At 40.2% G+C, this 246,211-nt stretch overlaps 2 protein-coding genes across 4 annotated transcripts; both read left to right on the top strand.

Annotated features, from left to right (window-relative positions):
- Nucleotides 1–10,855: 10,855 nt before the first annotated feature.
- On the top strand, nt 10,856–25,362 carry LOC306701422 (AN1-type zinc finger protein 3 homolog). 3 transcript variants are annotated; one of them, XM_079166724.1, is made up of 6 exons: nt 10,856–11,204; nt 16,641–16,681; nt 17,143–17,193; nt 18,674–18,739; nt 20,402–20,620; nt 23,215–25,362. In XM_079166724.1, the coding sequence occupies exons 1-6, from the start codon at nt 11,122–11,124 to the stop codon at nt 23,367–23,369; spliced, it is 615 nt and encodes a 204-aa protein (XP_079022850.1). In that variant the 5' UTR covers nt 10,856–11,121; the 3' UTR covers nt 23,370–25,362. The 3 variants fall into 3 exon arrangements, with proteins under 3 accessions (XP_079022850.1, XP_079022849.1, XP_079022848.1); XM_079166723.1 differs by having other exon boundaries at nt 17,005–17,193; nt 18,677–18,739; XM_079166722.1 differs by having other exon boundaries at nt 17,005–17,193.
- Nucleotides 25,363–61,026: 35,664 nt separating this feature from the next.
- Nucleotides 61,027–218,927, top strand: mdga1 (MAM domain containing glycosylphosphatidylinositol anchor 1; the record flags this gene model as incomplete). Its single annotated transcript, XM_079186174.1, has 17 exons — nt 61,027–61,093; nt 101,633–101,772; nt 121,155–121,329; nt 156,293–156,489; nt 157,648–157,780; nt 170,063–170,332; nt 172,597–172,926; nt 173,600–173,899; nt 178,824–179,090; nt 179,265–179,413; nt 188,996–189,176; nt 189,308–189,331; nt 191,234–191,386; nt 191,554–191,715; nt 199,150–199,280; nt 212,500–212,608; nt 218,842–218,927. The coding sequence occupies 17 exons, from the start codon at nt 61,027–61,029 to the stop codon at nt 218,925–218,927; spliced, it is 2,874 nt and encodes a 957-aa protein (XP_079042300.1).
- Between the last annotated feature and the right edge of the window lie 27,284 nt (nt 218,928–246,211).

Raw genomic sequence — 246,211 nt, 5'->3', positions numbered from 1 at the left:
GGACATTGGAAAAAATATCCCTGCTGTGTTTTCCTGACCTGACTGCTAATTTAGCTCAATACCCTTTGCGAAACTGACATTGTTTCTATTGTAGGGTGTGAGCTCACTAGCAATACAGTCACGCGTGGCTAGTGCTGTGTGATTATGAAGTATTATGAGATATATATGTTTTTGACCAGACACCACAAACAGTCTCTCCAAAGATATGTTGGACTCTACTTCTAATAATCTAAACATTATAAACAAGTGAAAATGCAAATAACTCTTGTGGTCTACTCGTATGAAGTTACGGATTTGTGGGCTATGTGTGATGCTTGATGCGGGGAACTTTCAGATCTTTACTCATGATTAGGAGCTATAAAATGATTGATTTGACTGTACCAAGGTCCCAATTGTCCACCAGATGTCAGTACAGCATTGTTAAACAGAACTGTAAAATGATGATGTTGATAATGTGCTTTCAGTAGTAATAGTACTGTATTTTGCAGTAATATATGGATATTTAATATTTCAAATAATATGTAAAAATTACTTCATAGTTATTATGATTAGTGGGAGTGGAAGCTGTAATAGTATTCAAAGGGTGAAGATGGGGAGCAGAAGTTTTCCTGGTTGTTGTCATAATACATACATCCTACCTTGGATGGCAGAATGAGGAGATCTAAGTAAAGGTAATATGTCTTTGGCTAGTACACATTATAGGTCAACACTGTGTAGTTTCATAAAGAATACAGGCCTTTGCAGAAACTGCATTTGGTCTTTATTGCCCTCTAGTGGCACACAGTCTCTCCATACAGAGAGTAAACCAGGATTTCTTATTTGCCTGATCCCGGGGTTTAAAAGTGAAGCATTTCTACAGCAGGTGACAGTAAATCTGCATTGGCTGTGCTGAATGAATTTGGTTGGAAGTGTTTAGAGAAGCAGCATGCTGGTTATGTAGCCTGTTGCGTTTGGCTCCATTTAAAAGTTCATGGTGCTTTTGTCAAAGAATGCAGTTGTCCTGCAGAATGAAATCAACAGGTTCCACTTGAAGACTGAGTATGTGTTAAGAGGATTGCTGGACTCTCTTGGCAATGGCCAGCTCAAAGATGGAGTTGTGATTCAGTGCACATACAGTGGCTGTAACATAAATACCCTGGCTTAATCATGTCTCCGCCTCCTATATTTTGGGGCTTTTTGAAATGCTGCTCTGAACAGAGACGAGCAGTTACACGGTGTTTCATCACTCTTTAATGGGCATTGGGTCCCAAGATGAAAGAAAAACAATTTTTCATTTGGGTCCTGGGAAGAAAAAAACGTAAAATCACTCTGAATTTACAAAAAAACAACTTAATTCTTGTGTGTCTTTGTGGTGTTGGTGCTTTTGAGACGATGCAAGACAATTCTCCATTCAGTGTCAATGAAGCTCAGGGATTTGATGACATTAAAGAAGGATACCTATTTGTGGTTGTGAAATATAATTATTCATGTTCAGAGATACTCACTAAACTCACTTAGATCACTGGGAAGTGGAATTGTGGCTCTGTTGGATACGTGTGAATTGTCATGAATGACTCAGCGAGCTTGACAATATGAGGAATCATTCATCCCAGTGCTGGTGGTGTGGGGGCCGGGCAGATGAAGCAGATTACTGCTCAGCTCAGTGTCATGAATACAGGCCTGCTACATTGATCAGATGCATACAAATTGTGTTTTGCTGGTTTGACATTGTCACCCATCAGAAAAAAGCCCACAAATCTTTCAAAACAGTGTCGCCTTTTCCCAAATGTTGCCACAGATGCCCATTTCTTAACACTGCAAATGCAGGTGCTTTCACCATTGGGCCTTAAAGGCTCAATCCCCATTGTGTCACCTCATTCGGCGATAGATAGTGACTTCAAAGACATTTTAACATTCTATTATCCATTAAAATACAGCTCTTGAGTAAGCCTATTTAGTTACTTTCCACCGCTGCTATGACTTCACGTTCAGAAATTTAGTTTTAATGTTTAGATTGCAACAATATCCTAAAAACAATGTACCGACTGATGCAAAAATATTACCTCTCAATCATCAATGATGACGCCCCTAGAAATGTGTGTCAGTGTTTGTATCTACAGGGACCCTGCCCTCTGACTGTATTTTCTCATTTCTTCTTATTTTGCTGTTTGGGACTCTTCTGGACGTCAGCAAAAAGCATTTGGACCCCACGTGCAGGTGTAACCCTGACCCAAAAAGCTGGCTGTGCAGCCTGTTCTCACTCCCAGGTCAAACACTGCTGCTTTGTCACACCCCTCGCTGTCCCGACACTCACAGACCTCATAGGCCTGCATGACACAGACAGACAGAGACAGCAGACAGGACACAGCAGGACGAGGCGTGCCTTGGGATACATTTATTAAAAATCCACCACCTCCTCGCAGGTTTGTGAGGAGGTGTGGATGTGTTTGAGCCGGAGAGGAGGGGCGAATTTTGAATGCTGACAGCAACTGACTATGTGACTACATATTATACCTTTAATACGTACCAGCCAGTGGCGGATGGTCAATAGAGGGCCATGGGGCCTGGCCCCACCTTGAGCCCCGAAAAAAAAAAAGAAAAAAATAATCCTGCGCTTTTATTTTGATGGGGATTTTGTATGCAGCCTGTCTGCTCGTCATCTCCGCTTGTTTGCACGTCTGAGAACATGCAGCTAGTGGGGCTGGCCCCACCGAGGCGGGTCTATGAAGCAGTTTAGCCAATCGCTGATTAAAGATATAAATGAGTGACATACAATTTAGCCAATCAGCATCCTCAAATAGATTCAGAGTGGGGCCAAAACGATTTGGCCCCACTAGCTGCGCGTTCTCGTCAGGAGAAGTCTCTACAGGCGAGCACTACTCCTCCAAGATCCGTCTGAGAGGAGAAGTTTGGCGGAGATTCTTCAGGCCAAAGAGCTGATCCCAGATCAGCCTGACCTCACAATCAGACAGCAGACTAGCGGGAAAGGGAAGCAGTACATGAAGCTTCTCTACTAGCTGTACCAGACAGGTTTGGCTAGCTGGATGCAGTCATGCTAATAACTTATTTAGCTTTTTAAAAACACCGGGGACAGATCCAGCACGGACAGTTAGGGAGTGAGGGATGAGGAGGTAAGGAAACATGAGAACACCAGGGCACACATGAGAACTCTGTCAAGCTACATGTTAGGCAAAGTGAACATCTTTTCTTCTACATAAGTTTCATGACAACTTGGTCATGGAGACATCAACATTTAATTGAGATGGTAAATTAACAGTGAAAACTCATCATAGCTTATATCTATAAGCGTGTGTTTTATAGTATACTGAATATTATTATATGATCTATATTATACTGTATGTATATATATATATATATATATATATTATACTGAATTCCCTGTGAGGGTGACTAAAATAAGATGTCCTGACGTGTTTATCAAAGTGTTAATTACTTTTTTTTTTGTGTTGGAATAAATGTTGAATATTTAACTGCAAAGTAGTAATGCGTGTTTGATACCTTAATTTTTTTGCATTAAATCATACTGGGATGTTTGCTGAAATTGATTGGATGACCCTACCTAGAACATTTTCCACCAGCCGCCACTGGTACCAGCATTTATTTTTTTCTGTAAAAGGAGATGATCAAAAACGCTATATACAGTGTCTAAAGCTGACCTGCATTACAACCCATTCTGAACATGCAAAACTCTTCAAAGTTTTCCAGACTGTATAACTTTCCTAAAAAGAGATGAACTCATCGTGTAAGCTGGTTGTGATATAATCAAGTTCAGTTGCTTCCTTTCTGTTTATTTCCAACTATGGCTTGTCTTAATTAAACTTTGCATTAGTGCAGTGGTAGATTGATTGAACATTAATATGCTAAATATTCTGATGAAAGTGAATGTGCACTTGAACACACACACTTTCTGTACATACGCATGCGGCCTTATGCCTAAATGGACTCATACATACACACACACGCGCGCGTACAGTACATTCAAATATCTCATTAATGGATAGACAGCTCTGATGAGGACTCATCTGCATATTATTATCATCACATTACTGCGCTTTTCCAATCAGTTACTGAATTAGCATTTGGAACCCCGCAATCATTCAGCGACCTTTCCAAAAAACTGCATTATAATGTGTCAGTAATGAACATATGCTACAAATGAAGTATGCGCTTGTTCTGATTGTTTCTGGATCATCAGAAATAATACTTCAAGAAAAAGAATTACATTTGCAAAAGTTTGGGTTTGTAATTTCCTGGGCTACAGTAGCTCAGGGTTGATCTGACATCCTTCCGATTCTGGTATTTGACTTATTCACCGTTTGCTCTATTGAGTATTTTGTTGAATTAATTTAGACTTAATGGTTAGAAGTGCCTGCAAATTCAGAGTTTAACTGTAAATATAATCAGCTCACTGACTTTGTCACCTGAGGGCAGACCGAATTAAGTCTCACAGTGAGAAATAACATTTCCGCAGAGCCCTAACACAGGTGGTATCGCTTAAACATCCAGCAGAGGAGTCTATTTTGTCAACATGACCTGTTTTCCTCCATTGGAGGGCACACTTGAATAAGCAGTGGGAGTGAAGTGAGGCAGAGCCGTTTCATGTACACTGTGATCCTTTTACAGTAGAGGATCCACATCCACTTCTCCCAGACACATTCCCCAGATTTGTGGCTCACCCCCACCTGGCACTGCTCCCAGAAATGTCCTGGCATTGCCTTTAGTGTTAAGAACATTATGAAAAAATGCTCTTCATTTGAATTATTATGTTTCAAATGACTGTTCTCTCACAAATGTTTCATTAATAACTTTGACAGCCTTTCTCTTGCCACTGTGAATGCCTGTTTGTCTGTCTTGTTTCTCCAGCCAGATGGAAAAAACTGCAGATTTACTTAATTAAAAGGCGATTGTGTAAAGTTTGCTGAATTTATTGTCATTTATGGGATAATGGTTATTGGTAAGTATAACAGTAGCACAAGTTGAAAAGAGTCTTAAAATCAACTCAGTAATATCAGTTACACATCGGTATTCATCTAAAGTTTGCTAACGCTAACATTAGCAACCATAAGCTATTGGTCAGACCAGACCAAATCAGGCTGTAGTGTTACATCGAGTGAACGTGTGTTTTATTGCTCATGAATTCAACGTTTCATTTGTGAGATGAATGTGTTCTTTTGTGTTGCAAACTCATATAGTCTTGCTTTAATTATCAAGCATTGTGTGGGAGAAGCCACATATTGATTTAATTTATTAATTATTCTATTAATCTATAATGTTGGCACCTTGAGTTGCCTTTTCTCTCCCTCTCTCTCTCTCTCCCTCTCTCTCTCTCTCTCTCTCTCCCTCTCTAGCACACAAAACACAGTTGCTCACCAATCTTAAAATGTGGATTTGTTTGTTTGCCTCATGTTTCAACCATTTCCAGGTGTGGAAGAGTCACGCCCCAGGCGTTGGATACTGCTGCTGATAAATTGCTAATGACATGATTTGACCTCGGTTTTCTCAGTCTGTCAGCTTACGGGGTTTTACAATAAAAATGACTTCTGCAATGACTCCTACATCAGAGACAATTAATTACAACAGAAACCCGAAATATCAGGGTGACTTTTTTGTCTATGCTGCCATCCCATCTCTCTCTTTCTTTTAGTACACATTCGGCCTCTCTTACTATCCATCTCTTTCACTGTCTTCATCTCTCCCTGCCTTTCTCTCACTCACAACCTCTCTCACACATTCCTCTTCCTCTCTCTCTCTCTTTCTCCTGCCAGGATTTTCTCTGTATTCCCTTTGATCTTCCTCCTCCTACCCTCTCCTCGCCCTGTTAGGGCTCTTCACTAACTTTAATTGAGCAACTTAGAGATCAGTGGATGCCATCCTGAACAGTCACTCTCAGGTGAAACCTCAGTTCATCTTTGTCTGTGTGTGTGTGTGTGTTTGTGTGTATGTGTGTGTGTGTCTGTGTATAAAGATTGTGTATAACAAGTAGAGGCATTTGTGTTTATACTTCCCAAATTTGTATGCACATATATGCACGCCCGTGTTTGTGTGTGATGTCAGGGATCGAGAGAGGAATTTAAATAAATATATTTTAAAAAGTGGTGCTTGCTAATTGTGTTGCTGTGCATGCTCCAGTCTTGCACCCGCTGTACTTTCTGGCTGTTTAGCGGCTCTTTGATCAGCAGATAGTGAGATGGTAGGGAGGCTGGTTATGCTGGCTCCCCCGCCTGATGCATGGGTGGCTTCACTACACATTCTGCACGCAGTGGGAGGCTGGACGGTTTATGTGTGTGTGTGTGTGTGTGTGTGTGTGTGTGTGTGCTTATGTGTGTGTAAAAGAGTGAAAGCGAGACAGAAAAAGAGAGGAAAAGGTTAATAGACACGAATAGGCAAAGAAAGAAATTGTGTTGTAAGAGTAGGTGTACTTCTAAACATTACCTACAGCCACTGCTGCCTCACAGCCAAGTTATGATCTCCTTGTCAAAGATGTTTTTCCTCATCTGTCAATGAGAATTTGTTCAGCTAAAAATGTCACATTGATTAAAAAAGCATTTGCACTTAGCATCATTCGATTGAGTTCAATCAAAACACAGCTTTACATTACGTTGCATTACACTGCATTGCCAAGTGTGTTGCAAAAATGTATCGAGAGGAATTACAAGAGAGACTGAACTTGAATACTGATTTAAGATGGACTGCATCAGCCGTCTTTCACACCAGATTGTTGTTAATTTACTGCTAGCAGGATTGTTATGTCATTTTGTTATTATTAATCATCCCTACAACTTGACCATCAGTAAATATCACTGTTAGATATATAATTTTAGAAACAATATACAAAGTCCACATATTCAGCCCACTTTCAAATCAATAATAGTGTGTTCACAGTTATCTGACTAAACTAGGTAATCCTGTTTTCTGATATACCCCATCAAAACAAATCTACAAGCTCTGACATATTGCTTGTCCACCAGTCAATAACACACAGCATGCCTATCCCGGCATGGCATTAAAAGATAAGAAAGACTTTCATTTATGGACAAATGTGTTCACATAGATTTCCCATTCAATCCATCTATAGGCTGTTGTAGAGAGCTCGCCTCTCATATTAGCAGCCATGAATCAACTCTCTTTATCGACACATGGAGTAATGCAAGTGTAGCTGGGTAATCAGGATGCACAGTGCAGGCTGCGATCTGTACCTCTACCCATAAATAAAGATAATATATTGGTTATACTGGGGCTAGATGGAGCTGAAGTAACACCTTGGATAGAGATTAGACCATACTGGGTTACCACAAACTTAAACTTAAAATGTTCTGGAAAACAACTCCACCTCTGACCTTTAGCATAAACAGGATGATGTAACGTTTCACAGATTTTCAGAACTTGGGAGTTGCCATTGTGACTGAAACTCTCTTTAAAGAATAGACCTTCAAGGAGCAGTGCAGAGCTGTGCAGCTGTCCTTCAGTGTAGGGTGCAAAGCCTGCAAAATATCCATAACTGTATTCCTCAGTGAATAAGAGAGGGGTAAAGAGACTGCCAGTGTAAACTGTCATGCTGGATCTGAAATGAAATACAGGCTTCCACGTACATTTCAAAGATTCCCCGCACAGCAAGGGATACGCAACATGTGATTACACTACTCCTGGTATCTTCAGTGAGCTGAATTTACTAACCCGTGTTTGATCCAGTGTCTAATTAATTCCTTAAGTTCTTGTGTTTATAGCAGGAGAGGGGAGAGAGGGTATACGGTATGAGGGGCGAGGGGATCTGTCTTTGAAGTGGTGTTCTGCAAATCTCTGGAGCATAACCAGCCCGAGGCTGGACTGTGGGGAGAAAAGCAACAACCGCTTTTCCACTACGGGCCAAAACTGGGGCCAGCCATGGCCATCTTTTCTACACTGAATTACCATTACCTGTTTATGTTAAACAATATTCCATCCGAAATACAAAGTATTAAGGCGGCAATAGGTCAACAGAGAAAAATTTGCTTTGATTGAGACTGAGAGGAAGATAACAACAACGCCTTTGCTAGCATTGTTTGGCCCTGCACTGGAATATGGGCTCTTAGCAACACTGAAAGACGAGATTCTGCAATCCTCTGCAGTATACCCCTCCCTGTGCCTAACTAGCTAATGAACTATCAGCTATTTATCTTCATTCCACCCAGGGCCCACTTGTCCTTCCCTACAGACAGAAGCTACTCCTTCGCAGGTTTTGCTGAGGGGAATCCAAACCTCCTGGCTCTAAAGTAAAGTGTTGCATTCTTCTCAAAGTCATTTTGAGGTGATAAACAGGATTCATTGATGCTATTTCTGTTGTCGCAGACATCACCATCAATATTTGTGTACATGAAACAACCCCGTTCCCAAGCAGGAAACCGTACAGCTGTAATCATCTTTGATGTCAGCAAAATACTGAATCTGGTTTCTTCAGTCATTACAAGTTGCAGACATTTTGTGGAGTAAATGCCTGCAACTGAAAATGAGTGAAAAATATAGACCAATTTCAAATTCATATTATTGTGGTGATTTTATTTTAGTGCCAACGTCACCATACAGGTTAACACAGCTATAGTTCGCAGCAGGTGTAACTAATGACGACCCCATCTGGCCTCAACGACTACCGACCGGTTGCCCTCACATCTCATGCGATGAAGGTGCCGGAGAGGCTGGTCTTGGCCCACCCCGACCGCAGGTGAAATCCTCACTGGACCCTCTGCAATTTGCATACCAGCCCCATGTTTGAGTGGACGACGCCATCATCTAACTGCTGCAATGAGCTCAGTCGCACCTGGATGGAACCGGTGGCTCTGTGAGAATCACTTTCTTTGATTTCTCCAGTGCTTTCAACACCATCCAACCCCTGCTGCTGAGTGAGAAGCTGCGGGTGGTGGGGGTAGACGCGTCCCTCGTCTCATAGATCACTGACTACCTCACAGGCAGAGCACAGTTTGTCCGACTGGGCCGTGTGCTGTCTGATACGGTGGTCAGTGATACTGGATGAATAAAGTATATATCTATCTATCTAATAAAAATAGCAATGTCTCAGTTCAGTAATATATAAGTAAGCCATGTCAGTGAGGCAAGAATCTAACAAAAGATCTGCACTGTATTAAAAGCTCCCAGCTATTTTAATTGATCCTACAGAGATCTTCATTAGTCATTGCCAAATCACCATCACAAAGCACCACTGATGTATAGGCCATTTTAACGGAATAGCATTGCTATAGTCAATAGCTGAGCTCCATGTGTACGTCCTGTCAGCTGATTCGGATAAAAAAAACTAACTCTATTAGAATCAAATTCATGTAGAATACTGCAGAATACTACAATGTGAGTTCCATGATGTAATGACCCTTCCTTCTTTCACATATTCATTGCACTGCAACAGGAAATAAACTGTGACACATTTGGAATGTTTACTTTTGCACCTGTGAAATGGTTTATAGGCACAAAAACATTCATCACCCAGGAGACAAAGACCAAAATCGGGTACTACACTGCATCTACCTGATAAGTGAAACTGTGAGAGGCCTAATGGATGTTACATGTTGATGTTTCGCATATGACATTTTGCATGTATAGGCTGTTAGTAGGCCTATAGGCCTACAGCTAATAAGGCTGAGAGGAATTTGATCCTTAGATTTAGATGTAACTTGTCATGAACTGTGTTGGACATGTGGAAATTCTGACCTGCTGATTTTGGTGCTAAATTAAATGTCAGGGCTCACCACGAGCTACTTATTGGGATTCATCCTCGTGGGACTATAACATCGGGTGAAAAGACACATTTCAAGGCCATTCATCCAATAGTTGTTAAATTAATTAACTCTGTTCAATAAAGTGCTGAACAAACAGACTAAAGGACATCCTGAATGACCGGCAGACATTGCCATCCTAAAGCCAACAAGGATAAAAACAGGTTCAGAAATCTTTCAAGGTTTGGGTAATGGTAATTTTAGGTGAAAAGAAAATATCATAAACTACTTGCAATAATAGTAGTAACAACAATAATTATATTGATAATTATATTGATAATAATAATAAAATACCGTGATATCTCCTAAGGCAGTTATTGTACCGAGTTCAGCACACATCACACTTTGCTTTAATGCAGCGAAAAGCCACCGTTGCACGGTGCAAGCCATAGGAAATAATGGGGTTCAGAGTTGTGCCTGAATGTGTAAGCGAACTATAACACTGTGACAGTCAGACAACATGCACAATACCAGAATCCTGAAACGTAAAACATTTTGTATAACAAAAAATAAAGTTCAGCCTATTGCACACCTGTTGCTATGTACATTTCAACAGCCTACAATGAAGCATACAATTAAATAACACGCAAGTATATTGCATATTTTCACCATGATTCTGCTTTTAGGAAGCAGAAAACATGCTTTTCAAAGCTTCATGTATTTCAAAGCAACAGACACAGGCACAATGACGGGTGTGGCATATCATTACTACTACAATGTGGGTCCAGTTCAACAACAGTATATATTACTGAGGCAAGTATAGGAAATATAGACTAAATTAAATCTTTTCCGACATGAAATGTGCCTGAAACAGCAGAGAATACTGTAACATGGTGTTGAAGGCTTTCCAGTTGTAGGAAGATAGTTTTGTACGGATCATACCATGTTAACTCAAGTACCTTTTGAAATGAAACCTTTAAAATGGATAATTGACCGAGTTCAAGTGGTATTTTATCATGTATACTACTCATAATATTACAGCTGTATTATTTTGTATTCACTTTCTGTCACATCAGTGTAACATTTGGCCGTCTAGTTACCGACACCCCTCCCCTCTACGGCAGTGGTTTGCGCCTCACTCCAGCTGATCGGCCCAGGATTCCCCGGTGTCTCTGCCCGTCGTTGGCTTTGACGGCTCCGGTGTTTCAACGCCGTTTTAAGCTGTTATAATTCTACGGAGTCAGTGGCCGCTCGTGTCGGCAAACCGCTCCTCGTCCAGTGAAACGTTTGAAGGATAATCTGGCCGGGGCATTGACTCCGTACTTGTCACAGCCCAGAGGGGGATCTGAACACAAATACGAGGCCCTCACTCCAAACCCCGGATTCACCTGCTAACGCGGAGAGCCTCACACGAAAGACCGACATGGGGGACACGGGGAGCGAGGGCAGCAAGCCACCGAGTAACGTTACCGTTGTACCCCCGCGCTGCCCCTGTGGTTTCTGGGGGTAAGACGAAATACCTCTCAAATGTCTTGTGCTTTCTTTCTCTTGACAACAGCTAGCAGAGTCGCTAGCCACTAGCGTTAGCAGCTCAAACAGGGATGAGCTGCTTTTCTTGTTATCACCCCCCCCTCCCTATTGTTTTGTAGCATTAGCTGCTAGCTAACACCAGCTGGCCTCGGTAACCTTCTATAGGTAGAGAGCAGGGTACAGGTGAGGTGATAAGCCCTCCAGGTAGCGTGACAGCGCTAAGAAACTAAAGTTAATAAACGAAGCAGTTACTTAGATATATCACACAGGGCATTTGTTGAACCTTAATCTAGACCTGGGTGGAAACTAGCCATTTCATCAATTCAAATTAGCTGTAAAGCAGGATATGTGCTAATATACTGACTCATAGTTACATACATTGACACAGTACGTTACACAGTACGTTAGTTCTCCTCAGGCACGTTAATCCTCATGAGGACATCGTGTCTAGTGTATTGGGACACATGTTAACAAAGTCACATGAGCACAAGATGTCCTGAGGTTTTGTGACAATTATCGACGTTCAATGCACATGATTGTGTACGTTTGAGGCAAGTGTTTCTGTTACCAATCAAAGCCATGTTAGTCTGCTATAATGAGAGGCTATTTGATACATATAGTGGTAAACACTATTTATAGTGTAAAAAGTATTACATATAGGATTTATACACGCTAGCACTTTAAATTGAGTTATTATTTGGATTAATGGGCTGACCTAAATGTTATCATGAGCTACGTTTGGTACAGAGATCCCACTTCAGATATGGCTTGCTGAACTATGTTTGTAACGTTACACATTGGGGGTCCAATGAGATAATTAAGATAAGAAACGTTATTGTCTGTAACTGTTATATGCTGTTTTGGCTCTCATGTAAATGAGATTATTAATCTCAATGAGGCATTTCCTCGTTAAATACATTCTACGTCAAATTAAATAGAAAAATGAAATTACATACGTGTTTACCAGGTCAATGAAGAACATTTTTTTTTGTAGAATTGTTTGTTCTACCTAATTCTATTTACACCAGGGCACGGATCTCAATACCAGAGACCGTGTTGTTGATGAGCCACCTGATCAGAGTTCACCAGGCCTCAACATATTTGTGTCGGCACCAAAGTCAATGCATCTCTGCGTCTTGTTACAGTATTACAAGTTCCACGTTTGCTTAAAAGCTTTTATACTTTCTGCATTAAACGCCCTTTACATTTACGACAGACTGTTCTAACAGGTCACTGTGATATGTTCCCTGATTATTTAATGTTCTGTCACTATACTGTTCTCACTGTAATATCAGCCTGTCTGTCACTATTGCAGAGTTCATTCTATATGCAGTAATTTTGATTACATTGTTAGTTGATGATGTTTGACTGACATTGGAGATGATGTTCAGACATTATGTGAGAGATGATTTTTTAAAATGTATCTGTAATTTTAAACTAAATTTACGATAAGTGCTGTCAGTTACAGTGTTGCCCGAGTATGAGTCAACCCTGGTTATAAGATGCACCTCCCCATTGTCTACTTCTGTGGTAAAAGTCAATTGGAGGTGAATTTAGCAGTCGTAAAGTTTATTTCCTCTTTAGCAGCAAAACATGAGTCGATTAAATCAATCGCTAGAACATGTATCATCAACAATTCTTCATACCGATTCATCGTTTAAGTTTAAGCAACATTTGTTAAAGTTTACTGGTATCTTTGTGTTTTGTTTTTAATAGAATCATTTTTATAGACCAGACAATTAATCAATCGGTTAATCAAATAAATTATCCGAAGACTGACTGATAATGAAAATGATTGTTGGTTGCTACATAAGAGGATATGAAGGCCAAGCTGAGCCTGCACTTTTAACACTAAATGCAATCGTCCTGTAGTCTCTGTCAACAGTATTTCAAAGTTTATGATCACTGACGCTGGAAACCTGGGCAAAGTATGAAGACACCAGATCATCCAGTGCAAGTTGTGATGTTTGACTTAACTAAAAGATAACCCTTATCCAAACAGTGTGCTCTGCTAATGTTTAATATCTCCATATAGTTTAACTTCCATTTATCTGGAACATGCTCCAACATGCTCCGTTCAAGGTGCTAATCTACCAGTAATTAATGAGCACCTGAACACGTAAAACATATGTGGTGGTATCATCTGACTAATAGTCAGACAGGAAGTCTCATTACACAATTGACAAGAGCACAATGGATTGTGGGATATTGAGGGTGCACTGAGAAAAGTATGCACTGATGCTGAATTTCTCAGCGGTATTGGGAGAGGCCTTATTGTCTGGTTATGATGGATTTGGTTTAGAAATCCGGCCCCTGATTTGGATCATCCTGCTTACATGCGTTGGAGTGAAAAGTGTGTCGGGTCCTTGGATCTTCCATCGGACAGAAGGACTGTTGCATCGTGTCATTTAGCGGGAAGTGGTTGAAATCACCTGTGAGTTGTTCTGTATGCTCCAGACCTAATGTATGACCGCATTTAAAACACAAGTTCCTTCAGGTTGTTTTATGGCATCATCTCTTTCTGCCGCGATACTTTGTTTTGAAGAGGCACATTCAGGGGCACCATGTATGGTTGTGATTGATGCTTTGTGGCTCATAAACCGTAAATACATCTGACATTTAGCAGCTTGTTCTTCCTTATGTTATTTCTCCCAGAGAGCAGAAGGCTTGATTGTCTCAAAGTGATCTTTGACACAGCAGGCAATGGAAGACGGAAAACGAAAATGTTACTCACTCCTTTTGTTTACCTTTCTTTATATGGGTATCAGAGGAGTTCTCTGCGTCTCCTAATGATGATCTTGCTGCAGAGTTCTTTCGTAAAATTGAAATTAAGATTGTAACATGCCTGATTTGGTGCAGGAAGATTTTTATTCGCAGATAGGATGAACCTGAAATAGATTCGGGATTAGTGATCACAAATGTGTCAGATTTAAGCCTATTTATTTACAGTCTGCTTGAGCAAGTTTCTTGTTATCAGTTGTTGGATTCGTTGTGGTTGCAGGTGTGGATCGCTTGTGTTGGTCTCTTGTTAGTTGTGTGCATGTGTCTGTGTAGCTCAACTAGGACTTGTCTCACATAGTAGGTTGAACATAGAAAACCTTGTCTAAAGACACAGCTTCTGTTTGTTGCTGCTGTGCTGCAAGGTTCCTCTAATACATACAGGGATACATGAGACAAATTAATTCTAAAGTCCATACTACTACAGTACCAACCTATTGTAATGATCTTATATTAGCGCTAAAGATCTATAACACTGATAACATCTGTTCCTAAGGCTGTAGAGAATTGCTGGATTTGTCAAACATTTGCGTTAGGAATTAGTTTATTAATCAGCCACATATTGCTATTAATAACACAAATGATTTACATTAAAAGTGTTGAATACATCCGTTTTTTTTACTTTGAAGTTGCCACTTTGAATCCGTGACGGACGTGTTGAACAAGCCCGTGCTGCCCTTCCAGTTTTTATTGAAGGCCCCGTCAGCAAAGCAAAACTTTTGGATATGTTCGAGGCTACGATGTAGAACCGTAATGTATAATCTCTCCTCCCCCTGTATCATAAAGCACAGCTGAGCCTCTCTCTGTCGCTATCTTATTCCCCGTAGATAAACCTGACATTGTCTAATTAATTCATGTACACAATGTAGCAACAATTAACAGACTTCTATCCGCATTTATGAAGTTATTCTGTACTTTACTGCTTGTTGTCAGTAGTGTTTAATTAAACTTAATTCCTTCAAAACGTTTATCACCCATCCAAGCCTTTGCTCCCTCGTGTCACTCAAACTGCATCACCAAGGCAACCAAGTCTTCCTGTCTGTTCCAATCAGATATTGTCATTAGTAACAGCAGTGGGCCAACGGTGTTGTCTGTTCAAACTCCACTCAGCATAACAAGCATGCCGCATGTTCTTTTTCTCACCCCTTCTCACCCCTTTTAGCTCCCTAATTAATCCCTGAGTTGATTGCCTCTGATTTATAATGGTGACAACAGGATATGACTTGTTGTTCACCCAGTACCGGCTTCCTCCCTTTCCCGTGTCTCATGATTAAGGTCTCTCCTCTATTCTTACCTCTCGCTTCCTCCTTTTCTGTTTTAAACCCGACACCACACACAGCAGCAGACTGACTGACTGACTGACTGACTGACAGCCCTCAGGTTGACTGCGGCTGACCCTACATTTAGAAATGAGGACAAAGGTGTGCAACGAAGCACCCAAAATAAATAGAATGTGACCGATAGCAGCGACCGTCACGCTCAATGCGCAGACGGTAAGGACGAGGGCTGGGGGAGGAAATGAGAGAGGAGCCCTCTCAGAGGAAAGCTAGAGCCATCTGTTGTGATCGAGTTGTGCCACTGAAATCAGCAAGGCTTCGGTAATCAACCCCATAACAACCGCTATTTAATGTCTGCATCCACGGTTTGGAAGGGAAAAGTATGTTTAGAAGCGTTTTGTAGCTGGTAAAAAGGGCAAGTTAATGAGGTTTGTAATGTTCTCCATTCATGCCTCTTGCTCACCTTCATCAGACCAGCTGAGTGGTTGTCATGCCAGTTGAGTACATTGCCAACACAGATGAGAGGCCCTGTCATTTTCATTTGAAATCAACTGTTCCACCGTACTGATATTACCGTACTGCTGCTGCTTTCTACAGAATCAATGTTTATGAGTCAGAGACCGTTGATTCGAGACAATGTAACTATTTGATTATGTTATATATTCACTACTACCGATAAGGTCAAATCAAACTCCTGACAGATGTATATAAAAAGTTACAAAAAGAATAAATGGGAGTGGAACTTTAAATACGTAAACATTTTCAATTATTATAATTAGGTAACTTTATTCTGCTCATTTAGAAGCTAGAAGCAGGGAGATTCCAAAAGAGTCTGTGTTTCGAAATGTTCAAACACACAGAAACACACTTCAGGAATCTTGGTGTAAAATGTGTAATTAGCCGTCTTAACTGTACAACTTGGACACCCGGATGACGGAGTAAATCCCTAAAACAAGTGTGATTTTTAATTTGTACCCAGATTATTTTCATATTTACATTTCCTGTACGGGGTACAGCAAGATGTGCAGAAATAGATCTAAAGGAAAGTCACACCTCAGTTCAGCCTCCTTGCTAGTCTGCTACTTTTGCGTTGACAGCCTCATACACAGCATCGCAGTTTTAGATTCAGTGAATAATTTAGTGCTTCATCTTGAACGTTTCCCTTCCAGGATCCAGAATGAGAAATGAAGTCTGAGCGAGGGACTTGGGGACTGTGGAAACATGTTGTTACTCTTGCTGCGTGGATACCCATCAGCAAAACACTTTTTTCTTTATATCCCACTCTGCAATTTTTGGATTCTTACACAAGCAATTTGATGAACACAGTTGTTTTCTCTCTCTCTGCTCTTTTCCTCAGATCGAGCAAAGCTATGAATCTCTGCTCAAAATGTTTTGCAGGTAAGTTCTTGTTCTTCTGTGTGCTGGTTGGCATACCCTGTGTTCACCCATAGCTTCCATATTCAATATTCAGGGCCAAAGATACGAGTAAACAACCATATCCATTTGAATATGATTTAAACAGAACTGTGTCAGTGTACCACAGTTAACAAATAGAATTGAACATCATCCAAAGATGCACCTGAATTCCCCTTATGCCACACTTGTTTGTCCTGCTATTAACAACCACTGCATACCCCAAAGCTGACAGATGTATTCAAACATGTTTCTCATATGAACACAAATGTCTCACCATTTACCTCCCCCCCCCCCCCCCCCCATAGACATTCAGGAGAAACAGCCAGACGATGATTGTGCCCCAAAGGCCTCCTCAAGCTCCAGCAGCAACCAAGCCGACATCTTCTGTACTGAAACAAACAGCAGCATTAGTCAGTCACTGATGTCGATGCCTAACTCAACAGAAGACCCTTTGCCAGGAGAGACGGGAGCGCCATCTCTACCTGCTCAGGACGGTAGGACACCAGTTAATCCTCTTTCTTTTTTTAATTTCAGATGAGGGACTACGTTCTTGCTGCCTTTTTCCATGAATCTATAGAGCACTCCCACTCTGAAGTGTAGAACTCAAAGTCTATGGGAAGTGGTCGTATGCCTATGTGTTTTAATGCACAACCTCTCATTTTAGTGGTCAAAACCAGAGTGTTGCAGCTCATAGTCCAGGGCATCTCTGCAGAAGACGGATACTAGTCTCTACCAGCAGCAGCTGCAGTGACCCTGCCCTGGCTATATTTGTCCTCGTGGCACAGATAGAGAGAATGATAGCAAAGGGTATCCATTTAGAAGTGAAGGTTTTAAAAAGGACACCTACAATTGCCAGTTCATCGGTCATTGCTATACAGTGACAAGGTTATTTGTAGAGGCCGATCCAGGACAGGGCAATAAAATGGCCGCCAAATAGATGTGCAGAACGTTGTGATAACACGTCCCCACACTAACGTGGTCCTCTGCTTTTTAGTACAATACACTAGTACATGATTATAGCTGATAAAAAAAGACAAGGCCCTCATGGTAATAGAGTGCTGCAGGGACGACATATTTTTATTGGCCAACCCACGGAAGTTGGCATCGCACTTGTTCCCTCGACAAAAAGCCAATGTGATTTCTTTCCACTGGATTGTGGATTATTGCTGAAAATACGCTTATGACACTTGCGTGATTTGTTCAGCGAGATAATCTTCACAAATGAACATCACTTTTATGATCTTTGAAGCTTAAATACGGCAGAAGTAAAAAAAGCTAACATTAGAATGTGAATGTGCTCCACCAGCACCACACGAGCACACACACCGGGGCTGTTAAGGCGGACTAGGCGGCTTGATGACAATTTGTTGCCTCATTTAGCCACTTGTAAGCAACACCTTTTTTTTTTTGTTAAGTCACGCAAAAGCTTCAGAACTCACGAGATGGGTGTTTACTGCCGTATTTTATGTCATAGAACAAAAAGTTAAAATCTCTTACGCTGGTGTTAACCACAGATCTATTCTCCGGCATCTAAGCAAAAACCCATTGACTTCGGGACAAGGGAAGCAGAAGTGCAAACATTCTCACTTATTTTGGGTTTTTGGACTCATTTCTGCAGCACTCTATTCACTCACTAACTGACAAACCCGCACACTGCGGCCCCCTTCCTCCCAGATATCTATCGCAGTCTTTTTCTGAAAGGAAAAAAAAAAGCTCAAGGCATATTAAAGGATTTAAACAAAATCTTGCTACCTTGTAGAAAACGGTACCACAGTATTCTCTGTTTTTAGATGATTTATTGTGGAATTATTTATCGCTCTGCTCTAAATCAATATAGCCTGAGGACATTTGATTTTGTTTTACACTTAAATGAGAGAAATTACAACAAAGTCTTACACAAAGTGTCCTTATGTCCTCTCTTTTCTTTCCTTTCTTTCTCATCTTCTCCCCTTTTTCTCACCGTATCTCTTTCAGAAGTATCCAGCACAGACACAGTCTTCAGTTCACTCTCCACTCCCACAAAACGCTCCTTTGAGTCAGGTATGCCTCCTCTCTGCCATTACAATGTCCATTGTTGTGTTTTGCACTGTGTGCTTGTCATGTCCACTTAAGGTATTGGAATACGGGCGCTATTAGCATAAACGGCAACGGATTGATCCAAAATAGCCAGGTTAATTGTGCTTCCAGTGGAAACTGCAGAGGGAAGGATATTGGGGATGCAATGTATTTGCAAAAAGGTGCAAGTGTGTGTGTGTGTATGTGTATGTGTATATATATATATATATATATATATATATATATATATATATATACTATTTGTGTGTGTGTTTATATATGTATAGATAATTATAATAAACAGTTTCCCTTCATTGTACTTTCACCATTAGTTGACACTACCTGCTACACTAACACACGGGAAAACTTGCACATGACTTAAGACAACTGCAGAGCAGGCAAGGCTTAGCAATGGTGTGTGAACATGTAGATCCCTTGTCTAATGCCGCGGGATCATGTGAGCGCACACATGCACACACAGCATCATTTAAACCTTGTGATGTGGCTGAGTGGACGTTTCACTTTTTTACTGTCTCTCGAAATGTGTTTTGGGTTAAAGCCTGGATGCACTTTTGTGCGACCTATAACGCTCTTAAATCAGTTCAAATTCCTTTGCTTTTTATTTTTTAACAAATCGGTCAAACTTGAGCGTTTTTGACGTTTCAGCCGCTGTAAATTGGCCACAGAGCTTTGCCAGGATAACGAAAAGGCTGGCACAACATGCACTTGCACATGTACAGACACACATGCTCTAGCACATTCAGGGATCGATGGGGCCTGCTAGGGGGATCTGGCTGCTCAGCTTGGCCTAGTTCTCAGAGATGTATTGAGTGCTGATCAGCATTCGGCCGGGCCAGAGAAAAAGTCTGCAGGATTGATGAGAAAAAGCTGAGTTGAAATTCCAGCCGAACAGAGAAACTGGCTACATGCGCTCCCGGTCTCAGGTGCTGGGTTGAATGTCGTCACATGCAGGAGAATCATTAGTCTCCAAAGCACCTTTTTATTTAACACAAAGCGGTGTTTTTGTTCCAGCGTTCCATCAACTGCTCTCTCCCAGTTTATATTAAATGAGATTTGTTATGGAGCTTATTATTGGATATTTTCTCTTGAAATTCTAGTCAAAGCTGATGTTCTGGACACTCAGGAGATTAATGCTTTTGGGGATTATTATGTGTGTAGGGGGACTATTAAAAGGTGGAGAAGGTTTGGCTGTAAGTAGATTGGTAGATTTTATTCAAAACCATTTCTTGCAGATTGATTAACCTTCACATGCTTTGTATCTGGCAACTCCAGAAAACAGAATATAATACAATAATTTAGGTTGCCATTATTACCCTTTGTTGATCAGTAGAGTATAAACAGGTGGGATGGAGATGTCTAGTTGCATTGCATAGTCAACTTTTAGCCAAATAGAAATGGAAAAAAGATGTCTCATATCCACTGTTGAGCAATCAAGGTTTTACTATTCATTTACATTTTGTTCCAAACTTCCAGATGTCCACTGCATTAACAGTATTTACAGAAATGTCTGCTTTACATTTTCTTAATGTTGTGACAAATACAAACATTTTAAATATGAAAAATAATTTATGGAGCTCAGCGATTGCTTTATAGCCTTTTTTCTTCTTCTTCTTCTTTTTTCACCAGCCTCGGAGTCGGAAAGTGACGTTTCACCCGAGAAGAGAGCGAGAGTGGGTGACGTGCCAGAGGGTGAAGAGTCTTCATCGTCATCTTTGTCTGCATCGTCATCATCATCATCATCATCCTCGTCTCGCAGTGGCTCTAAACAGCGGAGCCGCAAACGTTGCCATCGCTGCCAAACCAAACTGGAGCTGGTTCAGCAAGAGCTGGGTTCCTGTCGCTGTGGTACGATGATGCAACTTTACACACATAAACAATACATTGGCGCACACATTTAAACCCATTACCAGATGTACGCTAATACCTGTACATGCACAGGCTCACTCACACACAAGAGCATAAGAAGACGTTATTAAGACCTTGTGTGTCTTGCATGTGCATGAGGGAGTAAATGACTTTTTCAGTGGTTAATATTTGCCTCCTAAAAACATTACCACGTGTTCGTTAAACTGGTCATAGTTTTGAGAATTTGACATAGAGTGCAGTGAAATGCATCACTCTCTGACCATGTGTTTTTGTGTTGACGAAAACGTCGATGATCAGAAGAGTGCCTCTGCTAGCCTTGGGGGACCATTACAGAAAGCCTGAATGCTTCACGTTGCACATAAAACATAAGCCAATTACCACGAACACTAATGCAGCTTAAAGCAATACTTAGCTTGCTAATCAACTTGTTTGCATACAAATTAAAGTACTTACAAAGTCACAGCTCTTCGCTGCTTAAAGACCATCTGCTTAAACCCACGTAACAATTTCTAAATTGGAAATTGACTTTTTCTTTTCACCAGGCGCTGCTTAATGCACGGGCCGTCCATCCTTAATAGTCCAATGCTCACTATGAAAACATGCTTTTACAGACTGAAGGGGAAATGGTGGCAATTATGGTGATATCGGTCTATTGCTTTAATTGCAGATTACTTTGCTAATGCTGCTGCAAAATGTTTCACAGTGCAAGCCAAGAAGGTCTGATAATGAGTTGAAAGCACGGACGCTTTTCAGATAGTAAATGGGGGAAGAAAATAAAGCTCTGATGGAGTATCTGATCCAATGTTGTCACACTCGGTAGACTTTTGCTGTTCCGCAGTGGCTATAATATTCATCTGACTAGGTCTTAGTATGAAACGGAACTTAAAAAGCTAATTAGATCGTCAGGTTCTCATCTGAGATCCAACAGAAGCAGGACCTTAATCCTGACTGGTACTTTCCCTTGTCTTTCACTTTGCAAGCAATGGTCCTAAAATGAGAGAAACACCGTTTCCATAACCGGTAACCGTTGATAACGACTCCAGTACGTGAAGATAAGCTGTGGTGTTCTGAATTTACTGTAGTTTAAGTCAGAAATCATTCAGTTATCTCACACAATGGCTGCAACCAATTTGGCCTTCCCAGCATGCTGCACGTTGTGCAACAGCAGGAATGGTAAAAACAGTTATATATTATAATAGCATAATTAGCCTTTTAATTCATGTCTTAAATATAATAAGTGGTTATGTTTAAAGGATGTGTGTGTGTGTGTGTGTGTGTGTGTGTGTGTGTGTGTGTGTGTGTGTGTGTGTGTGTGTGTGTGTGTGTGTGTGTGTGTGTGTGTGTGTGTGTGTGTGTGTGTGTGTGTGTGTATTTTCAGCAACTCTCATGAAATTGCTTTTTTTCCATTTCCACCTCAGGAAGAATAAATATTTAAGACCGCTTGAATTTTATGCAATAAAAACTTTGAAAAGCAAAATTTCCTCCCAGCTCATTGATGTTTTAAAACTCGATTCACTGTTCAGTTGTAAAAACACCTGCAGTGAGCTTGGTGGAAACTTTTGGGCGTTTCTGATATGGGAATAACAACATAAGTATAGTATCTCTAACTTAGAAAATAGTGTAGTAAAAAAAGTCCTAAATAGCTTGCTTATCATCACTTGGTGCAGTTAAATTTGGTACAAAGGGTGTATTGGAAATCCGTTGTTTTCTGGCACCTGAAAATGAATGCCTAGAGGCATCGTTTGTGTTTGTTTTGCATTTTAAAATAGTGATATGTAAATGCTTTTGTTCATAGTATTTGTTGTGCAAGTGTCTTCCATTGGTCCTCTACATTTGTACTATGTCATCAAGGCATTTCTCTTGCATTCAAGCAACTGGAAGTAGTTTTGTTTTCCGCTGTTTCCCCCAGTGTCTAGCAGCCCATCCCTTTTAGAAGCCTCAAAATGTTACACAACTTTCTCCCTTCCACTCCATTCACGTGCGCTTTAATCACATAGATTTTAATTGCGTAGCAACCAGCTGTCAAACTGTGTTTTTGAATCACCACTCACTGAATGCCAGCAGTGTTATTATGTGTATTAATGAATGAATTCAAGACGATGAGAGCTAACGAGCTGCTCTGAGCTTAACGAGCCTCCTACAGTGGCGGGGCCTTTTGTTGAGCGTGCTACAGTAGAGACGGAGAGTCAATGAGACAGATGAGGGTTGTCCGCCTTTTGTTGAATGGAGTCAAAGGAGGAAGCTATTAACCAGCATGTCTTCTCTGGTAACCAGACCTTTTCACAGAGGCATGGCTGCAGCGCCGTACATATTATCTGTCCTTGGCCATTTAGAAAGACTTGTATAATAGAGATGTGTTTGCCAACCTGTACTGCTTTTTTTTTACCTTTTTGTATAATTGGTAGGGGTTTAAAACATTTTCAAATAATTTGGCTGTATGTAGAAATGCATGTTTAATGCATTGTTTAAACATCGTACTATACTCTTTTGCGTTCTGTGTCCCGTTTTTTTGTTCAGGTTGTTCTAAGTTGAAGCAAACTAACCCCTCTCCCTCTTGTACACCCACCCTCCAGGTTATGTCTTCTGTATGCTCCATCGGCTTCCCGAGCAGCACGAGTGTCTGTTTGACCACCTGGGCCGTGGTCGCCAGGAGGCGGTCCTGAAGATGGTCAAGCTCGACCGCAAGGTGGGCCGCTCATGCCAGCGCATCGGAGAAGAGTGCTCCTGAGCGGCCGCTCCCTTAGAAGAATCTCAGTGTTCAGACGGTGTCTTAGCACCGACAGGGATTTGTTTTTTCTTTTTTTTTTAATTTTGTTTTCTTCTCATTTTGTTGTTCAAGATTTTTGCAGGTTTTTTGGATACAAACCTCCACCCTTTCTTTTAAATTATGCTTGCTCTTTTTAAATCCCGCTGTCACCCCGTATCCCCGTTGTTTTCTGCTTCTGTTGGCTTGATCATATCCCTGCTGCTAAGATGCCTTTTGGAAAAATCGCAACCCAGGAATGACAGAACAATAAAGAGCAAAGGAAATATACAATTTCTTAACTTTTTTTTTTGCAAGCTCCCGACGACACAAGTGTGAGCAGAGTAAGACGACGAGAAGAAAATGCAATGCTCTCTACAAATGTTTGTCCCGGAAGCCAGTTTAAGACTTATACTCTTTACCTCAAAAAAAAGAAGAAAAAAGAAAAGAAAACAAAGATTGACAAGGAGGAGAAAAGGATGGTTACCCTTTGTGTACACTTCTGCTTTGGCGCTGTTTATAGACTGTGCTCTTTACCTCAAAATCAGACAGAGCTGCTTTGTACTCTGCGCCAAGCATGGACTTTGTGAAGCAAACCAAGCAAGCCAGCCTCAGTTTAAGTCAGTGTCTTACCCCCTGGCCGTCCACTACCCCATATCCCTTAGAAACATCTGTTAATCATCCACCTCAGGATATCAGGATATCAAAGCCCAACCTTCACCCCTCCCCTCACCCACTTGCATCCTTCTCCTTTCCTCTACAGGACGCCTGTTTACTCCTTTGTTTGTTTTAAGATTATTCAGAAGGTGTGTCTGCTCTGTTACACTGGGGTGATATTGTAATTCCAGATTCAGAACTTGCAGTGCGAGCCGGATTCAGACACGTGGAAGTGAGCTGCTTGTCCTTGGATTGCACACTGATCCGTCATCAACGTTGGGATGTGATTGATCGAGACTTAATTTGTGGCAGATTTTCTCTGTCGTCCTCTTTTCGTCTCAGTCTTCACCTCCCTATTCCCGCATGAAGACGTGTCCTCTCCACACGTCTGTTTTTACCAACATGTGGATTACGTGTGCTGGATGTGTACAAACTTCAGGACGACAACATTAACCGGACGGGACGTTTTATGGAAATGTGCGCACGATTTAGGACTGACCCTGAAATGTGTGCGTTGTATACGTCCACACGTCTCTACACTTTTACAAATACGCACTCTCTCACACCTTTCGTTGTTTTATGTGCTCGGCTGTTGTTCACATTGAGCACAAGCAGGCAAGATCAGACATTGCTGTTGAGTTCGGACTGAAGCTGAGAAGGCAGAGCGCCACTCAGAGGTTCCTGTTCAAGACGTGTGATGGTTGTTATAGTTCAGGTTTCGCATAATGTCTTAGGCTTTCATTTCAATTATCCACATTTAAAGGTCATTTGATACGGAACTATTCTTTGGTTGTCTGTACTTTCATCTCCCTCCTTCCTTTTAGGCCCCGTGTTTTCATTTCCAGCTAGCACGATGAGCTCACGAGCGTTCTCCTCCTCCTGCCTTTCACTTTTCTCATCTCATCTTTCACCTTATTGATTGCTCTACTTTTTCCGTATGTCACCCTCTCTGTCTCCCTCCTCCCTCTTTCTTGCTGTAGAGGAAGGAGGGAGAGGGCGGCTGGGGGTGAGCAGTGCGCTGAAAGTTAAAATCAGCAAATAATTACTTTCCAAACGTTTTCCTGGTGGACTATGGAAGGAATGAACAGAAAATGCATAATGAATGAATATTCTGTATCTTAAAGAAACCCTTATTTAACCCCTTTTTGCTTTTCACTTTAGTGTAGAACTGCTTTTCTTTTTGGTTGTAATGTGGTTATAAAATGGGAAGATGAACGTGGAAAATTCTATATTTTTGTTTCCATTGTTGTTTCTTTATGCTTCCCCTTTCCAACTTTTTCTTTTACTGAGAAAGAATAAACTGGATTAGACAAAGCGTGAACATCTGTGGTGTGCTTATTGACATGATGGATGGAAGGATGAAGGACAAGAGCCGATTTTTAATTTAAGAGTGGAACGAGCATATATACACATTTTCTGCATTTGTAGTGGATGTGAGTTGAGGTTGGTTAATAATTAATGCAGTAATATTAAAGTGATGTAAACAACTGTTTAATGCTCACAGAGGGTTGTTATAAACCTACTCTCATTTACTCACAAATCTGTTTGTGTGTTTGTGCTCGCTAATGGAGAATTTTGACGAGAGAAGCTTCTGATGGCAGCAATGAGCCTTGTGGGCCGGCTGCACTAATTAATGTTGTGGAAAAAGAAAAAGCGTGTAGCAACGATCAAAAAGCATCTTCAAACGTGGAAGCTGGCCCGTCGTCAGCCTGAGCGTAATCTCTCACCCTCCTCCTCGCCTAAACTCTGCCAAGACTGAGGAAGTTATCGTCTAAATGTGAAGTTTCTCCTTTGAACAACCCTGCTGGGTTACAGACCGGACAGAGTTTAAGAGATTTAAATGCTGTGTGTGTCCTTTTTTCCGTTAAAGTTTCTCAGCCTTGGTGTTTATTTGACATCCAGTATTCCAGGAAATCTCAAAGACTGATTTGTTTAATACATTTTTTAACTACAAATATATAATTTCTATATCATCAATGTGGGGCTCCCTCTATGCTCTTCTGCCATATGTTGACATACAGAACTTCTCTAAATACTGATATTTTTTTCTGACCTGACTCCCAATTATTTCTAATGAAGAGTAGTTATGGACCTGTTTTTCCTTCCTTTGAATTTGGCTGGAATACATTGGGGTTTTCTTATAATCTTAAGCCCCCCTCTGGCTTTCTTGAGCCCTCTCTTTGTTTTGGTTGTCAGTGTCTGCACTCTCTTGTGTTTTATGTTGTCTTGATTATAGCCTGACACACAAGATGAAGCTCAGTGCCAGGATTGGGTTGGAATGAGAAGCATGTTTGCTGGAGGCTGCCTAGTTTTTGAGGGGGATTTGGGGGATAAGATGACGTGGCCAGTGGTAAGTAATCTCCTTACAGCTCAACAAACAAGGACGCCTGCTAGTCTTACCGCCTTGATTGGCCAACATTAGTTTTATACACCATCCTTGTATAGGATTTAGCTTTTTTTACACACTTGGACTCTCTTGCTACTCTATCTGTGCCTTCATGTCTCCACTGTTGAAACCAGTATTTTGTGCTGAACAAGTGTGAGTGAACACCAGTGAGAGAAGTACTGGTGTTTTAGTTTCTACTTCAAAAAGAAGCCACCACTTTGAATCCTACATTAGTGGGAGAATGATCTCAGATATACAGTAAATGCAATGGAAGGTAACAATGTCCAAAGTAATGACTTTGGATCAGTTTCACTGGCTCATGCGTCATCGTCTTATTTCCAGGCAGCGCTGATCTTACTCAGTGTAATGGTAACGTCTCTTATTAGTCTTCATACATTTGTTGAGCACTGTCTGTAATTGCATGTCTGTAATTACATTCATTATATCCACTTTGACTCGCATGATGTTCCTTCCTCATCTATTGAGCAAATGAATGACACGAACAACAGACATCAGATCTTCATAACAGAGCTTATTGAGTAAAGAAGATGTAATAATACTATGCTTCAAATGTGTCATAATAGGAATCTAGCCATGAACATACCAGGACACCAAAGGAGTAAAAGGCTTTGCCGCTTTTGTCAAATTTCACTTAATTAATTCAGGAGATACAGTTACAAAGTAGCTGCAGAGAAAATGAGTCATGAAATTATAGGACAACATGAAGGTCTAAATTCCTGCTTAAATGATACCAAAACCAACACATTTTTCTTTCCTCACTCTCGCTGCTCTATTTGTTGTTGTGTTCAGATGCAGTCGGTAACTGTTTTTAGCTCTGATGCTGTAAACACACGGTCCACTACCTGCCCAGCACCAAACGGCGGACAGACACCGTTAGAGACTAGCTGGTGAACATAGTGGAGCATTTAGCAGCATGTGTGCCGACAATTTCCCTTAGGAGCTAAAAGAGAGTGAATATTGGACTTACATTCATTAAGTATGCTGAATCGCGACTCCAAATGAATGATAATGGTCTTCCGTCTGGGGTTGGATGTGTAATTTGCCATTATTTGCTTTAACAAGTTTACCATAAAGGTGTTCACAGCTTCTCTCTGTTGCCCCGAGTGCTTCACACAGATTAAACTGTGGTAACTTTCTGAAAGTGTCATGTAAAGAAAAATTAAATATTCTAACTATATCATTAAATAATCACTTTGAAACGCATTCATCGCCATGCATTCCTGCAGATGTTACCGAAGATGCCTACCTACTGTTAGCATGCGTTATGAGTTGAGATGCGTTCTTTAATATTCTTTGAGTGTGACTCTATATCCAGAGACGCATACGGCATAATCCCTTCCCAAAACCATAGCTAATGACTCCAGCACTGTTCATTACCATCACAACCATCTTTAACCACCACAAACTGACAGTATGCTGCAGGAACCTCAAACAAGCATGCTGCTGACATTTGGTCAGGTTTAAGAGGAAATTAACAGCGGCGTGGAAGATCCAATCCCAGTGTAGCCATTACTGTCAGTCGGACATTTCTTTTTTTTCATGTGACCTTTAAGGAGGAAGCTGACTGCACACTTCTCTTCAATTTTAGGATGACTTTAACAGAGTGAGCTAAACCAGTGGAAAGGGTGAGACTATCATGAAGAAATACTGATGAACTGGGAGTTCTGTATTACAGCGAGATAGGATGCAAGGAGAGAAGGCGAGAGGTTTCAAATTGCAAAAAGATGAGCTCAGTTTCGCAAAGCTTTGTTGATCTTACGGGTTAATGGCTGTGTGTGTATAATTTTCTGCCTTGATTTTATGTCCATTTTGCAAACTGTTCAGTATAGTGAGCGAGGGAGAGGCGTATTATATCATCAGCCTGTATTTACCTGATTAATGACCTGCTTCACACCTTATAGTTTAAGGAAACCGAAGGCTAAACAATCCCCACAGTCAATAACATTTAACACAACTCTGCTAGAATAATCTAATTCAACCCGTACTAAAAAGGGTTCAAGGCTTTGCAGAAAACTCTGTACTGGTTGCAGATATCTTGAAGGCCTTCTGTTCAACCGTTAATGTTTCCTTTGCAACATTTCCTGCTGTTCAATCTTGCACATAGTAATATTGATTTCACATTAGACCACTGTGAGGTAAAGCTATAGGATAAACAGCACACTGTCATGTTTTAATTACTTGCACAAAGAGAAAGTGCGCCATCATCAGCAGGAGCATTTTTTGCTTAGATATGTTTGCGTTGCATTTCATATTTTTGCAGCACCCGCTCTTTGTCTATTTCTCATTCCATAACAAGGCCCAAACCAACGATAGCGTCTCATTCCCCCCAAATAGCATTTTCCTTATTAATGTGTAGTCATCGTTTGCAGTGTGCCGGTTTAAAGCCTCCATTATTTGACTGTCTGGGTGGCTGCCGCTATTGATTTCCTGTTTCTCAATTCTCTAAACAGAAGCCAAACTGTGCAGCTTGTATGGATCTCTCCTCTCTCTCTCTCTCTCTCTCTCTCTCTGCCTCTCTCTCCCCCTGTCTTTCTCACCTATCCTTCGTCTTCCAAAGCCTTATCTCTAAACTGTCCTCTCTTAGCTTTCCGCTCTTTCTTACTCATTGGTGTAATGTTCTGCTCTACTTCTGTCGCTGGTATATCCATGGTCTGTTCCCGAGACCCAGAGGTTAAAAAATGTAAATCCAGTTTGGACCAAAGAAGCAGCTTTGACAGCTGGAGCAAATCATACGGCCCACGTTGTGCTTCAGTGGATTTAAACAACCACATTGGCTTTTTGGGGGCAGAATATCCCCTTTTATCAACTTTCTGACATCTGATTAAAATTGGCAGCTATAATGCATCCCTCTTGTTAGTAATTAGTGCCACGTATTGTCCAGTAAACACTACATGTGCTTAAGTGTTACCATGCAATGAAAAGGACAAAATAGCATGCTAAAATATGAACCCCATTTGAATAATACTCAGCCTGTGAAAACAAGTGTGATCCTTTCTCTGGCTCTTGGCTTTGAGCTTTTTAAAGTCTGAGCAAACAACTCTGATTATGTCAGATATACGATCATATGATTTGACATGAGACCTAGTATTTCTATGCAGACTTGGGGTGTGGAGTTTAAAGGATATGCACATTTACCAGGCAGGGAGGGTCTAACAGAATATGCCATGAAGTTGCATTACGGTAATGTTAGGGAATGATTTCAAACATTTTTTATAGCTTGGCCCATGACAAAAAATAAGGATTTCATAGCCTCTGCTTTATCAATTTTGTAATTATATGAGTTTGGGAGCAATTTATTGCCTGTACGGTAACAGTGCCAACAGCAGCAAAAGTGCTGGCAGAGCTAACAGTGTTTACCTGGGGGGGGGGGGGGGACCAGAGGATGATGCCATGCTTCCACGACAATGATGTCAGTCGGGACGGCATTATCAGCTGTAACCGCCATACGAGAGCCTTGCAGAGCAACTCGCATGCACTAACATGCACCAAAAGCACATGCAGCCGTCTCGACTATGTCAACAAAGAATAGGGAATCTCGGATAACAACATACACAGAGGGAGAGCGACTGGATTCTCTGCTCAGACATTACACCACTATTTCTTTACGCAAATAGTTGTTTGCTGCTATATTAAAGCTGTGAATGTTGCATATTTCTCCTATAAAAAAAGTGTTTTCTTGAAAGTCTTTTTTTATTTAATGGAACTATATAACGATATCATTTAAGAGTGACAATACAGAAGAAAATTCAAGACTGCACTAAGCACTTGCTATAATTTGTAGCATTAGCATTGCTAAATCCAGTATTTATTATGGGGGTATAAAACAATGACATTTAACCTATCTTATCTTAACTTATTAGTAAAAACTACATTTACTTTTTAAAGCTTTGGGTGACAGACAATATTAAGCCTTTATTGCATTACAAAAGTATACCTACTTTTCCTTCATAAAGCATTATGTCAGACATTATCAGTCACAAGACGTTTATAAGATGTTACATGTTGCATTGAGTCGTATGAACATCAGTGTGCTTTCTGTTGTCATAATGGATTAAGAAGTTGATGTGTGAAGGTCATTCTCTGCTTCAAGCTAACTAAGGTTGTGTTGAATTGAATCCAGTGAACACACTTTCCTGTCGGGCTCTGACAAGGACCGGACACAAATCATGAGTCCACATTCATAACCTTGAGAGAGCATGACAGACTTTCAAAGTGGAAGTGTGGCAGCAAAAGTACAGCCGAAACAGCTATGTTAAAAGAACATCACCAACTGACTGGGAATACTGTCGGTCTGCGACCCACAGACCCCACATTCTTGGATATCTCAAAAATAACATCTGATAATACAAGAAAGAATTGTAATGGATTGAAGAATGTCTCATACTGCAACTGGTCGTATATCTAAATCTGCTTTCGCTCATACAGCCAAATGGAACTGATAAGGAGATGTGCGCGTGTACATCTTGACATTTGTCACTGTGTAGTAAACTTCACGAGCAGCAGACGTGTAATTTCTTATTCATTTATTGAAGCAACCAAAAGTGTATCATTTTTCAAACCCTGTATAGCAATTTTCAATAGATCATGCAGGCTAAATTTGATGAAAAACAGGCAATTATCTGTTAATGGCAAGGCTCTAAGACTTATTCTATTGAAACATCTTAATGTGCAACGAAGAATTGATTATTTAGATTCTTGACGTATATTTTGCATGTGTTATAATGCAGTATGCATGTATCTGTATTATATTATAGATGTGCATGTTTGTACCCGAGCTAGTTATGGCCGCCTAATGTCCTGTAGATTTGGGATCAGTTCACTGGATGATAGGAAATAGATTTTGAAAGATATTTTTCCCTTGCAGTCGGTTTTTTTCAGGAAAGCATGCTGGTTTTTCCATGCAAAACCTGCAGCCATTCACACATGGGTACTACCGCTATCCAGCTGAGTCACAATCCTCCACTGTTAGCACCTGAGCGGAGCAGCTGCTGGAAGAACAGACTATATTTCTCAGTAACTTTATCTGCCTATAGTGCAGAACACAATACCATGGCCTTTGATGATAGATTTTTTTTTTTACTTTTAAAGTGCTAAAAACCCTTCCTTTAAGATTGTAAATCTGTTCTTTACAGACATACAAAAGAGAGATGTTCTCTATATTGGAGCTGATCTGAACTGCCATTTATTTTGTCTAAATATCAGCACAGGGTGGCACCATTCGGTTATTGGGTTGTCACATCTTCTGTCTGCAAGTGTCCCTCTGGTAGCCATTAAACCACTTCCTGTCTTACGCTGAACATAAACTGTAATTTGGCATTGAACTGGTATGATTTTATTATAATGATTTTTCACTATCCGGGATCATCCCTGTGTGTATCACACTTCATGTGCTTAGGGGAGCACATAGTGCATGCTTAGTTGATCTCATCCCCCAAAATGTTACCAAATGCTGTTCACTTCAAATCACATTTAAAAGATATGATTCTTGAATGGTGCTTGTGAAAACTACTCTTTTTGCTCTTGTTGAAATTTCCTTTGTGCATTTGTTTTTACTTATCTTTTGATTACTTTACATTCAAGTCTCCCAAAGTGTATTGGTTTTGTAGTTCTCACTGAACTGAGCACAGCTGGTGTGTGTTATAAAAGTGGCTGCAAAATACCTGCAGCTCGGATACTGTATGTCCTGAGTTACCCTGCCGATTCTGATGAGGCAAAAGAAGAAAGTCTTTCTTGATTTCTGTAGGAATGTGAGAGTATTGCATGCCTTCAAATGCTAGCTGAAATCATTGTGTCTGTGCCCCAAAAGAAATCCTTTGTATCTCACCGTGTCTATACAGTCCTTTCTGAGACTGTGCTCATGATCCATTCCCATAAATGTCAAGCACATCAATATATAAAACTCACTGTTCCCTCTTTATCCTTTCTTTCTTTCTGTTCTTTGAGCACACATGTTGTATAATAATACTAGAACAGTACCAATTATTGCTGTGTGTGTGTTCATTTACTGTATGTGTGTCTATATGTCTCAGTGTATATAAGTACACCTGCTATATGTGTGTATGGTTAAAGTGTCTATGTGGTAAATATCCGCCTGGGTGAGTTTTTTCAGTGATGTTAAGAAGCCATCACTCTGTAGCCTCTGAGGCTCTGTGATGTTTCACTATGGCTGATCACACATAACAGGTGTCGTCATTGACCTATTTTTCTACTATAAGCTGCCTGCACAAGAATGATTGAGGGTCATCATAAATAATAACACCCCAGTAATCACACCAGGAATTACTCCGCTTTGCTGAGCAGGTAACATTTATGACCCTCAACCATCGCCAAAGCATAATAATGTGCTTTGGCAATATGCCATCGGCAATCCTTTACACAGCAGATTACGCTCGGGGCTATTTTGAAAGTCTGATGTGGACGACCCAAATATAATGATTTAAACCGGCATAACTGATTTTTTTGCCCCTTGGGAGCAAAATGAACAAATTATAAATGCAACTTAAATAAGTCGATATGGCAATTAGTTGCTTCGTTGCAGTTCTGGCCACCTGAATGTAAGTCCAATATTTGCTCTCTTTTAACTCTTTTTAACTCATTTTACAGCATTGAAGTGCAGAAGAAACTGTGTAGAATGATTTATCAAAACAACACAATTGATGTGCACATAAGCACGGGGGGTTCTGTTGTTATTTTACTACAGTCTGGTTGAACAATATCTAACCAGCGGATCTGTTGTGCGTAGATTTGGCTTTACAGAACTCTAGTTAAAAACGATAGAACAGATACCTCCTGCCTTCAGATGGCTGCAAAGAGAGTCCCCAGTAGGGAAAGGCCTTCAGTATATAGTTCTACTAACTGTCATGGCAGACGGAGCTTTATTCTGCCTAGCTGGCATTATGATGCCATAACTGCTGGTTGAAAAATCAGCATTATCAGGTTGTAGAATAAAGTTATGTGGATGTCCCAACAATTAACTAAATTACACATGTTCATCAGCGTTTTTGAATTAGGGGCCCGTGGGGCACGACCCCACCAGAGGGCGCTGTTGTACAGACGAATTTATAGGCTTTTCTCTATTACGGACATAATAATGGAAAACTCAACTTTGTCTATTTCATACAATTTTGGCAATTTTTCATAATTTTCATCATTCCGCTTGGCAGAACTGGCCTTACTGCACTTGTAGCTTGAGCCTGATGAACCATATGCACATTTGTGCACGCGTTCAACCTGAACCTTCAGATTGTGAGTTGGGCCTGATGGCCGGGGCCCATAAAAGCGTCACATTAGTTGATTTAAATGGTACAAGTGTGTGCACGTCTTGCTAGCTAGCTAAAGAGGGACTGAAATTGTACTAACGTTAACGTTACAACAGTAGTGATGACTCATGTGGATTATTTAACTACAGTACGATTTAGCACTTTACCCCTGGAGCAAAAACTGGAAATAAAACGTTTGGGACCAGATCGACCGGATTACTTAATAATATCTCAAGAAGGAAAAGATAAAAAAAGATAATTTAACCACGAATGGTTCAAAAGAAACACTTGGTTAACTGCTGCCATACAAAAAGCCCTGTTCTGCTTTCCATGTCTTCTTGTCGGAGGGAAAACGGTCTGGACAGCAATTGGATTTAAAGACTTGAAACATCTTTCAGAAAAGCTGGTAAAACATGAGAGTTGTGCATCACATGTGGATAATGCCATCAAGTTAGGCTCACTGGGAACAACGAATGCTGCCACTCAGCTTGACGGTGTGCACAGACGTGGCATTGAACAATACAACCGTCAGACTGCAGAAAACAGGTATGTTCTTGGCAGAGTCATAACTTGTATAAAATTGTGTGGAAAGTGCCGGCTCGTTAAACCCTGGCATTTTTAGATGCATATTTGAGACTATGTGCGAGGGAGACTCCAGACTTACGATGCTATTTTCAGGGGACTTCAGCCATTATTCAAAACAAACTTTTGGATTGCATGTACAATGTTTACAAGGTGTTGTAACCCTCCAGGTGCCAACAAGGTGATTGGTTTCCACCTGTGCAGGCCAGTCATGCTGCTCCTTGGTTTCCTTGGTTACCAGCCTCTTCATATTTAAGCTGACACTATTGTTGGTAAATTGTTATGGTTTGAGGACAGCATAGATTCGATCACACTGTAGGCACAGCTATGGAAGCAATTTTGGGTTAAGTGTCTTGCAAGGACACATCGACATGCGCCTAGCGGAGCCTGAGCCGGGGATCGAACAGCCAATCCTCTGATTGAAGGACGGCACTGCTCTCCACTTAGCCACGGTCGCCTATACCTACGTACCTGTCTAGATACCTTAGGATTATAGGCCGTTGTTTGTTTTGGTGAAGCTATTTTTAGAGTAGCATGTAAAGCCATTTTGTTTGTTTTGTTTCAGGAGCTAGCCTGCCCTAGTTTTGTTATATTGATTTCTATTTGTTTGACCGGCCACATTTGTCCCATCCTCTCCCACATTGTTTGAGAACCTTTGTTTGAATATACCTGAGTTTAAAATAAATTGTTACTTCTACTTTTGACTCTTTCACATTCTTTGGTTGTCGTGTTTTCGTCTCAACTTTTCCCGTAGACTAAAAAAGGGGACGTAACAGTTCTTCATCGTGTGTTTTGGTGACATTATTCGGCTGGAGTTTTGTCATCACTGCTGTTGGTGATACATTGGTCAGAGCAATCACAGTGCCTCCCCTCTCTCTCTCTCTTTCATCATCCAATTTTCCTGTATGAATATTGTGTGGCCTCACCAACATTTTCATACCAAAATCACCACTGCACATGTTACCAAACTAATGCATGTTTCTGTTCATGCAGCTGTGACAGCATGTGCCATCTCAGGCATCCACTTCAGCAAATAGAAGTTGTCTTGTAGAAATTATCCAAAAAGATCATAAACCACCAAACAGAATTCAACAAGTTAGCATCCAGACACATTTGACTGAAAAAAAAAACAACCTTTGCTGATTTATATTCTCCAGATGACTTTTGGTCTGTATGGGAGCGATGGCTTTCTTGCCATGTCTCTTCTTTTTAAGTGGTCTCAGCCAACTAAGCATGTTTTAGGTTGAGTATCCTGATCAACCATACTGATTCATCATTGATCATGATTATTGACATGACTTGGCTTTTCAAATGTGCTTTAAAATTGTGAATTTGGCTGCTGAACTTCCTGATGATGCTATTTGAGCGGTGAGAGTGAGCCAAAACAGTAAGGTTGCAGTCAGGCAGCTAAGCAATGAGTTGAAACTCACTATGAAGCTCCGTAAAGCAGAGGGAAGCTGCAGATTCAGGTGATACTTTTTATAGGATCGCCACTACTAGCGATAATCTTCACATTTTCTACATTGTCATTTGATACATTGATATTGTAAAAATGATGATTGGACAGTGACAGTTTAATTTTTAAGTTGGCCTTTTGACTGGATGTTGGTTGAACACAGAGAGTCACCGACTCTCCACATGCCACCTAGACAAACAACCAAATTATAGTCAAAGACAATCAACTTCAGTACTATTAATCTTCGAGTAGCCTACATTCTAGCAGACTATGTTACCAGTGGAACCAATTTAAACTGAGAAAAATAATATTAACTATGTAGACTCATTAACCACAACCTTATTATAGACTCAAACATCCCTGGCTGTCTATGTTCCCTGTGTCGATTCTGACAAATACTATCGATAGAGGGGAGCATCTTTTACTCTACTGTAGAAAAGCAATCAGAGAATAAGGTTCTTAACTAGAGTAATACATACATGTAAACAATTTGATACATCCTATATATATATATATATATATAGGACATATATATTGATGCATTCAGAGCCAGAGAGAAAAGCATTTGATCAACACATGAAGCTGTGACTATTCTCCTCATTGTTTGTTTTTCTTGTTTTGTTGCTATAATTTTATTCTTTAATTGTTCTGCTACACACTCGCACACACAAGAATCCACAAGCGTGCACTTATAGGTCTAATCATTATCTAAACTATATGCAAATTTGATGTTATTGTTTGGACTTTCATACCAATAATGCTCATTACATTAAAAGTGAATAGAGGGATCAGGGATGGGGCTCAGCTCGTCTGTCAGTAAGCCCTGACAGCACAATCTCTCAGACCTCTCCCACCTCCCTCCCCGATTCCATTACCCAAGCAGTGATAAAATTTCCCAATGACACCCAGCACCAACGCATCTGCAAAAGGCGCAGACAGAAACATAAATTCAATGTTCCAATGTTGTAAAGTGTCTAATTTTTAATTGTTGTAATATCACATTACTGGCAGCGGGTGCTAACAATTTGCAGAGGCCTGTGGTGTGTGTGTGTGTGTGTGTGTATGTGGAGACGGAATTGAGTTGGGAGGAAGTGGGAAAGCAAATGTATTTATCCAGAGTGATCCATGATATTAGACAACACATCCCAGGTTAGGGTTTCACAGTGGAGGAAGTCTTTGTGTGTGTGTGTGTGTGTGTGTGTTAGAGAGAGAAGGAGAGCGATTTTCCCAGTAAAATAGCATAAACTGCAATCTAAAAAAACTTTACTTTAAGTATACTTGGAACTTAAAACATATGTGCATATCATCATGAAGACAAGCAGTGATTACAGGATGTGTGTGATCAAATTTTAAACTATACACTTTCAATGTCTTATAACCCTTTATAGATCCTGGGAAAATTACTGAGCTCACACTCTTGCTACACATGCATACATTAAAATAAAGTGGCAAGTGTTCGGTCTGCTGTTGACCGCTGCACCACTACCTTTCTAGACTTTGCTCACGTGACAGACAGCTAAACCAATTTAAAAGCTAATTTCAGGCAAATAATGTAGGACCCACCAGGCGATTTCACATAATGCAGCTGTTACAGTTCATTTGACAACATTTTTCTATGAAGGAATTGTGCTTGAACAGAAAGCAGTTTACCAAGCAAGGTTTGTTGAAATGTTGGCAAACCTGAAGTTGATTCAAGACCTACGTAGTATTACTGCTTACATTTCATACAGTTCAGAATTAACACACTGTCTACTGTACATTTAAGTATTTTACATGTTGAAAACTGTTTTTACTGATCAGCACTGATGAATAGGTGTTAGCTCTCGGTTTTGAGCTGTCAACAAGACTTCCCACTTACGTTTACTGTTTTGCTATCAGTTGTATCTCTGACATCATAACCCTCAGATGATGACGTGTATACTTTTCTTCCCTGAGCAGCAACGGAAGAACACAACCTCCATTCAGCTCTCTGGCTGGATGAACTAAACCAGTGTCTCTGTTGAAATCCCCCCTTGCAAAGATTAGTTTCTCATTCTTGGCAATTGTGATTTCATTATTGTGAAATAAATAGCATCTGGAAAACATTACCATCTCTAGCAATAACATTCGGCCAATAATTTGGACATGCAACGTGTGTGCAGAGATGGGCAAAAATACATCAAAATGTATTTTGATACAAAATACAAAATACCCCCAAATAAATGTATTACAACAAAATACAAAATACAAAATCCTGGTGCCAGAAAATGTAACAAAATACATGTATTTTGAATTTAAAATATAGGAAATACTTTTTCTGGATTTTCTGTTTTCTCACAATTTGGTATAGCAGAGCATTCAGGTTTGGGCTATAATGTACACAAAGCTCTGGTGAACCCCACAAAAAGGAAGAACAGTCACGGAATGTCAGTGTAACTAAGCAAAGCTATTACAAGACAACAACTTGATTGATTATGTATATATATATTTTTATTAATGGGACTTAACAGCCCATAAACTTTGGCGTTGTATCAACAAGAAAATATTCATCACATATGACATACAAGCTCCCAATCTCCCTCTTCCTATACAGATATATACTGTAATACAAAATACAATGTCGGCAATGACTACCCTGTGAACATTGGTTCTTTAAAGAAAGCTCATCTTATACTCGAGGGACTTAAGTCATCCATGCACAAAGATTTCACAATTAGCATCATTTATGTTACACATTCACTGACTGTAAATGGACAGACATACAGGACTGCATCTGCTGCCACTAAAAACACAGTATCATGGGAAGCACTTATTTGGTCAGATAAATCATGTTCTACCCCAGGAGGAGAAGTTACTCTTTCTTATTAGAGTGCTTGAAGTTCAGTGCTTTGATGAGCATTTCTATGATTCTAGAAGTTACTCTTTCTTATTAGAGTGCTTGAAGTTCAGTGCTTTGATGAGCATTTCTATGATTCTAGATTTTTAAATAAAAACAGAGTCTCTGTTGCTATCGGGTGCATGACAACGGACGCGCATACGTCAGTAAATGTCATGGAAACGTCAAGAGTGCTTGAAGTTCAGTGCTTTGATGAGCATTTCTATGATTCTAGAAGTTACTCTTTCTTATTAGAGTGCTTGAAGTTCAGTGCTTTGATGAGCATTTCTATGATTCTAGATTTTTAAATAAAAACAGAGTCTCTGTTGCTATCGGGTGCATGACAACGGACGCGCATACGTCAGTAAATGTCATGGAAACGTCAAGATTGCTTGAAGTTCAGTGCTTTGATGAGCATTTCTATGATTCTAGAAGTTACTCTTTCTTATTAGAGTGCTTGAAGTTCAGTGCTTTGATGAGCATTTCTATGTTGAAGTTCAGTGCTTTGATGAGCATTTCTATGATTCTAGATTTTTAAATAAAAACAGAGTCTCTGTTGCTATCGGGTGCATGACAACGGACGCGCATACGTCAGTAAATGTCATGGAAACGTCAACACCACGGCGGTATAGCGAGCGGAGCGGAGCCTTGAGCCTTGACTCGACGGCGGAGCGGAGCCTTGACTCGACGGCGGAGCGGAGCCCTGAGCCTTGACGGCGAAGCCTTGTGCCTTGATGCTGGAGCCTTGCCTTGGCGTGTAGACGGCGAAGCCTGATCCTTGACGGCAGAGCCTTGAGCCCGATGCCGGAGCCTTGCCTTCATGGCTCCGCCGAGCCTGTCGCTCGGCGGAGCAGCTCCACCACTCCGACAGGTTCCGCCGAGTCAGGCTCGGCGGAGCGGCACCGCCGATCCGACAGTATCCGCCGAACGTCCGACAGGCTCTGCCGATCCGACAGGTTCCTGAAACTGTCGGCTCGGTGGAGCTTGTCGGCATTGGCGGAGCCTGTCGGCATCGGAGGAGACTGTCGGCATCGGCGGAGTTTGTCGGATTCGGCGGAGTTTGTTGGCATTGGCGGAGGTTGTCTGCTCGGTGGAGCCTGTGGTGGCGGAGTCTGTCTGCACTTGAAGGCGGGCCGAAGCGGGGCAGGGCGGGGCGGAGCGGGACGGGGCGGGGCGGAGCTTGTCGGCAGTTGACGGCAGGAGCGGAGCGGAGCCTGGCAGTTGACGGCGGAGCGGAGCAGGGCGGAGCGGGACGGAGCCTGTCGGCAGTTGACGGCGGAGCGGGGCGGAGCGGGCCTGTCGGCAGTTGACGGCGGGGCGGAGCGGGGCGGGGCGGGGCGGGGCGGGGCGGGGCGGGGCGGGGCAGGGCGGAGCCTGTCGGCAGTTGACGGCGGAGCGGAGCCTTGACTTGACGGCGAATGGTTTACACATTTGCTGTGCTTAAATTAACACATGAGTGCCTCAGTAAATGTCATGGAAACGACACCACCACGACGCTATAAAAGGTCAGCGGACCTCAGATTGTCACTTTGCATCTGAACTTGGAGACTCGGCGGAGCGGAGCTTGTCGGCTCGGCATTTCACAGCATAATTTACAATAATGTAAACATTTCAACATTAAAATAGATGAGCATACTTTACTATACACGTGTAAACTATTTTAAAACACATGTAAAGTGTAGAATGCTCATCTATAATGCTGAATGTACAATGCTGAATACTTGTTCATTTTCTAACATATTGTTACATGTTATGTTGAACTGTATTACATTGTGAATACAATTCCTTTTAACTTTAAGTTGTTATTGTTGGTTTTATTATGGTCCATCCACCTGTATTTTCAGTCATTCTTTTTACATCAGTTAGAATTAGAACAAAGGTTTAAAAATAACTTAATTACAACCTGCTAACATAACTAACTACACTATTACATTTCAGAGCTATTCACATAACTGTTTTAAAACAACCGACTCCAGATTTGATACATTATAAAGGAAAATGTTGTTTACTGGTGGTGCATTGTAAATGTTATTTAATCTTGATCATTTTAAATGAACCAAACTAAATCCTGAAGAAAACACAAACTGACCCCTTCACCCATATATTACATACATATACATACGTACATATACATATACGTACATATACATACGTACATATACTTCATTTATTAGAAGATTATAATAAATTAACATATCTATACATATCCACCCCAATAACAATTGACCAATGTGTTCAGGCTAAAACAATTACAACCCTAAATTAATCTCTGAATATCACTTTAAAATTTTAAAGGTGCACTTGAGAGCAACTCATATTTGTGGGATGATAATTTTCAAACATTTTTAAATATAGGAATCAAACATGCATTATAATATTTCCATGGATTCAGTGATTCAACTCTGATCTGACCTGCAAAGCATATTTTGGATGCTGTAAAATACATGTGATGTGCTTTGTATTCATATTTGCGGTGATGTAAACTAATATCTGGGGAAATGTATATATGGGGAAGAATGTGACCCATACAGGATGTAGTCACATTGTTGTTCACTTATTTATTTCATTTTGACTTGGGAGAGAGTTCTTCGAGATCGCCAAGATCCGTTATCACATCATGATGACTTCCTGTACGAGTGCTATCGATTCTGCCGACACGGAATCATTTATTTACAAGACCTTCTCGAGCCATACATTGAACACCACACGCCGCATATGAAGGCAAATCACTGTCAAAATCCGAGAGTGCGAATGAGATCCATGCGCGCGCGAAAATCAAACAGCCGCTAGCGTATTTTACTTTGACGAGCACTTTTATATCACTCCGCGAGCAAAAGTCCGTCTCGCGCGAGCAAAAGTCGCTCGCGAAGTTTAAACCTGCTCGCGAAGTTTAAACCTGCTCGCTCGCGAAACTTTAATCTGCTTGCTCGTGAGTCTTTTTCCTGCTCGCTCGCGAGTAGTTTTTCTTTTTGACAGTAAGTGGGCGGACCCAGTCTCACTTGTATCTCTACATATAATTGGTTAAAATCCTCGTCTTTGGATAAACCGGATATCACTCTGACGCAGATGCTAGGTCTGATAGAGGTGGTTTTCAATTCAATTTAATAGCGTTATTAAATACAACATGTGTTAAAGTCAAGTTGCTCAGATTGGTTTAAATTCACTCCATCATTCTATTACAGACAATGTGTGTTTGATAGTCAAACCTCTTGTGACAAACAGCTCAAAGACACTTTTTGATCTTAATTGATTAAAACATGATGATCATATTTAATCATACTGTTGTGTTTACAGAAGTTAAGAGATATAATATGAGCAACAATTTGGACCCGCTCAAGGATCTGGAGCCGAGATTAGGGACCACTATTTGTATATTAACTGTTTACCCAACTTAAATCACTAACAAGTAATTAGTGGATGAAAAAGTATTCAGATCCTCACTGCAGTAAACGTACTAATAACATACTGATGAAACAATAATCCACTATGATTAAAATACCTGCAATCGAAACCTTAGTCAAGTATGTTATTATCAGCAAAATGTACTTTATGTGCAGAAAGTAAAAGTACCCGTGCAGTAAAATGTACATTATTTGCCCCTGACCTGTAGTGCAATCTGAAAATCTGAAAAGTCAGAGTGATATCCGGTTTATCCAAAGACGAGGTTTGTAACCAATTATATGTAGAGATACAAGGGAGACTGGGTCTGCCCACTTACTGTCAAAAAGAAAAACTACTCGCGAGCGAGCAGGAAAAAGACACATCATATGTTCTACAATAAGAACATTTCATATCATTATGCCTTCAACACAGAAGCAGATCCACTCTGCTCAGTTTCTGGAGATTCTCCACGTGAAGTTGCTTTGCTTAAATAGCTAGCTACTCGACTGATAAGTTAACTTGCTAAACACTGGCTATGCACTAGCCTAGACAGCATGCTAGCGTCATTAGCATATTAGCATCGATCGCTAGCATGTTAGCATCGATCGCTAGCTTGATTTTATAACCATCACCATGTATATACAATAGGCTACAATATTTTACTTGACAGACAATCCGTTGAACTTGAAGATCTGAAGACTGAACTCGTGAACTGTTTTTTGATTCGTGGAGAAAGTATTTTGAGTATTTTAAATACAAAATTACTCCACTCTAAAGTATTTTGTTACAAATTACGTTAGATTTTTAATCGGCCTTATCAAATACAAATTACAAAATACTCAAAAGTAATTGAAATACGTATTTCAATTACAAGTAATAGAAATACTGCCCATCTCTGCGTGTGTGTTTGAATAAACGAGCAAAAGCACCAGGGTACTGGATAAAGTCAGAAACATTCAATGTTAACCCAAACAGCCATCCTTTGAAAAGGGCTTTTTTTATGTCATTTCTTTAAAGTTGATAATGGAGGGAGCTATTTTTGTGAAACATTGCAATTGATATGTATTTAAAGGGCATTGAGACGTCTAAACAGTAAACATAAATGTAATTCATGGGTTGAGAGTTTTTAGGTTTGCATATCTGTTGACTGTTACCTGTCTATATTATGTTGCAGCTCATCTGATTTTGGATTGAAGGCAAAGAGAGAGGGAGGTTGGACCAACGTTAAGTGATATTGAGTAGTTTAGTAGTTTAAATGAAGTTTAAAATAGGCCAGCAATTGAAAAAAATCATACTAGGCTAAATGGAGAATGATATTAAATACTAAAGGTATTACTGTATCATGTAGGTAATCATACTAAACATGTTTTCTAAATCTTTCTATTATATGAGTAATTATACTACACATTTTGTATTACTTATATAAGTTATCGTTGTTAATATATAATATTAGCAATCATTTTAAGGAATGCAATGATGGCTTGAGTTTACTTCCCACGCACAACTACTTATTTTTATCTACCCACATACATATCCCATATTGGTTGAATACAAAAGTCTTATGGAACTATTAGGGCATTTAATACTCACTGGATATGTATACTTTCATTATCTAAAAGATAGAATATGAGACAACACAAAATCTATCACATCAGTAACTGATTACACATTGTTAATGATCAGCAGCAGCAGCTGTTGACTAACTAACTAATGAAGTTACAAAACTTGGGGAACAAACTCCACATCTCATCTCCAAAGACCATTTCATATTCAAGCCTATAGGTGAGTCTAACCCTTTCTCCTCTGTCTTTGTATCCCTCTCTTTCTCACAGTCTCACTCTGTCAGCACAAGAACAACATGGGGATTCGGTGGAGTCTGACGACTCCCTGCAATGAGGCAGCACCCTCCCCCTGCACCTTGAGTCTCAACTCCCTGGGTTTTGCCAGCCCTTCCCTGTTCCTTATTTTTGATTAATCAAACACTAAGCCTCCCATCGGTGTGGTCTTTGCTTGTGAAAAAAGTCCATACGTGTTTGAATATGATGACCTCAAATATGTTGTTGTGTTGTTGTAATCTTTAGTAGGGAGATTGCTCCTGCTGACTTGAGCCAACCATTTTTTTCTGCATTCTGTGTCTGTTTCTCCATTGCAATTAGAGCATTCCTATGCAACACAGGAAACCATGGTGACAATATATTTAATGACCTCCTTGCAGTAAATAAATGAATGGTAACATGACACAAAATATATATGCTTCTATGTGTGTAAAATACATATAAATATTTGTGTACGTGTGTGGGTCCTGTCTGAATGTGATGTGTTTATTTAATAGCATATTTCTGCGCAAGCCAAAGATGTGCCTTTTGCATGCAAAAAGGGGACGATTTGAATTTGAATTTGAATGTATTGTGTATCAATGTGTATAATAATAATTCCAAGGGATGCATATGTATTGTAAACATAAAGCTTAGTTTAATTCCACTTATTTGCAATGGATTTCATAAGACAACACCCAATCATCATGCTGCTGCTGCTTCAGCATTGACCCATCGTGCTGTCGGTTGACAATCATAGATAGACACCTGTTGGTCTCCTTCTATCTGAAGTAATGAAGATGACATTAGTAGTTAAGTCATTAAGATTACTTATAGGCCCCCAGTTACTGTGGGGTTACTGAAACCACCATGAATGACAATTTATTTTAGAATTGTATCTACATTTGGAAACATCCCTTCCCTTACCCTCCCTCTAAATATATCAATCAAGGGTGTGACTGTTTTTGACTTCCATACAGGTTTACAAAGAAATAAATACTGAAGGGCCATGGACTGCATGAATATGTGTGCATGTATTATATCCAATGTATATACAGTAGATTTATATTGACAATGACAGATGATATGTAGGCAACATACTTAAAAACGGATGTATTCAAAAGAGTGACATTATAATCTATAACGGGTTTGTTTATTGTTTTGGTGTTACTATCTGAAGTCTACGTCAATCACGTGACGATCAAACATTTAAAACTTCCGGTGGTGCGACTCTTTACGCTTTATCCTACTACACAGTATGTGCTCTTTACGTAGCTCTTCTGCAAACAGTATGTCTGCTCATTCAATGCAGTACTGTTAAAGTGTTTTCTCTATACCTTTGCTGCATGGACGCCGGATATTGACGTTACAGCCGGACTCACTCCTCACCTGCCTGGAGTCAACGCGCGCGGATAAGCAACTGGAAGAAAAGTGGAACCAGAGTGTTTCAAGGGTGTTTCTGACTGAGTAAGCTGCATCTTGGTGTGTATTTTTCCCCCTGTGAGTAACTGTTTTCCCTGTGTATGACACTAACTTACAACACTAATTATGTTACCGCCAGTAAAATACCGCCGCCAATTAAATCCATGCTCTACTTTCTAACCACAGTGGTAATGCCAAAGCATGGGACTAATACTAGCCTATTGGGAAATTACATTACATTCGTTGAGTCTATTTCAACGATGGTTGTGACCGCGAGTAACCGCGACTTGTGTGTGTTTTTTTCATCTGCAGATTTAATGATTTGGGAGCCCCAGTCAAACGTTGTCTTGTTTTACTTTTCATCCTCTCTCTAACTTGAAACTTTTGTATTGGCAGTGGTAGAATAAATGAGCCTCCTCAAAACTTCTTATTTTGTGGTAAAGCTATTAATCATTAATTGTAAAACTATTAATACCGCATAGTATGTTAGAAGTCCTGCATTCAAATGTTTACTTCAAGTGAAACGTGAAAGAAAGGCAAAACCAGCAATCTCACAATACTGCAATGTAGGCTACTTAACGTCTTTTCAAGGTTGAGTTTTCAATTCTAAAATAATACTGGATAGTTGAATGAATAATGCATTATATTGGAATTACTACATTTTGTAAGTCATGAACCAGAGTGTATTTCATGAGTGAGTAGCTGTGACTTGGGTGTGTGACTCAACTATGTCGTGACAGGTGTATTGCTCAGGACCTAAGGAAGCGCTGTGTCGAGTGTGGAGTTGTTTGTAGAGGTTCTCAATATAGCAGCAAGCAGCAACACCACAGGCCAAGCCTTTGGCCTATTCTGAACAAGCATGTTTTGAATGGGCATTGCATTAGTTTCCCTAAATAGATGCAAACTTTGACTTTCAGGTGAAAAGAAAAAGCCAGAGGAATACCAACGTCGGAAGGATTTATCTTTTAGGGGCCGTGGATGTTTGGGCACGATCCAATAATTGTCAATATATACCGGTCTGGACCAAAGTGGACTGACTGTCCAGCAGATATATATTGCCATCCCTAGGGCAAAGACAACCTAAAAAAAAAATCTAATTTGTATAACAATTTTGTGAAAGTCGTATACTGTACACTGCTTATACTTTTAACCTTTGCTATCTCTCCAGCGTTGGTGTGTTTATCTTTATGGAAAAATACACTTCTATCTTCCTTGATGTATCCTAACACTAACACTAGGATTTTACTGCATCTTTATATTCATTTTATTCTCACCATATGGTGATCCGTGAAGCTTTGTTTTATCATACCTTGTTATTTTCATTTTTCAACTGTGCAGCTAAACACAGATCTCAAGCCGAAAGCTAATTATATATTGCTTTGCCATACATAATATAACAACTATCCAAAATGAAATATTTAATCATGTAGACACCTGTGGCTCTTTACATGCTTGTTTAAACACTTGCTGCTATGTGCTAATTAGCTATAATTAGATGACACGGTTTAGCAGCTGACATATAAAGCAATATTTCACATTTGCATAAGGTGTTAATATTTTATTACTATTGGGTACAGCTTTGTCACTGGTGTTTCACCCAGTCAACTTGTTTTATATAAACTTTTTTTGGTGAATTATCTAATTATACAGCAGGTGATCATTTTAATACATGTAACAGTCACTTAAAGCAATACATAGGTGTGAAAATATAATGTAATGCTGTTGTTACTGATACAGCCCATTTACATTAACAATTGCATCAAGCAAAATGAATATAACTTTTATACCATTTATTTTGTCAGGAATAATATGATCTTGGAATAAGACTCATTCATGTCAATGACTCATTTAAACAGTTGCTCCCTTTTGCATTCATACAAAATATTCCAGGTACAATGACACACTTGATAGAAAAAAACATACAAAGCTGGAACTGATATGAAAAATAAACATGATAAAAAGTGTAAAAATATGAACATATGGGTAGTCACAAAACCGACAAAGTGGTGGCTTTTGCCACTGATTTTCTGACATTTTCTTGGTGGCTTTTATGGTCTCTGTGGTTACCATGAACGTGTTAGTGGAATAGGTCCATCATCCTTTCATGCAGTTAGAGAGAACTAACCGCTAGCAATTGTGTTTCCCTTCCGTAAACTATCTTGTTTTTAAGCACAGACCTGCTTCCCTGCCTTCGCCAGAACAAATTCAGCCTTCATAAATGACTTACGCTTCCCATGAAGCCAAATTGTTTACAGTTCAAGGCAAGAAAATAAAAGAGTTGTTTTGAAGTAACACTATATGTGGTATGTAATTCACCCGGGCAGCACACAATAGCTGCTGTCAGAATATGTGCATGGGCTTAACAGTGTCCAAATCATTTACAGGTCAGAGACGGACAGACAGAGACTATTAAAGTAAGCAACAACTTATTAAAAGCAACACCAGCTCCCACTGGAGTCATCTCTCCTCTCCAGTACTAATTGGAGAAAGAGATGTCACACTGTGATTGCTATTGGAAATTGAGACTCGATTCTCATCACTCTCCCATAGCTGATCAACGCCTGAATGGGAAGGTCTCATCTGCTGTGTGCTTATTCATCTTAGCGCTCAATTAACACACGCTAGCTACAAACTCCTGGGTGGTTTTAGATCTGTTGTATTCTAATGGGCTCTCTATCCCCCTCTTATAGTCTCATCTTTGTTTTACACCTCTCTATCTTGCTTGTTTCCAATAATTGCTCAAAGAACACTTTTTTCATCCATAGTATTATAGTCTCCTAGGGGATTGATTTTTTTCTTTTTCAGTCAAAACCATTGACCTAATGCTGTGGGAATACAAGCTATTAGCTGGCCAAGCATATGACATTTAGTAAACAGTTGTTTTTGTTTCGTCAAAAGTCACAAAAAAGAAGTAAGATAGAGGCCAGATAAAAAGCAGTTGACTTTGAATGTTGAGGAAGGTGCCTTAATAGACTCAGAATCTATGAATTAATGTCGGTCCATTCTGATCTCCTGGGAAGCTGTTTCTCAGGCTGCCAGCAGCATGACTCTAGGGATGGCTATATTGGTTGGTTGGTCAGCTGGTCCACTACTTTGGTCCATATCTCAACAACTATCTCATGGATTGCCCTGAATTTCTGTACAGACATTCATAGTTCCGTAAGGATGATTCATATTGTCTTTGGTTATCCCTTGACTTTTCCTCAGGTCAACATTTTCATTTATCCAGTGAAATATCTCAGCATCTACTGGAGGGATTGGCACGCATTTCCTACAGACATTCATAGTTCCCAGATGACGTTTCTGATCCCCTGACCTTTCATCTAGTGCCACCATGAAATAACTAAAAGGTTGTCTTGTTTACAAGGGTGGTGTCTTTTTAGCTGCTAAGCCTACATTCATGAATCCCCCGGCTTTTACAGTAGTGAGGGTGTGTGTGAATCCCTCAGCTTCGTTGACAGGACTTTTGCAGCGCTGCGTTCAGTCACCAGGGCTTAGCTTGCTGTTGGTCAGTAAATGCCTCCAAGCTGGCTGCTCATAAATCTTAATGCCTTGTTTTCTATTCCTACTGTACATGCAATATGTTGGAGAGGCATCACTGATGGCACTATGCTAAAGAGTAATTAGTAAAGTAATGCAATTACTTATCAAATCTATTCTTCAGTAATCCATTAAATGTAGTGGATGGAAACTCCTATTGTGTGTGAACAAGGGGATAAGTCTGGCGTTACTGCAGTTCATTTTCTGTCTCATCTCCACATCATAAGACTACCAGACTACTTATTGAACCAAATTCCCGGGGCAAGATTAAAAAACTAATTTGAAGCACCAGTCTGTGGAAGTATGACAACCCCTGGGTTATAGTGTCAACTGGACGTGGTGAGATTAAAGCCAGTGCCTCTAACCTGCCTCACAACTACATGTATGGTCAAATCTGCTTAACCAATACCTAAGATGATGAGAGAGTTAATGGGAAACAAACCTATGCATAACCGAAGCTGAGAGGGTAGATATGAGATTTGATTTGGTCGAGGCATAAAATAGAAACTGTTCTCCTCACTTGACTTCAGTTTCTCTGCACGTTTTTGTGTCTATTGCAGACAGTCCCAATATTTGAATTCTTATTATTTCCTAAAAAATGGAGCTGTTTCAAAAAAGACATTCATGCCTAACAGACACTCTGGGCACACTGCCAGCTCCAGCTCAGACTATCTGGGAGATAACCCGCCTTTCTGTGAGGTAATTGACTGTGTGGATGACTATTGCAAGGATGCCATTGACTTGACTACCATCAATAGAGGCATTTTGCGGAAAGTATGTCTCCACTAGTAACCACACACACACAGACGGGGTGATGTCAACTGCACATCTAAGAGATCGGAATGCAAAGACCCTAGACAGACTCTTTGTGGCAAATCATTATTTATTAATGCTCGAGTCACACACACAGCACTTCACGTAGAGGCTGCCGCACCGCTTTGGTGGCATGATGGCTTTTCAGGCGGTGACTGAGTTGATACAGTTAGTGGTTTATCTGTGAGGTCAAAAGACGAGTACTGACATGTCTGTCTGCTGATGATTTTCTGTGTGCATTCTGCTTTGTGGACATTCTGCCCTTAAGCTAGCTTATCTCAGGATCTGATGGCTGGATGGCCAGCCTTTGTGTGTAGTGTGTAGTGTGTAGTGTTGTGTGGATGGCAGCGTTGCACTGGGTTAGATGGATGGAAGAATGCATGGCTAACCAGAATAATCAGTCCCTCTGATTCCTTACTCATGCTGTGCTAATTTTCTATGCAGGATGCAAACAGCTGACCCTCAACGTGCCACAGATCAAGGATTATCCCCTCGGGGGTCGACCTCTCAAATTTACTGCCTTTCCTCTTTCTTCTGGTCTGTATGGGGATAGCGAGCATCAGAAAGGACCCGTAATTGAAAGAGAGTGGAGGGTGTCGACTGCTTGTTTGTTGTTAGGGAACAAGGGTAGAGTAAGAGGGCATTGGAGAGAAAGCAGGGGTGAGGGCATGGTTAGAGAGACAGCTAACTGCTTTGGTAGCCCAGACTCCTCTACTTGCAGTGTGGGGATAAAAAGCAGAGAAGCGATTTGAGGAGCTGACCGTTTTCTAAGACTATCTTCTATCCAGGACAAAACATACATATGAGAAAGCCCTTGTGAGAGATCTACCATTCTGCATTCAACACTGTTAACACTCTACACCCCTGCTGCAAAGATGATCTGATTGGATAGCTTCAGTTTACTCTTTTCCTCGGCCATTACAAAATGGAGAATGAGATGGACAGGCGGATTGGTGCGGTGTCAGCAGTGATGCGGGCATTGCACCGGACACTCCGCAAAGAGTGAGCTTAGCCAGAAGGCAAAGGTCTCAATTTACAAGTTGATCTACGTTCCGACCCTCTCCTGTGGTCATGAGCTTTGGGTAGTGGTCCAAAGAAAGAGATTGCGCATACAAGCGGCCAAAATGAGTTTTGTCATGAGGGTAGCTGGGCTCACCCTTAGAGATAAGGTGAGGAGCTCAGACTTCTGTAGGGAGCTCGGAGTAGAGCTGCTGCTCCTTCGTGTTGAAAGGAGCCAGCCGAGGTGGTTCAGGCATCTGATCAGGATGCCTAGACGCCTCCCTTTTAGAGGTTTTCTGGTTTCTTCCAACTAGTTGGGGATCCCGGAGTAGACCAGAACACGCTGGAGGGATTATATATCTCATCTAGCCTGGCAACGCCTTTAGATCCTCAAGGAGAAGCTGAAAAAGGTTGCTGGGGAGAGGGCTGAATATAAATACTTCCATTAGCCTGCTGCCACCGCAACCCTGCCCTGGATATGCAGATAAAATGGATGAATGAATGGATATGCCATTAGGTCACAATAGACCACAATAGATGTTATGATAACCAGTGGCTGATAAATATGTGTTTTCTCAGTGTGCTCTCTCTTCGTCATGGTTACACTAATGCAGGATAAATGATCCAATGCTAAATGGACTTCTTCAGTAACTGCTATTTAGCTTTGCTTGGCTGATAGAAAAATGTACCTGAAGACCACTCGTGATTCGGGTTTCAAAGGATGAATTAATCTTAAAAAAAAGCGTGCAGAAGAAGACATGAGAAGAAGACAATACATATAATCTTTTGATTTACATTGGACTTTCTTTGGTAATACCACAATACATTCTATTGTATTATATAAGATTGAAAAAAATATTCTGAAAAACATCAGAGCGATTGACATGGTGATATGCTGTTGCAGACACAGGTTGCCATTTGTAATTTTTTTTTGTCTACCATGCATTAAGAATGCAGGTCTTAACCATATATGAGCCTGTCAGAGCGCGTGAGAGTAGTCAACACACTGACATGATACACATATATTTAGATTTACTGTGACTTACACTTCCTGAGCTAATCACTATCTAATGTTCATCATGAATAAACGTCCATAAAACCGCTTAGAAATTATACAAAAGGACACGTCTTATCACTTCAGAACATCAATCATCAAGTTTTTAAGTTTTCTTCAGAGTGTGTTGTTGTACATTAATTGTCTGTACATTTGGGGATATACTGCAAACAAGAAATGCTCATAGCTTATTTTGCATACTTGTGCTAATTTGCCAAAGTGTAAACAAATATTATATTAGCAAGTGGTTTTCTTTCATGCCGTAAGTGGGCGGACCCATCACCATTGTATCACTAGATTTAATTGGTTACAATCCTCGTCCTCCACAGACGCTATGTGGCGGTATAAAGGTGGTTTGCAATCCGCCATTAAACATTACCCCACTTCATCTCAGAGGTAAATATTATACTTTGATAGTCTCTGATAGTTCTGCTATATGAATTGATATGAATCCAAACATGCCAGTTTGAATTCTGTACCAATAATGCAACCATGCCAAATTTCATGAGCAGTTGTGACATGATAATAGCAATATACTGTAGCTGTTCTGTAAAGAACATGATTAGCATTTTGGAATTATGTTATCATACCCATTTTGCACACAGTAGGATTGTTACTTTTTTTTAGCTATTTTAAACTTCAGGTAGCTGGGAAAGCATATTTATGATAACAGGATACATATCAAAGAAAGGAAAGGAATTGGTCTTAAAATTTGACGAGGACAACTTTGTGTGCGATGAAGACCTCCCATTCCACCAAACGAGCACAGACGGACACATAATCACGCCCAAGCTCAATCCAAGAGGCATCTAACCATTGGATTTATAGTTCAGCTGCACACACGACGGACTAATAAGAAGAACAAAAAACAATGAAGTTAGTCCTTGAATACCAACAAACACAGGATTGGAAAAGAGGAAGATATTTGATCCTACAGTTGTGAGTTTGGAGCAATTTGAGCTGGCAAATTACCTCCTTCTAATAAAACTCAAATTTGGAAAGAGTCAAGGAGAGAGTAAGGAAAAAGCGAGAGAGAGAGAGAGCGACATTAGAGCTGGGCTTATACTGCTGTTGCAGTAATGATAGTGTTTGCCTGTGGCCAAACACAGAGAGAGAGCTGAGTGTTAGCAGCAAAGAGAGGATAATAGCACAGAGAATTATTAGACAGATCCTTGCAGTCTGTGTTTGAGTCAATTCTTTAGCCTTATTACACACTGCAGGGGGTGGGAGGGAGAAGGGGGAAGAAGGGCTATACATTTAAACAAGTAATACTGCATTACACGCATTAAAGGGTGACAGTAATTACTTATACCACTCAAACTGAGGCATTAAGACGGCGCAACACAAGCTGTGCACCCACTTTCTTCCTTTTCCTCCCTCATTGTTTCCTCCTTACCCACCTATCTCCTTTCCCTCCCTTCTTTCTTTTTCCTGCTAAAGCTGTCTTTTCCCCTACCCTCCTCTCTCTCCTCACTCTCCTCTCACCTCATCTCTCTCACCCTTCCCTCTCTTCCTTATCAGGGCGATGGCGGCTTCCTTGGTAATGAGGATCAGTGTTGTTTTAAACATGAAATGGTGAGGGGGGCCCGGCGGGGCAGAATCAATAAGAGCCATTACCTCTCTTCTCTAATGATGCAGCCGCCCCCTCCCTTTCCTCTCGGAGCACACCACCCCTTGTCTCAGCCCATTTCTACGCGCTATCCGATATTGGATGGGAGGAGGTTATGAATGATCGAATCCCAAGGGCAATGTGCCTCGCCGCCAATTACCCAGTGAAAAATGACCCTTTCTCGGACGTAAATGTGTGTCTGTGTGCAGGTGTTTGTGTGTTTATGGAGAGGGTGGAGAGGTTGACAAGGACCGGCTGGTGTCACATGCTCGTGGAGAGCTATGCCTCCTCGGCCTGTCTTTCTGTTTGTCTTTCCTTCACATGCGTGCACACATGCATGCACACACCTACTTAAATAAGGCTGTATACTGTGACTGATGAGGATCATTGTTGTCTTTGTTTACTTTGTTTTTTGGAGGCTGTGTAGATGCAACACATTATCCATCGGCTTAAGAGGACTACAGCATTTCTGTTACACTATGGAAAGCAGTTTTCACTGGTGGCAAAAGAGCATAGTTTTTGATAGCCATTGGTTATTAGGCATCTGTCAATGATCAACTTTTCTATGATACTGTTACCAGCCTGTTAATCATGCCTGCCCATTTTGCTACCCTTTGCGTTTTTGTTCTCGCACTCAAAAGAGAAATAGTTCATATCTTCAAAATAAATTAATCTTAAAAACTGCCAATGAGAAATGGCTGCCAGTTTGTCAAATTGCCCTGAAGGAATATAATGTATTTGAAAAGGAAACTGAGCAAAATGTGAAATGCACATAATACCAGTCTCCTGCAAAGTATGTTCACACACACAACTGTGCAGTAGCGATTTGCATTCAGTGTTCCACTGATTTAGCTCTGTGTAGTAGTGAGGATGTGGATGTAGTTGTTTCCTAACTTTAACCGTACCTTCACCATTCTTCAGTTACCATGATCAGATATTGTTGAATCAATACATGTGAAAAAAACAAAATGAAGAATATGCATATGCACTAAGATAACGACAGAAAAAAGGCTGTTATACCGTAATGTAGCTTCTGTTCAGTGACTGAGACAGCAGCACAATAAATGAGTTGATGACCTGTGGTTAAGGAGGGTCTGTCTCTGTTGCCCTTCCTGTCCCAGTCTCACTGATGTGTTATCATGGGAGGTCTCACCTCCCTTGCAAGGTGAAATGGTGGCATGGGGTACAGTTATGACTTCTAAACGCTTCATCCTCATCTCTATCTGGACATTCATGCACGGTGAGCTGTTGTGAGCAGGTTGTGATATACTATGTAGGCCAATTAGCTTTGTTTGGCAGGTTTTTCACTTGATGTCCGCTGTGCAGTGGGGCCATTGGTGATCACCTAAGTGGAGAACCTTCTACCCTTCTACCTATACCTGTTGCTGACTTAACTGTCTGGTTAGAGTTTTGCGGATGTTTATACAGCTTGTTCTGGGCAGTGTTGGTAATTATCCTCAATAAGAGTTGCTGATAGGACCAGGATAACAGTGCATGATCATTGATCTGTGTATTTAGACAATAAAACCCTGTCAGCCACTGGACTTCCATCGTCTTTCCATCGTCAGATGTCAGTCTTCAATCTCTCTCCGGGATTCCGAATCGTTTCAGTGCTTCGTCCACTTTCCTTCCTCGTCTGTGTATCGATGTGTTGAGTTGTCAAGTTGAGATGCCTGTTATCACATCACTGTTTAACAGAGTTATATTGCTTTTCTTTTTCCCAGTGAGTCTGCCACACACACACACACACACACACACACACACACACACACACACACACACACACACACACACACACACACACACACACACACACACACACACACACACACACCTACACACGCACACACGCACACACACACACACACACAATGAAATTATCGGCAGTCTCAAGTGTATCTTTTCTGTCCATTTAACTGTTTCAATGTGGGGAAGTACTTGGTGCTGATATACAGCACTTTAGACTCTGATTGAATTACACTGATGGGAACATCAATTATTGAGCATGGTACCAGAATTTTTTTTGACCAAACACCTCAGATCACATTACAGTCTGCAGTGCTCTGATGGGCTGCAAAAATAACAGTCGGGGCCGGAGACATATTGCATTCAAAGACAGCAACAGGGATTTTATTTATCTTGATGTTAATTATGGCCTTTAAAAGCCCCGAGACTCATTCTGTTTTAATCTGTGAATAATATAATACCTCATAGTATTTAATGATTATTCCATAAACTGTTAAAAACTGTTTGTTCTGTAATTTTCCTAGCTCTGTGTGTGGTCTCTTACTCTAAAATAAATGGAGAATACAGTAAATTCCAAATATATTTAATCACAAGTACTTCTTCAAAATCTCTACATCCCAAAATGCAAAATTGTGACCCAATTATTCTGTAAGGTTTTGCCCTTTTTACTTATACCTGCATGGTTGTAGCAATAAGTACAGTTTAGTATTTTGTTGTTTCCCAGCGGTAATTTGCAGGCTGTAATATAAAACGTTAGATATTTTTTACTTGATGCTATACCACTTATTTTATCACATTTGGCAGTACAGCTACATTTCATTGGCTGGTTATCTTTAAATGCATCTCACCTAATGCATCTCCAGTTTCCTCAGTCTGGAGATAGATTATACTCTGTAATGCCCAGGTGTTTCAAAAAAAGATAATGTAATGGAAGATAAGATCATGTAGGAATGTCATTTTAAGCTATTTTTTGTTTGTTTAACCAATAGGATCATCCCACGCATGTTTCTTGAATCTAAATTCCATCATTTCATTCATACATTATGTGATTAATAGTTTTTTACTTTCGCGATTTTAAGAGTATATCCTGCAGAATTTTTTGCCCTCTTTTTTATGAGCGGATCCCTGTTGTGTAACGCAGATCCCTCGCACACACATTTCACATTATTCCACTGATCAATAGGTGTCAGTAAGATGCTCGGCAATGTGCCAAGGAAGGCAGTTAAGAAGACTGCTAGTAAACTTGTAAACCTTGCAGATTTTAAACACTTAAAAATCAGCTTTGCAAATGTGTTGTGAGAAAGGAAATTCATTCAAAGTGTTTGTCAAAGTGCAAGGATACACATAATGTTTCTTGGTAAGTAACACTGAATGTTAACATCTTTTTTGTTTCCACGTAAACTCCACAGGGCACCTTCAATCTGAAAAATGTGTATGTCCATAACTAGAAAGATAGAAAATCAGAAATAATGGATTTTTACAATTATTTCTTAAAAAGTAACCTAAAAATAACAATGATAATAGAATAAATCACTACAATTTAAAATAAATTCTGAAAGAATATAGTGTATTTGATCCGTAACTTTCTATAAGACTTACACATGAACTTGCTACCAGCTGAAGTGATTCACAAAACAACAGAGTACTTAACCATTAGGTGACCTCTAACTTTTAACACATGTAGGAAGGATGTCACAGTGACCATGCAGCTCCATCGAGCGACTCAAAGATGAGAAGTGCATCTGTGTGAGAGTGCAGCAGAATCATAACGGTGAACTTTGGCTGGTCTAGTATTTTGTTGTTGCGTTCACTTCTTTGTTTGCTCACTGCATCCACTGCAATTATTGCTTCTCTCAGAAGCCTTCTGAAGTTCTTTGCAAAAGCCCGGTTTTGTGTAGTGGGATGATTGTGTGTGTGTGTGTGTTTGTTTGTGTGGCTGCCACCCAAGGTTGTTCCTACATGTTGTCTTTTGAGATTCATTGCCTTAAGCAGCGATGACACGCTCTCAGCTAGACATGCCAAGACTGCTGGCTACAGCCCAATATGAGGGGTAAGAAGTAAAAGGGAGGGAAGGAAAGAGACGGATACTTGAGCCAGATCCCATGATTTAGTTTACTCTAAATAAAAGATTAATTTGGATTGAGTGAGCTAAGTAATTACTGAGTGTCTTGATTCTGTTTCAGAAATGTCGGATAAAAACCCTGAATGTCTACTGCTCATTGTTGCCTAATAAAGTGTACACATGCTACCACTCTGTTAGGCACAAAGCATCTTGCGTAAGAGTTTGTCCTTCTAAAAACCTTCCCAGGGATCATGATTACGATTCAGAAGAATAGCAAAATAGTTAAAATACTCTACTTGTGTTTGGTTATTATGACAAGAATGAGGAACAAATCATTTCTTTTGGTAATACTAACCTCAACAACAAGTCTCCCACTTCACAGGATTGGTGCACTGATGCAATGGAACTTATTTGGAGAAATGTAATTCTAGTAAACTGGTTTGAAATTGTCATCTGGGATTAATTAACATTGCCTCTGTCAGCTCTGTCAGCTGAATGAAGGTGTTCAGAGTACACGGCTGCAGAATAGACAGATGCACATTTGACTGGGAGGGTTGAGTCATGGATGATACTGTGTGCGTGTGTGTGTGTGTGCTTGTAGTCACTTACTAATTAAGTTCCAGAAAAAAAATTAATCAGCTAAGACGAAACAAAAACTGACTGCAGGCGATTGTGATCAGTGCAGTATTTAAGGAAACGTTACACAGCACCAACAGGTAACATAAGTCTTAAATGTGATGTCAGGAAAATAAAATCACTAGTTACGATAATGTGTCGCTAACTGCTGTAAGATTTAAATAGTTATGTACTCTCTCCCACTATGATAAACTGTCAGAGGTGAAATCTCTGCGGGATATTAAAGTTTAATTATGTGCTGAGATTATGCAGAGAAATGGATTACAACCACATGCTATTTAGTAATATGAACTTTCCAACATGGCCCTTATCCTGAAACTGCAGAATCCACCCCTTCAGTACTTCAAGCAGACTAGAGCAAACATTTACCCAACAGGTTTTCATCGGCAGTAGATCCTCAAGGTCAAAACGTAGATTTATTTCTTTGTCCTGCAGAATTATTTGACGAAGGAGAACTAATAGTTACGTAATAAATGATTTGGAAACATCGAAACTGGACAGTGAATTATCTCTGTTTTCAGGGTCTCATTTTATACATATACAAGCTCCAAGCCTGCTGATTACACTGACCTGCTGCATTGTAAGAATGCCGGCACTGCAATTGAATATTCCATTTATTCAGTGACATATGTCTTGCGCCACTCTTACTCGCTTCTCGCTTGATATATAAAGTGTCTATTTCTTTCACTCCAGCTGCACACAGAGACACTGCTTTGTGATAAACCAACAGTGGGGAGGCTAGGAATGCAATCTCTCTCACATACACACACGCACACACAGTACATTTACTCTCACGTGCAAGGGTGGCAATGCGATGAAATACGCCCCCCTGTGGCCACGTTGAGAAGTGAAAACCCACTGGCACAATGAGTGGAGAAGAGGGGAGGGGGGGTCAGTCGATGTTGGTGTAGGCGAGGCTCTTATGAGTGTGTGTGTGTGTGTGTGTGTGAGAAAAAGAACATGTGTATCTATTTTTACTCTCATAAATAATTGGTCCACGGGGAGGGGTGATGGTCTTAAGGGCTCCCCCATTAGGCAGAAAAACTTTCGGAGCGCCTGTCACTTCTAATTGGCACCGACTATTGGTGGCACCGCAGCTGGCGAACTTCACCGAAAACGTCGATAACAGAGGAACACACAAAAACCACGGCTGCCCCCTCGGCTCTTAAACGCGTCCTGTGGCACCCAACAGGTTCGTACACCTTTTGCAGCGTGAATGGGAGACCGGGGAAGGGACGAAATAAGAGAGAGGGGAGCGATGTTCTTCTTTTGACAACCTGTTCAGTGTGGAGCTGTGAGGCTTGAGCGCATCTATGTGGAAGCCTCTGTCCTCCCTCCCCTCTCTCCATCCCTCTCTCTCCCTTCTCAGACAGGGGCGGTCGTTCTCAGTCTGCGCACATATTCCACTTGGCCAGCGTCACTTGGACTCCACAGACACAGCGCTGATTGAACGAGCGGAGGGGAGCTCCTTTTCAGAGCGCACGACTGTGTTAGAAGGGCTTCACTAGACTGTCACCGGTCAGAGGCAGAGAGCGAGAGAGAGAAAGAGAGAGAGAGAGAGAGAGACAGAAAGAAAAGCCATTTCAACCACGCCTTTAAAAGTAAATAACCCACAAAAAGGAGACAGGTTTATAGGATTTTTGCCAAACTAGCCTTGCTTGAGTTTTTCAAAAGGAAAGTGTTTTTTGGGAAGAGGGACTCTCTTGGGGAAACCGATCAGCGGTAAGATTCCTCTGCCCGCTCCTCTCCGTGCGTAAAATAAAAGTTTAGCACATCAAGGAGATCATTTGAGAGGTCTGGGAGCTCAGAAAACTCTCCATTACACTTCCCGGGAATTGTAAAGCTCACACCGGACGCCCGCTGGAGGAGGATATATAACTTTTTGTGGAAAGATACGAAGGCGAGTCGGTCTAACAGAGAGCCGAGGAATCCTCTACGCTGAGCCGGGAGGAGTGCGCGCGGCGCCGGGTAGCAGATTGACCCAAAGGACGGCACCTCTGAGACAAGGTAGAAACGCGGCAGGGATTACAAGCCTGCGCGGAGACTATACATGATTTATTTTTGTCAGGGTTATATGTTTTATTTATTGACTTTGTATCATGTCTGTGTGCATTTTTAAGAATACAATGTGCACATATTTGTGAACATCTTAAATTAGGCAGTATGCTATTTGATTTAACTCTGTTCTACATCAGTATCAAAGCTTTGCTCTGATAACACTTTTTATGCCTCACCGGTGACATTCAAATTCTTGGTCTTCATACTCGCCTTTCTTAAATTTGCATCATTTCTTTTTACGCAGGCTGTATAGCGATCTACTCGACTACATGTGTACGCAAGTCTCATTCAGCGCATCCTGACATTAATGCGGGGTATTAACTCACATGCATCTTATAATAAAACTTTCCGTCACTGCGCGCTGTAATGCAACCTGTCAATGCAGCCGGCTCAGACAAACGTGAGGGACAGCCGTCGGAGGGAATCCTCATGTTCGCCCAGAGGAGTCTCACAAGAGGGTCCGTTAGCCCCTGACTCCACCTGCGGTTCATCCTTCTTTTCTTAAGGTTTTCCAACAGGTTTTATATTGGCCAGAGAAATACTGTCACGTTTAAAGACGGAGCTACAAATACGAGGATAAACCAAAAAAAAAAAGTGTTGTTTTTAAGCTATAGAAGTGGCCCCATCACCCTCTTGCTGCTGCAGAAACATTGTTGGAATTGTTCTAGCCTATTGATTTGAAGCAAAGGCGGTGTGTATGTGTGGGTGTTGGGGCGGTCTAACATTCATGACCCCACTTGTTGTAGCTAATCCTCCATGAATAGACCGATCCCTAGTCTCCTGTCAAGACAACACCTACCACCCCCCCCCCCCCCCACCCCCCCCCACCCCCAGGCTTCAGTGAGGAGGATGTTTAGTTACGCCTAACAATCCTGTCACTCTCCAGTTCTCTCACACACTCAGCCCTGCTTGTACATTTTGTATAATCCATGATTTGTGATTGTATTACCCGTCCTTTAAGTCGAACAAAACGATGTAGGCTGTGCTGCCGGGAGCCAAATTGCTCTGTGATATTATTTTCACGGCTTAAGGGGTTGAAGGAGACGTAGTTGAACATGAAAAAGCAATTGAAAGTACCTGTTCTTCCTTTTTGATAACAATCACTCAGCTGTCGCCTCTTGTTTGTCACAGCTACATCTGCAGGCTGTTCCCCTTCAGCCTCTGTTTTCACCTCTTAATTCACTATGCTTTATTGGCATGAGTGTAACAAAGACAGTAGGCCTATTGCCAAAGAGTCAAGTCTTTTTCTCTGTGTCCCCCTCTTTCTTAGGTTATGACGGAACTGAGCTGAACATGGAGCTTTTCTGGATTTTGTTATTTTCTAGTGTCTATCCTCTTGCCTGGGGCCAAGGAGTTTACGGTAAGAACTTGATGTTTACAAATGTATTCCTATTACCCCATCAATGCATTATTAGTGCAGGCTGACTGAGCTCCATTGCAGCAGCGATGTTAATTTGTCCAATTATTAGCCCATAACCTTAATTAAGGGCCGCTCCGCACCCCATATTGTCCGCGCTTCAGTACAATACGCTAATAGGAAGCAGTGTAATAACTGGCGTTTAAAGTACTGCGAAAATGGCTTCAGGGAGATCGACAGCAAATTAATTTGAAAGGGAGACATTGCTTCTTAAAAGTTGCAGGACAGGAGGCGGCTGGGAAAACATCCAGCAATGTAGTGGTGGGGAAACCCACCTACTGTAAATCCAATCTAATTCCATCTTTAGGCTAATATTAATTTTTATGGCAAAATTCCACATTAGCCTCACAGATTTGTGCTTTATCACACAAAGTACCATCAAACTTTAAATTATCAAAGTTTATGGTTATTACTGAATAGTTATAATTGCCTATTATTTAACTTCCCACCATATTTTCCCATTTGTACTGCACCCACAGACATACAGACAACAGGAGGATGAAACGTGGCTCCCTTTGTCAGGTTAAACAGGACAGTCACGCTGTGCTTTTGAGGATGAAGCGGAGATTTGTTCCCTCTTAAGACTCCCCCTCTCGCTGTACTACAGAGGCTCAGTTTCTTCAGCTACAGGCCAGATATGCATCCTCCTGTCCCTTCGGGCAAGGCAAACACACAAACTGATCTGTCAGCTTAAATACTGATTTTGATGTTTGAAGGCATGTGGCAGCCATTGAAAGCAAGGTCTGTTTAGTAGCATGGAGTGCTGTTGTCATAAGCAATCCCGCAGCCTGCTGTCACACCGACAAATGCTGACAACCTGTCATTTGCTGTAGCATGTAGACCCATGTCAAAGTCCTTGCTAACTGACTTCTCTGCAATTATTTTTTTTTTACCACCAGTTGGAACATTATGCCAATGCCTTAATACACAATACTGAAGATTTTTTTCAAAATAGGTATTTTTTCCCTCTATCTATTTGTCAAATAATAAAACAATTTACAATGAAAGAGAATTTAACTGAGTTTTAGTGGCATCACATATACTTCATATCACTTATTTTACCTGCTCCTGTACCTGCTTTGATAAAGGCAGCTTTACCATACATCTTTTATGCTGCTTTCAAAAATATTTCCAGCATACATATATTAGTAAAAGTAAAAAAAAAAATGGTTTCCATAGTTATTTTCAGTGCTAGCAAACATTTTGTAGGAGTATGTCTTCATTTTTTCAATCAGTTTTCTCCTTGTGGAGTGACTTTTCTGATCTAGTTACGCTGTCCTACAGAAGGCTCACATCTCCAGTTTGCCCTGGTGCATTCTTGTCCTCATTTATTTTTGTTCACAATAACTGTATGAAACAGTTTGGGCTTTTCCACAGGGTAAACTGATTGTCAAGAAGAATTTGTGCATCCGTGCCTCATGGGCTCTGTCACAAATAAGCAGTGGGTCGAAGCAGAAAGGTATGCAGTCAGTGCCAACGGTAGAGGCTGCAATGATATTTTGTTTTTCCCAGTGTAGAGGGTTATCTGTCTTATGTACAACAGCAACCTTTCAGTCTCTGCTGAGGGACAGAAAAAAGTCCCAAAGCTTTGTGGGAATCGTGCTGGCCAGCATTTGCAGGCCCAGATTCCCAGGTGGCTTGTGCGGTGGTGTTGCTCAGCTGCACGCACCTGCGCAACAACTATTTCATGTATAGGTAAAACATCATCATTAAAAAGAGTCATTCAGAAAGAACAAATAGCTTCACAATTTGCACAATTTGCAGCGAAGAACACAAGTAGGGAAGCTCGGGAAGAGAGCCAACAAGTCTGGCACGCTCGCTCGCTGTGTATATGCAGATATGCATAAAATGGTTTCCCTCACTCTGGAATTGTTTAGCACTTGCTCCAGCAGACAGATGCGACTCGTTGTCCGTCGGGAGCCGAACGGTGTAAGCGTGCCTGATTGATGTCAGCGCTTTGGAAGGCTGTGAGCTTCATTTACTGTAGCCTTCTCTGGGGTGTGTTTGGATGCGTGCGTTCCTGTCAGCTCACGCCTGAGAGTCTGTTGCGTGCAGGTGTCCGTGCTCGTGAGTGCGAATGTGAGCCCACAAACCTGTCTGTGTGTGTGTGTGTGTGTGTGTGTGTGTGTGTGTGTGTGTGTGTGTGCGAGTGCATGTACGAGTGGGACGTGTTTGTGCAGCAGACACACTTTTCTTCCCACTGCAACAGTTTGCTGGCTCAGCAGGGACTTGTGGATCAGTCACCGTTTCTCTTGCAGCAGTGTAGTATTGATTGTACTTCTGTGGATTTTGATAGGCTGTCAAAAAGCCTGTAACACCTGTCCCTCAAATAGGAATTGGACAGACAAGTGCACCAAGGAAACACGATGCTTTATTACAGGAAAAGCTGCAGAGCATAGGTTTCTTTCACATTAAGCACATTTATTAAGATCATGTTATAGTATGCACTCTTTACTGGTGTCCCCTCCTCTCTCTCCTTCAGTTTTTATTTGGGATAAGCTTTTTACATGCATCTCCACACTCCGATGACAAACATCCCTGCATACATATACATCAAGTTTAATTTAATCTGCATATACTGTAATGCCGGGCATTACAAGCATGATGTGGCATCCACATGCGGCGACTCTCGACATACTCAAGGATTAGAGGAGGTTCGGAAAATTTCAAGACCGTCTCAGGAGGATGTGTCTCATCATCTAAAGGACTCAACAGTTCCGACATCAATTCAGACAAAGTGTACCAGAAAAGTGTTTCTCCATCTTTGTGGCGCTGCATCACATCACACTCAGCGAGGCAACAGAGTTCACAGGGACACCAAATTATTGATTGCTCGACAAAGTCACACGAGACCATTAGCTTGTGCTGTAGATGGAATCTAAACTGCATTAGCCTGCAATATGATGCTTCGTTATGTGCTTGTTAACAGGAAATTTAATCAATGATTTTGCTTACCAGTGTGTTTTTTTTGTTGTTGATTTGAGCAAGGCCCTTGCAGTAAGCAGGAGAGTTGAGGCCTTGCCACTAGCCATAGAACAAAGCACTACAGAACAGAAGCAGAGAGTGAAAAAGTTGAATATGCCGACATTGCGCACACATTTAACATCACTTTGAAGACGTTGCCCAAGGAAGAATGAAGGGCTTGGAACACATTGCTAGTTTTTTATTTGCTGTCTCTATATGTGTGTGTGTGTGTGTGTGTGTGTGTGTGTGTGAAGACGAGCACCCAACATTTGATCATATGCGTAATGTGGCGCTTTACTTGCTACTGTACGGTAGCTCGCCACGGCACATGGGTTGAAAGCCGGTGACCTAGAAAGAGATCATTCCAGGTTTAACTGGCCCGGCGACTGGCTCCCCTGTGACTTTAGCTCTTCCTCTCCCCACATCAGCACTTTTTGTTTGCGTCGCTCTCTTTTATGTCTCTCGCTGCTGAGTTTATTTTGGATGCTGAATATTGCCCTTTTCTAATAAGCATCCATAATTTATTGGTGGCTCTGAGGCAATGGAGGAGGAGAGGGGAGACGGTGATAGAAAGAGACTGAAGCATTAAGCTAGAGATGGTGATAATCTCTTACCTCCCACAATCTGACACCTACTATCCTCCTCCTACTCTTTACCTCTTTGCTTTATTTCTGTTCACTGTACTCCGAGGTACACACACACACACACACACACACACACACACACACACACACACCCCTCTCTGTTTGCCTTACAGATTGGACCGTGTGAACAGTAATGTCAGCGATTGCTGGATGACATTTCTCTCTGTATTTGGTGTGATTAAAGTCATTGGAATTGAGTTAGTGGTGCTCAAATAGTTTTTATACAACTGGAAATATCTCGTGACTTGTCTTCTGAGGAAGCTTGATCGTGTTGTTGACTATTACGAGTGCTGTTCTTTGCACAGAACAGATAGAAGATAATGGGTTGGCAGAGCTGACGTTGCCATGTGTCTTTATTGTTTTGTGGTGTATATCACATTCTCCATTATTCACTACAATTAAAAATGAACATTTTTGATGCAAACCTCTTTACCTATTAGACGGGAGTGGTGGTATCTGCCTGCTCCCTCTCTTGGTCCATCGCCCCTCTCTCTTTTTGTGTCTGTCTCCTCTCATCTCCGTCAGTCCCTCTGATCCCATACCTTCTGCTAAAAATTTTAGTGCACACGGCGCTTTAATTGTCTCGTCTTGCTCCCATTTTTTTTTCTCACGTTAACTAGGTCCATTGTGTAGCAGTGTAGCCCTTGCTGCCTTAATATTAAAAAAGGTCATACCTTGAGAACATTCACATACACAATCCACTATGTAGCCTCTTTGTTTTTATGCTTACTCAGCTCATTCTTTGCCACTTTTTTGCCCTTGATTCTTTCATTCCCTCCTCTCCTCTTTCCACACTACCCTCCTCTCCTTTCTAGTTCCCTATTTTTCTGTATGGGTGACTGGATATTAGAGCCTGTCAACATTTCTATTAACCTACAGGTCAGCAGCAGAGCCATAGGCCCATGGCCAAAGTGATGTGTTGACTGTGGTTTACACTAGCCTTGCTACCTGGGGCTAAAGGATAAGAGTGCTAAGACAACGTCTTGGGAGGTCTGATTTATCCCCATGCTTCCCACCAGTTACACTCTGAGCTCCGGGTGGGCACAAAGCAGCAGGTAGAGGTGGGCAGTCTGGTACACCGGGTCCCAGAATGAGGTGAGATAGTGATATATCTCCTTAAAAAGCGCAGTCTGGCAAGTAATGTGGCGTAATATATCTGTATATGTATAGGATTTTTTTCCAACCAACAGTTGATTTCACTTCATTGCTAAAAGACAGTAAAGAGTGAGAGATGTGGAGCGTATAACTGATCGAACTAATGGCTAGAGCTTGAGTCATTCAATATACTCTGCATTGAGTGTGTGTGAATAAATACAGATTGACAGACTGATGTGATTTTACTATCTATACTCCCTGAAGATATTACTGCTTTTTCCAAGTTAGGAGAAGAAATCACAGACAGAAGTTTGACGAGGAGGAGGGAAATGTTGAGAATCACTGCAGGCTCCAGCAGCATGCATCTGTACTGAAGTGTCGGCAGAAATATCATAATTTTTTGCTCACAAATCATCACGTAACCCTCCTTTCTATCTGTTCATTTTTTATTTCCTTTCTTTGTATTCCACTCTCTCGGATGATTATATTCTTGTTCATGCAGATCACATCCACGCTCAATCACAAGTGCACAATGTTCACATGCACATTCAGACATCCACGTGCACCTACAGACATGCACATGCACAAACACCTCTCACTGCATTTACCTTTCGCTGAACTCATAGATCATTACCTCACTCTCACCCACTCTCATCCCTCTGTACCGGGATGTTAGTCAGTTTTACACACACACACACACACACACGGGCCTATTCACACACTTCTTTGGATGAGAGTGGTCCAGAGCATTAACAGGATGACGTGGGTGCCCTGTGAGTAGGAAAAACTGTCGGTAAGACTTCACTTTTCATGGCTCCGCGCGGGCGCCAGCTGTGGCTAGAGGCATTAGGTCTCACGAACGTGATATCGAAGGAACACCCTGTAGGAATGTCTTCAAATCTGGCACAGACGTCCATAGAAGGATGAACTTTTAGATTCGATTTTTGAGGTTCAAAGGTCAAGGGCACTGTGACCTCACCTCCATCCCATTCTGATGAACATGACATCTCTTGAAAACCTTGAGCATTCATTTTATTTAAATTTTATTTGTCACAAAAGTCCACTTTGACTCAAGGTTGAACTGATTCGATTTTGGTGGCCAAACGTCACTGTGACCTCACAAAGCACATCATCAATGACTCAGTATTTTTATGCTGATTATGACACAAATGTCAATTAGTATAAAATGATGTAGTGATGACATTTTAGACGGACATGGATGTAAACTGCAACATGACTGGTTGGCGGAGGCATACAACCCCAATGCGATCATTTCAGTTTACTCTGTACTCCTGTCACTCTGTCAGACATTATCAAGCTTCAAGCTCTTACTGGCTCAGCTTCATGCGGGAATATGGACATATGTGTGTCTGTGCTTGTGTCTTTGTACACAATTTATCAATGCAGGGCAATTTTATGATTTTTATATCCTGTAGTCAGGGCTAAAATAAAAGTGTTATTGTATGTATGGGGCCTGATCCCTGTGTCTTGAGAGTGAACAAATAAGGTTCATTGCGTGTGTGTGTGTGTGTGTGTGTTTCGGTGTGTGCGTTTACTTGCATGGACATGAGAGGGACGGAACATTTGGCATCTAACTTATTCATACAGATGACAGGACGGTTGTGAACAGCGGTGAGAACATGGCTTACATCAGAGACCGTCTGTCTCCTCCTGCACTTCTCTCACACTGTCACACTCTTTCTTCTTCACTGCCTTCTCTTTCACCCTCTTGTCCTTTGTCAGCACTTACTTCTGTCTTTAAAGTCGTTCTTTTTAACAAACTTTTTATTTGAATGTAATTTAATTTTGAAATTCTGAAACGTGTGAGGGTATGTTTTCAACGTAACTTCAAAGCCGCTGTGTTGGAGTTTAGAAGTGATAAGATCGTCTTTCAAATTATTCGGATGGAGTTTTTGTTGGTGGACTAGTGAAAATAGGTGCAGTTTATATTTCAGTATTACATTTGCTGTCTGCCAAAGTGTCTTTTTTGTTACTTCCACAGCGGGATTTCACAGGTCTCACAGTGGCTTTAAAGATTCCGTTGATACATGTTTTAAGACAACTGGTTTCTGAAGTTTTTTTCTTTTGACAAAAAAGTTAAATTGCCTTTTAAATAATTCTTAGAATTACACCTACTCCTCCTACCTCATCGAAAAAAATCCTGAATCCATCCTCAGTGTATGTGCACTGAAGGCTTCATGTTTCCACAGCACACTCTTCTTATACGTTGCATATTGGACCACGATTGGCTTCCAAACTAGTTGTGGTGTCACAAAATCATACTCATGTTTTTAAAGACATTATGGTGAGAACAGAAACAGAATTACATATACATACATACATGCATACATACAAGTAATACAATCAAACTCACATACATCCTTCAATACAGTAAAGATGCAAAACATTTGACCACTTTTTACATCAGTCTAGCGAACATGTGTCCTTAATTGTACAAAATCTTATTTCTTTGAAAGCTGGTTAGAATACGCTACTTAAGGGTTCATGGGATTTTATTTGGTTATCGTTAATCTTTTTTGCCAGCCCATATCTGTTTGCATCGACACTGTGCCAGTCTTTGCAGTAGGTGTACATCTGCACAGGGAGCTTTAAAATATCATTGTTGACTCACACCGAGCAAATGGTGGGGTTTCACAGTGTGCATAATGCTATGCATACAGGCAGCCATTCTCGCCGCCTGTCGCTCCTTCCGCACAGGCATATACTGATCCTTCACTTCATAGAAAACCTGCACACATGTGCCACTGACTGCCTGGGAAACCTTATCATACAGATATGCTCCGACTTAAAGAGTGCCAGGAAGCACACGCGCTCTACTCAAAACACACTTTTCGAGGCTGCTCCGCCCACATATGCTTGGCCTCTCCCTGTGGTGTGCTCTGAAAGCCCCCGAACAGCATCAAAACAACCACAATTGCGGGAGTTGGTCGTGTTCAACTAAACTTTCTGACAGCAGGAAGGGATCAACACTGGAAATCTATCTTCTGCTCCTACACACGTCTGGCCTCAATAATTCAGCGATGCGTGCTGCTTGGAGATCTCGCCCTCTCTCTCTCTCTCTAGTTCTCGTTCTCACTATTAAACTTGCTCTCCCTCAGCAACAAACTACACTACCCCCCGCCTCCAGAAAATGTTCTGGCACTTTAAATGTTTGAAATTTTAGCTTGCTGCTCTCACACGTTCCTGTCTTTCTCCATGCATCTCAGCTGGCTCAGAGGAGATGAGGTATAATCTGTCGGATATGTTAAAGTCCCCATGTTGTCAGTGTAGCAATTTACCTGCCACCAGCTACCCATTCTGATGCCTCTCCTCCTCCTCCTGCCTCATTCTTGACTTTACCCATCTACTAAACTTTTACCTGTCAAGAAAGATGTTCCTGTCATCTTCCTCTCGTTCCTTCTTCTCTCCTCTCTCTGATCTTCTTTTCCTTCCCAGCCGTCCATATAGCTACCCTTGACATGTCAAAATGGGATAAAATGCACCCTTTCTGTACTTTACATCCTCATTCCATCCTAATTCTCTCCCTTCATCCAAGCCCTTTCAACAGATACATCCCTTACACTCACTTTCCTTCCTCGCGTCCCTCCCCCCTCTCTCCTCAACATAAGTTCCCTTTCTTTACACCCAGCACCTCTCTCCTCCAAAGCCCTGTCATCTTCTCGCTATCATCCTGCGATTCAGTGGCAAGCATCCACCCACCTCTCCACTTACTGCATATATAGGACATAGCGCGCACTGTCATTGAAAGCTGAAGACAGGCTTTAGGAAGCAGGGTGGAGGGCTGACACTGGGGAGCATGCAGGCAGCTGCAGGGCTAGCAGCCACCTTAGGAAATGAGAGCAGAGGGAAAGGTGCATCATGAGGAAAGGTGGTTTGATTTGGTTGAAGATAAGTGACATAAACAGGAGACTAAAATGTGACTGTTGTTTTCTTTGTAATTCAAATTAAATGCTTAGGTTATATTAGTCGAGGAGAAGTGACGTTTTAACCTTGGCTGGAATTTGACAGTTACAGAAGAATCAGAATACATTTACTGTATTTCTATGCAAATCTCGCTGCCCAGCTGACACAGAGCCTAGCTGAGTGTGGATGACACCTTTCTTGACTGACGCACCCCCACTGCTCTCCAAAATAAGTTCAAACACCTCCCCATCCACATCACCCATCATGTTCCAAATGAGTGCATTTGTTTGTTTTTCCAAACCATAAGTTATTTTATAATATTAGCTAAAGAACAGAACACTCAAATCTGTGCAACAATCTTTTTTGTATAGAACAAGCTTTCAATCACAGACCTTCTTCAAGGCAAGAATAGGTAGCCAGTGAATGTAGCAGTGCAAACATGTCAAGGAACATCACTTGATCAGACCTAATGCAGAACACTTGTGTTGGTAAAACATCAAGGGAATTATAGTCCTAGGCATGATGGACTACAAGTCAAAAACAAAGGGTCTATAATATGGAGACAGTCAAGAAACACTAATCAGCACATTGACTGTACAGAATACACAATATATACAACAAGATAGAAGAAGCATAGATACATGCTATATAAACATCAGGTTTCAAAGCATATACAATGTGTTGTAGTTTATTCAGGAAAACACTTATGTCGAAATCCTCATTAAGACCCAGTGGTTGCACTACTCTTAAAGAGTGGATCAAAAACAGCTCTCGCTGAGAGAGCTCATCATACATAGGACTACAAATCGCTTTAAGCCACGTAAGTTCAACTCATTCACAAGTTTTCTGCATTAAGGCTTAATTAAGTACATCTTTTTGCATTTGCTGCCTATTCTTGACATGAAGGTCTCTGACAGAAAGCTTGCTTCTTATTCCTTCTACTACCACTTGAAGTGGAAAGAGCTAGAAATGTAACCATTTAATCATTACTTATAACAATCTTCGACTTCCCTTTTCGCTTGCCGAAAGTTTTTTTTGTGCAATTGGAACTACACTGATTTTACTCATCAAAATGTGTTTTCAGGTCTTGTAGAGTCCCACTGAATAAATGAAAACAAGTTCTATGTGGCTCTAGGACATCTGCGTCAATTGAGGCAATGTAGGTTGGGGCTGCAGACTACAAGTTCGAAAATGAAAAAAAATACAAAGTTCAGTGGGTGTTATCTGCTCTGTAGTTATAAAGAAGTGAGCTTACCAGACCTCTGGAGCTCGCTCCTCATCTTAGCTTGAGGCTAGCAGCTTGAGGCTACATTAGCCACTACTGTAATTAAACATGGAGCTCTGGCTGTTGTTGGTGCAGTTGCATTGTAACATAGGCGGCAGGTTAATGCATGGAATAAAAAATACGATATCTCTGGTTCTGTGGCATCGATTTTGATACATAAATAACAAGACAACTGTCGATCATGATTCCAACAATGTTACAGGAGTGCAATGCTAAATCTGTGGAGTACTCTAAAGTGTTACAGAAAGTCTGTGACTGGTGCACTATGCAGTTCATCTATTGCAGCTAGTTGGTAATCATATTTGTAAATGTATTTCTTACCGGCTTAACACGGTTACAATCTCTTCTTGAACTTCCTTGGGCAAAAGAACTATACCCCTGGCTGGGAATCAATACTATAGTTAATTTAAGTATTTTCTATTCAAAATCTCATGAGATGGAGACGATTCAAGTATTCATTTGTAGAAATGTGAAAATGAGTTTTCACTGGAGCAAGATTGTGGAAGCAAGATCAGTGAGGACAGGGGAAAAAAAAACACATAAGAACTAGTTTTTCCCGGTGCATGTGTGAGAATAATGTTACAAACTCAATCACTATAATGCCTGTGGCTCAGTATCCCACATAGAACATCATTTCACATATTTTATATGAGGAGGAAGTGCTGTTAAGCAAGATAATGTATCAGGTAAATTACACACTTTTCACAGAAACCAGAGCTACACTCTGCAATATTCTGATTGGTCAGCTGATCTCACAGCCATACAGCAATAATGCAGACAGAAGCCACTGTAGGTTTTCTGAGCAGCTGTGATGTGCTTATTTTAAGATACAATTATGAAACTGATTTATTTCCAGATCATTTGAAATCCTCAAATGTTATGCATGTGAAACCGAATTTACATGATAACTGTGTTTCTCTGAAATTCATCACCTCATTGATTTATCAACAACAACATATTTTCACTTCAGGCATTATATCATCCAGGCGATGCTGATGAATTGTAACTGAATTGGACATTAAATGAAATGACTTGGATCTGGTACGTGGCAGATTGTAAGGCTCGTATTAAAAAAGAGACACAGCGAGAGTGACATTGAAAAGGGCAGGGCCAGATACAGAGCAGCTAAAAGACGAAAGGCTTCCCTAGAGATAGAGAGCTAGACCAACATGGGGCTCAGAAAATGAGAAAAGAAACCGAGAGAACGAGTCGGCGTGAGAGAGAGAGAGAGAGATACTAAGTGGGAATGAGGGTGCAACCTAAACTTTAGTCGTTTTTTTGCCGGGTACAAGAGACTTCAATCAAATATTTGACAATGAAATTACGTTTCCATTCCTGTACCTTCAGCTGAGTTTGTTGGACTCATCCATATTCTTTGCTTCAAATTCATCATCAGACAGGATATATTTCATCAAAAAAACTCTGAAAATGTTATTTCAGCTTGCCTTTCCAATAGGGATGCAACTAACATTTATTTGAATTATTCCAATTAATTTAGTCCATGAAATGTTTAACATTAATTTAAAATAAATAAGTGCATCTTCATGTGTCAAATGCCTTGTTTTGTTCGACCAACAGTCCAAAAAGAAAATATATATATATTTATCAACAAGTCCTTCAAGTTATGGCTAAAAATGTCCTTTGTCTATGTCCTTTAGCACATATACAGGACACCATCTCCCTTTGCCTCGCAAAACTGTTACAAATCACTGTTGAAAAATAAATATGTTTTAGGACGTGACAATGCGACTCAAGTCCAAACAAATATTTATTGCTTAAAAATGTATTGATTCATTTTCAGTCAATCAACTAATCAGTGAATCGACTAATAATTTCAGCTCTTACTTCCATCATAAAACGAAGGATATTTCTATTTGTTAAGTAGTTATTTAATTATTTTCAAGCATAAGCAGCTGATATACAGGGCAGGGTTCATAAATGGTACCGATGAAACCTTATGAAACAACAGATAAACACACAACAGTAGCAGTAAAACTACACTATATATTTTGAGTTAATAGTATTTCTTCCCTGAATCCCACCACGTTGGTCCCATGGCTATCTGATTTTGAATGGCATTGCTCCGCCCAAACAAGCCAAGCTTAAGGATTAAACAATCGAATAAAGTGCTTCCAACAAACACACGCAAACACACCACTGTGGATCTAAAAGAGCTGGCAGAGTTGGAGGCAGAGACTTCTGACACTGAAAGTGTGTCAGTGATAGGTGCTTCCTTTCTGCTGCTTTGGCTTTTATCAGTCTTACCATCCTCATCTCTTCCCTTTCTGCACTTTCTCATGTTCCTCCTCTCTCTTTTATTATCTTACTCTTTCTCACCTTTTGGGAGACACACATGCGACCAGAAAAGAGCAGACTCGTCCCTCTAAAAAAAGTTCTCACTGGTGTTCTTCCTCTTTTCTAGTTTTTCCACATCATGATTACTCACAATGGGCGTTCTCCTCAGCTGTGTTTCGTCTTTTACATTCCATGTCTCTATTCAAAGTCTTCATCCATTTCGACTTCATTTTTCATTCTTCCCTGTTTTTAATCTTTCTTCCTCGCCCTCTCTATTCTCGCCTGCAGCACCCTGCAATGCAAACACAACCTGTTCTGAGGGGAAGTGAATTATTGAAGCCGCTGCTGCCATTCCCTCTATGCAGAAGTGGGCCGCAGAGGAAGGAAGTAGAGAACGGAGGGAGGAATGAGGGTGGATGAAAGAAATGGAGAGTATAGATTTGCAAAGACAAAGGCAGGAGGGGCTCAGTGTGCAAAGCATCAGAGAAGTATATTTTAGTTTATATCATCTCTATGGTATGTAGAAGTGTGTTAACAGTGGGACAGAATAGTGTAGTAGCTAACACATGAAACTATTTTAAATATGAAACATAAGAAAGATACGCAATGGGGACATTTAAAGCTGCTCATACAGGCCGAAATATACATTTCTGCTAACTTTACTTGAAAAAGGAGTTTCCTGGACTAGATGTCATTACACATTCAACAGTTGCTGCCTGTCTATCATTCTGACATTGTTGAACTGTATTTTTCTGTCTATGCCCTCCTTCTCTCCTTCTCTCTGCTGTACGTATACCCTCTCTATCTATGTCTTTAACTCATGCCAATTTGGTACATCAAGTGTATCAGACAGAATGTTGTTGTTGAGGGCATCTTGCAAACTGGATTGAATATGCCTTATAAATATCTGCACTGGGAAAAATAAGTACACTTAGTTGATCCTATTTCTGCTTTTAAGCCTGTTAAGCGTTAGTAACAGTTACTTTTCAATCAGTCTCACAAAAATCAAATTAAGATGAAATTGTAACATAATGAAAATTAAAAAAAAATGTCAAGGATCTGTATAATAATGGAGTTGCCATGTCATTGTCCAATTGTCACACCCCATGCACTATAATAACATCTGAAACAAAAGAGATATCTTAAAGTTGCAAAGAAAAGAAAGAATAAGAGCAATTGCTGCACCACTCATTCCTGCTCGTGAATTTTACTGCTTTGAGCGTGCGGTAAACTGAATGTGACTCAGATGGTGTATCAACTCCTCTTCTCTCATCTGGATTATGGTGCCTGGATAGCAAGGACACAATAAGATTTTTGAAAAGTGAGGCCTTTGCACACAAAGCAATGGGAGAACACTGGCTGTATTGGTTGTGAGTGGACTTTCTTACCTGGAAATCGTTCTTACGTGATCCTATAGACCAGAATTAGTGAATCTGGTGCTTGTCCTGATCGTATACTTTATATTATGAGGCTACTTAGACCCAAATCTTATTCATACAGGACGTGGAATGGATATGTACACAAAGTGTATCCCCTTATGTGTTGTAGCAGCCATGTCAATGGGGAGGTACCGACGTGAACAAAGGGTTGAGCAGAGCTCATGCATTTCCAGCATTACATAGTTGCATCATTCACTCCATTTTCTCTTTGGACAGTCTGGACTCCGAAAGTGCTCTCAATGGAAAACCCTGATGTGAGAGAGATGGATAAGTCCTGTGCTTGTGGCTCGATGATGATCATGTCAGATTTATCACAGTTAATTTTTAGGAAGTTGGTTCGCATCCACGATTTAATGTCAGTGAGGCAGTTGGTGAGAGTGGAGTGAGTAGCAGTGGTAATGGCCTTTGTGGAGATGTAGAGCTGGACATCATCGGCGTAGCAGTGGAAGTGGAGGCCATGTTGACGTATGATATTACCAAGAGGGAGCAAGTAGATGATGAACAGAAGAGGACCAAGCACCGAACCCTGGGGGACGCCTTGAGACAGAGGAGCAGTGGAGGAGGTGCAGTTGTTGATCCTGATGCACTGTCGTCTGTTTGTAAGATATGATTTAAGCCAGGAGAGAGCGGTTCTGCTGATATTGCGGGAGGATTCGAGGCAGGAGAAAAGGATGTTGTGGTTGATGGTGTCGAAAGCTGCAGTGAGGTCGAGGAGGATGAGAATATTGAGGTGACCAGCGTCTGAGGAGAGGAGGGGGTCGTTGGTGACTTTGAGGAGGGCTGTTTTACTGCTGTGCTGTGAGTGGAAACCGGATTGAAATCTAATGTGCACTTTCGTCAAACATTTATATGAGCCTTCGTACAGCTGGATGTCGTTTAATATGAAAACATTACATTTTCCATGCTCTATGTAATGGGTTATTGAAAGGCCTGACCACACTGAGAATACTTTACCCATAGGAGATATGAATGCTGTAATTGGTATCCGGGGGATTTCATGCACTTTCAGCTTCCTTTAAGATCCCCACTTCTCTAATTGCTGCTCTTTGTTTGGCAGTGAATGCTTTGAATCCATGCCCAAGAAAATATGTTTTTTATTGGTGCCAAATTGAATTGAAAATTGTTGATGCAATATAAATGCGCTTCGCAACGGTATCGGCCCCCTGCCAGAGTGTTGATGAATGTACTTTGGCTCGGTTTTAGAGCCGATACTACCCGTTCAGATGTTTCTGAGCAAACCCCAGGTTCACTTTTAGTTTTAGCTGTTGTCCTTGAGCTTGACAAGTGGTTTTAAATGAAGTCTTTTATTAACGCTAATAAAGACAATCATTTTATGGTGTGTAGGAGGGGGGGGATAGAAAGTGTGTATCCAATTAATCTATTTATTTGTCATTTATTACATGTAAATCCTCCTTTTACATCTTAGATACTCTTTAATTGTAGCACTTTAAGTTCACCCTGCTGAAGTGTCCTGAAATCCATTTTTTAACAGTCACTGTAGCAAAACATAATCTGACTCTAAGCAAAAATCTCCCACATACATCAGTATTACATGATGCTATCAGATTATTGTTACCATGCCAATCATAGAGGAGTCAAGGTCGGTTGTCTGTTTGTAACCTGCGTTTGAAGTGTTTACATCTCTTTGACACTCTTTTATTACGTTCTTTGGTGTGTGTGTGTGTGTGTGTGTGTGTGTGTGTGTGTGGGGACATCAGTTGACAAAGCAAGCATATTGTTGAGAGTGTGTGTTTATGTACATGTGTGTATACTTTACACCTTTTCTTTTTCCCTCTCTTTTGCCTTCCTTCTACGCCTCTTATCTCCATGTTTCTGCCTGCTGTAATTAGAGTTATAATCAATGATCAGACGCCTTCCATCACTGGTCTGATCTTGCTTTAATGAATCATGTCCATATTAAAAATGTAACTTGCTCACCAGCCACTGTAGCTTCGTACCGTATATGTGTATTCCTTCTGTGTAATTTGTGCAGCTTTGTGCTTTTGCATTTAGACCTGATTATGCATACTCACAGCCGCACTCTGCACAAACAGAAACACACATGAGTCTTCATTTGCGCTTCGCTGTAAATGGGAACAGACTTCACTGCATTTTGAACTCTTGGGATGAAGAGTAGGTCATAGGGCCTAGAGGGAAAATGAAGCCACTTGTGTGGTTGTGGTTTGGGACTTTAACTTCAGGATTTAATGATGGAGCCCACACACCACATCTCTTTGATTCAGTAATAGCAGTTTGATATAAAGAACAGAATATGAGTGCTGATAAAAGTGAAGAGACAAAGAAAAGTCAAGTAGCCTGCCAATGAAACTCCAACTGTCAGTCACAGTTAATTGTCTTTGTGGGTGGTTTTTTTCTTCTTCACTATCTTCTCACACTGCTCAGAGCTGAACTGGGATAGATGTAAAGCCAACCACCGGGGAGGTGCAAAGATGTCTTTACACAGGGGAACTGATCACAGAACAGCCATTATCAGAAGCTGCAGGAGGTGACAAGGTCAGAGGAGATGTGCTGTCTTCCTGGCTGTCTCTTGTTTTCCCTTTGACACATCTTCACATTTTCTTTTCTGATGATTAAAATATATCAGCAAATTCAGTCACCGAGACGTCACCTATTGGTTTGTGTACTGTCGAGTTCGACATTTTGGCCGTCGCCATCTTGGTTTTTGACAATTGCCATCTTGGGTTTTTGCAACATAAAGTGAAATGAGAGGGTGGAGCTAAGTACAACATAACATTGGAGAAAACATTTCTTCGATGACAAAAATGGTTACAATTAACTCGCATGAACTGAAAAACACACTGTCAAAGGGTTGAAGTTGTAAGACGAAAAGATTGACAACTCCCAGTCAGTAACCTGTCAATCACAAGGTAGCCTCCCTTAGTATACCCTGCTTTATCTATTCTAGTCGATTATACTCTAAATGGGACCATAATATCATAAATAAACATGCTGTATTTAAGAAGACTTGAAACTAGCGTTTGAGACCATAGGGTAAGGTAATTTTCTCATAGACTCATCTGACTTCTTTTTGGAACCAAAGTAGTCGCCCCCTTATGGCTATTTGAAAGAATACAAGTTTAAGGCACTTTCACATTGGCTTCACTCTTCAGACCCAGAGGTTGCCGTCTGGTTCTGAGTGTCCAACAGACCAGTTACTGTATTGTATTTTATTCTAATCTGTTCCTATTTGTTCCTTTCACACACACAAAGACTCACAAAGACATGCTTATTATTTGTTCTGTTCCTTATTGATATATGTGGCATTTGGCAGAAATGTATCAGACGGGTGGGGAGTGGATGAGACTGTAAGCCTGCAGCCTTCTCAATAATGAAGGACCACAAAGGGCAACACCTGAAGTAGGATGATTTCTATACCTTACCTTGATCGGCATAGGTCTTGACATCCTCACAGATATGGCTGTAGTTCAGAAAGGGACACAACCCGGGGATTGTTGCTGGGCCTCCAGCAGAGAGGAGATATTTTAAATTATGGGACATTTCCAAATTGTATTCCGGATAGGTAATGTAAGGTAGATGGTGAGACGTGTATCTGTGAGGTAATTTGAAGTAAAGGGCTTTTAGAGTGAAGGAATGCTCTCAGAAATGCATGTTTAATATTACACATACACACACACACACACACACACACACACACACACACACACACACACACACCTGCACACCTACACATACACACAAATTTACCAATTCTCCACAGGACTCATTTCATAAACTGAATATTGAATTACTCAGTGATGCTCCAGCAGAAGTGTTTCATAGAAATAAAATACAGAACGAGGGTCCATCACGCATATTGACTATCTAACACACTTACAACACACCGTTACTGTACACACAGGCACACACACACACAGGCACACACACAGGCACACACACACACACACACACACACACACACACACACACACACACACACACACACACACACACACACACACACACACACACACACACACACATTATTGAATGAGCGCAGGCGTTACTCTGTAGTCTGCTGTGGTTGTAATAGCCTCATTATTCATCGGTGTGCTCTGCTTATACACTCAGCTCAGCCAAAAGGAGTAAAACCAGAACCTATTATAAGCACAAGCACACATACAGTACAAACTCATACACACATACTTTGTACATATCCTCCAGCACCCTCCTTGCATGCCATATATTAATTGTTCCAAATCAACCTTAAATGTGCAACAAGTGATCTTGGCCACTTGGGGGCAGCATAAATAACATTTTTTACCATTAATTAATTAATGCTATCAAGAATATTAAAAAAGAAAAAACGAAAGAAGCACAGATGGTTGCTTACTTCTGTGCTAACCCCCTTTACTTTAATCAGCAGGTCGCAAGACACTGGAACTTAGCTTGGGTCTCCTCACGGATCTTAAGGAGTTGTAGCATTTATTCACAGACAAACAGACTTGAATACATACTGCACTGCTATGGTCACAACTGAATCATTACTAAACGTTCTACTAATTGCCAGACAGACGTTCGCTCTCTCTCTCTCTCTTTCTCTCTCCACCGGACACTCGCTAACGATAGGCTGGGTTTGCAATACAATGACAGAAACCCTGACATGGTATACCAGGCAGACACACAGCTGACAACATAGCAGCTAAATGAATTGATGCGGTGGAGACTTAATATAGCTGCATGTACCCACGACAATGCACGCGACATCGTGGCTGCTGACTCAGTTGCCTGTTTCGTGCATACACTGCAGATAAATGATGGATTTGACCTGTTTGTGCATCGAGTTATCGTTGCAGCTGGGCGGCTTGTTAGGAGCTTCAATCACAGTACTCTGCATGGAAGGCACTAATGATCGGATAGCAAGGGTCGGCTATTGGTCCGAAAATATAATTCAAAATTAGCATCACTACAAAAAAAAGAACATCTAAAGCTGTAACACTGACACTACGGCCTTTACTGCAGAGAGAAGACATTGGCATGATCCTGTAGCAAGAGTTTGCTAATTAGGAAACATAAACGGGAGCTTTAAGAGTCTGAACAAATGTCCAATGCAGCCATTGTTCTGGTGAGGACAGTCTTGTTAGATAAGTACTCAGACTACTGGCTGAAAGTCAGTTTTTGGTTATTAAGGGGCTTTTATTGTCAGTCTGAACTTGTGAATAGCTCCCAAAGACTCCTGGTGGTCTTTCCATTGTTGTCTTGACCTTTTTCAGCATATAGACATCCGCAGCAGAGCCTCTCAGCTAATTAACGCTTCAAAAAGATGCCAAGTGTACTAATAAAATGAAAGTCATTGAGAAAAAGGCAGGCTCCGCTGGGAGGGGGAGAAGGGATACGCATGTGCATTTGTGTGAAAAGGATTGAACCCAAAATACAATTTAAAGGTATAAAACAAAAAGCGTCTTTCTGACCACAAATGTAACAAAACCTAGACAGTGTAGTTAAAGACAGATGATCTCTGCTTATAAGAGGATTGATTCACTTGGTGCTGGCTTGCACCAAGTGGACAAACAAACATCAGGGAATTTAAAAGAAAACACATTCTTATTTGGATAATATCATAAATACATCCCAATCTACTTATTGCATATTAATGCAAATAATGTAAATGAAAATGAAATTATCATACATTTGGCACAGCATATTACCACATAATAGATGGCTTTTTAGCTATTGAGGCATCAGGCGTCATCACTTTGCATTTGAATTCTACCTTGACCAATTTAAATGGCTGCAAAAAGGCAGCCAGCTAAGGAACACAACGTTGTTGTAGCTCCAAGCAGTGCTCAGAAGTGCGTTTTATCCCATAAGTAATGACCATTCATTGAGAGACAATGACCTCAGCGAGGGCTATGTTTTCCAGATGAGTTGGAAGAGAAGCTGAGCTAGAGAATCAGCTGATTATGTGCGAGCGAGAAAGACAACCAGAGAAACTCAAACAGAGGGAGCGAGGGAGAGCATGTGGAGGTGTAATAACTCTATAGGCTACGGCTCAGTGCCCGTAAGGATTCATGGCTGACTAGAATATATACGCTTGAGCAGGTAGATTGTGTGTGAATGTGATTATCTCTCCCCCTCTCTCTTTGCATTTGAATATTTAATCATTTGATGGCGTGCTAAGCGTGTGTTGTGAGAAAGTGTGTTTAAAACGTAAAGCAGTGACAATGGTGCCTGTGCTTCTCGCTGCGTTGTCTGCCTTCAGTTCAACACTTGATTTTGCTTATGTTCAAACAGCAGTCACATTAAACAACAAATAGCCCAAAGACCTGAATGTCCAGAATGAATGTGCCACTAAAAGGAGTTTTCTCTGCTGGGGTGCAGTTCTTCGCTGAGCTTTCATTATATCCATCCTACATGCAATCAGGGAAGGATCGTGCATGTTTAAAGGGTTAGCATTCTGTCGGTCAAAATAATAACTATTATCTGATTTTGTCCTTCGGGTTTGTAAATAAGCGGCTGCTCTTTAAAATGTGTTTTTTGTGACATTTGGATAAATAATTCATATTTAGCCTTTTTTTCAGCAAAACTATTCGTGTAAACACGGCAGTTGAGTAAAATTGCATTTGCTTTTTAGTCATCTCCAGGGCTATTTACAACAAGTTGAAACCCAAAGAGTCTCAGTACTTTTATCTGCTGATAATTTGAAATGCAGCTTCATCTAAACTACAAAAAAAAAATCTCCCTCGTTCTGTCTTACTCACTCCTCTTTTTCTTCTCTCTCCTTATCTACCTTTCTTTTCCTCATCTCCACCACACCTCATTATCTCGACTACCATCTTACTTTCTCTCTTTCTGCATCCACACACCTTTTCATTCTCTTAATGTCCTTTTTGCTCCCTCTCTATCTCTTTCATGATTCCCTCATGTCTCCTTCTCTTACAGCATCCTACCCCTCCTCCCTCCCACCCTCTTCTGCTCCATCTCCTCCATTCTTTCCTCATTCTTAGCTTTTTTTGCACCTGTTGTATTCACTACCAGCCACCAGTAATGTATATTTACTGTCTTCAGCGGTCTTGCCTCATCCAGCATGTGCAGCGTGTGAGAGTACATCTTCTCCCTCCCCTGGCTTACACAGAGTCGTTTCGACTGTTGCAGGCAACATAAACACCTATTATTTACTGTGTGATTTATTTATGAATTAGGTCTTTTAACTTTTTTCTTACATCCATTTCCCAGGGAGGAGAGGATGGCAGGGCTGATTAATTGTGGAGAGGGTTGCCGTGCACAGCCGAAGCACCTTCCTATATATGCATATATACACACACACACACACACACACACACACACACACACACACACACACACACCTTCAAGATATTGCACTCACGTGTGTGTGTGTGTGTAACAGGGCTATATAACCTAAGGGACACACACAGTCATGCACAATGTGAACAGAAAAACATGTTCACCGGAAGGACAATGACATTCTTCCTTTAATAACCTTTTACCAGGAGAGCAGGCTTCCTTCACATGGACTGGCCTATCTGAATGTTTAATCTTACTCCTCCACTGAGACCATTTTGTGTATGTGTGCCTGTTTATACTTGCATTTACAGTATTTGTATCTAAATATATCTGTACTGTATCTATAGAATATGTCAAGTATGCACTAACGATGAACGTCATATTGCGGCAGCGCACACAAGGTTTGCCCTGATAAAATGGCATCATACCGTGTGTCACGCACATTGAAGTTAAGCAACGTTCTCTGACACTTGTGGCATGACGCTGTCGTGGTTCTTGGAATGACTTGGTAAAATGCCTTAAATGGGTGCCTCACTCGGGTAACCACTGAGACTATCCAGCATCAGAGCAAACACCGGGTTTTGCTCCAAGAAGGGCAAAATGAACAAGAGACTAATTGTCTTATTTAAGAACACAAAATGCTTCACCTTGGAGCTGTAAAACATATGCATAAATACATGAAGTGTGAGTGCAAGCTAACCCACAAATACCCACACACAAAGGCTTCTCAAGAGATTTATTCTTAAATACATGTAATGCAGTAAACAGACACAAAATAACTTTTACACACACACTTACATCTGGATGGGCTCTAACTGAGTGCAGGTGAACTCAACTTTCCTCCTTGAGGTTCCCTTTGGAATTTCATTACCTGTACTTGGTGCTTATCGATCTTGTTATATACACTATAGGCCAAGTAACTGCTAAATAATTCAGTCTGGTTAAATAGGGCTGTTCCATTATTCAGAAGCGTGGCACAATGTAATTAATATTGTAGAGATATGTGACAGGCCTGGTGGCATTTCACTCAGTGGCAGCACATCGCTCGCTCTCTACTTTCGCTTTCTCTCCCCGTGTCTTTGTCATCGTCTTTTCTCACTTTTTTCTTCCTTTTTTTTTTGAACAGTTTCACTTCCTCTTGTTACTCTGTTGTATTTTCTTTCTGTTCTTTTTTTTTTTTTTGTTCCTTTTCTTTTCTTTCTTGACTTACTAATATACTTTTTCCTCTTCCAACCTCACCCTGTCTCTCTATTTCAATCTCATCCACCTCCTCCACTCTTCACGGCTTCTAATGGTCGTGTTGAAAAGTTTTTCGCGAGACTAAAACAGCATCTGGGGATTTTCTCAACGAGTTGTCTGTGTGCATGTGTGTGCGTGCGTGCACACTATGGAGTCGCTTGTCTTTTTATTGTGACATATATTTCTCAGCTTCTTCCATAATGACCCATATTGTGCTGATGTTGTTAAGATGTGACAGAATACTCCGTTTGACAGAATATCCAGAATATCTAAACCCCGGCATTGCTTGCTGTACATACAGTATATGAGAAAAGCAGAAGAAAAGCTTTGTTTCTGCTGCATCTCTCGTTGAGCAAGATGTTGCTGAATGCTAGCATGCTTCTGAGCAACGTAACCGCCATTGTAAAAATCCCCCATCCTACTCCTATCCTAAATCTGTCCGTCATTACCGCTTTGTTGTTAGTGCTAATAGAACGTTAATGCTAAACGTTCATTCAGTTTATTCAAAAGATTGTTTGAACCATTGACTTCTGTCTCATATCTGTCTGCAAACTAATTGTGGAGTGGTTTATTCTCCGACGAAGGAGGTTAAATAAAAGTGAATGTTGCATCACAGCTGAATTATCTATGATAGCTCCCTCCATTTGGACTTACTAGCTCTCTTTTCCTTAAAAGTTCAGCTCTATCAAGATGGCTTGCTATTTGTCAAATGGCAGGTCATCTTAGTGCAAAAAAGTAGTGTGGATTTACGCGTAAAATAACAAAAGGCTGGTGTGATAGCCTTTTGTGAGCTGGCAGGTTGGCGAAGAGGGCTACAGGTGTGTGTATTGACATACTGTCACTCGCAGCCTTGAGTTTTATGAGGAAGCCTCCTCGGCCTTGTCCTCCCTTTCTTCATGCAGCCAATTAGGAGCCATCTCCTCTTGCACTCATCAACGCTCCTCCTCCACTCTTGTCAAAGATATTTGACACAACAGGGGAGAGGAGACTTCAAAAGACTCTGTTGTCTTGTTTTTCCCCCTCATTTTTCTCTTTCCGAATCCCAGAGTGAAACTACAGAGGTGCCGGGATGACAACACAGAGAGCTCAAAGGCCTGACACTTTATGTGTGTGCAAAAAAAGTGAACTGAAAGGATGGTTAATGGTAATGTTTGCGCGTTTGTGTGCTTATTTCTGTATTTAACCGACGCACACAAACACAACTAACACTCTAAATGTTGAAGCCACTCAAGCTGACTTCCTCTAAAAAAGCTGATTTACACTTATTGTTTCTCACGTTTGTTACACCACAGACTGGAACTCTGTTAAACATGTTGATTAAATACTATAATTTGATGTTGTTTGTACAAAATTACTCTCCCATGACCAATTTCACTCTATTTGTGAAATACATTACTACCTCCTTAAGGATCCAGAGTGGCACTCAGCCTGTGATTTTCCCTTCAGAGTTCCTCACTTCATCTATGAAGAGTCATTAAGAACATTATGTCATTATTCCCGTTATTAATCTTTCATGATAGCGTGTTTTAAGCTAATGAAAGTTTTAATTACACAATAAGCGATCGGTTTGACTTGAGGTACATAGTAGTGGGTGTTGTGACAGTGGGGTTTAGCCACAGGACAGGACGTCAGGCGGCGGTTAGTGCAGGAAATCAGGTCCATTCTGTAGATGCTGTGTGACTCCAGACACTCTCTATTTGTATTTTTTCTCTCTCTTTGTCTTGTTTTTTTTCTGCGTCTTCCTTTTTAACATTTGCGCAGTTGTCCTTTCAATGCATTCATCTTCCTCTCTCGTTCTCACCTTCTCTCTTCGTCAATCTGTATGTCTTGTCTGACTATCAGGGGTTTCGAGTCTGACTGTTCTCAGCTGCAAGTTAATATTTAATCTGCTGTTAAATAACACATTGTTGATGTGTCACTGTCCCTCATCCCTCATCTGTTTTGTGTGGCTTGAATAAAAAATGTGGGAAATATTGTCACATACATCCTGTAAAGAAAATGCCTCGGAAAAACATGTCAGCAGCCTTTTCAAGCCACCGGGACCCTCCAGGCACAGTTTCCCCACCCGTAGTTTATAAAACTACACTGCAGCAATATTTGGTGCTTTGCTTCTTTTACTTTGTTAGTAATGGACAGGGCATGCTTACGAAAAAGAAAGGTAGAAATACAGTCTATTTTTACCTTGTGTTTCAACTGGCTGCATATTGTGACTACGAGCCCCGTTTGGAGATGATGCCTCGCTCTTGCAATGAATTTCGGGGCTTACCGTTCATTCTTGTTTGCTAAATCAATATCTGATGCATCCTCAGTTGGAAGATAATGCATTGGGATCTGTATCCGCCCTCAGTGTTTTTTCTGCCTATGTGAGATTGCAGTTTGGCTGATATCTATTACATCAAATACGTCATGAGGACAGAGGCCTTATCACATATAAAGAGATCTAACATGCCAACAAGAGACAGCCAGACTGACATGAATACCTTTCAAGAGTGTGAGACTTTCAGCACGGATCTTTATTCTGTTCAGGTTCTTTCCTCTGTTGCACAATCTTTACTCACACTGAAGACATTTCAAAGTATCTCTGGCTAGATTTCTTTTTTAGATTAAAACATTTGAAAACTCTGAACATTCTGAATCGTGGGATTGTTTTTATTTCAATGCTTTTAGTTCAGCAGTTCCTCTGGAATTGTTCAGCCCATACAATGTGTTAAAAGCCCACTTCATTAGCTGATGAAGTTAAAGATTATGTAAATATTTTTTAAATGTTCACTTCTTAATGTAGTAAAAGCCGAACTTCAAATTTTAGTTGAGACGATACTCCACTACAGCCTCCTTTTGTCATGAGAGGAATAAGAAAGGGATCATGTGTCTAGAAAAGACAGAAAATGAACCAAACTTCAAACTGGACAAGTTGCAAGTCATGTAGAACTACATGTCTTAACTAAACACCATGTTTATCTAATGAAAAGCTTTTTTAGGTGAAAACAGAATTAATTTTATTTTTCTCGCAGTAAAATATTTGTGGCCAAATATAGGTTACAGGTGGGAATTCAAAGGGAGACAAGGCAGAGTGATAATTACAGGAGAAATCTGCACTCATTAGGATGCCTGTCAACCAGTCGCAATGTGAGGTCAAAACTCACTGTAGTCTAATATTGCTTTGTCTCCTTAATAGCCTCCTTATTCCTTATGCTGCTGTGACAACACCGTTTCCCCAAACAGGATTGATGCCCTGGAGTTTCCCTGTGACTGTCCGAATACAGTTTATATGAACTAAAAACCATCCGCAAGTGTGAATAAGTGTAAATGTGTGTGTGTGTGTCTGTATGTGTTAGCCCTGTGATCGATGGATGACCCGAGTAGCGTGTACCCTGCCTCTTTCCCAATGCATGCTGGGATTGGCTCCAGCCCCCAGTCTAGACAGAAGAAGCGGTTCAGAAAACAGAAGAATGGATTAAACATTGCTTATATGTAGTTGCACATATTTTTTTTTCTCAACAAACATAACATTTCATGTTAAAAAAAAGTTTCCTCCGATTGCCCTTCAGACCCCGCTTTTCTTTTTTAAATTGACCCATCTTTGGCTTTCAAGCCAAACACCCATATGAAGGTTATCCATGGCCAGCTGTCCCTGTCAGGTTTTAGCGTGCAGCTTGCAGCTCGCTACTCCAATTTCATCTAAGGGCTCATCCAGGGCAGCCCTATAGCTGATAATCCATCATAGCTGATGGTACTGGGTGTTACACACACACACACACACACACACACACACACACACACACACACACACACACACACACACACACACACACACACACACTATACAAATATTTTGAGTTTCACTTTTACGTTTTTTTCACTGATAACTGAATTACTTAGCTTTTTGAAGTGCATTAAAACATAGTAAGAAATGTGTAGCCGACAGTCAGGCATAGTGTATGTGTAGTGTGTGCACCTGTATTTGAATGTGCTCGGTAAAAATTCAAACCCATCTTCTCCTCCTACTCATCACGCAGAATACAAATTCCAAAGCACAGAAAATTAAATTAAAACTCTCTCCTTCACTTCACTTAATAAGAAGTCTCTCACTTGCAGTTATCCTTTAAACCCCTCCTCCTTCCCTCTCCAGCTCTCTGTTTCTCTGCCTTCACAAACTCTGAACATCGTGCAAAAGAAGTCGGGGGAGATATGATATTTGAATAAGATGTGTTTGTTGTGTATAAACCACTTGACCATGGGGAGATTTCCAGAGCGGTTTTCTTTAGAAAACATTTGAGCTTAAGGCAGAGTTTTATGTTCTGTTTTATTGTCTCAATCGCTAGTTTCAAGTCTTCTTCAATACAGCATGATGTTCATTTATGTTCCCAGTTAGAGTAAAATAGGCGATAGAGGAGGTTGCACTTTAGGGCGTGGCTGCCTTGTGATTGACAGGTCGCTACCATAGAGTTGTCTAGTCTGGGAATTGTCCATGTTTTCTTCTTACAACTTTAACCCTTTTACAGTGTGTTTTCAGTTCATGAAAGATAATTGTAACCTTTTTGTTCAGTCTAATTCATTGATTGGTTGTACTTAACTCAAGCCTCTCGTGTCACCTGTGGTTGCTAAAAACCAAGATGGCATCGACCAAAAACCAAGAAGGTGACTATACCCTTCACGTCATATATACATGTGCACCACACACACTTCTGCCACCACTGATCCCACACGAGATCTACATTTGGGTTAATTTGGTTGGATAAATAAATCTCTTGTTAAAACTTTATCATGGCATGTCTCCTAAAAATGCCTTTGTGAAATGAAGTGTGACACATTAATAAATTATTATTTATCAATTAGTCAAATCATGGATCCAGTAGTTCTATGTCAGTATCTGAAGTCTGGCAGTTTTGACGTTGAAGTTGCAAAGTCATTTCTGTCTCTCACTCTCTGTGGTGTCACCATTTAGTCTCAGCTCTTAATACTTTATCCCGTTCACCTTTTCTTAGTCTCCCTCTCCGCATGATTTTCACATTGCGCTCGTTACTGTAGGAAATTCTCACTTTTGCCTTTCTTCCTCTGTCTGTGAATACGTCTCCACCTCTGTCTGCCTCAGCATTTCTGTCTCTGTGACTCTTTGTCTGTGTGTCTCCTTTTCTCTGTTACATTCAATTTTCCAATTTCTGTCACTTTATTGGCATGACTGTTAAAACGAATAGAATACATAATATCTTGCCTTTCCACATCTTGTCTCCACTCTACTTGTGAGGATTCCTCACACTCCTTGACTCCTAACACACACACACACACACACCTGCCTCCGTACCTTACCTCCAGCACTTGCTCTGACCTTTTTATTCAAGCGTTTCTTCTCGCTCTGCTCTTTATCGACATCCTTTCTTAGTACCTACTTCCTCTACCACTTCACCTGGACTGACCGCTATGCATTGTCGGCTGCTCGGCTGCAGTTTCCTTGGAGATGCACGCATCACACAGACAGGATTCTTTATTATGCACTTCCACTGTGTGTAGAGTCGACTGTGTCTCTTGTTATCTGGTGCTGTAGATGTGTTTGCATGTGAATGGGCATGTGAGGCATGAGTGTGTGTGTGTGCGTGCCATCAAAGTGAGTTGGAGCATTATGCTTGTATAGAATATGGTCAGATTGACAGTCAGGCAGACGGATGATGTGGGGGCACATGACCTCCACACCACACTGCCTTGTCTTCTCCTCCTAAATACAGGGCTTTTCTCCACTTCTCTCATTCCTCTCTGTCACTTAAGTCTCTTATTCCCTACCATGTGACTTTCTGTTATCTCTCCTCTCCTCTATATCACAGTATAATTACAGAAACCTGAGAGTAGAGAGACTTTTCCCTGTCTCTCCGAATCACACCTATCTTGCTAAGCTACATTGACTAGAATACCCATATGTTACACCTTAGGTGGTTTGTGTGGCATATGTTGTGCAAACACAGAAAGAAACAACACTGCTGCAAAAAGCCTCGCCAGCTGTTACTGTCCTTCGCCTGTTTCTCTCTCTGTCTTTCCGTTGCTCTCATTGTATTTTCCTCTCTTAACAGATGCTTGTGTTGCTTTGAGAGACCCAGAGGTTGGTGGGACTGATGATGTGGGTCGTGTGAAACGCAAATCTCAAACATAACTTACACTTCTAAGGTGTGACTTTTGTTCCTTTTCTTCCCTAATGACATTAAATACAATGAAGAGTGTTCATTGGAGTGTAACGGGACAGTAAGCATAGAGAGGCTAGATAACCTGTGACAGTAAAGAGATGAGCTTAAATATTAGATAGCAGGGGTTCACAGCTTGCCCACCAGGGAGCCCCATTAAGCTCAGTCGAACGATTAAAAGATTTGAGTGACGATAACTTATAAAAATCCCCAGGAGGGGGCTTGTTTTTGAAGGCAAGACATGCATGTGTGTCCGTAAGAGAAGTCTAACATGTGTTTAGACATTTAGGTTTACTGTAGGTTCAACGTAAACAAAACAAACTATGATTTTATTTGATAAAGATTTTGTCCAGCTAAGATCATAAAGCTATCAGAATAAAAGTCCCACATCGTTGTGTATTTTATTTAATTTTTTTTATGTCAAAACACCCAAACTTTGTCCTTAATTAGTTCAAGTAATTTGTTTACCCACCCCCGGCAAAAAGCTACTGCTGATTTTGGCAGCAATAAGCTCCACTCAGAGCGCTGCATGTATGTGTGTGTGTGTGTGTGTGTGTGTGAGAGTGAGTGTGCATTTGTCTGTGTACGACTTTGTCTGAGCACAACTCTAATCAAGATATCAATATGTGCTGTTGTAACTCTAACTGCACACTGATGTATTGTTCAGTTTCAAATTGGAGTTAATTGAGGATCTTGTTCCCTTTACTTTAGGCTGAATTACATCGACTACTCTGATATCCAGTAATATTTTACCCGTCAAAATGCTTTTTTCAGTGCGCGAAATATATTACGTTGGTCTCTGGAAAAATCTTTATAAAATATATTTATTATTATTATTAATTATTACACAAATTTATTTAAAAGTGTACTATGTTCATTATTCAAATTGCAAAGCTTTCTATCACAAATATGAAAACGGATAAATATTGCTGGTGTTTCCTGTTTTATTGCCATTGAAAACCGGATTGTTGGTAAGGTCGTGTTTCTTTTTCTCTGAGCCAAGGCCTCCCTGGTCTATTATTTTTTAAGGCCAGGTGGCGACCTCTGGGTTTGAAAAGTAAAACATTGCAGAAGTGCCTTAAACTTGGACTCTTTCTAAAGGCCAGCAGGGGGCAACTCCTCTGGGTTGCAAAAATATGTTCAATTCTATAGAAGTCTATGACAAAAATACCCACTTTTCACTTGGTTTATTGCCTCAAAAAACATGTCTTCTTCTATACAGTATGATGTTTATTTCGTAAATGATGGTCCCATTTAGAGTAAAATAGGCGATAAAGCAGGGTATGCTTCAGGGCGTGACTTAAACATTGACTTGTGTCAGAGTTATCTAACCTTCAGTCTACACCAGTGCTGAAATAGTACATTAATTTATAAATAAGCCATCAACAAAATGTTTGCCCGCAAATCTTACAGCCATGCATGCTAAATGTTAACATTAACATGCTAACAGGCTCACAATGCCAATGCTAACATGCTGATGTTAAGCATCTTATTTTAGCATGTTAGCATGCTAACATGTGCTAATTAGTAAATAGCTCAGGTTGATGAGAATGATGGGAATTTGTTTTACAGGAATTTGATTATAAACCAAATTATTGTACAAATTCAAATGTTGACTTCATGGTGGAGCTAGAGGAAAAGTCAGAGGACTTTTTGTGAGGCAAAAATGCTGAGGCATTTTGTGTGCAGAAATGTTGGATACCAACACAATGTTATGCTCATGAAACCTAATAAAGCCGTTAGCTGTCTGTTTTCTTCTCTTATTTTCATCTGCCTTCTCTCCTCTCCTGTTCCTTGGCCTGTCGATTTCAGCACACTGTTTATTGGATACGACAGGCGTTGTGAATGGAGCACTCTCAAAGGCAATGCCAGTCACACACTTTCTTCTTATTTTCTCCTCTTCTCAGTCCTTTCCTTCCTTCTCCCTCTCGCTCCTTTCTCCCCTCCATCCGTCTCTTCAAAGATCTTAGCTGTTTCATCTCTTTGTCGGAACTCACCTTCTCTCTCCTCTCTCTATCCTTTCATCCTGGGGAAGCTCAAGTGCGGCAAGCACACTCCTATGGAGGAGTACAAGTCATGTTTGCCCGTGCTCTACAAACCCCTGATCACTTCATATCACTCCAGTCCTCACAACAGATGCAACCCCTACTCTCCCATCCGTAACTTGCTGTCTTCTTTTCCACCTCTTTCAGTCTACATTTCACAAAGCTACATTTTATTCACATATTAAACTAACCTGTTTTTGTGGCCGTGACCTCTTATGGCACAATTGTTCCCTAACAAGACGTGTTTGGTATAATAATAAGGGAATTTGCAGGCTTTTGCTGCTTTTGCTGGATTTAATCACATTTATTAAGTTGTTTTTTGACATTTTTGGGCCTCAAGAGCAAAGATGAAAATACCATAGGAGGGCAATAAAAACCAACATTTTTGGATCTTACAATAGGATGAGGGTAAGGCCAAGCAAGGTAATTCTCAGGATTGCTGAAAAAAGTATGAGAAAATAGACACCATCTCCTATTGACAGAAGAAGCTCAGTTATACAAAAAGCATATATCTGTAGAATTTTTCTCTTTCCTGCCTTTCCTCGTGGATTGCGTTCTCTGTGCATACCAATAATCTATATTGAACAATATTTCAAAGACAAGCGTCACTGTCCTCAGATATGAAGCCTGCAGTGCTGCCAGGAAACTGCTGCTCTTCTTTCCTCTCTCTGGCTCTCTCTCTCTTTTCCATTACAGTTTTCTTTTGTTTCTCTACCTCCCTGCCCTTCCAATCTACCCTCTGCTCTCCAGTGATCCCCTTTATTAGCTATTGCTGTCAACTGATACTTTAGTTGATCGCACAATCTCTTTCTTCACTTACAGTGATTGTGGTGGAAAATACACAGTCACTCACTGACAAACACAGGTACACACACGACCACTAGGTATCACGGCATGTATCACACACAAACACTGTCAAACACACCCTGACATCGATGTCATGATCCTAGAAAAGCCCTCCATTGGTGTGGATAAAATACCTAGCTATTAGCATTGGCTGTATGCAGTCAGTACATTACTTTACATTACAGTGGTTTAGCAGACGCTTTTATCCAAAGCGACTTACAATAAGTGTATTCAACATAGGTATTCAAGGGAACTACTAGTCACCAGAAGTCATAAGTACATCTCCTTTGTTAAACAAGTATCTAAGAGCATAAACCAGAGAAAAACGTACAGTGCAGAAACAAAGGAATACAATAAGTGCAACAAGCTAGTATGAATACAATAAGTGCTAAGAGGAAGGCTCAGGGTAGCACTTCTTGAAGAGGTGAGTTTTCAGCCTGCGCCGAAAGATGGGCAGCGACTCCGCTGTCCTGACGTCAGTGGGGAGTTCATTCCTCCCACCATTGTGGGGCCAGGACAGAAAACAGCCGTGACCGGGTCGATCGGCCGCAGGGACCTCTGAGCGACGGGGCAACCAATCGCCCCGAGGCAGCAGAGCGGAGTGGTCGGACGGGGGTGTAGGGCTTGACCATGGCCTGGAGATAGGAAGGAGCTGTCAGTAAACGGTCTAATACGTGATCAGGTCCACATAGGAAAGCATGACCAATTTAAACATGACACACACACACACACACACACTCACACACACATACATACATACACTGATGTCAACAACAGCACAAGTATGAGACATGCTCACTTATTAATGTAGATGAATCCATGCAATGACCACTGAAGTATATATGGATATTTATTATTTGATACACTAAATAATATTCTATTGGAAGAAGACTCTTAATCTGCTGCTTTTTCACAACTATCTGTTTTATCACCATTTCTGTGTTTCTTCTGTTTGGTTTCTGCATTAAGTTCCCTTCAGGGAAGTGATGATTGGTGCTTGTTTGTTTGTGTGTGTGTAATTGATTCACATGCTACTGTTGGCTTATTGTCTCTTCCTCCACAGTGGTCATTCAATCAATACCTCTCAGCGTGTTGATTTCAGCGTGAAATCTGTGTTTTTCACTGTCCTGACCAGGCTGCTTCCTTCTAGGATCACTTTTCAACAGGCTAAAAAAAAACGTGTTTTCCATACAACAAGCTTCTCAATTCACCTTTTTTCATCAGAAATAGTTATTGACATTTTTGGAAGTGTGCACATTCTCTTTCTGGTTGGGCTTGGCAATAAGGCTCAAGTAGAGCATGGACGCCAACTTTCAGCACTAATTAGAGCAGAAAGGTTTGCTCAGAAATTCATCTGCTTGGTTTGTGTATTCTTGATCATCATCATCATCATTCTTGGCCCCTCTTATATGTGTGTGTATAGTCTTACACGCATAAAAATGTATATCATAATATATTGTTTAAACTTGGTATTTCTTCACAGTTACAAGTAAAGATCAGGCTATACTAATATTATTCGTGTTATACTATTGTAGAATTACATTCCTGTGGTGGCTGCGTAGGATTGTCTCCAACAAGTGTGATCCAAGCTTTTCCAATTAGCGGGATCTAAAAAGGTATTATTGTTAACACAATTTACAACTGGGTGCCAGACATACAATTAAGTCTGTCATTAGTATCTCAGGGGTGCAGTTTAGGGTGAACTTCTTCTTGCAACCCATAATACAAAATGAATTAAGATTGTAAAGGTAATTGGAAGGAATAATCTCATGAAGAAGAAAATAACCAGATTGTTTCCATCTCAAAACAGCTCCCATACACGCTTTAGTTGGTTCACATTTAAAAAGAAAACCAATTTTATCAGCACAAAGAATTATAATATCCCATTACTCATTTCGACATAGCGCACAATTTTATGGTTAATTCATGGGAAGGGGGTTAATGGCCAACAAAGGCAGTTCCGTGTTCCTGAAGTGGAGAGATCAAAAAGGTGTTAATTGTCTTAGCTGAGGGGCAATTAGGAGAAAATAAGAGTATTTCTTGGTTTTGAAGCCAAGAGAGTGTCACCGATTCTGTAAGAGGAATAATATAATTGTCCATTTATCAAGCATTTTCAATCAAATAGAGAGAAACAATCAAATCCAGCTCTTCGTGTTTGCCAGCAGCTTGCTTATAAGCTTGTTTGGCTTGATGTTTAGATTTGGCTTAAACACTCGCTTCGAAGTCCCGCCACTCTTCCCTGCAATGTGTCTGTCCTCATCTCTCTTCAGGTGTCAGCAATTACCATCCTCTCCTCCAGTGTGCCACACCCACTCTCTCACTGTGCTGTTAAGAAACAGACGCTCTTTTTTGACTGGCTGCTACAAACTCCAGAAGTCAAAACTTATTCATATAAAGCGAGACACTTGGACAATAGATAACAATTTAATAATTTCCAAAATTCACAAAATGTTTTATCTAACAAAATATTCTGTTTCAATCCATATTAGTTGCAGTTTAACCTTTCAAAATCTAAATTTTCACTGCAGAAAATCATTTGGTTCTCCAGTTTGCAGAATCATCCATTTAAATAACAATGTGCCACCTGGCTTTTAGAGGTAATGGAAGATGACACTGTGATTGTTTTAATTAATGTTACGCCCAAAACACTATGATTAAATACAAGACTAAGTACAACCCTGTTGCCCCTTATGCCTTAGTAAATGCCCAGATTACATGCCATTTGATTATTAAAGGGCAGTTGTTTTAATCCAAATGGTTGCTAGTTTACACAGAGTTTGAATCATTGATGGCTGAATAGATAATAAAACATAGCTGCAAAGAAACTTTTTGAAACTCAACTGCAGTAAGTCAGAAATCTTAATACCTCAGGATTACACAGATTGATGTCTAGTCACCCTTTCCACCCAAATCCGCAACCCTGGAGTCATTCTTAACCCCACCCTCTCATTCCTGCCCCATGTCAATCACATCATCAAATCAGCCTTCCTCCACCTCTGTAACATTGCCTACCTCTGTCACTTACTGCAGAAACACTCATTAACATATTTGTAACGTCCAGGCTCAATTCACCAACTGCAAGGCGGTGTTTTTGCCCTACCTGTCCGACCTCCTCAATCAGCATGCCCCTTCCCAACGCCTCAGATCTGCTGACCTCCTGCAAGTCTCTAGAACCAAGTGCCAAACCTTTGGTGTTTTCAGTCGTCGCCCCCTCTCTCCCCCAACGTTGCATAGTTAAAAAGGCCCTAAAATCTCAACCACCACTCCCCCAACTTTGAAAAGCTCTACATAAATCTGCTGTGATATTATTATAGCTTCAGTCGTGGCGCTTTGTAATTAGTCTCATGACAAAATGTTCTTGTGTTTGAATATCTATCTCCATTTACTGTTAAGTGACGACTTCAGTATTAAAATGGGCATGTTAATGGATATCAGTAATATCAGTTTTTCCTCGGGTTTCTTTTTTAACCTTTGAATCTGCCTGAAGGAGAAAAGGTAAAATGGAAATTACATTCAGATGTAGAAGTTTCCAAAACCAGAATTGAATTAGACGCAAGGCCGGTGAAAAAATGGCTGCGTGCCTATTTCATCCAGCTCTGAGTTTGGAAACCTGCCACTGAATTCAGCACCAATAAAATTCATGTTTGTATGAAAGACACAACACTGTCTTAAGGGAGGTTGTACCTATTTAGTGGCAGAGAGGGAAATAGTTTTGTGACTTTCTAAAACTACTCCGGGAAAAAGACTTAAATAATATATATTGATTTATTCTTTCACTGCGTGTTTGTGTGTATATGAATGTGTAAGCAGGGAAACATCAATTTACAGTTGATTGAAAGCAGCAAAGAGGTTACTGAAGGTTAGTCTTTTCATTTATAACAGCCATTTAACGGTTAGGTCAAAAGTTAAATCAATGTCCCGGACGCGTTTTGATATCTGGAGCGCCAATCGAAGCAAAATGAAAAGGACGGGGTCATGACATCAACCGTTTGATCTCTCTCCGTCCTGTCTGCAGAGAAGAATCCTGATAAAAATGATGAGGCAATGTCAGTCACTCGGGCTTTTGATCATAAGGCTGTTTTTGTGTGTTTGTGTGTGTGTGTGTGATTAGTCTTTCTTTGGGCCAGATGAACACTTCCCTTTACTGCAGTTAATCAATAAAGTCTGTGACTTTTCCCTTGGGTCCCCACCCTCCACTATTCTTATCTCCTTCCGCTTTCCTTTTCCTTTCCTTTCTTTTGTAGCCTACTTGTGATGGCAGGGGAAGGGCCAAAGCATCTAAATGGTCTCTTGTAAATGAAGTGAATTGAGACAGAGCTCATCGGCATGCATGAGCAGCTCCCATAAAGTAACTACGCATATCAATCATGCGCTGCGCGTCTTCGTGTTCGACAGGATTCATGACCTTCTGTGGGATTCCTCCGGGGAGATACAGTATAACGCGCATAGCAACACACACAGACATTGACACATGCATGTATGTACGCTCGCATATCAACAGCACACGCGCACACCCACTCTTATTCACTCTTTCAAGCACAACCACACACACACACGCTGCTCAGCACTCCGTCAAGCAGTCACTGCGGTTTGACACCAGCTCTCTTGTCTCATCATTAGTTTTAGTGAGAGATGTCCTGTCCCCTCAACAAAAACAAACATGGCAGGCGGTGACGAATCAATTAATCAGACGAGGCATTTGCCGATAGTTATGTTTCACTTACAACTAATGTGCATTGAATGTCTCAGAAAGTTTCCAATAATGCATGGACAACACTTTCAATCAGCATTCACTGGAACAGTTTTGATCGATGAATCATCAGAGTCGGATAGATTGCTGTCAAAACAGCAGCTTTCTATGACTGATGATCGTCTTCTAACTGAATTGATGCACCTCTGGACACAACACTGTGCCAGTGTTTCTTCCTCTGCTTCAGGCTTTCGGCCTGATTTAGACAGTTGATTCCTTTGCTATTTTGTTACCCTGTTAGGACGTATTGTTTTTGCTGTGGATAAAAATAATTAAAACCCAAATGTCACAGCTGTTGCAGCATCATCAGATTTTTTGTCAGAATCATGGTGAATCCTAAGATATTAATTTGCTTCATGGCATGAATGTATTTGGATGTTCTGTATTTTAAACCCTCATAGACCCTCCACAGAAGCCTATACCAGCATAGAAATAAAATAGCTTTCAAACATTCAAAACGTACATTAGCAAGCTAGCTGGCTGACTAGCTAGCTAGATTGCTAATTCAGCGATGCTTAAATGCCGCACTGGTTACAGAAAATGAGCCGAACAGCAGGCTAACAACAATCGCCATTTACTTTTGTACTACTCAAATTACCAACAGTTTCATCTCCGTTCTGCTCCTATTCTATTTCTGTGCCCACCAGTACATGGCTACCAACTAAGCAACATGAACATATAAAAAAGATTTAGTTATTTTCACACTGTCTCTCTATCTCTGTCGTGCTAATTGATTCTACCTAAGTCGTGACAATCTTGCTGCTTTGCAACTGAGCAATGAATGCTGTCATACGTGAAATATTATGCACATGTGGGGATGCATTCCGAGTTGTCGGACACCATGTTGTTTCAGCGGATATTTGCAAACGTTACAAAGTGTTTAAATGTCGGTTAGTTGGATAGGTAGACCGTGTGATTGTTGCTCTATGTGCGAGGAGAAGATTGAGTGAAGGTCTCTGTAGTGTAAGAGTTCGAGTCCACGTGCTTTCTTTGCATCACTCCTTTGTTTTGCTTTTGACTGCAGTGCCCTGTTGAGCAGCCTCCGTCCATCCCACCTCTGTGGCCTAGCTGTCAGTCTCTCTTCTTTGGCCGACTACATGTACCTACTTCTTTCTCTGTTTTAGGATTATTATTACCGTCTACTTCTATTCTCAATGTTTCTTTCTTTAACCTTTACTACCCCTTTCCCATTTATCACTTTTTTCAATTTCTTTATCAAATCCTTGGTTACATTAATTTGTCTCTCTGGCCCTACTTCTCGTTCTCAGTCTCTTTCTTTCTGAATCTCTCCTTGCCTCTACTGTTTGTCTCTACTTCAGCTTTGCTTTTTTTGCCTCTGCTTTTTTTGTATTCTCTCTTCTCTCTTAGTTTCTTCCCTCTTCCTGTCCTTGTCTGCTGTTTTTCTCTCTCTCTCCCCCTTTCTTTTCCTCCTCCTGTCTCTCTCTCTCTCTCTCTCTCTCCTTCCCGCCTCTCTCTGCACATCTTCTCTATCTTGCCTTTCTTTCCTCCTCCTCTCTCTTTTGCCTTTCTTGTCTCGTCCTCTCTCTCGGCCTCCCTTTCCCTACTCGATCAGACAGTTGAAGCAGCCAAGCTGCCGAAGGCGAGAGCAGACAGAGGAGCCGCTCTGTTCGACCTCCCTCCCTCTCCAGAGAGGCAAACTAATGCCGACACGCCAATAAGCTGTAAGGAGACAATTATTCACCATTCATATCAGCTTGCCGTCTTTCTGAGTTAGTGCCGCACACCTCTGGAATTCCACATAGTGTTGTTAATGCTTTTATCCTTTTTTTGATTCATAGAGATTCGCTCCAGCCACACTTTGGCCTAGAGGTTGCTTGTTACTGGAAGATCATTGGTCAACAATAATGATAACTTGGAGAATCTGGGAGCAGGCAACATAAATAAGAACACATGATCTCCCTTCTTACATCAACTTCTATCAACATGCCCTTCAGCGAGACACTTAACTCCCAACTGCTCCACTGGATCTGCTCAGTGGCCAGCCGTAATTCTACTAGGCCGTCCATGTTTGTGAATATAAACATAAACTGTATGAATATGAAGCCGAGTGCTGGCCGAAAAGGAACTCAGACATCCAGTTTTGGTTGAATTAGTGAATTGTTTATTTAAATGTCTAAACTGAAATCTCCAATCTTCTATATGCTGGAGAGTAGCATATAAAATCGAACTTATATTCACAACTTTTGAATGTGTTTGGGTGTTTTTCATCAAGTGCACTTGAACTTTTTCCACTTGGTTTATTCTTCTCCTTTTAAGTCAGACACCATGTGCTGCAGAGACAGAGAGACACTGAGGTTAAGACGGAGGATAGAGAAGGGCAACAGAGCAAGAAGCAGAGAGCTTAACAAACAACCTTTTTGCTGCTGCAACTGTAGTGAGGCGCGCTGCGCACATGTGTAGCTACAGTACATGTGTGCAGGAGCATGCATGTTTTGCGAGTATGAGCATATTTGCATGTATGCGTATATAATGCTATACTTTGGTAAAAAAATGGTATACAAAAGAGGTTTTTGAAATAATAATGAAAAGTCTGAAAGAGTGAATGATGGACTGCTCCGTTGATGAGCCCCACAAACACAACAATGCGGCGCATTAAGTATTATATTAAAACAGGCATTTACACACATATTTCTACAGTACACACATACACACACGGACACATACTCACTGAAGTACACACAAACAGAGGAATGCAAACATGCATTCGTCATTTTGGGAATCATACCACAAACGCTCTTGCTTTCTCTCTTCCGCAAAACATCCACTTTCAGAAAATAGGAACAGAAGAGATGATACCTGAGGATAAATATTGAGCGGACTGTTTTCAGTCGTCACTTACAGTAAGTTGCAGATATGCAGTGGCATTTTCTTAAGATCTTCAAAATCCCTATTTTTATACCAGGAGGCTCATTTTTTATATCATACTCTGACTTTGGCAGACATTTTTTACTACAAGTATGTAGTAAGTAGTGTTTTGTAAGCACCTCTTTTTTATGCAGCCAAAAGACAATAGCCTAGGTTTTTTTTCTTGTCTCATTGTTTCTTAAAAGAGCAAAAAAAATCCCTTTTGTAGAAAAGTGGCAATGTCACTGAAATGTACAGATATAAGTGGACAGGCACACTCGCTATGTCCCAATACCTTAAGCTATTAACAGCTCCAGCTTGTTCCATATCAGAGAATATGCAGCGACATATTCAGAGAGCTTCTTTTATTTTGAACTTGATTTCTGTCTTGTGATCGCGCTGTGCGTTGTAATGTCTGATCGAGTCGATGTTTAAGGTGAACGGGCCGCCCCCTCGCTTCCTGTCTCTTCAATGATAACAGTTGTAGAGCACAGTGAAAATTTGTTCCCCCTGTGAATCGATGCTAATCACATCATTGTGCTTCCCCCGTCCCCCTCCCCTCTCTCTGGGGTTTCACACTACTCTCTGGCCTTTTCCTTTTCACCCGCTGTTTCTCTCGTTCTGTCTCTGTCTCCCCCCCCCCCCTTGCTCCTGTCTCCCTTCATCATATGGGAGGTGAAGCCATCTGAGGCTTCTTGCACGCAAGCCAACCCTCCTCGCGGGTCAGCGTTGTGCACACTCTGATATTGTAGTCGTCGCCGCTGAAGAGATCTTCCACCATGTATCTATCATTCATTTCTTCTGCAGCTGCCGTAAAGGCGTGTTGTTTCTTCACTGTTGTAAGGAAGACCCGAGTATGGAGCTCTAGGCAATATGTTGATATCATTTCAATATGATGATTTGAGAAGATCCCACCTGGATTTTGGTTATGACAAATGGTAGTCCAATGAGTAAAGTGAACAATACAATTTACTACCCAATGTTTGGTTCTCAAGTGTGAATTTTCTGAACACACTCTTAGGCTGCCCAAAGTGACTGTTGCTATGGCCAAGGTTTGCTCAGCAGCCAGGTCTGAATACAACCTGAAATGACGCAGAATAAAATGGCAAGTTATTATGCGGCTACATTTTCCTGTTACCTCAAACGCACTTTGCAAAATTGACAATTCATGTTGCCCTTTCCTTCTCTGGGCCCACCATCTGACATGCTTCAAAACTGATATTGCACAGTCTGACACAAGCATCCAGATATCAAACAAGACTTCATTAAACCCATCTTGTTCTGAGTGACGTGCACTTCACACACTCTATACTGGATAAGACAAAAGCTGTGTCCCAGAGTGAAGAATCAGCATTTTAGACTTCTAATGGAGACCAAAGTTGAAATTTTCCAATAAATGCCCTCATCTCTCATCAAACACTGACACGTAACGCTCAAGCCGATGCAGAGTAATGTGATATATTTATTTATCTGTGTCATCGATACTAGCACTAGTATTACACATGCACCCACAAGACAATGACCTAGAGATGTTACTAAATATGCAATGTGGTTTCTCTCCCTCTGTGTTTTTGTGTGTGTGTGTGTGTGTATGTGTGTGTATGTCCCTATGGCTACATGCCTGTGTCTGAATGTGTGTGTGTCCATGCGTTCACTCACAGCTCCAGCCAATGCCCAGATCGTGCACTCAGGCGAAGCGTGTAACGTCAAGGATGATAACATCAGTGAGAGAATCTACACCATTAAAGAAGGAGACACACTAGTGCTTCAGTGCATTGTTAAAGGACACCCACGGCCACAGGTAAGCTCCCAAACAACCTGCTGAGGTGTGTGCCAGAATATTTGTTAATGGACTCATGTATGTTGAAGCTGGACCAGTTATCCACAGGGTGACGTTCACTGAGTGAGCAAGTATGTGTTGAGACTCTTGCTTAAGGATACTTTGACCAGATTGGACTAGATGAATACGACAACTGATGTCTTAATGGATGAATGAAGCTCTTCCAGCTTTTCAAATTACACACACACATTTTAAAAGTATTAAAATGGTTTATTCGGACTGGTGTCATACAGCTAATCTGAGAAACGTGTGAGAAACATGTGTTTTTGGTACAGTAAATACAAAAACGGTGTGTTTTCACAACTAATTTACATAAAATGCTACGTAGAGTAAAATAAAATAATTAACATCGTCAAGATTGAAACTTATCTCCATATTTATATTAATGTAAGTGATCATTATGCTACATCCGAGCCGTGCATTTATCAGAAAATAGCACTATAAACATAACAAATGACTCGTGGATGTATCTTATCATTTATGCTAGCAAGGGTAGGGGATGTTTTTTTTTTAAGATTTTTCTCCAGACAATCAGAGTTGAGGACTCTGCATGGCAATGGTGTAATCAATGAGCCATGCTAGCACACTTCCATCTTCAAGAAATTCCAAATTTGCATACTTCAATCTTGCTGGATTGTTAATGTATGTCTAAGATACTAGCTAATATCTCTGTCCTCATATTTCCCTGACACAAATATAGCAATGCCTGAGGTCTTATCAAGCTGCTGTTGTTATAATGCATGAACACCTCCTTAAATCTGGCAAAACCTCCCTTTGTTTACATGGTGAGGCTGTTTTCAGACTTACATGCTGGTGACTGAAAAGACTGCAGGCTATGTGGACACATTCTATGACTAGCATCCGTTAAAAAACATCCCCTGCCCTTGCTAGCATAAATAATAAGATATATCCACAAGTCGTTTGTTATGTTCAGAGGGCCACTGTGCTTGTGTTTGTGCTGAGTCACATAATCTCCTTCTTTATTTGCCTTACAGTGGCACCAACTAAAACCATGCACTGCTTCAGTGTTTGCAGGTGGACATTGATATCCATTGGCACTTACCTGAGTAATCTCTGTTAGTGATACATTCAGTATATTGTTTGGATGAATAAGCGCAGCAGTAGCTCAGGATTTAGAGAATATGCTTGTGATTTAAAGTTACAGTTACAATTCTCTTTTCTTTTAGCAAAGCTTATTATGCAGTTGCACCAGTGGATTTTATATATAGATAGATATATAGATGTATAGGACAAAACACATGAAGGATATTATGTGTTCAGATAAATACAAGATACATTATTTGATAAATCCCAGTATAACTTTTATAATTTGCTGCTCACTACATTGCACCACTGAAATTCCTTCTGTACATTTTAGCTACATTAGAAAGAATGGAAGAAGCCCAAATGTTATTATACAACAGCTCAGACTGGGTTGCACATGCTGCGTTTAGAGTGCAGCCAATTAGTTGGTTAAAAAAAGAGCATAACCTTTATTCTTCCATAAAGAAATATTTTTTGAGAGTGTTTAAGCGCACACGCACGCACGCACACACACATGCACACGCACACGCACAGAACAGTAGATTCAGCCAATAGTTGACACATGTGGTTTCCTGGGTTGAACTCCAGCAAAACATGTTGAACCAGGGTCTAAGTGTGTGCGCGTGCATATGTGCGAGTTTACAGAGCTAGATGTAAAATGAACTGATGTGACTGCGGAGGGGTTGTGTGTTTTGTGTGTATGTGTGTGGGAGTGTGTGAGGTGAGAAAAGCAGTGTTCCTCACGGGTGAATGTCCACTGGCATCACATCAGCATGAATAAAACAGTGCCTGTGTCTAGGCCTTGTTTTCTTCTGTTTGTGTTTATGTGTGTATCGACTCTGTGTGTATGTATGTGTGTAGGTGTGTGTGTGTGTGTGTGTGTATGTAAGAGGCTGCTTGCTTCTGACCCTACAGATGCAAACAAATCATGTGTACGTAGCTGCAACATCTAATCAAATACCTGTTGACCTAACCTGCATATACTAACTGTGGCTGTCATTCCTCTCTCATTTGATCCATCCATCTTTCCCTGGCTCTCTCTCTTTCACACACGCACGCACACACACACACACACGCACACACACACACACACACACACACACACACACACAGATGCACACCATCTTTACAGGCCCCCAAATAAATACAGACCAACTTTAAATAAAACTTTTACTTTCACCGGTGCCGGAATAATAATCATTACAGAAACGTTCTCTGAAAAACACATACTACACAAGTTCATTCCCCTGGAGCAGTTCAAAGATGTAGGAAATTGCGTCAGTGATTGCTTGTTCTCTGGGTCGGAGGTGGTAGTGTATTTTGAATAATGATCACATTGGTCGCATTGTCAGAATGTAAAATGCACAGTATACTGTATAGTTGTTGCACAAGCAAGACTTACACTGCCTCCAGCAAAGAGACATTGTTTGAGTGTGTGTGTGTGTGTGTTAGAGAAAATGCGTATGTAGACACACACTAACAAACAAAGGCAGACGGAGACAAAGAAACAGACAACGGACTAAGGCAAAGAGCTGCAGCAGTGAAAACATGTCAGTATCTTAATGCCTTCGGACAGGAACACTGAGGTTGAGACAACACATGTGACCTCTGTATGATGAAGGTCTGACGGACGAAATGTAAGTGATGGACAGTGTGTGGAATCAAGTCAAGAGTTTTTGATCCTACACACATGTCACTGAGACTTTACATTGTGCAAGACCTTTCTTAAGATTTCTACCTGGATGCATTTTGCTCAAAGAAATTCCTTCTTGACTCTTTTCGGGATTAGTATAATTGACAAACGAATCCAAACTCAAGGTCCATTTACTAGTTGTATACTGAGCTTTGAAGCACATCTCAAGGTCTTCGTCCGCCAATGAAACTGGCTCAGGTGTCATCTGACAAAATGTTGATATGATGTAGTTAAGACTTTTTTTTATATATGTATATTATTCTTAACCGTGTCACTGAAATACTTCCGCAACCAATGGTGACCTTGACTACACTTGACTAAGCAACAATATAAGGTAAACACTAATTATTGAACAACATAATTGGTACTACATATCACCATGGGGATGGAAAAAATATCCATCAAAAGGTTATTTCTGATAATTCCTCTTCACTGATTTTACAATTGGTATGAATTCTAAACTGTTAAATAGCCCACGGTTTTGTGTCGTACAACCACAATGCAATGCAAATATGAAACTTGATAAGGACCGCCTGGAATTTAAACCTGCCAATGAAACACAAACCATAACTGACTTGTGTCAACACATATGTAAACATTAAATAACTTTCTGTTCTTGAATGCATCACATATTGCTGACGACATGTGTCAGTGTTGACAAGGACAGGGCTGTCAAGTAGAAGGTTGCGTACATACGTGTCCACATATGCAGGAAGAGAGAGATCAGATAATGACAACATGATGAAACCGTGTAAGGGCATTGAATGATGGCGGACCTGGAGGAATAAAGAAAGATACGGTATTAAGAGATAAGAGAAAAAATGGTGATGCTTTGTGATAAAGAGGGTTGAACGATTTAATGTCAAGATAATCATGTCTGGATGTGTGTATTTGTCTCAACTTGCACAGTGTATGCATTATTTCTATAATGCATGTAGTGCAAGCAAGCACAACACATGTATGTTTTAACGTGTAGGGAAAAAAAACATAGAGATGTGATTTTTATTTTTTAATTTACATCTTAGAAGCTGTTGCATGCTCACAATGAGAGTTTGATGGCCCGACCTTTTTCACACGTCATCCCCTTTCTGTCACCCGTTTCTGTTGTCACCCTCCAAAGGGTGGTAACATCTAAAAAGACACAAATTGTCCAAATCTGCCCGAAATGAGTAAACAAAAATCACCCACAATAACTAGAGAAGTCAGACAAGCATTCCTAGTCTGCAAGCTTAGATTCAATAGAATAGAGGTGAACAGCGGGTGTGCTGACCTCTGTCCCAGTGCGTTCTGCTGGAGTAGCACACTGCGGCATTCTGCAGTTGGTCCCATTGGGCTTACAGAGTTTCCACTGCGCTCCATTGGCTGTATTGATAACCTGATCCCTGTCACCCCAGCTCTCCTTCATCCATCCTGACATCTTTCCAGACCCTTCTTTACACACATGGACTGTTGTGTCAGTGCACAAAGTTGTGGTTTCTTATGTAATCTGTACTATATTTTCTGTTATTGTGAGAACGAAATGGCGTAAAGCATTTTACTGCTATTTGCTACCCCTATAGAATGAAGACAAAGTACAGAAAGCGGGACGTTCAGAGGGCTTTGGGATGAAAATAATCCGTGACATTGACCTCGAGGAGTTTACATCAATTCGTGCCTCAAAGGCATATATTCATAACTCAAAATTAAGTAGTTGGTTTCTGTTCGTTTTGGCAGATGCTTCCTGGTGCTGACCAAATGCTTTGTATGCGGTAATAGCTTCCTCAATAATTTGATTTTTCATCTATGCAAGTGTATCTGCAGTGTTGCAAAGGACGTTTTAGCCAATTAGCAGCAACCTTTGACAAATACGTTGTGTACATAAAAGCTGTCAGTCCAAAACACTATGCAGCCAACCCACACCAATGTTGTGGTCGGTAGGGCGGTACCCCTGGTACGATTTTTATTATATTCAAATTAGATTGTTGATTGGATAGATTTGTCAGAATAATGAGACAGTTACTACACATGTATTTTTTCTTCAAATCAAACTCTTATTGTCTCATTAAATATATATATATATATAAATATATCATGTTTGCTGCCTTTTCATGTATGAGAACTTTTCTCATGAAATAAATGTCATATGCATCCATGACTTCTGCGATGTGACTCTCTCCTGTCTCGTTTGTTTCTAAAACAAATCCAGAACTCGAGTCAAACATCCATTTGCTGTGACGTCCAAATGTGTGTGGTGAATCTTACTGCTGCACATTGCTTAATTTACTCCATAACCACCTCTCTCCTTCTGCCATATTTTTCCATCACTGCAGGCGTAACAGTGTCTCTTTTAGGGACAGTGTACCTTGGCTCCAAAGTATGCGTCAGCTTCTTAAATCCTCCTCAATAATGATCACAGGGCTCATATCTAGTGTAATGAAATATGCGATGCCGTCGGTAATTTGCCAGGGCCTCAAATCTAGAGATTTCTGGGTTGAAGTAGATGCTGTCGTGGTCATCTTGGCTACTGTACGTGGGATGGTCCAGAGCAGAGAAATATATAACATATGTTATAGCCTTGTAAATAGAAATATTTCCTGCATTATATAGTTTATCTGATAGTTGCAGAATGGCCGTCTAGCTCATATAAAACTAACCAATTTCAAGTGGTTTGCCATGTTCGATGTTATGTAATAAGCACATTTTTTGTTAGTTCATTCTACTACAGTATTTTAGAGGGATACATACTATAAAAAACTGTAGCCAAACATTTAAAAAAAATGCTCTTGTGTTATACTTTCAGTAATGACGTAACAGTAGTTTTCATCATATCTTTGAAGAAGACGGCCTTATTTTTTTGGATACTCGCAGATTCTCCTCAGGAAAAAGTAAAAGAAATACAGCAGCCAAACAGTTACCAAAGTGAATCATGTCTCCTTTTTTTCCATCCTCACCGAGAACTTTGTATTTGCCTCTAGGTGCTGGCAGACACACAGGATGTTCAAGTCTTCTGGCTGCTTTGTTATTATTTATGAATGTACTCCAGTTTAGCAGGAATGTCCTCATAATGCTCTCTGTATTCACCCTTCAGAGAAACAATACACTTACAAATTTATGCCGACAACGTTTTTACTACATTTATTGATAAACAGACCCACTGCAAAGAGAACCACAGAGTCTTTAAAGACATCACAGCTTAATATTTTATAAATCAGATAAGCTGTTTAAAATCTCTGGTTTCTAGCTTTGGGAGAGAGCTGCTTGTGTCCCACATTTTGATGGGTCCTTTTAAGATCATAGGAATCTGATGTCTGACTTGTGATATGCAGTGGATTTTCTTTTAGCATTTTCAGTCCAGAAGTATTATTGGGAAAGACTGTTTCTATTTTGTAATGCAAAGACTATTTTGCTCACAAAACTTTAATCAAAGCCATCTTGGACTGAGATGATGTACACTCTTCTTTCTCACCCTTTTTCTCTCTCTTCACCTCTCTCAGAAGGAGGATCCAATTTAGCCATGTGAGGCCAGCCCAATAAATAGCTGCTTTACTGAGAATGAGTCTGATTGAGGATTTATCCAATCCTTTACCAAGACTGATTGTTTACCTTTGCCTGAGCTTGATTGGATTGAAAAGGGAGCTCTCGCCCTGATCCATACAGAGGAGAGAGAAATCTAATCATTTCTCTCTTTGTCTGTCTTTCTTGGTCTGTCTTTCTTTCTTTCTTCCTTCCTCTTTTTTTGTTGCAGTCTTTTCCTCTCATATTATCTCTTTCTCTGCCTCATTCCCTTAGTCTTTCTCTCTCTTCCTATCCCTCACCTTATCTCCTCAAATGTCTTTGTGATATGTGCTCTTCTTTCACCCTTCAAACTGATCTTTTCCTCTTCATTCCTGTCCCTGTCCAGCGCTCGTATTTTCTCCATCCCTTGCCCCTTTATTTCTTTTAGACTTTCTCTCTCCCCTCTCCTCTCTACACTTCAGACCAGCTGTAACAAGCCATACACCAAGTCAGAAACAGTTAGTTCACCTCAAGGAGGTGAACTTTTGTGTGCATACTTTTGTGGGGAAAAACAAAACAAAGCCACTGTTATAAAATGAGGTGTCTTTCCACCCTTTTTTGTGATAAGTATTACCTTGGACCATTTCAATAAATGTAAAGCATTTCAGTACAGAGTTTGAAGACAGTAGACAAGAGAGTGAGGTAATCCTCTTATACTGTCATGTCAAGCCCATTGAATATTTCTCTGAATACTTTAAGAAAGGAAGAAGCAAACAAGAAAAAAACCCTTAGTGTTAGAGGTCACCCAGAAGGTGCTTGTAGCATCGTTCAAGTTAACTCCAGGGCAGCGGGGCTTTCAGTTAACAAAGCACTGTAGTCTGGCTCACAAAGCTTTTCTTGTTACGCATACACACTTTGGCAAGCACACACATTCTCTCACACATTCCCTCACACACACACACACACACACACACACACACACACACACACACACACACACACACACACACACACACACACACACACACACACACACACTCACATGGCTTCTTTAAGAACACAATAGGAGAGTAAATGGTTTTTCTGAAAGTGATTCCTACCTCCTTATTATTTATTCATGGGTCTGCTGGTCATTGCAACCTTGAGACCGGCGTGCGCGCGCGTGTGTGTGTGTATGTGTGTGTGATGAATTCTATAAGAGACGAAAAGGTGGAGAGAGCCATAGCAGAGAAAAGTGTAGAGGCAGAGAAAAGAAAGAAATGGGGAATGGAGGGAGGGGGGGAGGGAGATGCGGGCTGCGGTCTGGAATATGGGTTTGGATTTCCGTCCTTGAGGGGTGAGTTGAAGGCGATCAATAGTGAGGCTGAAAGCAAGGCTGATCGGGTGGCAGCACGAGGCTGCACAGGCACTCAGAGGGAACACGACCTAGACACAAACAAGGTCACTGGCCGACCCCTAACTGGACCGAGGCACACAAAGAAGAGGAAGGAGAGAGTAGACGAAGATCAAGATCAAGATGGGTAGAAAAAGGTTAAGGGGGGGGACAGATTGAAAGCAGAGGTTGATGGCAGCAAAATGAAGAAGGAACAGTGGGGAACAGTATACATCTAGAAAGAAAGCAGTATACAGTATGTTGATGGAGTAATACCAGGAGAACACGCAATACCTGTGTATTTAATATTTGAAAAAGAGAAGGCAGAGAGAGGGCTTTGACTCTCTTTGATGATTTAGCTCGTTTTAAAACCTCAAAAGTTTCATACCCCCTTAAATATGACCACCTAATGTTACACACACAACCATGCGATTGGCTGTACAAAATGTGTGTGTGTTTTATAGATGTGAATAAGAGCAGAAGACACTGAACAAGTGGAAGATGTAGAAAGAGAAAAAGTGAGAAAACAAAATAAAAATAAACCGGCAGGGGAACATGAGGAAGAGCTGACTGCTGTGCCTGTGGCATCATGAAGGCATGTCTGGATACATTCAGTAGAGTAATCAACCTTTTCACAGCAATCACTTATCCAACACTTGATGAAGGCAACTTTAAAATGTAACTTTTGTGCCGTGTCTGCATATCACTTTACTTCACTCTTAAGATCAAAGACAAGCTAGAAACCCAACAGGAACCAAACTACTTTAGACGAGTATGCGAGAGTGCGCTGGCGAGTCTTTGCATCTGTGTCCTTGACTACTTGAGAGACGTTGAGAGACAAGGGAACAAAGACAAATCAAATTAGATCTCCAAGCAACAACAACAACCCTTAATATTGCCGGTGATGAGTCTGGGGGTACGATTCGGTGCCAGGCTCCTCTATACCTTGTCTGTATAATGCCTCTGGAGTGTCTGCTGCCGTGGCAACGCACTGTACCTTTCAGACAGGCCCCTCTCTGAGGCTAAAAATAATAAAGGTGATGTCAAAATGTCTGTCTGTGCTCACAAAGTTAAATGAAATGGTGGGGAAAAAAAGTAGACTCTGGATATTGTATAGGGGCTGGGCAGAGATAGATAAACAGACGGACGGATGGACAGCGGGTGATTTAGGTTTGTGTTGGTATGTTACATCACTAGCTTGTAATGAACAATGTTTCTCAAGTAACTTTTGAAATATGAGTTTACTTCAGTGTTTTGATCAGATGTCGGTCTGATGTTGTGTTGGTCGTATCAGTAATTGAGAATTGGTTTTCTAAAACATATTGGTTAATATTTAATCCTTTAATATATATTGAAGGTAGGTAATACAAATAATATTTTTTTTACATAACACTTTTCAGACATAAGTGTTTTACATCTTAAAAGATTCAAAGAATAAAAAATATCAGAAACCCATGTAAGCCCCCCTGACTCTGACTGAAATTAGGAACATGAGAGTGCATAAATCGAGCAGCACTTAGCACATACATAAATAGATGGAGGTACAAGTGTAAAAGTTCATATATTAATTTAATGTGGAACAAGAGAAATAAGCTCTTATAAAGCCTGTGAAATGTCAGTAAAGGAAATATCCACACATATATATATATATATATATATATATATATATATATATATATATATATATATACACAATGCAAATTTAAGTGGTGATCTCATATTTCTCATATTTATAGTGCATATAAAAAGCAAGAACAATTTAAATACATAATGACAATAAAGTTAAAATAGAACTGCAATATAAAGAGGAAATATGAACTGGTAGTGGAAAAAGAAAGCACTGTTAAGTGTAGGGACATCTTTTTTAAAACTCCAACCATAACTGCACAATCAGCAGAACTTATATCCTTTAACTGGAATAAGATCTACTCTATTTATTATGGTGACATTTAGGCAACCTACTCTTAGTTTTAAGGAGGCTCTTAATAGTTCCAGTGGAGTCTGCTGATCTCACTCCTAAAGGAAGGCTGTTTCAGGCTGTAAGGGGCAAATAGTGCTTTGATCAAATCTGGAGCATGATTGGCCTTTTAAATAAGTAATGCAATTTTAAATGTAATGGTCAACCAGTGCAGTGATACTAAAATTGGTGTGATATGACAAGACCTCCTAGATTTAGGTCATTATCTGGCTGCTGAGTTCTGGATAAATAGCAATTATGAGACTGAGTGGGACTTTAAACAGGTAAAGAGCGAGTGACAGTAGTCCAGGTGTGATGATTTTCTTTTTGTCATTAAAATGTTTCTAAATTGAAACAAGCCTAAATGATATTTCTGGTATGCTGCTCAAAGGAAAAGTGTCTATTAAAAGTTACCCTAAGGTTCTTTGCCACAGACTTAACACTGGTGGTAAGTAGTAGAAACTTATGATGTTCTGGACCAAAGGAAACACAGAATGCGATGTTGTTAACTGTGTGTCATCAGTGCAGCACTGAAACAAGATGTTGTGTTGCAGAATCATATGTCCAAGAGCCAACATGTACAGTGAGAATAAAATTGGTCCCAGAATAGATCCTCGGGGCAGTCCACATGTGATGTTAGCTGTTGTTGATTTAAAGAACCTGGATGGAGACACATTTCCTGTTGTCCAGGTAAGAGGAGAAACACTTGAGTGGGACTCCAGTGATTCCTGCCCATTTCTCAGTCTCTCAATAAGAATTCTGTGCTCTATGGGGCTTTAGGCTGCACTTAAGGCCAGCAGCACCATGACAAAGCAGTGTCCAGAGACCGCAGCCAGTAATAAGTCATTTGTCACACGAAGGAGAGCTGTTTCTGTACAGTGCAGCTTTCGAAAAAAAAACCCACTGGAATTGTTATGCGTCCACGCTGGCAATAGCCGTGGCCAGAGGCCTTATGTTTTTTGGGATGTCTGTCCATATATCTGGTCCATTTTCATAAACAAGATATTTCAGGAACGTCTGGAGGCAATTTCTTCTAATTTGGTACGATGAAAGAATTACATTTTGGTTGTCAGAGGTCAAGGTCACTGTGACCTTACAAAAACATGGCCATATCTTAAATATTCATATGCTGATTAAGACAATTTCAGTGATGACATGACAGAAATGGATGTAAACTGCAACGTGACTGGTTGGCAGAGGCATATACCTGCAAGGCGAGGATACTAGTTCAAAGATGTTGTTGCATTGTGCCTGCGAACATTTAGTGGGGAAAAGGTCATGTGTCACAGTACCGAGAAGATCCTGTAGTGAAATTTGAACAAAACCATTCAATAATTCCAAGTAAGGGCCAGGGATATCCTTAGATGTTGCAGCAGGAATTTAAATTGCGCTAATGCTATGTCTTATTAATGAAGAAGGTAATAAAGGTTTCACACCCTGCTGGAGACCAGGCGGTTGCGGTGGTTTTTGAGAGATTGACAGGTTTATTGATGGTATTGAATAATGTGCCAGGATTATGCTCATAAACAGAGATTAACTGTGAAAAGCGTTGGACTCGAGCCTCCTTCACTTTGTTGTTTAACGTTGTAATAAACGTTTTTAATTAACGAAAGCAACTTGTAATGTACTTGATTTCAGCTTTCTTTCTGCTCTCCCGTATAATCTTTTGAGAGTCCGAGTGTCTTTGTTTATCCAGGGGGTTTCTCATATTGTCAGTGTTAGCTGGGTTTTTAGAGGTGCAACCGTGCTCCGGGTGGATAGGCATAGTTTATGAAAAGCTTTTGTGAGGTTGTTTGTATCTGTATAATATGTCAGATGGATACATAACGTATCTGTCAGGCTTTTCTTTACTTCCGTCCCTCCTTCCATCTCTCTTTTCTCAGCATCATCATGGCATTCAGCAATGATATCATCTGCTCCACACACAGAGACGCACGCACACAAAAAAAAGAGTGAGCTCAAATTTCTCCATCTCATGCCATGCTTGTGCTAATTAGCCATCGCTCATTACAACAAACACATCCAACATGGGCGGAGTGTGTGAGGTAGCTGCTGACACTGCTGCTGACGGCTGTGTACACACAGGCCGTTTGGAGAGAGATGCTCACGTCTGCGGATTCTGTCCGCCTTGCTTTGTTCCCCTTCTGACTCAAACAATCTGATGGTGAGTGAAATGCTCCAAAAAAAAAGTGAATTTTGTAAATGTAGTTTTGCATATGGGATTATGATAATCTGAATATGCTTAAAAATCAGGTGTCTCTCGAGAGCAAGCAATGGAAAACATCTGTTGAGCTTCAGTGTTATATTAGCTATCACCATCATCAGCGCCAATGACTTGCACACAAGTTATATATACGGTATATATATGTTTTTCAGAGATCATGACGTTATCGTGAATGCTGATGATTCCTCTGCCTCCTGTAATTTTATCACAGCCTTGGTCTCATATTGCACAGGCAGAAAGAGCGATAAAGGCATTTGTATTGTATGTCAAGGTTAGAGTGAGGGGTGTATTCAATATCAGTGAGTCAGTTTTATTGGACTTTGTGAGGAAGTGATCTCTGCACGGAGAGATGGAAGGTGTTTCACTCTGATGTGTGTGTAAAACACGCTGATGGCAACTGTTTCTCAGTTTTATTCAGATACAGGTGACTACATTGAATGAGTGTAAGTGTTGAATGCCACTTGCTTATACTCCTGTCAATTATCTTCAGTAGGCTATTGATTACATATTTAAACAGGCAACTGCTAATAAATGGAGATTGCATAATGTAATTTAACTGATAGGGAAAAACGTATCTAATTTTTCACCTCATTTTCCTCTGTAAAATGCACCTTATCTTTTCATATTTTCCTGTATCTCTTGGTCCAGTCTTTGTTTTGTTTTTCTCTATCATTGATCACACCTTTTTTTTTTCATATGTCAGTCCCTTGATAACCCTGTCTTGTCTTTATTTGTGCCTTTCACCTTATCTAATATCTTCTTTTTTCTTAATTTAATCTGCACCTTCTCTCCTCCTCTTCTTTATCCCTTTTCACTGCTGCTTTCTTCTCTCCAACCCCTTTTATTCTCCCTAATTTTTTTTATTAATTTCCTGATAGAAAAAAAAACAAGTTAATCTGCCGTCTTTGTTGTACTCACTTGTTCCCACACATCTCTTGTTCTTCGCTCTCTTCCCCCTAAGCTTCCCAACACATGATGCCATGAATCAACAAAGCAACGTCCATTCAGGCGGTGATGCTTGAAATTATATTTATTCCTCGCTCTAGTCTCTTACTCTTTTAACCATCCATTTATTCTTCCTCTCCTCTCAGTTGCTTCACTCGAGCCCTCCATATCTCCTCCCAGTGACAGATAATTAGAATGGATATTTCCATGTGCAAGTGTATTTAGTCTTGTACTGTATGTCATCCACACCTTGTCACTTTTCTTTTTCAATTTAGACATTGCTTGTGAAGCAAAGTGGGAGCGATTACTTCTCAGTGTCTGTTTGTCAGTTCAAGCTGCCATTATCAACCTGCTATACTCCTTATTTCTCAGTTGTTTTGTCACGTCTGCCTGTCTTCTCTCTTCCTATCCCACACTTTCCCTCACACTTTGTGTTTGTGTATGTCTGAGTGCCTCAGCGTGTGTGTGGGTCTGCGTCCCTGCCAAGTAGTATTCCCCGATAACAGGATTACCATCTTAAGCCTATTCACGGTAAGTGAGCCAGTTGGATGGATAAAGCACTGTTTTGTCGACTCTGCTGGTGTTACATCAAGAAAGAGTTAGAAAAATTGTAGAAGGCAGGCCTAGCAAGCTCTGGGTGAGCTACTGAGAGGGAATGTAACGGATTCAAACCCTGTAACACCCGAGGAAGCAGCAGTGGTTTAGAGGGGGAAAGCTTTGCAAGCTAAGCATTGCTTACAGTGATGTCAAACAAGGAGGGATTTAACCTTTCACAGCTGTATTATACTCAGTGGTTGACGGTAAGCTACATCGAATTTAAACACTGCCGATTGGGCCCACAAAACACAGAGATGTAGAGGTAACCTTAATAAATAAATTGTAACAAAAAGCAGGTAAAACACTGGAAGCTGTGGTTGCCAGAATTATCTAAAGGATATTAGCTCTGCTGATTGTACGTTTAAGGTTGGAGTTTAATTCCATATTTTAACATAGAAAGGTTTTTGGCAGAGAAAGAAACACTGTTGAAAATACCATAGTGCTTCATCAACTACCAGGGATGTTATAATTAATGATTCATTAATAAAGCAGCAGCTAAGGTATTTCCAGATTTCTGAATTATTAGTGTTTTAAGGGTGTTCAATGGGGCATTTTTGACGAACACTGGTTGGTATGCAGGCTTATCCTGATTACAACACTTGGAATTCAACAGAATATGTGCACTGCTTTTGCCTGGCCCTTTAACAGCAGACATACCTGAAGAAGACATGAATAACATTAACCTCAGAAATCATGACGATAGAAATAGTTAATAAATAGTTATTGTATTCATTTACATATTGGTCTTGCATTAGGGCATGCATAGTTTAATTCATGATAATTCATGTACTATTACCATAAAGTGTTACCAATGTGGATATTATTTGCTATCCAGGTGGATTACAGTCTGTTAATTGCTCAGGCAGAAATGTAAATGTGGAGGTGTGATGCAATCGACAAGTGACCTGTCCAGTTCGTTCGCGCCATCATAATAATTCAGGATCAGATTAGGGCACTCCGTCTACACTGTTTTTATTATTTGTGACAGCCGTGCTGAATATTGATAACACATTAACATGAAGAGCAAGGTCTGAACAACAATCTCAACCTCCTTTTTCTAAGCTAAATGCTAACACAGTATTAAGGTCTCTCCCGTATTGTTGTGTAGCGTTGACAGTTTCCAGTTAAGACAGCGGGGCAAAAGGGTCCGACAGCCATCGGACCATGTCTGCTGGATCCTGTTGAGATGTGTCACTCTGGGGAGAGAAGTTAGAGGCTCAGAGACAAATCAGAAGGGGGAAGAGGGGGTGGGGGTGGGGGTGGGTACAAGATATATAAGAAATGTTAAATAAGACCAACTTCAGACTTGTAGAGACAGAATGGACGGAGGGAAACACAGAGAGAGACAGAGAGAGGGAGATCAGAAGAAAGGTATGCGACTGAGACCACACACACACACACACACACACACACACACACACACACAGAAAGAGAGTGAGAGGAGGGAGAGAGGTGTTTGGATAGGCAGCTGCAGGCCACTGACCTGTCAGTATGGTTGACATACATTAGCCCTGTCCTCCCTCACCACCTTAAGAAGAGCACACCTTTCACTCTGTCTCTTCTCTCCCTTCACTGTTTCTGATCCATTGCCGGTTTATTATGTACCCACACCTAAATCTAATGCAGTCCGATACAAGAGCGCTGCAATAAATCCCACGTTTAGAAAGCTCATAATGTTACATTTTGTTGACAATGTGGCAGAGAGGTGTTGACTCAACTCTATAATTTTGTTGGCCAAGCATTGAAAGGAGTATCTAATATTTTGTAAGCTGTCCCAATGAAAACTGAACATTATAAGCTTTATAAAGTTAGGTTTTATTGCAGGGCTGTTGTATTGGATTGCAGTGGATTTATCAAGGTGTATGTGACTAATAAACTGGCCACCAGGGTGTATTGTTAAAATACCCATGGAGTGCAGCAGATTTACTGTGGCTTGAGATGCTGTGAGCAACTGCTAAGAAATTTTTTACTTGCTTGTCGGGTCGCAACATGGTTGACAATGCCAATAAAGTCTGTTTATCTGATTAAGTCCACAATACACTTCACAACAACTCGTCAAAAATATCTCTGCTGCAGTGTGAACGCTGCTAGAGGACTGCTGCTGAATGCGCTTAAAGCCGTAAATGGAAAGAGCTCACCGAACAATATTGACTTCACTTTCTGGGTTTGATCATTGAAATTTCAAAGACACGGCAACCGGGTAATCTCAAAATGTACTTTAAAAAGAATAATAGGGGGTACGAAATTTAGACTTTATTTGCATCGAACAGCACAAACACGCAAACATCTTCACTTGGCTCATTTCATATGATTGTAAACAAGGGAGCGTGATAGATTCAAGGACAAGTTATTACCATTAATGGGTTTTAACGATGCAGAAACTGCAATGCATTGGTTGGAAACAAACATTACACTAAGGGGAATTATTGCGAATGACGATCACACGACATGTGGCCACTAATGGAACATTTACTAGCCCACTTGGTTCTGGTCAGTATTTCAGTGCACTCTTCAATTACCACAGTTTGATTAGTGCCTTATAGCTACATCCGCCTACCCTCCCGTAAAACCACAAACACAAAGTACTTCCCAACTGTCTCCTACCAATTCTCTGACAACACTGTTCTCCACACTGTTTCTGTTCTGTTGAAACATCTGTGTCTTAGACAGCATACAGCTCCCCCAGCTGAATACAGAAACGACGAACAAAACCTGCTGCATTTCATGTCGAGCTGGATCCCAGGGGATTCCAAACCTTCCCTTCACATTACACTTCTAACCAAATGTAAGAGCTATTATTACAAAAGGCTCTGACTCAACAAATGCATCTTCATTTCCCAGCTTGTGTGGGAATCTGCGTGGGGGAAAAAGTGTGTAAACGAATGTGTATTTAGACACAAGATCTGATGGCAAGTCAGTGTGAGGCTTTCACATAAATATATAAAAGATGGGAGGAGAAAAGCGCCCAGACAGGGATAAGATGAGGGAGAAAGAAAAGGACCGGGAGAGAGATCCAGACCAATCCGCCGGGACCTGAGTGGAAAAAATAGAACAGAGTCACACGTCTATTGAGGGAAGAGAGACGAAAGAGGCGTGGAGGGAGAGCGAACGAGGTCAGAGAAAGAGAACGCAGGTGATGGTTTTAAGCTGCTGGTGTCACAGGCAGATATAGGCTCCTCTGCCGCCTGCCTGTCATCTGCATTGCACACAATGTCCCCTTTCTTCACAATATCACCTCTCTCTATTTTGCTTCATCTGCCTCCCCGGTGTAGCAACTCTTGAGTGTGATGCACTATTTCTCTCCCCATCACACAGCTGCCAGCGATACTGTATATATCATTCCCTCTCATTCTCACTTTCAAAAAAAAAACTCTCACTTACACATCTTCTTCTCACCCTCCCTCTCCTTGCCTACTATATTCCTCACTGACTCCAGCTGTTTTTCTTCCCTCACATTTTGTGTCTCTCTGTTTCCTTACATATTTTACTTATGCCTTTTACCCCAGGATGTCCCAATACAACAATACTCTTAGCAGTATTATTGTTAGCTCACAAGTTGCTTCCACTTCTGTTGACTTTCTGTAATCTTTTGAGTGCAATACATCATCCTGATTTCCTGCTCAACGCTTTCTCTTTACACAAACACACACAAAGTTTCATTATGCACACACGACAGTAAGCATACAGTAACTGATTTCAGCTGAAACATATTATTATTTTACTCTACTGTCACAAAGCCCCTTTCACATAATCTTGCCATTAAAATGATTCTAAACTTGGAACTAAGCTTAATGTTCCTGAACTCTAATCCTAAGAATTACTCTTCAAAACGAGTGCAAAGAAAACGTCTGTTATTTGATCTGCTCATCTTTTAATCCTTGAATATAAAGGATAAAAGCAGGAAAAACACAGATACACACTTCATGCTCACTTTCACTCTCTCCTTTTCTGTCTCTCACAAAGCTCCACACACCCACATGCGAAAACACACACATACACACACACACACACACACACACACACACACACACACACACACACACACACACCTACACACACACACACACACACACACACACACACGTACACATGCATGAAAACTGGAGTCACTAAACCATGGAGAGACAGGGTTCGGTTCATTGCTCACCTTGGCTGGTTTGATCAATGGCAGTCTGCCTCCTCCAAATCCTTCCCACAAACAGAGCTGAATAAACAGGCAGGGAGCGTTTACACAGGCTCTGATAATCTGCTAATCCATATAACCTGCTTTCGAACCAACACACTCACTCTCACATGCACTCACACGCATGCACGCAGGAGTGAATATGTACACCGCTAAGGAGTACATATCCAGGAACACAAGCAGACAACTGTGCATTAAAGCAGGATACACACACTTCTACACACAAACATTTGCATACACATACACATACACACACACACACACACACACACACACACACACACACACACACACACACACACACACTGTATCAGTGGCTTTTGTCCATTATCCTCCCTGACCTCCTCAACAGGACATGGTTGATAGTCTCGTCGAGGTTGATAACAGACAGAAGGGTTAATAGGGATTAATGGACTGTACACACACAGTTGCACACACACACACACACACACACACACACACACACACACACACACACACACAACAGTGAGAATAACATTTCAGAGCTGATGACTTCACAGGCTTTCATGTATCTCTGAAGCGTGTGTGTGTGTGTGTGTGTGTGAGAGTATGTTTGTGCACTTGATTAATCGAGTGATTGTATCATGTTGCTGTCGGCCGTGCAGCATTCCCATGGCTTGATGGGATAATTGAGGCGTGAAAAAGCCATGTAGAGTTTGTCAAAACTCTTAATGGTCTTAGTTTAGCATCATGGACACCATGAGTACAGCACTTAGTGTCATTAACTTCCATTCAATGGAGCAGACAGAGATTTTATCACTGAGAAAAAAAGTCATAAATGCATTTATAATTTTTATCCATTTTTCAGACTCGTTCGAGGTCACTGAGTTTGCTTTATGTATACATACCTTTCAACCACGTTTCAGGTGACACTATGAGCACAAGGATGATGTAATTTGTTTGCCACAGCTGCAACAATATAAAAACAATAAAAAAAACGTCTTTATGATGTGAAAACGCGATGGTTTGGTTGGGTCTAGGCTCAAAAACAAAGAAAGATCACAGTTTGGATTAAAATAACTGCTTGGTTATTGTTGAGGAAACATTGTGGTTTGGGCTAAAATTAAAGCTTTGTTAAGATCAGAAGACTTTTGTTTAACAATCGTGGTCATGGTTTGAAGAAACAAGCAATGAAAAGGGTAGGGAATGGGAAACAAACATGATTCTTCTGTCAAAGTCAGCCCATACAACCACCCCAACCTCCCTATGAGGACAATGTAGCTCTATATCACAGTCACAATAAATTCCCAATGAACGACAGTCATAACTCCAACAGCCACTAGCTGACCATAAAAATATGATGAAAATGACTGATGCTGTCGTCTTTCTAGGGAAAACAGTCGGCTTTAGTTTCTCAACTTGCTGCTGTGATGTCTCAGTACACTGTGACATCACTGTTGGATTTGGTTACAGATGCAAAAGAGAAACTGACTTAACATTTTCCACCAGAGAGTGTGATGACACTGCTTTTAATCATCAACGAAGATTATAAATTGTCTATTGAAGAAATACGTGTCACTAGCTCTTCTTTGTTTGAAACGAGAGCAGAATGTTACAATTACATTTTACTTTCTTCGGTTTGTGCATAAACATGAGTATTTGTTTGGGTAGGGAGATGTTTGAATGCGTGCTTTTTAACATTTTTGTTTACACTGTATCTGAAAAGTTTTTTGGACATCAACTGTCAAAGCCTGACTTGCTAGTCTTTCTCTCTGTCCCCCGTTTAAACTTTCTTACATTACAGTTTGACTGACTCTGTCCTTGCTACACCTTGCTTTCACTGACAGCATCTTCGTCAATTGAACATTTTCTCCCCTTCCCCCCTCTCTTCAGGTACGGTGGACGAAGACGGCTGGCAGTGCATCAGACAAGTTCCAGGAAACATCACTCTTCAACGAGACGCTGCGCATCGAGTACATCCAGAGGTTTCAGGGGGGTCGCTACTACTGCAAGGCCGACAACGGGGTGGGGGTGGCTGCCATCAAGTCCATCCGCGTAGATGTGCAGTGTAAGTGGGCAGGGAGAAAGACAAAAAAAAAAAAATAAATAAAAACTCCTTCCACTTCTGGACCACAGCTTACTATCACTACAGCTATTCCCACTGTTAGAGAAGACCAAGATGGGGAGAGATGGAAAGATTGGAAGAGGAAAGACAGACTGGATGGATGATGAGATTTCAAGTGGGAATGGCTTCCAGGAGTATCTGATGACTTATGGTTATTGGAGGGTATAGATAATATGGTGCAACACTTTCAAAATGAACATCTGCATTTTTTGACCTTGGTATATTGTATGGATAAAAACAACGTTTTGTCAGATACTCCTGGATAAAAAGTGAAGTCTGTGGGACATATCAAGAGTTTTATAACAGTTGGTCCAGGTGGTACGGGCTCCCTAACCCACTATTTCTCAACTAACCCACGCCCCAGTACTCTGGTAATAAAAGTGAGAAAAATCACAACCACAGAATCAGGTTATTAGCTGTTTAGACTGATCCTAAATATTTCTTGCTGTTTAGCTCTGTCACATCCCCAGATTTGAAAGTGCCTGCCACAATTAACGTTAATTACTAATCTGCTGGTACTTAAGAGATTGCCTTTTCTTTTCACACCTTGTTACACATCCTTTGAACCGTCCTTGCAGTCTGGGGCTCTACAAAGGGTCTAATGATAATGTTTGTTATACAGACAGACAGTTGAGAAGTAGTGTGGTGTCGTAGGGGCCCCGTGCTGCTGCTTGTTTCACTGCCCCACTGTCCCTGTGAGTCAGGGGCCAGGTCATGGCGACAGGTTGACGCACATGCAACTATATACCCAACACATCAATACTTTTATACAGTTTAATTTAATTTCCAGCACCCTAAAACCTTACACATCCGTTACAGCAGTTTATTGCATAGATAGTTCCTTCCTTCATTGATTCAATCATTTTAATGGTGGGTTTATAGACTAATAGAAAAAAACAGATTTTACAAGGGCCCTATAACCCTAAACATCCATTACCTGCTTCATCTCTTCTTCTACTCTGCTTTGTTCAAAACCATGGTATGCCGCACCATCTTTAGCATCTTTAGCATACACACATATACAGACACACGTGCTCGCTCCATGCTTGTCCCTCTCGGATTTGTCACCTCTTAATGGGGGCCCCCCCTCCCTCCCTGCCTCAGCCTCTTAATGGGGGCCCCCCCTCCCTCCCTGCCTCAGCCTCTTAATGGGCCTCCCCCCCTCCCTCCTTCTCCCTCCTCCCTTTCTGCTGATAGAGTTAGTTCTCCCTAGGCGCTAGCTTGGCCCCTGCTGGGGAGCTGGTAATTGCAGGGGGCCTGGGTAGTAAACAGGTTGTACTGTGAGTGTAGTTGTGACAGGAGCTCTGTGAAGCTAACCAGCTCTGACGGCCAATGCTTGTTCAATTCCCCATCCCCCATCCCCCATACCGCGTTGGACCCAGCGGCGATCAACCACGCTTCCTACACAGGGTGACTTCAGTTCTAGAGCGATGTAACAATTAGCCCAAGCTATACCACATAGAGAGAGAGAGAGAGAGAGAGAGAGAGAGAGAGAGAGAGAGAGAGAGAGAGAGAGAGAGAGAGAGAAAAAAGAGGGGTTGTAAGCAGGGAGGGAACAAGAAGTAACCACCATGGCTGAGTGTCTCTGTAGATGCAGTTTGAACAGAAGGCCAGCTAGAATGACCACCGGATTCTCTTGAGAAGTACAGAACCAAGGAAATGTACTTTATGTATATTAATGTACACACAGGAGACAAATTAAAAGAAAACAAGTTTATATATTCCTGACATAGATTATCCAAGTAAAACTTGGAAGTAGCTCTAAAATCTCCCAATTGATAATTTGTGTTGAGATCTGATAACTGTGTTGTAGCATATAATTCAGTTTTTATTCTCATCAAACCAGTCAGTGACCCCTCATGCCACCAGACCTGTTTGCTTGATTGACAGGTCTGAATTCTATTTAATTTTGATTGCTGCCTGTTTGACCAATATCGGCTCCATCCAGACTCCACCGAGTTGCCAAAATGTGGCTTTTCTGGCTCTTAACAACTGACAAGATGGCAGCAGGCAGCTAGTGGTAAACCCAAACTCCTGGCTCCAAAAAGCCCTGTCAAAAGCCAATGGGAGACATCACAGATGATAGGTCCATGTTTTTCTACAGAGATATCACAAAAGAAAGGGAAAAGTACGTGTAAGTTCATGCACAATTGTGCACGAGAAAATAAAAGGAAACTTTTACTTTAAGCTAGATAAACTGAACATACAGTATTGTTTTCGGATGAGCAGGTTGTAGTTACCAAAAGAGCACTCAACCTTTCCAGGAAAGAAACTAAACAGCGAATACAGGACAAAGTTGAAACAGGAAAGAATGGTGATTTGATTGTAAATTACAATTCCCACTCAAAAAAAGGGGAAGTGATGAGAAGCGAAACACGAAGATGAAGAAGAATAAGACAGATGAAGGGCAAAGCGAAAAGCAAAATGAAGACAGTGAGAACGAGAAATGAAATTTGGGGAGGGAAGAGAGAGAGCGAGAGAGAGAGAGAGAGAGATGCACTTAATGAGGTAGATGCACTCATATGCTTTTCAATTTGGATGCATCCAACAGACCAGTTATTGGACTAGAGGGCAGAACATGTTGTTACCTGCACAGGGTGCAAACAAGAGCTTCAGTCCTTTTTCTCTCAACCACACAATTTATGTCTTTTCTATGTTTCAGCTTTTTTAACTGAAATGACCACACACTGCACTTTTTATTCACTCTTTATTTTCCCCTTCTCCTTCCCTCATTCCTACTTCTTTCTTGTTGTCCTTTATTTTATCCTTCCTTCCTGCATCCTCTCTGCACCACACACACCAGTGCGTGATGAAGCATTGTGTTGTTTTGTGTGTGTAGTGAGTCAGCTGGGGTCTCTCCTCTCAGCTGTGAGGCTCAACCAAACACAGCAGTGTGTGTCTTTAGGTCATCGGCCGTGCGTGCAACTTTAACTTTGCTTTCATACAAACACATGGATGCAAGGAGGCGTGCAAGGCATCATGTAGGCACACATACAAACCAAATTGCTTGCTCTTCACTCACAGGTAGCATGTGCACATTTTTTGCATTTACATAGATGCGCATGCACAGAGAGGCACACAGTAGTAGGGATGCACTTTCAAGTATGCACACGTGCTAAAATATGTCGAAAAACACACTTTCACACTTCAAGTGTGTGAGAACAAGAGGAACAGTAGGGAAGAATGAAGAGGGGAGAGAATGAATTATGGGTTGAAACTGAAAAGGCAGAGCAAAAGTAAAGCAGAGAAAATGAGTTTCAGGATTAAAGAAAAGGCGCATAATAAATATTCTGCTTTGAATAGCAGGCAAATACAGCAAAAGTCACCTATATTTCTTTATAGCCGACACCCTGTATAGCTCATTCCTTCTCTTACTTTTTTAAATTTTGTCTTCTCATCTGCAGCCGGACATAACATCCTTTTGTTTTTTTGTTTCACAACAGGCAGAAACATTTCCTCTCTCCTTTTACTATTCTTTAGGCTCTCCTTGTTTTATTTCTGTACTTTAACTCAAGCCTGTGAATCTGTTATTAACTTAGCATGTATTTACTTATTAACCCTATGGCTATTTGAATAAATCAGTTAGCACAGAATAGTTAATGCCAGCCAACTTGTTTTCCATATAATGGACTGGCAAGACCTTTGGCCAACAAATTATAAAGTCTGCAGTACGTACTCAACGAGCAAATACAGGTGATCTACCCCTTTCCAATTCCACAAAGAGCACATACAGCAACATTTCCATTAATCTACAGCCACTTAGACTGGCTTCCCTGATGGTTTTCACCCAACAACACTTCATCAACCTGTCACCCATTTCTGTAAACAACCTTCTTTCCCTGTTAGACCTCCATTACATGGGGGTCACCTGTATCAACCAGCTGACCAATGACCTGGCACACTAACCACTGAGGCAGTGGGGCAGTGAGCTTGCGGGGTTTAACTTTGAGTAGCCTCTACTGATGGGATGGACTTGGTTCAGAAACCCAACCAATGATACTTTAGCATATTAATTGGCTCAGCTTAGTTCAAATCAAATCCTCTCTGTGGATACTTTACTCTCTTCAGGACACAAACAGGTAAGTGGAAAGTATTTGGGGATGTGATGATGATGATAAAATTGATGTTGATTATGTTAATGATGATGGGAATATTGTGACATCAGTGATGCAGATGATGAAGCTGCTGGTTTGTTTCTTTCTGATTTTAGATGTTTTTTTGGCTTCGGTGAAGCGGTTGACTAAAGAGCATTGCAAAAGATCCTCTGTTCAGCAAATTTTCCAGCTTTTGACTTGTTCAAATTAACTGGCAATAACCTCTTGTGCCATTGTCAGTAATCACTACATTTGTCAATGGAGTAATGGAGTATTTGAATCTCCAAATGTACAAAAAACCTTTCACAGCTTTGGCAGTTGTCGCCCCAACTGTCACTGGCTATGGGAGCCAATAGATGAATGAGTAATCTGTTATTCCAGCACTGTTGCTTTAGAAAAAAAAAACAGGAAAACAAGTGCTCTAGAATTGGTGTTTTTGACAGTGGCAGGCACGCGCACACAAACATGCACACACCCATCGACAGCAGGCTAGTTGGCATTTAGTCTATCCGTGTTGGCCCGAGTCTTCTGTCACAACACAAGCTCTGTGCTGGCTGGAGCAGGAAGAATGGGCAGTACCGCTGCTAGCGCCGAGTGGAAACACAATACGCACACACGCACACACACACACCTTAACACACATTCAGTAAAGCTGCATAAACACACACACGTTGACACAGAAAGCAAGTAAACGTGTGCAATGGACAGGTAGAGAAAGAGAGTAGCGTTATTAGGTAGTTGAAAAGAAGCTTTGACCTTTCAGTGAGATCAAGGCTGAAGCCACATGGGGAATCACTGGGCCACCACATTACTGTCTGAGTCACGCAGAGTTGCAAAAACTCATAAACTTTCTTTCCTGTGCTCATCATCTCATTCCATGTGTTTCTCCTTTCCTTACATTCTCTGTTTATCTTTCTCTCTGTGGCACCCAATGCATCTCTTACTGTGTGTTACTTGTTATAACTCTGTTGCTCCTTCAATATATACTCCATGCTTCTTTGCGATTTCGTTGGTCTGGTTGTGTTTTCTTCGTCGCTCAGCCTCAGGATGTCTCTTCTATTTTCTTTTGTTAGTTTCATCCCCTGTCCACTTTCTTATTCTGTCTGTCTACGAGGGAATGGTAGATGTTCCCATGCTGGACTGTTTTTGGAGAGTTGTGTAATGGATGAAGTCAAATTCCTAGTAATCTGGAAACTCTCCTTGGCCTCGAGCAAAGGCAGTATGTTTTGTTGATTTTCAGACACATTCAAAAGCATTTTTTATGTGACTGCGGGCCTTATGTGTCAGCACAGTATTCTCAACAATTGAAAACATCAAAAATCAATATCTCTTTCTGTGCTGCTTTTTAAAGAACCCTTACTGGTCTCGACTCAATTTCAGACAGCATTCTTTGTTAATGACCATGAATCCTCATGTTTCCCTAATTAAAAAAGAAAAATGAAAGAGAGCACTAGTACCTTTTCCTCATCAAAATTAGTGTGTGTATTAGGGTTTTTTAAACACTGGAAGGCGAGTTAAAAATAGGCGATCGACTCCTTGAAAATCTTACGATCGTTTCTTCTTTATTTATGTCTGTTACTTAGTCAGTCTCTCTTTCAGACCCTCAAACAGGACTTAGTGCTTTTTGGAACCGTGGAAAGACTAACAAGATGGCATTGATGAGTTTAATTTGGTCTCTGGCAAGTTTGTTGAAGTGTGTTTTACCAGATCAGCCAGTTAAAATATCTGTTGTCTGACAGGAGTCTGGTGGCTTAGAGGAAAGCATATTAATTGTATGTATGTGCATTCAGTCATTATAATAATTGTCCAAATGTACAGTAAAGGTATCTTCTGTATACTGCAGTGAAGTACAGTGACATTCAAAAGAGAAAACCATGCAATATCTGCATCTCTCTGTAATCCCTTTGACATCTAAACTGGTATACAACTGCTTGCTTGCCTTGAAGCATTGAGATCCTTAGTCTTGTGTGGATTTTCTTGTCTATGTTTCTGTCAGAGGCATCCTTTATTTTGTCTGTTTAATCGCAGTTGTCATCATTGATACTGAGCACGCACTTCATTAGAAACAAACTTCGGCTTTTGCCGGAGGAAATACAGAAAACAAGCAGATGGATGTTTAAAAAATGTGAATAACCTTTCATGAACTGGGCATTATTGGAATCACTATTATATGATGTTAGTTAATGTAATAGAGCAAAGTAAATTTATCTGAAAAAACAATTTATAATAACAATTACATTCATTTTTTTTAGTCGACTTCGACCAAATCAGACTTGACATTCTTGACTCACTAGATGGTGTGCATTGTACGATTAAATTAGATGTATAATAGGCATTAAGGTAAACAATTCCCATCATTAAGGGGAGAAACCAGCATTTCTTTACTTTTGTATGTAAGATAAAGTGTTGTGACGCTTGTCTTAAACAGTGTCCCCCGTTTTATCGGCTGCTCTGCTCTGCCATGACACCATGTTCTTGTATGCTACTTCCAGACTAACTCTATCTGATATGTTGTGTGTGTGAGTGTGTGTGTGTGTGTGTGTGTGTGCATACAGAGGTATGTATGGATAGAGTCACATGGAGTCTATACTCTTATTACTCCACAATATAGTGACAGTAAAATGGACGTATACATTCTTCTTATTTCAGAACAACACAATAAATCCAGCCCAGAGCAATTTCATCGGATAATATCTTTTGTGGCAGCAATTGTGTAACAGCTGCTTGAGTGATCGTATGTATTGATCTACATCAGAGAAATCCTGAAGCAAGTGAAAAAAAAAAAATCCTTGCCTTGTCTGCAAAACCCTTGCCATGTAAAGCTTCTGACATTCATCTCCCCTCTGTGAAGTCTTTAAAATGTATTGCGTTTGACAAGTGGGCTTGGAAAAGAGAGCGAGCATTTCTGTCCAACATCTAATCGCCCTCAAACCACCATAGCCAAAAAATCCAGTGTGGACACACATGCTGTTACACACAAGGAGTAGGAAAGAGCTGCTGTTTTCTAGTCTAACTTGCAAACGTGTCTTTATTTTCTACTGATTCTGTCAAGTAGTGCTTTCTCACTCAGGAAGCAACTCCATGCTCATCATGGCTCAGTGGTTAGCACCTCACAGTAAGAAGGCTGGATTTGAACCCAGCTGGAGTCCTCATGTTCTGCTGATGGTCATTTGGATTTTCTCCCACTGACGGTTTACAGACATGCATGTAGGAGAATTGGACACCATGTTTGAATATATAGGTTAGTTTAGCTTTAGCAGGATGAGTTTCTTCTGTAATAAAGAAAATCTGCTTTAGCAATTTGATGGAGTTGACATGAACGAGAACAGAGTGTAAGGACAGTGATGGGGTTTGAAAAAGATGACCTTAAAATGAGTGATTACATGTTTTAGGGCATGAAGAAATAATAATGTCTTTAAACTCCAAAGGAAAGTTGTCTCAGGGTGACCTATTTAGAATACAGAAGAGCAGAAAAGACAATAATTAGAACTTGAATGTGTGTTGTTCTACAGAAATTCAGTTTGAAAAACATTTATCGGAGACGTCCATTCAGGTCGTCCGTTCACCTATTTTTGCATCACAAGGTTTTTTACGGTACATGAAGGTTGCTCTCAGATGTTTTTATTTTATTGGCAAGTGCTTTTGTTTAATTCAAAATGATCCGTTTGAGCTCCCTAAAGGTTTAAAACTATAAAATATAACTACATATAGATATATAGATGTATATATATCTATATATATACACACATATATATATAGATATATATATATATCTATATATATATACACATATATAAATAAATCATTATTTATTTCATTTTTTTCGTGTGGTCTGCAGACCGTTTACACTGAGCCATAACTTTTAGAGGCATAGAGATACCATTCATTTTCATCCTAAATGGAGTGGACTACTATATGAAAAGCAAGATGCAACAATAAGATGGACAAAATCTGACAAATCCTACCTGAGCCTGGTCGCCTAAAAATAGCATTCCCATTAAACAAAACTGCATCGTCAATTATATTTTGAGGGAAAGGGTTTTGTACCAAATTACGTTTATTTTAAGCCAAATCATTACTTTTTAATAAAAATAACCAAGTAGTTTTGTTGCGTTTTTGTGTTGTTACAATACACAATCACGTGATTAAAACTGCGACTGAGAGAAAATACGTCTCCCTCGAAATATAGTACGAGAATCCAGTTTAGTTGTATGGAAATGTTGTTCTGTAGAAGACAGAGTTGTTCTGAAATACACAAATCCCAGCTTTAGAGCATACATTACTGGTTTCTTTTTTAAGTCTATTTTCAGAGCAAAGCATGCGTTCACTTGAATACCTAGACTGAACATTCACAGTGTGATTTGTACACATTGTGGGGCTGTCAGTAGCTATCTGGGGCAGTCAGTTCCAAAGGCTACATGCTTAAAAGTAAAAATGCTCCACTTGAGTCATAATTATGGTGCTGCTGTACTGTAGCTCAGTGAGTTTAATATGGTGCACATTGTCAGGGTTAGGGGTTTAGGTCCCACTGGGTGTGGTTGTAACATGACATAAATCAAGCATTGCTTTCTGCAGGATTGGAGGCACTGGTGTTACATTGAAACATTGTTGAAGCACAAATTATGTGACTTTTGAAAATACTAGCTGATCCTTTTAAAACGTCCATGGTAAATACCTCTGTTGCAACTGTATCCTGCTGCAGCAACGTACTTGAACCTAAAAGTAAAAGAAGTATTGACAATCAACACAAGCACACAACAATGGTTTCCACCTGCAGTCATATGGTGTACACTGCCCAGACCAAATGGTTTTCTTTTTTTATGTTGAAATGCTCAAATCCTTTCCTGACCTGCCCGATAGTTTGCTTGCTCTTCTTTCAATGAAGACATACTCTCCAGTTCTGATAGAACTGCGGCGGCATCTACACTAACCCCTTTAGGAGCCATTATTGTCTAGAACAGACAATGGCCTCTCCGTGACATCTCGCACACGCCTAAGCTATGCCCCTAGCTGCCTGTAGCTCCATGCTCTGGCTTACACAAACACAAACGCATTACTTAAAGCCTGACAATAGATTTTCGTGTGATATCTTATTATGTGATTCTGTACACATTCCTAAACAGCAGCTCAGTAAACTGAATACTGAATGTCACTGGACACTGGTTTTACTCATGTCTCCTTAGTAATGTGACTTAAAAATAAACTTATAGTTGTCCATGAACTTCTCATGACCCCATATAGCAGTTGCAGTGGCGGGCCGTGCATTTTATACCTGGGCCTTCACTGCTGAAATACCACCTTATAACCACATGATGGCGCCACAGCTAGGGTTATTATTCGTTTCTTGGGCTGTAACTATATAACGTTACGTATTTGTATTAAACCGTTCGGTACGAGGCTTACAAACCGAACAATACGTTTGAATAATACTAGTGCATTTGGAAAATGCAGAAGCTTAAATTGTAGGAAATATAATGTATTCTGCGCTCACTAGGAGACAGCGGTCTGTGTGACCTCTGAACCGTAACAAAAAGAACCACAACAAAAAACAGCTGATGCTCCGCAAGTGTTCTGGGAGGCTAGGCTAACTAGCTTAACGGAAAAACAACAGCAGTAACACGCATTCTGCTACACACTCAAGGGCCATTCAGATATTAGATGTAAAAAAACAAACCAGTTGACTTACCAAATGCTGATCACATCCTCTTGTTTGTTGACAAAGATTAATCCCACAGTTAAATCCCAACTCACAAATCCGTTTCTCCTCCTTCAGCCATTGAGTGTTGAAAAACAAAGCTAGGTAAAAAAAAATAAAAAATCTACACCAAGCAAAATACAAAAAATATCATAATTTCATTCATATCTTTCAATATGAACTCTCACTACTCGACTAAGCCTCTGCTGTTAAGTTTTGTGCTCGCCCACTGACCAATCACAGCACAGAACCTCACTGCAGCGCTGCTGCTAATGCTGACGTAGTTGTAGGCCTGCAGGCCGCTCTGGTGCGTCTAAGAATCTCAAACTAAAGATCTGATTGGTTGAACACTATGACAATCAACAATATGGTCCCCATTCACTTGGAGGCATTGTTGAGTCTGCAGGCCTGGGGCCTCTCTTCTTACCTAGAGACACAGAGGTGAAATCTGATTGGATAAAAGCTCTCCTTAAAACAAGCTGCACTGGAAGCAGAGCAAATGAGGAGCACAGTAGCTGTGCAATGAGAAAATAAGATAATGGGAAAAACATTTTTATAAATGATGATACATGTAGTGTATTTAAGAAAAATTATTAAATTATAAAATAGTTATAACTTTGTGATTCTGTTTAGGCCAGCAGGGAAGGCTTTGCAGGCCCTGACGGCCCACCACTGAGCAGTTGATAGAAAAGTAGATGTAGCAACATCCAAGGGAGAGCTGTGCAATGTATTCTATATTAACTGGTAGAATATGCACAGTAATAGAGAGGCCTATCGGTCATGTTCTTTCCTCACTCTGTGCATCTAAGAGATTCTCATTACCACTATCTCACCTCCAGTCAAATATGTAAATGAGATCATTTGACTCACGATGTGACGTAAAGAAAATATACCTGCACCATGTGGATCCAGCCTCTCTGAGTTCTCATTTGATCTTTGTAAGAAGATAATATGATTATGCTACCAGATTATTATCATACCATTGTCAGATCCAGTTCAGAACTAATTTGATGGAAAGCCATGGATTTCATTACCAATCACATATATTCACACAGTCCCTTTCAGATGAACGGTGCTTGAAGATACTGAATGTGTGTGTGTTTGTGTGCGTCTTTGTGTGTTTGTGAGCAAAAGTAGGCAGTCTGTCTGTATCTCAGAGAATCAGTGCAGTGTGTTCAAGTAAATGTACGTGCTTGACGTGTGTATGCAAAGCAGCAACAGGAGGACTATTGTCACTGGAAAATAATACACCTCTCTTTCTATAAAATGTAATTTAGTCCCACAGTGCATCCTATTTTTATGACTGAACAGCTAAAAGATGTCCCATAGATATGGGGTAGCAGGGAGATATGAAAAGGTGAGACAACTATTGTCCTGTTCCTCATGAATACTTCTTTTTGATTAAGTTCATCTGTCTGATATCTAAAGTCCTTTGAATATAACCGGAGGAGAGAGGTTTTGTTCCCACACAACATTCAGCTTCAAGGTCTCTCTCATATCTGCTTTATGAGAAAGCTAATTATTTAGCTCACTGTTTATCTGTTTCGCCTATTGTGTCAGCATGATGGTGCAGCGCACAGTATACCAATTGATACCAACCATATGACAGTTCTATATTCACGCTGTTTTGGGTTTTGGTTTTCTGTACTTTTTTCTGACCTTTGCCTACACACTATAGGGTTATTCTATTATTATATATTATTCTACTACTCCACTAGGCCATCATTCAATATGATCATTTATTGTCCTTCAATGGAATTATATTGTGATGAAATCATATCGCGATAATTTTCACACAAGAGTATACAAATATGACCTGTATCAGGATAGAAGATTCGGGCCATATCACCCAGCCCTATATTCTATATATGGTGAATGAATTTTAATAATAATTCAGTATCCTAAAACAAAACACTGATTGTCTTAATTGACTTCTCATACAGCTGTTGGTTTTCCAAAGCAAGCCTATGGTCTTTGAGAATGCGTTTACCTGCTTTCCAGGGAGCTGTTTTACAATTATTTCCATCAATCAGGAGAGACTTAAAGAGTAATTCAATTCATTTATTTGACATACTCAATGCATAATGGGAAATGTTGAAGAAAGTGAAGATTAGACCCAGTTAGGTTATCAATCACGTTTCTCCCTACATTTTAATCAAAGTTATGTCAATATTTTGCCAATGCATTGGTATGTGCAACACAAACATTTAAAATGTCCGCAAACCACGGGATACATTGAAAATTAGCATGTCTGAACCAAAAATACATTTCATAGGTATGTTTCAGATTAACCTCATATTCAATTGCAAAAAAGCACAATGCCATATGTTTAAAGTTATGTACGGTAACTTCAACAACAACGCTACTTTAAGGTTAAGGTTAGAAAAAAGGTCATCGTTTGTGTTAATAAATACATAACTAACGCCCATAGAAGACTTTCTTACGTAATGTTACGCAACAAGCATAACAACGTTGCATAACTACCAGCGACTGGGCAGCCACACAACAGTAATGTAATATAAAAGTAGGGATGTTGTTCAATCTGATGTACTCTATAAAAAGGGTGGAAGGTAGATAAAACCCATTCAAAAACCTCAAGGCTGTACCATGATCTGAAAATGGTCGTCGTTAGGCACTTGCGATTTATAGTAAATGAACATTGCTATGGTCCTTTTAATGGACCAGCTGTCAAATGGCATCTGTCTAATGATCACACATCACACTCTCTTCACCAGCTGTACTAGATTCTTGTCTTTGTTCTATTGTCATACGAGACATGTAATGTTGTGTCTGCTGCAGATGTGTCTTGTTAATGAGGGAATTCTTTCATTTCCCAGGAATCCGTTCTTCACCTGAGAATATGACAGTAGCCTATAAAGCAAAATGTCAACACCATTGTTACAGCCATGGTGTTGCCACTTAGCTTCTGTCGCCAGTGTCAACAAGTTTGTTATACAACAGCACCTTTTCTTATCAGACATCAGTGTGAGGCACTTCAGGAAAGCTCTTCAGAAAAGCTGCTCAGTGGTGATGTGGCTTAGCTGGTCACATCAGCTAAGCACATGGCCATATTAGAGATTCAGAGATTTCAGAGATTCATTTGATCTGAAATAGCCTCCAAAAGACCAGCAGTGCATTGCATTGTATCTCCAAGGGAGCAAGCCAACAATCCGACCATTGTCTCACATTAGGCCTAATTAATTAGCAGTTTGCTATGGTATAAATCCCTAATGGAAGCTCACTGACCTTGGAGTTATTTTCAGTCCTCAGAAGGCAAAGGCAGCCCTCTCCTGGGTGTGTTTATAATAAGAATATCTTTTCCATTTTGTTTTGCACTGTTCTTGTTTATGTGTGCATGCAGTTACACATTTACACTGTGTGGGTAGATTGGATTGCAAGGTGTTGGGTTAAATGATGAGAAAAGCTGTATTACACATAATGTATATAGTCACACTACTGGCATTACAGTATAACAAATTACGGATGTGAGAAAAAGTATGGCACGGGTGATTTGTTTGGCTTTTCTTTAAGTAGTTTTAAACAGTTAACAGTAATTACAATGTTTACAGTTCACACAACAACAGCTTGTCTTGTAATGAAACTAAATGGGAAATCATTTCTTTTTTATTTGGACATTACTGAGCGTATGTATGCTTGTCATCTTTCTTTAATGAATTTGCTCTGTTATTAATACATGTGTCATGTTGACCAGAATGCTGTTTCAACATAGAATTCAATGTCTTCAATATGATTCATTTAACATTTTTTCAGGGATTTGTCTTTAAAAGCCAGGATGCTTTTCTGTTTTCTTCAGTTAACATCAAAATACAAATAAGCAAAGTTTTAAGGTGGTGAAATGAACCAGTGAGGGAAAGCATCACTTTGCAGGTTGCAGTTTTTTGTGTACGATGTTGTAATCGCCAGTGTTAATATGTAGCTGATGAATTGTTAATGAACAGAATTTCAGCTTAGCGCCCTCGGAAATGCACCCTGATTCAGTCCTTCTTGGTAATTGTTAGCAGGTGTGGAGGTTCCATAAGTAGAAACTGGTGAGTCTTGAAAATGGAAGCCATCCTTTTCTAAAACAAATATTTGAATACTTCCATTTGTTCTTGATTCATGCTAACATGTATGACACTGCTAGCCGTCCTCTATGTTAGCTAACAGTGCTGTAAATACAGTGTAGGTGAAAGAGGAGTGCGTTCCTCTTGAGATCTGTGGTTTCTCTTTGCCCTACTCATCAGTCCCCAGTTACCTTTCTAAAGACAGCATGTAATGTATAAGCTCTGTTACTAATGGATATTTATGCTTCAGACAGCCACCCTGGCCTAATTATTTTCTTCTGCTGCCATGCACCGTGTGTACATGGGGAGAGAGAGAGAGAGAGAGAGAGAGAGAGAGAGAGAGAGAGAGAGAGAGAGAGAGAGAGAGAGAGAGAGAGAGAGAGAGAGAGAGACTTCAAGCAAAAGCATCTTTTACTACCTGACATGTGCATCTTCTGACAAGTCAGTTGGTGTCAACTTGACGCAGGAACATACTGACACATCAAGGAAGCCACGTCTGCAGATAATGGCTTCTCTGTGTACAAGAGAATATGGATCAAACTAAACAGCGAAAAGCACTTAAATGAATCCCACAAATCTTTTGATCAGCAAAGAGAACAGAATTATTTTTAAAATCCTCTGCTTTTTATAACCTAGGGTTGATCTTGTGTGAGATATTTTATTTTTTGCTCATTGTATCACATTAGTACTAGGATTTTTGTCATGTTACAGTTTGTGACATTCACAAAAAAAAGAGTGAAGTTATTTTACTATAAGTTCGAAATACTTAATTCAACCGGGAAGATGTCTGTGAAAGAGGAAGCTCTCGCTCAGATAATAAAACCACCTTCAGCCTTTAGAAACATTCATACAGAGGTAGCCAATGTGAGAAGTCCTCATTATGCTGCAAGTTTTGTACCTTCTATTTGCAATGCTTTTTCATTTTTTTAATTCATAGTTTTATTATTCATCAGTAAGTAGGGAAAGCAGGTTTTACTATGCGTCAAATGTGATAGGTCCGATGATACCCTACACATCACACTTCTTTTTTTATGAAATTATGCATTTTTTTCATGGTCCAGTATTAAAAAATACAGTAATTTGTCTGATAGGTGTGATATAATGACAGGTCAGAATTTTTAATCTTTTAAAGGCACTAATTCTTACAGTGTAATGTGGTTATCATAAAACCTTCCCACATAAAGCTATGCTTACAAATTACACTGCTTTGCATAATGGGGCTGTTATAGGTCAAACCTTTAAAGGTACTCTGTCGATTTCAACTTCGTTTCCATGGAGACTTCTCTAATCTCTCAAAATGGGCTGGATTCTCTTCAACTGTAACAAACTCTCGTTTGTTCAATTTCTTTCGGCGTTCTTTAACACCACTTCATATGTCTAAGTCAGCCCATTAAGCCCTTAACTTGCTAAAGAGTGGATTTGTACCTCACGTTCTGTACTGGACTGAATAAAATACCAGGATTCAGTGCTGCCGTTTGTGCAAGTGTGCAAGAAACATGAACTTAGTAGCTTAAACTGAAGTGCTGTTGGCCTCGTAAGTGTTAGTTTCACATTCATCAAACAATGAGCTGGTCAAAAACTGTCCTGTTTCCGAGCAGCAGGGTCCCTTTCGAAAATCTCTCATTTTACTGTAGCAGGTTCTGATAGTCTGCTCAACTCAGTCGTGGTTCTGGTTCTCCCGGCGAACACGAGGCAAAGCTCTGCTACTGGACTCTCCTCCTGACTGCAGGTTGAAGGCGGCAGTGAAGCCGGATCTGGGTCTCTCCATGGCAGGCTGGTCGCTGTCGGAGGTCCTGCTACAGTCTGAGCTAAAGAAGTTTCTGGTGAACCTGCAGGATTTCATCTGATTTTGCGTGGAATCTGACCCAGCGGCACCGATTACACGCATTAAGAATGACTGTATAGAACTGACCGATCTCCTCGCTCATAGTCTCGTTAACTTATGTAGGATATTTAGTCATCAGTATCAAATTGAGATTGTTTTGTACCCAAATGAAAGGGCCCCACGGTCATTTTAAAGAATTGGTCAGCCAGGTGAAGTGCTTCAAATGAACAAGCATCGAGAAAAATGTCCTCCCATTGACCCAGAGTGTATCTAACATCTGTCTCCGTACCTTAAACATCAGCGCTGTTGCTCTGGACCAATTACTTTGTTCATTATGCAGGAATTATGTCCTCTCTCCTGCTCTAGCGCTAGTCTCTCTCTATTGTGAGAGGTCATTTGGTTTCCCTGGAGGACCATTCAGCTGAGACAATTATGTAGCAGTAAGTCACACAGGGCTTCAGTGAGGAATAGGCAGGATGAGAAGTACCAAGAGGGCAGCCACCACACCTGGCAGGTGTTTTCTGACTTGTGTGCTGGAATGTTTGAGATTGTGTTGGTTTTATTGATCTTGGGGAGGAGTTAATGGTTCAAATCATCCAAAACGACATTTTCAGCTTGAATCGTAAACACCATTTTGAAACTAGCAGATGGCCATACATTTTCATAGTTTTAGAGATTTAGATATTGACAGCTACTGCTCGAAGATACCTTTTATTGTACTTCAGCCAAGGTTATATATAACTCTGGTGTATTGAACTGTATTGATTCCCCTCTGACAGGGTGGGTGTGAGCAGCTTAAAATCAGCCCGTGACAGGCATGCAGACGCTGTTGTAATTAGCTTGGTGCCATTTCCTCAATAAACTGCCTGACATAAAGTGTTAACAATATCACTATCTCCCATTAAGATTATTAAGGCTTGCATCAGCTCCTGGGTGAGACTGTCACACGAGATAACATTGTTCCCACTGGTCATTGTACTGCATGCAAAAAAACATTCATTTGTGTCAGGCAATTTGAGGCACTGCAGAAAAGTTATTCTAATTGGTTTAAGTATGTCTAGAAGCTGTATAAGAGGGCCATCCCATTGAACCTATGTGATGTTACTACTGTAGAGGTATCCAAATAAGCAGTGCATGTTCAGTGATGTAGGCATTTATAAAGAGGGACCGCTACAATGGCTAATGTCCATGTGAATTTAGACTGTAGACAATCAGCATTGTGTCACATAATTAATGAGGCCATTTCAACACAGCCATATCAAAGGTCCCCAATTAGTGCGACTTGAAAAGTTTCATAGTTTGCTTGCACATAAGCTGTATTTGTGAAGACAGATGGATGAGCAGATGGAGGTGATGAGCACAGACCACAATCAGCCTGCCATTACTTCCCAGACATATGCTTAATTTGACATGTTACAATTACACTGTCACAACGGAGCCTCATTTATCCAAATATCAGGCACCATCTAGTTGTGTCAGATTGCTTTGACACAGCAGTATCTAACAGATGCAAGTTTCAGATACCGTTTAGATCGCTCTGATGGCCTCTCTTAATAGCACTTAAGGAATTGTAATCACAGTCTGTGAAATCTCTCAAAGATGTTCCCGCTTTACGCTTCAAAAAATACCACACATGTCTGCTTAAACCATTCACGATCATAAGCACATTCAATTTCCACTGTTGCGGAAACTCTGAACCAGTCACATAATCTCATTGGGGGCAATGGTCTTTATTTTCTGACAAAAAACAGTTTGTATATGTGATACCATCAATGACACACAAAGCTACATTTCATACCCTGAAAGAATTCCATTCCCCATAGAGGTTTCCCTTTTGTCCAATCATTGCTGTGTGATAGCTATATTTTCCCCCATCATCTTGGAGCCTCCTTTTGTGGAGCAGGCTTACAAGTGGATCAACTCACAAAGTATGTTTTTTTCCTGAAATACCTTAGAGATTCATGTCAAAATCTATCTACCCATCCACAAAGACAACTCCATGGGACTGCACCCTTGGAGTTAGAATAGAGGCAAGATGGTTGCTTTGTGAGTATAGTATATGGGTGACCTACAGTAATGTCTTTTTGTGTGTGTGTGTGTGTGTGTGTGTGTGTGTGTGTGTGTCTGTGTATGTGCCTCCCTACGTTAATGTGTAAAATGATGAGGTTTTGATAGAATGAGTTTAAGTGACTTTGTTTATATATGCATGCGCAGACAACACTGTGCTTCCCACTGCAAGACCCCTACAGTGTCCTTACCCAGAGTTCCCAGTGAGTGGTTGAGTGTGTGGTGAGTCACTGATAACATGTGACATGGGTTTCCATGACAGTTTGGGGTCACCTATGTCCCCACCCCTCCCCACTGAGGTAATACATCACGGCTAACCCCTTTAAAAGCAGAGCTGTTTGAAGGATTTGTTAAACATAAAGTATGTTTGACAAAGACAAAAGGTACAGTGTAAAGTCGGAGAGAGAGGTAAAACAGTGAGCAAGGAAGGTGGGAAGAGAGAGTGGGAAGAGGAGAGGAAGAGAGGCTGTATTAGTGAAGAGGAGAAGAGAACACAGTGAAATGTAAAGCATTGTTGCAGCTAGGTAAAAAAAAAAAAAGAAAAGAAATTGAGAGCCATTATGATGTTGAATCCATCACATCATAGTTTTAGACATTAAAATTGGCCAGGAAGTGTGGATTTTTTATGGCAATTTGCCAATGTCTCATACATAGTCAAGTAAGGTAAGGCTTTTATATCATTTTGCTCGGTGGAGACAAGATAAGAAAACTGTTTTACCGATAAAAAAGACTGACCGTCAGACATTGATAGAGAGAGACGGGGATATAAAAGAATATATGAGGAGGAGATATTCTGACAGACATAAATGTGTAAATGTATTAAATCCACTAAGAACATTATTGGAATCTTGGATTCTTTTTTTTCCATATACTAAAATCTATTTTTCCTTTTATTTGGCTCATAAATTATCTGCACTGAATTTGTGTCACCTGAAGGGGATTGAAGCATTTAGTAGCAAGACCATCATACTAGGCACACAGAGAGTGCACACATAAACACACACACAGTAGGTGGGCGTGTGGTTTGGTTATAAGCTGTCCTGTAGACCATGAGGAGATAAGACACTTGTCCCCATCATTTGGTCAGCTTTATCTTAAGTTATCTAAAGTGTTTTTCTTTTCTCTCTCTCTCTCTCTCTTCAGCTTTGTTTTTTTCAATCCCTTATTTATTGACTCTCTCTTCTCTATGAAGGTTACACCATGCAGTGTAGGCTTGGAATTATCTTGACCTGACCACAGGCCCTTGTAGTACAGACTGCTATTTTCTCAGGGAATATAACCATTACACTGGAATGAGGCATAAATCAAGCGGTTTATGGTGGGTTTACTGTGGTGCAGGCATCAAGGGAAGTGAAAGGAAGACGTGTAAGAGTGGAGACATTTTACATTTTAGTATGCGCTGTTTCAGGATCAGCTGTAGATTGTAAACATTACACATCGGGATTTGTATTATAGGCGTGGTAAAACAACAACAGTGCCAATTCATTTTAATTAAATTTTTTTCAACATAATTCATTCCCTTTCGTCAACTCTGCAGATGTTGTACCCTTGATCTCTGTTGAGCGGCATTAAGACAACATTTTTCAATTCTCTCACTTCCCCTGTCAATAAAATGACCTCACGGTTTGCTGATGGCCTTCATTAAATCCAGTTCAAATATTATAGAATGGCTTTTCCATGACGTTGCAGTAATTGCGTCCAGCCATTTTTTTTCAATATCATCCAGTCAATAAAGCTCTTCCAAATTTTAGCTAGTCCCTTTTCACTCAGCTATCATCAATTTGTATCCGCTCCCATGGGCCCTCGATGTGTTTGAGTGGAATGAGGGTAAAATAAGATCTCATTTCAGTAGCAAGGATGATAGAAGGTTTGATTCTTGTCATGCATTATATTTGTTTAAAGCTGCAGCAAGTCTATTTCTACTCGGGGGTTGTAGTTCATTTTAGGGAAATTAACAATAAATCCTGTATAGCCAACTCCCCCGCTGGTAGCTATTCTTATAGTAGCAAGTGGGACTTCTCTCTAACACCTATAACCTGCTATGAAATGGAAATGTGGATCTATAAACTAAACCACTGAAGGTGAACCTTTCTTTTTATTTCCTTTAATATTTTTTTACTGCCCTCAGAGATAGGATGGCTGTTCAAATTAGCGACTTGCCCCTAGACAAAGACCCCACTGGGCAGCATCCGTATTCATCAATGCCATAAGGCCAGACAAATTGTAATATTATTTTATTGCGGTGGTATTTTGTATCCAGCCAGTCTCCAGCCATAACTTCCAAGTTAGATTTTATGGCTGTGCTCTTCCTCACTTATTTCCCTTTTTGATGTGTCTCTGAATACTGTACCTTCTGCTTACTCTCATGCTCACTCTCTCTTGTGTTCTTGCTCCATCTCTACCCTTACTATCTATTTCACGATTGACTGTGGATTTGACCCATTCCTTTCCTTTACTTCCCTCCAACCACATCTCCAGTTTTTCGTTTATGGCCCAGCTGCAGCGGGCTGCGTAATGAGGGCAGTGTTATATATATGAAGGCAAATCACTGTCAGAATCCAAGAGCGCAAATGAGATCCATGTGCGCGCGAAAATCAAACAGCCGCGGGCGTATTTTATTTTGACGAGCGCTTTTATATCACTCCGCGAGCAGAAGTGCGAGCAAAATTCAGCAAAAGTCGCTCGTGAGGTTTAAACCTGCTCGCTCGCGAAACTGTAACCTGCTTGCTCGCGAGTCTTTTTCCTGCTCACTTGCGAGTAGTTTTTCTTTTTGACAGTAAGTGGGCGGACCCGGTCTCCATTGTATCTCTACATGGTTACAATCCTCGTCTTTGGATAAACCGGATATCACTCTAACGCAGACGCCAGGTCTGTTAGAGGTGGTTTTCAATCCGCCACTAAACACTAATCCACTACCAGGATGTTTTACATTTGTCTGACAGCTGTAAACTTTTCAGACTGTAGAGGCTGATGAAATACAGATTATGTTAATAGCGTTGTTAAATACAATAATTAAAAATGTGTTAAAGTCAAGTTGCTCAGATTGCTTTGAATTCACTCCATCATTCTATTACAGACAATGTGTTTGATAGTCAAACTGTGACAGACAGCTCAAAGACACTCTTTGATCTTAATTGATTAAAACATGATGTGATCATATTTAATCATACTGTTGTGTTTACAGAAGAGATATAATGTAGTTGTATATAATATGAGCAACAATTTGGACCTGCTCAAAGATCTGGAGCCAAGATTAGGGACCACTGTTTGTATATTAACTGTTAAATCACTGACAAGTAATTAGTGGATGAAAAAGTATTCAGATCCTCACTGCAGTAAACGTACTAATACCATACTGATGAAACAATCCACTACGAGTAAAATACCTGCAATCGAAACCTTAGTCAAGTATGTTATCAGCAAAATGTACTTTAAGTGCAGAAAGTAAAAGTACCCGTGCATTAAAATGTACAGTCTGAAAAATCAGAGTGATATCCGGTTTATCCAAAGACGAGCATTGTAACCAATTATATGTAGAGATACAATGGAGACTGGGTCCGCCCCCTTACTGTCAAAAAGAAAAACTACTCGCAAGCAAGCAGGTTAAAGTTTCGCGAGCGAGCGAGCAGGTTTAAACTTCGCGAGCGACTTTTGCTTTTTTTGATTTTGACAGTGATTTGCCTTCATAGTTATAAAGTATGGGAGGTGCCTCCGGGCAGGCTCACAGCCTGTGTATCGGCAGATAGAACAATTTAAATAGGATGAGGATGGAGACAGAGGGGCAGAGACTAGAGGATTACACGGCCATGAAACATAGAAAAGATCCAAGATTAGAAACATGTAGACAAATATTACAGGAACAAAGAAAGTTTAGCTGATATGTGAATGTTTTTGTGACTGCCTTTGTGCATCATCTACTAGAAGTGAAGAGGGGAAAGAAAGCAAGGGAACTTGTCAACAGATGCATCTAATTAAATAAATCAAAATCAACGTCACCTGAGGAAGTAATTATTTAGCCCAATCTTCTTCTTTTTTATCAGTTGCGAGCAAGAGTTTTCTCTCTCAGTCTGAGGAAAGATCCAGCTTGGGAAGGAGAGGACTTTAAATAGTGATGGGATTCTGAGTTAGCAGAGCCTGAGATATGAGAATAATGTATAGTGAGTGAAAGGGCTTCTCACTGTTCTTTGTTTATGGCATCGTAAAGCACTTCACGTAATACCAGTGGCGGGGCCGTGCATTTTATACCTGGGCCTGCACTCGTAAAAATGAAGCTCAACACCTACAAATACATTATGAGTGCAGATACATGAATACCCGCATGACGGGATGCGGCGGCTTTAACGAACAATGAGTCAAAATCAATTCAGCTAAAACACGCATTCCGCCACACACTCAAGAGCACGGGCCATTCAAATAGTATTCATATCAGAGGGAACAATATTACCCATATCATGAAAACGACACGATAGACAAATTAACAGAGTAGTAACGCTCCTATCACTCCGTCCAGGAAATACACAACTCCATAGTTCTTGTTACTGATGGATTTATTCGTCTGTCAACACCGAGAGGGAAAATGAGTCCACTTGAAAACACACAAATCTTCAAAGTAGATCACTTACAAATGTAAACTTCAGTATATAGACCGCTGCCGCTTCGCGCGTCTTCTTGTTGCTGTGCACCGGCTAAATGTGTCCCCAGCGCAACATAGGACGTAACAATAGTTTCTATCACATATAAAACCAATATCCATATTCATGAAAAGCAAGTTGTACAAATAATAATATACAATATAAACAAGCATATTAAATAATGACATAAATAATATTTATGGAAGCTACTGAAGTTCACTTACCAGAGCTGCTGTTCACTATTTAAAGACAAAGTCCTCCTCTCTTTGTTAATAAAGACTTTAATCTCACAGTTGTTCAGTACATCCGTGCGTTTTAGTTCCAGTAAGAAGTCCTTCTCGATTCATGGACGCCAGTGAAGACAGTCGAGCCTCCCCAGTTGTATTTCCTGAACACGTTTTAACGCGTTTGAGGGCTGAAAATGTCCGCTCGACAGAGGCAGCAGATATTGGGATTGTCACCTCCCAACATGTCACGCTAGCCCACTGACCAATCACGTACTTGTAGGCCAGCTAGCAGCTCTGGCATGTCAAAGAATACGCCAAACATGTCAAACTAAAGATCTGATTGGTTGAACACTATAACAATCAACAATATCGTCCCCATTCACTTAAACTGCACATGGAGGCACTGGTGAGTCTGCAGGCCTGGGGCCTCTCTTCTTACCTAGAGACACAGAGGTGAAATCTGATTGGATAAAAGCTCTACTTAAAACAAGCTGCACTGGAAGCAGAGCAACTGAGGAAGACAGTAGCTGTGCAATGAGAAAATAAGATAATGGGAATTTTTTTTTAATACATTATAATACATGTAGTGTATTTAAGAGAAATTATTAAATTATAAAATAGTTATAACTTTGTGATTCTGTTTAGGCCAGCAGAGAAGGCTTTGCAGGCCCTGACGGCCCACCACTGCGTAATACACCTGCGCTACATGTTGTAAACTGCACCTACACACATATTAATGTTGTTCTGAATGTGATAATCTACTGAAAACACAACATTCCTTTTTAAATTAAACTAACTAATATATTGTTCTGTATACTGTAGTAAAGGTTTGTTTTGGTGCAAACACAGAAACAGATTAAAATAAAGCCTTTAACCTAAGTCCAAACTAAATGAATGACACAGCACTTTTACTCTCTCACCTCAAATCTGTTCAAAACAAGCCTGTAAAACTTCCGCAAGAGCTCCAGCCTGAAAATAATCTGTGTCTGTAGAATAACATGGGGAAGGACAGAAAAACTGGAAGACACAAAAAAAGATATAAATGTAAAGAACGCTGAAAATAAACCAGAAAATAAAACTAGCAAAAATGTGAAAGGGTATGCGGTTGGTGCGCTACCACAAATCCAAAGTGTTACATTTTGTTAAAAGTGAGCCTCACTCAGCACTTTGTAAGTGCAGGCAGAGCTGGTGGTGGCGAGTACCACACAAATAAGTCTGGAGAGACGCCAATAACCACCACAGCAACAGGCAGGTGGGGTTATTCTCTCTCAGAGCATTGGCCATGCCCTGTGGGCAGTTTCAAAAGCAACACTTGGAGGACTGTTGGTGGTCTGAAAAGCCACAATTTGGCTTAGAGTAGATCCTTCATAGGTTTGGCTTTTGCAAAAGAGGGTCTTTGTCCTTTCTGTCAGGTCAAACTCTGTCTTTTGTAATTGTGCTCTTACCTGGTTGGACAAACAAAGTTCTTGACTCATATTATTTGTAACAAATAGGGGTGTAACAATACACATATTCATATTGAACCGTCCTGTACGAGACTAATACTATTACATTTGGAAAATGCAGAAGCTTAAATTGTGGGAAATATAATGCGCTCAACAAGGCAAAACATCCGACGTAACAGACAACGTGCTGTCTTACAGCAAAAAAAACATTCTACTCTGGTGAGCCACGTTTGTTCTGGGAGAGGCACGCTATGCTAAACTAGCTTACCAGGAAAACCAACAGCAGCAGACACGCTACAAACTATCCCCGCAACGTTTTGGTAGCTATTCCCTACCGATTCAAACAGGGCTAAAGGTATGTTTATAGCCGCGGATATGAGACCCTACTCTGGAGTGGAAAACACAGGCTGTATGAACATGCTTAATATTATTGAGCCCTGTGACACTACTCATTCACGAGCCCATTTCGCCAGACCATAATTCCTGCTTTGTTAAAGAAAACAAAAGCCCAAACAGAGAGCCATGTTCTTCAGACACGCCCCCTTGAGAGTCTCACCAGCGAGGATTTGGCATATCTGCTTTTTTTGCTGTATTGAAAACGTACCGAACCGTGGCACCACTGTATAATATTGAACCAAACCAATAATTTTGTGAACCGTTACACCCCTAGTAACAAAATATGGGCAAACTGTAGTGGTGTCTATCCCAAAAGACACACAATTCAACCTCAAGCATCTGTAAACATAGACTTGCAGACATGTAAAAAAGAGGAAAGACTAGGACAGCACTCGTTAAAAGTTTGACTTTTTTATATTGCCACACTGACATTCCAGACAGGACGCCCTTCTTCAGAGTGTATTCTGGCAATTAAGCTAGATTAAAAAGTAAAATTAGAGTGCTGTCCTATCTTTACTTTTTTATCCTCTACATTAAGGACCCAGCCCCCAGTCAAGGTCTAAGCGTGAGTTGAGCGCTTTGTGTTTTAATTTGTAGCAGATGTGTACAAAGATAAGAGTGTGAACAATAGAACTGGACATACAAAAGATCATGCTGGTGTGGGTGGGTGGGTGTGAGTTGTGATGGGTGTTTCAGTAGCTTTTTAATGTCATCATTTCATCAAATTTAATCATATTTGTTTATTTACTCATCCAGCTATGAGTGTCCTTGTTGTATATTGCACCAATTTATATATAGTATTTCACAGATATTCGTCAAGTAAATTGAATTGTACTCTGACACAAGCACCCGCTGCTGACCTCATAATATTGCATTACATTGAAAAACTCAAACATCAGAAAGGCCATGTGTGTCCCCTTATGTCCTGAATACATAAATGGTTAATGTTGCTTCACTATAGGCCAACAACATCTCTACCAGTTCCACCTCCCTAACGGTTAATGAGGTGACAACTGGACTACTCAGGTCTCAAATATTGTATAGCATGACCTCTGATTTCTCCTGAAACATTATCTACTCTAATTTTAGTTTTTTAGAGTAGCATAAAAGGCAGATATATGATTTATTTGTTTAAGTTAAAACTGCTTTATCTCTGCTTTCTAAAAAAATCCAAGTGTTTAACTGAAGCCGTTAGATAATTGTTGAGTAAGCAGCTTGGTTAACAGTGTTGTGCTCGAGGGCATTTCGGTCAGATTTGTTATTAGCTGCCGCTGAGAGCCGCTAAACCTTTGACCTTCTGATTATGAGATGGTGAAGATAGTGGGTAATACTGTTGCTCGAGGTCTTGAAGCTCTAATTGTGAAAGGATGACAGTATTGGTCATTGAGTTATATTTATAGCAAAGGTTGCTGTCCAGTATTAGCACATGTGTAACGGTGGTGTCTCTTTTTATTAGCCGTCCACAAGTCCACAAACTATGTAGGTGATGTCCGCTGACCTCCACTGACCGGTTATTATGTTTTACAATCATCACGGTGTCATGATACATGGATTGGCTGGAATTTTACCGTTTCACAACAAAATATTATTTTGCTAACATTTTCCTCAGTGCAGCTGAGGTGATTTTTTTTTATATACAATGTTTCAAATTTCACTCTTGACTTGTATACACCTAGAAACAGCCTTCCTAACGGTTGGCTCACACGGTACATTTACAGTGTTGTTAATCAATGTGCATTTGTGCATGAATAGAAAATAAAGAGAACTAAAAAGACATGACATGAGATCTGGCAAACAGATGTAAAACGATATACATTATAAATGCGTTTGAGACACTAACTCACTAAGTGGAAAATTAGATAATGGATATAAATGATGGAGGATTAGTAAATGGATGGTTTCATTTAGGTGCAGGGGATGTCGACAAACTACAAGCCCACTCACTGGGTACGTGAGAGTTGCAGCTCCTGTCCTTGCCCTCTACTTTACTGTGACCCCCACAACTTTGTACAGCCAGCTTATGGCCCTGGTAAGAAAATATCACAAGAACACTGCTTTTAAAATTCCCATTGACTGTCTGAGAGTACGAATGATAAATACTTTTTGAAGGGGGTCATACTTGCACTTATATCTGTTCAATACCCAAGCGAATGCGATCGCAAATGTTGTATAAATGTATTGATGAGTTCTGGCAGATTTTTAAAGCAATGTGATGTTCTTCCACCATCTACCCACAGAAAATATTTCAGCATGACTGTAAAGTTTGATTTAGTTACAGTTTGTAAAATAATCTTCTACATGTTGTGCTTAAGACCTACTACTAAAAGAAAACAAATTAAAACTTCTCACTGAGGCCGGTGACCAGATTGGTGCATTCTGTGTTTTCCAGCCTGTTGCTCTCTTGGGATTTACCAAGCTCTTGTTCATTTATGCACCCTGTCGCTTGTTAACCAGCAGACAATGCATGTGAAGTTGTGCCAGAATACACTTCAGTCTCTGAGCAGGAATCCACAGAAGTGGTCTACAGTTGTTTTGATATCATTCTCAAGATTATTCTAAGAGCAGCAACAGCCTATTCCACTGCGTGTGTATCTAGTTGTGTTTTCAATATGTTCTTTTGCTGTGGTCCACAGTGCCCTGCATGCCACAAAGCTAATTAAATACACAGCAAGCCAAGGGGTTGTGTTGCCTGGTTGTGCCCCCACATACTCTCTCATACACTGACATAAGTGTAAAATAAACTGTGTTTATTTTGCCACCTTTAAGGGGCAGCTTACTCATGACTCTTGATGTCATCATTTTATGTTTCTTAAATCTGGCATCAAAACAGTGTTCAGACTGATGCATGGATCACAGCTGTTACCCCGTGACCCAGGCATCCATGTGACCACAGAAGAAGTAAGGAGGGCGTCCTTTATCCACTCTGCTCCCCGTAGATCACTTCAGAAGGCACTTACAGGGACACGGAAGGACTTTCTTGTTTTTGCCCCCGGGGGCTGCAGCTAGTTGAACTGAGATTCATGTGTTATTTTGAACCTGAGGAGTGTGTTGTTTGTATTTGTCAGTGAGTGCATACTTGTGTGTAGGTATCTGCATGTCTGGATGTGTGTGCCCATATTATTGCCTAACAGAGTGCAAGTTTTTCACGTGTGTTCTGGTGTTTGTGTGTTATTTTAGCCTGGAGGCTGAGCGAGTGAACTATGCCTCTTTGTCCCTTAACACCCTCTTTGCTGTCACCGTCGCTGTGCAGCTACACTGTCACACTCAGGGTAAATAACCATGCCCAAATTGGTCTTTTTATGGCCTAAAATAATAGAGTCACACCATCATGAATGTTTAATACCTTTTCCCAGGCTCTTTGCTGACAAAAGCATAATTAAGGCTTGTACATAATGCGCTGGCTCAACGGAAATGCACCATTTTCAGCAAATTCACGAGTGTGAGTTTGTGGGAAAGACTCACTGTGTAATTCTTCTAAACACGGGCTCCTGTGTCTTGCTGTTAAACCTAACAATGCAGGGTGTAACACAAGATCCGACTGTGTAGTCATTGCTGGAATGATCTTTATATTCTATGTAATTGTCAAGGAAGTTAAAGGACAATGGAGCCAAGAGTCATATGCTCAGGATAGTTTTTCAACTCTACAATCAAGCAACTGATGGGATTTTTTTCAGAACTGAATAAAATAGAGAATAGGCTGTGTGCCAAACACAGAATGTTTTTTTTGCAGCAACTGTGTCTACATCTATGAAAAAACGTTTTAAACAGACCTGCAGAGGTTGCCATGCTTTTGGTTTGCTATGAATTAAAAGTGCTCATTGTTATCACAGGTGCCGCATTCGTTAGTATTACTTTTTAGCTACTTCATTTTTGACCATATTTTTCTGGCCACTTTCTTCCTGCTTCCTTTTCTTAATTTTTTCATTTTTCTCTATGTTTTCTGTCTGTTATTTCATGTCACCATCTGTGTCTATTAATTTATCAATGAATTGCTTTATTAATTCTACATCTTCTTCTCTCAGTCTGCTGTTATTTATTACTCTATCCAGCTTTTTTTTTCTCACTTTTATAGATAGTTTTTTTATGTAAAGGACCCAAAGCATAATTAGACATATCACATTGTTGCTGTTCATTACACCAATCATTTATTGTCAATCAAATTCCTCTAATTAGATCCAAATACATTAATAATGCTGAAAAAGTCTCACTGCAGTTTCATATATCCTCTTCTCTTTCATCATTTGTTTTGGGCTAATTCCTAACATCAATAAAGAAAAACAGAAACACAACCATGATTAGCAGGAGTTCAAAATGAAAAAAAAGCTAAAATATATAAATATAAATATATATTATACTTTAAAAACACTGAGCAGAGAAAATCTGCCTAAATCAATCTTTACTTCTCAACATTGCATGTTAAATACAGGCAATGTTCTCGTTATTTCCAAATGTGGGCCTCGTGCATGTTTTATGTCCTCTTTAAGGCGATGTCTATGAGCAGAATGCTGAATAATTGACGAGACGCGATCTGGATCAAACGGAAAGCCTGCTTCTGTTTGTGCCTCTCTGTATGCACATGCTGTTCTCTCTGTGAGTGTGGCTTTGTGCACGTATGTGTGTTTGTGTGGTGGATAGACTGTGTTTTCAATGTGTTTTGTGTGTGTGTGTGTGTGTGTGTGTGTGTGTGTGTGTGTGTGTGTGTGTGTGTGTGTGTGTGTGTGTGTGTGTGTGTGTGTGCGTGTGTGTGTGTGTGTGCGTGCGTGCGTGTGTGTGTGTGTGCAAGAAAAAGAAGATTTTGAAAGAGTTGGTTGTTTTTTTCTGTAGTTGGTGTCGCCAACTTATTACTGCAGACATGAAATATGTTTGGACTTGTGGTCTATAGAAACAGATTTTTTGCTTTTTAGTTTCTAAATGAGCTCAATAATTTGGGGGCTTTTTGGCTGTTATGCATGAGTTTTGATTATGTCCACACTATCCATCAGAAAACAATTCCTTTATTGTCCCTGTCACAAAAGCTGGATTTATCTTGAATGCATTTTACAAATGTATTCATCAGTAAGCTGTTGTTTTTGACCATCCCTGTTCAAACATGCTGATAATAACAATATAGTGGCTGCATACTTGCATATCTATATATCCTACCTAGACTGATGGTACAATTATAATTCAGCAGGGAAGAAAAATAGGTGCTTTGGATAGATTTGGACATGTTATTATTTAAAGTCAGTCACTGACAATGGATGATGATGATGGATGAAAGTGGTCTTGAGATCATTGGTGGCCTGACCTAAAGTCTGGATTTGCCATGAATTTTGGCTCATGCCTTCATGTTCCCCGCAGGATGAATTGCAATAACTTTGGTGATCCTCTGACTTCTCGTCTAATGCCATTATCAGGTCAAAATCAATTTGTCCAATATTTTGGTTTATGACCAAGTACTTGCAAAACTAATGACATTCCCGTCTGCCTCAGCTGTACTTTGTGGTATGTGCCAATTGGCAAATGTTAGCAGGCTAACATTCTAGATTAATAAACATGATACCTGCTTAGCATCAGAATTTACCAAACAAAGCAATCTTTACTCGCACACACATCTTCTCACCCAACCATCCACACACACGGCACACCACACCTTATTCTCCTCCATTGCACGCTCACACTCAATTGAACCTGCCATCTTCTCTTTGGTCCCCTAATGGCCGTCTCCTCGTAGAGAGCTATTAGAGTACAGGACATGTTATTGGAAATCAAAGAGGATTTGGAGACCAGGGCGTCCTGCTGCAGGGGAAAGCACCCAGCAGAGGTCAACTTGTTACAAAAACACACTCGGTCAACCCTGACCGCTCAGATGAATTGCTTCTGAGTAAATCTCTGTTTCCATCCTCGCCATGGTTGCTCTGGTTATTTTGGAGCAATTTTTGAAGTGATTTTGAAGAACCGATGGCATGCAGTCATAATACCGGGAGTCTATGAAAGATGCTGTACATACAAACAACTATGTGTGAAGTGAAATCATTGCCTATTGTATTTCTTCCATATTGTCAGTCAAGATTGAATCTACACATCAGGATTTAGAGGTTTGGAACAGGGTTATGAAATCAACAGATGACCTCTTAAAATGGTTTGATGGTTAATACGGAAAAATGCTGTTTTTGGTTCCTTTTGCCATGCATTCTCTCTTATTGCATTCAGCGGCGTAGTCACTATACATCCAGAGTTTGTAATTCTGATCACAATTCTAATCATCTGATTACTCAGATAACAAGCAAACAACATCTGTACAAGAGTGCTTCTTTCTGCTAGTTAGTGTGCCTTGAAGTTTGTATGAAAACAACAAACATTATTTTCAAGAGCAAACAATTGGAATACCTGACCAAAATTGCACTCTGTCAAACCCTTTAGGGAAAAACTCGAACAAGTTGGTAATTTTGTAGCACATGCTGCCATAAGAGGTGTCCCGCATCTGTCTGTATTACATACTTTCTATATAATTGAGATGAACTGAAAAAACACAACAGTGTTTATCTCTTATGATTAAGGTAATTCATTAAGAGGCAGCTGGATCTTGTTGCCTGATCAAGACTGTATCAAACAAAGTGTTTTGTGTCAGTCAGATAAGACAGCAGAGACGCCTTATTCTTATTTTCATTATAAAAAATAAATAAATGAATCTGGTCAAAAATATTCAGGAAGGTGATTGTCGTTAAGGTTAGTGTTGGAGAGCTAAAATGACAGCAGGTAAAGTGTTAGTTTTTATCGACATTACAGTTTTCCGGTTTTCCAGCTAACGATATGATAAATGAACACCCAAAGTTCCAGGTAACTTTGGTAACTCAGGTGACCTTGTAGATTTGAGCCCAGTTTGGGACTTTTACTGTGTAATAGAGTATTATTTTTATTCCACTTACTTCCAGACTCTCTCAATGTAAACTACTCTACAATAAAGCACAAAAACCTTGAAATGAAAATCTGTACAAATGCTGCACACTGTTGTGTATAAATCAGTAATAAGTGAAAAATACTACTGGCCAGTTCCTGCGAATAAGTTGCTGTTCTTTTTTTAAATGTGATTTTAATGAGTGGAAAAGAAACAGTCTATTTCTGTAATAATACAAATACAATACAAACATTGTTAAATTGATATTTTAGTCATGAATAATTTAGCACGAAATAAAAGTAGCAAAAAGATTTGAAAACATGATATAAACCAGAGCAAACATGGAATGGTGTGTCTGGGATCAGAAATGATTATATATTCTTAGTAGCTATCATTGGGTTGGAGAGGGCTGGGGTCACTTTTTATCACACAGTATTCACTTTATAACATATCTTAGATTATGTGCTTTCTCCACATGTGTTTGTCAAAGCTAAGGGCCACACTCTAAGGGAGAACTAAAATGTCTTTGTGTCAGCACCACTGTGTGGTGTCTATGTAGAAAACAATGCCAGACCCTCAGTGCAGCTTGTTATTTGGAAGCTTAGATGTGCAGTACATTAAAAGCTGTGGCTAACAAAAGCAGCATAGTGCAACTGATATAAGCTGTTTGCAAAGGCAGGACATTGGGGAAATCAGAAGCTTCATTAAAGTTTCATATTGTGTTTCTGTACACTTGCAGTTTCATCTTGTGTCTCTATTTACTTAAGGGCCCAAACTGAATAAAGTTAGACTCACCCTGGGAGCTTGGATTGTAAAAGCTTTAACAACACAATTGTCATGTGAAAAAAAAGGAGAGGGATCGTCATCGTTTTATCCATGACCATGAATCTTTTAACATTAGGGCAGCAGGAGGAATTTGTGTGTGTGTGTCTTCCAGTGGGATGTTTAGTTTTTGCACAGCACAAATATACGTTGCGTTAATACTAGAGTGAATTCTGTTTTTCAATGTTTGCTAATAATGCACTATTTATGCCGTATATGGTCATACAATGTGGTCTGAGTGACTCTACAGTGTTTGTCCATTTAGGGGATCTACTTGAGAATCTACTTGTCTGTATCCGCTTCTGTCTGTGTCAATCTGTCACTTTTCCCCTTTTCCCACATTCACCGCATTCGTAGTGTCAGGAAACAGACAGAATGACAGCAGATAGTCACTCTCACTCACTCTCTGACACACACACACACACACACACACACACTCACACACTCTATCAGGGCATTAGTCAGCTAGGTTTCCCCATGCGCTGCAAATGATCTGTGAAAATCATACAGAAATCCTGTGCAAGTCTTGGACACACAAACGTATGCATGCACATATTCACAAATTGAAGCAAGGTTCTTGCTCTTTTGCCATATCTCTTTCACACATGCACACGTGGTAGATATCAAGAGGCAGATATCTTTGACAGCTGCCCAGGTTTGATGGCCTGTTCCTGGCAGAGCTGGATTTTATAGAGGCTGGTGGTTTCTCAATGTTAAGTTTCCTGCTGGGTCTTTTGTCCCGTTCTGTGGTTATCATCTTATAAATGAGGGTGTCCACGGGGAGATGAATGGAATGGAAACTTCACAGAGCACAGCAATGAATCACTGAGAAAATCTCTAATAACAGAGACAAAAAAAATGCTTCCGTGCATTAGTGTAAGCAGCTTAGCCAGGTCCGACGCAGTGTACAAAGCTCAAATTACATTTTTTTTAAATGATGAAATACTGAATATTGACTGTAGCATGCATTTTGTTCTATTTTACAACTTGTAACCACATTTAGTATCTGAGCAACATTTTAATGAAATTCTACAGTAAAAAGTAATTTTCCAAAACCATCAGTTTGTTAATAAACATACAGTAGCACTGAATAATGACGCTGCTTTAATTCTGTAGATTTCGAAGCAATTTTGCAGGTCATTGAAAGTCTAATCTGTTTGAAATTGCATATTCATTATACATTGCTTAGTTTTTAGCACAAACAGTCAGAATTCTCAAATAAATATATATACATCAGAATATAATGTTAAAGCCCTTCAGCAACTTGTGCAGCTTTGATTTTTTGTTGTTAAACTATTGTGAAGATGATTTGATGAAACAGTTGTAGACACAAGTGTTCACATGATAGCTTCAGTGTCGTACCCATTCTGACTCACGCTTCGTTCCTGTCACATTCAGGCAAAGTTTCTGCACACTGTACCTAGCTTTAAGGCGTGCAAGATAGTTTTATCACATCCTACGAATTTGACAATCTTACCATGCCCTTGTGACTCACCTTTTATTTTAGAGAGAAAGCTGCCTCTGTGTATTTGTGTGCCCGTCTTTACCCGGAGCTCTAACCTTCAAACTACAAAAATGCTCTGATGCTGTGCTGAGGCGTTACACACACTTAGATGGAGGTCCAGATGCGATTGTGTGTGTGTGTGTGCACGTGTATGTGACACAGCCCTCGTGTGACAGCTGGGCCCTTTTCAACGAAACTCAAAAATCAACCATGCTTATCCACACATTGTGTCTCTCTAACGTCGCAACCAAAGATGTGTTAAATACAAATACCAACCTCTTTCCTCGATCACTTGGGACCCTGCCGAACATAGTAGCTGCACTACCAGCTCACCTCTTTTCTATAGCTTGCATCATGCCTTCTTGCTAGGGAGCAGCATGTTTGACACAGGAGAAAGGAAGTGAGGGACAGGGCCAGAGAAGAGAAACATGTGAAGGAGAGAGGTAGAATAGAAAGGCAGGAAAAGTGGGGAAAAGGCTACCCTGCTGTTGGCAGAAATTGTTTCCATGATGTTTGAAGTCCGCAACATTCCAATTGGGCTGCAAAGAATCGGGATTACACACACACACGCACACACACACAACTCTGCCCTGTAAGAGATAGAGGCAAGGAGCGGTGAGGAGGGGATAGAGAGGGAGGGATGGTGATGAGGAGTGAAAGTGGCAAGTGAGTTTTGGAGAGATGGCAGAAACCAGGGGAGAGCAGCCTCCATGCTTGTGACAGCAGCTGAAATCCTATCCGCTGGAGGAAAAGGGAGATGACACTCCCATGAAGGAAATGCACATGGAAACGAGGCAAGAGGGTAGAAAGAGATAAAAATGGCAGAAGAAATATATGAAGAATAATGTGTGAGAACATCACAGCCAGAGAGGGAAATGGCAAATCACAGATTGTTTGGACATTTGTGCTCGTTAGAAGCCATGATCAATGGGCGACTGTTTGGACGCTTTTTGGTCAGTGTGGGTGGGCAATTCAGCCAACAAACAGCACTTGTTTACAGTAGTGTCCCAGTTACCAAATCTCATCCCTGCCTCACAAAACATTGCCAATGTTTTGCACAGTAAAGGCGACAGCAGCATACAGATTTTTAGATTTTTATAAAACTGTACCATGTGATTTTCTTGCTTTTAATTTTTCTGTGTGGCACAATTAGGCCTCAACGAACAAGCTTCTGGTGTGAAAAAAACCAATACTCTCCTCCTGCAGCAACACATGCATCCTCATGTTTATATCTATTGTTCTTTCGCTGTGTTTTGCAGACCTTGACAAACCTGTTCTGACGGTGCACCAGACCATCAGCGATGTGCGTGGCAGTTACTACCAGGAGAAGACGGTGTTCCTGCGCTGCACCGTCAACTCCAACCCTCCCGCACGATTCATCTGGAAACGTGGGAGCATGCTCATCGAACAGAGCAAGGACAACGGAGTGGACATCTACGAACCGCTTTACACTCAGGTACACACAAACACAGTGCAGAGACACACGGCCAAGTTTTACATCACACCCTGCTTTCTGCTCTCCTCTCAATCGTCAATTCATTTACTCTAAATCTCTCTTCCTTTTATTTATTTTTTTCAAGATTAACATTAACGGTTCACACACACTGTTTATGCACTATGGTTGGTCCTATTCAGTATAACACATCCATTGTCTTTGTAGTGTTTCACCACTATGTGGATGCTAAATCAGAGTAAGGGTAACATTAGCAGCTCTGCTCTTCATTTGATTTGGCAAGTCTATCAACCTCAGCCAAACTCGCTGTTTGATATTATGTCATGTTCGTCCAAACACATCATAGTCCTCGTCCTAAAAGTGAGACGTACTGCTTGAAAATACAAAAAGTGTTTGTCTTTATCAATCGTTAGCACGACTGCTCCCTTTTTCTCCACTTATCAAAGCATCAGTCAGCCACAAAGCAGTGCCCCTCGAGTTCAATTAGCTAGCAGCAGAGCTGTTCCCGGGGCTGCCTAAGACAACGTCGCCCACTGTAGCAGGGAGACAGTTATACAGTATCAGACACAACTTCTTGATCTGAAAAATGATCAGAGATGTTGAAAGAGATGTGAGAGTGCTTCTGTGTGTCCAAGAGAGCCGTGTATGTCTACATGAGCGGCACAAAGAAATCTACTGGAGTAGAGAGGGACATTGTTTTAAGAATAGTCAGGGAGAGGATGGATGGTTTTAGCTTTAGTTTTTGCACTGACAATCAGATCACTTTCAATTTCCTAATGGCCCCATGGGAAAGCCGTTAGAAATTCATCATTCATATTACTCTATATGTAGATTTGAGACGCTTCAGTTGATAATCAGGTCAGACATACAAACGCAGTATGTGGTTGTGTGTGTGCTTGTGTGTGCGTGTGCTTATCCAAGTGTGTCTTTGACCCTGTTTATCACAGTGCGGCTCATCAAAAATTGAAGTGACTTTTACACAAGATTACAGCCCAGTTTAGAAAAGCCTGAGCTTTCTCATTGATGTAATGTTATGTGTTATAATGGAAATGTGGTCATATTGGATTTATTGTTAGATTCATGCTTATATACGCGTTTCATAATTTTTTTTCTTCTATTTTGGCATGATGTTGTTTTGTATGTCTGCTTCATCCCATCTAGGGTGAGACCAAGGTGCTGAAGCTTAAAAACCTCAGACCCAAGGACTTTGCTGATTACACGTGCCAGGTGTCCGTCCGCAACGTGTGCAACATCGAAGACAAGTCGGTTACCTTCAAGCTCACAAATGCCACATGTAAGTTATTTTTTAAATACTGTGAAGACAAATAAATGCTTGCATGTGCACACACGTGTACATGCTTTCTCTGATTTTCTCCTTTGCTATCAATTTCATGCTTTTGTCTTTTCTCTGCATGCCCGTTGTCTCTCTTGCTGTCTGTCTCACTCTCTCTCTCATTGTTAAAATGTCCCCCATCTTTACTTTTGAAGTATTCTCCTTTTCACCCTCTCATTAATGTCTTTCTCTCTATGTCGTCCTTTCCTTTACCTCCACCCTTTGACTCTCGTATTTGCCCTCAGTCTCTCTACCTGCCTGCCTCCCAGTGTGCCATCTGTCTTGTTTTTCTGTTGCTGAAAGCTCATCTCAGGGCCGTCCGCTGTAATTCAGTTGTCACACTCCCTGTTATCTCCAATTCACTCTACACCACTCTGTCCATTCTCCACGCCACCGCTCGGCAACTCTGTTACTTACGACAACATTGTTGACGTTGACAACCCTGTCATGTACACCACAAGGGAAAACCCCCTTCTTTTTCTATTTGGTTTATTTTCTCTTCTTCTTTCCCTTTTTTCTTGCCTCATTTTCTAAATGCCAAACAGTCTGTTGTCAAATCTTGCATACAATTAAGTATCTTATATTCTTTTATATAAGTTATGTGGGAGAGAGATAACTGGTTGCTCTGTGTATTCAACCGTAAATCAAAATGTGTCGGGGGCTCTTGGAAAACGTGGGGGAATAAACAGGAATTACCTTCCTGGTTTTATTCAGATGCACCTTGTTGTCAAATTTTTGAAACGTGTCCCACATGCTCAAGAGCCAATTGAAGATAGATTTTAAGACTGTCCAGGGTTTCTTATTAATCCAGTGTTTCTCACTGTCAGAGGGCCTGAATAGATACGCACTGAAAATGTGGATATAGCAAAGTTGTAATTTTTGCTTCAACTGAAATGGTCTAGAAACGCAGCCTTTTGACCGAAACGTAGCTTCTTTAAATCTCCAAACTGGTAGTTAAAATGAAAGATTGATACTCCCTTAAAGCAATAGTTTGACATTTGGCGAAATACACGTGTATCTTTTCTCGAGTTAGATGAGAAGATCTCATACTTCTCGGTTAAAGCTCCAGCCTGCAGCCTGTTAGCTCTGCTTAGCACATGGACTGGAAACAGCCTGCCTCATCTTGTCATCTTGCACCTCTAAAGCTCAGAGATTGACACATTTTAAATCAACACGTTATGTTTGTATGATAGCTGTCGGCAAGAAAGCAAATAATCCTGTTTCTTAAAATGTAAAACTATTCCTTTTACGTCAAATTGCCCTTGAGCAAGACACTAAACTACACCTGTTTAGAAGACAGTTGATGCTCTGTGCTGTTCAGAATAGCAGATCTGAATGTGATACAGAAAAAGGCAATTAAGGGGATATTCCAAGGTTAAAAAAGGAAACGGCAAAGACGTCGGTCTATAATTCTGTAACATCACAGTGTTGTTCATAAGCTGTAATTTTTAAGAATCGCTTCTCTCATTTGTATCAAAAATATCATATATGAATGTTGCTTTAATTCAACATGGTTGTAAGAAAACAAAAAAAACAAAATAAAAGTACATTATTTTTTAAACTGCATTAAAGTTATGTTTCACACTTAAGAGTAAAGAGAAAAAGGTTTCTTTTTGCTACGTTTTTATGATGGCCACTAGTCTCCATGACTTTTTACTCCTACTTTTTATTTACAGACTTTGCTCTGAAGGAGAGGTTATCAATTGAGCAATAAGGCCTCTTTCAGATAAGAGATACATTTTCCCACGAGTCTTCTAAAGTGAGCTGAAGGTGGGAAAGATAAAAAAAACAACAACTCTGTGATAAAGTTAAGAGGTGAGAAAACAGAGTCTGGAATCTCTGTTTAAGAATGGGCGTGAGAAAAGAGTTAGAAAAAAAAGGAGGAAATTAAGGACTGAGAGTGAATCTGACAGAAAATGACAGATGGACATGGCTTGCTGAAATGCTCCGGAAAAACAGGGTGACGCTAATGATTCAGCCTCAGGTGAATGACACATACTATCCATTATAGCAGCACACACATAGGACCAGAGATGATACATTATCGGTTATAATAAAAGTGACAACAGAGAGTAACCAAAATGGAACATTTTCTTAATTCTTTTAATTTTACCTTTATTTAACCAGATAAGTCAATTGAGAACCAGTTCTCATTTACAATGACAACCTGGACAAAAAGGCTGCTACAGGAGGCAAGTCATTACAAAACTAAATAAAACATATAGATACATCTCAAACAATCGCATACAAAAATTACAACATCATAAAATATACAATATAAAAAAAGAAACAGTGTTCAAATAACAAGAGGCTAAAACATTTGGGGACTTAAAGTCTGAATACAGATTGCAGCTGACTGGCTGTGCCATGGTTCTGATTTATTTGAACACATGAATTGCTTTTGAATGTACACATATTTTAAATACTATTCAAAAGGTATAAGAATATGGCAGTCTGTGGTGCTATCCCTTGCTCATTTTTCATTCGTTAGCCCTCAGATCACTGGATAATCTCTAACATGTCCTATTTTACAAAAGTGTTTGTTAAACAGTCACAAACGTGTTGTTGAAAATCAACTGATATGAAGGAAGGAAGGACAAACAAGTCTTAATGCTCTAGCTCTATGTGAAAGGTGTTCCTCTCTCTCATTCCCTCTGTCTTCCTGTCTTTCCCTCTTGGACTCCTGCAGCCTGGATCAATTGTCTCCCCGCGGCTCCGTCAACACACACACACACACACACACACACACACACACACACACACACACACACACACACACACACAGCCAACACAACAATAAATATCTGCATGGTGCTGACATACGGTGGCAAAAGCCTGCCAAAACAGCCAATCTGGCTGGACCTCACAGTCTCATGGAGTGACAGAAAACACACTGCTTAGTGTGTGTGTGTGTGTGTGTGTGTGTGTGTGTGTGTGTGTGTGTGTGAGTGAGAGAGAACAGGATAGAGTAAGCTGCAATACAGTGTATTGGTTAAACAGTTTTTCGCCGTTGCTTTGAGTCTACGATAAGAAATGTTCAAGTCTGAGAAACATTTCTTAAAAAAGTCCCAAAATAAGTCCCTACCAACTCCATTAACATGTTTTCACAGATTGTACACCCATTGCCCTAGACCTCACATTTTCCCACTAGAATGAAGAAGTGGTATCAGTACAATAAACGCACTACAATGTTACTCCAAAAGATACATCGAAAGTTAGCTAATTATGCCAGGGACATACCAAGCACCGGTTAAGTGCAGCTCGTCCCGATAATTAGCCGGAAGACTTGTTCGTGTTTCAGGGCGGCAGAAATTCTTCCTACATAGATCAACATGTCACAGGAGTCACAGGACTCTGTTTACTGATTCTCTAGCTGCCAAAAGTTAAACTATCCCCAACTTTTAGTTTTTCTGCACTTCGCTGCGGGATCAAACAGCCTGAGCTCAGGGTGACTTGCAGCAACTTCCCATAGACATTGCATGGCAGCTCACCGCAGGCTGCACTTGCTTAGTTCAGGCAATATAGTCCTAAAGAAATAAATAGGCAAAAGTTATACAGAGTTTAAACTTGATCCAGCTACAGAAGACAAATAACACTAAGTGTAAACATATTAATGTTATCTCTGAAAATTTCAACTCAAATCCCCAAAATATCAAGAGAGACAAATGGGGAAACAGAACAGAAAGAAAATTACAAATAGAGAGCAGAGATAATGAAATAGATACACAGAGGGCGAAGACTAGGAGAGGGATAGACAGACAGAAGGGCAAATGATAAAGAGAGATTGTAAAAGAGGAAAACAAACAGCGAGTTGCTGTTTTGTTTTTTATCCTCTATAATATTTATCTAACAAGCGTATTTTGTTATTCCCCACTGAGCTCCTTTTTGTCCTTGTGGCGTCAGTCACTGCTTAGATTAGATTTATCCAACTAGGTCACGCCATCACCGCTGATTCACCGCGCTGGGACAAGGGGATTGATTGATTTTTATATCATAATCCCAGCCTGGGATTTGAGTACGGGGCTTCTGCCCTCCAGCAACTGCTGACAGCGGGTAAATCCTCATCCCCTGTCTCGCATAAAAAGAACACAGGGGCAATGCTCCGGTGCTCGTCACGTTATTTAAAGTGGTGTAGCAAAGGGGTGGAGGGGGTAATGGAACAAGGCCTGGACATGTGGAGGGATGGAGCAAAACAGTAGATTGCATTAGATTGATTTCCACCGTAACTGAATGTGAACTTTTGATTTCGTCACATATTGTTTGTTTAAAATAAATGGAGAGAAATATAGAAAAGTCATAACTTAACCACTTGGCTAAAGCCTGAATACCACCATCGCACATGGCCTGCAATCTTTTAAAGTAGCTAATGTACAACAGAACGGATAGAAGAAGAGGGCAATCTTTTTTTTGCTGGACCTAAATACAACAGAACACTGAATAAGACATGTTAGATGACCAAACTGTGACGGTTAACTTGCATGAACTGAAAACTGTGAAAGGGTTAAAGTTGTAAGACGGAAACGCATTCAACGTACAGACGGGAAAACGCCATGGTAGGGACCTGTCAACCACCAGGTAGCCTGCCGTAAAGCATACCCTGCTTTATCCTCAATTTTACCCTCAATGGGACCATCATTTACTAAATGAATATCATGCTGTATTGAAGAAGAGTTGAAGATTGAGGTCATAAACTCATGTTTACAATGTTTTCTAAAATAATAATAATACTAAAAGTCTCACAGACTTCTACACAATCAAACTTATTTTTTCAACCAGAGGAGACGTCCCCTGTTGGCTATTGGAAAGAATGCCAGTTTAAGGCACTTCCGCAATGGCATCACTTTTCAGATCCGGCGGTTGCTGCATGTGTTGGACGAATGATTTAAAACTGTTCACAACCTCTGAGCGGACTGTAAATCTGAACGATGGGAGAGTTGATTCAGTATTTTATTGATTACTGTAATTCTTACTACAATATACCTTCACAATAATATGACAGTCGTACAAGTGTGTAATATATATGATGAGATCAATAGGTGGCAAATCCTATAGCGTATAAATTCCCCCTTGAAAAGTTAAGGATCGATGGGCAATCTGCAATAACCCTTAGTACTGTAAAACTTCTGCGGTGGGACATTGTACTGCATCTGTGCAGCAAGTTTTATGTGAGTAGAATCCATGTCTGAGAGTGTTCATGTGGAAGAGAGAGAATCAGGAAAAAATTACAGAAAAATGAGAGGGAGAATAAAAAAGACACACCTTTGACATAATCTAAAAGCGTTTATGGATTTAAAGTGTTCACCTGTTAGAATACTTACTCTTTGTTTGTACTTTTGATTTGTTTATTTCCATACAAACGTATATAGCTGTATGACTAAAAGATCATGTGTGTCTGTGCTGTATGGATGTAGGTTAAAGGCCTCCCACATGGACTTTTACACTGTTCAGTTCCTAAATGTCTCCACCAGGACATTTCTCCTCTGGCTTCAAATCCAGTCCAGTCAGGGGATCAGGGTGGGGATGTACAGCCACACTGGCTGTCAGGAATCAATCTGCTTGTAAGGCTGCTCTGATCATTTTTGGTGAAGTTACAGGAGAGGGCTATCTCAGAATTTCAGGTCTGTTCCCTCTTTGTTTGACTTTTCCAGTTTCAAAATATAATGCTTTAATTATACAAGTTAGCATGCAGCCTCTTGTCAGCAGGGCTCTGCTTCACTCATACTCATACCCATGACCTGCACTCTGCAAATGTAAGATACCAATTGCAGTTTTGGGACTTAAATTGGCAACATTCCGGTTACAATCTGAATCTTTAAACTATTTCCTAAAGGTTAACCTCTTAGAGTCCACCTGCCTGCCGGTGGGGTAGGATTAAGGGTGAATAATTGGTTTTGAGTGATGGTATTAGAGTTTTATTTATTTATTTATTTATTTTTTAAATAGGGCTTAAAAGGTTACAAACAATGTCCTCAATTGTCCATTAATCGTAAGCAAAATATCATTCCTAGATAAATATAATATCTCAAGGTCAGAGTATGGGGTTGGGCACCATGCAGTGCACTTAAAAAACTCTGAGGTTCATCTCCTCACTTTGCTTCAGGGTATTTTGTCTGTATAGAGGTAATAACCACCGATCCTCCATTTCCCAAACACACACCTGGGACATTTCCTCCTACTTGGCACCAGGGGTCGGCCAACATGCCCCCTCATAATATTATTGACTGACGTAAAGGTGTCACCCACTGTATTCCCGGGTGCAAAACACAAACATACAGAACTTGTCATCATACACTTCTATCTAAACCTTTAAGCTTTTATTTCCAGCTGTTTTCCCCTCAAGAACCCACCTGCCTTTACCTCATAGATTCATTAATTCCTGCAGTACAGCATGGCAGTGAGAGAGAAAGCAAGTTATAGAGAGAATCGAGTGAAAAAAAAAATGCAGAAAGAATGAAAACCAGGTTTAGAGACAAGGGAAGGTAAAAAAGACAGATATTGAAGATACAGAGGTGACAAAGTGACAGAGGAAAAAAGCGAGAGAGGGAGTGGGATAGTGTGAGCGTGGTAGAGAGAGGCATTTGTTACCTGGTTGTAAACCGCTGTGCTGCACATAAATCCCATTACTTTGGGAAGAGCGCTGGCTGATCCCACCGTTGCTGTCACCCACGCATCCCCAGGAAATTGAAGCTATAATTCTGAAATCCTCACTTCCTCCCTCCTTGCTTCACATAATGTTCTCTTATTTTGTCTTCTTCTCAGACTTTTGTGAGCTACACTTTTGGCATTTTCTGTTCTTTTAATTTGTTAATTCATTTGATAAATTGCAACACTTATTTAAACCGCTTACATAAAGATTCACCTAAAGCTAATTTACGGTCCAATTAACCTGACTTGCACATCTTTTAGTGTCATGTAGGACACTAGTGCACTCAGAGGGAAACCAAATAAGCAGCATACATACACTCTTTGACTATTCAACCTTAAAATGTCAGTATAATCAATATTGACAACAACCAGGGCTTTAATATATATCCAATAGTGCTGATGCTCTATTTTACTGTAACTGTAGTTAACAAACAAACAGTTTTCATGAAGGTTCGTTGAATACTAGAAAGGCTCTTCAGGCTCACAGGGGTTTACTTAGCGTTGTGATTTGATACAATGGAAGTGGACAGTGTTATTTATGTGCTGATTGCAGTTGTTACACCAGTGAAATGTCTTGTCAGCTTGAGAGCCATCACTTGTGAGATTAGCTAAAGAGATGTCCCATTAGTGTGTGATTTTGCATGCACATTTTTGTCACCCATGTAATAGTGTACAAGCCTGTCTGTGTGTGTGCACGGCATTCGTGTGTTCTTGTAATAGTAGAAACATCCGTCGGTAAACTAGTTTGTTGAGCCTCCGTGCACCTCTTTCATTATGGCGATTGCAATCTGTTAAAAAAGAGATTAGATGAGAGGATGTACTGCATATAGTCTATTAGAGCAATGAATTGCTTCCTGTGCTCTGTGGGGTCGGTCTCACTCTCACTGAGGATTAACTCTCTCTCAGCTCGATAAGCCTGGATTCTCCTCCGTCTTGCAATTTAGAAGACCCGTCTGGAGTACACTCCTATAAAATGCTCAAATACAAATATTTAAAACCTTAAAAAATGCACCTATGTTCAACAAGTCAATGTGTTTCGTGGAAAACAAATCCTTTGTAAAACCTTTTAAAATAACACTTTTTGATAAGTGTTCACACGTCCATGTCTAAATAATGCATACATAACTAAATAACTGGCTGAAGGGAATGTAATGGTAAAAAATACATTAACTCAAATTGTATCATCAATGGAATGGCTCCATATCAGTAATGGCATTGGATTCATCTGATTAACACTTACTGGATCTCCATATTAAAATTGTTGGACTATTCATTGGTTTATAACAAATGGCTTGCACACATGCTAATGCATTCCTCAAACATTCATGAATGAATACTCCAAATATCATCACATTAAATATTAGTAATTTCATAATTATGAGCCACAGAAGTTTTAATATGCATTACTTCATAGGGTGATGTGAATATGAAATGTTTTGCAGTAATGGCCGTTAGAGACGAATATGTGTTGATGGATAAATGTCTCTATGATTATCTCACACCTGTTTTTATGAAGGATCAGCAATGAACCTTTGAACTTCCTCCCCATCTGCTGACTACAGAGGTACTCCATCAATAGACCCAAGACTCGAATCTTTTAGGAACTACACAAATGTACCTAACAAGTTTAGTAGTCAAGCGTCTTGCTTGCTTTATTTTGTCTCCACATTGACCCTGGAAACATTTCCTTAACAGCGTAATTTATAACTCTGCCTCCGGATGGTAATCAATATAGAGTTATCACCTGCTGCATGATGTCTTACAGGGCGCTATGGAAACACAAACTTTATCATCACATGTGACATGGCAGCTTAATAGAGAATACATATATAATTCAAAGAGACAGGTTGACTAAGCAGATTTTAAACAGAATACAATGACCTTGTTTTTCTTCTTTTTTGCTGCTAAATACTCACACAGAGAGGCAGAGTTACACACACAGACACAAAGTTGCAGCAGAGTGTGGAGCATTTTAAAGGCTTTATAAAGTGCTCAGTTGGACATTGAACTAGACAGCATAACCACATGAAACAGGGGCTTTGCCAAAGTTAGGATGTGGGAAACCCTGTTTGATACTCTATATAAAGTGCAATATTGAGAGCCTTGATTTACAGAGAGGTTTTTGACAGCAAAAACAAATTCCTGGAATTATCATGGACAAAGTAGTCATTAAACAACCAGTGGTTTTACATAAGCAAAACCACAACTCCCCGCCACCACTTGCTACAGACCATTTATTCTGTAGAAGTAAACAAATAGACAACACGTGTTTGCTGCAAAAGCCTTGCAATTGATTTCATAATATGTCAGCCTGTTTAAAAAACAAAAACAATAATAAACTATTTAATTGGATCACCCTTTAACTTTTGTATTTTCAGGAGACCCATGTTGTTTTCTTCTTTTACCAAACAGAGCCTGCTGCATTAGCTTGCCTGGTTTTTGGCCACTATAGGGGGAAGAATAACTATAAGAAGGACAGATAGGCTAAATTTACTATATGCAGACTTGACATAGCCTACTGTCATCTCATAAACCTGCCGTAGCTAACATGTTACCAGAAACTGTCCAGACTGGCTATCTGACAAATCTACATCAGTCCAAACGTCACTCTCATTTAAGCTAGCTCTGGTTTGTTTTTAACCTTCACCAACACCCGGAGCTTTTTGTTGCTAGATAGCTAATGCTAGGCACTAATTTTGTGGTCTGCTGGCTAGTGCTGCATATGTAACACATATTGTTTTTTTTACCAGCAGACTCCTGTTGCTGGAAATTGAGTTGAACCACAACGTTACAATAGTTGTCAGCAACGAAACCTCAAACGAGCTAAAAGGGGCTAACGCTACCACATTCCATCGAGTAAAGTAATGTTGGGGGTTGTCATTTTCTGTGGGTCTGTCTCTCAAAAACATTTTCACATTACATATTAATTTGATTCTGTGTATAAAAGCCACTGAAAATGGCAAGTTAAGCATGCCCTTGAACCTGAGTTTGGTTGTGTTGGATGGAGGAATGATGATTTACTTATTTTAACTACTAGGTAGCTTGTTTGCTGATTGCACACTTTTGCATTATATGACCATATTAGCACTGACTACGTTACATCCGCATGCTACACCTATTGATAACATTTCCATAAGCCACAGATCTAGCTTGTCATTTGCCACAGTTGTGCTGAAAGTTGAGCAGGACAAGCTACCCTGTGCACATCTTTCACCAGCTGGCAAAGTTGCACACACACAACCACCAGTGACATTACCCGCTGAGAGAGAACGCCTGAGAGTCAGTAACACTACACTGCTGGATTTATGACAAGTGGACTCAAACACAGACTTTGTTACACTTGGCAGATAAGATGTAGATACCAGCTTCCGCACAGTATCTGCAGTGGATTTCATTAAGTCAATGAAAAAAACAGGAACAACCTGTGACTTCCTCAGCCTAATTGATGCAACTGAGCCATCAGTTGGCACATATGAGCTGTTGTTTCCTGACAACTCTCTTGGTGGTGATTTTGAAGTTAAACAGTGCCTATGTCCTTTTTCCTTATATGCAAATGCACTGTACAGTTTATCAGTGGATGTCTTGGAAAGCTGTCTTATGAGTAAACTACTCTCAAACTAATCTCTGCATTCTATTTTCCCTCTGTATTTGGTAATTGTGCAGACAGTACACAGTGCATGATGCCATGTAGTTATCACGGTGTGTGTTTGTGTGTGTACATTCTGCTTTCACGGTAGCTCCCTCTTTCCCAACCTTCTCTTACATTATTGATAACCTTTATTTTATTTTTGGTCCTCTCCTGCTTCATTACAGTCGTTTATTGTCTCCTTCCTCTTCAGTTGTTCAGTACTGTACCGTGTTGTGTGTGTGTGTGCCCTGCACTCCATCTGCTCTGTCCTTTTTTGGTATTTTGAAACTGCTGTGGTCTAATCGATCTCTGTCTAGCAACAAGAAGACCCCCCCCCCCCCCCCCCCTCTGCACTTGCATTTTGGGTCATCCTTTATTTTTCCAGGTAGGTCAGTCATAGGAAAATGAAGCAGTGGCTTGGGGAAGATTTGGGCAATATGAAATGTATGGGAACAAGACTTGAATTACTTTTGCTTTACTGATTGGTGAGTACTGGGGAAGGGCTGGAAATTCACACACCCTTACATCAATGCACAATGGCTCACAGGCAAGCGCACACACACACACACACACACACACACACACACACACACACACACACACACACACACACACACACACACACACACACACACACACACTGTGGAAAACAAAGACACTCAGGCACATATATTAACACTTTTTCACGTGCTACCTTATATTTGCAGTCAAAACTAATTCATAAAAGGCTGTTTGCTGATTTGGTTGGAGGGCAGAGTTTGGGAGTTCATTGCTGTTCAAGATTAATTTATTCAAGTGTATGTCCGGTCCTCAGGTACCAGTTTTCCCAGATTTTTACCCCAGCCAAGAAAGCTAGGTTTGAGTTTGATAACAAATACATTTTACATTAATTAACCGTACAGTTTACAGCAACCTGCTGATACATTTAAAAACAGTAGCTGAGGTTTATAAAGACCAGAATGCCAAACCTTTTTCCTTTTAAGTTATGTAGATTATATTATATGCACACACTGACGGAGTAGCATAACACATACTCTCATTCTCACTTTTAGAAAACTTGCGCAGTGCCCTTACATGATTTGTGCTTGCCGGATCTGCGATGGCTGCTCGGCCACGTACTGGGGGTTCCGTGTGGCAGGTTTCCACCTGTCTGTGCACATCCAATATTTTCGAACTAAGTGGACGCAGATTGTCGGAGAAAGAACTTTGAGGAGCTTTGAGAATATCCATTTACCGTCAGCTCATTTCTGTGTGACCATCCTTGCAGAAAGTATAACCAAGGCATTTGGTGCGCATGCCTGTTAGATATGGCCTGATTGCTTGGCTCTCGGTATTTGCTGTCGACAACCACTCCTTGCTCGGTGACACCAGGGAAGTGAAGAGTTTCGGTTGTAACGTTAGTATATCAAGCATCCAGCAGAAAAAGTGAACTTCAGTCAATGAGCTGCAGCTGCCTGTAAAGGCCCGCTGCAGACAACATGCTCGACTCAACCTGCAGAGCCCCGCCCCTGCTGCTTCACAGAGCACTATTGCTTGTTTGTTTAAATGTATTAATATTAGAAGTGTTGTCTGTCCGTTTTGCACCAACCTCAACACTGCATATCCTTGGGTCCCTATCGATACACCCACCAAGTATGAAGTAGATCAAATGAACGCTTCTCCAGATATTCAAAGGACATACCCACAGACCGACCGAGAGACAGAGATTCCTTGCTTCATAGTCAGATGTCATCACCTCCATGCAAAACCCTGTAACCATCCTGCAATCCCCCTAGGAGACCTTCATTTGAAACCATGTAGCCTATTACAGGTGCAGCGACAGTTAACATTATTTACAATATCTAGGTTTCAGTAAACCACCAATCTTGTACAGCAGTTGCAAATCACAAGAAAAAAATATTTCTGTTCCATGTAACCACAAGGAAAGTGATTTTCTCTCCCTGTTATCCTTTCTACTCTCCCCCCGCCAGCTCCCCCAATGATCCGGCTGTCAGTGAACGACACGGTGGTGGTGGATCCCGGGCAGGATGTGCCCTTAAACTGTGAGGTGACGGCAGGCTTTCCCCTCCCCACTGTGGTGTGGTCACGTTACCCCAGATCCCTTCCCCTCAGCGCCCAAGTTCGAGGGCCAACGTTGATTCTGCGAGCTGTCACCCCGGCTGACGCAGGTTTCTACAACTGCACGGCTGTCAACAATGTGGGCAACCCAGCACGCAAGAACGTCAATATCGTTGTCAGGAGTAAGTATTACATCTGTGTGTTTGGCCCGAACTTGACATGATTAATGCTGTGTTCATCCAGCAACAATGTAGGTTCAGTATTTTGAAACTTTTAAACTATAATGTGTGCAATTTTTCCCTATTTCTAATCATGCCATATGTTTTTTTTTCTTTCCTTTTGATAGCTGAGGGGATAGTATACAACAGATTTACAACAGAACAAAACACACGCACACACACCTGAAAAATATCTTGGTGTTCTTGAAAATATGAATTAAATATTTTTTGGGGGATTAAACTGACTGTATTTTTAATTTTCTTTTATTTAAAGCTAAAATTATTTCCCTGAAATAAAAAAAAAGAGTGCCATCTGTCCAGTCCTCGTTAGCTTTATTCTTTGAATATAGTGTGTGAATGTGAGCAAATGTATTCATTTGTTGTGTGCACTATATGTGTCTGTGTTGAGTGTGACACACATGCAGGTGATCCATCATTAGAGAGAGCTGATGTGAGCCGTGTCAGAATAGGCGGACTAAGTATTGCGCTTCTCCCTGATGTTAAAACAAGAAGCCTTCCAATCTCCTTCGCCTCCGGCTATTTTTAGTCCCTTTAATCATCTTTATTCACTCCAATTAGTTAGACTGTAGTGGAGGCAATTAGCAACAGTCTCTTCTGTTAGTTAACACTGTAGAGAACGTATGCTGGATGGGTTTCTCCTGTTTGCCTAATGGGCCTGAACGCATTGTCACACCAGCACCGGTGGCAAGACGGTGAATGTGACACACACACACACACACACACAAACTCGCGATCAGTGTAAGTGCATAGAGATAGAGGTCTGCAGGTAGGCAGGCGACACAGTTGAAAAAGTACATGGATGCACACACAGCTGCAGACTCCGACATCACATGCACAAACAACATTGTCTCCACACTAACCAGGTAAAGTTGCAGGACCATATGGTCACTGCTTCATACCCATGGCTCCACCCAAGCATCTTGTTAACAAGCTCGAAAGTAGTTTAAACCAAGCTCTCCTCTCCTCCTTGCCGCCTGTCTCTCCTGTTAGTGGAGAAACAGAGAGCTGTTTTGTATTCAACATGGAAATCTGTTGGGGAAACGTAGCCTTTGAAACTGAAAATTAAATGTGACAGTGTGAGAGTTACTCTTTGTCCTTGATTTTGTTTTCCCCCTCCTCCTCCTTATCCCCCTCTTATTTGATTCTGTATCGGGCACCTTTTGTCCCTCCTTCACAATTTGCATCTACCTCTCTCTCTCTCTCTCTCTCTCTCTCTCTCTCTCCTTCTTTCTTCTTCAATTTACTTTTCCCTTTGGTTTCTTTTTTGCCCCCTCCTCATGCCTCACACGCTATATCGCAAACTTGTCTTCTGTTCTGCATTAGATAGATAGATAGTTCAATATGTGTCCTGAAGGAGGACATTTCTCACCACAGTAGGTGCATACATAGTCATACAGAATTATACAAAATGATACAAAAAGACAAAGACATGGATTAGCACCCTACACACCATTGTAATTTAAGATGAGGTCACTTATCTAAAGTTTGTATCAGCCATCTTCTGCCTCCTCCATTCATTTAAATTTGATTTATATTCAACAAACTATTATATTCAAAACGTTATTGCTATGACATAAACTGCCGAATATAATATTAAAATATATTTTAAAAATTAAAAAAAGGTTATATAGAGAGTAAGAGATGAATTGACATATACTGTATAATAATCCTACAGTACAAGGACACATATTTTCATCAATGCCAAGCATTACTTATACAAAATTAAGTTATAGTTATCAATTTAACTAACTAACTAAATTAGTTTTTGTTAAAAATGGTTTGGTTTGGTTTATTTTATTTTGTTTACCATGGCTGCAAAACAGACAACAGACAACCTCTTTTGTATACTTGTACACACATTTTGCAGATGTTTGTATGTGTTATTTGTTGATAGTAATATCCTCACTATATACTAACAATGGCTACTCAACAGTTAACAGTGGCTGCTTGTAGAACTTGTTAACATGAATTTGTGTGTGAAAACCATTAGATGCTTCGCTTTGTAAAATGTAATTCAGGCTGAAAGTGAAAGATTATTGCGACAAGGCCTACAAATGTTAGGAGAGGAAAATATCCCAATATTTTTTTTGTTTAGTCTTTTCACAGTCATTTCCTTGTGAGTATTTGAAATAGTCCCTCCCCCATTTATTGTTTTCAAGACTGCGCCACAGCTAACCTGACACTGTACCTCCTATTTAACCACACAGCAATGAGCAACCTGACCTTCCAGATTACACCAGACTCCAACAAGGACAGCGAGACCATCCAGATGGGTCGGGACCTCAAGCTGTCGTGCCACGTTGATGCCACCCCACAGGACAAGGTCAACTACACCTGGTACAAGAACGGTGCACCTGTCTTCAACTCGGATAGCCTGATCTTGTTGCGCAGTGACCCAGACATGGCACCCGGCACTAGTAGCTTGGAGATTGTGGACATGAAGTTCAGAGACTTGGCTACCTACAGCTGTGTGGCGAACTTCCCAGGCAGCAGGGGGCTGGAGCTCCGTGTGGATGTCAACATCTCTCAGAACAGTGGTGAGGTTTTGCTTTTCTATTTTTAGTTGATATCTCTGACAAGTGCATTTATGTGCAAGCAACAGCTGATCAGTAGCATGTAAAGCTGATATGTAGACAATATGTAAAAATGTTAAGTTTTAGGACTTTCTATCTCTGTGAGTTCGTGTGTGTATTATAATGTTAGCACTTAATTCCTTAGGCAGTTATCTTTTTTAATGTTCCGATGTTGCATTGAAACTGATTGTCCAATAAAAAAAGCCTTGTAAATGTCAGTTTATTCTGTTCCTTTTTATTCTCCATCTGTCTCTGTTATCCAGTGTCTCTGTTCACACCATCTGTAATATTAAAGTCATGTCCTCCTCAATAATTATATAACATATACCCCTTCTTTACCATTTCTGCTGTACTTGTTCATATTCTATATTGTTTATTCTGAAATTATACTATATTTATCCATATAGCCTTTTAGTAGATACTTACATGCTACAATATATTAATTTTCCTTTGGCTTTTTTGTGAAGCGACCAATGTAATGGAAATTGTATGATTATTGTTTTCCTATTGCAGCCTATTATATAGAAAATCTAATTTTTTCAAACACATTATTAATGTTTGTTTCCATTTATGTAGAGGTAAGAGAATAAATGTACACTTTTTCTTACTATTCCTTTCCTTCTCTCCTTCCCCGCAGTCTCTCCTCCAATGCTGTCGGTTCCACCAGGAGGTCAGGTGGTCAGTGTGCGCGAGGGAGGTAACGTTGATCTGGTGTGCTTGGTGGTAGATGGCAAACCACGTCCACCTATACTCTGGTCACGGGCAGAAAAAGACCTGCTAATGCCATCAGGGAGGACAATGATGGAGACCACTGATGGTCGCTTGAGACTGAAGAACGTCAGTCGGGACATGATGGGGGCGTACCGGTGCCAGACTGCTCCATACAACGGGCTTAACATCAAACGCAGGGAGGCACAGGTCCAACTCAATGTGCAGTGTAAGTGTAGATCAGATGATTTTCACCCAAGAACCCAACCTACAACAACGTGTAACATCATTGTTTAGAATAAGCAGCAGTTAAACTTGTTAACTTGTTAAAATACTTGTGGCATCTCTCGCGGTTCAGTTTGGTGTAAAAAAATCCAGATTGGTTGCGACTGCTTTCACATACTGCTATTGCTCCATCTTGTCTACTCGTATGTTAAGACAGGATAATATGACACTTTTAATGATCCCTGGGGTAGCAGCACACAGTATTAGAAGTAGTAACGTCTGCAATACCCAAAACAGAGCTTCAGAACTAGAATATTTGCAGTAGCAATGTTTAAAATAAAGTAGTAAGAGGATATAACAGTCACAACGGTAGAGAAAATATTCGGTAGACATCATTCTCCATGAAAGTTTAAAAGCTCTATGTGATGGTGTTTAAATACATTATTTTGCATAAACCTCCATAGGCCACATGGCTAGGGTAATATCAGAGATATATTGAAACACTGCACTCTTCTTTTGCACCACACGCATAAAGGCATTATCTTCAGACTTTGCTCAAAATTGTGTAAGGAAATGTATGGTAATGTAAAGAGTGTAAAAAGGAAGAGCAAAAGAAAATGAGGACGCACCTCTCTGGCTAAAAGGCTGTTTTCTCTAAACCTACCCATTCCCCTTTGTGAGCACTCCAGTGGGGACTGTCGTTTTAAATCTCCCGGAGGATGAGCTTTGAGGAAGGAGGAGGATCTGTCTCGATAAAATAACACATCATTTCAACACCTTCTCCCATCCCATGAGGTTACCCACTTTGACTCACTTTTACAATTCTTGAATTGTGCCAGCATGCAACGGCACTTCTGACTGCTAAGAGCTTAAAGTGACAAATTTGATTTAGACTTTTCTGAAAACTATCAACTTATATGAATATAATTTAACATTTATAGCATAGCAGGAGGATACAAATATATACTTTGCCCATCTTTAAACTGGATGGGCTCCATTCAGCATATTGTAACCAATGGATAAAATCCAACATAATAAATTACGGGAAAAAATTCCTTCCAGGGGGTAATTGGTTGAAGCTGAACTTCACCATGAAGTTGAATGAGGAAGCTTTATTAGTTCTGAGAAATTGAAGGACGTCTATCTGCTGTTGTACACCCATGTTTTTTTAATAACTTTGACAAAAAAGAGAATTCAGTGTGAAACCAACACTTTCAGTAACCTCCATTGTGCCCTGTATACAAGGTCAAGATAAAAGGCACCTTTAATTAAAGTTATAAGATGTTCAAGAGATCAGAAAAACATGAGGATACATAAAAGAAATAGCAATGCATCTGAAGACTCAAAAGAGAAAAAAATGAAAGGCCCAAACCTGCATTCATCAAGCAACTAGGAGTACCAAATGTGTCCCTCTTGGACCAAAGCAACTTAAATTGAGGTGCTACTTTTAGCCAGTAGCTAAATCTGGATAGATATATTTTAGACGCTATAATCCATCACATATTTGAATATGCTCACATTTGTAAGGGGAATAAACAGGGACCTGTTAATTTACATGAAGAGAGCATTTAAAGCCACATCCTGACTAAAATCAGCGACTATCATTTTTGTATTGAATTTTTAAGAACAGTCTTTGCTTAAAGGTAGCATCAACTATTTGTTTGTCTGAGGAGTACTTTGCCCAATAGAACCAATTTCCCTACCACTCATAGGACGTAATTAATGAAAACACGCCTGAATCAGTCTCCTCTCCTCCCGTCTTAAGAAGGATTTACAGGGCCTTCTAATGCAGGCGGGGCGGAAGGGCAACACTCTGTGAGCTCTGCCGTCCACACTGGCCAAGTCTGATTAATGGACCAGGTGGCCACCCCACTCTGGACGGAGAAAGAAACAGAGAGATGAGACAGACACATGAGCAAGACCGAGAGAAGGGTTAAGAGAGAGCTTGAAACAGGGTTAGGGATGGCGAGGTGCTAAGAAAAGATTGTGCGATTGGGAGGTTAGAAAGATGGAAAAGAGATGAAGAGAAAAACAGATTGGCAGACAGAGAAACACCATAAAAAAATCTTTAGCTATTGCCAACAACAGTGTGTTAAAACAGACCTTTCCTCTCTTCTTCTTCCACTGCCCCTCTTTTTGCCTTTTCACTTTGTTTGTTTTATCAGGTTTGTTTTGCTTCTTACTATTTAGCACTGTTGATCGATGTGAGGGAAGGATGCCATCATTTTTTTATGGCAGACATAATTAAGAGGATATGCAGATTCTTGCCACCGTTGCCTCTCCCACTTCCTCTTTTCACCTTGTGTCCCTTCTTTATTTGCCCACTTTTCCCTCCAAGAGAGGTAGCTGTTCTTCCTTACTGCCATTCTCATCATCATCAATCAGCTAACTACTGGCCATGAGAGAGGACCTCTCTCTGTCTTGTCATTCCCTTTCTGCATCCTGCATTCTCTCATTCTCTCCCCAGCTCCCGTACTCAATCATCAGCTTCTCTCACTTTCACACCACACTTTCCCCATCATATGTCTTCCTCATTGTCTTCTTCTTTAAGAGCTGTTTTCTCTCCCTTCATCCCACCTTACTCCCCCGTTCACCTCATCCCTCTCTCAGTCTCATGTAAATTGATTTTCTCTTTGTGCACTATAAATGTTTGGCTTGGTCAGTGTTGCATTCCTGGATGGAATCCATTTTGCATTCGACAAGACAGATAGCAATGTTGTGTTTACATGGATTATGGTCTTCTGACTATGAAACATTGCAGTGTGGTGCTGTGGGTCTCCAACTAATAGCAAATACATGCAAAAACAATGCCCCAGAGAATTTGAAATGTTGGGTTAGAAATTGAAGTAACCCCACAATTTGAAAAAGTAAAACCTACCGCCAAGAAACGTATTTAATTGTTGAAATGAATACTTGAGGTATAGGGAATTGTTATAACTACCAAATTCTACTGGGGATGGAATGATTTATAAACTGCTCACAAACCAGCTCACACACCTCCTCCTCTTTCCGTCCCTCCTCCCTAATTCTATCACCATCGCGCCACAGTTTTCTTTACCCGTGACACCTGTTTCCAAAGTCAGATAGGCATCAGTATGCATATTTGTGTCCATAAGCAGGAGCAGGGTTTGTGACCATAAACTAATCAGTCCATAGGATTGCAATATGACCTTTGACTGCTCACCCATTCCTCAGCTCCATCACATCATTCTGTTGTGGGTGCAGGAAGTACAGGCAGGTCAGGAGACATAATAATGACTGGAAACACAGGAGTAAATGGCAATTTACATTCTAAAAATAAAGAAAGTTGGAGGCTGTAAGTATGTGGCATCCACATGTTTCGAGTCTAGACTGAAAACAACACAGAAGCTGAGAAGTCAAATGTTCTTGTGGTTTCCAGTCTTTTTAGCATGCAGGTGCTTACTCGTGTTCCTCTGACTGGAGTGCAAGCACAGAATGATAAACCAGGGATTCAAACAAGGATTTGGTTTGGCAGTGTATACCTGTACCTGTTGCAAACAAATAAAAAATAAAAAAATAATCATAAAAGCCTCACTCAAAGAGAGAATAGATGAGATTTAGATGTCAAAAAAGATGATTAAATGTCTGCAGTGTTAACTATGTAGTATGTCATGTGTTACAGTTGCTCGGTTTTTATTAACTTCATTTATGTAAACATTTGGAAGCAAAATAGCAAATATATATATATATGTGTGTGTATATATATTCTAACAAAAAGAGCTAAAGAGGTAGGTTTTCAGTTTATGTTTAAATATGTCAACACTGCGTAGTCTGAATGTTTGATAATTCAGTTGTTTAAACATGAAAACAGTTTGTCATCAGATCACTGTGATTTTGTCTAGGTTTGAATGTCTTTCTGTCTTTTAATTATTCCTGGTATGGTTAAAATGCAGTCACTCAATTTCAGTGTTCTCCCCTGCTCCATGTGTTATCTTTCTGTCTGTCTATGTTTCTTTCTCTCCCCCTGACTGTGGCTCATCCGTGGGCCTGTCCATCTAAATTACAGGCATAACACAGATTAGACTGTAATTACACATCTGTGTCTGATAAAGTTGATTCATAAGGGACTCTAGTCATGCTGCCTCACCTAAAGGGGCCTTAACACCCGATCTCATCACTGTTAGTACGGCAATACCACCATTAGCATCTTGTCTATTATCTACATGATTAGCCAGGGGGGAACTAGCTGGCTGATGATTTGTGGCAGAGTCATTTGGCTTTCTTGTGTCCTGGCTGACCCCGGGGCAACAACAGCTAGTCAGTCATTAACCGCAGAGCCACACATCCCTGCTGACAGGTTAATTACAGCTGCTTAGGATCGGTTAGCAGCAGGGATAGGAAATGTGCCTCATAGAAATGCCTCATCCCTTGTGACACTAACAGTCGCTCTGTGGCAGATTATTTGTCAAAACCTATGTTTGCTGATGCTGTGAAGAAATTTACGCTGCAGAGAACAAAGAGATACTGCAGGAGAAATTAGACATGGATGGTGGTGATGTACTTACACCACTGCAGTCCATTTAGCATCGCCCACATTTCTAAGGTGAATTCTCCTTCTCAAATTGTTCTGCTTCAGTTTATCTCCATCTCCTCCTTTATGATGGAAATAGATTTTGTATTGGAAAACAATTGGGGATAATGGGTTTTACATGGATACACCTCATCACTATGCTTTATCACAAAGTAGGAGTCCCAAATATTGTGTACAGTCAGTGTATGTGAGCATGGGAGGAAAGGTATAGTGGTCTTGCAGTACAAAACAGATTACGAGCTAAAACCAGTTACAATCGACAGGATTTTGCCTCTGCACCTCATAACATTATATATATATATATATATATATATGCAGGCTAAACAATATCTAACAACTTCAAATGGACTTAAGCTTAAATCTATTGTGTCCACAGATCCTCCAATACTGGACCCAGTCTTCCAGGATGCGCGTTCGAGGAACTATCAGATGGTGATCCTGAGGTGTACCATCCTGCGGTCAAACCCGCCACGCCTAACAGACATCCGCTGGTTCCGTAACGGCGAATTAATCCGCATGCCCATGCCAGACCTGAAGGAGACGCCGGAGCAGAAGTTTAAGCTGGAACCCACCAACAATGGCTCTTATGAGTGCCGAGTCAGCAATAGTGCAGGGACATCAACATGCACATTTAATGTCTCTGGTGAGTGAACAAACTTGAGACTATGCTTTGTAAACTATTTGTGGCAAAAGCATTCATCTATATCAATCTATTATTCATCCATTCATCAAGTTTATAGTCATATTCAACACAGTTATCTCTTCTTTGGTATCACTTACCAGTGACATTTTGCTCTCTCTCGCCCCCATCCCACAGCACAACCTTACAATGCTGAATTCTACTTCGACACACCCAATCCAGTGCGAATTCTAAAAGAAAACAAGTATTCCTACAACCTGCAGTGGACACAGAAAGATCCTGAGGCTACGGATCGTATCATAGGCTACTGGGTTAATGTCCGAAAGGTATGCTAATACTGCACAATTACATGAAAGAATACAGTCCTCACCCTCAGCAAGCCTGTGAAAGCACAGGTACACATGAACAAAAGCATATTGCACACATGTATGCATACACACTTTCATGTACTGTACTTGATCTGAATAGGCAGGTAGAAGTGTGTATGCGAAGTAAACGTTGGAAGTGTGAAGCCAATCAATGGAGACCTGCAATGAATTACAACAATGTCACAGCCTCTCCTCTCCTCTCCTTTGTGTGGCTCATAACTTTGGGTCTTTACCTGTTTGTACTGAAAAATAACCCAGTTTCTTTAAATAAGCATATCTTTCTGATGCAATTCCTACCCAGATTTCATGTTCCCATGCATTTGAAAATGTGTTTTTTTTCTAAGAGGACCGCTGTTCACGGTAATCAAAGTCCTCTTGCAGTGCGCACATCTCGAAATGCTTTCAATTAAACAAACTGTATAAAAAGCAAGCACACAACATAACCCTTATTATGCACCAAAGTAAAGAAAGAAAACAAAAAGAGAATATTTGCACTGCATTTTCTTTTCTATGATTATAATCCCATTTTCACTTTGATTTTTAAATTTTGTTTATCCAATTGGCACAATATAAAAAATAAATACTGTTAGATTCTCAGATTTATTTGAGATCAGCCTTAGGGACCTTGTGTCTTTTTTTCCCTCCTTCTCACATCTTATATTGTCTCCTCTCTTCTTGTAAGCTCCTTTTCATGAGTAGCCACCTCTTTCAGCTCTCATCACTCAGTCCTTTCAGACATGGACTTCATCTTCCACTTTCCAGTGCCCACAGATGTGAATATGAGTGCTCAGCTCAGCTCCAAACAGAGCGTTGCATCTTTGTTCACATAACTAAGGTTACAATGCCTAACCCTCATATATAACTTTCTGCTTACGATTACTCTGCTCTCACTCTACGACTCTAGCTTTGAGTGCCAGACAGACAATGATGTGTTTACTGTGTCGTAACGACAGAAAGACCAGCCCTCCGCTGCCAACATCTCTCATTTTAGCCAGTGTTCAGTCCAGAGACAGTTAAGAGTATTTTCATGTTTTATCTTGTCCTCAAATGATTGACTTTACATTTAAGAGACTTCATTTTCACAACCCTGTGAGAGTAGTAAAATGTGTCTTTTGCAGTCGCAAACTTAACTTCTTACACCTCAATTTCAAAAAAATATTGGCACAAACATCCACTTCGACTCAAGAATGAACTGATTAGATTTTGAACCCGTCTTTGGTCATAACTCAAGAGTACACATGCTAATTATGACAATTTCACACAAACGTATAATCGGATATGATGGTGACATTTTGGACATAATTCTGGCTATAGCTTACACAGATTTTAAGCTAGTAAACAATCTGGAGATAGAAGATATTTTTTTATGACACAGCTAACATGCACCCATAGCTATTCCATTAAAAAATGAATACATTGTCTAAAAATCTACAGACTACTATCAGTAATGACCAATATTACGACAGATTTTTAGGTTTTATCTTCCAGAAAACCTAAGGCTTTAGTGCTTTGTCCAACCAATTCCGCCCTAAAAACAGTTTTGGACACACATATACACACACTCAGCCCTTCTGAGTTCACCCCTGAATCAAGTTGGAAACCTTTGTCCACAGTAGGAGAGCAACCTCAGGCCACCCTTTCTTTTTTTATTTTTCTTCAAACATCTATTCATAGATTACTGGCCTTGAGTCAGAAGACAGGAAGGATAATAGTGAATTATACACAACTGGCTGGGGGTTGATGTGTGCGTGTGTGTGTGTGTGTGTGTGTGTGTGTGTGTGTGTGTGTGTGTGTGTGTGTGTGTGTGTGTGTGTGAGACACTGAAACAGAGGGAATGCAGGGCCTGCCAGCTTGCTTTTGTGCGGATGAATAGCTAATTCCCCTCCTACTTTAAGACTTGGCTGCTTACCTCATTAAGTAAGACTCTACAGGGAGACAGAAAATTAGCACTGGCCTTCCTAAGATGCACATTTGATTGCATGCCTCAGCTCTCTGAAAACTTTTACACTACCTCTCTCTTGTTCCCTCTCCTTTTGTCCAATATCTTTCACACACATCATCTCGTCCGTTTTTTCCCCCATTTCTCCGTCTTTCTTTGCCCTATTTAAGTATTTCTTGCCTTGACTTGTCCTCGTCTCTCTCTCGCTTTCGCTTGCCCCTTTCAGTTTTTCCCGCACTGAGGTATTGTGTTATAAGTGCAGACTTAATGGCATTTAATGTTGGGTGAACCGTGGCAACTGAAATAGCTCTGATAAATAGCCGCTGTGAGGTTTTATGCTGACAGTGTTAAAATAATGAATTGCATTAAATGGCAGTTTAAGACTTCTTAAATGTTGTTAAACTTTAATTTAATTTCAAGGTTTTTACCTGCGTTTATGAATGCATTAGAGAGTGGCTAAAATTGAGACAAAAAAAGAACGAAAACTAAAGGAAAAGCAAAGGGTGAGAGCAAGGACTTAAATGAAAGGTGAAAGACAGAAATAAAATGCAAATTAAAGAAAAACACTGAATCTCACTGGTCTTTTCAACTATTAAATAGAGTATGAGAACCTTCAAATGTAATACCATCTCAATTTCACAACCCATGTATTTCTGCAACACTTTCCAGCTCATCCTCTTAACGCCTTGACGTCATATTTTTAGCACATACAAAATGATGTAGGGCGTCTCGGGGGAGGCATGCAGACACGGAGGGGAATAAAAGAAACGGGTTCATATAGAGCTTTTCATTGTACATGCCTATGACTTCTGCTCAATGCATAAAGTGTGTCCATTTGCTTTTTATCGCAGGGCTTTGTGCCTGTATGTATGTATATATATATATATATGTATATATATATATATATATATATACATATATATATATATATACATATATATATATATATATATATATATATACATATATATATATATATATATACTATGGCCTCTAATGCATTTGTATTCACCTATGTGTAGAGCATATGTCCGTGTGAGTGTGCGTGTGTCTGTGTGTGTGACAGACTACATGATTTGCTCCATGACTCATTGCCAGGCTGTGAAATCCCCATTTACGCTTCTTCATTTAGTTTTCTTCTCTCTGCAGGGGGTTTGTGTAGGAATTAACAACGTTGGCAGGCCCTCTTTGTTTCATCAAGCTGTCCTCACACCCCTTTTATTTACCCCAACCTCTACCCCTGCGGTTTCTTAAACGAGTACTTTGATTCATGCGAGATAAGACATTTGTGTTGATTTTACCTTTTTGCAACAAAAGTGACTGATTTACTAAGCCTTTTGTTGCTCATTGTACACCCTATTCTTCATAGGTGCCCTCTCATAGGAAGTTGCCTGTTTTCAGAGTTGCACCTATATTTATTTATCCAGTGCACTTATCTCATGCAAATGCATTCATAAATTCTGCTCTAAAAAACAGCTGCAGATTGGGCTAATTTACACAGCCCTCCCTTGACACAATGAAGGTAGTGTATAGGGTAGAGGGAGTTTAAGTAACCTGTCCGGAATAGAAAATGTGTCTGAAAACATTAGACAAACACAAAACAGTGGACCAGTTAGCTTCAATGTATCAGTTCAAACACGAAAAAAGACAGCAACTTGAAAGTACAGAACTGTGCAGCAGCCAATATTAAATCTGATATCATTTTATGAAGTTATGAGTGCGTGGCAGAATTGTCGCCTCACATCATCCGTGCGGATTTGACCGCCAGGCTGTTTGTGCAGTCCTTGTTGATCTCCCCCAAACAGAATACCAACTGTACAAATGATAGCTGGCTAGTAAAGAATGCACTATGCACTGTGTCTGAGTGTGTGTTTATCTGCGTGTTTGAGCTTAGCTCAGCCTGTGACTGATCTCAGGACTCAACAGACACTCCAGTTCTCTTTGTTATTTACCTACTATCTCTATTCTTTTTCCTCATGCTTCTGTACTGTTATGAAGCAGATTCATAACGCCCTGGAATAAGCACAATATCGTTTTGCATCTTTGCGTCCTTCGAGCCTTACTCTGCGAATTTGCACCTAATCGCATCTTTCCTTTTACTTCTCACCGACTCTAAAATTCACCTTGTGCACCATCTGAGCCCGTATGTTTAATAACCCCTACAGAATTTATTTAACAATTGTATGTATAAAAAAAGATTTTACATCATAAATTTATGAGTGATTGAAGTCCAAATTGTGGCCTTGGTGAAGGCTTTGAAATGTTCTCATCAGAGGTTGCTGATCTTTTCATTCTTGTGAATCTGATGCTTACAAAAAGGAATAAGTTCTGTGTGTTTAGTATGTACACACACACACAGCCTGTACCATAGCTTACACATTCTGTAAATATATACTGCAGAGACACTCATATCAGAGAACGACCATGCCACAATATACATACAGTATTCGTTTGCGTTTCTCTTAATCCCAAGTTTCTTACTGCTTCTTCAGTTTGTATTCTTCTTCTTCTGTGTTGTGCCGTCCTTATTGCTTTTGCACACCTTTCTCCTCCCATCTCTCAATCTTTCCACCTCATCACTATATCGACCGCTCCTCTGCCTGCAGCTATGGAGTTGTGTATTTAGTATATCACTGAAGTAGTGTGGCAGGCAGCTGACCTGGCTTCAGGTCTTAACTACAGATCTGAACACCCAAGATCTTTCTGCACTGAGACACAGTCACACAAACACTCCTGTGCAAACACACATCGCCATTATCATATATATGAGGAATTAAAAATATTCATGATGAATTAGAGTTGTACATTAAATCAAATGTATGAATAATGTATTTACATAACCAACCCCAATATGCATATATACTTGTTCATTCACACACCAGGCCACTAAGAGAGCACATAGGCGTATGCAGTCATAGATACTCGTACGTACAGACACAGTGCGCGCATGACTTGATAATGTACACACTCATAATACCACTGAACTGTGGGTCAGTCATAAAAGATCCATTAATAGAGGATAATAGAAATATTAACGTGTTTTAAGAGGCCGCCCACTCACACGCTGTCAGTCCAAATTTCAGGCACACACACACGTCTCTATGTTTCTATCTCATGGCTGCTCCTTAGCCGGCACCCTCAATCACACATTCATTGTTTTGGTGTCTCTTTGTTGACAGCCCGATGGAGACACAGTTGAAAACACCGTATGGCTGAAATTATTGAAAGTGTGTGGCACAGACACGCACAGACACACACGCGTCGAGAGAGGTATATGGACTTCTGTATCAGTCTATCAACCAACCACCTTTCTGCCTCTTAAATGATGTCACTCACTCACTCAGGTCACCTTTAACTATTTCCTTCTATTAGTCCTTTCTCTACACACTATATATCTTTCTCACCCGCGCCTTTCCCTGTCACATAGGCACGCAAACACATGTAAACACACACATTTTGTCCACTGACCTAGTGAGGGAAGCAGACAGAGATAGGGAAACGGAGTCTTTTAACTGCAGTGGAAGCATCTGAATCCCTCTGAGTCACACTAGTGCACCTCAATTATCCAGTGTGTTTTGGGGTCCACAAACTGTACGTGTGGGTTTCTGTATGCTTTTAGTCTAGTTCATTTATCGATTATATCCTACACACTCTAACCACGACCAAAGCAAGTGTGTGTGTGTGTGTGTGTGTGAAGAAGTGTCTCATGAAGAAACAGGTTCTCTCTCATTCCGCTTACTTCTGACTCCTTAGCATTATTAACTCGTCTCTCCCTGCTAAGACACACTCTATACATATTACATGAGCATAGCTCTTCTTTTCTGCTATATTTCACATAATTATGCATATGCTGTACAAGCAGTGTGTAAATGTTTATATGGATGAATGTGAGCGTAAATTGGTGTTAAAAGGCCACAGTACATTTTATTATGTAGCTACTACCATACTAAATAGTATACACCGTATGATAGTCTATGAGTTTATGTAGTCCGTTAAGGTGGAAACTGAGCAAATATCTGAGCAAATCTCTTGATACGCTGGAAGCATTCAGTATTAGTGTATATGTCAACAATGAAAAAGGGCTGAGCAATGCCAAGAATTTCATCAATGAAAGAGGCTCTCCGAACCTCCAAAATGACCAGATTTAGTCAGAAAATGAATACAGGTGCTAGTAATTCTGTATTAATCAAATTCTAGGGTTAATACCAGCACCACCAGCACTGGGGACTACGTCAGTTGCACTCTGCTTTCTTTCACAGCCTTTTTGCTTTTGATGCAAAATGGTTCATTCTCTCTTTTTCATGATGTGTTTGATGGAAGTTTGATTCCAGCAGGAGTGATGTGATACACCAAGTGGTGTACAGTAACTATTTAGATTTACAACTCAACAACTGTAGTTACATCAATTTATTTGAGGTACTTGTACTTTACCTAAGTAAATGAATTGTCTCTGTGTGTGTGTGTACACAGTCTTTAAAACTAGCTCTACTTGTGCTTACACGTAGTTGAATCAACATTAACAATCTAGTAATGTAATATACAATAATGAATCACTCACGGGACATTTTGATGCAGAAGTATATTTTGTTTCGTATTACTTTCCTTGTTTTGTCCCAAAAATAGCTCTTTACCATTCTCCCTGTCTCCCTCTTTCCTCAATCACAGACACACAGAAGATATACACAGTGAGCTGTGAATACTATTCCACCCAAATTGTTATTTGTTCAAAAGCTCCATTTTCCACTGATACTACACATGTAACTGATAACACTATCAGAACATATACACATTTAGCAGCTAGGGGCCCAGGACCTTACTCAAGAAAACTTCAACAAGACACATTGCTGTTGGAGAAATCGAAACCTTTGACCTTTTCTTGATGTGATGGTCTCTTAAACCAAAAGGTCGCTTTGCTGCCTTTTCATTGAAAGATGCAGTATCCTGTTCAACACCCTGCCACTAAGTCCTTTAATGAGTCTTTTCTCTCTGAACTCCCAGTTACCCGATGACACTAACCAGAGTAATCATTCAGTTGGTGCAATACTACATTGACCAAACATTTCTAGATCAATCCAACTACAGTACAAGCGAGCAGGATTCCTGTGTGCAGGCCAGGCACCATAATGCAGAAGTGTTGTGCTCACAGCAGCATCATAAAGACGAGTTTGCTGGGAAAAGGAAAATGGTAGTTGACGAGCAAATGGGAGGATTCTTTGGAGCAATTTGCGTAAATTTGAGAAGAGGACATATTTGTTGGGAGGAAATGTGGTTTATGTTTGGATTGGTTGGTTTGTGGATTGGATTGTTTGGATAAGTTTGCCTGCATTGAAGGGTACCTGCTGTTGTGCAAGGCATGAAAAGGATGTTCCATGACTCGCAAGAGAGGGTGAAAAGTTGGACAAACTGAAAAATGGAAACAGCCAGACTGGCTCTGAGAAAAGAAGATTGAACAGCCATTGGTGGCATAGGGCCTGGTGAGGAAGGAAGGATTTGATTCCAAGTATGTTGCCCAGCACAAACTTACAGGGATCAGGCTGTGGCTGCCTGCCATATGAGACTCGCACAATAATTGGAGTCATACCAAATTCTTTGCAGCCTGGGCAGAAGTCACCATGGTCCTGTCAATAGAAATGATCAGCCCAGTCTAGCTAAGTTTAAATTTGTGGTGATAAGTAGAAATCCAATGGGAATACCAAACCTCAACTTGAGTGTCAAAAGACAGAAGGAAAAGCAGATTTCACTGAGGCGATGTCAGAGCATACAGTACTGAAGCAATTATAGGGGAGAGTGATGGGATGCATCGGTTCCTCTATGGCTAACCGGACTGCCAGACTGTTACTCTTTTGATTGGAGGAGCTGAGCATCAAGCACAGAACATCAGGCATGCACATTTGAGCCTTATATATACACCTTTTTGTTTCATTTTTTGCATAATTATCCCACAAAATTGGAACGGACAAATTGTTAGAACTTTTTTTAATGTTATGATGCTTCTTTTTTGGCCAATATTTACGTCTGTCAGCTTTTGTATTCAACTTTCATTGTAAGGGCTCTATGCTGTGGACATTTACCGTATACACACACACACACATACACACACACACACACACACACACACTTCTGCTGCACGCATTACCTGATAATGGCATGCTGTGGGTGTACTAAGGTGTTATGGTGGAGTGGCTGACCTAATGCATTAGATTGAGCTCACTGTCAGGTCTTTAAGTAGCTGGGATCAGAGGCAGATACACAGCTAATGGATCCTTCTCTCCGTGGGTGGAATAACACAGCAATAGCTCCATTATAAGTGGTGTTAACAAAAAAATATATATCTTAAAGGTGCAGTAAGCAATTTTAATCCAATGTACTTTTTGTTACATTCAGCGACTATCTCATCATGGTCAGTTAGCTGTAAAATAATATGGTGTTCGTACACAACATTTAAGAAAATGAGAAGACAACAATTGGACTGGATTAACATCATAACCATTTTTATTTTCATATTAGTTCCTATAATGCACAGTCAATTCAATTTATTTCAAAGGTGCTTGAGATTTAAATTCGGTGGGTTGTACGTACAGTGAAAGAAATAGGTCTTTAATTTATACAATTACAATAATATTTATTGAGTCCGTGTTGCGTGAGTGGTGGGCAATGATACGTTGTGTTGGAAGTGAATCAGTTTACTAAGTACAATGGACGCTGGACCAACTTGTCCAGTGTTATGAGCACAATAACACTGAACAATAACAGTGGACACCACCTCTGTATTGAGACTAACATAGCCTATGCTTGACTTTAAGGTATTTCCTGAAAAGAGATGGCTGCAAATTATACTTTTGACAGCTGTGTAGCTTTTCGATAAAAGATGAGATTGGAAATGCACGCAGTCCAAGAAAGGTACAATTCAAGTCTTGAGGTTGACTAGCTATACGCCCAGAGCTATGCCAAAGACAAATTCCATTGACATGGAATGTAAGGAAACTTGCACAGATACAGAAAAGTAAATGGATATGATGATATAGTGCTTAATAGGCTGCGTGTAAATAAATGATTGTTGCTTCTACAACACAAAACAAATATCTGTGATCAGTGGTTTAGGGCATGCTTTAATCAAATCTAGCAGACGGTATTTTCTTGCCTGGGAAAATATAATGTTTAATACGAGGGGGGAACGGGCCTGAAAATTAGTGTAAAATGTTGGTAATAACCATTAGATATAAATTATTTGCCATTCAAATTAAAGCAAAAACATAAATGTCCCACAGCATTTACTATCACGTCATTCTATAGACTGATATTCTCTTAGCACCCCCAACTCTGAGTGACTTCCAACCTCCTTGTTACTAAGATTGAGTTTTAATACCAGAGCATACAAACATAAAGCTGTGAAGATGAGGTTGAGGATGATGTAAAAAAAAGAGGAGAAAAGATGGGAGCTATGCCTGACAGTATTGACAACACCATGTGTGCCCTTTTAGTGTTTCTGCTTCTCATTCAGATTTTCTGCCTTTTCTGGTAGTTATCATCTTTTTTTGTGTCCATACATTTTAACATGTCATGTTCACTGCTTTTGTGTGTGTTCACCTGTACAAATCTAGAACAAGCAGAATGTGCTGTCGATGCAGATAGACCTCAAGGGCAAGGAGCCAGAGAAGGGTGTGCTCATATCCAACACCATATCAGACCTGAAAATCCCTCTGTCCTACGAGGTCCGACTGGCCCCCATCACCACCTACAGCACTGGGGACTACGTCAGTCGCATCATACAGTACTCAGAACGTGAGTCTTATTTAAAACCATTTTTATCAAACATATTCTGAAGTCCTTATCTTTCATTTCCATGTACATTGTACAAAACATGTATAAGTGGATTGTGCACATCTGAGTGAATCAACATTATTTTCTTACAGCCTACACCTACCCAAGGCCTTCAGGTAAGACTTCTCTCCCAACTACCATCTCTCTGCTCTTCAACATTTCTACAATTCACAGTGTTGTGACCTGTTTGATGACAGGGTGGTGAAGGTAGTAAGGCCCGTTGAATTTTGATGCGCGCTAATTGCAGCTTGAACACTGCAAGCAATGTCAGCACCAGTTTGTCAAGGCAAAATTTGTCATGAAGCAGCCTTGGCCTCGATTTAATCTTGTTGCTAGGGATGAGAGAGGGTTAACAGTAGGATGAGAGAATGAAAGTGATGACTGGGAGCAGGTCCATGACATTTACATTTGCGTCAAAGAGTGCTCATGATTGGAGGATATGAGACTGGTTAATTAAATGTGAATGGTTTTAAGGTTTATGGGCACATATTTGAAAGTCCCTTGATGAAACTATATGAACACTATTTTACCATCAATATATATCACCTTAATAAATATGTGCCTCCTTGTTCTCTCAGTCAGCCCCCCCCCCCCCTTTGTCTCAGTCTCTTGTACTAACTCCTGCTCTCTCCATTCCTCTCATCCTGTCTCTCTTTCTCAGTCAATTGCATCTTGTCTATTTTCTTCATTAAGAGACACGCTGCATTTTTCTGGCAGGAGTGGCAGTTGGCTCCGCCAGGGTTAGGCAATTAAAACAACAGCAGATTGGAACAGACTGCGAGAACAACAGTGCAAATTGAAAGGAGCGCATGTAGCGGTGCAGGGTGTGAATAGTAATAGATTAGCTCCCCGAAACAAAGACGCACACACAAGACATCCTCATGGGTAGCGTGAGCCATATGCATCTGCAGCGGAGTGTGTGAGTGTCCAGGAAGCTTTCACAGAATCTGTCAGCTTGGATGGCTTTCGATAGCCTCGTGTTTTCATTTGTTTGGTGAGTCTCTGATAATGGCAAAGCCCTCCTGATGGGCTAATGAAGGGGACAACAACAAAGAGAAAAGCCCCTCTATCTAGCTTAACAAGACACGTCAGCATCAAATATAATGCCAATTCCCTCACAGATGTCTTTCTAAAAAAGCAATTTGTGTGGCAATATCAAACAGCAAACATCTGACTTCATATGGCTGGGGGAACATTTTTTGTCATGTGAGGCTGCATTTGATCAAAGCTTTGTTGCGGGAATGATGCAAATACAAATATTCAACAGCTGGTTGAGACCCCTCCCTCCACAACTGTAAATATAAGTCTCAGCTCTCACATTCTGAAGAGGTTCATTCAGAATTTTTTCTATCAGACTTACCTAAATATGTAATCCCCAACTTTCCCCACTTATAAAATCTATATTTTATGTCTGTATTAGCGTTAGTAGCAGTATTTTTCTTACTTCCTGAAAAGTGTCAAAAAAGTTTAAGAAATAACCTAAAGTGTAAACCAGGGTTCAGTAGGCCAACAGCTCTTCCTCTGATACTGTGTATTTCTGTTCTCCTGAATATATCCAGGCATGGTGCATTGCTTTTTCAAGAAATCTTGTAACAGTGAAACCTTTGGTTTAAGGTTTTTTTAATGTTATTCTTTCTTCTCCTTTTTCCATTTGACACAGCCTGACCTAATCATGGTTTCCTTTAAAATGTGCATGTGGGTGTCATGCATCAGAATATGCATAATACTGTATGTGAAATCCACTTAAAGTTTCACATTATACACCCTTACTCCTACATTGTGCTCACATCACTTTGTCAGTAATTGCCTGGCTGTCTGATCTTCACATTTGAAGTGCATATTGCCGAGGCTTTTATACAGCTATATTGTCGACCATTCATTTCGCCGGTAAAAGTGGGTAAAATAATAGTCGATTCTGTCACCTGTAGTTTGTAACGTCAGCTGCCTAACATGTCATGGATGTAAAATATTTTCCTCTCTTGTTTTTCTCTCCACACACACACACACACACATCCCAGACCATGTGTGTGGTTTTGAGGATGACAGGATTTGTGGTTTCTCTCAAGACCGGAGTGATATCTTTGATTGGACGAGACAAAATCACCTGACGCAGAATCCCAAGCGATCTGCCAACACCGGCCCCGAGACTGACCGCAGTGGAACCAAGGAAGGTGAGAAAATCATGAGGAATCATTTCATATACAGGTTCAGTTCTGTGTTTAGTAGTCATAGCATTGCAGTTTATATTGTACAATACACAATTGCACAACATCATAATCACATTTTTATTTGTGTTGCATTCGAGACAGTAGAGTGTTGTTTTGTTGGTTGGTTTCAGGGTTCTACATGTACATTGAAGCATCACGGCCGCGTGTTCAGGGGGACAAGGCTCGTCTGTTTTCTCCACTTTTTAATGTGACCTCAGTGAGGGGCCCCAAGGGCTCCGGCAGAGTCCCATACTGTGTCTCTTTCTACTACCACATGAAGGGCAAACATATTGGTGAGTACTTCAGCAGAGAATAATACTCATAAAGAAACACGTGCACACTGTCATCTACCACACGAGTCCATAGAAACACAATGACACACATGGATGTACAGTAGAGCGCATGCTTGCACTCAATACTGTCGGGATTCTCATATTGCTGGGCTTCTGTCTCAAGCTGAACTCTGTGTTCGACCCTCGCTTGTAGAGCTTGTCGGACACGACATCGTAGGTTTGTGTGTGTGTGTGAGAGAGAGAGAAAAAAGGTGGGGTGTTATCAAAGTTCTGTTTGTATGTTTCTGCTTGTGCCTTAGTGTGTGTTTGGAGGTGGCTGTAGGGGGCAGTGGGTGTGTGATTTATGGCAGTGGCACGACACAATCAGTCATTTGGGCATTTGGGGGAGCTGTTCATCATAATATGCTCCGTCACACGACTAGAATGCATACATCTTGTAGCCTACACACACACACACACACACACACACACACACACACATGCATACTGTATACACATGCCTGGATTCCTACAAAAAACACATGGTCAAAGTTACAAATACATGAAGGCACACACACATTTTTTCCACACACACACAAATACACGATGTTGATTTATATGTCCATAGCCCAACTATGCAGGCTTCACTGTAACATTTGTTCAATTCTGACCTGCCCTATCTCCTAAGGACGTTATAGTATATAGAAGGGCACAATGCTTGTCTGTGGGAATGAGAGAAAAGTCATAAGATGTGTTGGAGGTTTTGAGAGAAGCTCACTTATTTGCTTCAAGTTGACAATGTTTTTAGCCATGCTCGCGGTATGGCTCTATGGATGGCAATGACGTTTTGTTGGTCGGTCCACCAGTATTATCTCAACAACAATCCAATGGATTGGATGTCTTTGATCACCTGACTTTTCCTCTATTACCTTAATGATGTTAGCTTTTGTTGTTCAGATTTAAATATCTGGACAACTATTTGATGGATTACCATGATATATACAGATATTAAAGGTCCCTAGACGATGCATTCTACCTACTGATTTTTACTGTTGAATCCCCCATTCAACAGTAAACATCAAAGCTGTTCTAAGCTCTATGCAGAGACTGGGGTGCTGCTTAAGGTTTGAGCTGCTTGGGGATTCTGATAGTGACATCAGAAACATGTCTCTAACGGGATACTCCTTCTATTGTTTTCCCATTGAATGTGGGCAGCAGTTTGCTAACATGCTAGCAATAAGCACTAGATGACCCAATACTATACTGGTGCAAGTTTGATGTGAATGTTGTGAGTGCTTATCCCCCTAGTGTTAAAAAAGCAGATTTGCTGCTTCAACGGTAAGAACATTTCTACTGAAACTTTTGGTTACCTATTACTTTTCAAATTGTTTTGTTAAATGTATGGGTCTGCTGTGTATCATACTGTGTATGGTGGTACAGACCACTACGTTAGTGGCGCCCCTCACTGCTGCAAGTGCTGAGTTTGCATGTTCTCCCTAAGTCCTTTTCTCCAGGTTCTCCATTTTTCCAACAGTCCACAAACATGCGGCTTAGCTTAATCGATGACTCTAAATTCCCTGTAGGTGTGAGCGTAAGCGTGAATGGTTGACTGACTCTATGTGTCAGCCCTGTGATAGCCTGGCGACCTGTCCATGGTGTACCCTGCCTTAGCCCAGTGTCACCTGGGATTGACTCCAGCCCCCCGCGACCCTGAATAGAATAAGCGGTTACAGATAATGGATGAATGGATGGATGTATGGCTATGTAACCTTTGGTATACCATTGGAAGAGTGAGCTTATTTTCCTTGCTCCTTCTCACTACTCTCAATCTCTTACATCAGATTGTTGCATGTTACAATTTAAAGCACTTTATGTGTAATGTGCAGTGGATGCTAGAGCACTTACTTGTGCATTTTGCACAGGTCTCAGTCAAGTCAGTCTCGTAGTTGCTTCATAGCAAAACAACGAGACAATATATCAGTCAACCAGTGCTTGCTTACGATTAGTACATTCTGCTACCAGTCACGCCCAGCTCTGCTACAAGCCCTCCCTCAATTGACTCTGTTGTTCTCCCAGTCTGTTCCAATCTCTTGTCACTTTAATTGCCTTACCTTGGCAGAGCTCACACTCCTGCAAAGGAGCCACAATGTGGCTCTTAATGGCGAAAAGAGACAAGATAAGGATAAGACAGAGGGGGTCAGAGAGAGGAGAGATGAAACGGGGAGAGTGAGGGGAGGATAGGCCAGCCTTGGAAAGAAAAAGGGAGGCTTAATGAAGAGAGAGAGCAAAGAGGACTGAAAGAAAGTGCAAGCAAACAAGTATGAGGAAGCAAAGAAGGGAAGTTTTAAAAAAAAAGACTAGAACAGAGAGCTGCCAGAGAGGCCATCAACTTGTTAATGTTCAGAAGTAGTGAGAGGATGCAAGAGGTAGTGCTTTATGCTGAAGCACTCTGGCTAGTTTCAGTGTACTCAACCGTATAGTGTTAAAGTACTGTAACGTGTTAAAAGGGCTTTAGGTACTTTAGGTAAAAGCATTTAGGTACTTGGACACAAAGATTTTTGTAGAAATGCTATTGAAATGTTGCTCTTGTCCGACCCACATATACAGTCCACTAGCTGTTTTATAATCATGAGGTTATGTGAATATGAAAATGTAAAGTATCTTTTGAGGATTTTTGCAAAATGAGGAAAGAAGCACAAGTTTGGATTTTAGGTGTGCAAATAAAGACCTTCCCATGTGATGTGTTGTGTTGTTCACCTTAATGTGTTTCTCTTTGGGCTTGCTGGCAGCAACAATAAACAGCATTTAATTAGTTTTCTTGTCATTGGGTAGTATTTTAGACTAGCTCAGGTTTGCAGAGTGCCACTGGCAAGCTTACTTGGAATCACTGGATTATTTTCAGTTCAGAGTGTTGGAACGAATTATAATATATATATTTTGTATAAATTAGAGTGTGGGGTTATTTAATTGTTGTACTCTTCTTTTATGTAGTTTTGGATTACACTTTTATTCAGTAAGACTTTTGTAGACTTTGTACAGGTCTGTGTGGAAGAGGAATGTGGTGCTTGTGTGAAAAGTTAGTTTTTTTTATGCTACTTACTCACTTTTTAGCTTTTTATTCTCTCCTTCTGAGATTTTTTTCAGGAAAACGTTCGGATCACTTTGTTGTGTTGCAAGGTTAGGGATTGGATTTAAGTAACTCTAGATTTGTCCTGAATTGGTTATTTACTAAGAACTAAGAAAAAAACATGCTTTTGCTAGTTGGTGTTTGGTGGCAGAAGCCAGAACACAGACCATAGTGCACAGTTTAGTGTAGTTTTGGCACTGAAGCTAACCAGCACTAGAAGTAGAGACAAAGAGGACTTGACCCCTTTTTAGGCGCAGATGAGGGACCGAGGGAGTAGAGATCCAACGTGGGCCTACTTCTAATCATCAAAAGAAAGACATGACTAATGTGAGTTCAAGTGTAGCAGTGTGTGTGTGTGTGGCTTAGTATATTCGCTGTCCTCCCCACTCACAATTCTACAGACAAGTAGCCTTGATAAAGCTGTGCCTTTTCCTCTACCTCTCTGTCACTCATACCAACACACTCTGCTTTACCTCCAATCAATAGACTGCTTATCAGAGTCCTCTTCCCTCTGCCGCGTGTGTGTGTGTGTGTGTGTGTGTGTGTGTGTGTGTGTGTGTGTGTGTGTGTGTGTGTGTGTATGGTGAGGGTGCAACAGAGATAGGAGAAGAGAGAGGACATAGGTGGTGAGTGAGGAAGGAGACAACGAGGCTCAGATATGTGGAGACAGAATGAGAGAGTGGACTGAACAGGTGAAAGTGGGCTAAACCAGCATTCGACAATGTTTCTCTCCATTATATAACAACAGTGCCGCCCATGTCCTTTCAAATTGAATGTGATGAACAGTTGCATGTGACACTTTTATGTGGCTATTTCAGCTGCAATATCAGTAAATATTTTTTACCACAAGCGTTCTTCTATTTGTATCTGCACAGAGCATGATCCAAACAGTGGACAATCTTTCTAAATAATCCTGCCGTTAAAGCCATGGTCTGACATTTTGGGAAAATAAGCGTATTTGTTTCTTGCAGAGTTAGATGAGAAGATCAATACAAATCTCATATACTATGTCTGTTCAATAAGAAATCAGCAGCCAGTTAACCAAGCTCAGCATAAAGACTGGAAACAACGAGAAACAGCTTACCTGCGTTTATCTAAGAGTAACAAAATCCACCTACCAGCACCTGTAATTAACAATAATTAACTCATTATATCTTGTTTTACGAGGAAATATGTGCAGGACTATTTCTTGGCCAGGCAGACTGACTTCTTGGAGGCTTCGAGGTTGAGGTTGGCAACCTCATAGTGACGACAAGAGGTTTTTCTTTCTTTATGCTAAGCTAGCTGTCTGCAGGTTCATATTGATCGGACAGATATGGTATGACCGGAATGCTTTGAAGCTTTGACCATCGCTGTGGTAATCGACGTCCAAATCAGTATTTGAATGCCTTGTTAGGGCCTGAGCACCAACAACGTCGGGCCATCGAAGGCCCTATTGAAACGGTTTTACTTGGCTTTTTTTAGTCTTTATCATGTTCAAAAACTCACCAATTTTGGCATGCATATCAGGACTGGTGAACAATTTTATATTTTAGGGGTCTCGCATTTGGGTATGAAAAAATAGCTCTGTTGCGCCCACCTAGAGTTAATTTTAACTTTGCAAGGCCACTACCCTCACCCCCGATGTCCGATTGACTTGAAATTCAACACACATGTCCAGTTCTATCTGCTCTACAAAAACCTCAATTAGACCCCTAAACTCCGCCTCCCAAAATGTTCCGCCATTTAGAATTTTGCAAACTTCTCCTAAACACTGTGTCCGATTACTACCACATTTTCTGTGTATTATTATTGGATCAATGTCATCAAAAGGTATCAAACTCTGCGTTGGTATCTGCGTTTAGAAGATATAGACCAATGACATTTAGACTTGAAAATAACTCCCTCGGGTCCATGCTCTAAAATCAAACAAAGGTCAGCCATTTTGATCCACTTCAAATTTGGTATCCAATTTGGCATCCAATTTACACAACATTTACATGATGTGGTCTACAGCTGATACAAAGCAACATAATGCATGCTTGTGCGTGTTTTCTAGAGCGACATAGTGGACAGATGAAGTGTTGGAATATTTGCAATATTTCACATTGCTGCTTTAATAATCGCCACATTCCCTGAACATACCGTATGAGACATACTAGTTTTGTTAACATTCGAGGTTTAAGCTGCAAAATGACCCGACGACGCCGCTGCTCCACGGAGGGAATACCGTCTAACTCGTGCACACAGTGTGTGATGGTCAAGAAAGAGCAAGGTCGCGTCAACCGGCGTCCAGAGAGTAACCTCGACATGAGCAAGGGTGCGAGGGCCCGATCAATGCTGCTTGCAGGTTTCATTTTGTGTTGTTTTTTAATATATGCATTACCCCAAAATTCCCATGAAACAAGGAATAGTATTCACACATTATTCATTATGCATCAACATTGATTATTATTAGATATATAGCACTGTTTGTTGTGTGTAAAGGGGGTGTGAGTGTGTAGACCTGTACGCGGCGCTGTCCTGGGCACAGCTTTGAAGACCCAAAAATGCTATTTGGCAGACCTACAACTCTCAGCAAATAAGTGAATAAGTGTATTTCCCACAATGTCTAACAAAACATAGCCTGAAATCCATTGGTTTTGAAAAATCTGACAGATTTTGATTCAAGCACATCTTTCAATTGATACAATTATTTGATGAACCAGTTTGCATGAACATTGGAAACCGGAAATGCCAAACTTTTTCTTTGTGAATATATAAATGGTCAAAGGCTAACTAAGATGAATGTTTATAACTGAATCGACAGTTTGCTTCACATGCTTCTTTCTCTTCGCCACATACAGATACCCCCTACATGTTATTTAACTTCCCTGTTTGCCCTTATTAACCGTACACTTTTCTTAGTCACACCTTTCACGTGACAGAGCGTGAACTTAATTAGTGCCAACCTGCTGCTTATTTCAAAGTTTGAAGAATGTGAGCTCAAAGATACATGTACACAATATAATGACAAACATGTGTGCTAATACGCAAGCATACATCTACACGCACACACATACCCAGTATATAACACATGGATACCGTGCCCCCTGCCTGCGTATTTGTTTAAGAGACTGGTGGTTGGTTAATGTTCCAATTAGGTGCTGGCTGAGGATCGTTAAGAAGATGAATGGCTCTCTCACACCTTAGAGACCAGAGAGACAGAGAGAGAGAGAGAGAGAGGGAGACTATTTGGATCGCTTCCTTATGGCTCGAATGCTGTCATTCTCTCTAGCTTATTTTTCAGGATCCACAACAATTGATTTTTATGTCATGTTTCGTCAGTACTTACAAACCAAACATCATGTGGCAGTTACGTGAATACTTTAGATTAAAGGAAACATTATTTTCTTGCAACCTCTCTCCATCATTACCTTTCTCTGACTTTCTCTCTTCCTCCCTCCTTCCTGCTGTCCTTTCGCTCCATTGTGCAAAATCTAACTTTCCACTGGACGGTCAATGTAGAGTTCAAGACATGTCGCCACTCATCCAAGGGGCCTCACACATTTCATTTCCAACTAAATGTCATCCACATACATCTGACCTTAGAGCTTCACCCTAGCATATGCACTATGCAATACATTTATTTTTACACACAGCACAGCCATGTTTTTGCATATAGAAGAAGTATGTATAAGTTAAAGTATGTGGTGCTCAAACATAGGTCTGTTTTATTGCTGAGAATTTGTCCCCTAGATTTTGTGGAAAATAAATCCTCAATTGTCTTTCTGTCGTTTGATGGTGACAACTTGACAGCAGCTAGATATTTGGTGATGTTGGTTGAATTTATACAAATGAGGATGACTGAACAGAGTTTGCAGGGCTGTAAGACATGGATCAGTTTATCTGGGATGAAAGTAGTGGTCACAACCAACTACCTTCTGTTTCTCTCATGACTGTAAACAATTACTTACATTAAATTGTAGGTACGGTGGGAGCTATCATTAGTTGGTCACATATATCTTTATGTTGTTGATAAAGAGGTGGACACACATGATTGTTAGGTCAGTTGCACTTCGGATTGCGGTATTTAAACTGATCAGACACATCTCAGATCACAGCAAATTTGTTCAGTGCGATACAAGATCTCAAGATTTCTTAAGATTTCAATCATCCTAAAGCCTGTTCCCAGCCTTACCTAACCCAGTATTCAGTCTTTGCTCATTCACAGTTCACCCACATTGTTTAATGATCTGTTCTCTGTGTGTGTGTGTGTGTGTGTGTGTGTGTGTGTGTGTGTGTGTGTGTGTGTGTTTGTGTGTGCACATGCGTGCTTATGGGACTGAATTTGTGAATATTTTTCACAGGCACTCTCAATGTGCTTCTGAGAGTGAGAAGCATTGCCTCTGTGGACTCGGTGGTGTGGATGAAGTCTGGTCAACAGGGCCCAGACTGGAGGAAAGCATTCTTCGACATCAGCCCCAGTGGACCCTTCCAGGTAATGGCTTGGCAATTACTTTTCTTCTCAACATAGACAATAATAAAAAGTGAAGTACTTTTAGCCGAATGATATTTTAGTGTTTCTTAAAGAAGCTCCCTCTGCACACTTGCAGCCATACTAAGCAGCTGATATGTATTGTATAACTTGGCCTAAAGGTATGAGCTGGTCAACTGTTGGCAGATGAGAACTGTTTGCTTGATGTTGAAAGACCTCAACCTCTGAATTGAAATCAGCCTCCATCGCTCGCCTCTTGAGGGTTAATTTCCACCACGTGCCGACAGCATTGTCAGGTCTGCTTTGTCTTGCTCTAAGAAGAAGGGAAACAATAGAATGATATGCTTATATATTCACTGTATTCCTTTTTTTCTGTCATCCCTCTCATCTCTGAGACGTTTCCTCTACTGCGTATTTCCCCAAGAGGAAGGCCTCCACTGCAGCTGAGATAGAACAGGAGGGGGTTTGATACTTGGGTGACTGTTAGGAATCAAGGGAATTCCAGAAGAATTAGGCTCGAAACTCTACTTGGAATTTGATTAATTTTTCACTGGAAGTTCTCCACAGTGACATTTAAAGCTCCAAAGAGCCAGAGAAAGTCATCAACTTTAGATTTACATTTGAGCCCCCCAGAATCATTCAAAGCTGGGAGCTGGGAGATATAGCCAAATCTTCTATCAAGATATAGGTCATTTCATATTATAATAACAATATATATAGCAGGATATAGTTTTCTGGTAATTCATTAAACAAATAATCTACACGAAATAACCACATACTTTTGTATACGCTTGTATGAATTAAATACTTTGAAAATGAAAAGTCCTGAGTAATTCCTCATTTAATTAAGAACTTATCAATATAGACTACGGAATTCTGGATACATGATTTCTTCACAATATTATTCCATTGAAAGATGATTAATTATCAAATTGAATTATCGGCCAGCCCTAGATGGAGGCAGAATATGAACAGGCATTAGAAATAAATTAAAGTTTTAAAGTTTCAAAGATTAGAAAAATAACTCAAGCATCTTCCCCGTTAGTGACGCTTCCAACGCTTGAGTCTCAGGATGTGTGCAATAAGCGATTTTGCCCACTTGAATGAATTATTAGTTAAGCCATACAATTTTGTGTAAACAGTAACATGAATGAATGCATTGCAAAATATGATAAATATAAACCCAAGCTTTTAAATGAGAGACTTGAGTGCATTTTCTTTCATTGAATAAATATAGGTACAGCGTTTTGACATTTTAGTACTGAGGGGAGTATTGATAAAATGAGGGCCTTTGAGTGAACATTCAGCTCATTTTCTGCTGAATGTCAGCAGCAAGCCTATCCACGCAGTAACCAAAGGATTATTCACTTCATCAAGAATGTGCTGATCTCAGGGCTCAATACAAGCTTTCACACCGATTTGAAAGATCCAAATAGCGTGCATGTGTAGCCATACAGTCATGGGAAAGAAAATGTTATTTAATAGTAAATATAAAATAATGTATGAAGGGGTCAAGTATCACCTAATGTGACCAATCCCCCCAAAAAATGCTGCATCTTAGTCCCTGTCTTTAACATCTTTTAATAGAACGTTGGGATGTGTATGTCTCCAAGATAAACTGGGGTGTTAAGTTGTTCTTCAAGAAGATATGTTTAATTACAGCATCCCCCGACAAAAAAAGGATTGAGAAGTATACAGGTTGTATACAGCAAAAGAGTGCAGCTGGTATCAGATCTGTACTCTGTATCGACGAAAACGAGTTCAGTATCAGAATCACTGCCGGGAGGGATGAAAGTAAGATCAGTGCATATAGGATGATATTGAGGAGTGTGGGCTTGTTTGTTAGAGTTATTGATGTATAAAATTCAGTCGGTTAAACTATATTTTGCTAAGAATACAGTTTGATCGGACAGGTGCACGTTGGTACCCAATGTACTGTAAGAAAATGTTTATGATTGGACAACAACAGAATTAGGACATTGTAAGGATATTGTATTACTTGTGTTGCTCCCCTTTAAAGAGTTTTATAGGATTTGGAACTGATCGATAAAATTCTGACCGAGCTCAAATCAAGCTTGCGGGGCACAACCTTCCCTAGTTTGTGCTGAACTATGATTTTTCCTTGTTTAAGTTCACCAGAAGTTTAAGTTCACTGTATACTTTCAGTCAATAGTGGAAGAAAATGGTCTGGGAGACATAACAGAGGCAACGCCTGTGTTTGAGCAGTGTCTGTTGACACATCATCGAGGTCCCTTCGGCTCTATGGCAGCTGCGCTTGCAGTTAGCTCTTCCCTGTTGGGATGTGGCCGAGTAAACTTTATGACTCAGTCCTCCTTTCTGAACGGACACGATGCTTCCTCTCTCACTAATTTTTTTGTACCCACTGTGTCTATTTGTAAGCGCGTGTGTGCACGTGTGTGTACTTCAGTGAGTTTACAACCCAATAGAGAGGGGCAAAAAAATGAGGGCAAAAAATGATGATGGGTTTTGTTTTGCGTGCCTCTATCCTCCTGTGTGTGTTTCTTGATCTCTTTCTGTTTCTGTTTTTTTCTCTCTCTCTGCTTATCTTTCTCTCTGGCCCTGTGCTGGACAGGAGGACCAGTTGGGTCGATTTTTGCCCTGGTCCGCTACACACACACACACACACACACCCTCACCTCTCTCAAGACTGATGACTAATAGCTCTGAAACACACCCAATATTTTCAACTGCTCACCACTACACACACACTTTCTCCCTCAATATATCTGTCTACCTTATTTTACACATTTACATGCATAAACACTGTTAGATACAAACACTAGCACACATGCAGCCAAACTCTCTTTTTTTTTAAACACACTTACACTAGTCTCCTATCCCCTGCAGCAATTAGCTATGACAGGTCAATTAACAGGCTTATTTATGAGCAGGGGATGCCTGCTAGTTGTGTTGTAATGATTCCTGATACTCTCTGTACGTGCACGGGGGAAATTGAATCCATGATGAATGTGGGCTGAAGGCCTTTGCTAGGAGCTGCATTTGCTCTTCATTAACTATGCCTCTGGAACACCATGTTCCTTTCACCATTAAAGGGAAAATTAAGTCGGAAACGGTGGGCATACTGTATGTTTTAGGGCTCCTCTGTGATGTAGGATAGCACAGATTCTATCGTATTTGCATGTTAAGGAGTCTGTTAGACAAAAGTTTGAAATTGCTGCACACACACATACAGTACAATCTTTGTTTTCTTACACCTGTTGCTAACTTGGGGTAATCTCTTCAGTGTTTTCCCACAGAATGTGACACAGAATGTGACTGTACATCCCACATGGGCAGCCTTATGTGGGATGGGGCGTGTTATTTGTGTGGTCCCTGCTGTCAGCTGCATTAGTCGATAAACCAGATGTTCCCAAATCCAGGGGCATTGCTGACGCTAGTGAGACTTTTCTTTAGTTTATACCGTACCTTTTTGGTGTAGTGTTGTTAGCTACTGCTGCTGCGTGAGCCCGACAGCCAGGCAGAGGCATCATTGCATGCCGTGCAGATGAACTGGCAATGCCCACTCCCTCAGTGTCTCTACGTCCACACACATCAGTGACGCGTGGATTGCATTTATAACCTTGGGCATGCGGTTTATCATGCGGATCGGATGGCTTGGGTGAAAAATATATATATTTCTTATAATTAGCAATGCTGGTGGATGAAGTAATACAACATTAATTAGGAAAAGCAGTTAAACAAAAGGCTGTCAAGATTTCTTAAAAACAATCCCTGCGGGCTCTGGAATGAACCTTGTGTGTAGGTATGTGTGACTTGAAGTCTGTCAGAGCTCTACGTCTGTTTTGTGCCGCCACTAGTCCACTACTTAATCGGTCACTAATGGATTTCTTTTCTGGGATAGATAAAACTAAATGTTATGCTAAATTGGGTCACCAAATATATTTGGGCAGCTGTTCATATACCTGCAAGGCCCGCCCAGGTTAAGTCAAGGTGTGGGAAACACTGCTTTAAACCAGTCCCACTCTCTGGCTTACCCTTGTTTGTTCAGAGAACCTTGTGTTATAGAAAGCGAACAGATGCAGACAGACCGCGATGCATTCAAGTCCAGGTCAATTTAGGTAAAATTCTAATTGTTTTAGTTACTAACCAACAACCTGCATTGTTAAGCATTATGTTGTGTGTAAGTTGGGGAAAGGATTACGCAGTAACTATAATATGCAATAATCACAAAAACTACAGTCATTTTCTCATTACTGTATTTTTTGCTTTGATGTTGGCTGTGTGTGTGTGTGTGTGTGTGTGTCAAGAAAATATACTCTTAAATTAATGACAACTATTTTCATATGGTGCCCTCAATTAAGTTGTATCCTATCAAACAGCTTTAGTGTACATCTGAGTATTTATCTACATCGCCACACTAAGGCAGCCTGAAGTGTTTATGTGTGTTCGGTTTATGTGTGTGTGGGGGAGGGAATGGTGGTATGGGAAACGGGGGACTGAATCGCCAAAGAAGACCAATGTCATTATAGGTTAAAATGCAGGTTAAGGACCAAATGGGAAAAATGTGTATAAACCATGGAAGGTCTAAAGGTATCCCCTCTGAGAGCTGGAGACAGAGCATGGCCACTCAACACAGCAGAGAGTACATGTGTGCTGATAGACACACACATGACAGATGAAAACAGAACACCACTCTCACACACACACACACACACACACAACAAACATGCAGTGCACTTCATACACACACTGTGCCAGGAGAGGCAGACACCAGGGAGAGCCATGTCCTTTCCACGCTGTGGCTATGCAGTGTCAAAGCAGGCAGCCTAAATATCACCCCCTCCAGGAAATACGCAACACCTTAGTTCTTCTGTTACTGATGGATTTATTCGTCTTACGTGCTCTCAGTCAACACCACCGTCTTCAATCCACCGTCGAACTGTTTAAATACATTTCAACATACAAATAATCTGGCGTTACCATTACACAAAAAAACTGTTTTCACGCAAATATGCACAACGACAAATTGACATGATTAACATACATCTTTAAAAACGTTAACACTTTGAGCAGAGTATATCAACTTCTGCCGCTTCTCTTCTTGTTGTAGCTGTGCCACGAGTAAATGTGTCCCAGCACAACATAGGACGTAACTAAAATAGTTCCTATCAAGTATAAACCAAACAAAAAAATATATTCATAAAAACAAGTTAATAATAATCTGTAAACAAGCATATTAAATAGTGACATAAATAACATTCATGGCAGTTAAACTAATTGTTCCAGATATCACAACCTGCTGGTAATGGATAGAAATTGAACAGCCGAGAAGACCAACGAGAACCGTGTACTGTACATGTGTTTTGTGAGCAAAGTAAGAGGTGTTTTAGAGGCAGAAAGATAATGTGTAAGCTTTAGGGAATGACATGTGAGGTTGTGTTTGTCTCGTCAATAAAGCACTTAGTGCTTCTTAAATATTCATCCCCTTATTTGTATCGTGACTTGGGTAACGGCAGGAGAGGCATGACGGATGAATGAGGAAGGACACATACAAGAGAGGGGTTGTCTCCTTGGCAACTGACGGTTGCTTCATACATGACTGTTATTCACTTGTCTCTCTCTTTGTTGTGTGGTCTTTATCCTGTTTGCATGCATGCATGCACTTTAGTGTTTGTCCGCTCCATTACAGGGGTGTATGAGTGTGTTTTATTATATACAAGATAATATACAAGATAATATACAAGATAATATACAAGATAATATACAAGATAATCTTACGAAGGTGTCACAGAGTTTAGGTAACAAACTGAGATCACCAAGAAAATTCATTAAATGTACTTTAGGTTTAGTCGTTGACATTTATTCATGATTTTTAATCTTTACAACAACTTTAAGAGGTATTTCAGTTTGCGCTATCTGTTTAACACTCTCACACACTCTCTCACACACACACAGACACACACACTGCTGCTGTGTAACAAATGGAGTTGTTAAATAATGTAGAGAACATGCAGCCTTGATCCCAGCATCAGCCAGAGGAGGGGAGCTGATAAACATGCTTTGTTACTCTCTTTCTCTCCCCTTTCTCTGACTTTTCCTTCTTTCTTACTACTTTCTGTTATGTATCGAGCTCCCCAAGGGCCTCCAGAAATGAACTAAGAAGGGTGAAACCCATTTCTCCATGTACTACATACCTGTCTGTCTCTCTTGAGTTTTCTCCCCCAACCCGTCCTCCTTACTCTTTTTCAACTGACATCGCTGCCTCTCCATACCACCACCACCCTCTGTTGCTTTAGTTCATCCAGCTCCCCCATTCTCTATCTGTCTATCATTCTCCCCCTCTATCTCTCTCTGACTCCGGTGAGTGCTGGTTTTCTCTCAATCAATAATAATGATTGAGCTGTCTGCTGTTGACAATGGGAATTACCTAACACAATTGCTGTTGTTGTGCTGTTTAGCTTCTTTTCTACAAGTTGAAATTGTGAAGAATGGTTCTATTAGGTTATTTTGTCAATTGCTGTGACTCTTGGTAGTGATGTTTATGGAGGATGAGATGACTGTTAAAGATGACCAGGGATTGTGATTTGGCTGCTGGGAGGCTAAGGATTGGGTGAGGCATTGCTGTGTTTTCACAAGTAAATGATGCAAGCCTTGGTAGCTTTTGCCAACGAAACAGTATCTGAACATTGTCAATTTTCATTGCTTTTTTACATAAATTCTAATACAATAGAAATAGAATGTTGCATGAGGAATAGTCACAAATGTTTTGTCTAAATTGCTGGGCCTCCACTACGTAAATCACCTATCACTCCTTTGAAACAGCAAAGTCACATGTGATATTGGTAGAATTAATTTACATCACATCCAACATTCCTTAAAACCGTTCATATGAGTTTTCTTGCAAATCGGCAAAAGTTATGTTTATATTCAGTCTTTGCAAAGCTGGTTTTTAAAATATTTTTAAAAAGTGCATTGTTTACATTGATATTTGCTTGCCAGTAGTCTTCTTCTCTCTTGTCGTTGTTGCCACATTGCTCAATTTGTTGCCGTGTTACCTCTTTCAACTGTCCATCAGCGGAACAGCGTGAAATCTATGGCAGAACTTGAATCGTTGGGTGCTCACTCCGCATGCACGTGTATCATTTTGTGTGTACAGGATACAAACAAAACAGGGACCCACTGATAAAATCATGGAACTACTGGTATTCAAAGGGTCCATAGGGTATCTTAAATCTCTATAGTCACTGTAGAGAGTTTGCAGCTGTAGTACAACACACATCACTTCTAAATCATAGAATTACACAGAATGATTTTACGACCAAATAATATTAAGCCAATACTCCTTTTATTTAGTATTGCAATTTCATAGAGTTGGGGGACTGGCAAAAGATAGATGATAAAATAGGCCAAAATCAATGTAGCAGAAGCTTTCATCATAGATAACCTTGCCTTAGCATAGTTCAAGCTCCAAAAACATTGGATCCTACACTTCCTATAATGCAGCTCAATTGTATCTTCAGCTAAACCCTCCCTGCCTGGTAAACACTCATGAATTATATGCCTCCCCTTTGTATGTCAAGCTTTCAATGCGTTGTGGCCAAGCCAACATACAGTAACCCTTATGACATCATCAGAGTGTTTTCCTCAGGCATGACAAAGTTCCTCCAGAACCACAGAAGACATAATACATCGACTTTCACAGGCAGTGGTACTCCCTTTGATCAGTATATTAGCTTGAAAATGCAGTATAATTTGTGGAGTTCCCCTTTTAGTTTCAGTTTCACCCACCCTACATGCTAACTCTGTCTTACCTTCTCTCTCTTAGATATTTTACAAAGAAGCTGGGAAGTCAGGTATATGTTAAATGTTATATTACATTAATTTCCCATCTCAAAGGCCTGTTTACCAAAGTTGGGTAATGTCCTTACCAGGTCAATCAAGTTCGGGAGGAGGTCTGTGAATCCCGGTTGGTTATCCAGGCAGCAACCTCCAGGTCTGAAAAGTGAAGCGCCTAAAACTAGCATTCTGTCTGATAGTTGACTCCTCTAATAGCAAAAAGAAGTCCGATTATATAGAAGTCTATGAGAAAATGACCCTACTTCTCGCTTGATTTTTTACCTCAGTAAACATTGTAAACATGAGTTTACGGTCTCAATCGCTAGTTTTAATTCTTCTTCAATACAGCATGATGTTCAATTAGTAAATTATGGTCCCATTTAGAGTAGACAATAATGCAGGGTATGCTTTAAGGCGTGGCTACCTTGTGATTGACAGGCCGCTACTATGGAGTTGTCTGATCTGGAAGTTGTCCGTGTTTTCGTCTGACATCTTTAACCATTGCACAGTGTATTTTCAGTTCATGAAAGTAAATTGTAACCGTTTTGGTTGCCTAAAACAAGATGAAAAAAACAAGATGTTGACGGCCAGAATGCAGGACTCGAGGCTTCAAAACGGAAGTCCACAAATCAATGGGTGACGTCCCAGAGACTACGCCACATATGGGTGACACGTGTTGACATTTTCAGACCGACTCCCTACAAGGTTTTGGCTCATGTTTTTTTTAATAGGGTTTTACAAGAATATGATCATGTTAATTGGATGCAGTTTGCAGAATCAGCCACTATTAACTGGCCTTGAGCTGAATACTACAGAGATTGTTGAGTACAGTGCTTTACCGTTTAATTTTGAGTCTTTATATCTACATTTGTAGAAACAATAACTTTAATTCACAAGAAAAAAAAATAAACAGCGATAACCTTGTCGTGTCTGTTATTTCGAAATTTCCCCTTTGAACAAAAATCATATGATTTTCTAATTCTGTTGAATTGTCAGGGGATTTTTATTTGAAACAAATGTTGTTTTGTTACACAGAGTGCAGGAGTGACTGCATAGTTAAGCTTGTTTCATTTCTACTTCATGTTGAGAGCATGTCCATGGAGAACACAAACTTTCTAGTCCTGTGCACAGCTCACTGACTGCATACACCGAAGGCCTTTGAGGTGCTGCCACTCGTCTCTGCATTTCCCCTCTCTTTGTCCTCCGTCCAACAAAAGTAAGGATGTTTTTGAGAACAGCTTCCCTTCCTGCCTCTGTAAAAGAGCTGTAGCCCAGCCGATGGCTTGCATTAATAAAGGCTTTTACTTTATGGAAGTCAACCGATAAGGAAGCATTAGAATTTAAATAGTTTACTGCCTGCTGGCCATGATTACTCTCTGTGTATATTCAAGTTGTAAACTCATGAAATGTGAACTGCCACTCTATGAGCTTCTCTGGTCTTGATTTGGGTTCATTGAATATTAAAGGGAAACTAAACCCTTTTGTTTGAGCCGCCCATACCCACTGAGGAAAAAGCGTCTTCACAATTACATTGTCAATCATTATATCTGTAGCGATTACTATTGCTGAATGTTTTTATTGTTCCATGGAACCGCCGTCTGTCTCACTTCTGCAAGCTTGCCAATCCCGTTCCTGTCTGAAATCTAAAATAATCAGAGTGAATTGGCCTTGAAGCTGGTTGTTCACTGAGATGTTTAAAGCACAAACTACATGTACCCATAAAATCAATCGAGTTTCAAAAAAAGAGGTAACATGTTGTTGTAGATTATTTGTGTCCCCATTCGCTCCTCTGTGGATTACCCAGAGGCCATCTGTGTTCCTTGCAGTGTTTGGTACCTGGAGGGCTTGTTGGAAACCAGGCCAACCCACATTTGTGTGCACACACTCACACTGCACCGACTCTTTCAAAGCTGTCTCTGTACCCCTTTCTCTCTCTGTCTCTCTCTCTCTCTCTCACTCTCTCACTCTCTCTCAGCGTGTCCCCTCTGGTATATGGACAGCACATCAATGGGAACATTAAAGGTTACAAGGCTCGACAAAACGACACATTCACAACTCCAACCTGACACCCTTTGATCCTGCAGTCACAGACACACACACACACACACACACACACACACACACACACACACACAAGCTGTCTTTCTCACTTTGGCTACTTCACACAGAGAAACTGTGTAACACAGTGCGCACTGTTATGACAAGAAATGGGAATTTAGAGGATTCTACTTGTACTTTTTTTAAGAAGAGATTTTGCAGAAGGCCGCACTTGAACTGTCATGTGATCATGAGGCTACTTGTTCTCCTTTAGCTCTATGAATGTACGACTGTCCGTAGGATACATGAACTATTACTAACCCCAAAAGACTGTTTGCAGGATTACACTGATACATGAACTAGAAATATTTGTATGCAAGATAATGATATATAAGCCAATAATATGAACTTGACTCTATAAGTATTGACCATAATGGCATATGCATACATTTTTCTCGCACACAGTAAACTGTGATAGTTCTCGAGTATTTTGTAAATGTCATAGTTAAATATCAGGCACATTAGATATAGCAGCAGCCTTTTATGGCCCATGACCCCATTTTTACATTCCACAATCTCATGATCCTTAGTATTTAGAGAGTTCAAGTTATCATGTTTATTTTAGAAAAGCCTCACTTGGTTATCTACTTTTAAGTGAGGTTAAGATATAATAATGAATATTGTGCCCTCTACACTTTGATTTAAAAAAACATCAATAGTCAATATTAATCCTAAAAATGTTCCATCACTGTATATCAAACAAACGGCATCGTACCCAGCAATGATGTTTAAGTGCGAGTCACTGCTGGCACTTGATCTGTCAGCAGTAAATATTTAAGTGAAAGGACACAGGCCTGTTTCCCTGAGCCGTAAACTTATAAAATCATTATGTTGGCATCTTGTGTTGCATGGCAGGATATTGCATCGCTTTGTTCTGTGCCATTCAGTTTGATATCTGACTTAGAGAAAATGATTGCGCGGTTGTGTGGTCGCGTTGCCATGTGGTAGGATGGTTATTTGTGCTGTTGTTCTCTCCATATGTGTCAATGCCGGTGTTAGTCTCTGGGCTTCCCTCTCCCAATTATTTTTCTCATCTTGTCTAATTATACAACAATCTGGTGTCTCTGCTACAACCCGGTGTGCAGAGGCAGGCCTGCGTAGTACCTTCTTGTTGGCTGGGGATCCTTCAGTGTGCTCGGCTGGTTCTATTAGTTTACATAGCAAATAGGACTTGAGGAAGAAAGTACATAAATAAAACAGAATGTTAACCACAGCCACACGATAAAGAAACAGCACTGTAGCGTTTTTAAATTAGATGGCCATGGCCTTTTGACCAATTACCCTCTTCCCTCTACAACCCTGTAGTTTCCCTCACAGCTACCTTCTGCCTAGTGAATCAAATAAGCCTTTTTGCACAAATGAGCCGACCAGCAAAACCCATCCAGCCTGTGCTGCTGCACTTCTTTTTTTTCTTCCCCCACACCGGCCAAACAGTTTCAAGGTTCTCCTAATTATTTTATTTATACATTCAAAGAAGATCTCTCGCTCAGGGATTAAATTGGAAAGCAAGTGGGAAAGAGGTGGTGTTGCTCTTGTGTTTCCCTCCCCTTTATGAATGTAATTGATTGAGCTCTCTATTTGGAGGAAATTGCGAGACGCAACGAGAGAAACAGGGGAAAAATTATTTAGGCTTCTTGTATACACACTTTTGTATGGGGCATAAGAGAAGAGCCAAGCTGTGTTGTCAAGTGAACCTAGGGGGAAAAAATTCAATCGATTCTTGAGTAAGAGCTACAATAACTGAGCCAACTAGGTGAAGGACATTTAAGGAATCATCAATTTCCACTGTCTGTCTTCATTCACCTTTAACTTGACTTTTCGTGATAACACTGCAGGGGTGAACTGGAGAATTTACTTCACATGCACACAGTCATGCTTCTCCTTGTCCATGGCAATGAATAGGTTATTGGTATCTGCCCCATGAATTTCTATTTGATACTTCAAACTGAACACTTCCAGATTAAAACACAGGTAATGGAATGCCCCAGCAGTGCAAGATGGTTACCGTGGTGCTTGCACTCGCTTTTCATTTACTCAGAACATATACAGGGTTGGGTCAGGCCTTTCTGCTTGGTATATTTACACACAAGATGACAGCAGGCCTGTTCATCACGTTAAATACTCTGTTGATACTGTAGCTCAGCACATTTGTGTTGAACAGATGGAGGTCTTAAACCGCGGCCAGTCATGCATATTTGGCACCCCTCCATGAATGCACGTGCTAGCTTTCTTGCACATGTATCTATAGGGGTATATATGCAGGTAGTATTTCCATCATCATCACATTCATATACACATTCACACCTGTTCCTGAATGTGACTGGAATACCTTGAGAGTTAAGTGCCTTGCTCAGGGGCTAGATGGCAGATGTTGTAGTAAATATTGCGAGCCCATCCAACAATTTGAGCATGGAGCGCATTTCTGTATTAAAACACTTAACAGATCAAATGATCCCATATTACTGTTCCCCAGACATTACACAGCAAGCACTTTGACGATCATATTTAAAATTAAACATTGCAAAGTGCCAAAGTCTGCAGTTAAGCCAATAACAAGTACAGTCGTGAGAGTTGTTATTGTTGTTATTTTAGAGCTACAATGTTTCATTGTTTATTTGCTCTTTTCCTCCTCGTATTCCACACAGAATACGCTCGGTTTTTGATTAGCTGGGTGCCTCGGTACACCACTGTAATTAGGCTGTCAGTCAAAACCAGATGGCTGGCGGCTAAGATGGGGAAGTCGCCTGGAAAGTTTTCAGATGAGTCTACTGTTCGGTTTTGTTGTTGTGGGTCCATACATGATTATGGGATAAGAAACTTAATACTGATGGATTCTTCTACCTGGATATTGTTATCTGCACTGCTTGTTTAGTCTGTTTTCCAGCATAATGTCCTTTTAAAAGCCAGTGCCATTTAAAAAAATATGTTGACCAGTTTCAGCTCTTTTATGTTCAATGTATTATTCAACTTTTATTTCAGACTCATGAGAAAAAAACACAAATACAACAACAATATATAAAATACTATACAATACGAGGACACCAAGACACAGGTGTAGTCATTGCAGTTAAAAAAGTCACTTGTTAAAAAACATACAGACATTTGTTCCAGTATGTTTCATCGTCACACTTTTATGTATAAAAAATCAGTGAAAACAACACACTGCCAAGTTAAAAATACCTCATTATATATTAATTAAAGTCAAGTTTGTACGAGCAGGGTTTTTCGACTCACTAGATATACTGTATGTCACAAACGGTATACTCACCCAGCATCTGTTTGTCTCTTTGTCTTTTACCCTAAACAGATTGTGTTTGAAGGAATTCGAGGCCCGAAGTTCGAGGGAGATATTGCCATTGATGACGTGTCCATCACCTTAGGGAAGTGCAAGCAGGAGAACACTGTAGCCAGCGCAGGTAAGACAGGTAAGATAGACATAAACATCCAGAGAAACACAAAGAAGCAAAATGTGATTAACTGCCGCCATCCACACACACAAATTGTTTGTGAATGCAGTTGCATCCGGGACAGAAATGAGGAAGGCAATATGATTCTTAAAGGTCTAAAAAGTATCTATGGCTTTTTGTTTTCAGCAAACATGCCGATAAAGCACTTGCTCAGAAGCTGAAACAGAGCTGAACTGAACTGAATTGATTTCAACTGAGAAGAAATAAATTGAGGGGCAGCAGAGAGGGGAATTAATGTAGAGACATTATTTCCGAAGGAACAAAAGATATCTTTACATCTTTAGTGTTGGAGAGGTGTGGGAATTTGGCGCAGAGAGAAACTGTTGTTGATGTGGGGGCTGTACGATGACAACTGGACATCACAGGGCACCAGCATGGAAGCCTCGTCATCATTTGCGGTCCCTCTTCTGCCTTTATCGCTCTATTTACTTCACATTCCCTTCCATCTTTCCATTCTGTGAGTTTCCACACCACAGCTCCGCTGCCTCCTCCACACCCAGCTTCATTTTGTCCTGTCTCTTTCCCTCTTACCTTCTGTTTTCTATAAGCCATATACTCTTTATTATCTGTATACCTCTCACTGCTCTGGATCTTTGAAATTGTCTGTTATTTAGCCTTTAGAGAGAAAGTGTGTCATGATACAGATTTTGAGAGAAAACAAGCATGAGGGAAGGAGAATGAGATAAACAGGAATCTCTATGCAGTGGGGGATAGAATGACACACCTGGATCAGACAATGGCTAAGCATCAGTCCACCAGGAGAGTTGTTTCACTCCATAAACTGGCCACAATTTCTCCCCACCCCTCATGGTGACATGCTTGACGAGTCAAACCAAGCGATCTGCCCATGAATAGAGTAGCAAAATATAATTTTGCTACTTATAAATACTGTCGGTCGACTCTGCCTTAAGGGTGAGCCAGACAGAAGTCTGTTACAGGGAATGAGTGCATGTCCATGTAAGCGTGTGGAGAGAGACTCAAATAGCCTAAAGGGTAAGGGTGTGGAGAGGAGATGGAGACAGAGAAAAGGTCAAAGACAGAGAGTGACCGAAAGTAGGTGTGAGTTTGTGTGTGTGTGTGTGTGTGAGACAAAGACAGAGAGAGAGAGAGAGAGAGAGAGAGAGAGACGGGTCCAAGAACTAAAAGAAGAAAGAGAATATGAAACTAAAACCTGCCAGCAGTTTAGCTGCAGTAAGAGCTGCCCTCTGCAAGCCAAGACGCGCATACAAACATGCATGCACATACACACAGGCGCATAAACATCATTACATTCTCATAATAGCCTTCATTGCATTCTCTCTTTCTACATACATGCACGACAACAGCTAATTTGCTCCGTTCTCTTATTGCACACTGCCATTGCTGTTTGGTGAAATGGAGACGCACTCAACAAGAATCAGAATGTGTGTTCTATAGAAATGTTCATTACTATGGTAGAATACACAACTGATCCTTTAATCGTTGCTCTGACAATTCATTTGACTTCATGTTATTTAAGCATTAGGAACTGTATACTGGACTCACTTTTACTGAAAAGTATTTTTACCGTTTGCAGTTTGAGTAATTGGAGTTTTAATTAAATCAAGTCAATTTTGTTCATACATCCCAACATGACAAATCACTCACAACGCTCGACTATATGTACAGCATATAACACCTTTAATTCGGGAGGGACCCACTTCTAGGAATAGCAGACATGCAATAGATGTGTGAACAGAATTTTAGTAGGTTAAGAAGGATTTTATGCAGCAACATGTGGTGAGAACCTGCATGGTGTAGTTCACTTTTTCTGTTGTTAGGACCTACTACAAAGAAAACATTAGAGCCATGGAAACACCACAAAAAAGCAAAACTGAGAGAGTGAATTATTAACATCTTGCTTTTACCTTCTCAAACTCCCAGTTGTGATGCGTCTGTGTATGTGTGCAATCATATCACATATGCGCATGTAAAGACATTGGCGGATGGGGTGAATAATGGATGAAGGTGTAAACAGGAAGAGGAAAGCTCTTGAGCTCAGCTCTCAGAGTATGCGCATGTGTGTCCCGCAGGTTTTGTGCAGGCAGAAACATACACTGACAGATGGGTTATAATTATAATCAGGCAGGCGACTCAGGAGTCTTTGCCGCTGAACGAAACACAAATGCATGTGTCTTGAGTACAGATTTTGACGCCATGAAGTTTGTGAAGTATGATGAGGACTGGAGAAAAATTACATTCAACTCATGTTTGCCAGGACAGGACAGATAGACAGAAATATATACACACACAGGTAGTGTTGTGTCAGTTAGTGAATACAAATTACATAGCAATTTTTATAATTAGTAAAGTAATCCATTTAATTACAAAAAAGATATAAATTTAATCTTCAAAATAAATCTGTAAAAACAGATTCTGTATTCATAGGCATATGAATCTGTCGGCAAAGATTTTGGTATTGTAAGCATTCTGGTTTCTATTTGTAATCTGAGTATTTTTAACCAATCACGTTTGAGCAGGCTTTGATTGAATGCAGGTAAATAGTCCGGAATGCATTCTCGAAACCCACCGGCAACGGTGATTTAACTTTTTATCGGTTTAAAATTAGCTTGTAAACTGGCTACTTGTGACACAATCAAGTCGTACATGTAAACAATGAGCAGCCCAGGAAAAAAGGAAGTCTTGGCCCGGATATCCGCTGGCTACAACAGAACCACAGAAATATTGCCCCTTGCAATAAGAGGCTTATCTGTAATCAGACCGATAGCCGATGGGTTTAGAGATTGCTTCAAGATCAAAATTTGAAAATATTGCACCTTTTATACAAAAAATAGACGCAGCCCAGCTGTTTTTTTTGTATATTCAGCACTTACAGACATAATCAAAAATGTAATAAAGCATGATTGCACATTTTTTCAAATGCCATTAGGGCAGATTATAGCACATCATTTTTTGTAATCTCGATTACATGTAACCAGTTTCTACCCAACCGTGGTCACAGGGATGCTTACAAATACACACATTTGACAATTCATTCTCACTCACATTTGCTTGAGGTTAACTATATGCACGCACAGGGGACTGTTATCCTACGGTCCTCCACAGATGAAGGATGATTGTCTCTGACATGTTTGGTGCAGCTCCGCCTGCATAAATCACAGAAATCTACCTGGCTCAGTTGTTCAGTGCGAAGGTGGTGGAAAATGAGCTTGTCTCTTATAGTTTAACTTTCTACTGTATTTTCTTTTTACCATTTAAGGAGTTTCCTCCTCATCTCTTTATTACTCTTCTATCACATGGATCCCCTGCATCATATTGTGGGAATGTGGGAATTGTGCAAAACCAGAAGTAATACAAATTAACTCTGAACTTGCTAAACCATTTTTTTTCAACACATTGACACCAGGATGTATCTCAGCCAGATCTTATAGGCATTGACATTGACAGTGTTGGTAGTAATTTTAAATGTATTGCTACCTGTGATTGTTTGGATATTGGTAAGCTTTTTGATGGTTGCAGAACAAAGAAGCAGGTTTAAAGGCTCAGATTTATGTGAGTGGATTAAAATGCCTGTGCTTTCTCTGTACTATGAAATACATGGAACCACCCATCACACACATGCACACACATGTGCACCAACAAACACAAATACATTGTATACTCCCACAGTAATCCATTATCTTTGTAACCATTTTAATTCCCTGTCAGAACAACTAGATCAGGGGCCGAATCCGGCCCGCCACGTCATTTTATGTGGCCCGCAAATCCGCCAGCAAAAAAAATAATTTCAAGTTAGACTTGATAATAAAAATATCCCCATCTTCAAAATTATGAGATAGAAAGTCAAAATTATGAGATACTTAAACAGTCATAGAAGCAGCTCTTTGGCTGGTTACTCTACATTTGACATGTAAATGGTTTGTCAGTACATTGAAGATGACTTTAAACGTGGCTTTACAACACATGAAATACTTCACCTGGGATTGTGCAAACGCACCCTTGAAAGGATTTTAAGTATTGAACAAAGTTATTGTAATAACTTGTGTTTGATATTTGTCTTTGCTATTTTCTTTAAGTTTGATAGAGTAATGTGGGTTTCTGAACCCTAAATTAAAAGGATTTAAGTTATAATAGAAATGTGCTTAAATATATTTTTACATTTATATAACTGCATGTACAATATTTTTACACTTGAATAAACAATAATCAAATGCAGAGACAGTTATTTACCAATATGTTAGGAGTAGTTACATTTACAGTCTTACATTTAATACTGGCCCTTTGTGGGCAACCATGATGCTGATGTGGCCTAGAGTTTGAGAGACCCCTGAACTAGATGTATGATGTTGATCATTTTCACACAATGACTGAAGTACACATTCATGCTCCTTTTTAAAGACCTTGTCCACACAAGGTCTTTAAAAAGGAGCATGAATGTGGGGGGGGGACATGAATAACGGTAAAGGAAAGACAGACAGAGATGTAAAACACCATGTTCCAATTCAATCTGTTGCTGCAAAATATAATATAGGAATGATTGTGTGTGTGTGTGTGTGTGTGTGTGTGTGTGTGTGTGTGTGTGTGTGTGTGTGTGTGTGTGTGTGTGTGTGTGTGTGTGTGTGTGTGTGTGTGTGTGCGCTACGTGCAGTTCTAAGCTTTATTATAAATATTGATTTCCTGCCTGGAGGACAGACCCTTGATATGAAATCATATTGATCTTTTTCATACAATACCTACTTTTTATTTATGAAACTCTCTCTTTGAGCAGTATGCATGTGTAATTTGTTCCTGCATTTTTTTTGCATCGTAATGCTGCTGTGCAAAAAGGAGAGAATGCATCGTATGTATGCAAAAGAAGAGAGTGTATTTTTGCTTATAACATAAATTAAAATAAATAGGAAATCTTAGATGGGTCTCATGCATCTAACTGGCAGGTTAGTCTTATCAGTAAAAAGGTTCGTAACAAACAATATCACACCACATAGAAGATGTGTGCACTGCCTCTTCTTCTGTGCATAAATAATAACAACCTGCTGGCAGGAAAAAATCGAAGAAAAACAATCCATCACATATTGGCGATGATGACATCAATTGTAACTTCTTTTTCTCATTAAAATCTCAAAGCTGTCATGGTGTAAGATCTCTCTCTTTCTCATTCTTGTTTACTCATCCGCCCCTTCATTCTTGGTGCTGTCTCCCTCCACGTATTTCCTTTTCCACTCAACTCTTCCTTTCTTTTCCTGATGGTCTCTCACTTTTCTCCAAGTAAATCATAAAACACAGATCCATTTTTAACCCTCCTCCTGCTTTCGTCACACAAAGATATCTCAAAACAGTTTATTACACCAGGGATTTTTCGTTGCACATGCCTCTGCAGTCAGCCTCGGGCATAGAGACTGCCGTAGGCCAAAGTGATAAATATATACATGCAGTTATCTACTTAGTGGTTAATGTAATGTCAAGGTTAGCCTGTTATTTATGACAGTTTACATGGGGCAAAAAAAATGACATTTAACATTTACACCTTTTATTAAATGCCCACATATTCAAAACATTTGACAACTGTCCACAGGAGGCTTTAATTAAAAACATGTCACAGGGTCAGTGTGGAGCATTTCTGGGTTTCCATTAGCAGAAAATAAATATTATATTCATAACTATGTTTGTACTTCATGTTTTAGTGTTTAATCACCTGAAAACGAAGAAACTTCATATCGACATAGGAAGCGGGTCCTTTTACACAGACTGATGTGTTGCATCGCTATGTTTCTACTGTAGCCCAGAACGGACAAACCAAACACTGGCTCGAGAGAGAATTTGGCGCAGTACCTGGAGTCCACTGTAATTCTCTGGAGAAACTGCGGTAACGTGAGCTTCAGCGTGCAAAACCGTGATACTGACAGACGCTGTCTGACTTCCTTTTGCTCGAAAGTAGTGTTATCATGAGGAAGATGGCCTTTCACGAAGGCAAACAGCATTACCACAGTTCTGCACTTGACGTTACCATAGTCTTGGAAAGAGAGGCGTGAGCAAAGGGGTATTCATTTGGTTGCAATCTGTCCACACACACTGTCCCTTTAAAATAAAAACAGGAAATTCATCATCATGCTATAAAGCATTTTAAAGTCATGAATAAACAGCATGGCCTGGCAACAAGTGTAAAATAACAAGGCAACTCTGTTCTTTTTTGTCTGTTTCCATAGTTCTGATCGGTGGATCACACTCGCTCCCATTGGCCAGCTGGCTGACCTTTGGCCTCTCCTGCGTCCTGTCGCTACTCTACAGATGATGAGCACTTCCTTTGACACCACCTGTCTGTAGTGACAGACACTGCCCTGACTCGCGCTCTTATACTCCTCTCTCTACCTTTCTCCCTGTCTGTCCTTGCATCATTTCATCCTTCTTGCTTAGATAAGTGGTAACACAAAGTCTACGTCTAGTTTCTTCTCCTCTGCTTTCTATCAACATTTCCCCCCAGACACTCTGTATAACCAACTGACATGCATACTGTATTTAAGGAAAACATACTTAGTGATCTATGACGGTTGAACTTTACATTCTCTCCGTTGTCACTCTATTAATTTGATTAGATTTACTTGATCCATGTCAGCGTGTCACTTTGTCACCTTTTCCTCCCTTACATCAACCTTCATTCATACATGGGCCCTCTCATGTATATCCACTCCCTCAAACCGCAATCCCCAACGGCCCCACCACCTTATTCCCCAGACACACCAAAGTGTCGGACACTCAACCAAAGATGACAAAGGACCTGAGGGAATAAAAAGAGGGAACAGGGATTCCAGGAAGAAAGTAAAACAGAGAGAGAAAGTGGGTAAAATCCTTCTTTTTCACAAAGACCGTATCCCTTCCATCCCAACTTTTGGGACCATGGGAGCAACTGAATGACAAAGAGACACACGAAGAGGAACTGTTAAATGAATGAATTAATAAACAAATGAATGCTGAGTAAAGGACGAACCAGAAACAGAGGAAAAACGAAGTGTGCTCCTGGTAGCCTCTCTGCTTGCCCTCTGCTTGCCACAAGAGACAAACCTCAGTGCGGAATATACGTGTACATTTATCTCTATATATATTAAATATAACAAAATTTAAACTAAAACACAACTAGGACAGTGGAGGACTTTACAAAGTGAAATTAAAGAAGCACAACATTTATACAACCTCTGCTGTTCCTTTGGGTTTTATTCTACTCATTATGTGATGTTACAATTTGTCAGACCTATTCAATGTTTTTGATATTTTGCTTTCCAGTTTTGTTTAAGGGTCAATGGCAATGGGTAATGAAGTATTATATTAATATTTATGAGAAGGAGAGAAAGACAAATTGTGATCCAGAACCTGAATTGAGGAGGTGGAGAGAAAGGCAAGGATGACCCAAGCCACCTGGATAGAAACCTCAACTTTTCCTCGCACTTACTGAACACACACACACACACACACAGACAAACACACAGTTTTCCTTGCTGACATCACAGCCAGGCCCTCAGCTCAGCCTCTGCCTCAAATACATGTCTCATCTGTGAATGACAGATTTATAAGGGAAACCATGGATGGTAGATGCAACTTTCACATTTATGCTCCCATGCCACAAACTTCTCATAACTGGACATCATGATTGATTAACCCCAACAGAATAGCTGGACGTGTCTCTAATGAAGAGAAACACATGGTGTAGTACAGAAAAGAGCCTGGAGGGAGTTCATTTGAATACTTCTTTCTCCACAGGTGATTGAATGTCATGTATGAATTTCCCATACACTTCTTTCACACGAGTGAAAAATGGAAAAGATTGTCAGTATCTGGCGGGTGTGCAGCGTGGATTGCATATCAGATTCTCTGTCATTGTTTATTTAGCGTTGAATGTCTGTAGTGTAAACAGTTTTTTCATAATCATATAGATATGATTGTTAAAGTTAAGCAATACTCATATCTATAAATCTATATACAATAGTTTATGATTGCGTTTAAGATGGCAGTTCAGGCTGCAGAAACACCATCTTCTCCAAAGCACATCGTAATGGGTACTTCTCATCATTTGTCCGTTTTGTTTTCTTATTAATAATAACTAAAGTTGTAGCTATTTTAGTCATTCAGGGGGTAGATAGCATTTTTGCATTTTGCTGCATCATGCTTCAACGTATCTCTATAAAGCTCCCCATTCACCAGTCCCCCTGCTCCAGTAACTTGTGTATAATAATCTGCTTCATTGCCATGTGCATTACATGTGAATCATGTGAACACCTTATGTACTTTTGTCTGTGTCATGTCACGTTGATTTGAATATTGCACTTGTTTTTTTTGTTTTTGTTTCTTTATTGTGGTCGGTGCAAATTGTATTATTGATTTTGTAATCATAAATAGTAAGTAACATACAGAAATAATGTGCCTATTTGACTTACCCAGTCGGCTGGGAGTGGCAATTTCTATGTTAAGCTGGCACTGATGTTTACCATTGTATGTGGAGAACATCATTCTGTATCATTGCCAGATCACACAAAGCAGCGTAAGGCATGTTGGACAAATCTGTGAAACTCCACTGACCGTAGTGTAGTATAAGAATATGGAAGCCATTTAAAGCCTACTGAAGGCAAGCGCTCCATATTCCTGTACCTTCGCTTTATCACTGTCATCATACATTTGCTTTGGCACGATGAGTGCACCTGATGGCAGGTTGTACCTGAATGATTTTAGAAGTTTTCACAATTTGAGTGACATGCTTTCCTGTAATGTAGCTTGGTCATATACTCTAAAGCTAAGCTGAACATATTTTCATCTTTTTATAATCTCCTCAAAATGCCTCTGTCATTCTCCAAAAACACAACTTAGCAAAAAGTGGTTTTAGGCATTCATTGCAACACCTCCAATTCCATCTGCTTATTTGGCTAAAGGAATTGGCTACATGTGGTATTTATATCAGCTTAAGTTGTACAGTATCATAAGCATTATTCAGCTCTAAAGCAGCACACTGTAGGTCGGTGCGTTACCCATATCATAATAAATACATTTCAGAAATATCAGTAAGCATTGATGTGTAAGGCATTTCGTTGTGCTTATTGTCAAACCATCCCTCATATTGCCCTATATTTCAATGGCAGTAGTAACGGGGGAAACACTACCATTGTCATCATTGCATCTGGACATGTGACAGCTGCAAATCAACAGACAGACTACTGTGGAAGTCTTAAGATGCATTGTCTGTTACCTTTGTTCTATTTCCCAAAATGACACGCAAAAACACATTGGTTGTGTTTAGGCTTTGAATGACAATTTATAGCTCAAGTTCAAAGTGAAAGACATTGCATTATTTCACCAATGCGAGAATAGAATATCAAAGCATAACGTTCACCAACCCATTGCTTAGTTTTCCTATTATCATTGTGTTGACTGTTTAATTAAGCAACAATTTTTACCAATGAGTATTAAAGTATGTGGCAATATGGCAAGGTGGGGAAGTAACTGGCACTGTATCCATTGACTCCTGCATGATAGAGCAACATTTATTTTAGTTTTTTCCCAAAAATTATTCTGAATTCTTTCCAAACTGGCGCACTACAGTCAACTCTGAGTCATGATAAGCAGTGTTTGAGTCCCAGTATGACCGTCCTAATGGACTCTTCAAGAGAACGTAGATCAATCAATTGTCATTTGATTTTCTTCTTTATACAAACCATTTTAAATATGGTTTAGTAAATGCCATTTTACAATATTATAGTATAATCACACCTGTAGCAACACTTCATTTTGCTTGTACCGTAACTCGGACCAAGGTGAGGTTTGCATATATCTTCCATAATAAAATCCCATGCTGAATCATTTATAATTCAATTGATATGATTATTTCAGTAAAAAATAACAGAATCATGTGCTTCATTTGTTTCAAAATAACGTCTGTGAATAAAAGGAAAATTAAAAAAGCAAAGAAATGAAAAGCTTTTGTCAATAATAAGAATATATCTCCTAGGTGACATGCTTTGGTGGCAAACAAACAAACAAATATCTTAAACATGTAGATCACATACTGTATGTCAGTTTGCATACAACAGAAATGTAATGAATCTGACTGATATTTTTGAGTATAAGAAGAGGTTGAAGGTCTATCAAAACACACTGATTACTAACAATTGAACCACACTACATTTTTATTAGATCCTTTCCTAACCGATAACCATACTGTAATGTGATGGATTATCCAATAGACACTTACTGTACATCTGGTACACTGAAGGAGCCTCCAGATTTGATTTTAATTATTTCAAATCCAGTTTTAAATGATGTTGATGAAGACAAACCAAAGACAAGACAACTAGCTAAATGTTTACCACATAAATTAGTCATGAAAATTACCTAAACAGTCTATTCCATAATGTTACATTTAGGCCTACCTATTTCAGCAGCAATTCTCTAACGTGTTGTTACGTCAGTAAAACACCAGGGCTCCAAAATCAACAGAATTTGGGGATCTTGTTTGAGTCCATTAAATGTGAGCAACATTTCCACTTCTTGTTAGCAACATGCTAATTCATCTGTTTACTGAGCCCCTTTAGAGCTGCACATGTTCACATACCAGCTCAGTATCATGGCAGTTTGTGAGATAGTCACTAAATAATAACAAGAACAATATATCGATACCTTTATTTATATATATTTATATATATATATATATATATATATATATATATATATATATATATATATATATATATACCTTTTTTTCTGTGTAGCTCAGCACAAAAACAATTCTCGATCAATTGGACACACGCATCCACGTGACTATGCAACAGTCAGAGCTAGTGACGTAGAATTAGAAATCAAGAAAGACCACTTATGGTGGGCAGGAGGGGCAGTGCATGGGTCCAACAAACAAAGGACTTACAACCACAAGACCGGTGTTCAACGCTGTGTGTCCCAAAGTGTTATAGTGAATTGACCCATTTGTGACATTTTTCCTGAACCCAACTATGTGGTTTTGGTGCCTAATCCTAATGTTCATTTTGTTGCCTAAACCTAAATGTAAGCAGTTAACCAACCATTATGTTTTTTCCTGAAGCTAACTATGTGGTTTTGGTGCCAAAACCTAACTCTTGTTTTGTAGCATAATATCGTCCCGAGTGACTTGAATAGCAGGGACTATTCGTGTCTCTCAGTATGAAACCAATAGATCGCATTTCGTTACTATTTCACAAACTTCCGTGAGATTGTGTTGGACATACACACATACAAATATAGAAAACAACAACTGGAATGACAAAGTGACTGTTAATTGTCCACCTACTGTATACTGTCTTCACTATCTTGAACAGATTGAGTTAACCTACAAGAGAATACTCTTGTAGGTTAACTTTTACTGGAACTACTCAAAAACCGTGAATACACTGAGCAACTGCGTTGAGTGTTCCTCCTGGCAACAGTAATAAAAGGAGCTACATGTTACAAAAGTTATTTTCTTTTTCGTGGTAAATAAGACAATGTGAAATAGTCAGTGCTGGTAACCCTCCCTGGTAATGTTTCCTGTTATGAGGGTATTACAGTCTTGGTTTACAGGCAGGAATGACTTTTCCCACAAAACACTGTGACCCTTGTCCTGATTTCCCTAAAACGGTTAAAAGAAACACGTTTCAATAGGATGCTGGATTGAGTATGTTCTCTCCAAGAAACAAATATAAATGCTCCCTTCTGATTGTGTGTCACACACCTTACAAGTCCACAAGCAACTGAATCCCAGTGCTCCAGTGGACTTTTTGACATTTGACAAACACACACGACAGTGTTTCTGTGCATGTTTTGTGGCATCAAAAGTTTCACCAAGCAGCTTCAAAGTGATAAGCCTTAGAACCTGAATAACTTTTGTAGGATTGTAACTCACTGTGACAAGCATTGTCTACATTTTAAGTACGTTTTGGGAAACAGTGCATCGGTCACAGTGATGGTACTGACTGTGAGGTTTTACAGCATACATGAAATGCACCTTTAATGGGAAGAAAAGGGAGAGGGGTATCAAACAGTGTTGTATATCTTTGTCATGTACTGAAGTATTTTAGAGGAAAATATATTTGAAATATGACTCTGAAAGGTATGAATAAACATTAACGAAACAAAAAGGTTTAGTTATTATCCTCTGTTGCTGCAGTTACTCTTGTATGAAAAGGGAATATACTTTTACGTAATACACTTATTCCTTCTCTGGCAAAGAGAATAATGAGAGGATCAATACTACTCAGACTAGTATAAAGTATGAAGCTACTGCCAGCATTAGTTTAAACTGGAGACATGAGAAACAGATAGCCTTACTCCGTCCTAATTGAACAAAATCTGCACCTCTAAAGCTCACTAATAAACTTGTTAATAATCTGTACAAAATCTGTGTGTAAAAACACAAGTTTCTGCTTTATGGAGGGCTATGTGCAGCGTGCGATATAACTTTCTGTAATATTTTCTTCACCCAGAAATATTTCATTTTAACTTATTTGCACACACATAAGACTAAGAAAAAAATGATAATGAAAAAAGGAAACTAAGCTAACATAATTTAGAAAATTATAACAAAAAATAAATAAAAACAAGAAGCACACATTACAGAAAAACTAATCAATCAGTGGACAATAAACCAATAAAATCAAATACGTACGTCAAAAAGAGAAATGCATACATGCACACACAACATACAACTTTTAAAATGTTTCCTTTTAAAACTCTTGATAACTCTATTACACAAAAAGAGTTGCTGGTAGGCCAATTTTGCCATCCTCGAACAGAGCCAGGCAAGGGTTTCCCCTTGAGTGCAGACTTCATGCTTAACTACCTGCTGCTTGTTGTCTTCTCATCTAACTCTCAGCAAAGTAAGTGACTAAGCACATTTTTTCAGAGTCACTGTAAATGATACTACAATCAACAGGTTCAAAAACTAAAACCTGTGATGCTAATGCCAGATCTTAAAGACATCAGATTGAGTTACAGGCTGCGATGGTGGATTCTAGTCTTTGCTTTGAAAGTTCAAGTTGCTGTTTCAAGTACTCTTTAGCCAGAAAGACCATTTCATGGTATAGAACAAACATTTCATTGAATCACACACAGAGAGATGAAGTAGCTCTTGGGAATGTGGGACTTACTGCACCGCTGGCAAAGTGTTTCAAATCGGTGCTTGTACTCAGGCAGACTGCCTGAGATGCTGCCTGGTGCGACCTTTATTACTAGAAAATCCATCAAAACAGCAGGGGGTTGACTACAGAAGTGTTACAGGTTCCTAAATATACTAATTACTTTATCATACATTGTTTGTGATTAATAGACCAACAAGTTTTGACTTCTCTAAGAAATAAGTAGTACACCGAGCACATAACGTAATCCATGTGTGTTCCATCAAAGTAGACACACAAACTTCAACGGTGTTTTGACTTAAGTAAGAGTAGATAATGATCAACATTTTTGGATGAAGCATCTCTTTAGTAGTTTTGTTTTCATGTGTTTTGTCCTGACTGGAGCCCCGTGCTCTGGGTTCAGGGTGGAAGTGATAGATCGCAGATGTCCTAGATGCAATATACGCATCAACTAATGAGAATCCTCAGGAATTAATAAATTGCTAAACTAATTTCAGCACTTGCTTGCTAATGACTTTACTGCCAAGGCTGCCAGCTCATGCATGTCTAATTTGTGAGCTGTGTGTAAATGAACTCACACCAAAGGCTTACTCCCATCTTTCAGCACCTCAACGTAGGATGTCGCCACAAAGTCATACCATCACAACGAATATAGTAATCGGAACTCATTTACACTTCAAGGACGTGTGATTATCTTCTCACTTGCGTTGACATGATCACTGACTCTAAATGTAGCAATATATATATATATATATATATATATATATATATATATATATTATATCTTCAATTTTCTTCTTTCTCACAAGGCATAAATCAGAGAAAATGGAAAAACAGGAGGAAAAATAAATAACTGGTGTTGGCTTACATGCACAGTATCAGACGTGAGAGACGTGCTTGTACCCAGCTCTTTTCCTCTTTCCCCCTTCTCATCTCCTCTCTTTTCACACTCTCTCTCTCCCCTCTCTCAATTCAGCGAAGCAGAGATGTACAGATAGCAGTCTAATTAATGTGTGCTTTCTACTCTGAGCCGCCTCTTAGTGGAGCGCAGTGTGGAGGGGTTTGGGCTGAATGGCTCAGAGCTGCGCTGTTCTCCTTCATTTGTTGTCTTTGACACTGGGGAGGTGGGATTTCTTATTGAGCCTGTGACTCCAGTTGTCTCACACTTGTACAAAGAGGGGAGAAGGGCTTTGCTGCTGCGCCTGTTGATTCAAAGATTACTCCAGGTTCATTACTGATAGGTCCGAGCTTTGCTTTTGTGAAATCTTCATGACGTTTAGATGCTTACCCAGAATCATTATACATTTGTGTGCACAAAGCGACTCAGCCGCTGAATATAGCCAGGTAAAGTTTTGATTCTAACGAAGCAAGTTCTTGAGTGTCTTTTTCTGTGAATAACATTTACATATGTACTGAGACTGACCTCCCTAGAAGAGTCTGTCTGTCTGCCTGTCTCCTAGAAATTACATTTATATACAACTCATTTGCAAATCCATTTTGAAGGACATATAATACTGCGTGGATTACCTTCAATTAAAAATAATGAGAAACTGTTCTTAATTAATGTATCTGGCAAGTCACAAAATGTTGATACAGAGCAGTAATTTATTTTTTTCACTGCCAAACTATCTGATATTGCAGTACAATGTCAACTAGCAGTTACTACAGCATTATTCAATCATTTATATAAAGGCAACAAAAGCACTTTGGCTAAGGTTAGGGAATGATTGTGGTCATGGTATAGAAAAAGTCAGGTCCACTGACCTCTAACAAATCAATTAAACTCAAACCATATCATGTCAGAATAAACTGCTAAAAGCAAGTTTCAACTTTCCGAGACTGAGAAATAGTTTTATTTACCATATACTTGGTGTCGTGGAAATATGGGGTCAGTTCCCAACTAAAAAGAGTCTTCCTTCCCCGTTCTATTTCTCCTTAACTCCATCCTTTTTTTCCTGCAGAGAAAGCCAAAGCATCTCATGGATCAGAGCTTTGTGTTAAACACATACCTTAACATGCGCATTGCTCTCAAAGGAGTGACAAAAAAAAAAACGTTTTGTTATGCTTGAAGAGTGAATTCCATTTGTTTCATATTCAGCCACTGGAGATCTTCTGTGCTTTATCTAAGATGCTCTGAGTATAGAGAGAAGGAGAAATCCTACATCCGTATGACTGTCCTCTTTACATTATTCATCAAACGCTGTTCTTCTGTGGCTTCTTTAAATGCTTCCTCAGAGGCATAAATCTGAAGGTAAAATGTTGAATTGTTCTGATAAATGTTTTAGGGCCTCACGAGAACAATTTACTATAAAGGACTCCGAATGACATGCATATCCAACAAAGGTCACATCTTCCACTCTTTCCTTTCACACAAGTTTTCGGACTGTGTTTGATTGCTTACAGTATTCTATGTAATGGAGAAATATAGATGTTTACTGTATATAGGGTAAGATCACATTTGAAAAAAGCTCATAAATCTCCCCATATAAATGAAGACAAATCTGGATATCACTATGGAAACACACAGACTGGATGGACTCCAGTAAACTTAATAAGCAGTTGACATGGTCTCAATGTCAGTGCAACAACAAAAAGTAATTAACTAGATGAGGACTACTCTGCATAGCAGCGATTGTGTTGAGCACTACGGGCTTTCATGATTATCCTTCCAAACTGAAATTGAAAGCAGGTAATGTTTTTGGAGTATCTATTGTACTGTGTATACACTTTATGTATATATATATATATATATATATATATATATATATATATATATATATATATATATATATGAGTTTTTGACTTTAAATTGATTACTGTAAGAGACAAATTAGGGAGAGTTTGGTATGTTCTCAGAGCAGTTACAGCAAGTCCAACAAAGGGTTCAGTTCAATGTAGAGGGGGTGAGAGGAGCTCCTTGAAAAGATGTGTTCAGTTTGAGGACAAAAAGTGTCTGTGCTATTCTTACTGCTTTGGAAAGTTTTTTCATAATCTCCTGAACTGATAAAAGGTGACAATTTGCAGGATTGATAATCCTGTTGTCTAATATTAGAACCGACATTTGATCATGACCATGATTTTGTTGATGAACAGTAACAGCTAACTGTCTCAACAGTTGCATGGTATGTCTATCTAACGCGCTAGTAGGCTTTAAAAACTCATAACTGACCTCAGAAGTCTGAGAATCACACACTGATTTCAACAAATTACAGCCATAAATCACGGTCGTGATCAAATATCGGTTCTAATATTAGACAACAGCGATATAATCTTGGTTATCCAACATGTCTGAGGCTTAATTAGGAAGAGGAAGATTAGAATCCTACAAAACCCATCACGCAAGATAGCAAGTGCCGACTTTCCGTTGTGAGCAGAAATATTTTGTGCTGACGCTCCACAACCTTGAAAATGTTCATTTTACAAACTGTACATTTAACATCCCTAGGTTGACGGCCTGCTCCTTCCTTCTCCTCATGTCCTTGGTGATCCCCTGACATTTCGTCGAGTGCCACCATCAGGTCAAGGATGTCCCTTATCCACTCAATATATCAACATGTACTTAATGCATTGGCACAAAATGTTGTAAAAGCATTTATGGCTCCCAGTCAATGATAACTTTATAACTTTGGTGATCTCTGGCTTTTCCTTAAGCGTCACCATGAGTTTGAAATTGAATGGGTCTCAGCTATCGGATTGATTACTATGACATTTGATACAGACATTCATGCCTGCTTACAATTTTTCATTCTCCATTATGGCCATAAATACCTTAAAAGCTAAGCTTAAAAGAGCTTCTGCTGTACTTTTTAATAGTATATCGCTAATAATATCAGTGTAGCCTGATCTTTATCTGATACTGTGCAGATACCAGGCTTAAACAGAATGAATAGACATGCCAAAAAAAGCTGCACAGCATTCAAATGTTGACTTAGAATTAAAATGTCAACATTATGCACAAACTGTTGTTGCTAGTTTCAGACTGAGGCAGAAGGGACAGGTATGTGATCCTTGGCTGGTGGACCCTCTGCCTCTGCCGTCTTCCAATCCACTGTCCCATCAAACACATCCGTGTGTGTGTAACAAGCAGAGTGTATGCCACATTGTTGTTGTAGGTATTGCCTCCTTGCATCTTACTATCTAAATAATGGGCCCTTTAAATAGGAAAATAATGAGCCATTGATTTTCTGCTGTCTCAAGATAGCAATGCGTATATGGGTGCACAGACGGAAGCAATTACATTTACTACTCAGACAACAGGGGTGCTGGATGTCAGTCTGAAACTAGCAATGACAGTTGTGTTATCATTCTTTTTGTGTGTTCCACAAGTCTACGTTAAGCTTAATTATGTATATATATATATCGTTATATCAGACGTTGTCGAGAGACAAATGGTAGAGGAGGTAGGTGGAAGAAAGGTTTAGATAATCAGCACAATTTTATTTGAAATTGGAAAATACCAAGGAGTATGATATGTCCTCATGAATATTGATGCTCCTTGGCATCTAGCTGGAATTAAAGTGACTCACATTGCTGTAATAATAGCAGCTATCGATTAGTCTGTCCGCATAGGCAAGGTCAAGCAGTAACTCTCCGACTAAGAACAACAGAGACAAAAACGGGTGCCGTACAGGAAGTAGGTTTAATCATATTTGGATTTACAAGACAATACCAATCCATTTTACATTTAGATCAATGTTATGTTGTGGAATGTAAACAGACATTTTAAATTCCCTGAGTGCTGCAGTCTGTGAATATTAGACATCTTAAATTTCAGAAAAAGCAACACACTTTTAAATGGAAAAGGAATGTTTAACTGCTGGTAATTCATGTTTTGCAACGTATTGCAGCTTTAGGTATTTTACTTGTAGTGTTGCAGCCACACCGGCTCCACTCTAAGCAACGGGCAATCAATGGAAGTCAATGGTAGACAAGACTGTCCACGATCAACAGGACACCAAACAATCCTGATTTCAATTTATGAAACATTGCATCCAAAAATCCATTAATTAGAACCAACGACAGGATAAAGGATCTCCAAAATATGAAATATGAATCTAGTTTCACATAGTGGCATCTCCCAGGGTCAAAGAAGCATTCAGTCCTGTTTGGAAAAGGAAGAAGTTGTTAATCTAATTGACTCAGAAATAATTGGAAAAGTTGTTACTTTCTCTAAAAACCTTTGTGTCACATCACGTTTTCAGTTTGCTCGAACTATCAGATATTTTGAAAATTATATTTGAAAATGTTCTTATATTATATTAAAACTTGTTATGGATCATTTGTGTTGTTTACTTAGATTATTTTCTATTGTATTGTTGTTGTTATCATTGTTTATGAGAATGCAAGACCAAGGCGTTACTGTGAGAGTAGACCTACTGAGCTCCGTGCAAAGTAATGGTGCATAGACCATCATCACATGGATCTGATATCACATCATCTTTGAATGGTCTGTTGATCATTGTGGTCAGGATTTACTGTGTTAGAAAAGTATGAGCAGTTTTATTTCGGTGTTTGTGTGTGTTTAAGAGGATGGGGGAGAGAGAGACAGAGCCAGAGGTTGGAGGCCGTGGAGCACATCTATTCCCAGAGGTGTCTTTATTGGCTCATCCTTTCACAAAACTACATTTCCCCTGTTGAATAAAGCCTTAGAAAACCAGGACAGGCACTGAATGGCACATTAATCCAGCATTTTTTTGAAAATAACTACCTAATGCTTCATGATTTTTACTCAGTTCCATTGTCTTTTATCCTGTCTCCCCTTTCTGTTGCATGTGGCCACTGCAGGACTCTAGACATGAGAGAATATCAGTGATTAAAAATCAATTTTAAACAGATTCTCTGAGATGCACTAGAAAAGCAATTTTCTAAATTTAAGTAAGTATTCTCAGCAGGCAGGATATTAAATGCTCTTTTAATGAGAGGTAAAACAACTCCTGAACACATGCTGCGTCAATTCACTGTGAAGTACTTTCTTTGTAATATAATACTCAGGGAATATATAAGCAGCTTGAGATGGCTGCAGGACATGTTTTTTTCTTTATTAACCTTTTTTTATTTGGGCAAATTGTCCAACAACAAATTCTTCATAAGCATAAGGGGAAATTATTTTGTGGGAGGAAGGATCCTTCACATTTGTACATGATGGACATCAATGCTCAGTGCTTTTAATAGAATATTTTTAAGAATCCAGAAAAGTCCACATGCAGATGCATTAACTTTGCTGTAAACATCACTCTTACATAAAAGTCACATCAGTGGAACTGATTCTTCCATTATACTGTTGAAATCTTGATCAGCAGAAACTAAAACTAAATAACATATTTTTGTTAGAATTTTTTCACTTCAAAACAAAAAGTTCAAATCTCTAATAAATGAGTTGGCTTTTCACAACAGATTTGAATTCATAATTCATTCAAACTAAACACGTTTTTGGCATGTGCGCTAATGAGTAAGTACAATTGTCCACAATCTGCACAAAACTGATGAGTTGATTGTCCATGAAATTTTCATACTCTTTACAACCTCTAACGTTCTTTCATTGTTTAAGCCATCACATGCAACCGTATCCTTTCAATTATCAAATTCTGTCATACATGTACTGTATATTACATCAAATGTATGACATTGTGTTACGTACTGTGAGGAAGTACAATTTGCTGTTTTTACCTAAATACTGCAGAAGTTTGTGAGTAAAACTGTAATGGATGACTACAAGGGCAAGATTAAACAGTGACCTTCCTATGTGTCTGAACTGTCAGCAAACATGATCCTTAATTTTCTGAATGTCAATATGGAAAAACATCAACCATGTCTATTCCCAGTATCTAAAGATAACACCACCATACCGTGGTTGGCATTTGTGGTAAAGATGAATATAGATTCCATATCCTATAGAGTCATAGCGTGTAGTGATGAACCCACAGAAAAAGGATCACGAGGCTCTGCAGTTCCCGTTCTCGTTTTGGTGTACAGGGCCAGCAACTTAATATCTGGGTTCATTGTCACCACTGAAACAACCTTAATTACAGCTGCATTAGAAAGCTGATTTCAGCAAATAGGCTCTGATTTTCCGACAGTGCGCTCCCTGCCAACACCAGACGACAGACAGAAAAAAAGTTGCTGACTGGCTGGGGACACACCGGACCATTGAGCAACTAAAGAGCCGCGCCGAAACATGGTTTAAAGGACAGTGAAAGTTGGCCTCAAATGAATGCTAATGAGTCCCATTTCTGATGGATTACCCATATCAACCTTACAAGTCCATAATTAGTCAAACGTGTCGTTTTTACCTTGTAAATGCGCTCACACACACACACACACACACTCACACACAACAAAAACAGGCACAATCAGTGTACTGTCTTTAAGTGGCTCAAAAAACAGACTCATGCAGCTTTAACAACTTATAAATATATAGAATGATAGAATGATAGAATAATAGAATGATGGATGGATGAATGGACGGATGGACGGACGGACAGACGGGTGGAGGTTCGATGTGGTCTAACTGCAGAGTTGCTACATGAATGACCTTGTGTAGATTTTTCCAATACTCCGATTTTTGCTTAAGACAAGCTAAATATCTGTGTGAGTAATTAAGCTAGTGGTTTTATTACTGGCCAATTAGTCTCATACCCACTCCCACTGAATCGCCCGCTTATCTGTTACTGTGTTTGCACACTCTCTGCGTAAATGCACTCACACACACACACACACACACAACAAAAACAGGCACAATCAGTATAAACTGTGTAGTCCGCATCAGCATAGACCAGATAGAGAACATTGCACTAAGTATGTTTGCTCTCCAATGGTGCTAACAGCCAGATAACAGTTAATACAATCACCAATATGACTGGCTTATCTTTCAGCTCTGTTATTGAAAAGTTGTTGGAAAAGTTTGACAGCTAAGCTATAGCATTTGTGATCGCCAGAAAGTCAACAACAGAGAATACAACATTGAAGTAAAAATTGTAATAAATCAAATCATCAGATTTCATGGAACCAGCATGATACAAAATACAGAAAAGCCTTTCTGGACTAAACACAAACTGTCTCGCTCTTTGCTTGTGTGCTTTTCTCTCTCTGCCTCAGCTCTGCCTCCTCGCATGTTCTGGTCTGTCGGTCTCTTTCCCAGAGTGCTGGCTCTCTATTGGCCTCATCCTTTCTCTGTTTCTCTCTCCCTCTCTGTCTTTCATGTCTTCCTTTCTCAGAACTTTATTAGAGATGTCCGCTGCCAGAGCACAGCACTGGCTAGACCTGACTTGCATTTCATAGAGAGGCATTGTGGTACCATTCACAAGCCTCCTCTCAGTCCACTTCACTAAAATGCTGTCTGCTACCGCCTCTGCTGTTGAACTACAGCAACACAATTACATCAATGCTAACAGGTGAGGCACTGAAGATGGTGAAGATGCTAAAGGCTCCACTCTGATGAGGGATTGGGTCCCAAACAAGACCCCAGAGTTTGAGTTAGTGGATACAAATGCAAAATGCTCTGTGCGTTACTTACTCAGTTCTTAGCCAGACTTTGTGTGGCTCTTTTAGGATGAAGATAAAGAAATGTTTGTCTTCGGAGTGTAAAAAAACAAAACCAAGCTGATTTAATGTTCTCATTATGTCGCCCACACTCTCTCTGTGGAACTTTGAACCACATTGTTTGGGTTTCTGAATTGGGTGGTTTGTACAACTTTACTGTGGGAAATGGTGTGGTTGTGAAAAGAGCTGGAGGTGATATTAAAAAGATTATTCTTACCTGAAGCACAGTGGCAAGCTGTAAAAAATGTGGAAAAAGCAATAAATCATTCAATATACTCTAGATCTCGAAAAGGGGAAACAAGATTATTTATTTTGGATTTCCCTGTGACATTAGTCAAAATACACTATGGACTAACATGAATGCATTCATTCAATGTTAGTGTGCCTCAGCTCAACCTCCAAATGTATATTGTTTTTTATTTTCATTTGTTTTTAGCCAGGTCGGTTGGTCAACTGATGAAAACTGAAAAATCTCAATGACTATTGGATGGCTTGTCATGCAACTTTGTACAAACACTCATCTCCATCATGAAGCCCATTCCGAGGTTGGAAATGCCCTGACTTGCCCATTATGCTTGCTAAACATCAGTATGTCACCATGTACATTAGTACGGCTCTAATAACTAAGTCTTGTTAATCATACAGTAGGTTGAAGCATACTCTGAGTCACAAATAAGTTAATATCCAAAATGCCATGTTTTAAATGATCAAATGCTATACAGTAGTTAGCAAGACAAATCTGAAAATTAGAAGCTCTGAAGTAGTAATATTGAGTGAAAACAGGATTACAGAAGAGAAAGACAAAAACATTATTCAGCCAGAAATTGTACTAACTTGCTCCATTGCTCAACCAATTCACAAGGTGTGGAGCATACAAAGAATAGCAAAGACATATCTTTGTTTGCTAAATCAGATTATTAAGTCTATTGTGTATTGTCAGGCAGTAAACAAGTGCCGCTTCTGGTTGTTTTTGCAGGGTACATTGGTGGGAAGCTAATGAATTGAAAGAACTCAGTTGGGCCGAGTTTCTTTGGCAGAGCGGAGAGGACTCCAGCAGAACACAAACACAAACACAGTGGTGAGCACAGAGGACCCAGGCTGTATATTAAAGGATCAGAGACAAAGTCATGCTCGCGTCAGCACACTGCTGTGCAAGAGATGGAGGGTGGGAAGAGGGCGAAAAAAACAAAATCTGGTACTTTCATTTGTAGGCCCTCTCAAACAAAAGCATGGCTTAATAAATTGGAAATGGTATCATCCACAGAGGAACACGACTGCAACTACAGCAGAGCCTTGACGTGAGCACCGCACGGAAAGCAAAGCAATCTGTACACAGCGTAGCCCGGACCAGCATGCCACTGCTGGACTATAAATGAGATATGGAATCTGTGTTGTTTGAACATTTTACAGACAAGTAAACGCAAATGAAACATTAACAACGTGTTAGTGCGCCCTATGTATGTGTAGCTGCATGTATGTGTTTTGTTGTGACAATGTCTTTCAGGTTTTTCCGCTGTACTCAACATGCTCTTCTCTTGCTCTAAAACATGGCTGCTACAGTGGGGTACTGTACATAGGAATTTATTATTTCTGGCCTGGAGCCCAAATAAAGGAAAACTCTCATTCTGTGCCCTGGAGTCATACTGCAGCTCGCTGGCATTGGCAAGCATCAAGCCCCATTTTGGCTCATGATCCAGCAGAAAAGATACCCAGTGGGTCTGTATTTACTCTACAATTAGTGCTTCGTTCAGTCTTTTCAGGCAAAAGGTCGGGCAACAGTAATCAATAAACAATTCAATCAATCCATCAATATGTTTGTCTGATATCAAAGGCTTGCATACCTCCTCAGAGAGTCAGACGAGCTATACATCAGGTCTAAAATCAGAATAAACCAGTTTCACGAGGTAGCTCAATGACTCTGCTGAGATTTTTTGGGAGAAAAAGAAGCAGATAGTCCATTCAGGCTCAAATCCAGGTTTAAGAAGTGTAGAAATTCTCTAAAGCTCGATACAAAGTCAATTCAGCTCATTTATAAACTTCATCTAAATGTTTTAAACCACAATGAGGTTCTAGTGTTCAGCAAATGTGCATGGTTTTGTATGAAACATATCACATTCTACCTTTTTCTTTCTTTCTTTCTTTCTTCAATTGGGATTTCTACTCTGTAAACAAACACATATGTTGTGATGGCATATCTTGGTGATTAGAATAATATGAAGCAATCAAAGTTGGGTTTTGAGGTAAAGGCTTCATAATATAAAAATACATGTTTTCCAGGGCTGGATACAAACACAACACAGTCACAGTCAATTGTTGGTGAAATAGATGGCATATAATGGCATAGTTATATGAACTCCTACCATAAATTGAACATCATGAGCAATAACTGAACAATAAGCTTTATAACTGACGTGTCCCTTCAGGGCAATTACACTGAGTAGATAAGTCAAAGGCACTAAGGTGTTTTCTTTCTCTATGTATTTCCTGTTGGGACAGGATGTTAGTGCAGGATGAAATACAGTGATCAGCAATGACAGAGTGGTTGTAAGAAGGATTGGAATAATTCCTGGCGGGCTGTTTTTTTTTTTCAGGCTGATAACTGTGGACTTAACTGAGTAACGATATTGTGTCTCACTGTAGCCTGAGCTGATAGTGTGTTTGTGTGTGACTGCTCTCAGTCTCAGGCACACTTGGTTAACGTCCAAACCAAGTTGGGAATAGGGGAGTTAGTAAGAATCTTCACCATGAATTCTTGAGAGTGGCAGTATAATCCACTGAAGATAGAGAGCAAAAGAAGTGGATGAAAAATAAATAGAGCAGAGTGCAAGGGAGTGTTCACTGGACATTACAAGAGACAACACTGTACAAATATTAAACTCATCTCAAATGACTTACTCTACGGAAACTCTTTTAAACTGTGTAAACACTGCAGGGTCTGTTACACATCTCAAGCAAAGATCCCATAAAACATTTTCTTATTTAGTAAAAAAAAAGAATTCAATACAAATTTTCAGACGTCTCCCTTTAATTATCCTCATTCTGAAGTAGATTGGTACATTGCCGAGTTAACTGTACAGTTAGACTACAGCAAAGAACAAGCATGAGCTTTGGAAAAAGCTACCGAGTTTAAAATGGATAGCATGGGCAGGAAGTGATCTGAAACAATGCATATAAGTTATGGTTTTGATGGTTTACATTTAGAGCTGACGAAGGTATTAGTTCATTATTTTGGTTTTCTGTGCTGCATGCTTGAGTCTCACTGACCTCATCAACCAACCATGTAAAACCACAGCAGCTACCTGTCATGAAACAGCAGGGAGCCAGTATAAACTAGCGACAGCTGAAGCTATTTGAATTTATCAAGCCAAAGGCAATTTTTGGCCCAAACTATAACTGAAATCCAAGTGAATATTTACATTTGTAAGGTGGCGAGCCACACGACTCACACGACTTCTGATGTTGCTCTGTGTCTGCTGGAAGTAGGTCGTTTTTTGCCACCTATTTACCAGTGCTGGGGTACATACGTTTTTGTTAATGTGTGTTTGCATTTGTGTGTGTGTATGTGTGTGTGTAGGTGTGTGTGTGTGTGTGCATGTGTGTTTGTGATACATTTCAGTTGCTCTCTCTCACATAAATCGTACATTATTACAGATTTGTTTGATTACTATTGAAAAAACTGAAGGGTGTGCTTTTGTCCGTATGTAATATGTATATGGTGGCCCCTGATTGGTTGATACAGCAGGCTGAAGATAACTGGATTTGGGGAAGGACAATGTTACACCCAAGAAATGTTTGGGCGATAAACCGAACCCACCAGATAGTTTGTTACACACAACAAATTACTTAATGCTGCTTTAAATAAATAAAGCTGCAGGAAAACTGTATTTTTTTGTCAGAAGATGTGTAAGAGGTTGCACTTAATTAACAACAGCAAATATATTACATTTTTTTTTCCCATTGTACATTTAAACAAATGTTTATTAGGCTATTTCTGTGTGCAATGTGTTTGGATTGGAGTTTGTGTGCAGTGCACATGCCAGTGTACTGCAGCTCCTCTAACCTCTCAGCCATGAAATAATTTATTAATAGACCCATGAAGCAGAAGGAAGACCAGCCCAATTAATACTGAGAAACAAAGCTGGCCTGTGGGAGAATGAGGGATGGAGTTGAGGTCAAGGTGTATGTTTCTGTGTGTGTGTGTGTGTGTGTGTGTGTGTGTGTGGGGGGGGGGGGGGGGGGGGGGGGGGGGGTGAAGATAGTGTAGTAAAGTGGGGAAGGGAGGCGAAAGCAAAATAGAAGAGTCGAGAGGCACAAAACAAGGCAGTGGAGGGACACAGTAAAAGAGGTAATGAAAAGTAAAGCGAGGAAGCAGAAAGGCAGCCAGGGGATGTGAAGGGAGGAAAAACAAACTGACACAAGTTAGACAGAGGACAAGATGGAATAAAAGACAGAAGGAAGAGGAGAGGAGAGGTGCAGTAGGATGAAGATCGTGAGGAAGCATTTGGTTACTTTACATTGTAAACCATGATGTCTGGATGAATATATTTAACAAGTCAATATAAAATTAGCAATGAATATGTGAGTTTGTGCTAAGCTGTTATGTCTCTGTTTTTAAAAGAAACTGAAAAGGTGACTCTTTATTTTCTTTGACTCTTTATGGCTCAATCTGGGATGGAAGTTCAGTCTGTCTTTCACTGTCTGTACTATTGTTTCATACTGTACATTGTTCCTTCTATAATGGCGCCACAAGTAATGTGTTGGCTTGTCATTCATCTCAATATGAAGCCTCCATGCGTTGCTCTGCTATCAAAAAATATTCTGAAAACCACAAGAGAAAACTATCCTTTTTATTCTTCAGTGGGTCCATTCACTTTACCCTATAGGGCCGGTTTGTAAAATAACATTCATTTGTTTAAGATTCACATTCCTCAAGCAATTCTCTTTCCAGCTCTTGAAAACACATTTGTAATTCTTGCCTTCCTCTCTCCAAGTCCTTTATTGGTGGACCAAATAGCATTTGGGTGAGCGCTGATTTGTATTCCTTCAGCTCTAATTAAATTTGCTATGGTAATAGAAAAGAGAAAGCCCATCAACAAATAACTGCAAAACAAACAAGAGGGGTGCATGCATTGAACAAGACGAACAAACCTGCTTTGGGGCTGATCGTGTTCAGATGGGCCTGATAAAAACAACAACGTTGCATGCTGAAAATTAGTAAATGAAGAGGTCTGATTCATGTTTTTTTCCCGTTTCTTTTCTTCTGCCACTCGCTGTCATTTTCATTCAACACAAGAGTGGAAATGTAGATAATGTTTCTAATAGGCAGGATGACTACAGAGTACAAATTGAATCACTGTTGTAATTCGGTGCATTTTTCTCAGGTTGCCGTCCAATTCTTTGTTAGTAAAACCCACACTTAACAATCATTACCTATTGTAAAACAAATCTTTGCTAGAATGAGGACGTTTTTTTTCTTATTTAAACCAAATTAGTCCTATTCACAGGGCACTTAATGGAATGACGAATGTAAAAGAAATGCTTGACTCAGCTGTAAGACATGCTGTGTGTACATATTCCAAGTATACTGCTTATTTGTTTGCACAAGGTCTACTATAATATCGTCTCCTTTTTGTCTTGTTGAACTATTGTGGTTAGAACATTGCCCCTGATCCAGACAGCCAAACAATGTGACGATATAAAAAGGCATAGTGCTCAGGATGTATACACCGGCATAAATAGTCGTCACTCACAACAATGCCACACTTTGAGAATGCCGATGTTGGTTGAAAACTTTATTTAGACTAAGCTACTCAGCCACAGCTAATGAAGACTTCATCAGAGGTCATGCTGACAAATCTGAACTCAAGTCAGCCTGAGACAGGCTAGACCTGTGCTCGGTGGGATTAATTAGATCTCACTCTGCGTCTTACTGGTGGACATGAGGAAGGGAAAGTGGCCCCTATTAGGACAAAGCAGAAAATGAAGAGAACTCAGACTTACAGCATGCTCTGTTAGTAAGTAGCCTATAAACAACGGTATAGAGGGCAGTTTGAAGAAACGTGTGTTTGTGTGTGTGCACTTAAGAGTAATGCAGTCTATCACAACTGCAACAACTTCTGTGCCGTGCAAACAGGGAAAAGTGCCTACAGGTAACAGTTTGCATTGCACATTAATGGTCTCAGTGTCTCTCAACACCATCGGTTTTTAAATGTAAATGTAGATGTAAGGTCGTCCACTTCCTGAAATCAAGCATTTCTGCGTGCCTGACAAATGTGAAACAGAATACATTGGTTTTGTTGCTTTCAAATCAGTGATGCCACCAGGGTGGGCTCAGTGACTCACCAAAGCAAAACAAAAATGTTAAGATTATATGATAGTTGTATTTATTGTTAATTTCTTCATATTCACAATTCATATTTTTTAAGAATTGTACGCTTTTGTTTCATTATTCATAATTTATCATAGTTATAGTATAGCTATAATATATACAGTATGGCTACTCCAGTAAACTAGTCAGAATAGTATAATATATTCCTTCTGTCACTTGCTCCTAAGAATAGGCCTACCGTTCCTGAATTTTATTTTAAAATATTTCGACACTTTCTAATGAAGAAAAAAAAGATCTGTGGTCATACAGATCAACCTGACCTCCAGGATCTTACCCAGTGGAAGGGGCCAAATATTACACGGACTTTTCAAACGTCAGACATTAAGCACTGCCTGTGTGGCTGCTGCCAGACTAGCAAGCTATTTTGCTTCCTCCATGCCTACTCTTCTCATCTAGCTGCGACAGCATGCAGATAAAAGGGGATACTGAACAACTTCCCAAGAGCTTTGCTGAAGCATCGATAAAAACATGGCCCATGCCCTCTCTCAGATTGCCTCAGAAACCTTCGGCAAGAGTCGAAAGACTACACGGCCTAGGATGCGCAGCGCACGCTCTATATCAGCGTGCACAATGCAAAGGGAAAGGGAAACGGAAATATTAAAAAGTTTCACCGACCTGTTGGCAAGAGCTAGCCTTTCGGTGAAACGACGAGAGCGATAGCTCTGTCGATCATGGACATTATAATGAAGTGTTGCATGTGTTGGCACAAAAAGATAACAGGTTAGCCACACAATTTAAGTTCCTCAACGCTCATCCCTAACCCTGACCACCGAAGGGGACGCTATTGTTTAACAGGAGGGATAAAACCGGAATATCGAATCAGATTCAGAATGACCGAGGTTATCAGGAGTCGTGTAAAAAAAGCACCATCGTTTGTTGCAGTGAAAATGGATGAGACCACGGATACCACAAACATCAGTGGTGTTGAGATATATCAACAGTGCAACTGAGGTAAACGAAGACTTTTTGAGAAATTTGTATATCAAATTGAAGAGCCTGTCCAGCGATGCAAAACTCTTTTCTGATTTAGTGGGATTATACTTTTCACAAACATCCAAGCAAGGATGCCGGTACAGCTGCTGACCTTTGTGACAGACATGATCGGCAGCAGACTGTACCCTAGGCCACCGTATATCTCTTTCTGACACACAACAAGCTGTAAATGTCTCAGTACAAAAGTCCAAATTAATTGATAAAAGAAAGATGTATCCTTTGTAATTTCTATGTATTTATTGAACTAAATATTCTGCTTTTAAAAAACAAAATGTTCTCTACGGTCAAAAAGCATTTTTCCTCAGGCTTGCGGCACACAAAGGGAGTATAGCAACAATCCAGAAGCACCATACATTACATTTAAATATAACCATAATGACACAAAATCATATTTTTTCTGATTTGTTTATGGTGATGACATCGTCAAATAGATCAGACATTTGAAACTAAATTCGAAAACCTCAGTTGATACTTTGGATATAAAGAACTGCATTCAGTACAGCCATAATATATATAATTGTATTTATTTATTTCAAAACTTTTTTAACCCTTTTATTGGCTTTGCGTATATTGTTGTTGTTCGGCTACTGGGCTCTGACATTAAGATATCTCTCTCTTTGTCTTTATCCTCTTGCGCCTTCACCAGACGCTCATTGTGTGTGGTTATCGGCGCGCTCTTGCACATTTTGCCGGAGTGAATACGTAGTTTTCTAATGCTGCGCTGACAACAAGATTTCTATCTCTTTTTTTCTTCATCCTGGTGCACCGTTGCCAGACGCTCATTGTGTGTGGTTATTGGTGCACTTTGTACATTTTCTTTGCAGATATCCTGGTACACAATTGCCTGGTGCTAATTCTGTGTGGGTGAGCTTTTTACACATTTTGTGGGAGTGAATCCTGACATGATATGTCACTGCCTACACATAGGCAAAGATGTCATGTTACTGCTACACATATTCCACTGGCACAAGTTGCAACCGTCTTTGCTTTCATCTAGTTTTCTTTTTGCTCCACATGTCTCCTCACATCTCCTGTACCTCCCTCAGTTAAAGGTCTATCCTTCCTTCCTTTCTATTCCACTTCCCAGCTCTCCTTTCCCTTACCTCCCACTCCTATTCATTTGGTGCTAGCAGCATTCATGAGCTAATCAGTGTCTAATCTCACTGTTAATTCTCTTCCTATTAACCTCTTGCTAGTGTTTGTTGTACCGTTGCCCCTACACACACGCATGCTTAAATTACATTCTGAGCTAAATTGCGGTTTATTTCTACATCATGACAGAGATATGCTGAGTTAATTACAGGGTGCAAATTAACATTGCAGCAAAGGGAGGAAGCAACGGGAGGGATGTTTGGATGATGCATGCAGAGAGCCACAAGCTCGGAAGGCCCATACAGCCAATTAATATCATGTGTGTTTTTTCTTGTGATATTTCCAGATAATAGCAGTATTGAAGCCAATCATTTAAAACACATTGATTTGCTTCTTTTATTAAAATCAAGGAAAAGTTGATCCAATGTCCAGCATTGACAAAAACATGCATCTAATATCAATGTTAGCCAAATAGGATTTCCATTTTCATTTGTTTTTTTCTATTTATGTACTTGCTGAGCCAGTGTTCATTTTAAGAAATATTTACATTTTAATAAACACATGCTTTAGCTACATGATACATTTAATATTTCTTTGATTAATCCCCAAAATGCTGCAAGCATATCAACCCATTACATTCTTGACTTCAAATGACAGTTTCAGTGTTTCAACTTGCAGGTCTAAGATGTTTTTTGTAAATCTATTATGGTATATATTTGGCAATACCCTTTGTTGTAACTGTGTGTCACAGGGTCAGGTGGGTTCCCTCTGTTGAATGTTCAGAATTAGGGACGTTGATAATTACCCATTTCACTGTTGAAATAATAATATTAATAATATATCTTTCCTGTTTAAAGAATATATTGACGAATAACTCAAATGTGTAAAACATTGCTTCTGAATGTGAAATATATAACTACATAAATGATTTGATAGATGTTTATTCACCTTGTTTTATAGCAGTTTATTTTATACATTTCACATTGAAGTAGTTCTATGTACTGCACTGTTGAGTATTAATTTAGTCTATAAGATTGCATCGTGTTTTATTAGCTCATGAAATATTTACGTTAACATACATATGGAGTAAAACGGGTAAATATGGACAAGTAGAGTTTTGAATTGAAGGCTGTATGTGGACTATATTTTTCTGTCTTTTTGTAAACACACCATGATACTTGCACAAACAGAACACTGACCATGAGTGTAGATGAGAATTTTATATCAGAGGGACCGTTAATCCTCCAAACTCATATAAGCAGCAGGATATTGTAAACAGCTGTAGAAAGACCGCGAGAAACAGAAAGAGACTACCTTTGAGCCTCCAGAGGGGCCTATTTTCAATATAACTTGCATTTATTCAGCTGAGTCAACAGTTCTGTAGAGGCACGGTGGAGGTAAAAAAAAGAAGCATATTTTATTTGTCCATACAACACATGTTGCTGTACACATTTATGTTTCTTTATATATCTTTACAATGAGCTGAAGAGGCAATTGCAGAATGCCCATTCTGGACAAATGGAATTCCAATTTAATCTCAGAGGACACCATTAAATATCTGCATTCTTAAGCACTTGCTGCACCTGATTCTTCCCTCAGCACTTGACTGCAATTTACCTGTAAAGGGTTTAGTATTTAAGTGGTTAATAGCCGTATCCTGTAAAGTTCCCATCTCCATGCAAGGCCTGGGATTAAACATAATTAGACCTCTGATAGTTGCAGACTTTGTGGCGACAAGCCAAGCGGACATGATGGAAAACCCTGTAGTTTTCTGCAGGGTTGTAATATTTTTACTTTTTAAACTCCAGATTAGGCTCACATCAGAAGCTTGATATGTCCAACAGCAGACACAGACCTGAAAAGACTATTCCCCTCTGTCGTCTGGGGAGAACTTTCTGCCTTATTTTCATTTCCAATGACTGGTGTTAGAGGAGGAAGCAGGACTTCAGGGAAACAAGAGGCTTAATTGGCTGAGCTGATGGCAACGCACTTAAAGTTAGAAGTGCATGAGGCATAGATCGTAGACCCGGGCCAGTTCCCAGGTGAGAGCTCTGCTGGAGGAGTTTATAAGTCTCAGAGCAATTTGCTGTGAATAGAAAGAGGAATACAAAGAGGGAGAAAGAGGCGGCATGGATAAAGGATGGCTTACCATGTTTTCTGTCATCTATTTGCTCAGGAATCCCCTCCTCCTCTTTCAAATAAGTTATCCTTTTCTGTCCAACCCTATAGCGAAACTACAGAATGGAAGATAATTAGACCACATTTTGTGAGACAATTCCCAAAACACTAAGTACCGCAAACTCTGTTTCGGGCATTTCCTCTTTTTTTCCTTTCTTTCTTTCTTGATTTTTGATGTGTTATTTTTTGGCAATATCTGAAATAGCATGGCTACCTGCAATGACATTCCAACATCACTTCCCGGGTGGTTTCACAACACTTCACACTTAAAACCAAGTAAGAAGTGACTACAGTAAGAAGTCATGTGACCTCAACAACTCTCAAAAGTTTAAATGCCTGCTCATGCTGTTACTGTAAGTTGGCTGTACATTGCTATAATTTATTCATTACTGATTTGATGTCCCTTTTTTATCTTTTATCTTTTTTTATCCTTATTTTTCTTACAGTTTCTAAAGTTTTATTAAGTGTCTAGATGTTTTTTCCTGTTTTTGTCCTGTGTACACAGGAAAAGAGAAGTAACTGCTTTCATTGAACTACCCATTACCAATGAAGATTTAATGAATTAATGAATAATTACTATGAAATTGGTTTTTGGGTTAGCTGCTTTGAGGCTGATGTGAATATCATTATTTTCTGCTGGTATTTGGTCATAAACCCAAGGCACTATAAGAAATTAAAGAGGATTACTGAAGTCTTTAGGATTTATTATTCAGGAACCAGACATGCATCTGCCAAATTTTGAGCCAATCCATCCAGTAGATGTTGAGATATTTGACCTGCTGGTGGCATTAGAGAAAAGGTCAGGGTTTACCAAAGTCATTAGAATTCATCCTCTTGGCCCCCTTAAGATCTGCTAGATTGCATGGCAGTCCACCCTTTTGTAGGATTCATCCTCTGGGGATCATGAATGTCTCTATGATGTTGCATATAATCGATCTAAAAGTGGTTGAGCCATTTCAGTCTGGACCAAAGTGGTGGACTGATGGACTGGCATGGCTAAAACACCTAGAAGATGATTAAACGCCAGAGATTGGGAGATGGCCTCTCTACAAAGGCCATACTAATATAAATACACCAGTTAATTGGCTTAATCACCTTCTGTTATTTGTGTTGTTTTCAGTTTTCTTGATTTTCAGATTTATGCTGTGAATATTTATATTCTATGTTAAGCCTGGCAAGGTATTGTACAACATATTTGCACTCGGACTAACCCTTGGCAGAGCAGACTTATGCAGAATTGTGTTATGGTGTAAGTCTAACCAATCC

Source organism: Pholis gunnellus (assembly GCF_910591455.1).
Source record: "Pholis gunnellus genome assembly, chromosome: 1".
NCBI classification, from domain to species: domain Eukaryota; kingdom Metazoa; phylum Chordata; class Actinopteri; order Perciformes; family Pholidae; genus Pholis; species Pholis gunnellus.
Note: the sequence above shows the minus strand (reverse complement) of the source record. Positions and strands in the feature narration are given on the sequence as shown.

Excerpts from the sequence above, each read along its gene's own strand:
- LOC306701422 (XM_079166722.1), top strand. The coding sequence starts at position 11,122 with ATGGGGGACACGGGGAGCGAGGGCAGCAAGCCACCGAGTAACGTTACC. Across the intron at positions 16,682-17,004 it reads CTGCTCAAAATGTTTTGCAG|ACATTCAGGAGAAACAGCCA; the intron begins GTAAGTTCTTGT and ends CCCCCCCCATAG. Across the intron at positions 18,740-20,401 it reads AAAACGCTCCTTTGAGTCAG|CCTCGGAGTCGGAAAGTGAC; the intron begins GTATGCCTCCTC and ends TTTTTTCACCAG.